Source organism: Vidua macroura, chromosome 4 (genome assembly GCF_024509145.1).
Source record: "Vidua macroura isolate BioBank_ID:100142 chromosome 4, ASM2450914v1, whole genome shotgun sequence".
Classification (NCBI taxonomy): Eukaryota; Metazoa; Chordata; class Aves; order Passeriformes; family Viduidae; genus Vidua; species Vidua macroura.
In genome coordinates this window covers 25,021,531-25,260,761 of record NC_071574.1, presented here as the reverse complement: position 1 = coordinate 25,260,761, position 239,231 = coordinate 25,021,531, and the positions used below count along the sequence as shown (strand labels likewise).

Genomic DNA, 239,231 nt, shown 5'->3' with positions numbered 1-239,231 from the left:
ATGACCCAATTCTGACCCAGTAGCTCTAACTCCAGCCTGTTTGGCCATTGGGAGGCAGAAGCTGTGCAGGAATTTTGAGGTCATGGGGAAATCCCTGTTGCCCAATTTTAATTTTTACACAAAATGTCTTTATTCTCTTTGGATGTGTGATGTAGGGTTCAGGTCACTTTTCTTACATTGCAGAAGAAGTGGGATCCCAGCACACAATTCCTCAAACTGAAGTGAATGTTTCCCGATTCCTTAGCTTTCAGTCTGTCACATGGGACTATACTATCTCTACTTATTCACTGTTGGTGGAAAAGAAGGCATGACTGAGTTCAGTGTTACAGAAAAAGCAGTATTGTTTGGGAAATAGCTGCTAATCCCTCTATAATACACTCAGCTTGCAGTCAGTGATTAACACAGATGTGGATGAAGTGATCTCTAATGTTATATATTAAATTAATACAGCTTCTTTTTTAACTTCTTTACACCTATATATGGTCTGACTTGTGATGTGAAATTATTAGAAAGAAACAGTTGTTCTTTCCAAACCCCTGCATCTATTTCAATGTCTAAAATATTCTTTTCCCCTTCTAAGGTATTTGAACTTCAAAGCATAATTTCAAAATATAACTAAGTTAATGGACAATGGTCTTAACACAGCTATTTATATATTTATATTATATGAAATAGCCAAGTCATGGGAGATCTGTCAAGAGAGTAGGTCAAGAGTCCTCATAGAAAGTTGACATTCTTGTTATTTATAGTAATAAGCAAACTTTTCTTCACTCTTTTTTTTTTTTTTTTTTAATCCACTGGATCATTAATCCAAGCAGAATTTCTAATACTGCTCCTATAACTCTAAGTGTATGTTCTTTCAGTGGCTACAACTTTAAAAGACAAGAAAAATCTGAAGGGGCATATAGGAGATATGGTGCTTAGGGACATGGTTTAGCAGCAAAACTGGAAGTTACGGTTAAAGGGTTAAATTCAATGTTCTTAAAGGTCTTTTCCAACCTAAACAATTCTATGTTCTCACTAGCAAAGTTAGATTACTTTCATAGTAACTTTCATATTGATTTTGAGAGTTGCAGGGCTCACAAGGGAAATTTTCAGATGTTCTGCAGAAGATGGCTTTGGAAAATATATAATTTTGTCTAAGCTGTTTACTAAAAATCTCTAGCGTGTCATGATGCAGAACAATGCTGTGAAATTCAGCAGCATTTGTGGCTTGCTATAGCTCCTCAGGGTCACAGGTCCCACATGCTCCTTAAACACTTGACTGAATTTGACAACAAATGTATCCAAATATTGTCCCAGAACTTTTCAGGTGTTACTCCTGGCTGCATCAAATTGATGCTTGAGACTAATGATACAATAACTGAGAAGAAAGCTCTCATTTCTCATACAGGAAACAACATAATGCAAATGCAAATGAGCCGTACAATAGAAGAGGCAACCAGACAGATGGGAATCAGGCTACAAGTCAGAGAAGAATCAAAGATTTCAGTCTGAAAGGACTAAAGTCACTAAAATTTTGAAATTTTGAAAATCTGTCTATGGGCTTTGAGAATGGTAATAAAAGAAGGAACAGTTTGATCAGGCAGGGAACAAATCAAAGACAAAATGAGGGACATTAAGAGGGATGCTGTGGATTTAATAATCTCACAGATGACTGTTGGTAGAGGATACTACAAATTGCAATCCTGACTGGAAGACAGGAACAGACTTTTTTGAGAGGGTATACCTAGGTAATGGGACCACCTAATAGAAATGGTCAAGGAAACAAATATTTGTAGTAGGTTACCTGAGAATGCAGTTGGACTTGGAGTTACTGGAGTGAAACTGAATATTTTTCAAAAACACATGGTCCTGTCTTGGAGGGAGCTCATCTCCTTTCTTGAATGAATTCATGGGTAGAACTCAGTCATTTGAGATATTTTGAAAAAGAATAGACCACTTAATCACAACTCTTCCATCTGGCCTACTGGTTATTAGGAAGAAAAAAAAAAACTGAGTGAATAGGTGGCAGTAAGAATTTAGGCATTTTTTTCAAAGCATTGCAAGGAACAGCAAAAGGCTGAAACATACTTAGAAAGCAAAAAAAAACTCCTAAATGGTTCATTGGGAACATCAGTTAACACCACCCTTTGAACATGCTTTTGGCTTTATTTGTAAAAGTACCACCAAATACATTTTAACAGCAATATGGAGCATTACCAAAATATTAACATCTAATAAATACTGATCACAGCAGGAATTTTCTATTGCCATAATTACTCAAGTAAAGACTATTAGCACTGCTTCCTCCCAGCTAAAACATCAAGCATCTTTTACTTAATTTCATTTGTTTCAGACACTAGTAAGTGTCAACATCTTAATGAATTTATCCTTTTCTTTGTCCAATTTTAAATTGTTCTTTCTTCCCTCAAATTAATGCCATATCATCCTAACTACCCTTGTTGTTAAATCTCAGAATAGCAATGCATGCAGCTGTGGAATGCTAAAGACAGAAACTGCGGGAGAATACTCAAAGTACAAACATCAGAATTTCATTCTTTCACAGTCTCTCTGGGCCACCTGTCAACCACTGTCATTTTCCCCCCTTTTATCAGGTCGGTTTTAGATCCAAAGATTGTTTTGGTTCTTGAAGTCTTAAAGACACAAATATGTAGTCAGTATTAGTGTCATGGATTGATGATAGAATTGAAACTGTAGTTTATTTGAACTCTGGGTAAGGCCAAAAATTTTTTTGTAAAAAACATTTTTTTCCCTGTCTTGAAGGCAGTGGTGTTAGTTTACTCCAGGACCAACTATGTAAATATGTTTTGAGCTTTTCAGCAAGTGACATCTTTGGAGGAATTATTCTGTCTTGACACTTGCAAGGGTTCAGCTGTATGCTTACTTAAAAGAAAGAAAAATCCCTAGTGCTGCTACAGACCAGGCCCGAAGCAGGGAAAAAAAAGGATTAGTGAGTAATGGCACTCATTTTTTCCTTCCTATTCTAACTCATCTTTCTTGAAAGAAAAAATGTGCTTGTTTGTGTAAAATCTGTTATCATACCTAAATACCTGGACATCCATGAAATCCCAGAAATTGCTGCTAGTCTTTCAGGGTTGTCAAGAGTGGTAAAGACTTACTCCTCTCAATGGTCACATACAACGAATTACTGTCTACAGTTGGGATTACACAGAATAAAACAAAACATAAGCTAACTTTCTTGATTTGAAAGAAAGTCAGTTCTAACAACAAACTAGTTCTCACACATAGGCAGCATGGCAAATACAAGGTGAGCAGTGTAATTTATGAATGGAATTTACAAATTCTTCAAAATCCTTTTTGTCTTCAAGGTAGTGATCGTGCACAGTAATTCGTTGAGAACATACATAAGGCACAAGAACAAGAAGGTGTCAGAAGAAACGAGGTGCATCTTTAATGAACTTTGCATGGCTTTCTGTGCATCCACATCACTTTCTACAACCCCAGTCCTCAGTTTTGCATAGAAATATGTATGTAACTAGGTGTTTTATCAAATCTTACCACATGCTTTCATTCTTGCTCAGTCATGTTCTAGTCCTAGGGAGCAAACACTTTAAAAGGTGCATTCTGCAACCACCAAAATATATATTCGTTACATCCAGAGCTGACCATTCTCTTTCATGACCTCAACATATACTAAGACACTAACCTGCTGCATTGCAACCTCTTCCATCCCAAGCAACACTTGTTTCTGTGATACATATTCAATTTAGCATTTAATGAAATACAGAGATGAACACTGAGGTGTCTGATGCAGATCATTCAAACAAGTGCTCTTATCTCTGGGCCACAAACCCACCCTGTTCCAGCTTTGCTTTTTCTTCAGTCCTTTAGGGGACACTGGCCCAGTTTCAACAGAAGAGTGGAAATCCAGAGCAGCACCATGATTCAGACTTTTAGGAAGCTGGAGACAGGCTCAATTCACTACAGTTCCCAGCAAGATACAGGATTTCACAGCAATTGCACTCTGTGTAGATTAGGACTCTTAGCCAGCTGGCTAGTACATGACCAGCATGAACAGCAATGAGACTGACTGAAAAGCATCAATTCTGTTACAGAATTAGAAATTAGAAACATTGTTTATCATACACTAGCTCTTAGGGCAGTAATTTAGGTTGTAGATCCAAGTAGAAAAGGTTATTATATAAAGTAGTTGTATAATTCCTACAGAGACACAATTCCACACTCTCCCTACTTACAGCTCTTAGAATTACTTTTATGCCCTCTCTCCTCTTATTAACAACTTTCTAGACCTATTTGTATTTTTAACCACAAATCACATTTGCATTTGATGCACATGATATTTGCATCATGTAGCTGCTTTTGTTGACCCTTGTAATAGTGACATGGAAATGCACAAGAAATCTTTAAAATCACACTGGCAGTAATTTTGGATTAGTTACAGTAGGAGTCTCCTAGTCTTCCCAACTGGAGAAGTAGAAGAAATAACCACCTTATCTTTACTAGTATGAAGAGCATTACAAATGCAGTACCTTTTGTTACTGAAACTACTTCTAAATCTAGTCAAACCAATATCAAAGCATTGTAGAAATTACCAGACACACTCACTTTAAAAAGCTCACCATCTATTGCCTTTGACCCTTCAAAATGAGTATATAAAACTGAGACACAGATGCAGACATAAATTAAGAGACCAAATAAATTTTTACAGCACCTAAAAGGTAAGAAGGGATAAACTGAATTCAGATATCCTCTGAATGGAAAATAAAAATGTTCCCATTCATGGAATATCTACATTCAATATTTTTTAAGAATAAAAACCATAACTAATCATCATAAATAGAATAAAAAGATATTATAAAGTAAACTGAACAGAAAGGTCTCAGCACCAGAAAGGAAACATTTCTGGCACAATTTTTTGCAGAAAAATCTGTAGAATAAGAAAGGATTCAGTTAATATATTATATTTAAATTTCACTTAGTTTTTCCCTTTAAGAGACAAAAATGCAAGCACTGTGTAGTCATCAGACAAAACCAGCTAGTACACACGAGCATTTAGTTCATGCAGAAAATGACTTTTGTCTGCAGCAGGCATGGCAGTACAGTGCACATCACACTCTATTCTAGGAACTGTTACAATAGTGCCTCCAAGCTCTCCCTTGAAAGGAAACCAAGACATATAAAGAGTTGGTGCTGATGTAACTCTTTTAACAGAATACATCAGGAATAGCGTTAATTTTTTTTTTTTTTTTTGGTAGTCCAGCTTTGATACTGAGCATAGACAAAGAAAAGTGTCAAAGAGAAGTAAGTAGTGAAGTTTTCAGTACTACACTGGGCTCCCAGCTCTACCTAGTCAGCAAATTTGGGGCCATTCTATTCTTACATACTTGCTTAATGTGGACGGTTTCCACTCTTGCCCCTCTTCTTGAACACCAAGTTGCTCAGCTGATGCCCATTTACTTCCCTGGCAGCTGTTAAATCTTACAGCCCTTTTCCACTGGAGTCATTACTATTTCTTACCTCCAGAGCAGAGCTAAGGACCTATCAAGGCTTCCACTGACAAAAGCAGCAAAACTCATCCTGATCTTTGCCAGAATAAGAGCTGGATGCTAATTATAGTTATTCTGCTGTAGTTCATTCCACAGAACTACATGAAAAATGGTACTGAACAGAAGAGAAACTAGGTCTTATAATAACGATGTACTCTCAAGAGCTTAGTAGGGCACTCAGGAATCAGAAGACCACTGATTGCAGCTATTTTTCTTTTCACTTATCCCTCACAACCATCTTCCCTCCATCCCTATAGCTGTTCAGAAGGCTGTGGTGTAGAGAGTGGATTGGTGCCAAGGGTTAAGCAGGATGCATAAGGTAGAACCTCTGAATTATCTCCAGGCTGTGATTCTTTAACTCCTTAGCAGCACTGACAGCTGTCTTGTGCTGTGCTTCAAGTTCTCCTGTTTCTTTTTCAAGTTCTTATTTACTGGGAACTTCTCAGCCAATCAACTGAAGGAATGAAAGCTGTGGAAAGCCTGTCACTTCAGCCCACTGTGTTGTTTCCATTGGCCAACAAGGACAGGGATGGAAATCAATTTAAATTCTGTTTATTTCTTAAATTATAAAGAGGTATTTTATTGTCTGTTCCACTTTGATTGCAAGTTTCCAAATACTGCCTCAGTATTTGTTGCTAGTTGTGTTTCACATCTTACAAGAATTTCTGCAAGTACTTGTGTAAGCTGTGTTTGCACAGATCCCCATCCAACAAACTAAACACAAGTGATCATCTTTGGTGCTGAAATAAGGGCCAGTTCTAATGATGTATTTGATAACTTATAACCATAGCATGGCAGAAACAAGGTGAACAGCTACCATCATTTCATCCCCTTGAAGAAAAAGAGCTTCATAAATTATTCTTCAACTCCTATCTTCAAACCAGAAAATTTTATTAATAATTTATACAGCTATGTATGGTTGCCATAGTTGGCAGTTCAACATGACTTAATTTGCATTAGTTACCAAATATAAAGTATTATTTTTTCTGTACAATAATTTAACTCATTGCTTTTCTGCACTGCCCTCTATTCCTCCCTAATTATGCAACTATGGAGACAGAAATAACATCTCCCATTTGATCCTGTCATATCCTGTATTTAGTCTGCAATGTGTGGCTTCAAATGCAAGACACAAGCTCTTTTCGTTTTAAAAACAAATGTATCTTCTGAATTTTTTTATCTTGAACGTTAAAGGGAGCAAAACACTGCCCAAGCAATCAATGACTGCTAAAAGTCTATGGTCCTGTTATGTTGACTGGACAGATACATGGATAGGTGCTATTCCAGGAAAGATAATTCTTTCAAAAAATTTTGAGAGAGTCTGTATTCTAAAAAATTATAAGAATTCTTTAAAAACAAATATGTTTAATCTACAAGAAATTATTACAACTTTTAAGAATTCAAACTAAAAAAAAATAGGCTTTACTTTAATTTTCTGCCATTTTCTGTGGATTAAATTAAGAAAATGTAAAGCCCTACATATTCAGTGTCAAGCTTTTTATGGTCCAGAAATTAAGGGGGTTTAGTGTTCTTCCATGATCTTTGCTTTGCTTAGAGCAAACTGAAGTAAAAACTAGGTTTCACAGACAATAGAGATAGAAGTGGATTCAGATATTGTATGGATCTCATAATTAGAATTTTATGCCTTCCATGTCATGCACAGAGATGTGGAGAGAAGCCTGAGGAGAGATAAATGAATCGTACAGTAAAAATTGAAATAAAATTTCTATCACCACTGCCACCAGCCAAGGTCTCAGTTTTCCAAGCTGATGTTTCTGTATGGTGTCCCCATTGTTTTCTAACATGGGGCTGTTCCAGGCAACAATGGTACAAGAAAGCTGAGCAAGGGACAGACTTCAACACTGCACACAACAAAACATGTCATATAAGTAACTTGAGACAAGCAAGGCAAATGTTCCCATGTGCACACACAGATTCTTCACTCAGCCCACAGCTCTCTGTGCCACATGCCTGAATCTCCTGCTCAGTTCCCCCAAGTTTCACAAAAAGGCTCTGGGTGCTCATTGACATTGTTGCACTTGAGTAAAATAGGCAGCTGAGTATTCTTAATACTTTTGTATTGTAACACCATGAGGGCAAGAGACACCTTGAAGCACATGTCTAGGTCACAGCCATTTTGTGTGGTTTTGACATAGGGCTGAATTAATGCTACTGAACTTTCCCGTATATGAATACTAAAAATGCTGGAACTAAGAACTTCGTCTCTTAGTATATCTATACTCTGAGGGTATATCTATACGGGAAAAATAACGTCTGCTAAGAAAATTACAGCGGAAGAAGGAATTTACATAGAACAGTGAGATCCAGCCTCATTCAATAAAAAGTTGCTACACATAACACATTGGTAAAGTTAGAGAGGTACTCTGCTAGCTTTGGTAGAACAAATACAGGGGATGTCAGTGTAGCCAGAATGTAACACTTTTAAAAGCCTATTTAAAGCAGTGGTTTTTTAATCAAACATAAAATGCTGTGTAATAAAATTCTGAAACAAAGTGACTAAAACGAAATGGATTGGGATGAAAGGAGAAGCAGTGAAATGGACTGAACCTTGCCAAATTGATCCTCATTGAAGTCAGAGGATGCAGCCTATCAAACCCAGAGTGAGATGGATTGGCTCCATGCCCGAGACAAGTCATTTCTTCTGTTAATACAATGATTCATGTGTAATAATAACAGTGAGCACTTGCACACTGTTTATATTCATATTTTCCAAAAAGCTTTATAAACATTAGTCATTTATGTTACAAAACAAGCATCCAAAGGAAGTGATTATTAGATAAATGCCTGAAGAACACAACCTAGAGGTATTTTCATTAACCTTTTCTCATGCTCTGACTTTCACATACTTCTTACGTTAATCTCTACTGGAAAACCATTCAGATAATTACTGTGAATCACTGTTTACAAATTTATTTTTCTACTTCAGAGGTGCTGCAGAGGACAGTCTGTCTTACCCCTTTTAAAAAATCTTCCTATGAACCAGAGTCATTGCATTTAAACAGCAACAAAGGACAAGCAGTGGGTGACTTTGTGAAAAGTGGCTTCATTCAGAATGCTGTTGCTGTCCTAGATGGCCTATACATCTCCAAGCACAGCCATTTAGACACCATGGTAAACTTCATTAACAAGAAGACAGGATGTTTCTGCTCTATTTTCTCACTGCTCTCAGGCAGTATGAATATTTTTCAAAATATTCATATTTAGAGAAAAAAAATATACTGCCAGTTCTACAGAAGAGAATAAGTAGCTTGACTACTATTAATAAGAGCTTGGTGGTGGAAGGTCCTTCTTTGAAATTAATTCTGCTACTTTTCCAGAGGCTTGCTTTAGTGGACAGCAGCTACACAGTGAGTTCTGTCCTTTGTGCTTCCATATATCCATCAGCTGCTTCTTCCTCAAGCTTAGCACCTTTGCATTTCCTCAGCTCTCCTTCTCTCTCATTAGTACCAATCTTACAGGTGTCTGGAAGGAGCTGGAAGTGCTGCCTTCAGCAAGGAGGTGCCACACACAAGTCACTACAAGAGCAATGGGGAACCCAGGCTGCACAATTTATTCACAGATGTCCATATCAGAGGCTTTGAAAGGAATGACTAAGGTGTAAAAACAGACTAGCAAAACCAGAACATTTCATCAACTGCCAAAAATGCAGTACTCTCTTCAAAGAAGACCCTGTAGCTCAGTTTAGATGCTTTTGAGATTATCTGAATAACTGCTAATGATTTTGTTAATTCCAGGCTCACATACAAACAAGAGCTCCTGAGCAGTTTCTTACACAGTTTTGTTAGCTTCCACTGGACTAGCTGGGCTGATAAAGGGCTCACTTCAGTTGCTCTAAATCAAAATTCAGAACCAAATGCCTGAAATGAATACCATTACTGAACTGCAAATACTGTCACTCTCCTGAAAATATCACTAACTCTTACTAATGTTTGAAAATACATGATTTCCCCTCTTCAGTGTTTCCCATTGACTCCTCCAACATCTCTTGCAAAATGTCAGCATTCTTCTTCAATGACAGCATATATTTTTTACAGTGTTTGATGTCGTATTGCTATATTACTTAATTGATTGTTTTCTTAAAAAGAAACTGTATTGACCTTTAAGAATTAGGTATGACAGACATAAATGTAAACAGCCTTCTGCCCTTCTGAAATAAATTGTATTTTTTCCCCTTGTCTTTTAGTCTGTCTTCAGTTTTCTCTTGTCAATGTAATTCTTAGATTCTTATACCAAGGGAATAACCGTTATGTAGTCAAGGTGTTTTTGGCACAGACTTTGTTTTTCAGATACAAGGCAGATTAAAAGATGAAATGAATCAACCAGACTAATTATCATAGAATCATAAAGTTGGAAAATACCTCCAATATGAAGTCCAACCATTAACCCAGCACCACTAAGTCACCACTAACCCATGTCACCAAGTGCCACATCTACCTGTCTTGCAAATACTTCCAGAGTAAGCAGCTAGCAATTCTACCACTTCCCTGGGCAACCAGTTCTAATGCTTGAAGAATTTTTTCTTAATATCAAACCTAAAACTCCCCTTGTTCAAGTTGAGGCCATGTCCTCTTGTCAAGTCGCTTGTTACTTGGGAGAAGATAATGACCCCCACCTATCTACAACCTCTTTTAGGCAGCAGTAGAGTAGTAAGAAGGTTCCCTCTACCTAAGCCTCTTTTTCTCCAGGCTAAACGCTCCTCCAGCTCCCTCAGCTGCTCATCACAGAACTTGTGCTCCAGACCCTTCCCCAGCTCCGCTGCCCTTCTCTGGACATGCTTCAGCACCTCATATCTTTCTTGTAGTGAGGGGCTCAGAACTGAACACAGAATTTGAAATGGGGCCTCCTCATCCTTCTGGCCACACAAGCCAGGATGCCCTTGGCCTTTTTGGCCCCCTGGGCACAGCTGGTTCATGTTCAGCCTCTGTTGACCAGCATCCCCATGTCCTTTTGCACTGGGCAGCTTCACAGCCACTTTGTCCCCTGCCTGTGGCACTGCCTGGTGTTGCTGTGACCCAAGGGCAGGACTCAGCATTTGGCCTTGTTGAACTTCATACAACTGGCCTTGGTCCACTGATCCAGCCTGTCCAGATTCCTCCGCAGACCTTTCCTACCCTCCAGCAGATTGACATTCCTACCCAACTTAATGTTGGCTACAAACTCTGTTGGGGTGCACTCAATCCCCTCATCCACTTTTTCAATAAAGATATTAAACAAGACAGGCCCAAATGCTGAGCCCTGATGGGAAACACCACTTCTGACCTCCTACATCATAATTAATGAGAGACTAATGGTATATTCTGCCTCTTTTTTTTCTGTGTTAGTTTTGCCAAATAAAGGGTACATTTATCCATTTCTAATCCATATTTCTACCAGTTTGGAGACTTATTACTTAAAGCTGTTGCTTGCTTTTCATCTACCATAATGCATATTCCTGATAGAGGAATTACACATTTTACTCATGATGATCATCCTCCAGAAACTTTAAACTACCAACAAAAGGCTGAGAGTTGGGGTTGTTCAGCCTGGAGAAGGCTCCAGGGATACCTTATAGCAGCCTTGAAGTACTTAAAATGGGCTTACAGGAAAGCTCGAGAGAGACTTCTAACAAGAGCATGTAGTGATAGGATAAGAGGGAATGCCTTCAAACTAAGGAGGTAGGTTTAGATTGGATATTAGGAAGAAACCTTCTGATGTGAGAGTGATGAACTGGAATAGGTTGCCCAAAAAAGCTGCAGATACCCCACCCCTAGTTGTGTTCAAGGCCAGGCTGGATGGGGCTTTGAGCAACCTGGTCAAGTAGAAGGTGTCCCTGCCCATGGTGGGAGGTTGGTACTAGATGACCTTTAAGAACCCTTCCGACCCAAGCCATTCTATGACTATTCAGTAGTTTTCCTTTACATTTTGTGCTTTCTATAGTTCTGAAAGGCACTACTCAAATCACTAGCTAAAGACTGCTAAGGATCTAATTTAAAAATTTATCCCAACTAGAAAAAACTTACAGGATTTAGAAGAAATCATCTTATTTTTATACACTGTAAAAAAACGGTAGCCTGTATTAGGGAGTGATATTTTTCTACAGGTTTTGACAACCTATTGTTTTGTTTTGTTTTTTTTTTTAAGTCTTACAGGAATAATAATGATCCAAGAAAATACAAACAGGTAAAGTCATGTTATTGCCTCAGTTATAAATGACCAACTCATCATACAACAAAAACCTGCCCTTTCCTATCTCATTAGCTGATACAGAGATAATTCTAAAAGAAATTAATTGACAGGCACCCCAGCCTTCTTCTACCAGGCAATTCCTGTGTCTCATTTATCCTAATCTATGACTTCTCCCAAGGGATGGCTGCTTCAAAGATTTCTACAGCCAGACTCCTATGCTCTCTCTCTCTCTCTCTGGCCACCCAACCTTTGCAATTCCCTAACACAAGAACAATCACACCAAGAATCCAGAAGTTAGGATTCTGATCTTGGAAGGCAAAGCATTCCAGTGAAAATTCTTCTCATTTGCCTTCTGGTTTCTGAGGGTATATTTGCAGTTCTTCAAACTGCCTTCTGCAAGACTTTTTAAAATATTATTTTAATGCAAGAAATTTTAAATCCCGTAAATACCAACACAGTATGTAAAGAAAGAACCTTTACTACCAAAAGAGTCAATAAAAACTTTCATGGAATAAAGAGCTTTTCCCTGTGGCTATGGGCCCACCATGTAGGCTTTAAATGGCTGCTTGACTCTTAGAAAGCATTGACTTATAGCAACCAAAATTCACATATTAACTATTCATGGTAATTCACATATTAACTCTTCATATTAACTACCAGAAAGGGTATAAAGAACAAAACACAATTATACTACTCTATTAATACATAATGCAATTATAAACATTAAAAAAAAAAAAGATACAGGTAGTGACAAGATTTGCAGAGAAACGCAACAATATTTAACAGAAATGAGACTTTTGGCATAGCTTATAATTGGGAAGGTTTAAAAATATTATAAATCCTCTGCTTGCAAGAGAAACACATCTAATACATCTTAACAGGGTTTGGAGAATATAAAGAATGCTTATTTTTTGAGTTTTATAAACAACAGTATTAGGAACCTGAGTCCAAAGAAATTATCAGGCCACAAATTTAAGAGACAAGATGGAATACCTTTTTGGGGCTGGATATTATTTACTTTTGGATCTACCAAAAATATAAATAAAACCACTTTTGCTAGGTCTCATCATGACTATTAAGAATGGTATCCCAAATCTGATCTCCTCAGTAAGTTCCCAGGACACACTGGGAATGGCACACTGGGGGAAAGACTGTAATACACTTCTTCAGTTCTTTGTATCTCTGACATAGAAAGCTGCAGCTGATCATTGTCATGTAGAGGATTCAGCTTTATCCGTCTTTGTACTGGAAAAGACCTGGTGGCCAGTTCTTCACCCAGAAGCCCACCTTTCAAGAGTCTTATCTGTACTTATCTGGAACTATTGAGGCCTCTTTTATTGGATAAAAAAACAGCAGCAGCATCGCTCTATTTGAAACCCTCAGTGGCTATTGAATAACATTTTTATTGCAGTAGAAATTCAGGAGAGTAATTTACTTCATTCAGCTTCCTTTCTTTTAAAAATTGAAGGTTTTTATCTCTAAATCTGGTATCATACATTCTGTGCCAACCAGAAAATACTATGTATAGATTTTAGAATTAGAACTTTTGGATACATGTGCTTTTCAAGACTTAACATCATAGGATTGAAGGAGAGATTTCCACTGAACCAATATTATATATATTTAGAGTAGCACCTTTGCATGAGATTTGGAGCTAGGGCTGGTAACAATTTATAATGATAAAATATATCGTAGATATATCTGAGTATATGATTCCAGTATAGACAAAAGATGCAGAGTACATACAGCAGAAAAGATGATGTCAGTTTTCCATGCTGGGGGACGGTTTCCTGAATTAGATGATTAATTGCATTAGCAAACCATCTTGCAAAAAAAAACCAGTGGGACAAAGAGCCATTCTGACAGGAAAGAGCTCAGCACAAAGGTGACAACATGCATAGATTAGCATATCAATATGAATTTGTCAGTCATATAAACCTGCAATGCCAGGTTGACTTTGTTTTATGAAAAGAACAGTTTGTTCTTTTCAAACAAGAGGTGACAGCAGTGAAAAACACAGTCGATTGCTGCAGATTGATGGCAGTTATGGTGAGGGAGTTGCAACTGGCTAAAGAAAATCCTTTATTAATGTCCATATTATCAAAACACAATTTCCTGACATTATTACTTTGGGCTGCTGGTAAAGAGATGCCACAAGCTGGATAGTATGCAAAAAAAAAACCCAGCCTCCAGTGTACAGCCATGAGAAATTCCAATATGTACTTTGGTCTTGAATCAAGACAAAATATCAACACAGAACTGAAGATTTTTTTTTTCCCAAGTGGGAATTCTCAAATGTTTAGATTAAAAAAAAAAAAAAACCAAAAAAAAAAAAAAAAAAAAAAAAAAAAAAAAAAAAACACAAAAAAACCAAACAATAAAAAACCCACCCCCATGCAAAATGCTTTGCAGTATTTCACAAAAGAAACAATTTCCACAGTCTGTAACTCTAATGCTTTCATTTAAAGTCTGAAGACATGAGAAGCATCTGGACTCTGTGGTAATGGAGAATGAATAAAATTCTGCTGCTGAAAGACAGGGGCCTAAACAAGGCTGCTCTGTGTTGACAGATAAAACTGACTCCATCACTGTGGATGCCTGTCAAAATTCATCATTATACAAGCCTTAATATAACCACAGACAAAAGCAGTGTTTCAGTCCTTCCTCCCTCCTCTCCCTCATCCCCCAAACCATTTGGTTCAGTTTCCAATTATCTTCAATGCTTTCTTTCCAATCACCTATTCCAATCTGCTATTCAGTGATTTTTTTCTTTTATCCTTTAGTCCTTTCTTTGGATTCTCTCTTCCAGTCTTCTCTCTTTTTGTAGTGAATGTAAATTGGTTTTAGTAGCTGTCATTTTCTACTTCCACAAGTTCAGACTCCTATTTCCCCTTGCTTTTCCTTTTTGGGTATTCCACACACTAACTCAGTAAGGAACAAGAACATGAAGGAAAAACACTGCTTTGCAGCAGGGAGCATTAGTTCATCTTTCTAAGACAGCAGTATTTCATTAGAGCAAGACTGGAATTTGTACGCCAGCCCAAGATTTCCCTAACTTTATCACCCATAAAAGAAAATGTGTGCTGCACAGCAGGAGAAATGGAGAGCCCTTTCTCCACCAGATACATCTAGAAATAAATCCATTAGATAAAACTCTGAATACATGAAGTCAGACACAAGAAATTCGTTTCTTCAGCCTCCAAATGCTACCTCTACACATAATTCCTACCACTACAAATTCTACTCACTAAAATTAGATTATCTGAACAATTTAGGGAGACAACAAACATTTTATCAACACCCACCATCTGGTTGTAAAAGAGCAAAAGATTTATAAAATAGCTTCAATCCCCAGTGCTTGCTACATGAGAACAAATTATCTTCAGACAATAGCCTGAAGGGAATGTAAGGGATTTAATAGAAAGATTTTTTTTCTCTTTCTGCCTCAGGAAAGGTAACAAGAGTTACATTTTAATTTTTACAATTCCAGTTCCCTGACCTCCTTTTATAGTCTTTTTATCAGCTACTCTATTGTAAGAGCATCAGGCATCAGGCAAGGGTAGTTGCGTGTGTTTTTCTACAGTGAGGCTTAGTTGGTAAGTTTATAATTCCATAGAACTTGTTTTCATTTATCACTTCTTGGAGTCAAACATCTTATTCAATCATAAGACACAAAAATTACCTTCAAAACATCCTTGTCTGTATTTGTTTATGTGAACAGGGGTGTGCACATGTGTGAAAAATTCAGGCTGTGAGCCTCCTCCTTTGCTGTTTACCTAGGCAGGAAAGGCTGTTCATCTTTATTTTAAAAGAAATCCAGTAAAGCTAGAAAGCATTTTTAGCAAGATATTACTACCTGCTGCCAACCCTAAATGAATGGTATTCTTTAAGGAGAACAATATGTTGCTGCCAGATTAATATGGTTAATTAAAATGCCAGAGGATCACTGTTAACACAATGACACATTACAGGTGCAGACCCACAGTCAAAACCTGCCTTGAATCTGGCATCAGGAAAGCAGTAGCAAGGCTATCAACTGTTTTTTTTATCATTTCCACATTAAAGTTGTGGTTTTGTTCTAAAACCAGCAATGAGGATCAGAAGTGGCCTGTTACTTGAAAATTAATAAAAATAATCTTAAAAGAACATGATGACAAAAATCTAAGTACCTTCTATGATGTTCAAAAGTTATTAGTCATCAAATCAAAATGCTAATTCTTGGAGCCAAATTAATAAGATGCATTCTTTACAAATTATATTCAGTTACTACATTTTGCTTTTATGCCTCTCCCTTCCTCTTTGCTACTGCTTCTTCAAAACTCATCTAGTGATATATGTCATGCACAAAAAAAATTAGCCTAAGTTCAGCTCAGAAAATTAATTGCCTTCCTTTCTGTTGCCTTACAATACCACTGGAACTTGCTAAATTATTGAGAAAGGTTAGGTCACTTGAACTCTTGTTCTCACTTAAATAATCTCTTTCAACATGAATATAGAAAATCAAATTAATAGGAATTCCTTTGTAAATATATGTCATAGCAGAAATAAGATAGTGCAGTGGTTTGCAGAAAAGGTGCAAGAGACTGACTTCTTGAAGCCACAAATTGAATTTCACTGATATGGAAGTAGCTGCTTTTCCTTTCATTCCAATTCCAAAGCAAGAAGAAAGGTCAGACGACAGAGAAACAACCTTAATATTAGGGAGAAGAAAAGAAAAATACATTTGGCAACAAATAAACTTCCAGTAAAAAATACTAGTTCTTTAGACACAATAATTTCAGTAATAGGCTCAAAAAAAGTTTACATAGGTGATTCATATGGGGTTTTTGACAAATAAATGAATTATTTCACTGAGCACCAACTAACTAGCAGAACTTTTGGCTTATGAAACTCTAAATTTAGAAGTAGAAGGTGTATGATAAAATGTCATAAGAATACTATAATCCTTGTGCATCAGTTTTGACAGTAATTTCTTTTCCACTGACAGTCACACAGGAAAATGCACAAGATATGACAAGACATTGTCACCATTTAGGACACAACAGTGGTTTAAAATGTGGGAAAACCAAGTTCAGATCTCCTTTCCACTTTTGTCTCAGATGAAAAAAAAATGGATTCTAAAATAGGCAGGGCACAAATCATATTACAAACTGTAGAACATAACACAAGTGGCATTGCACATTTGAGATAATAGCTGAGAATATTTTCATCCTTAACTTCCCAAGCAAAATAGATATATTTCAAGACAAAAGTTTGCTATGTTGCCAAAGGTTCCCTCCTGTATTTATTACACATTGGCAGATACAGCTTTTCTAAATTATCATATGCCTACTACACAAGCAATTACAAAATTCCTTTTACTCTGATCCTGCTCTAGCACTTAGAATGTGAAATAATTTTTGGTCAACAGTAACACAATGTGTAAATTTGTACATTTTTTCCTTTTTTTTTCCTTGTACAACAAAGAGCAGCCAACTATTTCTGTGCTGGCAGAACACAGTTCCATACAACATTCCAAGTAGTTTTCTAAAGTAGATGAGATATTTTATTTTTTAGAAATATTGTCTAGATAGTATTTTAAATCTGTGGATTTCCTGTAGTGCTTTATATGAAGATCAATCCATAAAAATTTTATTTTAATTAAGGAAAAAAAATAGAATATTCTTTTGATACCATAATGATGATCTCTCCTGTTATTAAAAAAACAAGCCAAAAAAGCCTGTTTTACTTTTCAAGTAACAATGAAACACAGATGTGTCACTGATGCACTATAAATAACATGGGTAAAGCTATCAGAAGTTCTTATTTTCTGATTGTACTCAGCACTGAATTACTGCAGTTCCATTCATGCCTTTTCAACTTGCTTGAGAACTGACAACATGCATTTATTATGTAAGAGTATGTATGTAAATTTATTATATGCAATATACGTATATAACTGAGTAAGTAGCTTCAAGAGTCAGAAAAGTCACCAATAAAATCCCCCTTAATTTGGATGTTTGTAAGGAAACAAATTGCAGGAAAGTGCCCTGTAGGAGACAGAGGAAATGTTTTTTTCTGTCAGTAGGTGTCTTCGATTGACTTCAGGTGGCTACAGCAGCTACCCATTAATTTCAAGGCTGTAGGTTCTGAACCTACAAGATCCAATCGAACATGTTCTGACTTATGCATCATTCTGTTGATAAATACAACTTTTTAAAAAGTTGTTAAAGCAATTCAAAAGAAGATTATGGGCAAACATGTATTCAGTGCACACATAGAAGTAAGTTCATCTCACCTATGATGTTAGACAGGCACTTGAGAAGTTACAGAAAGAAGCAAAGGAAGAGGTGCCAGGATTTACAATTGCAAATAAATTGTCTCCCACTAGAGAAAATAGAGAATGTACAGCAGCTAGGGAAAAAAACTTATCAGTGAAGGTTCCCCACTAATTTGTGTCAAGGAGTGTCACAAAGAATGTAAAGAGGAAAACAATAATAGCAGGAAAGAAGACTAATCACAATAACCTAAGAAAATGTTTATTACACCATGGTCCATTTCACTTTGCCTTTACCTCCTCTCCAGATACACTGCTGTCAGAAGAACCACTTGAATCAACCCATTTCGTTTCTTCCCAAAAAATTGCTAGTATCTCACTTTGTGTAATGTATTTTCCTCTCAAAGCCCTAGCTGAACAGGAAAGCAAATGAATAAGAATTACTTTTCACAGAATGACTGTGCCCTACAAATTACATTTTGGCACAGGCACCTCACTGTGCCAGCAATTTAGCACCTTCAGTCATGTCCTATGTGCAGCAGCTAAAGAACAGAGAGATAAGCTATCCTGATGACAATGGAAAACATATACATTTAGCCTTTCAGGAGGATCAGAAGATCAAACTCTCAATGGCTGAATAAATCTTTCACTGAGGAAGAAAAAAGTTCTCTCATACAAAATAATTTGTGAGTATTATCTGAAATTCAAAATAGCCTTCATTTCTATGTACTGTTTGTTTCTCATAACTCATCTCTAGACATAGTAAGTTTTACAGTTTTCTAAAAATGTTTCAGCAAAGTTGCATCTCAGCATCATATTCCAGAAGAAAACTTGTCTCTAATCAGTTCTTTGGCTCTGATTTTCCTCACCCTTTGACTCCCTCTAGCCATGATGAAGAGCCACACGCTATATTTCTTGTTTTGGTCTTTCCCCTTTGCTGCAACATCCTTACTTGCATGCTTGTGAAGCTGCTAAATATCCTACTGAGTCACTTGCAGTTGGTGACAGGAATAAGACTTTTGCATTCATAAACAATTACCAGAAACCAAGTTCAAACTTGGTTCAAGTTTTCTAGATGTGTTTTAAGCTACACAAATAAAAGCAAACTGTTCAAAATATAGGTGGTTTGGCACTGTCATGACAGCAGCACAATGCAAACACACAGCCATGATAAATAGGACAGTGCTGAGCATCCTTAAATTGCATAAATTCTGCTGCCCTAGCTAAACCTTTTCATGACTGATGAACAGGAGCTATCAAGGCTGAAGAATAAAAAAAAAAGCTCCTGCTGAAGGATCATTTCTTCCAGCGGGGCACTGGAGGAAGGAGGCAGGGAAATAGGTTATTAGGCTAAGCCTAATCAAGCAAGCAAATCCAAAACCAAAAGTAAACTTCACAGTGCCCTCTGTTCTATATAAAAAAGAAAGGACAGAGCACAGGCCTTGTAAAACATCTTCATGATGCCATTATCACTTATGTTAAATAGAGATACTGTGCAGGCTATTTTACCACAAATCCCTACTTGTGCAATAATGGTGATATTCTCTGTCTCTCATTCTCATAGCACACAGAAAAATTTAGTGGAAGAACCATTTCCAACAAAAACTTCAAGTACATCAGAAGACCTATAGAAAAATTAAATCATAATCTCATAAATAACTAAGGAAAGAATATCTTCTAAATCTACCTTCTAGTCAAGATGCTAAATCAAGAGCTTAGCTTCTGCTAGGCTAAGTAGGAGACAGCTAAGCTGGAACTGTGAAAAATGGTTCAAACTATATAACACAAAGGAAGTAGAGACAATCACAGCTACTTTTCACTCTTTAGACATTTCTTTTAGATTTCCTAGTGTTTCTGAGAAGCTGGGAATGGGGAGCTGCTAATAGTGGCAAGTTTAACCACAGTTTCAAAGTACAACATGCTTTTTACACAAGCACAAAGCAGCAGTCCGTTGAAAAGCAAAGGAGCAAATGACCATCAGGAAATAGCAGATGGCCAGAAGAAAGTCACTCTAAAATTGAGTAGCCTTATAGACTGGAAAACTAAACATTCCCGCTGCAAATATGCATAAACTGGAATGGCCAAAAGGTAACATAAGAAATCACATAGCTGTAACAGTTCTGGAAGAAAACACCAGCACAGTTACCCTCCTTTGTCTGTGAGAGACTGAAAAAAAACACAGATCCTTGTCTTTTGTACTACTCCTTTGCATAAGGTGCATGCCCGTCAGGCAGATTATGCTACTCAGAAATTATTAATACAAATGTTTTCACCAAAGTTGCTGTGGAACTTTTTTCCTAATGGTACCCCACAGTTTTTCTTCTCATTTATGGGGGAGAAGGGATGGGGAAGAGCATAGTGTATAAAAATTTCCCTACAGGAAGGGCTTATTTCCTCAGTGTACCTCTGAAGAGGAAGACAGAATCAATGACACTTTGATTTCTACACTGCAAAGCTGACACTTCTGTTTTGGTGGCCTAGCTGACATTTCACAAACACAGACTACAAAAAGCTTCCTGATTTGTGTTCGAAGTCTCAAGGACTCAGTTTACCTATACTTCTGCTAGAACAAGGAGATGTTGCCTTGTACTGTCTTCTCACATTGTGATTAGGAATGCACTGAGAACAAATTTCCTTTGGGGCACTATAGATGACTAAGGCAAGAAGTGGGAATGGTTTCTCCTGAACACCTGGAGTGCAATGGCAAGTAATTTTTCACAGCAAAGCTGGAACAAGCTTCATCCCAGAACAAGAAATGAGACTTCTGCTTTCAAAGTCAAAATCCAGTCCCTAGTTTGCAGCACTACTGGATATTGCACATTTTTCATGGAAACCTGAGACAGAATTTACACACATGACCAGAATGGGATTCCATGAACTATAGCAAGTGGTTCAAACACAGATCCTTTATCTTCCCATACCACAGTGCTCTACAGGACTCTGCTCCTGTATGTTTACACTCTACAGCACATTTGTCAGTACTGTGTGCTAGAAATAAGGTGCCTGCATCTCTGCTGAAATGAAGGAAAAGGAATAATAGAGCTGAGGTTGGAAGAGATGGATGGAAGCAACAGAAGCATGTGGGACACTTGTGCAACAGGTGTACAAATGTGAAAAACACATCAGCTTAGTAAAAGGATAAAGTCTGGAGTTCCTAGTTTGGGCATAAAGGTGGAATGGTATAGGGCACAGGGCTGGGTTTGTACTCTGGCTTGCAGCCATGTGAAAATCTTGAGTGAAGCTGCTGGAATTAAGAGCTGGGTGTCCATCTCTCTGTTATAACTAGTCAGTCCACTGTTCCTCACTCTTTGGAACCACAATTTAAATTTTTTCAACTCTCAAACTCACAGAAATTGTCTACTATGCCTTTCTTCAGGCTTGCCTGCAGGGAGAGAAAGAAGAGGCAGCTAGAAGATTCAGAATTCAAAACAGAACTGCAGTGACTTTCCTGTTACAAGCACCTCCTGTGCATGGGTGGGTTCTAGACAGGCTGTAGCACCAGGTGCAGAAGCAGAAGAGCTTCTGTGGCTTTCTGCAAAGCTTCTAAGCCTGATGTGGGCAGCTGCTCAGGTTGGGCTAAGTTGGTGAAAGCTCATAGAGAAACAGCCACAATGATATTCATTCAAATTAAAACTGCAGTGAAGACCTGACAATTAAAGTGCAGGCACTGCTTCCGCTGGGTAAATACATCAGGGAGGAAGTGGTACATAGGAGTTTTTGATTTTTGTTTGAAGCTTTTGTTTAAAAAAGTATTGAATACGTCATTGCTGACAGGGACATTGAATAGCTCCCACTGCTGTACTACAATTGAAACCTCTGCTGATGACAAGTAGTAGCTCTAAATTGTTGAAACATGAAAGATTGGCACTAAAGCACATTTTCTTCTCTTCTCACATTTTCTTTCTCATAGACTGCAGCCTATTGAATAACAAAGGTTTGTTAGTTGAAGTCCCTTGCAATCAATCCTTGCATAAAACATGCATTCCTAATGCCAGCTCTTGTTAACATATTAACAAGAAAACTGATTTTGGATCTGAAAACATTGTGTGCTAAATTTCCTCATTTACCCTTTTATACCATTATAGAAATCACTGCATATTAAAATATTGGTTGCTCAAAATAATAATAGTACTAAGCAGGAAATAAATGCAAATCAGGAAAAAGAACTAAAATACTTTTTTTCAAAGACACAAAGAAACAAACACCTAATATTTTACCCATAACTAGGGACACCTATGTTTAGGGCTACACACTGTTTCAGTAAAAATCAGTAACTGCTGAACATGCAAATAGCTTATAAATAATTCTTGATATCAATTACATATTACAGAATGAAAAGTGAAATTAGAGAGCAGCAGAATGTATTTGCTTGTCCGAAAGAGTCACTATTCTAAATCTGTAGGTATCAGAATGGTTTCAAGGAAAGTGTGTACTAAATAAAAAGAGAGTAGCAAAAGAGCAGTTCTGAATTGATCTGGAATAAATTCATCTGGAAAGAACTTGAATAAAAAAGACAGCTTCAGTCCTGGAAATTTCAACTAATCCAGCTGATTAGCCCTGCAAACACAGGGCAAAAAGATGATTTAAAGAAGGATGCATAATAATGAAACTTAAAGAAAGACAATACAAAACAAATCTTTCAAAATAAATGAGATGAGAATTCATTTTCCCTGCAATGTTTTCCACAGCTCCTGAAAGTGCCTGCTGCTGGCAACAAATGACATACAAGGGGAGGGAGGGCAGAGGGAAAGAGCTGTTAGCTTACCAGCCGATGGAGCTTATCGCTCCACTCCCTTTGTGACGCTGGCAACTCACAAGCCTATAAAATGTGCCTTGGCTCCCAGTCCTCTTCTCCTCAAGCAAAATCAAAAGCAAGAGGCTGTACAGAGGAGAAACAGGATGCTGTTCTACTCCGAGGTAGCTCTCCTGACGTGTCTGTTAGAGCATTTCTAACAGTTTGAACAGAAGATAGCCAAAGATTTTTTGCGACAGAGCTCTCCTTTCCAGTACCTGCTGTACTGCCTTACTTCCCCTTTTCTTCCTTCCCTCTTCTTATCTGTTGGTGGGGGTTTTGGAGTGCTGGGAGAGGGAGGTGTGGGAGGTACATCATTCCTGGAAGAGAGGAGAGAAACACCCAAGATGACTTCGGTCCCCATAGCCAAGTGGAACATGAGCATAAGCAGCAGGTGGAATGTGAGCCTTGCTGAAGCAGGCGATCCCTGGGGACAGGCTCTGAAAGCACCAGCTGCAAATGTTTCTGCCCCTGTAGCCTCCTCAGCAGGCAACTTCTCCAATCAGTTCGTGCAACCTTCTTGGCGCATTGCTCTGTGGTCTCTGGCATACGGTGGTGTGGTGGCAGTGGCCGTTTTTGGAAATCTTATTGTCATCTGGATTATCCTGGCTCACAAGCGCATGAGGACGGTGACAAATTACTTCCTGGTGAATCTGGCCTTCTCTGATGCCTCCATGGCTGCTTTCAATACTCTCATCAACTTCATCTATGCGCTGCACAGCGAGTGGTACTTCGGAGAGGCTTACTGCCGCTTCCACAACTTCTTCCCAATCACAGCTGTCTTCGCTAGCATCTACTCCATGACAGCCATCGCTGTGGACAGGTGAGAAAAAAGTTTAGGCGTGAGAGATTGAGATCAGATTCTCTGCCAAAATAAAAATGCAGAGATAGCATAGTGATGAGAGGATGAATAGTTCGTTCATTGTGCTCCTCTGTGCTTCTTTAGGATCTCTCCCTAACACACTTTTTCTCCTGGTCTTTAGTCTTTTTCCTTCAGTCTTCCATTGTTTTTATTCTTCTGCTTTCATTTATAACAAACATTTCCTCTCTCCGTTTGGCTTCAGCTGCTTTCTGTGCTCCATCTTTCAATACTTATTCTGTAACAGCAACTCAGAGTTTTGCATCCCACTGTGAAAACAGTCTGTCTCTCATCCAGTCATCTAATATATACTGATAAAGAGTTGCAGAGATTGTGTGTAAAGGGAGAGGATTTCAAATTTCCCTCTTCTCTGTATTTCTGCAGATGGCAGAGGCATTTGCCTCCTCTTCAGAAATCACTTCAGATGCTGTTTTTAATAGCTTTTCTCACAATCAGCTCTAAGATGCTTTGCTCCTGCTGATTTTAACTAATGAGACTATTTACATTGCCATCTGTGCGTATCTAGAGGTCTGGCAAGAACACAGTTTCAAAGTGCTCAGGTTTTTTCTGATTTCCTGAAGCAAAATAAAGCTTTGTGACTGTCAAAGAAAAAAGTCAGGGAGAAACTTTACCTTTGCACTCCTGACAGTAATGGAATAAGACAGCTGTAGTGTCCATACAGCAAAGGGGAGATGCAGTTACCGGGTTTCCTACACACATGCATTGATGGACTCTGTTTCTCAGAGAGTGCTCTGAGTCTCCCCTGAAAAATGTTTCTTTCTTTATTATTGTTTTCACATTTGCTGTGCTGGAGAGATAACTTACTGATTTTTAATTTTTTTTTTAAGAAAAACTGATTTGTATTTCAGGTCATTTATTCCTCTAAGCAATGCACTGAGATTACTCACTAAACTCCTTCCTACATATTCAAATCACATGATACATATTTTCTGAATTGACTTACCAGAACTGCAGTATTTCCAAGTGATGGTAGTTAACATTTTATAAGGTTCAATCCACTTTCTGAAATGTTATTTCTCATTTCCAGGTACAAAGATTGGGAAACATTGTTGTGCCCTTTGTACTTGTGGACAATTTCATAATACTTTTCTGTTTGCCCTACTAATTGCAAATTTTTGGTGGCATTCTCAGCTAGATGAATTCCTGTTCTGAAAGCTAGAAATGAAAGAGCAAATGAGATTCTTGGCAACTCTTGTACTTTTCTGCTCTGAGGATGGGAGAACACATGAGGAAATCAGTACACTTTCCACCTGCCAGTGATGTATCTTCTCAAGATACATCCCCATTAAAAATTGAGAAGATAGTGTAACACCAGTGCTACTACTTTTGGCCAGGCAAAGATTTCTTTCATTGTTTTTTTGAGTTTCACTTAAGGTTTTCAGAAACATAAAAGGGCTTTAGTATTTAACAGAGCTACATATTTAATAGTTACTACAGCAGCTCATCAAGTCATTAGTTGAGCAGTTACTTAGATGTTCTGAGTAATGTTTTATTTCATTTTTCCTTACAAAATTATCCACATAGATGTGGTACATACTACTTCAGCAGTTCCTAAATTTATGTTAGGAAACTGGGAACAAAAGTGAATACAGTTCCTTATGAATCCAAACTGCATTTCCAGAGTAAGAGAAATACCTCTGCTCCACACTGACTAAAGTGCAATGGACAGATACATCTATTGGAAATGTTTTCCTTTGTTTAGCAATGCAAAATGCTGGTGCTCAGAGGTGAGTAGATAGCTAGTGCTATTCACTCTGTTCTAGTTCTTGTTTGAAAATCCCCTGAAGAAATCACTATTTGCAACCCATCACATCCTCCAAGTTCACCTGCCTCCAAAAGCAAATGAAAATCTTCCCAACAAACAATGGCATAGCTGTGTTTAGGTGAGCTCTCTGTAGTACCACACAGCATCATGTAAAACAAACAGGAGAGCAGTCTATCCCTCCTTCCCTATTCTCACTGCTATTCCTTTTCCTTTTATACCAAATCACACCTGATGAATTCAGTGCCTTTAAACATTCCCTGGCTACCTCTGCAAAATAAATCTGCCAAGCTGAGGAAACCTAAGGGTCAAAATAGATCCCAAGGGATGTCCTTGGATGTATAGACTGCCCTATTCCAGGGCAAAGATCTGCTGGGTGGATGTATTTAAAACTTTGCTTCCTGTTTGCCTTTCATAAAAGTTCAGCCATTTTAACCCAGTGAACTCATCCATACACATTCTTTTAATTAAAAAAAATTTAAACAACAAAAGCTACAAATCAGGATAAAGCTGCTAAGGGAACTGAAATCATGGGATCAGATGATTTTCCTTTAGAAATTGTTACCATCCCAAAATACTAAAGGTAATGGGTAGTAACTCACTAAAAAGTATGTTGTGATATGCTCCACTGGTTGCTTTAGAGCATCCAAATGTTCATAGAGTATAAATGTGTGACTGTGAGGAGGTCGTGGGCAGTACATGTTTCCTTTCACATCTGATTCTGTAGGACATTCTAAGCTGTGTAAATTGTGAGATTACTGGACTGACACAAAGTTTTGTGAACTAGGCACTTCCTGCAGTGGGGGTAAACTGCATCTGGAGCTGAGGGTTAAAGTATCCAAGACTGAATATCCTGGTCCTTGAACACAGACTCAAATTCACGTGGGTTTATTCACACTTCTACCCATCCTTTCCTAGTGTTTTTTTTTTTTTTTTCCCTGCTTTCTCCTTCTTTTCCAACAGCCTGTTTGCAGCCTACTGCAGAGATGGCAGAGGTAGCTCAAACGGAGTTGTTTCAGGCACCAGAAGCAGCAGAGATTTTACACTGTGCTGCTTCATGGGCATTCATTCCTGCATTCTTCTGTAGCTCACACTGCTTCCAGTGCAACAATTCCTTTAGTTATGTTATGGGGATAAACTGGAAAATAGTCCAAGATAAACTGAATAGGAGATAATTCTGGAGCCAATATGCCCTTGTCACTGACCAGTGCATGATCCTAAAGGGTCCATCTATGATCCTAAACTCCATCTGCAATCATGCCAATACAGTGTGTAACTGCAGTACAGTTCTTGGACATACTAATGACAGTAAATTACTCAGAATTTAGGCCACCCAGCCACTGAAGATCTGCTGTCCTTTCCTACAAGATCTTCGCATGCAAAAAAGGTGGTTCAGGTACGCCAGCGATTAATTTTGAGTCCCGAGATTGCTTTGTTATACAACCAGCTTTGTGTGTAGGCCTAAAAATTCTCTGCAGATGCTTAATTACATTGGAAGTTTGGGGATGTAGCAGTATAGCACAAAATAACATGCCTTCAGTAGAGCTTTTAGTACTATGCATTTTCCCCTGTTTTTAGCACATTTACTGTATTACTTTCTCAGTTACTTTTCTCTCTGCTATTCCATAATGATTTTTACATGTCAATGAATTTAACTCTTTGTAAAAGCAATGCCTCTGAACTTAAAAGTATTCTAATAGCTATGGTAAGTAGTTGCTGATCCTATTCATATCTTGCCATTTATTTTCTTTCTTTATTTTGCCTGCAAAGTTTTTGGTCCTTGAAGGCAAAAAACATGTTTCATTTTATGTGACTTTGTATTTAATATTAAATTTTACTTCTCCTCTTGCACAGTCTTCTCCTCTTTTTATGAACCTTAGCATTACCTAGTTACTAGCATGTATATGTATGTCCTTATTCAATACCTGTCATTCCAGTTTCCCACCTTTTCTCACTTTTAATATGTCTACAGAAGCACATGTATACTGTGTACACACATATGTCAGTTTTCTTTTTTTCTGTGACATTGTTCAGTTACTGATGGCTGTTAATAATCCCTCTATACACTCAGACTCCAGCAAAAGTAATGATACAAGCTTGTAACAGAAGACGGACCTGAGACATAAACACAGGATTCACCTTATAAAATAAAACCCAAACTCATCACATATACACACTCACATCCTCAAAATATCACTTAGGCTCTTCAATCTCTCCAGATGTATTCTGTAAGAGCAATTATTATTGTCACAAAATAGTACCGCAAGCCCTATAAATTAACGTTACTGAAATTCTGAAGTAGGCAGTTGGCACACTGAAAAATGTCTTACCTTTACAGAAGAATACATTCTGGTATCAGTCTCTGCCTGATTTCCCATTCCTGGGACAAACTGCTCAAGGCCTTCATGCACCATAAGCATTTTAAACTGATATTCCTTCCAAACTATCTATTATCTGACTGCTATTAAGTATCTCTGTTACCTGCCTTGTGTGCTCTAAAATAATAAAGTACAGGGAAATGTGTATGTGTAAAAATGATCTCAAACATTTCTGGCAGGTTAATACATGGAGTGCACAGGGCACGACCCTGTGTTGTGGTCATATGGCAGCAGTATCAGCAGGAGATGCACATGAAGAGGATCTGTTGGCATTTGCATCCTTGAACATGAGCTTGGCACCAAGTGTTTTGTGTTTGGCTCACCGGTGAATGGAAGAGGCTGAAGCAGTGACAGACAGGAAACCTGCACTGCCCAGCCAGCTGCCACACCTGGCACAGAGTTCTGCTCAAACAGAGCTGCAGCCTTTGGCCCCTCTCTCATTCCCTTTTCCTCAGATTTTGATGTCTCAAAGTAAACGGTTTTCATGTAAAAGAAGTGAGAATTTGCACTGAAGACTTGTGAGAGATGAGCATCAGAACAAGAAAAATAAAAAAGGAGATGGAGTTTTTTTTTCAGGTTTCTTGTGCTTCACAGGCTAGAGACCTCCCCCTCATACCTGAGAATATTTTCACCAGAAGAAATGGATAGTACTTCTATCTGTTTTTTCTATAAGATGCCACTTTACTGTTAGCTGTCTTTTTCTAAAGCCTCTGGTGCCACATAACTACAGACCATATTGCAGTTATGGTGTATATAACTGCAATACTCGTACTACCACACTAAAGTGCAACACAGTGTTTTTTTCAAACTAATGGATGACTTCAAAATCACAGCTTCAGGAATCAGCCTTGGTCACTGTATATCATAAAGAGAAAAATTGCAAGATATGCTTTAGAAATTATCACTATTATTTCTATTCTTACTTTGCCAGTCAAACTAAAGAATTCAAAGAGGAAATCCCTTCCTCATTTCTCTGTCTTCTTCAAAGAGTATTTGAAGACAAAGCACATCTTATTTGTGGGGTCCAGTATCTGAGCTGCCCTCTGAAGACTACTAGTTCTCAGAACTGGAGAGAAAGTTCAATAGGAGGGCATTAAGGGTTCAAATGTCAAGAGCTGAAACACAAAGGACTCTCTCTCATCTGGGGGTCTAAAATTTTTTTTTTTACTTGTCAATTCTGTTTCTTTCTGTCTTAGTAAAGAGGTGAGATCATTTCTGCAGAACACTTTGATGCAATGGCTACAGGATTCAGCATGCAGAGGCCTAGGAAAAATAAACCTTTTCTTGCAATGGTACAATTTAATAGTGATTGGGCAAAAAGACAGGATTTTTTTGCAGTTTTGGTCAAAACTCACATTAGAGTTACATTATTAATAACATACTGGGACAGTCTGGGAAAAAATACAGGCGTTAACAGTTATTTTTTTCCTTTTTGTTTTGTACTGAGTAAATATTCTATTTAATAAGCTGCTTTCAAAAGGTGCTGTAAAAAAAGAGGTTGATACACCAATATCTTGAGAAATATAAGCAACATTTACAACAGTAACAAGCCCCTAGAATTCTTGTTCCAGAGAGGAAATATCAAATAAGTTTTAACCTTATGTTCAAACAAGAAGTTCATTTTAGACAGAGTCTTAGCCTTAAATACATACTCTTATTTATAATTTAATGAAAACTATTAAAATATGTTCTGTGATTTACTATGTAATGTAGCCTGTACTTTTAAAAGTTAGTCAAGTGTCAAGGTACTTTTAAAAGTTAGTCAAGGGTTGGGGTGATGAGTTCTTTGGGGAGAGAGGTTTGTTTTGTTTATTTTTTTAAATATTATTGCCTAAATGCATGTTTTTCTGACTAATTTACCAACCAGGAGAGAAGTTGTATCATTCATATATTTGTGTTTCCCTAAAATAAAATTATTTCAAGATAACTGCAGAAACAAGAAGGAAACCGTCTAGATGACAGTAACAGAAACATAAACACTGACAGTGGCTTATGCAGCTGGAGCTGTTTCTACAGACTTTGCACTGATACTGGTCCTCAGTAGCCTAGGTAGATGATATTAAAAAAAATAGAGAAACAGAAACCTTTCTGTCAGGGGAAGTCAGTCTATTATTTTATGAGACAGATCTTTTCTATCAATATTCATAGGTATAGAATACATTGCATAAAATCAATTACATGCTCATAAAAATCTAGCCCATTTTCAGTTACCAGATCCTCCTCAAGCAGAAAGCACTGTTTATGAGAGCTCAGTCATCCTGAAAACTTTCAATATTACTGCTTTTAGGTTTTAGTTAAGAGGTACTTGTAAGCAAGGCATTGAAAGCTACTCCTGATTTCAGAAAAACTTCAGTGCTTCCCCCTGCTCAAAGCACAGTCATTCACCCAGAGCAACACAGATTCCTCTGGGTAAATCAAGGCCAAGTTATACTCTGGGATATTGCCCATTGATATCTCAAATGTACCATGTGTTTACCTGTCATGTTGTCACACACCTCCTTTATGGCATTAGCTTCAAGGTGAACACTGCACAACAGACCCTTCAGGGCACCAAACCCAGTCTTTGTCAACCATCAGTTCTAGTCCTACAGAAATGCCCACAGCCACTCTTCCTGCAGAGAAAGTCAGACTAAACAAATGAATACAAACCAGTCCCATAAGAAAAGAATGAGCCCTGCTCCAGTAGGTAGCAGATAGCGATTAAAGAAAAAAGTTAAAGATTTGGTTTTCATCATACAAAAAATGGCTTTAAAATCTCAGTTCATTCCATCACCTTTAGTCTACTCTATATAGCTTACATTTTGGAGGATTTTCCACAGCAACGTTCTAAGCAAGGGCAGGAAATCACAGTAATTTTCTTAAGTTTTTTAAGTACCAGTTGATTCTAAATACAAAGTCTCAAGATCAGCGTCTGTCTTGAGGGAATAACAGCTTCTGTGTATTCATGGAAGAAGCATGTTCTGCTGTCTCCTGTTGACAAGTCACTTACATGCAAGCATTATGATTTTTCTCTCAGTCTCTTCCTTTGTCAAGTTCCAATTTCCTGTTACAATCTGTGATGATTACATTTTGCCCCATGTGAGTTTATAAGCACATTGTAAACAGGTGAAACAAATCAGGATGATTAAAGGCTTCCAACTGGGTCTCCAAATGGGCATTTGTAGGATCCATTTTTGAACATCATTTTGTTTTAATAACATCTTGTGTATTTTTGCCACAATTTTCTAAATGATGCTTTTAAGATGAAAGGTTTACCTGGCTGTATTAGCCAGTGTATGCTATTTTACAAAAAGACAAATTAGGTTTAGTTTTTTATCTTTTCTGTTGTTGAGACCATAATACACAAACTTCGCAAGCTTTTATAGTATGTAGCAGCTATTTGGATCATGTTACTCAAAAACTGTAAGAGAGATACATGACTATGCTGCCATTAAAACCACTGGCTTAAAGAGTTTATCAGTATTACTCAAAAGAAGACTGTCTCTATTTTTGTTCCAGAGAAAACATGTTTTCTTGATTTGGTGAACCCAAGACACAGGAAGAGAAGAGTCTAAATTGTAGACTCTAGACAAATAGAGCAGTTCAGAAGGGAATGGGATCTGTTCTGACCCCAGCAGCTAAGAAAACAGTGCAGCAGCAAATACACCATGCACCAGCCATTATATCATGCAGCCTGAATGATTTCTCATTAAGCTCAGTGGAAAGACTCTTGCTGACTTCAGTAGTAATCAATTAGGGACAAAAATTAACACAAGATAAAGCTGTAAGAGAAGTGATGACAGTGGGATGGCATATGGTCACAAAAAAAATCATGTGCTAATGATGTGCATATGAAACTGAAATGCTACCTAAAAATGCTTTGGAATCATACACAGAAGAACATGGTGCAGTTGTTGAGTACATTCTTGGAAGTGTTGGCTTGAGACTCTAACTGCACATATTTCCATCTCTGCACTTCTAAATGTGCATATTCTGTCTCGTAATTATTTTCCAAGTATAAATGTTTTGTTGGGTGGGGTAATAATGATTTTTGCTTGTTGTAATAAATGAGTATAATGAGTTCATTCCTTTCAGCAATGTATATTTTACATCCCTGCTTTGTTGTGTGGAATAAGCTATCTGTGGTGGCAGCTATCAGCAGCTCCCACTGGAGTGAGAAAGCATTAGAAGTTCCATCTTTAAATCAAACCACCTCAGTGGGAGTTCAGAGTCCTTTACTCAGCAGGGAATCACACTGCTCAACCCTGGTGACAGACTGAACAGTAACTGTCCAAAGACTGCAAAGCAAATTGGCACAGCACCCCACTGAAAAAAATGTCTGTGTGGCTCCAGAATGCTTTTCAGTCGTGCAACAAGCCCTCAGTTGCTTGCAGCCATTAGAAATCCTTCTTCAGCTCAAATGCCTCCTTATCTTTTACTGTCCTTGGAGATGAGGTATGGAGAGGTAAAAGGTCTGTGTATAAATATCACAGAACATGGTGAGCCAATGAGGGCTTCTGCATTTGTCACTGGCTTCAGAACGACTGCATAAATTTTGGGCGTTATGACATTAAAAAGGCATTAATCTATCTAGAGAGCATCTAGAGGAGGATCACAAGGCTGGTGAAGGGTCTGGAGTGGAAGCCTTATGAGGAGTGGCTGAGGTCACTTGGCTTGCTCAGCCTAGAGAGGAGGAAACTGAAGGGAGACGTCACTGCAGTCTTTAACATCCTCACAAGGGAAAGCAGAAGGACAGGCAGTGATTTTTTCACCCTTCTGACCAGTGTCAGGACCCAGAGGAACAGCATGAAGCTGAGTCAGGGGAAGTTTAGGTCAGGTATCAGGAAAAGATTTTTCACCGCAAGGGTGGCTGGGCACTGGAACAGGCTCCCCAGGGAAGTGGGCACAGCACAGCCTGTCTCAGTTGGACAATGCTCTCAGGCACACAGTGCGATTCTTGGGGATGGTCCTGTGCAGGATCAGGAGCTGGACTCAATGATCCTCAGGGGTCACTTCCAACTCAGCTTATTGTATGATTTTACAATGAAGTTCAGACCACTTGAAAGAACTGTGGAGTAGCAGAACAGTCTGTAAGACAGATGACATTGGAGCACCCAAGAAGTCCTGCTGTTCTCCTTGCATGCTGTTTATGGTTGGCTGATTATAGAGAGAGAAATTCTCTGGGAGTTCTCTCCCATACTCCTGCAGAGGCAGAAGGGCTTGCCACCACATAGCCACACTGCCAAAATGTTCTGGTTTTATACCAGTCCTTGGACTCTCTGCTATGCTAGGGCTGATTTTTGTCATGTCTTTGGCTCTTACATGACCCCCAGTTTCCTTTCTTATTCTCTCCTCTCTCAACACAATTTCTATATGCTGTCATTCTACAATTCTCCTTTCTTTGCTTCTCCTATTAGTTTCTCATTTTTCTCTTTTCACTTCTATTTTTTTCATTCAGCAAACTGCTCCCCAGTCTCAGTTCTTTTGCTAGATCCTTTATCTCATAATTCTTTCTTTCACTCTTGGCATATTCAAACATTTATTTCTACACCATGTTCAGCACCATTCAGTGCACAATTCAGATAGCATGTCTACTCTTCCCCCTTGTAACTGGCATTTTTCCATCCTTAATATATGTAAGGATATCATACAGAGTAAAAAAGTTAGGCATAATCATAGAATTACACCATGAAATATGAGAGACAGTTGTCAGTCCTGTATCATAATATACAGGGGCAATATGCTCATCATACATACCCATTATCCCATCCTTAGCCTCCTTAGCTCATTGATTTTCTGAGCAACACCTAAGTATGGAACCTCTAGCCTGTGCTAGCAGGAGCTTTCATACCTGCTGGAAGCACCTTTGCTGAATGGAGAGAGATCAAAAGTGAGAGCAAACCAAAAATGTAGCTACCACTACTTCAGATTGAGCCTAAAGAAACAGACAAACTACCCTCAGATACCTATAATGGCAAGATAACATTTACAGCAAACAAAATTATAAGCAGGAGCATGTGTGCCTCCTTTGCAAATTACAGCTAACAGTGCAGGAAGAACTCAGTTCTTTTCAAGGCTTCTTTTGGCTTCAGAGAGAACATCCAGAGTCTGTTCAAATGTGGACGTAGTTTTTGATCTTCAATGAAGGGTCATTCCACATTTTCTACTTTACTTACTTGTGGCAGTGGTGGTTTCTCTAAGAAAATGCTACCAAACATGTATGACAAATCTGAGCGAATGTAGTAATTGCAGTTATAAAGCAGTATCTCACTATGTTAATTAAGCAATTTTGTTTCTAAGACAAGCCACTTAGAGAACTTACACTTACAAAACACACTGTAATTGTTAGTGTACTGGCAAAGCAGAATAACTTAGATTTGTTATCAAAGGCCCTGTAACAGAGCTGTCAATACTCTCCAGTAAATCTGTCCAGCACAAAGATATTATTGAGGGAATAGTCAAAGTTCCCTTACTTCCTTTCTATTTTGCTTGTTAGAGTGACTGCCTGCAACATATTTGTAATCAATCCTGTGCAATAGCTAGGCTGTTTGGCTTATCACTCAAATTTGAACTCTAAAGATAAATAGCATGCTTTTCATCTGATCCTTGTCCTTTGACTTCCATTACTCAGACAGCCAGTTGTTAAAATTTCCATCAGTACAGCTGTATGAGTCACTTCACCTAAACAATCCATGTCTTTAAAGGGCAGACAGGGAGAGAAAGCAACCAAATTTTATCTTGGGCAACAAGAACTACTGTTGGTATCTATTGGGAGTAAGGTTAATATAACTGGGAATAAGAATTGTGTGAATGTAATAGAAATCTGACAATAGCACATAAAATAATAGCAATGTGCAATCTGAAGTAAAGTAGCAATTTGAAGGAATAATACCAGGCTAGAAGGAGATTCCTTAAGAGTCTCACAAGCATGTGAAAATTATTATTTGTTTACAGCTTATCACTTACTACAAGTAAAGATCTTCAAATATTTGGACATATTTGGAAATATTTGGCCTTGCTTGGCAGGCCACAAAAAAGCCAGCTCAATTTGAAAAACAGGGCTCATGACTACAAACCTGACTTCTTTACCAAGTAGTACTTACTCTTCGGAGGAGAAAGGAGCTTCATGGGAGAGGGCAACAATCCAATTGCTGTTCTCAAGAAACAGAAGACACCCAGCACTCAAAACTATTTCATACTATGTAATACCAAATGCACCAGTTTAGCTGAAATAAAAAACCAAAAGGCACATGAAAGAGAGGGGAACTAACTGTTACCCTATGGAGAAAATATATCAAAGTGCAGTAAAAACAAAAATTGAATAAGCTTGAAATTCCAGATATGGAAATTGATGATTCAGAACTGAACATGTTTTAGATCACTCCCTGTTTCTGACAGCACTTACATGTTTTAAGATATTAGGGCAGTTATGTCTACCAGAAAAGGCATAGCAGTATTATGACCAATGTTGGATTTATGACATATTTTATCATTAACTATAAACAGAGTTAGCTTTCCTAAAACAAATATCTGTTCTGTAGTTACTCCTCTGTCAAATATAAAATTTTAAAAAAAGACTATTTTAAGAGTGAGTAAGAGTGAAATTTGTGTACCACAGCAGGTAAATATGGATGCAGAAGATTCGTGCACAAATTCTTATCAGGAACATTATCTTACAAATATTATTGTTGCTGTCTCATGGCTAATGTCTATACCTAAAAATCTTGGACAAGTCTGCCAAGAACCTAGATGTGTACTGTAACAATTAAAATATATCACTCCTTCCTTTATTTGAAATGAGTAAGAGTCTTTCAATTGCAGCAAACACAATATATTCATCAAAAAATGATTGATACAAATTTTGTGTCTCCCTTGTTCCTTGCATCTATAACAGAGATCAAAAAACAGAAAACAAGACTTGTTTTTCTATTACTGTTTGTCTAGATGTTTTTTCTCATTGCTTTTTTTCTCTAAGCTTTTATATTGTAATTACTTAAACGTTTTGATTCTTTTTTTGCATGTTCTTCTAAGGTTACCACCATACATGAACTGCCAATACAATTATGGGGCAACACAGGGTGCTATCCTACCTGGAAGCACAGGAACGGAGATGCCAAATGAGATGCTTTCTTGCTTTATGCATCTATTTCCCTTAGTGATTTTACCAGTCCTAAACTGGCTCTTCTCTCAGTCTCTGTATGAATCAGTTGCTCTGGTATTCTTTAGCAGACAATCTGAAGTCAGTCTATCTCTACTGAAATAAATGCATATGGACTTACCAGGTTCCTGTAGCTTTGGGACAGATGACTAATAATCCTGACAGCTTGGCTGTAAATTTTCGTATAAGAAATAAATGTTGTATGACCTACCAGAGTAACAGAGGATCCAACTGCATTGTTGCTTTTCAATCAAGCTGTACAGTAACAGAATGGTCTAACTCTTAGCAAAATAGTTTCTCTACTAATATACATATGATTAACTGGGTGTCCCATAGCTGCAAAATAATACCCAATGAACTGCCTCCTTCCAGTGCTGCCTTCATTGGAGCTGAACCGTACAAAGAGCACAGTGACATCAGAACTGCAGGAAGACAAATATCTCCACTTTTATCCTAAGCTTTGGCTGATTCTAGATACATGTGAATCTCTGAAGAGTTCTTACACAGAGGTTTTTGCTTTCTTTTACAGATATATGGCCATTATTGATCCCTTGAAACCTAGGCTCTCTGCAACTGCTACCAAGGTGGTCATTGGGAGCATATGGATTTTGGCATTCCTGTTGGCCTTTCCCCAGTGCCTATACTCCATAACCAAGGTGATGCCTGGGAGAACTCTTTGCTATGTAGCATGGCCAGGTGGTCCAAAACAGCATTTTACGTAAGCTTTTGTTCTTTTAAATTTGTGCATGGTGGTGTTTAGACTTACAATGGACTTGGCAAAATCTCTGGCGTGGTGCACATACTCTACATGCAGAATAACTAACAGCTTTGATCACTGAGAAATGCAGAGCCAGTTTTCTAAGGACGATAAAGCATTATATGTCATAAACAGAACAAATTCTCTTCCATATCTGAGTGTGCACCCTCCTGTGCTGCACTTTTACTGTCATTGCTCCACATAAGATGGCTACTTCTATACAGAGATGGTCAGAATTGGGAACATAACATGCATTCAAAGCAAGCTTCCTCTTTATCCTAACCAGGAAAAACAAGGATTTCTAGTCTCTCCTTAGAATCATTTAGGTTGGAAAAGACTTCTAACATCAGCAAGTCCAACCACTAACCTTACATTACCAAGTCCACCATTAGACCATACCCTAAGTGCCACATCCACACATTTTAAATACATCCAGGAATGATAAATCAATTGATCATTTGGGCAGCCTGTACCAATGCTTGACAGCCCTTCTCATGAAAAAAAAAAAATTCCTAATATTCAGTCTAAATCCCCCCCCCCGGTAGAGCCTGAAGCTATTTCTTCTCTTGTAACTAGAGAGAAGAGACAACCATCCACTTCATTACAATCTCTTTTCAGGTAATTGTAGAGAATGAGAAAGCCCTAACCAGTTTTTTTTCTCTAGATCTCTTCATGGGTGGGCTGGATTTTGCCACTTCATTCTGTTACACTATCACAATTATGTCAGATACAAGCCCAAAAGAGAAAACTGGATAACCTATAACCGGCTGCACTTCCTGAAAGTGAGAATATCAGTCAATTAAATTAAATATATCTTCATTGTCCCTCTGGTAGAATTAGGAATAAGTGGCTACTTAGGCATCTGTCCTTTCATGTCATCACTGACATTTAAGAAAAACATTGTGTTCAAGGCTGAAAGCCTATGTAACCATCTAGAATCAAATTTGACCTTTTGCTCTTTTTGAGGCAGGTGAAAGACGTCCTAGTCGTATGTAATTTTTATCACTTTAGGACCATACACAGACATTTCTCTTTAGGGCAGGAAGGTCACACTCAGTGACAGCTGGGGATTCTTCACTTATCATTCATTAGGATTTTATCTGAAGCTGGCATTTAACCAGGAACTAACAGGAGGCAAAAGAAATTATCTTTGCTTTCCCAGTGCTGACATCAGCAGTGGTGACTATATTGCACACAAGCTGCAGATCTGTGTTTTCTATGTGCAACAGATCTGCCATATGAAGAAAAATGGGTGACAGGACTCTTATCTTTGCATCAATATATCACTAAAATACTTATTTTCCTCTTTAATTTATGGTCCAGACTAGAGCTCCAAATGCCTAGCTTGCCCTCATGATACTTGGCTGTGTAATTAAATCAACTCACCTAGTTATGGACAAACACACCTTATTCTGTAGTCACTAATCATGATAACTATGGAATCACTCATAATATATACTAGTGCAGGCTCAGCATTAGACACTCCACAAAGCACATGCATTAAAGTGTACCTAAATTTGCAATGCAATTCAAGACTTCCAAAAAGACAGTGAAAACACCAAGGACTAGCCAGTTAATACAAAACATAACTTGTGCTAAAATAGAAGTCTTCACTTGTAGCAGCCCATTCCATTGTTACAGCTCCTCTGAAAGCACTTACCATTTTAATACCTTTTCATTGCAGGTATCATATTATTGTGATTGTGCTGGTCTACTGCTTCCCACTACTTGTCATGGGCATCACTTATTCCATGGTGGGAATTACCCTCTGGGGAGGAGAAATACCAGGCGACACATCCAACAAATATCATGAGCAGCTTAAAGCTAAGAGAAAGGTACTGTTCCAGTAAATCCCACTAAGTGAATACTTATAAAATCATCTGCAATTGTGTTACAACATATCACAGTAAATTCTTTCAGAAACACCAAATCACTTGAAATAGCAGTAATGAGAGATCAGCTTCAATACAAAATTTGATTAAGTTTGACAAGTTGTCTTCTCTGTTCACTGGCTGTTCTCTTCATAACTTTAATGTTTGTCATTAAATAAAGGAAACATTTGGGTTTTAACTTCTTGCTCCACATGTAGCAGCACACACTGTGTCTTCTATGGCAGACTACGAAAGGCAAAAAGTTTAGCCTTCAGAGAGTTAAGATACTGACTTTTGAACAATGGGTTAGCAAACCATTAACTCTTGCTAGGTAAGATTCTCATCCTACTGAAAAAAAAAGTGAATCTTGCTGTGACTGTCAGGTGATTAAGGTCCATGAGTATTTGAGATAAGCACTGATCAGCCTGTTTGTAATAAATTAGATTTTTAAACAACTTTTTTGTGAGAAATGCAAACAAGTTTTCCCAGATATTTTCTTTCAATCTCTTTCACTGTAGATATTGCTTAAACTAACTAGACTTGGGATTGCTTATGAACTATTTGACTATCTCCAGTTCAGTTTTCCTAATGCTATAGTGCAATGAAGGTTTCTTTCCTACAACATTCTTTTTCTTAACCTAACTTTTCTTATTTAGTAAGACAGCCTTCTGCTTTTTTTTTTTATTTCTGACACATTTTTTATACTAAAATGTATTTAACCTTTCATATTTGAAAAAATGGTACCCTAATACAAACTTCTAATTCACAATGATGAGCACATTTTCAGTTGCTCTGTTCACTTCCTGATGCTGTGAGTACGTTTGAACAGTGGCATATGCTACTGGGCTGTAACAACAGCAGAGTGGGGCATATTGGGTCCTGAGACAACACAGGATCTCCTGCAAATTCTGGAGAACACTAACATTTTCATTTCTTTCAGGACACTGCAGAGATCACTTTCTGTAACAGACACAACTTGCAAAAGCAAATGTGGAAAGGAAATTATTAAATTATTGCAGAACCAGGACATGCCAGAACTTCAGGACCTGTTATCATAATGACTAAGTAAAATAATTATCTTGTGACATAGAAACTAGAGGTCTCTGAAGACCAAATCTGGCTTTTACTATATGAAATAGAGCTCAATTAAATCCCTTGAATACTTTAAAAACAGCACCTGTTTAGAATTCTAAATATATACAAGGGACAAGGAAGAGCATCCTTAATTAAAGGATTTTAAATCCTACAGGGATGCATACCTTCAAGACATGCAACAAGGGAATTAAATTATATGCAGTGATATTATAACTGCATCAGTGACTTTATGAGTAGAGCTCCATGACAGCGCTTTAGCCACACTGCTGTGCTCTCCAGCAGGATTTATGAAATAACTGGTATTTGGAAAGATGAATCATAATTGGTTATTCATGGAGAGGAACTAACAGACTGGAATCCAAATAAAGCCATAACTCAGCCTGTCTCTGATAACACAGCTAGTGCTTTGCTCTTTTCAGGCAAAGAAATAATCTGTTTTTCTTGCTATTTAGTATATAGGTATCAAGACATATAGAAAATCTGCACTTATAATGAAGGAGAAATATAAAATAGCTGACTACATTTCATATCAGGCAATGTTACAGCACAAAGGTATCTGATTAGACATTAGGGTTGTTTGAAATGGTATTTAATATTAAGAAGGTAGTGAACAGTTCATGTAAGATCTTTATAAGAAACAATGTTTGCCAGCAAAAGATTTGAAGCTTGAGGAAGTTGTTCGTAGTTCAACAGACAGTCTCATCATTTCATATATATGATTGGATAATACAGTCCTGAATCCTCCTGAAAGCAACATTAAGGGATGAAGGATTCAAGGAATTTCACAGTACACACTGTAGGTTGGACAACACAAAGTCATGCTTAGTATCTTGAAGGTCAAAGACAAAATATTTAGAAATTCAGGACTGGATGAAACTACAAAACTACTTTTGCCTTTTTTTTTTTTCCCTTGGCACACAGCTCAAATATCTCAGGGATGATCCATTTAAATCTGCCTGGTATCAGTCTTTTGAACTTCTGAACATTTGCTACATGCAGGGACTTTGCAGCCATTATCCCTTCTTCTTAAAGCTCCTGGCATGAGACTGACTGATGTTCAGCTGAACATCATTTATTCTCCTGCAATTCCCATTTTCACAATATGGAATTATAGTCTCAATGGTGTCACACATAACAAGTTTATACAAGTGTCTCATAATATTACTGTAAGATTCACTAGGTCAAAATGTTCTTTATATCCACTGCAAATTTTTGCTCTCAGATGTTGTCTCCACAGCCTGCTTTAGCTATCTAACAAGTTCCAATCATTCTTTCAGCTTTACTTAAACCCTAAGAGGGAATAATCATGTACTGCAAGTAAAATCAGTTAGTATTGTTTTTATCAAGAGGTACGGTTTTGAGACAACTGTTTGCTGAAAAAAAGAACATTTACCTTAACAGAAGATGCTACTGCCTGGCCACAATGGGAAGAATACAGAGGAACAGAAAATGCTCTCCTGAACTTTTATATTTCCTTTACTCTTCCTTTTACTTATGACTGTTACTTTGTGATGTCACCAGGCATCTTCTTCAGTAATTTTCATTCCTCCACACTTATGCCTCTGCCTGTATTTTCTGCTTCTCCTAGCACAGCCTGAGGCGTCATCTCAACTTATTTTAGCAATGAAGATGGATTAAAAGCCACATTGTTTCAATATAATTTTTTTTCTCAAATTTGAGTATAAAAGGAGAAAAAAAGTCCTATATGTTTGCTAGCAAATCACAGCCTTTGTGAGAACTCCTTTATGAACACTTCACACATATTTCCCCTCCTTTTCATAGATTCAGAGAAAGTCCACAGAAGGGCAGCTAAAAATGATCAAAGGACCTATGAAGTGATTAAAATGTTTTTAGTTTGGAGACAAGAAGGCCAAGGGACAAGATGTCAGAGTTTAGAGAAACACAAAGATAGTGTATAAAGTGACTGAAGAACTGTTGATCACCAAATCCTGACATACAAGAACTAGTAGGAGAGCAGCACCAGGCTGGTAGAAGAGAGAGCACTTTAAGAAAAGGTAATTTAAAAGTCAGTAAAGGGCATCTGAGATGTTCTCCTGACAGATGCTTATGATCTCAGAGGATTCAGAAAGGTTTTAGGAAAATTAACAAACAACAAATTCATAAATCATAGAGCTGGAAAAGGTTGGAAAAGACCTCCAAGATCAACAAGTCCAACCTCTGACCAGTCTCCACTGTCAACCAGACCACAACACTAAGTGTCATGTCCATTCATTTCTTGAACACTTTCAGATATAGAGACTCCACCACTTCTCTGGGCAGCCTTTTCCAATGGCTCACAACCTTTTCAGTGAAGAAATGCTTCCTGATGTCCCAAAAATTCTCCCTAATGTCCAAGTAGACACTGAAAGGATGAATCAGAGATGCACTCCTCTTCAATACAATCTTGGGTGCTGGGACAGTATTAGGAAAATAGAAGATGAAAAATGGCCAGGTTCATGGGATAAACAGCACCTCCTACTGCCGCTGAGACAGAACAGGACAGATGGGCAACTGTCTGATTCAGAAAGAACTGCCCTATGTCTTTATACTCCTGTTTTTACATAGCATCGCAGCTATAAAAATACTCCTGACTTCTCACTGACTTTCAGTGCCACTAAAAATGCAGGTTTTCATTTTTTATTTATCACATATGAATAAATGACATGAAAACATATTCATATATATTTTATATCACACTTTATGAAGAAAAGCACTAGTTAGAAATAATGATACTTTTGCTGGCATTAAAAGGTAGCTAACGAGGTCAGACTGAAAAAAAAAAAAGATTAATTTTCTCTATGGAGTAGTTTATTGCAGAGCAGAGGCAGGAAAAAAGAGAAAAGGAAAAGGGAAAAAAAAAGCCAAGAAAGTCAAAGCATAAAACATTGCAGCATAGCATCAAAACTCTTAAAATACTGAATTAATTATGGGTTGACACATTTGAAAAAACAAGACTATACTCATAATATAAAGCTTATTCAAAATAAATAGGTGATGAAAATATTACACTATGAACTCATAGATCAGATGATAACCAATAATTAACTTTGAAATCAGAGATGCTTCTAGTTAACAAGCAACCACTAAGCCTAGACAGACTAGGGTTAGATATTGCTTCATTCATAAAACCTTTTGTGAAAGTTTGCATCCAGCCATGTGAAACAAAATGTTTTTACTCTTTGGGTCCAAGGGTTTGTCTTGCATGTGACTTCCTACACCATCTTGAAACTTCACTTTTATCCTACATACTTGTTCAGACTTTTTCAAGATTAGAAAGTAATTGCTTCCTCATGGGACAGCATAAAGACATGGTAAGGTTAAAATCTTTAATCAGTTATTTAAAGTCAGTTATTTAAGCAATCCATCTTCTGGCTTATACCAGCATGAGAACCAGCACTGCAATCTCCACTAACTTATATATTATATGGCATTTTCAAAATTACATAAGGGAATAGAAGTTTAATGTAGCAGAAAGTAAATATAACTCGATTATCCTAAATTAAAAACACCCCCTGGAACCAACTACTATACACAAAATTGTACTACAGATATCAAGGGAAAGCCCAATCTTGACAGCTTATGCCCTTATATACACCTGTGACTAGTTTTTAAAAGTCAGACAGTAAGAAACACAGAATTTTATGGTCTCTTTCAGGTAATGGTTTGCCAAGGCTGCATATATGTCAAAATATTCACTAGACATGTTTAGGTGTGCAAAGAGAACCAAATCCTAGAACATGATGTATGTAGAGTGAAGGCATCTTCACCCTTCATATAATATAGGACTACAGATCACCCAAACCAGCCATGCAAAGCAGTCTGCTGAAAAGAACTGACATTGCCATGGTGCCTTTCCCATCATTTATTTATTCACAGGGTATGAGTGTTTCCACCTTGAAGATTTGTTTGTGTTTGTGTGCCTGGACAGAAACGACTGCCATGGTGGTGTCGGAGCACCTTGCTCACACCTCTCCCCTTTAGCTGATCTTACATTTCTGGGAATGATATGTGAAACAACCTACCCATCCTTTTGTGGGGTAATGAGGTGCAGAAGCTCAGTTTGCTATGAATACTGCTATGAATACTGTGTATCTCCTGCCAAAAATAGGGGCCTGTATCATTTTTTGGTCCATCTTCTGTAAATGGGTCTTCTCTTTGACTTTGCAGAGACTGACAATGGAAACAAAGTGCAAAACCGACTAAATAAATAGAGCCAACATAGAAGATTGAGCTAGAGAAATAAACACTATTTTAAGAAGAGGTGATCTCACTGATCTAACAGTCATAGCACTATGGCTTATATTTTAATGTATGGGGTGGCTGTATTGCTGGACTAGCTGAAATTTCATGCAGCTACAGTAAAATTATCATTTATCCAAAGTGCTGATGCATTGTGAGCACCTTGCTGGCCAAAGCTCTATCGTGATTGAAAACCACAGGTGTACTTCAGTGCAGCCACATTCACAAATTTAGCAATCATTGTTCAGCACATTAAAAAAGAAAAAAGACTTAATAATATGAGGTTAAAGAACAACTTACACCAGCTAGCACCACTTCTGTGCACTCCACTGCTTTGTTATCAGCCAACAATCAATAGAAACAGAGATGCTTTTTAAAGACTGCAGTCCTTACATAGAAACGTCCACTGATTAATTCCTCAGGCAACTGAAGATGTAGCAAAAATACCAAAGTGGCAGTTTATGCTCATACACTGTGTTTCCCCTAAGCAAAATACAAAGAGACTGAAAAGTTCCTCAGGTGATTAGTCTGACTTTATGATTCATACATTTAAGTCAGTTTGCTCTGAGGTTATAATCACATAGTCATATATCTCAGATTTTGTGAAGCTACTCTTGAAATTAAATATTTTTGAAGATTTTCATATCAATGAGTCATGGAAAGTTTTGTGTTTGACAATGTCACATTTCTTATTTAGTGTAAAGAAAAAGAAAACAGGAAGAAGGAATTCTCAGATGGTTTTAAAGGCTCTTCAGAAAACAAATTCATCCCTTGTTTGCCAGACACTGGAAGATGTCGAACTGTGCTATCCAGTGCTTTCTCCACGTATTCATTCCAAGTGTCAGTTTGTGTCTTTCAATATTAAAACATTAAATGAACCCAGAACAGGAACCGGCCCTCAGGCCTGTCATCATGAACAACAATAGATAATTCCTCTGCTATCATCTTAAACCTCCATCTTCTAAAAAATCTCACCAATCCTAGAGTTCAGTTTTCCAGGCTAAATTCCTTCATAGGCAGCTCTATGCCATTATTCTCAGTTAGCTTAAGTAATTAACATCCCTCACTGTTGTCAGCTCTACAGATGTTTTTATGTCCATTTTTTCTCTCAGTCTTTGTTTATGTTTGTTGCATAAATGAAACAAGCACTTCTGATCTTCTTTTATATAACATCTTTATGTAAAGTGACCAAAACCAGACAAGGAATGCCAGTAACGTAGTGTCACCACGGTCCTGCACAGGGGTAACTCCCTGTCCTCCACTGAGAATGCCTCATATGGAACATCCTAATATCTCATTTTTTCCTTTCATAAAACGGATGACCTGGTCTTGCTATAATGAATCAATAATATCTGTCTCCTCCTCTTTTGTTCACAACAGGCAAACAAATTCACAGTAGATAATTTTATTAGTCCTTAATTGAGAAAATCCCAGAATTTTTCTGAGTGTGAGCATACCTATAGAAGTACAGCATAAAACCACCCATTAAAACCAGCAGAGTACCAGTCCAGCATTCCTATCTGCTCTGTGATATCTGTCACTGCCACCACCCCACCTAGGGACACAAACACTACTGGTACCATACAAAGTATATGACCAGCACTGTGAAACTTCATTTCTGCTCCCACAGTTCTTCCACATCCCAGTTCCTTCTTGCTTCTGTACCAGCAAAGTTGCTCAAAAGTGTCATGCCTTTATTTTGCTCTACAAAACTCCTCAGTAAATACACTAAATTAGGCAGATCTCAAGACTGATACTTAGAGACTATATCTCAGATTGGAGAGAGATTAGTATTAAATACTTTCAATAATTTTTTTTTCTCTCAACTACTTTCCAGTGGAAAGTGTTTCCCAAATCATGCTCAGTAGTGAAATGTAACAGGTAAAATTACTTACAAAAATTAATAACTAAAGATAGGTTTCCTCTCATTCTGCTTCAGGGCACCTCTTACTATGATATCCTTAACTCTGAATATTCATGAGAAGTATGAAATAGCCTTGTTAATACAGTAGATGCAAAACAATCCGAATGAAGCTAAGCCTGACTGCACAAACTGCTTCGCACACCTAAAATTTGGTTTGTAACCCTGTAGATGGAGTTAGTTACACAAGGAGATGTGACATGATGTATATGCTTCCTGCAGAGCACAGATGCTTACCCTGCCTGCTGCTCTTCTCCATGGCTCTGCATGGGTGAGTCAGGACTGGCCATTAAGAAGATTATTGGGCCAGACTGCAGATGCTGGTGTTCCACTAACTAATTTTGAGCAGTTGTTCCATAACCATAAAGACTAATACCTTTCCAGACTCACCAGATTACTATTAACACTATAGTCAAAGTCTCTACTTGCAAGTAATTGCTATTACAGCCAAAAGTTTGCAGAATAGGACTTTTTAAAAGCTTATTTTCTCTAAGTTTAAGAAAAATTTGAAAAGGGTAATGAGGGTCAGAATATCATATGAGTATCCTTCTACTGAAAATACTAGCAGAATAAGGTATCTGTTACTATTTTGATCAGTAATACATTCCCATAGAAGAACATATACAAGGATACAGAATACTGACATGAAAGCCTGATTTGGGCTTTTTCATTTACCATTAAGTTCTTGCACAATCATCACATTAATTACAATGTATGACCCCCTCCCTAAACACATACATACAGATAGGCACAGTTTTTCCAGAAGGATGAGGCAGAATAACCAACAAACTTTGATTTTAAGTTTCAAAAAGTTCTGTTAACTCCTTCTACTACCAAGTATATGGACTGAAAGCCTACTGAAAGTGTAGGGAATAACCATGTAATTATTAATATTGTGAATCATGATTTCTATTTCACACTCTCACTCTTTATATGCTCAGAAATTGCCTAGGGAAAAACTGGGGTATGAGGTACAGGGGAATTACTGTCATTGCATGTTAAAACCAAAATATTTTTACAGAGTTGTTTTATTGTCTTAGAACTTCAGAAAAAAAAGGGTTCACCGGTTCTCCTTTTCAAGTTTTTTTTTTCCTAGCAATTTGCTATCTTTTTAATGATCTGCCCATAATTTTGAACAAGATTTCCTATTGAGGTAAAAATAAAGTCAGACCCCAACCTGATCATTCTCTGAACATGACTGACACAGTGAAATATAACAAAATTATTGGAAGCTGTTCTTCTCTGCTCTCTATCTCCAAATGGCAATAGAACACTTAGCAGCAGTACCAGCTTCCATTCGTTGCCTCAAGGTCCTAAAACTCAGCTATGAACTGTGAACAAACACATCTTTCCCACACCCACACAGAAGTAAAAGCAGAGTAAATACTAAAAATGGCTTTATACTGTGCATAAGCCTTGTCAGTTTACATATTTACTGACAAACTGATGGAAGTTTTCCGGTCAATGCATTTTTATAGAATAGCTGGCAACACCTCCAGGTCGGGGGCAGATTTAAGAGACTGGTTCTGCATGGTCAGTGAGTAGCCTCAGAATTGTGCACTCACAGTTGCTGTGATGTTTCTCTTTGTTATTTTGATATTTTTCATCACTATTGGCAGAAAATTTATGTGAAATATAAAGTCTAGGCACAGTCCTAGGGCAAAAATTTCTTACTGGTGCCTCATATTTTTAAGAATGGAAGTAACATTAGGTTAACAGACAAAAAATTTCAACAATGCTTCACTCCAATGTCAGTGAGCTCAGTGTGTTTTCAAATGCATTGCTGAATTCAACTATACACGTTCATTGATAATAAAACCAAGATACCTATGCCAAGTATCTCTTTTTCAACATTCAGATTTTCAGCATGGAGATTATGATCTTCAAGTTTCAAACTATGGAGTTGGGTTTTTTAAGACTGACTTCATTTTCCCTGTGCAGTTCTCCCCAAGTTCAAGTTTGGGACCTGACCCTCCAGACCAATAACCTTAAAATCCCACATTCAGGACAAAGTGTGTTCATTAAATTGTATGCAAATTTTTCACCAGCATAGAAACAAACCTTGGAAACTTCAAAGGTCTTTTGTTGTATCATCTAATCTGCAGTCAAAGTTATGCCATTACATATCCTAAATTATGACCACATGAAGAGTCCTGTGTGTGCATGGGTGCATAAAAAGACATGTGTGCGTATATATATATACACACACACTGAGAGAAATAGGAGAGAGTGATTAAGAAGCCCCTTCCTCATCAAGTCCCTGTAGGGAAGTTATGAACAAATTAATTTTAGCATGAGTTTTCGGTCTGCTGAGCTTTCCAGAATACTGCCAAGCATCTGTGTGGTGAAAAGCCCAGGAAATGTGATGCAGATCGCTCATTTTGGAGGACTACAGAGCCAAGACCTGTATATTCAGCAGAACAGAACTGCAGTTCCAGTATTACACCCACACACTTTTGCATTCATTACAGGATGTTCTTCACGTCAAAACAAAACAAAACTTCAGCACAGTTTTTTTCTGAGTTAAAGCAGAAATCCACACACTTCCACACAAAGAGGTGTCTATGTTAAGTCTGTTAATGCCTTCTCCTAACAAATCTAATCCTTTAACTCAAAAAATTTAATTCTTTAGAAGTTTCTGTACTGCAACCTATTCAAAGCACCTTTATTTCATTACTCATTTTCTGGGGTGGATAGAAGTAATTTATTTCCCCAGGTTTTAAAGCAGGTTTCCTAGGAAAGAGTTTCAGCCACCCTGGCATGGGTCAGCTTATATTTTATTCCACAAATTGGGATATCACAGAAGTATCAAACCGGTGCAATAATGACCAATGTTTTGACCATTATGGCCAAGTGATGTGAATACTTTAATACTTGAAGCAATGCCTGTCTGTACAAAAGTAGATGCTGTCAGAATAATGACACTCCTGATACTTTTCTTCAATAATTGGCCAGAGCATGTACAACTTTTTATTGACCAAGTATTTCCAAAATATTTTGTATGTGAGTTACAAGTCTACTTCTATTAATAAAGTCACATCCTTGTACAGTCATTTGAAGAATGACAAAAATAAACTAGGTACATGAAATTCAAAATATAAACCTCAACATCACTGACATTAACAGTTTTGTTTGAAGTCAATTTAAATGAAAATAGATTGAGAAATAATATTAAAATTTTTTGCCTTTTTTTTTTTCCTTAGGTGGTAATAAGTTTTTTCTTCAAACTTTGAAAAGGAAGATGCTATTAACACTGCAAATGCATAATGGCAACTAAAAAATAGCTTTAACTGTGCTTTTTTCCTGACAGAATTTTGCCATGCAATTTAAACAAGTACAGTCCAGGAATAATTCATAGTTCTTATCAACAGAAAAGAGAAGAAAGAGGTTTTTCAAGCTATGTAGTAAACAATCTGCATTGCTTCTCATTATGTTCTTGTGCCAAAATTCTAGAGAAATATGGTAAACATTCAAATGGCTTCTAATTATATAAATCACTTATTTAATTCCCCTAGGTGAATAAGGTGGAAATAAAACAATTCAAAAAGTAGTCTTTCCATATGAAATAAGAGTCTGTGCTCCTCTTCTGAAGATAAGAAAAGGTACCCATCTCATTTTAGGTTCAGGAGGATAGATTTCATTATAAGGAGCCCACATAAAGTAAAACACAGGTAGCATGGTATGCAACTTTTGCATAATTAATTGGCATAATTCATCATAGCATTAGTTAGTTATTGCAGTGTCCAATATATAAGATTAATTTTCAAAAGACAACATTTACTAGCGCCATTCCTTCAGAAGTCCCATATGGAAAATTTAAACATTGAGCCTACAATGAAAATCAAAGGTTCCAAAATACTTTCAGAATTGTGTCAAAGTGGGCTTCAGAATTAACTATCCCTATTAGCAAAAAAAAAAAAAAAGAAGATATTATTTTATTTCTCCCCACACCAAATCTCATATTTGGTTGGAGGCATGGAAATGAATTATGCCACACCATTCATTCCAGGTAAGGAAGGAAAATACTGTAAAATAAGTGGTGGTATGAATCTTAAGTACAAAAGCACTAGATCAGCTTTTTCGCTTTTTTTCCCAGAACTAGATCTCAGGTGGATTATCATGCCTAATAATGCCAATCCCACAACAACCACTCAGTCATTTTCTAAAGGACATGAACTTATGTTACTCAATGCTTAAGACCAAGACAATGATACAAGGCCACCTACCTTTATTTGTTGTCTAGCTTACAGAAAAAAAACTCGTAGTTTGAGCAGTAGTCATTAGCATATTGCCTAATATCCAACAATCTCTTGTGAGAAATTGAGACATCTCTTCTTAGATAAAGTAACATAAAACTTGTGAAAACTCTTCCTCCTTGCCCCCAGTCAGATGCCTGGAAAATCACGCATTCTCAAGGAAAATAAAACTCCAAGCAAAATATTTACCCCTTTTTTGCAATGAAACAGAAATTTCTTGACATGTTGAGAGAACCTCAAAGTCACACCTGTGTTCTATGCAACTTTGGGGAAACATAATTTAAAAACAGCAGTAGCTAAGACCACTCATAACAAAAATGTCAGAATTGCTTTGGTTTGAGGGGAGTCACACATCTGAGCATTTGGAAGAAAGCAAACTAATTAAAAACTACTTCACACTAGAAGACAATATATTTTTGAACTTTAGAGTTTAACGAAAAAGTAAATTATTATGAATTCTGTTTGCAACAAGGGATTGTGCAAACTGAAATGAGAAACAGTGTCTTTATTTCAAATAACTGAGAAAACCAGATGGAAAATGTAAGTCAGAAGACTAAAATTATCTGGAGCACTGGAACTGGCAAATACCTTACCTGGCTGAAAGACTTCCAAGCGCTCTCATACTTTCTCCTCCTAAATGTGCATCTCCTTCAGCTATTAATAATTGATCCTTTCCTATGGGCTGAAATAATACAGAAAATCCCTGAGTTAGTCAAAGCACTTGGTACCTCAGAAGTCAGTTCCGTCTCTGTACTTTTGCCAGTAGAATTACCTTTGAATCCTAACTTTCTTAGGGAGATAGTTTACTATCTCAGAAGAGAGATAGTTTACTCCAAATAAGCATTGTGGAGAAGCAAAGGCATATTGGTGCTCCTTCTTCTCTGGTGTTTCATGCCTAAGTGCCATATATGACCCCAGGACTGGGAAGTGGATTTACTGACTAAGTGTAGCAGAATCTGTTAGTTCCTTTTCACTTTTACTATTCCAAGTGTTTCACAGCAAAGGCAAACTTGCAAACTCCAATTCCAATGAACTTACATCAGTTTTGCTCTTTTAAATACATTTTTTTCTCATTACATCCATTAATGAAAGAATGCTTCTTACTCAGACAGAAAGGATTTAAAGGAAAAGACTACAAAGCAAATAAATTAACTTTCTTCTCTAGACTTGGTTTTCCTCAGACATAGGCAGTAGTGCATTAATATCAGCAGAATTGGTTGATGAAAATCAATGTATAAAATAGATACTTTGATTTTCCATTTACAAATCTTGCCTCAAGACTTGCATGAAGGTTGCACAACTGGGAGACTCAGTACACCTCATTTACCAAAAGTGTTGCCTAGAACAGGAAAAACCCTCTTTCCTCCAGACATGCTGCCCACAATACACACAGAGGGAGACTGAACAAAACATCAGGGGAAAATGGGATAAAAGATTTTAACTGCAATTCACATTTTGGAAAGCTCCATGGTTAAAATGGTGGCAGGAACAGAGCTAGACCTTAAGCTAAGCAACTGAATTCAGTCATTTTTTTGCTTTAGAAATGTTTCCTAATGCACAAGAGAAAATCCTTATTAATGAATTCTATGCAAGTCAGAATAGAAGGAAAAGCAGCTGAAAAAAGTAATATCTCAAAAAAGAGAAACAAAGATTTTTAAAAGGATTTTTTTTTTCAGTCACAGGTTTAAGTAGTCAAAAAACAACCCCAACACTGAAGCTCTCTTTTATACTCTGCAGTTGGAGAACCTGTGAAGTGTCACCAGGGTTTCTTTAGAGAAACATCACAGTGTACTGGGAAAAGACAATCAAGTTTTTGTGGTAAATTCATACTGGACCTGTTTAAATTACTTTCTCTGTTGGTTTACTGGCACTTGTTCATCAGAATTTATTCCAAGTAAACTCAAGGTGCCCTAGGTTTATAGATCTTGAAGTCACTTTCTGTTCATAGTTATTGATATAATCAAGAAATGAAACTTCATACTGGAAAGACCAACACTACAGACAAGAACCACAGCTATAAACTGCAAGGTATGGCCTTGCAGCGTGTGCCTCTCTGAAACGGAAAAGGACATTGGGAATAATCTCCCTCCTTCTCCTGATTATTTTTTTCCCTCCATTTCTGCCACCACATAGTCATTCTTAGATGATGAAAAGAGAACAGACTAGGTTTTTTTTATTCCTCTCACAATTTCTGCATTTGACTTCAAATTTAACCTTAATTACCTTCTGTTTCCAACAATTTACACCACACAGACTTGCAACATTTCATTTATCTTCTCCTAGGAAATATGTCAATAAGTGCACTGTACTATATAAACACTTAAAATGACATGCAAACCTGAATGATTGAGAATGTAAGGTGCCTCACTGTCTGTCATTCAAGTGATTCATTACTTCACAAATTAAATCAAACACTAATGTCCATCTAAAATCATCTGTAGCTTGTTGTCTAGTTTGACTATTTGCTTCAGAAATTTCTGCTTTCAGGAGGATGATGACTAAATATTTAATCACAGATTTCCAGACAGAAAAAAGCAACAAGAAAACCTTATACGAATCTCACTCTTTTAAACTATGAGTATTTTGTTTTAAACAAAAGAGTAACCTTGCAGGGAAAGATGCAATTCTCTGGGAGTGATTTGGCATTTTTAATTTCAAAACTTTAACAATTCAAAATTAGAATTGACTTGCCTGAAACTGTGACAAGAAAAACTGTGGATTTTCTTTGCAGGGTAAAAGTTAGTTTGAGATTTCTGGTCCCTTGAAGAAAACCTGGCATGTTGTATTTAATAGTAATTTAAACTTCATTCCTTCAAGGTTAATTTTTGCAGTAGCTGAAACCTAAAAGCTATTTTTTGTACAGCTTGTGATGGTTTATTAGCTTTAGGAGACATTTAAGTAGACTCTGGAAGCACTGCTTGCCTTGCTCTTCAATATATCACATAAAACTAGACAATGAGCATTTGGATGTCAGAAAAAAAGACAAACAACTTTCTTTTGGAAAAAATTAACACAATTAAGTATGCCAAACAGGCAACCTGGACTCTTTCTGTGATTTCTAGCATCTCTGGGGCATGAGTGACACAGTGCTCAACCAGATTAAGCTACATTTGTTGCTGGGAAGCTCTACTGTTTTAGTTCTCAAGCACTGCACAGATGAAATGTACACTGTAAATACAGACTTACCTGTTTACACTTTGAAAATTTGGACACAAAAATCCTTTCATTCAGTACCTATGATATTCCAGTGATGACTAATTCTAGGAACAATTTCACATGCACAGCTGGTACTGCAAGGCTTGTTGATTAAATATCAAGGTAAATAATTAAGACTCTCAAGTGTTCTGAAATTACAGAAGTCCTGAAAGGTGCTGAGGTAACACTTATCATTCCTGACAGATCTATAAAAACACAACAACAAGCAAAGGGCACCTGTAAATCAATGACAGGGAGCTTAAGTACCATGGTAAAACTACACAATTAAGGCTTCTATCTATACAATGTGTGCAAGGCAGAGGAGTAAGTCCCCAGCAGAACAGTGGAAGTTATGCCAAAAGCAGTGAAACAGTGATGCCATTTAATGATAGACTGATTTGACAACATATTTTTATGCATTACTTCACATACGTAGTTTAGTCCAGAAATTTCTGTCCACATAAAATCATAACCTTTTCCCCCCATCCCAAAAATCACATATATAGTCCCATAAACTTCTATATATGCCCAGATGTAGACACAGAGCCATACAAGTGAAAGGTGAAAGTGATACTGTTTTGGAGTGTTGCCTTCCTTTATAAGAATGATCTTTCTGATCACAGGATGATTGATAGTTAACTGATGAAAAGTGCTTCAGAAGAACCAACTACTATTAATGTTTTATATGTGGCCAGACACCTCTTTTTTGCCTTTAAGTGATGATTAGTGGATATATATCAGCAATAATAAGTATTCTTATAAACAAAATCTTGCACATTACAGTCCCATCCAACAGGAAAGATTGTTAATTGGTGCCAACTATTAAATGAAAAATTGCTTTATGTTTCCCATAGGAAGATGTAATCTAAGTTAAGGCGGATACCATAACATTTATATGCAAAATTATTTAATTATATTAGTTGGAATTTTATAAAAACGTTAACCAAAGACACATAAGTATGGCAAATTTCAGCTCTTTGGATTTTTCCCTTGGTAAAACTAGAAACAGTATGAAATGGCACTTTGTACAGAGAAAATATAGGACCTGTTCGTAGAGATCCCTGTTATTCCTCAGTATTCACAAGTACCAATGAACAAGAGACTTCCCAGCACAGATCTATCATGTCTAGTTTCATTTCAGCTACAAAAAGAAAACCTTTGGTGTAAACATGTGACATATTGTGCTGAAAATGGTAGCTGGACTAGTATTTGACATAGCTGAAAAGAAAAAGATGGGAGTGAAAATTTTACATGAGTTGCAAGCTTTCTTCACATGTTTAGAGCACAAAGCAGAGCTCCTCTTCATTTGTGCTTACTGGAAATTATGGTAGCTAATAGATGTGATGCCTGCAGAAAACAACAAGTAAGACTCACCAGCCATGGGAATTGTTAGGCTCTGAAATTACACAGGATGCTACAGTTGCTCATTTCCTACAACGTAGTGCTATTCAAATCACATCTGAAAACTGGGGACAAGAAATAGACTTGCAGACCACAATAAAAATAAACACCAAGGTCAATAAAGGCCAAAATGAGGTGTCTGAATAAAATACTCTCTAACCATATGCCATGGTTAGATGTACAGAAAAGAAGTGATATTTTAAATAGTCAAATATAAGCAAGCAAACACATTATTTGCAAAAATCAATACAAATAAAGTCAGGGAAGGTTTTCTTGCTATTTTTCTTAGGAAAAACTGGATCTCCAGTCAAGAAAAAAATTATTGAGTTAGATTAAAAGGAAAAACTATATAAAAGCATATTCAGCTTTCTTTTGACTAACTTTAAAAATTAATTATAGAGAAAATTACTAATGGATGTTGAAATGCTAGTCCAAATTAAAAAGGCTAAATATCATTATTACTTCTTTCAGGTGGTAAAAATGATGATTGTGGTTGTGCTGACATTTGCCGTCTGCTGGCTGCCCTACCACATTTACTTCATAGTTACTGGGATCTATCAACAATTAAATCGGTGGAAATACATTCAGCAAATCTATTTAGCCAGCTTTTGGCTTGCCATGAGCTCTACAATGTACAATCCCATTATCTACTGCTGTCTTAATAAGAGGTAAGAGCTGGTTACGAAATGAGGTGCATAACTTCACCACGAATATAAACTGCTTAAATGGAAAAACAGATATAGAATTTTCACTTAAATAGCTTCCAGTTAGTGGGAAAAAACAAAATGCAAAAAAAACCCCTCTCTTTAGGTTTGTACTTGAAAAGAACCCCCAAAACCCTGAAGGTGGACTTCCAGTAAATATTCTGGTCTACTTAAAATTTCAGAGCAAAATTCTGTTTTCAGAAACCAGTCCTTCCCATGTGCACCTGCAAAATTAAAAAAAAAAAAAAAACCTATAGCAGTTTAATAGTTTTGGTTTGCAAAATATAAAAATAAAGAAGATGGTAATTAGTGATATAGAGTGCAAGCTCTATGTTCAGTAATTGTAGCCCCAATTTTGTTTTGCTGGAAGAATGCAATACAAAATGTGATTTACTGTGTTCTGTGTATCTCAGCATTACATTTCTACTGTGCTCCAAGATCTGCAACAGGCTGATAAATATTATACCAATGTTTATATTCTCATTACTTAATACTAAATTACAGTATTATTTGACAGCAAGACATTACACTCTGAATTTCAAAGGCACTGCACCTGTAGAGTTTGGTGACATTTTACCAATACTTGCTAGTCTGAGACAACTGGACTGCAGAATGGACTCAAATCTTTCATTTAAACTTATAGGACCAGGATCTACACAAACATCCTAGCCATCCTATTCACCAGTACTTCTAGCATTATTGGATAAAGATCACCAAGAACAATTAATTTCTTCACAAACTCAGTCAGTATGAATCAGTATTGAATAAGTAATCTCAAATATTATTTCAAATCTCTTTTGACTTAGCAGCCAGTTCCAAGTTTAATTACTGTCAAACTTTATACCAATATTGCAAGGTATTTCTCAACGCCCACTAAAGATCATGCAGTACCTGTCAAAAGGAATCTAATAAAAAATGAAGTGAACAAATCCTAACGAGTTTTTAGTGGCGTAAAAACACTGGCATCATCCTTCTTGATGAGGATAACTTAGGACAATTAATATTCATAATCTTTTAAAAAGATAAGGTAATGACTAAATTAATAGAGCCTTCTGATGAGCTCTTCATCATTTTACAACTGTTTAAAGGTGAACTTTTCATCATTTACAACCGTTTAAAGATGAGGTAAAGTTTTAGCATGCCAGAACAAAACTAACTCAAATGGCAAATTTTCCATTAATTTCAACAGAAACTAGTTTCAGTAAGTGTCCAGTGTCTGCAAAATCAATGGCAAGGAAGAATGAGGCCTCATATTTTTCAATTACTACCATAAAACTTCTAAACCAATCCCATTTTCTTCAAAAAACTTTTTATGGCACAGTTACAAAAGTATTTATAAAAAAATAATATCTCTGATCTGGCTTATGTTGACACTTGAAAACTACAAAATTAGATGTCTGGATTAAAGAATACAGCCAAAGAAAAATTAATATTTTGAGACATACTAAAGGTCACCTTATTCAGAATTTGATGCAAGAATGAAGTCCTGGTGACAGCTTTCTTATAATTAAGTTCCATATTGAAATGAAGATACCAGAATGTCTGCTTCCTTTTCATTAAATAGGAAAATAGAGCTTGTTGCTGGGAGTCAGATCAACTCGTGCCTCTGCTGGATCTAGTATCAGACAGAACATCTATCCCCAGCCTCATCTTCCAGGCTAATTAGGATATTATGTATCTAGATAAAGAGAGCATTATTTCAAGATGAAGAAAAAACATGCCCTGAATTAGAAAGAGGATGGAAGGTGCCAAGAAAAGTAATACAGTTTCAAGATGTTTTTGTTGTACAATTTCTGTCACTAAATCCATTTCCATCAGAGGTTCTTACAGTATTTTTCCGAAATATGGACTGCATGTAAACAGAGAATGCTGAAGAGCAACCTACCTGCTCAGTTGTCATCATATGAAAACTCCATGGCAAACGTCAAAATTTGAGGAAGGAGAAGTCATTTCTATGAGATCTGTGTTAACTTTAACAGAACACTTGATCTGAATTTTTACCTGCAGACATCGCTGTGGTAGTTCAACCACTGCTTCAAAAAACTTACAGACAGGATAAACAACAGAGCTGATTGCTAAAACAAAACAAGACAAGCAAGACAAGTGAGAAAGCAAAAAAAAAAAAGCTTTAAGTCTAGGTGAAAATGAGTTCTTTTTCCAGTTATACAGAGATACATAGGGAATTGCTTTTCTAATATATTAAACTTTTATTCTGGAAATGTATACACACAAAATGTAACAATGGTCTTTATGGTGAATCCCTGCCGCTGTATGAGTATTGCAAACACTGATGCTCTAAAGCCTCAAAATGCCTGTTTGTATATTGCTCACATTCAGATTTCAACTTTCTAGGATCCTCTTTACTATTTAAAATTATTTTCCAAATATTTTACATAAACAATTATTAGTCATTACATCATTCCCATATAAGCATCTCTGTTAAAGAGAGACACAGAGGATATTGAAATTTGGAAGCTGGGATGGCATTTTAGAGAAAAGAAAGTTACGAAGTTTCTTGATGAAAGAAGATGAAAATATGGGTGCAGATCTCATTAGAGGTCAAATTAAAACAATTTCTGTGAAGACAGTTCTATGAAAGTTGGTGTTTGTTTACTTTGCACAGGTAAAAGACAGGAAATTCATTATAAGGAAAATACCAGTGTTAAAATGCAGGGACAGCATATAGAAAATCAGAAACCAAAATGAGCTGTTACCACTATCTTTTTTGCCCTACTCAGACTTCAGTCAAGGAAACTCCCGCTGACTTCAGCACACCCTAGGGGCAGGATAATTGGCCAAGTCAGTATCCTGCCAGCACTTTGTGTTTTCAGATGAAGGCCTGGGACTGGCTCTCCCAACCCAGGCTAGGCTTCTTTCCTCCTAGGTTCCGAGCTGGCTTCAAGCGAGCTTTCCGCTGGTGCCCCTTCATTGAGGTGTCCAGCTATGACGAGCTGGAGCTGAAGGCAGCCAGGTTCCACCCCACCCGGCAGAGCAGCCTCTACGCTGTGTCCAGGATGGACTCCAGCATGACGGTGGTGTTCGACACTAACGATGGAGACAGCACGCATGCCAGCCATAAGAAAAGAGCAGCTCCAAGGGACCTGAACTTCAATGGTTGCTCACAGAGGAATTCCAAGACTGTCTCCACCGCCTCAAGCCTCATCAGTTCACTGCACACATCAGCAGATGTTTATTCCTAAACATTTCATGTTGCTAGAAGGGCAACACTGGACAATGTTCTCCTTTGGGACTTGGTATCCATACCACAGGAAAGCAAACCAGATTCCACTAAAAAACCCTAGCTATAAATATTGTGAGACTTTTGGGAATCTCTTACTTTTTTTTGCTTTGGAGAGGAAGAAGAATTTGAAGACATATGTATGTCTCAGTCCAAAATCATAGTTGCACCTTAGCCACAACAATGTTTGTAGGGATTATCCAGAATAAACCAATGGCATAAAAAACTTTGCTTCAGTTGTCTCGGACCTGTGGCATTTATGTTTGACTTATTGAAATTTAACAGGCTCCTTTACTTATTGAAGCAGAAATGTACTGTGTTTTCCATTACAAGTGTATTAATTCCACAATAACAAAATTACATGAGATTTGATTATAAAGATGTATTTATAATGAACACCTAATGAGCCCCAAGTCTATTAAGCTGCTTTACAATTTTAAAATTAAGTTCACATGAATGCAGTTTAGCTCTATCTGCAACAATACAATTTTGCAAATATATATGAGAACAGGAGAACATGACTAAGAGACTAAGTTAAATTCTACCAAAGTTTGCATATTAGTAAACATTAGACTCTAATGTGTTCCATACTTCAAGGGGAATATATTGCTTTGATGAATCTCTCATAGCTTTCTATCTTAGCACTAAGGGTAAGGTCTGTCTCCAGTGACCTTAAAAGAACCTTTCTGATTGACTTTAGAAAGGCCAAAGTATTTTAAACTGGAGATTCATATATGAAAAAAATATCAGTGTGGCAATAGACTCTTCTCTGCAAAAGACAAAGTAACAAGATTCATGATGGAAAACTTCCACTGGAAAAAAAAACTTGTTTGGGCTCTTTTCACAAATTTTCCATAGCTTGATGCATGTAAAAATACTCCCGTGCCTGCCTCTGAAGATATGCTAGGCATTCTTACACAGACATGTTCCCACTGAATTCAGACAAAATCCACTTACCATCACTGTTGCAGAGAAAGCTGGATGTAACAAAAAAAAGGACCAGAGAGCAGCCTTTTAGTTAAATGACTCTGCCTGTTGCATGAATAGACTGGTTACGTGAATGTTTATTGTCAAACAGTTAATAAAAACATAAGCAAAAGAGTGTGAATGTCTTCCTGAGTTAGCCAAACCAGCACAGGACAGTGTATATCTGGCTGAACCCAACACAGTACCAAAGTTGAGCAATTAATAAGGAGACATTTGAAGAGAAAAAGGCTTGAGCTGGCTTTAGTCCACATTCCTTCCCAGCAACTAGGGATGATCAGCATTATGACAGTGAGCATATCAAACAAGACTAGTAAAACAAGAACCATATTTATATTGCGATTCATGTATATAGTCAATTGTTATGTTCTGCTAAGTGCAACTTGTACTTGTATAGTGATTTCAGAGCACTGTGGTATCATTTACGAAATCAAAATCCTGTATAAGGTAAAAGATCCTCAAATACATAAACCTGATACATTAAACTCTCCATGTATGTAGTAACTGAAGAACCTGGTTATAGAATACTGTACTCTTACAAAAATGTATCACAATTCCAGACTCACACTTTTCCTATCTATGGCCTGATCTTAAATCCACTGAAACAAAGAGCTCCATTCATTAATGACTTCCCTTTTAAGTGTCGATCCATGCTTTTCAACAGTCTATTTCTCTAAAAAAAACCCAGGTATTTTCCAACATTGTAATTGTTATACTCTCACTTCTTGTTTGGTTTTTTTTTAAATGTGTAATAATCCAGCAAGTGTCATGCAATGCCTATAAAATACTTGTAAATTTTCTCCCCCTGAAATACTCTATTTTAAGAACTTAAAAATCTTCACAGGGTTTTAACAACTCTGTTGAGAAGATCCAGGATAGTCACACACAAACAAAAAATGACTCTATATTAACCTGATGGTGATGTACTACATACACATGCTGTGAAGTCCTCTGTTTGCTCATGTACAACTTCTGAGAAAGATACATATATAGAAAATGTATACTTGTTAAATAAATAGTCTTTTCTAACTATGGCTATTACAAAATCAGTGTTGATAAATTCATTGTTTTTAAATGTAGAGTATAAATTTGAAAAAGCTGTAAATAAAAGTACTGCAGCATAAATGTATAAACATCATCTTCATGTAATTTCTAGGATTTTTCATTTACAAATATCAAGAAAGCCTTTTTGTGATGAGTTGGATGGTCAAGCTTCTCTTGACCATATGTCAACTCTTGCATGTTTAAGCTGGGAACATCCCTGAGATGAAGGACAAGAGCACAGACAGTCCTCCACTTACAGCCTTGGCACTTTCCCTGAACCATAACCCAAGAGGAATAACACTATTGTGGCTGGAGTTTGGAAAACAATTTGAAATTGTATTGGAAACAATTTGGAATTGTTTTGGAAACTCCAGTCATTATTGATCTGAGGACAGAAATTTTACAGATTATATCTCGCTACCCTATAAATAGAGGTCCTAAGTGAGGCCCTTTGAGCTTCCCTAGACTTCAGTGGGGTGCACCAGAACCTCCCTTTGAGTGGGAGATGGCTCTCAGAGCTTGCAAACTCTCATGTTTGTGAGGAAGCGAAGACAGGGCATAGGCAGATAAAGTCTCACTCCTTGAGCCTCAACCCTCCACCGCTGAGAAAAGCCAAGGCACTTGACACGGGTATTTGACTGAAATCAGAGGGAATTTTTCACAGGTACTCTGTACACACTTCTTTGTGTCTGTGTGCATGCATGCATGTGAATTGACTTAAATATCCTATAGCAAGTATAGCATAAACACTGACATCTCAGAATGATAATTAAGAAACTACTGCAATTTTAGTCAATTTTATTGAATTACTTTATAAATGCTTAATTAGTTAATTGATTAAGTACTACTTAAACCCTTTAAGCATGAAACACTGATCAGGTGTAAGGCTAAGTTTTTCAATGGTGTCCACTCTGAACCTTGTGACTCTATGGAAGGTCTTCCTTACCCTTTGCACCCTTATCACTTGCATCCCTGGTCTTCATGCAAATCATTCTAGTGATTTTAAGCCAATATTCCTTTGTATGCTTCATTTACAAAGTAAATAATAGAGCAAACATTGCCATTGAACTTTGTTGCACTTTCACACATTTTTATTAAATATACCTGCGACAGTGTTCTTTAAGCTGCTTAAACCACTCAATTGTGGCACATTGGCATAGTCAGCAGAATACTAAATCAGGATTTGCAACAGTCTTCCACATGAAAGCATGATCTTGAGAGGAAAAATGAACTCCAAGCCAGTTCAGGGTACTCAGACAGGATGCATTCAGCAAATTGCAGCCTGGATCTCATTGGAATCCCTTGACAGCCTTACTTCCGTTCAGTTCATTTACAGCACATTGTCAAGGTTGGGAGGCACTGGCAGAGCTGCACAGCGTGAGCTATTTGCAGCATGTTTACATCTGGTAACTAAAGGTGTCACTGAGGAAGGTCACTGATCAATACCAACATATATTTTCAAAAATAACATACAGAAGGAACTGATGAAAAAAAGTAGAACAAAACAGGTTTCAGAAGTCGGTGCTTTTTTATCTAAATAAAACCATTCAGGTATTTTGGAAGAGGATGTTCCTCCTTTAATACTGGGGAATTTTTTTTCACATCAGTGAAGGACAACCCATTTTACTGATATAAATTTCAAAACCTTTCAAGCTGTGCCCACCAAGATACAGAATTTAGAGAAACTCTTGTTCCTTTTGCATTTATTTCAAGGCTTTTGAAGTGCATATTCCAAGTAGAAATTTACTGCTGAACTTCTTCCTCTAATACAAGATGAGTTTAAATTTAGAGTCTCAAATACCATGGGGCTGTTTTTTAAAGAATACCTCCAAAGATTGCTACAAAAGATGCAGGACATACTACTAAGGATATACCACTGTTTACAAATACCTTTTGAGTTCCCTGTATTAAATAATGCATTCAGTTCAATTTGTGTCTTCTTGTTCATGAGCAGATTCAAGTGGTTCTATGTTCATTAATCAAAATGATCTGTTGAGACCAGTCAAAGATATTTCTTCATCAGTCCACGAGCAGTTGCTGCAGGTATTTAAGTACAAATTGTATTTAGATAGGTTCATATATCACATGGGATATAGTTACTGGCTAATTGAAATGCTTTTCTGCCATCTCTAAAACTGAAACATGCATATTGCATTACAACTGGAATTGCATTTCCCAAAGCAAAGGGTTAAGCTTTAAAACACCAAACCTGTCTGTTATGAGTACTCTGCAACAGCCTCTGGAATCACTATTCCTAAGTTTCACAGTGAGTTTTTCACTGCAATATTTGTGATGCAAACAGAAAAAGGGACACCAAGAACAGTCACATGAATTGTACTTCCCAAGCACACTTACAATGGAAATTCATGTTGCCCAGCTTGCTTGGATTTACATGCTTTAGATTTTAAAAAACCCAAAACCAACCAATAATTTAATCAGTAGGCATTCACCAATTAAATCCTACAAATCTGCCAACACTTGAAATGCTCAGCAGCTCTTCTACAACATTGCCCACAAATTCATACGGAAATGAAGGTAACAGATCAAGTCTGTAGTCTGTAGACACTATACACATCAAGACTTTAGGTTAAGCTAGGACTTTAAGCTCCTTCTTGAATGCAAGGGTAAACTTCCTGGACAGCATCACCAGATTTGCAGAGGTTCTGCCAGAGGAGGTCTGACCAAGGACAGGGATATGTTCCAGTATCAAAGGACTTCACTGAGCAGTCCAGCCAGCAGCTCTTTCCTTTTTGCAATACTGAAATATGTATCTTGTATGAGAACTGAAAAACTTAAGGCAGCCAGCAACACCTCCAAGATTAAAGGTACAGCTTTGCCTCGACCGGAAGCTCTATTCAGTAGGACCTTACACTAGGCAAAGTAAGCTTTTATTCAGAAGTGTGTTCTAAAATTTTCACAGCCTTCCTTCATTTGGTTGAGTTTGGAACCTTTAAAACATTTAGATAAATGCATCACCAAGAAGGCATGGGCCAGGTGAGGTGGCCCACCTGGAGCAGCTCTCCTGAGGACTGGCAACTTCAACAAGGCAGACAAGAAGTGATCATAGAAGCATTATGATCTTCAGTTCTCATCCAATGTATGCCCTGCACCACAGCACCCTCATGGTTACTAAGGTATGGGATTGCTGCCACCTAGCCAGGCTAACGTGTATGGGGTAGCAGGACCACTGCTAAAAGAGGAAGGAGAAAGCAGCCAAACAGCTTGCCCCCAGCCCCAAAACTCCTTTTCATAGCTTGTTAGACATGCAATCACCCTAAAACTAACAGGATGTAGAGATACTTCAGAGCTAGCAGCAGATAAGCTTAGGTATAAAAAACAGCACAGACATATCAACATAGAGCTCTGTGAGGGCAAAAATTTACCTTGGAAGTACCAAACTACCACAAGTAAATTTGCCCACACTGGCATTTGGTCAGACCACTTCTGCTATCCCTAATCATACACATCCCACTCAAAATACATGTAGGCACCTCCACATTCCAAAGCAATTATTATCCTCATGTATACCAAGGGAAAAAAAAAAAAGTCAGTCTAACCATCTGCCAAGCTCTCAAAAAAGGAAATGGTAGAACTCCTCACACACCCTACACACTTTCCATCTTACTGCCTTAACAAGATCTTTGGCAACCACTCCTTGATCCAACCCAAGAGAAGCCTGACCCTAAGGCCATGTGGCGCAACCTGACTGATTTCCCAGCATGGCTGCACAGCTGCAAGCTCTGACACAGAGAGGTCCACACCCTATCTCAACATAGACCTCAATACCTGAAAGAGCCAGGAGTGACAATCCTAAATGTTTTCTACCAAATCATTCCATTTGCCTTGTGTCATGGTTTGACATGGAAGTTAATTTTTTCAGGAAGTTGGGTCAAACCAATCATTGCTTGGGCTTGGATGCTGGCATTTGGACTGACCACTAAAGGCATGGACACGCCTCTGAGAACACAGAGGGTTAAAAGCAAGAACTCCCAGGGGAACTCTCTCTTTGGTTCCAGTCAGAGTGCTGTGCAGACTCTCCCCTGCCCAGCCACAGGCTGCATGGGAGAGGGGAAGCCATGCAGCCTGGTCGAGGTAGGCCAGGGGTGAAGGGTCTGGAACCAGGCCAGCTCCTGTGGACTGAAGGGTGGAGAGAAGCAGAGATGCTTTTGTTCCCCCACCACAGAGGGAAAGAGACAGAGAGCCTGACGGCACCTGGAATTTGCCAGCAGAGGAAAACGAGAAGGGGGGGGGGGGGGAGATGCCCAGCCATGGGAGTCGGAGTTAGTTCTGGGCAGAGATTTCAGCTGTCGGGGGGAGTCTGAACTTTTAACCCTTTCCTGGGAAATGAAGGCTTTGTAAAATATTACTCCTCCTTGATTTATAGTGGAAGAGAGACAGTCCAGGACCTGAGATGTTAGAAGAAGAAATTTTTAGGTGGGAGATGATGGAGTAGCTTTTGGCTGGACTTTTCTTGTTAGCCATAGACTGAACCAAATTCTCCTGCAACAGAGACTGCATTTTCAGAGGGATGCAATCATGAACCAAAGAGACCTGCTTCAGCAAATATCAGCACAGGAATGGAGAGAACAGAGAAAAGCTGAGGAGGGTGTGGTGATGCCCTCTGTCTTCAGGAAGAAGATGATCTCTGTTCTTGGACCCTCGGCCCCAGGGGGAGAATGGGGGGGGGGGGGGGGGGGTGGGACTGTGGTCCCAAGATGAGAAGCTGAACTGTTATCTATTTTGGTCCATGGCAAAGCATCCTTAAAGGAGCCCTATGAGCAGTCTGTCCATGCACAGTGGTGAGAGCACTGTGACATGGAAATGAGTGTCACACTGGCAGATTTTCTCTGGGCAGTTGCCACATGTGACATGGAAACACAAGAGGTGGCAATTGTGTTTCCTGGGGGGGGGGGGGGGGCTATGGTGCAAGAAAGACGCCTCTCTCCCTGGATGGACTGAGTATTGATTATCTGAAGGGTGGCAACTTGATCCCGGGTGATGTTTCATGGTGGTTGTTTTGCTAATTGGGTGGGAAGAGGAGTGTTTTAGAGGGTCTTCATCCTGGATTTAGTGTCCATGTCTTTTATAGCAGTAGTAGTTTAATAAAGTTTTTTTTTCCTTTGTTATTAAGCTTGGGCCTGTTCTGCTCTGTTCCTGATAACATCACAGCATTTATGTTGGAAAGGTGTATTTTCATGGGGGCGCTGGCATTGTGCTAGTGTCAAACCATGTCACCTTGCTTGCCACAGTGAAATACCAGGGTGAGTGTTTCACAGAAATTATTTGAAATAGAACAAATAATGCACACGTACACACACAAATCCCAGGGAAGGAAAATGACCCTTAATGAAATCCACAGAAAAGAACTATGCCATTCCCCAGTACATCTTGGACTCTTAGCACTGGTTCTGGGACCTACTCACAGAGCTCAGACCCTTGCAAGAATTTTTAAGTAATATAATAAACACCCAACAGGAATTCAGAAATGAGACATTGGGAAAAACAAATAGTTAAATGCTAATAAATATTCCACCTTCTTCCACTGGCAGGTGAGTATTTCAACAGAAACCCACATGGATATGTCAGGTTGATATGATCGAGGAAAGTGTGCTAATCGTATCATTCTGATATACAGCTTTGAGGGGATCTGGATGACCATTTGCTTAATCAATGTAATGTGATCTTCAGACTGAAATGCATGTTCCTGTTCTAATGAAAAATCTTTGCCTAGGAACTAATAATTGCATAAGGGCCTTAACTCTCTTGAGGCTTCTGATGAGGTGACACAGGAACTTGGAGTTCAGGTACCAAAATACTTAGGAGCCATTGTGTTTAGGGGTAATTGGAAACAGAAAAGGACCTCCTCTGACACAGGGCACCATATGTTTCCAGATATACTAAAACAGGTCTCCATGTTTTAATTGAAAAAGTCCTGCTAATATTATTCTGTATTTCCAATCACAGCAAAAGCTCTTAATAATGAAGGTCAAACATTAAATTAACTTTGCTATAGAGGTAGAGCATATATCAGGGCTGTTAACTCTGCAAGGTCCACAGTTCCTGTCTGAACCTAAGGACAGAGAAAAATAGAACAAAACAGATTAGAATAAGAAGCGATCTTTTGCCTGACAGATGTGAATTTGAAATTTTAAAAAGTGTGGTCTCTGGTTGTCCACTGGTGTTGGGGAACACCAGAGGCAGCAATTCTAACATATAGCTTAGGCCACAGAAGAAGGAGCCTGCACACTGATGTTCTGCAGAGCTCCAAATCATGAGGTAAAGAGCCAGGAACCTCACCTGGAGCTTCTTGTGTCTACCTGGCAGGGACTCAGCAAGTGCATTACTCTAAATGCACTTGTGCTATCTATTCTCAAACCCTTCTCCCAGTTTGTACAATGCTACAATGCCTTTTTTTTTTTTTTTAATGTGATATAGTTTCTCCTCAAACTAAGAAGAAACTTCATCTGCTCTCTCTTCATGGGGCATATTTAATCAGACTGAAGATGAAGGCACAAAATTATGTTGTCTATGCTGGGATTATACACCAGTCAACCTCCAAAGAAGCAGCATAAATGTCCTGAGAGCAGCTGACACTTGTAACAACAGAGCATCAGCTGGATGCTTTTAAAAACCCACAACTGTGAACATAGATTAAATTAGCATATGTAAGTAACTTGTTCTCACAAGTTATTGATGCACAGGGTCAGACTTGATTATGATATGATTAATCAAAATAAATTTTGCTCTCTTCTACCACAGCTTCACTGAATGCTTCACAAAATCACACTACTGCAGTGTAAGACACAAATTCAATCCCTTAAAAATATTTGGAGTTTTCCATCTTTCTCCAGTAGATTAAATAGTGTTAGAGCTAGTGTTAGTGTTAGTTTCATCATCAGCTTCTGTCCATATTTGTAAATTCCACTTCTTTTCTCTTGCTCCTCTAGCAAGACTATTATGGCTATTATGTATAGCCTGTACTTGTAAGGCAGCCTGGAAATGGTCCCATTGAATCACTGTGACCTCCATAAGAAAAGTGTGTTAGAGTTAGGCCACTAAAGCTGAGAAACACTCGTCTCCAGCTCTTCCTCCACTTTTGTTAGGAGGCTTGTCCCAAATTCTGTAGATGGAAAGGGCATAACTATGTTTGTCCATAAAACCCTAAAGATAAGAATTGCGGAAAATGCTTTGGCACTTCACAAGAGAAAAAAACATTACTCTTTAACACAGATTCAAAGCAGCAAATGTCAGCTCAAGATTATAGTTATGTATTGCACCCTTAAATAATTAATATAAATGTTTTTAAATAACACCCTTAAAAATAGCTGATTGTTCATTTCATTTCAAAGAATTTCGGTGGGGGGGGGGGGGGAAGAGGAAGAGATAATGAAAAAAGAGATAAAAAAGAATAGGAAAAAAAAGTAGACTAATCTTGTCTACTGTGAGGGAAAGCATTAAGTCTCTAAGCTATAGAAATCATTACATGCATATTTTTAAAGCTTAGCATCTTCCTCTACCAACACACCAGAAAAGCTTTTACTGGAAATGGGGAATAGAGCGGGGGGGGGAGGCAAAGGTAATTCCTTTCAACTTGCTTTCCCATAAATGTTGAGAGCTTTTTTTAATCTTTATTTCCCACCACCAGATAATCTATGGCCTTTTACTATCAAAGTACAAACATGTCTGTACCATTCTAATATGAAAAAAGCAATAGTTCTTTTTATATATCAAACTGTGTACCTGAGGAAGGCACTGGGTAAATATGGCACTGCAAACTGTGACAGGGCATGGGTATGTCTCATGATATCTCTACGATAAAATAAGTTCTTATTTTATAATCCTAATATATAAGCACTATACTTACTTCTCTTATATTAGTAATATAATACTAAGTTCTTATGGAGTAAGACCCACTGTGCTGTGTATCTCTCACAACAGAAAACAAAACCACTGCTTCAGTGTGCTTAGAATTAAAATGTAACACAAAGAATGTGTAACAATGACTGGCAGATGAGAAAACATTTGCTAATAATAATAGTCAACTTGATTAGGAAAGGCTCTCAAAATGTCTCCTGGTTCTCTCAATGGAAAAGTAAAATGCCTCGCTTTCCTGGCAAGGTTAACATTGAATTCACAAGATGGTCTGAGAGAGTATTTGGGAACAAATACAGTCTTCTTTTCAACTGCATGCAACAAAGTTAATTAAATCACACAAGGTTCATTCTGATATAACTGAGAAAAATTGACTCATATTTTCATTATAACATTTCATTTGTATTCATTCAGGTAGAAAGAAAAAAAAAAAACATTACTTTTCTTAGCTTTGCACCTAACACATCCATTCACGCAAAAATTGAGAACTTGTGTAAAATTATAGAGCTATAAATGACAAGATTTGTTGAAACCATAGAATATGCTGAGTTGCAAGAGACCCACTAGGTTTATCAAAGTCCAACTCCTAGTCCTGCACAGGACAGCCCCAAGAATCACACTAGGTGCCTGAGAGCATTATCCACACACTTCTTGAACTCTGTCAGGCTTAATGCTGGAACTACTTCCCTGGGAATCCCAATGCCTAAACACTGTCTGGTGGAAAACCTTTCCCTAATATCTAAGCATTTGGCTTTCTGGGTTGCAAGTTCACACTGCTGGGTCAGGTCCATCCTGTCTCCCACCAGCACCCCAAGTCCTTCTCGGCAGGGCTGCTCTGATCTGTTCATCCCCAGCCTGTGCTGGTACCAGGGTTGTACAAACCCAGCTGCAGCCCCTCACACTTGGTGTTGCTAAATCATATCAGATTCCCATTGACTCACTTCTTAAGCTTGCCCAGGTCCCTCTGGATGGCATCCAATCCTTCAGGTGTGGCAACAGCACCACTCAGCCTGGTGTCATCTGCAATTTTGCTAAAGCTGCCAACCCCTTCACCTATTTCACTAATGAAGATGTGAAATAACCCTGGTCATAATACAGACCCCTGAGGGACATCACTTGTCACTGATGTCCATTGGAACTCAGAGCCATTGATCACTATCCTCTGGATGTGACCATCCAACCACATTTGGATTCATCTGACAGTCCACCTCTCCAATTTAGAGAGAAGGATGTTGTGGGGAACCACGTCATGTTTATGGAAATCTAGATAAATGAAATCTGTAGCCTCTCCTTGTCTGCTGACATAGCCACTCAGTCATAGAGGACCACTATGCTCATCAGCAGGACCCTCATGGAAGTGGAAGAAAAAAAAGTGCTTCCAGTATCCAAACATTAAAGAGACCTTAGGTATTTCCACTAACCTATTCAAGTCATTTAATTTACTGAATGTAAGATGAAAAGCCTTTCCTACTGTACAACAGTGGGTGTTTGTAAAGAAATCTTAGAATTATAAGAAATGTTACAGCCAGAGTGTTCCCAGAACCTCATGACTTTTGAAAGCAAGGTGCACCATGTTGGTGAAATAAAATCCTTACCTGTGGACATGGAGCATATCCAACAGAGGCAGCAGGCTGCAGAGCAGTCTTTGGCTTCTGCTAAAAGAATTTTGTCTTTCTTTCATCCTAAGTCCCTTTGAACTACTAGCTTTTAATGATCTTGTTTACCGTATTGACACAGGGTTTATGATCTGTCTCAAGTGACTTTTCCTCCAAACTACCTAATATTTACCTTTCTGTTCTTAACTAATCCATCATGCATGGAAATCTGGTCTGCACAGCAACACAGCCACAGTCCTAGTCCTTCAAAAGCACAAGTCCTTCTTCCTAACTGCATACAAGCAAGAACTTGTAATAGGCAAAATCACTTAAAAAGACAAAATAATTTTAAAATTTGAATGTATTAAAAAGCAAGATCTACTTTTCTACATATTCTAAAATCTATTAATAGGGGTTATTCTACAATTGGTCTACATTATTCTGAGTTCAGGATGTCACTGCTATTATTAAGAAAACACAGGGTTTCCCAAAGTACCAGTGGTACCACACCTGACATGGGAGGGCATTTCAGTAAGTTGAGTGATGTGGACTTAATACAGCTGAACAGAATTTCCCACCACTAGATGGAACTCATTAGCTCCTCCTCAATTGAGAAACCAAAGGCTGAAACAAAGGGTCTAAAACCATCACACAGTTTCTCTTCTGCATTTGAGTCATTTAGTTCACACCAAGGTCTTTTCATACTACAGAAGAACATCTTTCTCTGAAGTACTGAGAAATTCTGGTTCCTGACAAAGTCAAAGGAGATGCTTTTAAAGTAGTTCAGCATCATGCCAAAGACACTTGACACTGCACATACTCAGTCTTATAATGCTGTAAGTTGTGACATTATGAAGTGGAGATGAAAAAGAGCATGCTTAAGATCAATGTCTTTTTTGCAAATATGAGGCAAATGCCCAGAAAACAACCTCTTAGCTCAATGACACCTATAGACTCAAAAGTCACAACTTAGTTGCTTTAGCATCTGTGAAACAGGTTTCAGGTGCATGTGTCAGAAAATGGAATTCAGAGAACTGGTTGTCCTTTATTCTTATCCACACAATTGTTACTCTGCAAAAGTATCTAAACAGAAATGGGCCTGACTTAGAGGTTTTTCTAATATGTATTAAAGTCTAAGGAATAGTGTAGCAGCCACAGGGCCTGCAAGGCCTCCCTGGCAGTCACTTGCCTAAGAAATGCCTAGTCTTGATGACTGGACCAAGAGACCCCTCTTCTGCCTCAGACCCTCATTATCTCTCTGTAAGACCATAGGTCATATTCACTTCGACCCTTATTATTGGACTGTTTCCCAAAATCCACATACTCTATATAAACCCCTGCCTCTGCCAGTTCAGCAGAAGAGCTGTCACTGTCATCCTTCACAGAGGCTGCCAATAAAGACACATCTGTGGAACCTCACACAGCTCTTCTCCTCTCTCTCCCTGTGTCTGCCCAGGACACTTAGCAAGCAAAGAGCTGAAATCACAAAGGAGCTGAATTCACCAACGAGCTGATCTCACGTAAGAGCTGAGCTGCTTGCTAAGGTTGCCTGCGGCTGGGAGCCTGCCTGGACAGGTTGTGCTTAGCGGGACTTCGCTATCGGGACACCTACGGAACCCAGACTGTAATAGAATAGCTTGCCTGAATGACTCTCATAAGTGGAACATTCTGTTCCAGGGGAAGAAAAAAACTTCCACAATAAACCTCCACAACATGCAATAAAAGCTCCAACAGCACAGTAAGAAGCAAAGAGAAACTACTAATGTAATGCTACAAACTGATGTAAATATATGTGTGTGTTAAATTATGTGGAACATAAGCTTGATGCAAACCATAGGGAATAAAGGGTGGGGATTTTATTGGGCCTGAATATGATGGAGCTACTTTTCCCCACAGCTGCCCTCAGAGCGCTATGATTTGAATTCATGGCTAGGAAGGTGTTGATAACATACCAGTGTGTAGGTACAAATTATGGAAACCACTATATCACTCAAGACAAGGCAGAAAGCTCTGTTAATACAAACATGAAACTTGTAAGCTCAACAGTGTGATGCACATTCTCTGAGCAACTCAGGGACTGAAATGGATGAATCACAGGCACAGAGGAAAAAAGCTAACAAAAGTATCACTGAAAATTATTCTTGGGTAGGTATCTTACAAAATGCATACACCCTGTCATTACAAGAACAAAAAGTACAGCAATCACTCACTTCCCTTGTGTACCAAGAATTATTTGTTGACACCTTGTATGTCTGGGACATACTACTCTTTCTAACAAGGATCACAAAAGCACATATTCAGCCTCAGCTATTCCCTTGCTATTGCTTGTGTTCGCCATTGAGGCCGGGGCATCATTTCACAACTAAACAAAAGCCAAAGTTAGCGTTATAGAATATTATGTAGAAGAAAACCCTACAACTGTAATGCAACTGAAAGAACATGAAAAAACCACAGGGATCAAATCACAAAGCAGCTTAGAGAAGAAGAAAATATCTCCAAGGAATCAGAGACTTAGATTTTGTCATGTATTTAAGAGAGCTTCAACTCAACTACTAGCTAAATGTGTGTGGCTGCGTAGGTATTTGGGCACACAGCTGGGTTCCCTGAGACACAAACAAGTAGCTCAATACCTCACTAGAGTATTATTGTCCTTCTTCCCATTGCAGCCAATATGTTTTCACCTTGGTAAATCTGGGACAGAATTTAAGAACAAATTCTAAAAGTCAATCCATTTTCCCTTCGGAACTGATAAAACTTAACAAATCTTTAATTAAGATGACCCACCTCAGGCATATGCAGAAGTTACATAGGCCTGCAACTAGAAACTTCAAAGGCACCCATTAAAAGTTTTGCTAAAAATTTTCTTTTAGCAAATAAAGTACTTTCTTATAATATTTCATTAAAGTAGTACAGGGAACATCAGGCCTCGTAGGTGTGCATTACTTTCACAGACATCTGTAAGTTTAAGCATGTAAGATGACAGACCCAAGAAATCTGACACCACAAGATTGGTAGGTGAGATGGAGTGTTACAAACCACTCTTGTCACCAACTTGTTCACCCTCTGCTCTTCATCAGTCCCTCTGCAAAATTATTACTCTGTGGGAAAGAACATATTGTCATGTTCCACAGGAACAAGAAGTACTGTAGTGTCATCTTCAATGCATTAAAGATGACCACTACTGGTTTTCTACCACAGAAATGTGTCTAAATTTTTCATCTGATAGCTTTTGTAGGAAAAAAAAAGGTATTTTTACAACATGTTTTACAATACTTTTCCTATCATCCTTTAAAGAATTAGAATTAACAGAATAAACTTAATTTTTCTGTCATATGACACTTCTTAGGAAAGCACAGATCTTCCTTGGCTTTTGCAGTTGGTCTATTTCATAGTACTTCATTTATACAGACATTCACAGGGGTTTACAGCATTAGTCCTTTCTTAAAAAAATGAAATTCAGTTTTCAGTAATCTATTATTTTCTCCTTCATTCATGAACAACTTTTAGTTTTCTTCTTGTTTTTTAATTCCCCTTTTCTCCTCATATGTTTGTAAAGATCCTTGCTCTCTCTAGTTTCTTTGTCCAATACTAAATTACTGTGTTTATGTTGGCTTGTACCAAGTAAAAGGAAGGTCGAGAATAATGGAGCAGGAAGTATTTTGTGCACTGATCTTCTGGGGTTTGACCTTCTGCTAGGGCACAAGTCATAGCAGAGTCTCTAAAATGCACCGGAATGGGTGACAAACTCCATTGCAGTAACACCGCAGTGCTCCTTAAGCCGTGAGCCAAACACTGATGCCCTCCCCATCCTCATGCACTTATACTTTGTGGTGCATTCAGTTTTGCAGTGCTGTCAGTACAGAGTCTCATAGAAAAATCTGCTGTTACACAGAATCTTTTGGGGGAAATGAAGCTAACTCTTACCCTTAAATGTTTAAGAGCTTTTGTAGAATAGAACATAAGTCAGAATGTCCTGCAAACATATTATACCCATTATTTAATTTTATTTCTAACAAACCTCTAGGTTTAATTTCGTTTTCTATATAAAATGCACACACATGTAATTGGTGGTTTTCTAAAGGTAAAGAATGAAGCTTCTGCAAATTCTGAAATAAATTGTATGTATACTGATGAGGGGGTTTTACAGTCAAACATGTAACACATTATTAGATTTGTCACCAAGCTATCCTCATTATTTTGCAACAGATGAAACAGACAGTAGTTAGATTTGACAGTGGTTTACTCACTGTGATGTCTTTAATTTTTAATGTGATAGATTTCAAACTCTCATTGATTGTTGCCAAAATATCATTCAGAAGTCAGTACTGAACTTGAAAGTGTGTTGTGCTGCTCAGTTACTACCACTGGAAAATATCCCATCATTAGATATTTACCTTAACATCAGCTCAACACAACTTGTAGCAACAGAAAGCTTTGCTTGAATCCCTAATCTCATTAATTCATTGGCTAATAATGCTACAGCAAACACCACTATTGTAAAAAGCAGTAACAAAACCAGCAGTGTCCAGGACAGTCATCCTATTGTGATAAAGAAACAGACTAAAACTGAGCAATGCAGAGGCACAACTGTATCAAGCAGAGTGTGAAGCAGAAGAGTGCACACCATCAAGATTCTAAAAGAAAATAGGAACACCCTTGAGAGTAAGAACTCTAGCTGAACTGTCCTTTCCCATCAGTAGTAAAAATTCCCATTTTTACTAGCACTATTTGCTTTTCACCTAGCCAGCAGAGTGTCTGTTTTCAGAGAGTCAGTAGAGTAAAAGGAGACTGAATTTATCTTCACTATAAACTAGACAGTAAAATAAGACATTTGGTGCCCAAAGGCTGATTCAGATGATCTCAGCAGGTCTCTCATATGGCTCTCATCAATGGTGTGAACTTGCTCACTTCTTTTAAAAACCCTCCACTATCTACAATACTGAAGTCTACCCCATACTCACACCTGAGTATCATAAAAACACATTGACAAAGCTTACACAGTACCTGAGCTATATATAAAATGGTATCTGTACAGCAATTTCCATTAAAACCATATAGGAAGAATGCCACTTCTTGCTGTGGGAACTGAAATATTCCAAATGGGGAAAACACAGTTAAGGCTTGTTGCCTATTTTTCATACCTAAGAGAGAAAGAGTAGATGTTTTTAGTTTGCTAATCTTTCAGGTTTTGAGAGGGTTTGTGTATCACTTATCAAGTTGACCTAGACACATGAGAAAAAAGATGGTCAGGAAAAAGAATAGTTAAAGAAAATAGTTGAAGAAAACAACCTGTAAGAGACAAGAAGGAATGGTGTGTACAGAAGGCAATTTATTCTAAGGCAAATTTCTAAGAGCCATCACTCTCTTGTTTTCCATTAGTGCTATAAGTTGTACCTATTTTAACTTAGGTAACTGCACTATGACTGTCCAGAAATGACACTAATACAATGTGGGGTTTCTTTAATGTTTTTGTCATTATGCACTTTTGTTTCATGTGAACCAAAACAGACAAGAAAAGTGCTTTGAATGTAACAAGAAAATTATTCCTTTCAAGTGAATTCAGGGTGTGTATATGTGAAGGAGAGCAGGAATTGAGTATGAGGAGGAGACCAATTAATTAAAGACATAATAACTCTGTAAAGAAGATAGAAGGACAGGTCCTCAGTAGATACTGGGGCTAATTCTACTAATTCCACTGCTAAGCCAAATCATTGCTGCAAAACAAGTAGCTCACTTCATAGGCAGTAATAAAGACTTCAAGACAGCTTTGGTCAGACACGCTATAAAGGGAAAAAAATTGCACAGGTAAGGAATCTTACCCTCAACAAGGATTTGTCTCTATTTGCTCTTTTAGAAGCCAGGAAAACTGTTCTTGTTGAAACACACACTTCTGCTGAGTCAGGTGTTAAAGCACACCTTAATGTTACTCAATAGGACACGAAAAATGAAGTGCTATATATCACAAACTGAAACTGTGCTTTATGCCCAGTCTTTCGTCTTTCCTGTGCCAATAAACAGCTTTGTGCTTAGTTATATATGCAACAAATGCACTTAGGATATCTTTCCACATGAAAATCATTGAAGAACTGCATTGAGAAACAGGTAAATACACACAAATATAATAAGTACTAGAGAAATCCTAGAAAAATCAGCTACCTGCAGATTTCCAGACTACATTCCAATACTGAGAAAATATCAGAAGCCATTTTGGAGCAGAAATGAAAGAAGAAAGTCGGAATTTCTGATCAGGTGTCAATGTTTTCTATGAATTAACTGGCTGCCTCTCTGTAATAGAAATGCAATTAGTTTATAATAAAAAGAAGAAAAGAAAGCTATTCATGTCTCATTGTTACTGGGGGGGAAGTGAGGATATAAATGATCTTTCTAGCAACTGCAACAAATTCAACGTAGTCTACAGAGGATTTTTTAAATCTGTTTAAGGTTAATGAAGATATTACGACCTTCTCCTTGCCTGAATACACAGTCCAGTTTGCAAGAGGGGGTTAATTTTTTTCCCAAACAGATTGTTAACAAGAATCTATTTACTCTTCCATATGCTCTTCTATAGCTTTCAGCTATTAGAAGAAATGAAGAGTATTTGTCAAATAATTAATTTAAAACCGGCAACTTATACTACCAAAAATCAGAAAAACAACCATTAGCTAGTCCACAAAAATCTGAACATTAGAAAGTCCTAAACAGAGGCAAAACACTAAACTGTTTTGCATTTTTTCTCCCCCTGAATTCACTTTTTTTGCTTAAATTTAAAGTGGATCTTGAGCCAGCAAAAATGAAGATGATTCTTTCTCCACTGACTTTTTGTCAAAACCACTAACCAACCAAAAACATATTTGGAAGTTTAATTTCATAAAGTTTATTTTGCTATTCTAATTATATCAAGAAGACTTATATTGCATTACCTGAAAAAAAAAAAAAACAGGGCAGCTGACTGGCATAATTTATATGACACATTCAATACCAATAATGATTCTTTTACAAAACAAGTTTCTCATATTTCAAGTACTATCTCTCATGCTTTTGGAATTTTACTCCATTCCCCCCCCATACGTTAGAGATTCCATACCACTGTTCTAAAAGATCAGATTTTCTATCAGTTTCAACTTCTTGTTGATTCAAACATTCTGTTAGTGGTAAACAGACTGGTAGAATAATAATAAGGAGTTCAAAGTATCACTGTGATAGTAGGAAAAGGTGTAAGGCTGATGTGAGAGCAGTATCTTGGCAGTTTTGACTCTGAATATAGAGCAGATGCATGAAACAGGACCCAGAATAAATAGTGACTGCAGTCACAACAGAGCAGAAATTCTGTAAAATCCTAACTAGATTGAAGAGGGAGAAAATACCATGACTTAGAAAAAAGGAGGAGCTGAGTCCTACTGAATGCATAGCATTCAAGATAAGAGAGGCTGTGAGGACAAAAAGGAATTTCTATTCAATTCTCAGCTTGAACAATTTCAGCAAACAATTCAACATATTTTTGTGAAAAAGTATTTCCCTGTCTCCCCAGAGAATGTGTGTGCATGTGTCTAACCACATCTCCACATCTTCACACAGTGGACAGTAATGATTCCTGGTTCCCATTTCACACTTGTGATACAGAATACTCTTGTATGCTGATTAAAGGTGATCCAAATGAATAAGATGCAGTGCAAGATATCATTAAAGATCTAGATAACATGTTTTCCAAAGAAATGGAAAGAAAAGTTTTCAAATACTGCCACAGGAGTGACTGACAAACTTTTCTAGAAAGTAATTTTACTACCAAATAAAAATAATTGAGAAGAGTTACAAGAAACCTACACAACAGTAACAAGAAACCTACACAACAGTAGTAACTACAGGACAGGAAATAAAAATGGTAATTCCCAACCAAGAAATTACTTGTGTCATTCACACCATATGGCTTGCACTTAAGCATCCATATTGCCAGAAAAAAAAAGGGGGGTTCTGTCTAGAGATACTATAGTTGCTGGCAGGAAGATTCATGAAGGTATCTTCCAGAACAGCAATACTAGAGAACTGATCGGAATGGAATAGAATAAAAAATGTAAAAACACCCCCATAATCAATTGAGCAGGATATATTTCCAAAGAGAAGACTGAATCATTGCCAAAAGATTAGTTCCATTAATGAGGAGGTGAGGGAACAGAGATAAGAATAAAAGCCACGGAGCAGCAAACACAGGGTTAAGACAGTTCAAATAGCTCTGGCGCCCAAGGTCAAATTAATAGTTACCAAGTCACTGTTCCTGTCAACCTGGGATAGCCACTGTCTGAATCTTCTCATAGTTACATTCTAAGTTCCATTAAATCCCAAGGTTTTTCCTTCTCCAGATTTTTCTCCAGGTAAAAAATCACATCTTTCAGACATGAGAGACAGAACAAGTAATCTTTCATACCAAAATCTGGTGTTTGCCATAGCCATTCAATTGAGTGCAGTTTTTTCCTGTATGCTTATTAAAAATGTCCCCTCTCTATACATGTTTTGTATCATCTTTAAACATGGATTTCTACTTCAGAGGTTACTTGCCTCTTGTTCACTTTGGTAGGCTTTTATGCACTAACCACCGAGAAAAAAGACTACAAAAAGAATTCTGGTTTGTCAGTCCACTATGTGAGTAGTAACCACTGCTGTGAGTGTCATTCTGAAGAAAAGTATGTCATAGCTGAAGGAAAGTAGAAACTGAGTAAGAATAGAATACATTAAAGAAAAAATAAATCAGGAATTAATTTATATATGCAAAACCCAGAAAACAGATTTCAACTCTAAATCAAAATCTGAATTATTTCTATGTTGACAAACTTTCACTACTGAATCTTAGGTATTTAAATGGCAACTCAATACAACATAACTTCAACCACAGCTTGTTGCTGTTGAGATTGAATAGCAGCATAAGGAATATCACACAGCTTGAGTTTCCAAGGATTTTTCCAGGTGACTAGTGACAATTTGTCAATCTTTTTGATACGTAGCCTTTCATACGTTTCATGTAGTGCATTTGAGAAAAATTTAGATGACTAAGGTTCACATGGTTTAAAAACCTAGAGTTATAGGAGCAACAGGTCTACACTGAAACAGTATTTTTGTTTCAGTTTTCATACATGCATTCATCTAATAAATTTTGCAAATGTTCATTACATAGCTCAAAGAAATTCCTCCTTACTCTCCAAGTGTTTCAAGGCTTCACTTGTGACAAACATTACTTGGCTAGCTTCGCATAGAACAGCAAGTTTTCCTGCATGATCATATTTTCCAGGATTTTAGTTGCCTTGTTACACAGATGGACCTTTTTAACAGCACAATGTTACAGTTTGCCCGAACTTTTAATTACTCTGGTACTGTTAATTGAATTATTGAATCCCCAGGCATTCCACAAAGCCAGGCTCCATTTTCACCCACCCTATTCTATCAAACTTTTTAACAATCTCTTTTATCTGGATTACTTTCTTCCATTTTGCCATTTCCTCTCTCATCTTACTTTACCCTCATATCACTGTAATTTCTCACCCAATCATCAGTACTGGTAATACCACTGTCATTTATAAACATTACAGGAATAAAAATTACTCCTCAGTCTCCCACTGAGAGTGCTGCTTGTTTTCCATTGTTAACTACCTTATATTAAAAAAAAAAATCTTATGAGGATGACAGTCATGATTAGGCCTTACCATATGAAGGAGTTGTTTAGAACTTTATCACAACTTGATTTTACATTTTATACTCAATTGAAATGGATAATTAGCTCATCATGCAGGGAAACATGGTCAGCACTGTTCAAGGGAAGTAAATGCCAGGAAAGCAAACCTCAGCTGTCATCACAAACCATGAAACCTAACATTATACATTATGCTTCTCACTCTTCTAGTGCAGATTCCTTTTGTATACTATTATCCTATTTCTACATTAAATAATTTCTGCACTAATTGTCAGATAGAATATCATGCTGCTTGTGTCTTAAAACTAAAGTTCACACAGAGACACACATCTCAAAGGAATATTAAGTAAGCTTGCTGATGATACTAAATTGGGTGGGACTGTTGACTGTCTCATGGGAGGAGAGGCCCTGCAGAGAGACCTTGATAAATCAGAGAGATGGACAATCAGCAAGTGTATGAAGCTTAAAAAGGGCAAATGTCAGATTCTGCACATGGGACAGGGCAACCCTGGTGGTGTATATAGACTGAGGAACAAGAGGCTGGAGAGCAGTGCCACAGAAAGGGACCTGGCAGTCCTGGCTGATGGCAAGCTGAACATGAGTCATTGTGCCCTGGCAGCCAGGAGGGCCAAGCATGTCCTGGGGGGATCAGGCACAGCATCGACAGCAGGGCAAGGAAGGGGACTGTCCCTTCCTGCTCTGCACTGGAGCAGCCTAACCGAAACTGGGTTATGTGCTCCCATAAACAAGTTATGGGCTCCACAACATAAAAAAAGATACTAAATTATTAGAGAGCCTACAAAGAAGGGCCACAAGGAGGGTGAGAGGTCTGGAGGGGAAGCCATATGAGAAGCAGCTGAAGTCACTTGGCTTGTTCAGCCTAGAGAAAACTGATGTCTGCCCCTCTGTCTTCCCCCTCAATCTCTTCAGTCTTGTGACCAGTGACAGGATCTGAGGGAACAGCCTGAAGCTGTGCCCAGGGAGTTTTAGGTTACATATCAGGAAAAGGTCCTTCACCCAGCGGGTGGTTGGGGACTGGAACAGGCTCCCCAGGGAAGTAGGCACAGAACAGCCTGTCCAAGTTCAAGATGCATTTGGACAATGCTCTCAAGCACATAGTGTGATCTGAGGGAACAGCCTGAAGCTGTGCCCAGGGAGTTTTAGGTTACATATCAGGAAAAGGTCCTTCACCCAGCGGGTGGTTGGGGACTGGAACAGGCTCCCCAGGGAAGTAGGCACAGAACAGCCTGTCCAAGTTCAAGATGCATTTGGACAATGCTCTCAAGCACATAGTGTGACTCTTGAGGTGTCCTATGCAGGACCAGGGGTTGGACTCGATGATCCTCATGGGTCCCTTCCAATACTGCATAGTCTGTGTTTCTATGGTAAGTTGCACTGGAGTCATTGTCCACTTTCTTTTCCAAAGCAATGTTCATGCTAATTTTATATGCAAAAACTATGTTCTGACTTTTCTGTAAGAAAAAAAAAAAATCAATTGAAGAGAATGGTCTCTCCAGTAAGTAATATGCAATTAGCTCAAACACAGCCAATATCTCAGTTAAAAGATTGTAGTAATATACGTCAGATATTGCTTGATTGCATTTCATTAGAACATTGCATTTCATTAAAACATTACTTCCACTGTGGTATTTACTTATACTCAATATGTAGAAATAAACATAGGCCAAGCTGCTAGAATGTATCATTGACAGAATGATTGTTTCAATCTTTAGTTCACAGACCCCAGAGCTTCAGGCTAGAAGTTCCTTCTCATTACACCTCTGTGCTCATAACAATTCAGAAAACATTTACCCCTACATTTCCACAGGAAATATTAGTTTACACTACATGAACAAAATTTGTAGCAAGGAAGTTTATTACCATAGATTCAGACAGGAATTAGAAAACTGTCTTGCAACATTTCCCACAAAATAATATTCTGCAATGCAGGAGAGAACTGCTCTTTGACTTTAGTTACTAGTCCATGGGGTTAAGTTGCTACCTGCTTTTTCTATTGGCCTGTCCACAAAGCACAGTCTACAGACAGTAAAGAAAATATTCCTCTTCCTTCAAATAAAGTCACACAAAGCTTTCAGCTATACAGTTCGTGTGCAGCAGCAGCCAAGCAGGCTTCAGAAGCTTTTCTGGTAACCATTTGGATAGTCTTTGAGGTACTGTGATGGACATGTTGGCAATCCAGAAATTGATGCATTTGTGCTTTCTCTTTACACACAGCTTTACATGTATTTACATCAGTTACCCATTCTAGGAAATGCAGGGTAAGAGCACTGCAATGAATCTATCATCTGTCAGGTATTTTTTCACACTGGCAAGCAACTGACAACACTTCATATAAACCCAGGTTTATTGTATAAAGTCCACTGGCCACTGAAGAAAAACTTGAACTGCAATTTAATTTTTTCCTATACTTTCAAATTGGACTCTTGACTACTCATCTTCAGTTGCTGCTTCATATCATGGTTAGTTTTCAACAGTTTTCCTCCTAGTATTTTGTGAGAAACAGAGAGAGTTTGCAACGCTAAGTGCTGAAGAAGCAGCAAACCTAAGGCCAGACCCTGTGCTTTGTCTGTGGGATGATATGAAAGATCTTCAGCAAAAGGATTTGAAAAGTGACCATCAGCCTACTACACAAAGGCAGGGATGGACAGGGCTTCATTCCAAGAAATAGGACTTATGGAAAACTATCCTTTCATCTCGCCAACAAATAATCAGAGATTAAAGGGAAGTGGCAAAAAAAGGATTAATTCTTCTTTTTCTTACTTAATCTCCTTCAGTCTACTGACCGGCTTCTGTATATTCTTCATTAAGAACCTGGATCTACTCCAGGTTAAAAGAGACTAAAGGCATATGAAGTGAATATAAATCAGATAATTTCATTCAGAACTAACCAAGGCAAGAGACAAAAAGCCTTAGAAGTTCTGATTATTACAAACAAACAGCTTCAGTTTTCAATGATTTAGTGGATTTGATATCAAGGCAGGCTATGATGGACCCAGAAGCTAATGGGACTTTGAGAAAGAAAGAAGTTAATCCATCGGCTAGGTGGGACACAAGTCCAAGTTTTAGACTTCTTACAACTTTTTTGCCTTTGAACAAGTAATTTTAGATTTTACCCAGGATTCACTGCAATATTTAAAAGCAAGAATTCAAACAAACTTGAAATGCTTTAAAGGACTAAAGAAAGCTGAGACTTCCCAGCCAGTGTAAAAAATGACAGCGTTCTATCTGCTATCTGTGAACAGAGGAGGACTGAATTTGTCTACTGTGTAATTCAAATGTCAACTTAAGGTTTTTCCAGTACCACATGGTTTGGTGCAATCTGTTTAGAGTACTGTTACTCTTATCTTGTGGTTAGGTATCAGAAATTAATGACTGAGAAGTAAAAGACTCTGAATCTTATTCCATGTTCCCAACTGTACTAAGAAAGGCCCTCATCCGTAATTATTATAGGGAATATATATGTCTATATCCCTGTGCATTTTTATAAAATAAATTATTTCTTTAAAAAAAAAGCAACAAAGTAAGCATTTCAGGGAAGAAGAGAAGTGACAGATGCTACATATAAAATCATTAAGTTTTCCCTTCAAAGATCTAAAATTCTAAATTCATATACATGCAGTTTGGGAAATGACAGCATTCAACAGAATACATCGATTTAACCTCTTTAAATAAATGTTACATATGCAAGATTGCTGGAGCTCTTTGGAGAAATAGCCAACCAAAGACCAAAGTGTGCCTTTAAGACTCAGGAGATCTTGTTATAATTCTCTCTTTAGTCAGAGGCTCTCTGTAAACACATTCGTAAAATTATTTAGATAAACCAAATTAATGGAATAAAGACATTTAAAAGCATCTCAGCTTCAGTGCCTCATTTCTTCAGCACTCTGTCATCTAAGCATTCTCCTATTTCACCAGTGCTTGGAGGGAATAATTATATCAGAGAGTGAAAAGTGTTCATATCTTTGTGAACACATTATTTTTATGTATAATAATAAGAACAGGCATTACATGTAGTTTGGACTCTTACACATGTTCCAATGCAGAGGAAATAGCAATTAGAGCCTTACTATGAAACCATGTAAGCATCACAAAATGGTTCTCTATTAAAGAATTCCCAGTGCCAGATGCTGCTCCTGCCATTATTTATGCACAGCCATAACTCCAAGAACATAGGCAGTCCATTGACTGATTTGTGACTCCAACAAGTGTTTCCACAATCAAACCCAAACTATTTGATGACAGGCAACAAGTGGATTACCACCCAGACAGGGAAAAATAATTTCTGAATAATTTCTGAGCTGAAGCACATTAATATAATCACCTTTAAAACATTTTCATTTTGATTTCCCAAGAGACTACAAAGCAACTAGGCACCCAGGTTTTGATTTAACAGGATTCTATTAACTAGCAGTCTCCAGAATTCTCTATCATAGAATCTAATTATCCAAAATACTGCTAATTGTGATTCTTATGCTATGCTAGTCAGAGAAAATTCTAATTAATTCGTATTGCCCTGGAACTTGTCTGCACACAAACAAGGAAGAAAGATGTCATGTGGCACCAATGAGTATGAAAGGAGAACTACAGCACCCCCAGCTGTTCATCCACAGAGAAGCTCTGCTCCTCAGGACACAATGCTGCATGGAGACTTGTCCTCTGACACTTTGACACCAATAACACCTTAATCCTTCATAACTGATGTTCAGATGTCAAAGCCTAACAAATCTCATAATGAGGAAAGAGGCTAGGTGTTCCACTAAAACACTCTTTACTGCTATTTATACTCAACAAGAATGATGCAATCCCTAATTTTCAGAGCAAGCTTTTTCAGTAAAGCATTTTAAAGCATTTAAAGCATTTTAAAGCATTTTAAAACTAACATATGTTCGCACCATATAAACTGTGGTGTGTCAATTTTGATAACTTTTTTAATGAATAGACGTTTTAGCACTTGTCACAGGGAATTGTAATATTGTATTGGTTCAGAGACAACTCAAGAAATTCTGTTTCACGTAGTTATCTAGTAGCATCCATGCACAGATGCTTACTTCATGTTAGTTTATGTCATCAGGCACAAGGTTTTGAATTTAAGCCAATTCAACTGGTCTTCTCACAGCTTTTCATCACCAACCCCATACTCCTCACTTTCTCTACCTTTTCAAAATGCAGTTTACACAAAGCTGTAACTCAGCTTATCACATTCAGGCATTTCCTTGCTTTCTTTCCTGTCTTTCAAGTCAGGATTTTATCCTAATTAATTCAAAATACATTATTTTCTCTTTTTTTCTTCCAGTGAACACAACAGAACTACCCTAAAAATAAGACCTCCAGATTCCCATCTTCAAGTGTGATACTTTTAAAATACAAGCTCACTCAACTTCCAAGATGAAACCAGTTTGTATATATTATTACCCATTGAATATTTTTCATTTACATTATTCATACTGTTGCTCCTTTTCATGTAGACCATTAGTCTGTTTTTATAGTCTTTACTTCTCAAGTTACCTCTGTTCAGTTAAAAAAAGTTACTGAGATATAAGGAACTAGGGATGGAGAATCATCATACATCTGAATGTACTACTTCAAGGGTGCATTTTGGTAAAAAATAAGAGAAAAATTAAATGTAAATAGCTTACTTTAGAGCTGTTAAGTGCCTTGACAATACAAACACACCAGGCCTTCATTTTCCTGTTTTCCCTCTCCCTGTACGGCAATTTTAATCTACAGAACCACATAAATGTGCAGTGTGGTCACTGCAGTGGCTGCACAGGTCAGCACAGAGGACCCCAGACGTGACTTCAGGACCCTCAGATGATTCAGAACAAACGTCCCTGGAGTTCATTCTCATGGCTTCTGCTGCACCATTAGCTACAGCTCAGTGAATCCAGTCTCTCCTTTACTGGGACACCAATTAAGCACAATTCTGTGCTTACCCAAACCTTGCTGGGACTGACATTTGTTCTTTTACCCACCTCAAACACAGGACTGAGATCTTTGAGTGCCTGTGGCTAACAGCCCCCCAGATTCCTTAGCAGCATGCTTAAGTCAAGGAAAACATTGCCATATGCAGACCACAGAAATCTAGGACACTCAGCAGAGGAAGTGTAGTTAGGAATGGAGCTCTACATCTCAAATTTAGAGTGTGGAAAACTCTGCAGCTGACTTAGGATCTGTCGATAAAAGACTAGCAAGTCATGGAGAGACCATTCTCTTTTCAACCTCAAGTTAAAAAAAAAATCTGTGCATTTAAGTAGCAACAACTTAAACATTTCTATGTTTTAATATGTTAAAATAATTATACCCAAAAGCATCAAATGTATAGTATCTTGATAAGACAGCAAGTTTACCACATGAAAAATATTCACAGTAATTTTTTCAAAGAATATACTTGAGAACATTAAAAATTAAATATGCTTACAGATTAAAAGTATCAGAAATCAAAACAGAGTAGAAAGGTTATAAGACTAGCAAAAATTAAGTTCTACCAAGTACAGCCAGTGGAACCTCATTACTTATTTCACAGTTTTACCAGATTTTTGAGCTTTCTAGTAGGGAAACAGAAACCACTATCAGATCTGGACATCTCAGAGAGCTCCTTGTTTAGTTCAGAACTGACTTCTACTACTTGTAATTATTACATCCATGTACATTTTCTGGAAACACTGAGTTCTCAATATGCTTCCCCCTCTTCCAGGCAGGTGTAAAACTGTGAGCTTCAGTAATCAGTTACATGTAATGACCTTCCTGCATTTTAAATTTACTCCTTGCAATTAACCCTAATAAACCTTGCCTTCTAGTAAGATCAAACCATGGTCAGCTCCAATTTCTGGCTGTTATCCAACCCCCCCTAAAGTGATCATCCAGAAACATTTAAAATTCCATCCTTCCTCACTAACCAAGTGAGAAATAGGTTATATAAGGCCACAAAAACTTAACTGAAAAGTAATTCAGTACTAACATTGCCAAATAATCACAAAGACCAACACAACACTTCCACCTTGTTTTGTCCATGGACAAATATAAATAAACACACCAAATATACACAATATTAGCTTCCTGCTGGTACACCACAGTCAATAACATACCACTATGCCCAACATTCAACACATACTCTGCAGCAACCAATGGCAAGCTCCACCCAAGTATTTGGCATAATCTGACTGCTGTTGATCAAGCTGAACCGAGACTTAAAAATGTGAGAGAAAAGCCCGTTAGTTTTTAAACACTTAATTTTCTCTGCATATTTATTAAAGTCAAGATGTGTTCGGTAGTCATTCAAATATGGAAATGAAATATGCAAGAAAACCTGAGCAGCAGAGTAAGTGCACTCTGCTTTGACATGCCCCCATCTTAGGAGGCATCTTACTGAGGAATACAGGTTGGGGTTTTTTTTATTTAGCTCAAAACTTGATAAATCTGTAAATAGGTAAATAGGTGATGCAATTCCCATTTCTTGCACAAAGTAAAATTAAATTGAAAAAAAAAATCGAGGCCAAATTCGTGTATTAGCTTTATGTTCATGCTTCAAAGCATAATACAAGCTGACAGTGTTTATCTGTCATACATTTAACGTGTCCAAGGGAGCACAGAAAAATACATTATACTGATTTTTCAAAATGTGTTAAATATCTGCCTAGTCCAAATAACTTAATTCAAATGGTATTTTAACTGCTGGAAAACAGTGTTCTGCTCTCCTCTCCCTCTGTACTGCAAGGGACTTCACAAAGACAACATGAAGGAAAAGATTAGTAATTTTCCATTAGTCTGGATCAAAGCTTACTAAATTTTCACAATCTTTTGCTACAAACTCCACAGCGATATCTTTAGAAAGTCAAGAAGCAGCAATAAAGTAATCTTCCCAAGTCACTGAGAGTCAAACACAACAGCACTGGAGAAACAAAGAAAACAGTAAATCAGACTCTGTGGCTGAGAATAAACACTTGAGTTTAGCACCACTTTAGCACAACTACTGACATCTCTTATTCTTTGCTTTCCATGGCATGCAACATTTTAAAGAACCAGAAACTGAGCCAAGGATAATGACAAAAAGCTGTTGCACCAATCACATTTTGGCAGAAGTTTTTCACAATTTTTCTTATCAACTTAGCCCAAATTCTTGGCACTCTTTCTCACAGGCTCTTTTATATTACACTTCTCTGCTTGCCCACTATTATTATAAAGAATCATCACAGCTACAAGCTCCAGTTGAAGGTCTCATTGAGATCTATTTCCTTTACACCACCATGGGACATTAATTCATCAATACCAGGGCTGAGAAAGCAACATGTGATCACCAGTACTAACTGTATCTTGCAACACTTCCACGTTCCAAGGCAAGAGAACACCACTAATATGACTTAGTAACACTTTACCTTGTGTGGAGTCCAAAATCAACCAGCTCTGAGAAAGCAGCAAAGCAACATTTTTTTTTCTAAGCTACATATATAGAGAAGAAAGTACTAATAAGTTTAAAAAGCTTTAGTCTACAGACCAAAAAAAAAAAGAAATAACCACCACCAAAACTGTTGTGTCTGTATGTGTTCTTTTGATAAAATGCATCTCTGAATTTGAAGATTTGATCAAATATCCTGCCAGCTTTACACAAGATTTGGCAAGTACAGAGCCTGAAAGCTGAGAGCAGATAAAAAATATCAGATAATAAAAATATTATTTTGTATTTTACTCCTCTTCTGAGAAAACTCAGTTTTTATCTTCTTTGCCTGCAAACTACCAAAACCCATGAAGTCTCTTCAGGAGACTACTCTTGAGAAACAATACATTCTTTTTCAGAATAGTAGAGTACTTTGGTGGTGGGGCAGGGAAGAAACTGGTTGATAGGTGTGTTATTTTGAAGTTTTTTATTCCTAAGTTCTAGTCAAAACTAGGTTCCAATTTGCCAGTAATTAGGACATTTAGGACATCTTTTCCTTCCCTTTCCTCCTCCCCAAGACACTATGTGGCTAGTTTTCTTCAAGCTTCCAAGTCCTCAGCCGAGTGGCTATGCTATGCCAAGCAAAAACTGCAGATACACATTTTATGCAACTCAAAAGCAGTGAGGTAACCTATCCTCCCTATTCTGCAGGAAAAAATGAAATACAATGTATAGTGTATAGTGGCTAACAACTAAAATTTCCCAACAGCATTTCTATCTCAACACAAGAAACAACAAAAAACAACAATCAAGGAGTGACCAGGACTCTTGGTAACATAGGAAATTGTTACCATAGCCTTTATTTGGATAGGTAGACTAGCAACCAAGTTTGATTACATTTTTACCTCGTATGTCCTTTTGAAGAATATACAGTTTCACCAAAAAGGCTGGTTTATTTCCAAAAGGGAAGGAAGAAATAAAAGCTACACAAACAAAATGAGGCAGTCACTGGAGAATGACCTCATTGGGTCTAGCATTCTTTATGACCACACTAGTGAAACACCCAAAACCTACATTCATGGTGGCACATTATCCATTCATTGCAGCGCTCTGCTTCAGTGGAGTTATTTCCGTGCTTAAATTTGAGCGAGGGCATGTCTGGCTGTTCTCTCCCAAGCTGACATTCCATGTGCTCTCTGGACAGTTCTGCTCACATTAAGCCAATTGTGCTATGTGCAGCTGTGTGGGTGCAGCTTTCAACCACAGCCTGTGTACTCCTGAATGTGGGCTGTTAGCTCAGGCTCAGAGCCACACTCATGGAAGGATATTGTTTTGGACAGCTTGAAGGGCACATGGGGTGAGATTGTATCTCCAGGCAAATAACACCATGGACAGAGTATTATGTTAGATTAAGACCAGAGATCTGGCAGATCTAAACTCTAGTTTTCATACATCTAGTCCCAGAGGCAAAACTGTACACACATCTAAAGTTTATAGATGTAAAGCTTTCCATAAAAGTCTTGGAAAGCTACCTGTCACTCCTAGGAGAAAACTCAGGATGGTCTTAACGTCCTTCCTGGAAATACTAATCAATCCTTTGACTATAAATTATATATTTATTAGTTGCAACCTATCAGTTAAAGTTCAGTGCTGCTCTGTGCTATCAGAATTGCAGCCCTACCCTGCATTTACAACAGAGATACACAACCATATGTATCTCATATTCAAGGGGAGAAGCCAGAAGGACGAGCTTATGAGTCCCTGTTTGACTAAACAGTCACCATGATCCACCACCACTAAAAAACTGCTTATGTAATTCAGGGCAAATTTGAACTTGGAAGGATCTATTACATCAATTTCTCTAAATTAAGGAGACAATAGAATGCACACAAGCAAAAATGTTGGCATTGGAAAAAAATCAAGAGGTTTAATTTAGCAAAAATTTTTAAATCATACAACAATCAATCAAGATAATTAAGGGCCTAAAAGACTGCATTAGTGAATATCAGGAAAATTTAAGAATTGGTTTCCTTCAGCTGGCATTCTAAGAAATCCACTGTGTTAAAAAACAAAGTCAGGATCCATACTATTAAAAATAACATATGTAAAAAAAAGGCTCAGAACTAGAGTGTGCACAGAAAACTTAAGCTATAGGTGTAAAAAAATCACAGCAACCACCTGATGCTGCTAGTGCCATTTCTCAGTGTGACTTTCAGGTCAGTGTCTCACATGTGCAGAGAACTGAGCAAAGCAGTTCAAAATTTTTGTACACAGCCCAACCAGTAACTGTGCTTTCTCCTGCCACTGAAGTCCTCCATGAAGTCTCACAGGGAAAAGTATGAAAGAAAAAAAGATATATTATATATATATTTTTTTTTTTTTTTTTTTTAATTATAGGGAGCAGGTGCTTTCTTCTATACTGATCTTCTGTCAGTGTTCTTTTATTCTACACCAATTTAGGATCAGAATCAGTTCTTAGCCATGCCAGAGCTGACTATAAGGGAGACATATTAAACTCATTGCTGAGATTCGTAGGGACAGATGGGGCCTGACATATTAAAAGCAAACCAGAAGTTTAGTGCATTCAAGTGCAGAGGCTTCAGGACAAGCTTAGACTTCAGCTTACACCCCAAACACCCATGGAAGACATAGCCAAAGCCTCTTCTCTCCTCCCCAGCAGAATTAGGTCTCAATTATGCTGAGAGACTATAACCAACACAGCTAAGGACAGAAAATAATCACATTCATTCAAACTCAAACCAATTGAAAATGTTAGAAGGCAGATATTATCTAACCAGAAGACAGCTGTGGACCAAAGAAAGGAAGACTAGGACAGAATCAAATACATTCTCACATCATAATAGCACAAATAAATAACATCTGGCCACCCACATCTGATTTTTGTGGAAGAAAAACATTTTCCTTCCAAATACTTTCCTCAGAAAGAATAGTGTTCATATCTCTTTTAATGCTTCTTTTATGTTCTGTGACAGAATTTGATATTTGTACAGACAAACCAAGAATCCTCAATATTGGATTAAGGGATTATGTGCAGTGGGTTTTGCAACCATTTTCATTTTCTCACTCCTGTCATACCAGAATTTGCCAAGCTGAAGTGGGCTGGAGGCAAGTTCAATTTCCATCTTTGCTCAGGGGAGAGATTAAATTTAACTGATGCTGAGAAAGGAAATTCAGTGTGATGAACATAGCAAGACTTGACTTGCAAGCCTGTGAGACAGGATTAGTACCACAAGCAGAGCAGAGCTACTAAAACACCAGCAGAAAATACAGGGACTTACACTTACAAATGTGATGGGGAAGTAGGAAGGAAATAGAAATTTAATCTTAAAAAAAAAAAAAAAAAAAAAAAAGCAAGCAAAACCCAAACACTATCAGCCCAGGACTTAAGCACATTAAACTCAATTCTGTATTTCAATACCAAAAAGCATTCTAGTAAAATTTTAGTTTCATGAGAATCCCCTTTAATTTTGAGACAGTTTGGAATACAATTTGAGGTTTGGATTGTGTGGCTAATATGCATCTTTTAACAAAACTGAAATGGAAACCTAAGCGAGTTCCACTAGTGTTCGGAGCTGATTCAAATTTTACAGGATTTATTTATTCCTGGCAATAAGACATTAAATAGCTGCCTCTCTTAGGAAGAACTATTCAAACATTTGCTTATGGCAAACTGGAATAACCTTTCCTACAAACTGAAATTTTCCACCAATGGAAAGAGCAGGCATCTCTTCCCTCAAGGAGATCAATGACCACTTCAAAATTAACCACTGCACAAAAAGGACAATTTCTACTCACACAGTCAATGGAACACCTTATTTTGGAGTTATATATTAGTCCAATTCCATTGTTTGTTTTTTTTTTTTTTTTGTAACTTAGTTAGATTCAGCTGAGAGCACCACCTTGTCAAGACTGGCAAAAAAAATGTATTGGCCCAGCACAACTATATTCCAAAATTTTCACTATTTTTGCTATTTAAAAAGAGCATGATGTCATCTTAAGAACATAATGTTATCCCTCTTGTCAGAATGAAGGATTAGAATGTATTTTCCAAGACTGAATCAAACATATGGAAAGAAGGGATTTTCTTTTAAAACCCTGCTTTTCCTCAAGAAGGAAAAACACAAAGGTGTTTTGGGATTCTCTTAGCTTTTTTCTTTTTTATGAAAGCAAGCAGATCCTCTAGAGTTAAGGCTTGTTAACTTGAGTAAAAGCTAAGGAATAAAACAGGTCCAAAGTTATTTAATTCAATTTTCATTTTGAATCAGTTCAAAACTTTTTAGTTTCGAATTAGGAAAAAATATAATAACATAAAATTATACAATATATAACTGTATTTTAATTAAGCTGAACTACTCATAACAACTATGTCTGATATCAGCATATTAATATCAACAAAATAACCCTGTTCATCACAAACTGCACAGAACCATTTCTATTTAAAAGCAGCTCAATTTGATGAATTATCATCCACAATTATGTGTGTGGATTCATGTCTGCTTTAAAGAAGGATGATATCCACAACTAATTTACTAGTTTACTGGTTTAATAATTTCAATAGTATAAAACTGTACTACTGCATGGGCCACCTGCCCAAAGCAGTGCTTTGTCTTTTCATTTATTCATTTTAGCAAATTCACTTCATATGGGAAAAAACAATTAGCAGAGAAGAGTTCAGTTCAGCTGCTCCTTCCAGATGGTTCATGCTAATATCAGCACATTGATACTATCTGCTCTTCACATAAGACTCAAGAATTCGACTTGAAGGTGCTTGAAACATTGACCATCAAATTTTATATTTTATATCAAATATAAAATATCTTCTACAACAGGAGCTGAATATATTAGAGTATCTGTACTCTTAAGTCATATTAAGAGTGTTTCTGGCATAATTACACAACCACACTGCAAGAAAATGCCCCACGCTAACACAGCTGGCCCAGCAGCTGTTGTAAAAATGAATTCCTACCTTCTACAGGTAAGATGTGGGCTGGTGTTCCCATCTGCATGCACATTACCACCAAAAAATACAGTAAATACACCTGTAATCACAAGACAAAACTCCTTAATGACAAAAGGATAAGAGCTCCTTGATTTTACACGCAGAGCCATCTGACAAATAATGTTTGTCCTTGCAGCTCCCCAAAAGCTACAAGAGTTTTCCTAACTGCCCTCTATATGAAGTTGAGAAGTACATTCTAAAGAAATGTATCTAACTTCTGTAATTCATCTTGCTGGAAAAGAATAAAATATTTAAGTAGTGAATTCTTTAATTACAAACAGCACCATCAGTCAGATCTTTCCTTATTTTGTCTCACCAGTGTCTCATCAGATGGCATCTAGATTATAAGCCATAAATATACAAGTCCCAAGTAATATAAGGAAATCTCTTTCCACTTTTCCCAGGAGGTTGAGTGAACTGTCCACTGGTGAGGTTTTTACAATATACACATTTGTGACATCAAACCAGACAATGAGCAAATGCTGCCCTAGTGTGTGATATTTACAAGAGGGTGAAGGACAGAAAACACTCATTTAGTTTCAGATTTGCTTTCAAGTTCTAAAACCCATTCAGTCGCAGCAGAATCAGCCCACACTTAAATCTAGAACTAGAGCTAGTCCTTTTCAAGGCTTCACTCTTTGGGGATTCAAATCTCCCATGTAAATAAAGCATACTATTTGCTAGCCCAGCTACTCCTTCATATTAAGCAAATGGGCAGTGCCAAATTTTAGAGAAACACATAACAGTGATTACAATGAAGTCAAGGGGGGAACTGTAAGAGCAAACATTCTAATTGGCTAAAAATCTAGACTAAATAAAAACTAAAATAAAGGCTGACATAAAATCCATAACAAGTAAACATTCTCATACATAGCTATTCCCTGTTATATTTACTCCTGTGTATATTAAATGAAGATTGAATACTTCCAAGCAGCTGATTTGTGGGGTTCGAGTTTTAGGAATCAAATTATTTATTTACTATTCATTTGTTAAAATATTTCGCACTCTTTCCCTAAAGGGATTAGCAGAAAAATCTTTCAAGATCTTCCTTTCAAAGGCCCGTCTTCACAGATGAGATGTAAAAGCTCCATTAGGACAAGTATTTGATACACAGAAACTAATGAGCTATTATTTAACTTCATCCTAAGTGTCAGAAGCCTAAAGCAAATAGGCTTAATTAAGATGATGTGTGCCCCAAGTCTTCCCCCAGGAAACAGGTGAATCACAGCAGATTCCATTCACTGCCAGATACATGCACAGAATTATCTGAACACATCTGTCATCAATATATGAATGGCATGACATCTCCTGCTGTTAATTCAGATTGATTACTTGTTAAACACATTTAATTGAGGCAGAAGGGAGCTTAACTGATGTTTACATAAATATATTTAAAATAATGGAGAAAAAGTACTTGTGGCATTTAAAGAGATATTGGACTGTTTGAACATTAGATCTTATACGGGTTCAGACGCAACACATGAAATAACCATAAGAAAACTAATGTTTCCTTTATCTTTTACTGTTGTGTACCTACTGATTTAATCAATTTCAAGGTTTGAATAATATAAATTAAGACATGGCAGACCCTTTAGTGTTTCTGACAAGAAATAAATTGTATTCCTTCATCAAGCAATGACTGCTTCTAAACCCTAATACTTCACTCTACAGGCTGTTTACAGAAACAGATGCACTACTAGACAAAACTTATGCTCCTGAAAATACATTACACCTAACTAGAGAAATATTTTCTATAACTTTTGTGTCCTGTGTTGATTGTCCTTCCACTGAATCTCAGAACCAGAAGGGAGCCAGCCAGCTGAAACTGAAAGATTGCAAACATTCAGTGAGAGTCAAACATTCAGTGAGATCTTTTTCAATTTTTGTAATCTCATCACTATTTTGCCTTGATCCCACTGGGCTAGATCATAGGAAACCTACCAGAAAAGTCTCTGCTTCCTCTCTGGTAATTGTTCATGCAGAAAGCTCTGATTCAGAAAATCCATTTTAGGAACACATCTACTGTCACTGCAACCCCAACCTTTTTCAGCAATGTCATCTCTACAAGTAAAATAACTATTGCCTTCATCTGCTGACTTTTAGGCATAGTGTTTCAATGTCTTCTGGAATATTACTAGTCAAATCTGTTTGCCTTTCCTGAGACTTAATCAACTTGTTGATTAGTAAAAACATCCATTGCTTTGCCACTTTAATCTTACCTGCTCACCTCAAAACACTCTTGATCCTTCACTTTGGAATTAAAACAGGTCAAGAAAGTTGGAAGGGAAAAAGATAGCAAGACAGTATTAAGAATACCACAGATATCACAAGAGAGGTTTTCATCAACCAAAGGGATGCAGTTTTATGGATTGCAATAGAGCTATTCTGATTCCAATCTGTTGAAAATAGCCTTCTAAGTACAATTGTATCTATTCAGAAATTATTATGACTATTTATCTTTCTCTCATTATCTTTGTCCAAAATAAAATGTAAAATTAATTTCAGTTACAAATGGGGCTTATTTAAGTACAGTATCTTCAAATAGTAGCACATTTAGTGGGGTTTTTTTCGCTAAAAAGTGCCCTTCTCTTTTCTCCATAATTCAGGCAGTAACAATTAAACCAGAATGAAAATAGACAAGCTCTCTGAATTATTTTTCTGTTAACACTGGACCAAAAATCTCAAATGAGGGCAAAAGGTAATTTGCGACCTTACTGCAGGAAGATATGAGAGAGGACAAACTCCATAATACAGTAACCGAGTTCCCCCAACAGGAAATTAATTATTAAACTTCCATTCCTCTCCCCACACACTCCAGGTGAATAGAGCTCATAGACCCTAAGTTATGAGGTCTCAGACTCACTCAAGGGCAAGTCCACAGTCAGGAAGAGGAGATTAAATGGAAGATGGCAAATGAATTTATAGCAGATGCTTAGAGGAATTGAACAGCCTGTCAGCTGCAGATACACCTAGGTCAAGAGAGGCAGCTTTCAAGAAATGCCTAGGACCACAACTGAAAAGGGGAGAAGGAAAGGCTTGGGAAAGAAATATAACTTCTGGAAAAGATCCAGAATTTCACAAACTACACTGTTTCCCAAAAATAAGATATATGGCAATTTTGCCATTACTGTGTTTGATGCTTATTATATTTGGGTTTCTGTGTTTCTCATAACACAGCCAGAAACCTGTAAAAATGTTAGGATTAAGAGACGTACAATTCAAAGTACTAATACTTCTATTTAGAAGCCTTTTTTCCCACCATTTTTGTTGTACTTCAGTATTAAGCAAATGAGGAGAAAGGCAACATGAACTATACAATTTAAAACTGGACCTGATTTTTTTTTTTAAGCACAATGTCAAGTAATCGGTTTTATTACTGCTTGGTTATCAAAGGTGAACTTTCTGCTCACACAATTATTTCATACATAGAGTGAAAGGCTGATTAAGAACACATGGCAATAATTGCCCAATTAATAATCATATAGAGATCAATACCAAATCTATACCTCATTCAAATAAGTTTCAAACTCTGGATTACATATTAAAAGAAGCTTTGAGTCTCTAAGATGTCAGGCTGAAGAAGTGCCTCTTAAAAACAGGTAGAGCATTCACAAACCTGGTAATGAAACCAACTGAATGCTATTTTCATCTCCACAGAAAGAATATTAATACAATGTGTCTTCAGGTGCTGGGTAAGCTAATTCAGCATCATATGGTGCACAATTAAATTTGTTAACTCAGAATTCCTCAGCCATGATATTCTTTTGAATACAAACAACAAAGTGTCTAAACCTATTCACAAAGGTTTTGATGCTTGTCTCAAAGCAGCAGGTAAAGCAGCACCTCACAACACTCAGCAGTATTTATTAATAATTATCTCAAGCCAAAGCACCAATTACCATGAGTTGTCAAGAAGAGTGGAAATGCAACACAAGTAGCAGGCATGTTAAGACTGCTGAAAGTTTTCCTGTTACGATTTATTTTCATCTGTAAATACACCACCTCGTAAGTAAGAGGCTTGGTTTTCTTCTTTTAAATTCAAAGCATCATTCTTATTGCTTCATACTTATCTGTGCAAAAAGTTGGCTTTTTTTTTTAAATGCATGAGCTTAGTATGTCCTTCTGTGAAATATCATATATGAAAAAAACGTAATGCAGATTCCTTTCAGACAAGATTTTTGAGCCATAACTGTCTCTCTGAGATAACTAAGTAACTCTACAAGGCAGTTTGGCTCTCTGAATGAAATCATGGTTACTTCAGGAAGCAAACCATTGTAGGAGTAACAGACAGTGCTTGGACCTAAATTCCTTACAGAGAAGTATAAGCTCTATTGTGAATTATTTTAATGCCTGGACTTTCCATGGACTCTCCATGTTTTCTCCTTACAGTTATGACTGTGTCCTGGAAAACCACTGTTGGCTGTCAGGTACTAGCACTCATTGTTTTCATCTTTTCACTGATGGTACTGGAATCTCATAAGAAATCACTCACACCAGTAGTCCAAGGACATGGTTTTGCTTTATCAAAGATGAAAAGAAAAACTTTGAATATTAAGCTAGGAAAAGGTTAGCAGAAATTTGTAGTGTACCCAAGTCCTCTCAGACAGATCCAATTCCCTTATTTAGATGAGAGGAATGTGGTTGGAGTCCTAGCCTGAAGGGAGCTGAATTCAGGTCTCTCCCCTAGTGAGCTCTACCCAGGCCAACAAAGGATTTGTGCATGAGCACCTGTTCATCAGAAAACAAGCCCTGCTCATTTCTTTGGACAGTAAAGGAAAAGGCAGAAAATTGCCTTCTCCTTCAGTAGAAGATCAATAAATTTGGAGTCTGAAACAGATAATTGTGACCCCTTTCTCTCATAAGAAAGGTGCTAAAGCATGAAGAGATGCATAAATTATGGCATACGATGACAGAATTTCCCAATCATTCACTTAAGCAACCTTTGCTCAATGCATGGATTGTAATGTCTTTTTAAATTCCAAACATTTTACCCCATGCATATTAGCTCCAGGCAGCAAAGAGTTCTCAATCTCACTCCAGACAGCTATAAGTGAAATGTCATAGCTCCAAAGTTTTACATACTTAAGGGCACATTTTCTGACACACTTACATTTTCTTACCTGGAAACAATATTTTTTCATATTTTGACAAAGGAATGCAAAAAAAAAATATGCTTTAATCTGAATGCTTTGAACATTTATTAACACTGACAGCTAAAACTGTTTTCATCAACAAAGCATAGATGGAAACAAGTTTCAAATGCAGGTGAGCAAGATACTGTCTAGAATCGTTCTATAAATATTTTGCAAGAAAAACACAGACTAATAGAATCTGTTATACTATCTAAATTCACACTGTATTTTCTATGGAAAACTTATTTATATGTAAAACAGGATGGACAGTCAAGTCATTGCAAAGTTGTTAATGTAAAGTAAGGAGAAACTTCTCTGAGACACTTCATAAGTACTCCTGCTTATTTCCCCTAAATATAGTATTTTGAATGCTGATGCAAATTTTTGCTTTGTTTATCTTGTGCTTTTCATAGAGGAGAAAAAGGACATGATGTCTAAACAACTAACTGAAAATAAAAGCTCTATCCAACATAATAAAAAGGAAAACAAAGAATAAAACAAAAGCAATTTTCAAGTGAGCATGTATGTTACTAGGAGAAGACTGTTTACAGGAAGTTCTGCAAGTCTGGAAAAAAGAAAATGGGAGAAAATTGTCTACAACAATGGATACTGATCATAGACATCAAATTTACAATGAGTGTTTGAATTTGTAGGAATTATTTCCAGATAAAATGACTGATGTAATGGCATTTCATGAAAGCTCAAGGATAAAGATAGATTTCTCTTTAATGGAAATTAAAGTCAACTTTATAAGCTTACTTCCCCACTACACTTTGAGTATTATTTCCAATTAAGAATGCAATCGCATTATTAAATCAGTGGATACAATTTAAACACACTATTTTGAGTAGACTGCTATCCTCAAACATGTCCATTATTACATATCACAGTGTCAAAACACCGTAATATAGGACAACTTGATAGAGTGTTTGAAAAGCAACATGGCCTGAAAAGTTGATTTTTTTTTTTTTAAGTCCTATTCAGTAGCATGAATTTCATGACAGGACTGCAATACAAAAATGGATTTTTGAGTAGAATTTCATATTCACAGAGTTTAACATGGCAAGCTCCTCCTGTAAAGAATCAGGTTGAACTTACTTAGCATGACTAATGCTAGGGAAATATTTAAACCTTTTCTATATATCCCTAAGTTCCACAAAACCTCGTAGCCATTTCCAGTTTCTAATGGAAACAATTCCATCTACACTTCTGACAGTTTTTGGTTTTAGAATATTTATTTTATAATTATTTGATAAATAGCAAAGAATATGCTTCTATCTTCCTCCTAACTATTTGAAAGGGGAAAGTGTCAGGACTGGTTCTCTATTTCCACATGATTTAGATAGCTTTGATAAAATACTGCTGAATCATTATACCCTGTTTTACACCACTGCTGCAGACTAGAGAGCTTACCATACTAGGGGGAAATGAAAGAATCCATTCTCTACAATGAAAGTGCTGTGACACACACAGCTAGGGAAAACCAAAATAAGGAATGAAACTTTTAATCATCTTTAAGTACTTGCACTTGCTCAGCTTCATGTAAGAATAAAACCTTTACACATAATCAATGTAAATTGAATGCAGTATCTAATAAATATAAAAGATGACTCTCAGAAATACAGCAAAAGTTCCAGATCTGCAAAGTAAAAAGTGACCCTCCCTTCCAGTAATAACAATAAATCATAGCTCCATTTTAACTGTTATTTAATTGACTCTTCACTGAAACAAAATCGCCAAGAATTCCCACAATGAACAAAACCTCCCCTCCCCTAACCCATGCCCCCCAAAAGGAGAAATTCACATGCACAGCAAGGAGAAAACAAGCCTGGTAAGGTTTCACAAGCCTTCAACCAGAGGTGGTTATTTGAAGCTAATTCCACCTCACTACTGCTGCAAGAAAGATCCTAAACTCCCATAGTCTGGTTTTGCACTGTTGCAACACAATGATCATCAGGATCTATACTGCTCTGGGTGTCTTCCAACATGAGCCACAGGTTCAGCTGATGAGAACAGTGCTGCAACACACAATTATGCACAGTCAGAACCTTTTGAGGGAAGACCCCATCCCACCAAGACATTCAGATTTCTCTGCACACGAGTTAAAAATATGTAGCAGAAGCTGAGCATCCAAAACAGGCCCATTTGAACCCTGTATCACATCTGTAACATGCTAGCAAGAATCACTCTGCCTTTCTTCCCACCCTAGAAAGTGTCACACAACACCAAAATCTGCAGTTGTGATCTAAGAGACTTGTAGGAAATGGACAGCTCTGAGCACCAGCACAAAGCACCACAGCTGGCAGCAGTTAAACTCAGCATTTACTTTAAAAACTGCCATACCCTCTTTGCCAGAAAATTCAGCTTTCTCTTCTGAAGTATCAAAAGTACCACCACACTCTGATAGTACTGGCAGATAAGAAATTACACATAAACATCAATGAAAATGATTATAAATTAGAGACAACACCAAGGAAGTACTGATCATGCTGTCCCGTGCAATTTTTAGCCAGTTACACAGTGACATACCAGAAAAATACCATCACCTTCAGTAACAGAAATCATATATACAAAGACATGACATTCCAGAGTCTAAAAAACTATCAGCTTCAATTTCTTGTGCTTCTCCTAACAAAAATCCTCACCATGTTGCTGTAATAACATAGTTTGAACTAAATCTTAGTTTACAAAAAAGCTGTAGAACTCAGATTACTAGTGATAATTTTTTTCCCCCCTTTGAAACTTTGCTGGTCCATGCCAACGCTGCTGCCACTGCACCACCACCCGTAACTCATGGTGATTTTCTGAACACAGGGAATGTAAAATACAGAATTCACACATCAGGATGCAAAGTCACACTCCACATTAGCCACAGGAACTCTCCACCGTAGGTCAGAATTAAAACCAGTTTGTCTCCCAGCATATATCCTCGCCTACGTCAAAACATGAAAATGAAATGACAAAGGACCTAATCTCACTTTCACAGAAGTCAACAGCAAAGCTCCTGCTGACTTCAATAAGAGCAAAAGCCAGCACTAGAGCTCCAAAAATCATTATTACTTCCTTCAGAGCACCAAATGTATTTCCTATCAGTCCCATGCAGAAGGATGATGGTCTCTCAGCTTTCCAATAATATTGAAAAGCATCTCAGACTGCCAGTGCTAATCTAATGTCTATGACCACCTGAGGAATACAGTTTGACTTCAGCATACAGCCCAAAAAAAAAGAAAGAATCAAACTCCCTATGAGAGAAGATGCATGCCTGCAGTAATTACTCAGTGAAAGCTTTGGAACCAACAGAAAAAAGCCCACCATATTTTAAGGAGAACTTGTGTATCTCTTCCTCTCTGCACCATAAACAGTTAGGATTCAGGGAATAATATTTACTTTTATATATACAAGAACTTTCTTTGATATTTAGCAGGAAATTACTATCAGAAGTGAAATACAAAGAACTTTGACTCGATGGAAAACTATGAAAAAGATTAAAAAGTAGTTATGTAGTTAATAGACTTTTAACAAGAATTAACAAAGGTAGCAAGACAAAATCTGTACTTTTCAAGTACCTTTCCTCTTGAAGTCATTTGGAAGCAGTCAGAAAAAGCATAATGATTCAATCCATAAATAAAGTGCAAAGGAAAAGCTATCTTCAGACCCTCAGGAACTAGAGTCTTGACCACAGCACACAGTTTAAAACCTATGCCATAAGAAATCCAACAAGAACCTACTAATTATGCTCTCCTCTTAAGAGAGCTGCCAGAATACCTGCAACTACCTGATGGAACAAGCTCTGAGCAGAAAGCAACAACAGCTGCTTCCTATTGTATAGGCTGGAATTTAGTTAAATTTGCCTTGCCAGCTACACAGGAGAGACCAGCTTCACCTCATTAGGTACAGGTGCTACTTACTGATCCAGAGATGAAGGCATTCTTCTAGGAAGACACGTAGGACCTGAATCTGGCTTTCCAATTCAATACTTGTTTGCAAAGAAATCAATAGAGCAGAGAAGGATTATCAGCTGAAAAGTGAAGCTTTCTTCACATTGTCTGTTATTCCTTTCCCAGTACAAAATTCATATGTTCAAAATTCACAAATGAACCTGTATAGAAACACAACAGCTGTCCAGTTCTATGTGCAACATTTTTGGATCTCCATTTCAAAGCCAGTAACAGGTAGGAGTTTAGTTTAAAAAAAAAAAAAAAAAAAAAACAAACTACTGAAAAGTGGAATTGATTCCACAGGACAAGAAACAATGGCTACCTGGCCACAGCAGAGACAATACAAACCTTCTTTGGAAAGGGAAAGCATGAATACTTTGGTTACTGTTCTGCTAATTAACCCATGCTCCTGACAATGATCAGAGTATGTTTATGCTGCAGCATTGCACATACCCATTTCCTACTTTTCTCTATCAACAAAAGACCATCATAGCATCTTGGTGAAACATCCTTCTGCACTGATGTGTTATTTGTCCTGAGCTCTTGCACATTCCACATGTGTCCTAACTTAACCAACTGCAATATAGGTACCCCAGTTTTCTTTCTTTGCTGAATAAAATTGAAAAGACAAAGCACTTGCCCTTTCTTGAGCAGCTACTTCACTCAACACACAAGCAGAAAGGTAACTTAGTTCATACAGTTTTAATAGAAGTGAATTACTAAAAAGGTTTTCCCTCCAAACATGAGATACGAAAATCAAATAAAAGGGAATCTGCAAGTAATTTGCAAGTACTGTATCGCCCTCTGCAGTCAATGGACAAGTTCTGCAAAATGAACCTGGGCACATTCCTTGCAAAGATCATTTTAAAAACTTCTACAAGTAGAAACCCAGCAGAACTAACTTTTTTTATCATGTCTTACTTGTTGGAATCATAGGAACACAATGCACACACTTTTTAGTTCTTGACATAAATGCTCCACCTGTTACGGATGTGGAAAAGTACCTTCTGCTGCTCCTTCACAATGGGTCAGATTCCTCAATGATACTTCTAGCATTTACTATCTTGGAATGTGACAGAAGTTTGACATAGCTATTACATAATTTTTTTCTGGTTGCTTATCATAAATATCCAAAATAAACCACACTTTTTAAAAGTTACATTAGCTGATCCATCAATGACAGAGAAGTAGATTTTACAGTTCAGGTACTGCACTACTTTATTTAACACAACTTATAACTTTCATAGAGCATTCTGCTGAGATTTTTACAGCACTGTATTGTTTCACCCTGGCTAGATGCCAGGTGCCCCCCAAAGACAATTTTCTATCATTCCCTCTTTTGAATTGGAGAGGGGAGAAAAAACACAACAACACATCAAGATAAGAGCAGGAAGATCATTCATCTATTACTGTCACAGGCAAAACAGACTTGCCTTGGAGAAACAGACAGAATCCTTTACTAATGAAATCAGAGTAGGATAATGGGAAATAGTACCAATTCTTTAAACAATGTAGTGTTTGAATACCGTTGCAAACAAAAGTTAACTCATATTATGGCCACCTGTCTCCTTAATTCTTCACTTTCTTGACCTGTGACAGGATTTGAAGAAACAGCATGAAGCTGAGTCAGGGGAGGTTCAGGTCAGATACCAAGAAAAGGTTTTCCACCCAGACGGTGGTTGGCCACTGGAACAAGCTCCCCGGGGAAGTGGTCACAGCACTGAATCTGTCTGAGCTCACACAGCATTTGGACAATGCTCTGGGGCACATGGTGTGACTCTCTGGGTGTCCTGTGCAGGGCCATAAGCTGGACTAAGTGAGCCTTATGGGCCACTTCAACTCAGCGAATTCTATAATTCTCTTACTAACACTGATTGCACTGAATGACCAACTAAACTTACAACTGCTTTTTCCCCTTGGATCCAGGAATATATTTTAACTTAAAAGAAAAACCCTTGTACTTTACAAGCAGCATATCACTGCTAAAATGCACACAAAAGCAATTAAGGCAAATTAACAACCTTTCAAAACAAGATTAAACTTTTGAAGACCCACTCTTCTGCTCTCAGCAGATGGCTGAAAGGCTCATACCACAAACATTCAATGGAAAATAATAACAGCATTTCATGGTTTCACAGAACAGGACTAGCTCGGGTTGGAAGGGACATTAGCCATCATCTACTTCTCACCTGATACCACAACCAGGGGCACCATTCACTAGACCTTCCTGCTCAGAACCCCGCACAGACCCTGCTCAGCCATCACCCTGTGGGTCCCCCTGAAAGTAACGAAGACGGGCTTAAAAGCCCCCCGGAAAGGGGCGTGGCAGCGAGGGCGGGTCACTGGGGCTGCCCTCCCTCTCTCCCCGCGTTCCCCCGGCGACGCCCCGCCGCCGCCGCCGTTGCTGCTGCGGAGCCGCGCGGTGTCCCCAGGCCGGGCCGGGTCGCATCCCGGGCCCCCAGCGAGCCCCCGCCGCAGGCCGGCCCGCGGGAAGGGCCGGAGCGAGCCCGCCTGTGGTCCGGGCACAGCCCTCACGCTGCTCAGCCGCCCCAGCGCGGCCCCGGGCAGCCGCCCTCTGAGACCCTCCTCAGCCCCAGACGTCGGAACCGGGACCGGCTCCCTGGGAATACCGGGAGGTAAGGCGAGGATCTGAGCAGCCAGGAGGGCTGAGGAAAAGCATCTCTCATCCGTACCGAGCACAGCACCAAAGGGGAGGTGCCGGCCGCTCCGTGCAGCAGGACAAGCGCGGTGTCGGTCACAGAGCCCAGTTCAACGCCTCGGCCACCCACGGCCAGCAGCGCAAGCCGCCGAGCAGCTGCAGGTGCCACCACCAAACGTCGGCCGGAGACGCGCCGGGACAAGGCTCCCAGGGCACCGGGGGCACGGCACAGCATGGATCAGTCGCCAGGATCAGACCCTTCACAGGAACCACAAAGTGCCTACCCACAAAATGCCTATGAAGGTGGGCATGGCCCTTACCAGCCACACGAACCGGGTTATGGTCTTGACCAGCCCGGATACAGCCCGTATGAGGATGAGATTCCCGATCCCCAAGCCCGGATGCTGGCAATCAAGAATGCAAAAGCCTATTTACTGAAGACCAGCACAAAATCTGGCCTGAATTTGTAAGTCTTAAAAAGGATCACAATCAAATAGGGTAGGAAGTATGAGTGGAGAAAAAGGTAAAAGGACAAAGGGAGGTGCATATAGAATGGGATAACGTTATACATGCAATATTTCATCACTGGTGATACTTGCATGTGTCCAACATCTTTCAGAACCGAAATTCCCAATGGAATTTTATAGACAAAAAGATAGTTCAAAAAGAAGTTGATATGATTGAGAATAAGTTTAAATTCAGATTCAGCTCATAGATAGATGGGGCATATACTAGAAATGGAGAATGGGAATGCTCTTAAGTATAATCAGACTAGTCTTAACTCTAATTTGCCTTAAGGCTCCATGATCCCCTTTCTTCTAAGTATTCCAATGATTTCTCCAAAGATCTGGATGATTAGCCTTTACTTTTTTTTTTACTAAAAGCATAATATTCTAAGACTTTTGTATAGTAAGCCAGCAATATTTACATTTATATGACAGATATGATCATTTTGCTAATATACTAACAAAGATCCTGGACGAACAGCCCACAAATGCAGTAGACATAATTGAGAATATCAGCAAGGATGTGAAGTGGGCGCAGTTTCGGAAAAAAATGGACACTCTTCGAGATGAACATCTGATCCCTCCAACATTTGAAGCTGCAGAAAAGTATAAAGCTTTGTTTGTCAAGGAAGGTGGAGAAGATGAACATGAAGAACTAGAAGAAGAGATGGTGAGTTATTATTGGAGTGAAACAGGTACCAAATATAACAGGGAAGGGGTGGGCGAATGGTGAGAAGGGAAAGGAGAAAGGGAGGAAGATGTGGTCTCTTCTGTAGTGCTGCCTCTCCTGACCATACAAATAATTGCAGTCACAGCACCATGTACCCTCCTCACAGATTGTCCCATGTCTAGTTCCGAAGGAAAAAAACCCATCTGGTTACTTAGTTGAAATTTTTTCCTGTGGTAAATCTAATATCCTGAGCTGTTTTAATCAGGGATGTCCTAGAGGTGATAAACAGAAAGTAAGGTTTATAGCATTTCCCATATGCCAGTTCAGCACGGAATACTGCATCCAAGTTTATTTTCTTTTTATAAAAGGGTTGTTTCTTTACCTAAAGTGACCATAGTTTTTGTTACCAGTTTGACAATAATTGTGCACAACTGCTACTGTAAAAGAGCAGAATGCAGAATTTTGTGATTCTTCCAGTTCCTGGTGTGGTTCCAGTCTGTCCTTCTCCAACTGAAACAAAATATAGTTTTAATGAAGAACTAATACAATTGAAAAGCCACTTCTTAAAACAGGACTTTTTATTATTCCGTTCCTTATGTGCAGAAGCAGTTTTACCCAAGAAAAAATGAGAATTCTTATAATGAGAAATATAAGAATATAAATGAGAATTATAATAGCCAAGGGAAATCATTCAACAAGATATTGCTTTTCATATGAAGTTTACTAGTATATATTCAAATGTATTACCATTGCAGAGTACAAATACCAACCACAGAAGAGATAGTCTTTCATGTTTCCCATAGACTGTTATGTATCTTACATTAACAGTATAGGATGCTGAAAATGAAAAAAGGTAGGGTATTTCCGAAAGGAATTCTGAATTTTTCATAATCCTGTCAATCTTGCTTTGATATAAGAAACCTGTCAGATCCAAAGAAATTCCATATGAAATTAGCACTTAATTCTTCCAAATTCCCAACTCTGTCATGTCCAACTTCTAATAACTCTGTCTGTGTTATATGATCACCTGACCCCCATTAAATGAGAGATGGGTGGTAGAGCAACTGGAAATACTTAATTATTGACCTAATTCTGCTTCCACTGAAGCCAGATGAAGTCTTACAATGGACTTTGATAAGAACAGAGGGCAATATTTTAAAAACTGCAGGCAGCTGTATGCCAAACAACATTCACCCCAGAGAAATGATGTTGGTCTGGTGCCTAAATATGTAAAATCTGTATTATCTACAACACAAGGCAACACAGTGTCACTGTTTGCAGGCATCAAGGCCTCTTAGCTGACATGCCCTAGCACTGAATCCCTTGTAGGTCTTGTGTAAGAATGCTGACTTCCCTTATTTTGCAGTAATTACAAGTTTGAATTTTGAAAATCTGTGGTCTAAGAGCTGCTCTTTACCACTAAAGACTTCTTTACCACTAAAAGAAGTCTTCTCTTCTTTACCACTAAAAGACTTCTAATTTTTCTAAATTATAGTAAAAGAAGTAGTGAATGAATGTCTGTGAAGCACTTTGAGATAATAAGTGGCACTATAGGAAAGTGAAGTATAATGTTCAAGAGATAACATGTTCAACTCTTAAAATAGATAATTATCCTATTGTTTAGTTCTAATTCTGAATCTTCTTTCCTAGGGAAAGCCCTCTCTACCAAATGTGATGGAAACAGCCTTTTATTTTGAACAGGCTGGAATTGGCCTGAGCAAAGATGAATCCTATTACATATTCCTTGCCCTTAAAAACCTAAATAATGTTCAGCCAATCCAGACTTGTCGCTTCTGGGGCAAAATTTTGGGCCTGGAAATGAACTATATTATAGCTGAAGTACAGTTACGGGAAGGGGAAGAGGAGGAGGAGGAAATAGGAGAGGAAGGAGAGGAAATTATTGCAGAAGGACAGAAAGAGATAGGTCAGGCTGAAGAAGAAGATGAGCAGAAAGAAAAAGAACCTGAACCACCAAAGTCCACCTATAAACCCCCACCTGATATCCCAAAAGAAGCAAATGGGACTGGGACTAATAAATATGTCTACTTTGTCTGTAACGAGCCAGGCAAACCCTGGGTGAAGTTGCCTCCAGTGACACCAGCCCAGATTGTCTGTGCCAGGCAAATCAAGAAGTTCTTCACTGGTCGCTTGGATGCTCCTGTTGTGAGCTTCCCTCCTTTTCCTGGAAATGAGGCCAATTACCTGCGTGCACAGATAGCTCGAATCTCAGCAGGAACCCATGTCTCTCCCACTGGATTTTACCAGTTTCCAGAGGACGAAGAAGAAGAAGAAGAAGAAGGAGCAGATATATATGAAGAAAACCCTGAGTTTGAGCCTCCTCCTGTGGTTGAAATGGTGGAGTCCCTCGCCACGTGGGCACACCACGTCAAGGAAATTCTAAAGCAGGTGTGTGCCAGCATAGCTCACATGGGCCTTGGATGCCACTCACACTGCAGTGCTTGTAGGGTTACAGAATGTGAGTAACACTCCTCACCTGCACATGCAAACTATTCACTGGAAATGGTATTGGATTGAAAGATTTTTATATAGGAAATAGGTTTTATATCATGTGTATTATCAAAATATGTTACACATAAAACATGTATTTTTATATGTTATATAATACATAAATATCTTGCATGTATTTACATATACCATCTATTTTATATATATTTATAAATTTAGGAACCCTCTAGGTTTAGTATTTTTTCCAGTGATGTGTTCTTGAGATTGAAACTTGTCTTTAAATAACAGTATGGAGTTAGGCCCTGAGAGATAAAATAATTTCTTGCAATCTTCTGTATTAGGTTTTCTGCTTTGAAATCCTTATTTGACAGAAGTGTTTAAAATTCTCTTTTCTTGAGTAGTATGCTAAAAAGCAGATAGCTTATGGTTGTATGCTGAATGGAACTTAGGTGGTGTTTTCTTGTGGTTAATTTTTTGTTTTATACTTTCTGCTGTGAAACATTCACATGAAAAAAAACTTTAAAACATGTTCTATTAGACTAGTGCTAGGAAGAGGTACTACTAATTTGGTTTTTATTGCTGGATGACTTCATGGCGAGTCTACCAATTCAAGAATGCTAGTGTAAAATAACAGCAAATGATAGGAAATAAGGTTTAAACTTACTACCAGCAAAACAATAGTTGTAAAAAATAAAATTAGTATGCATTAGAAACTTAAGAACATTCTGTTATGTTCCTCTGACTGGTAGCCAAATAACAATGCAGATTTTAAAAAGAATGAGTAAGTCCATAGTTTGCAGTAGCTAGTAATCTAGCAAGGATATAAACTAAACTGGCCAGGCACTGAAGAATATAAAATGACAAAAAGCTGATAACAGAGGTATAAGGTTATTCTCAAACAGTAAGCAGGAATGAGTGAGGGGAGGAATGAGGGGAACATTCTGCCAAGAGGATGTTGGCAATAGTATTTTGTTAACAATATTCCAGTTATGGAATACATATTTTTCTTCTTCCTATCCCTTAACTGTGTATGTCTCTGAGCCAATTGTTTTAACTAGTTTTAACTTGCATTCTTTCAATGATTGTTACATGTATTTATAACTTTTCCACATCAATTATAGGGTCGCTGTGTTTGGATTAATCTTGCTCAAAAATCAGAGGAAAATGAAGAAGATGAAGAGGAGGAAGAGGAGGAGGAAGAAGAGCAACAGGAAGAAAGAGGACAACCCCTTCTTACTCTAATCTCTGAAGATGAAGGTATTCTTCATGGAATATGAAGTTTTTGATAGAGAGTCACTAGGAATGTTGTCATTTAGCAGTAAATATTTGAAGTTATAAAACTCTGACACTTCTTGGAGCAATATACTTTGCCTCTCTAGGGTAAACACGTTCTTTTACAAAATCAATCAAAAGCAAAATGGTTAATAGTATTGACATTAAAACTGAAATCATCAGGTTTACTAGGTAACCATCTTGTTGAGATTAAAAGGAAAAAATAACTTAGACTTATCATGTTATTGCAAGTTCAAAACAGCTTGCTACATGAAATACATTCAGCTATTTTTATCTCATCTTTTTAGGAAAAAAGAAAAATGTGTGTTTATGTGTAAGTAAATAGAATAATTAATATGTACACACATGCACGGATATACATTACTTGTATAAGAATTTAGATCTTTTAGCATATCACTGCAGCAAATCATGGGAATAAGGGAGCCTGAATATTAGATTACATCAATATTTGATTATTTTTCTACTCTCCATTCTTTAATCAAGGTGAAATATAGCTATACAATTTATCTGTAAGTGATAAAAAGTCCTTGACAAAAGACCCAGGGGTGAATGCTACTGAATTTTTTCTGTATGTGGGGGGTCTATCAGCATTCCTGTGCCACCACCTGTGGGAAAAAGAGTGCCTGCACTTACTGTTTCTGACTTTCTGTCGTGCAACTTAACATAACCCTTGCTTGAATTCTGTGCAAGTCTTGTAGCTCAGTCTTAAGTATTTTGTAGAGGCTTGTCAAGTCCATTTATTCATAGACAGTGTGTGTTTTGCTGTCTCCAGGCATGAACAACATCCCTGCATGGACGGCTCAGGCTTCTACAAACCTGATTCCGGAATATTCTGTTGCAATCCTGCAGTCTAACCGATGGCCTGGAGCTTATGCCTTTGCATCTGGCAGGTGAGAGTTGTAACCTGACGTGGTTACAACACTGACTGTATGTGCTACACACAGGTGCCTCTCAAATGCAGGCAGAGTTACTTTATTATTAATTCATTGTCTGAATTCCAGCTATTCCAGAGACTGATGGAGAAGGCCACTTAAATGTGCACAGCAACAGTAAATAGGTATTTAAGACTGAAAACAAATAATCATTGGAAAGGCTGGCATAAAGTTAATGGATGTAAACGCTGAGTTAGCATTTGAGCACAGTCCTTGATTTAAAACACATATTCTTGTGTTTGTGGGACTTTTTACAAAACCAGCCATATTCTGTGGTTCTAATGTTCGTTTGTTTCCACTACACGTGGTTATTACCTCCATGTATATTTCCAGTACACTGTCATTCCCCTACACTGTACTGCAGTGCAGTGCAGTAACACTTCATCATTTTAAATAGAAGATGCATTAACAACCATTAGGGCAGTTAAAAAGAGGTGCCATGTTTCAAATTCTTCTGCTACAGGATATCTGGACCACAGACTTCTTGTACAGCAGAGAAAGGATGCCTGACAGTCTGTCTGCTAATATTTTGTCAGGGGGTGAATGTGTGGTCTTTCACTTCTCTTTCTCAGGAAATTTGAGAACATCTATTTTGGCTGGGGTCACAAATACAATCCAGAAAGCCACACTCCTGCACTGCCCCCGCCAGCAGAAGCAGAATTCCCCAGTGAGCCAGGAATCACTGAGACAGTAGACCCCACTGTGGAAGAGGAAATGGCTTTCAAGGCTGCACAGGAAGAAGCCTTAGCTGCAGCTGAGGAAGAGGAAGATGAGGAAGGGGAAGATGATTAAAATACAGAATAAAACAGATGTTTTAAAAGTTTGAACATAAAAAGCATTTTCTTTTTTAGTCATTTTTAGTTGTTTTTTTAGTAAAAAAATTTAGTCTTTTTTTTGCTGACCTCAAATTATTTTTGAGTGTGCCTTCTTTTTTGATTTCTGTAGGCTTTTCTTTGCAGCTGTCTTCCTGTCCTTCCCCACCCCTCAAACCTGTTCACACTGGCACGAAGGCTTTTTGTGTTTGTTTGACTAAGCAAACATAGTCTGCTTCCTAAAATGATGCTGCTTTGAACTAAGAACTACCACCCACAAGATGTTCACACTGTTTTTCTAGCCCTCATTTCAATACATATATACATTTTACTTAAATAAACTTTTTTTTAAATCCCATTAGAGTATCGCTCTTATGTGTAAAAGTGTACTATTCAGAGTCAATAGGCAGCTTATTGAGGTACTGGGGGCTGAGTGCACGGTAGTGATACCGCTCATCATTGGCACTGGGGGCTGCATCCCCAATCCTGTGCTCAGTTTTGGGTTCCACTTCCAATCCCGGGCTCAGTTTTGGGCTGCACTTCCAATCCCGGGCTCAGTTTTGGGCTGCACTTCCAATCCCGGGCTCAGTTTTGGGCCCCTCGCTGCAAGAGACATGGGGATGCTCGAGCGTATCCAGGCAAGGGCAGTGCAGCAGACAAGGGCAGTGGAGCTGGGGAAGGGTCTGGAGCACTGTGAGGAGCGGCTGAGGGAGCTGGGGGTGTTGAGCCTGGAGGAAAGGAGGCTCGGGGGAGACCTTAACCCTGTATACAAGTGCCTGACAGCAGGGTGTAGCCGGGTGGGGGTTGGCCTCTTCCACCCCAAGTTACAAGCGACAAGAGGAAACAGCCTCAGGTTGCACCAGGGGAGGTTCACATGGCATATTAGGAAAAACTCCTTAACGGATAAGGGTTCTCAGCCTTGGAACGCCTGCCCAGGGAAGCGGCGGAGTCCCCATGCCTGCGGGTGTCTCAAAGAGCGGCAGATGCGGCTGTGAGGACAGCGTTTCATTCCCTGGCCGCTGCCATCTGGGCGCTGCCGGCAGGCGGGGGGGAAGGTGTGGCGGGAGAGCTCGGGGGCTGCTCAGCCGTCTGCTCCAGACCCTGCTTCCCTCGGCCGCCCCCCACACCTCCCCGCCAGCTCGTGCGAGTGGTGCGCTCCACGCACGGCGTGCGTCCCTCGCGAGCCAATAGGGAGCGGCTGCGGGCGCAGTTCAAACTTGGGCGGCGGTTGGGGCGGGTGCTCCCTGCGCTTCCAGTCCCGTCCCTTGTCCCGGTCCCTCTCCTCCTGTCCCGGCCGGGCATGGCGGACGAGGGTGCCGTCACGGTGTGCGTGCGTGTGCGGCCGCTCATCGCCAGGTGAGCCGCCGGGCTGGCGGCCGTGGAGGCTCCCTCCGCACCTCTGGGTGCCGCCGTGCCCCCGCACCTGGGGCAGGGAGGCGGATGGAGGGAACCAGAGCGAGGGGCTGGCGAGAGCTGGGGAGAGGGAGAGGGGGTCGCGGTAAGGGGCCCGCGTTTTGGGAGCAGAATCCTCGCCCAATAAAGGTAACACAGTGTCTCTTCTTTTAGAGAAAATGCCTCAGGAGATAAAGTGTCCCTGCACTGGAGAAGTGAGAATAATACTGTTTCCGACGTGAGTGGTACCAAAGTATTTAGTTACGGTAAGAATGTGAAAGCAGTTTCTTTACTTAGATGCTTACGTGGAGCTTTGCTACTGTAGTCTTGAACGTGTCGACTGTGGTGAATGCCCTGAGCTTCTTGAAATGTCCCCCCAGCTTCCTAATTGCGAAGGAGTGTCATAGGGGCACACAGGATTTCTGGTGTAGGCAGTACTGGGATGTGCTTTTGAGGTCAGCTTCCTAATGGACGTTACTTTCTCTGTTCTGGTTCATGCCGTAGTGGCTTTGGAACGCATTTTTTTGATCTGAAATCCAGTTGTAAATGGACTAAACAAGGGCTAGTCCAGAGCATTTAGGGAGAAGGGTATGGGAGAACACAGTCCCAAAAGTAACTATTGTGAATGTTGGATCCTCATAACTAAGTAGCTCCCTTTGAGTCTTTTCTTACTGCTTCACTCTACTTGTTAATATGAGCCACTACAAATATTTTCCCAAAATACAGATTCAGTAAAAGCATGCACCAGTCTAGGAGTTTAGCAATGAACCTGTCTTGTCAGGCTTACCATCCTTGTAGATAAATTAGCCAAAACCTTTTAGGATTAAATGGGATGACTATTTAACTGTGTTCATCATTCTTAGTTTGTTGTTTTTTTTTTTTTTAACTTGTCTATCATCTGTGCATTGTGTCTGTCTTAATTTTGTGTTTAATATTTATTTTAAAACAAAAATTTTAAAGCTTGTATTAGTGGTGCTACAATGATGTTTATATTGGAGTTAACCTGCAGATGATTATCCAAATTTACTGGATTTGGAATCTGCAATACTAAATGACAGCTTGTTTTGACTTGCAGTAGAGTGGATTCACATGCGCTTTTTTTTGTTGCTGTTGTTGTTTGTTTTAAGATCGTGTCTTTCACTCAAGTGACAACACTCAGCAGTTGTATGATGGTGTGGCTGTTCCAATTATACAGTCAGCTGTACGAGGCTATAATGGTAAGCTTTAAAACTGTGTTTAAAAAACTTTTGGAATGTATTTCAGAGATAGTTGGTAAAACTTAACCATCTTTCTAGGCACAATTTTTGCTTATGGACAGACTGCTTCAGGGAAGACTTACACAATGATGGGGAATGAAGATTCCGTGGGCATTATCCCTAAGGCAATTCAACATGTGTTCAAAATTATTTGTGAGGTGAGCAATTCTATTAAATTGAAGTGACTGAAAGGACTAGTAATATTTTTGCTGGTTACATAAAAGTTAATTTTAGTAGCAAGAGGCTTATGAAGGAAATCAACTTATATTGGACTATATGTTGCAGTTATTTTGCCAGCCTGGCAAAGATGAGTGTTTCAAACAAAAAGCTAATGGCACTCTAGTAGTTGAAATCAAATCAGAGCAAAACTGAGGAGGGTTCTTAACTTCCTAATATGTTAAACTGATTACAAATAAAAATAGATACTCATTTATTAATGTGATATATAAGATAATGCAAAGTTGTGTTTATTCTGCCACTTTAAAAGTCTAAAAAATTAACAAGTAAAGATTTTTTTTTTTAGTGGGAAGAATATGACACTACATGTACTTATCTTAGGCTTACAAAGAATTGCTAATTGCTCAATATTAATAAAAGTAAGGAGAAAGCGTACGTTAAAACAGTGATTTCCAAAACATGATTTGCAGAGTGTTTGCTTCTGCCTTGAGGGTTTCAGGTAGTTGTTACCAGTGAAGTGAAATGGTCACTGCTCCTTTAAGGAGGTGCAGAGTGCCCTTAGATGGTTTATAGAAGTAAACAAAAGCAAGAAAATTTTCCCTGAGTCCATTGTGCAGCCTTTCCTCACCCCAACATTCTCTGCCAAGGAGGCAGGGGAAGAAGCAGCAGCAGCAAAGTAAATCCAAGCAAGCAAAGAGAGAAGACAAGGTACACAGAGAGGAAAGAGCCTAAGCAGGAAGCAATTGGTTATGGAAATGGCATTTAAGTAGGAGAACTATTGTCATGCTTCTGTTGGACAGTTACCTTAATTTTATAACCTCTTAGAAGTGGTATACCATTAATGCAGCTGGAAGGAGGTGGGATAGAAGAAGAATTATTCTGTATTGTTGGATTGTTAGATATATTGTACAGCACGGATGAAGGGAAAGAAATCTGTGGAACAATATCCAAACCTTTATTTCTAATTTAAGAATACTTGTATTAAAAGATGTTCATCAGTTAGTCTGGTTTTTGTTTGATTTTTTTTTTTCCTTTCAACATTAGATTCCAGATAGAGAATTCCTGCTAAGGGTTTCTTACATGGAAATCTACAATGAAACAATTACCGATTTGCTTTGTGATAATAGGAAAAAGAAGCCTCTGGGAATTCGTGAGGATGTTAATGTAAGTGGATGTTATGTATAAGTACTGTATCTGCTTGGATTAAAAGAAGTTGGGAAAAAATGCCTTCAGAAGCAGCCAGTGGGAAACATTTCTGGAAAAAGTTACAAACTGTGTAGTTGTATCTTCAGCATTAGCAGAAGGACACTTGATGTAGTTGAATAACAACAGTGACTTTGGGCTTGCTATTGCTAGTTCATCTTTATAAAAGTAGACTTAATCCTCAGGGTTTCCAGGATGGTATATTTGAACAGCAAAGACTCAAGAATTGTTTAGCTAGTGACACTCTTACAAACATATTGTTAAGCTCCATGTGTTACAATTTCTGACAGATATACAGAGTTACTTTAATATCATCTTCATATCATCTACCAAGTAGATACACTTTGCTTCTACTGTGATCATAGAATAACCATGAGACTAGAACTATTGGTAAGATGATCACTATAGAAAAAGAAATCTGTATTAACACCATCTTTAGTTTCTTTATATGAAGTTTTGTAGGAAATGATAAAAATTGTTAGTTTGGGTTTTGGTGTGTTTTTTTTCCTTTGGTTCCCTTAAGTGGTCATGGTTTTGGAACATAGGAAGAAGGGAAATTTACCAGCTGTATGACTATGTCCTTATAAGAGTTACTGAGAAATAGACTCCTAAAATCCCTCAGAAAATGCCAAGAAGGATATTTCACATAGCCCTTCTGTTTTTAGGAAACGTTCTAAATCTATTGTTTGATTCTTGTGCCCTTAGGCAACAATTGCCTTTGACAATTTTGGTCAAAGTCTAAACTTTACCCATCCCTTGTGTTTAGAGTAAAAAGACATTCAGCTGTTGAATAAATACCATAATAATTGCTGATAATGTTTACTTTATGTACTGAAGTGTGTTTTGGAGTTCAGTAAAATTTATTACTGTGTTTATTTTATAGAGGAATACATATGTAGAAGATCTGATTGAAGAAGTGGTAGTTGCCCCAGAACAAGTTATGGAATGGATCAGAAAAGGAGAAAGTAAGTATTTAGACAATGTCACCTGATAGCTTTAAAAAGTGTTGGTTAATCAGGTACATTTAGAACCATGGGGTATCCCTTTGGATTTATATTCATAAACCAAAGTTTTTCAGAAAGTCCTAAAATGGTACGTTTTTTCTGTTTATCTCCAATTTATTAGATTATAAGCAGAAGTATTCTAATATTGTTTTTTGACAGGAAATCGCCATTATGGAGAAACAAAGATGAATGAACACAGCAGCCGTTCTCACACTATCTTCAGAATGGTAAAAGCTGTTTCGCTTTTGGAAGTGGTTTTATTGTTTTAAAAGTAATAAAAACTTCATTGCACTTCATTGCATTTCTAGATCATTGAAAGCAGAGAACGAAGTGACCCTGCAAATGCAAACTGTGATGGAGCAGTCATGGTTTCCCACTTGGTAAATGTCTATTTAATACCTTCTGGGAGTACAGGTTAACTAGAGAATTTGCTGCTACTGCTTGTTTGAGAGACTAATGGTACTGCATAATGACTTACAAGAGTTCTTTGTTGTTAACTCTGACAGATGTTTCTTAAGTATAGAGGGAGACTCCTGTGGCATTATCTAGAGCAGATGTTCCCACAGAGGGAGTTGTACATGAGAGTTATTCATGCTGGACTGGGGAGTGTTACGACATTCTAGAAACATAAGGGACTATGTCAGAGTGCTCTTGCATTTTGTTCAATATATCTTCCCTACAATTGTTTCTGACCACTGACAAGTCCAGTGAAATAACTTGTAAAATGGGTAACCTTAAGACTTCCCTTATCCTCAAACTGAGTTGTTGTTTAAAGAACATATGGCCTACATCTGCAATGGCCAAAAGATTCATCTTCTTTCAGAAGTGACCCCTCTTAGCATCTCTTTGCTGCATTACTGTTATATGAAATACCATAAACTGGGGGGAATACCACTGGACATCTCTAGGGAAATGTTAAGGTTTCAGAAGCTTTTTCTACAGCCTACTTGAGGGCTACTTGCTCAGGCAAATCATTATGGGATGCCATAATGTTCAGAGTGAGGCTTTTCCTCTGGTAATTCATTTCTTTTCCTTATCTCCACAATGATAGGCAAGGAGAGACATACAGCCAGCTTAGGACAGGACACTAGATCATCTTAGCTAGGCTCTTTCCATGAAAGATTCCTACAGCTGGAATTAATAGTTAACACTTCTGTATTGAGAAACTTTTCTCTTTTTGTGACCAAGGGTAAAGGTTGTTGCACTATAAGTTTAAAACACTATTTGGGATGGAATAATAGAGTTCATACAAACTTACTCCACACCCTTATGTACCTTTGAAAGTATTGGTTGTGTGTAGTAGCTATGCATTAATTCCAGTAATGACAGACCCTTTACTTTTTATTTTAAGCTTAACTTTAGTGTATTAAATTCTTAACAGAGATTTAGAATTACGAGGGCTTTAAGGAAATTGCCTCAGAACTAACCTGTGAAATATTTCTTGCATTTGCAGAACTTGGTAGATCTGGCAGGCAGTGAAAGAGCTAGTCAAACAGGATCTGAAGGTGAGTGTTAAATGAGGCCCCACTGACAACTTCTGTTAATTAACCTCTATGAGAAGCTATGATAGAAAGGAAATTATTTTATTCATGTGCCATTGTGTTATTTATTGTTCATAAATAAGGCCTTTTCCCCTTGGTAGGACAGGATCTACTCAGGAAAATACTGTAAATGCTGTGAAGTGCAAACAATTAAGTAGTAATATGCCTTTTCTAGAATTGCAGGCCCAGCAAGGGTCCTGCACTGAACTAATACAATGGGGATGACTCAGTGAAGATGCACCTGTAATAACAAAATCACAAGAAGCTTTTTAGGGACTAGTGTGTAGAGGTGAAGAATGAATAGATGGCTCAATCTTCAGTTCAGAGGAAGCTCACCTGTTAACAGTAACAGCATGAAGCTGCACAAAAGTGCATTGATCAGAAAAAAGTGATCTGAGAGGGACACAATAGCCTCTCTTACAAAGAGTGACTAACCTAAAACTTGTATCTAAGGCAGGTTTGTTATATGTGTAAATGTGGGCATTTGCAAAATTTAATCAGAAAGCAAAATTGTAGTTGTTATGGCCTCAGATTCTTACTGCGTAAAGGTGCTAAATGTTTATTTTTCATTACTGTTTTATTTCAATGCATTTTGACTATCATAAAGGATTGGCTACTGCCTGCTGATAGGTCAATAGTATATTGTGGCACTTAAGGTTTAACTCTTGGACAATCAATCCCTCTGAGCATAACACAGCACAGAAGCTTGACAGGTTGAAAATGTATCTTAATATTGTTATAAATTTAAAATAGATACCACACATTTTATTATTACTAGGTGTTCGACTGAAAGAAGGATGCAATATAAATCGGAGCTTGTTCATTCTGGGTCAAGTTATCAAAAAACTTTGTGATGACCCTTCTGGGTAAGCAACTGTTTGTGTACCTGTTATAAGATAAGGCACTGCTAACCTAAGGAATTAAAATCCTTTATTTATAATCTTATGTAGGTAACTGTTTTACACAACCTATTACCTCTAGAAAATGTATATACCAGCTTTATGCAGAAATCTGACATTTTTTGTTGTTGTTGCCTCTTTTATTAGCTTCATAAATTACAGAGACAGCAAGCTGACTCGAATTCTGCAGAACTCCCTTGGAGGAAATGCTAAAACAGTTATTATTTGTACAATTACTCCTGTTTCTTTTGATGAGACACTCAGCACTCTTCAGGTAAAGCTTCTCACCTCTTCTTCAGCACTAGTCATTGTAGACAGCTTTGAGGGGTGGAAAATGTAATCTGCTGGATCTTTAGTGAGTTGGATCTTCTGAAGGGCTTCTGTAAACTCAGAACTTGAAATATTTTTTGTACACAGCATCTTTTCCCAGTCATCTTGTGCTAGGTTGTCTACCTTGAGCTTTTTGGAAGTTGGAACAAAACTCCTTCTCTCACTTAGCAGACAGGAGATAAAAGTGGTTATCTCATTTGCCTTTTCCAAACATAGTTAGAGAAGTCTTTGCTAGCACAAGATGGTAGGGACTGCAAGAATTGAACTGTTAATAAACAGTATATATTCTTTAGGTAGGATTGTCTCCCTTTTTTGATGATCTTTTGAGCTTTTTATTAAACAAAAAATAACTTGAGATACTCTTACTTAAATGCTCTGCTTCACGTTTTAGGTATTAATATCATGCAAGGAAAACTTCACCTTTTCAAAGCTTAGAATACATTAAAAATAAGCTAATTCAAATATTTGTGTCCTATTATATGCTGCTCTTTATCTAATAAACTCTCCCTTTAATTCTGTTGGGAAATATGGGACAAAATAAGTCTTTTTAGATATTTGTTCTTCAACTATTACTCATGAAAGACTGTACTTCCAGTTTGCCAATACAGCCAAAGGAATGAAGAATACACCAAAAGTCAATGAAGTTCTTGATGATGATGCTCTCCTGAAGAGATACCGCAAAGAAATTCTGGATTTGAAAAAGCAGCTGGAGGAAGTATGTAATAAACTCAAATAAATCAATCCTTAGTGCTGATAGCTATTTGGAGACTAGCTGTTTTAAACCAAAAGCAGTTACATTTGGAGGGGTAGGTGAACTCTTTAAAGTGATTTCTGCCACTTTTATTGAAAGAAGAAAAATTGAATAGGTGATGAATAGTCTAGAGCAACTAATGATAGTCAACATCTCTGTGTGCAAGCTAAGGCTGAATGAGATAACTGACAGAATTGTGAATTTGTTACACCTAATCAGTATGTTAACATAATTAAGAAATACAAATTTGTGATGCCTATAGCACACTTCAACGGATCAAAAGAAACAACTCATATAATTAATCTAAGAAGTGATTAAATGTCTGTTAAAGATCCCAACTTCATATTATTTCCTCCCTTACTGATGTCTAACTTCAGTTTGAGTTGCAGAAAGTTGCAACTGCGTGAATATCACTGGCAAAACTTAGGTCATATATAGGTGGAAGTTGCATTTAGAAAATGTACAATAATAACTTCTCACCAAACAATGTAGTTTCTGATGTTTTTCCTTCTCTAAAAATCTATGGACCTGTGGAACAATCTTGCAAGTCTTGTTAGACCACAGATGATAAAACATAAACACAGGAAAATAACAATGCCACATGTACTGTTCTAGTGCCTTGAATCAAATAATGCACTTTTTTATTGCAAATTATAAATATCCTTAGAGAATTTTCTTAGAAAAAGTCTTCCTTATTTTTAATGATAATGAATTTGCAACATGAACTTGGGAGTATGTTTCATATCTTCTGTGATTGCAGGTAGTGAATTATATTTGGAAGAATGCCCTTTTTATACCTAGGAAAATCTGAGGCTGTATTGTTTATGGGAGTTTTTACCACTTTTAAATACTAAGTCTGCCATGAAAATGTAGACTAAACTGTCAGTTTCATTCTTAAGGATTAAAGATTTCTATTCCAGACCTAAAGGAGTGTATGTGTGTTGTTGTTTTTAAGTATCAGTGATTGTGTATCTTTTGTAGGAGTGGTTTCTGCTCTTAAGATGTCAGTATGATTAATATTCTCTTTTTGGAAGGTGTCTTCAAAAACTCAGATTCATGCAATGGAAAAGGACCAACTAGCCCAACTGTTGGAAGAAAAAAATTCCCTTCAAAAAGTACAGGAAGACAGAATACGAAACTTAACTGAGATGCTGGTGACTTCTGCTTCCTTTGCCTCAAAACAGAGTGTTAAAGTAAGCGCCTTCCAGATCTTACCTGAAAACTCTGAAATACTTTGCAAAGGCAACATTACATGCATAGGTTTATATTGATAGTGAAGAGTAAGTATGATGGGCAATTTCCACTCTTTTTTCATATCTTTTAAGGGCTACCTTTTAAATTAACTTCTGTCAATTCAGTGTTGCCTTGTGGTGAACAGACTGCAGGGACTTTTTTGCTTTCCAACTAATTTTGAGGAAACTGCAAAATCCTGTCTAGTTAACTGGTGATACAGGTACTGATGCAGAACTAGCCTCAGGCAACATTTACTCCCTGCCTAGTAGTTTGATTTTATCGCTTTTTCTGTAAATACTTTTTTAAAGGGCAAGAGAAGAAGAAGAGTTACTTGGGCTCCTGGTAAAATAAACCAAGCAAACGTGAGCTTTTTTGAAGACTTTGAAAATGCAATGCCGACTGAAACAAAAAAAATGAAATTGTCTCTGCCAGCAGTACCAGATGTGGAGGATTGTAAGTAACTAGATGATCTTTGAGGTCCTTTCCAACCCAGACCGTTCTATTTCATTTTCTGTGAAGTTCCCTATAAATAACTTTGCAAGCATTGCATTACATTTCCCAAAGGGAATAAATTGATCCTTTGAGAGCAGAAAATAAAAAACAAATTAACAAGACTCCAAGTGTTGTTCTACACACTTTTCAGTAGAAAAGTGCTTCTACCACCCCAACTTCCCTGGATATTGAGTTTTTAATTCTTTAAACCAAAGGGGAGAGCTGTGAGGTAAATGGCAAGGTCTAAAAACACTTGCCATGCAGCCTGTCCACACCCCTATTTTTTTGGGAAAGTGTTCTTTAACACAGACTGTCCATTTCAACCCATGTTCTCTCTCCAAAACATGGAGAGGTATGTGTGTGAAATCCCCAAATCCTTAACAAGAATAGGAAGTCAGTACTCAAAAATCAGATTGAGACAGAAATTCAAGGATTCATAAGAGGAGTAAACTGAAAGTTGGAAAATAAATTTTCTAACAAAATTCAACTGAGGACAAAAGGACAATTTAGCAGTATTGTTGCTGAATTACATCCTACATCCTTATTACCTCTCCTGTGAAAAATGTATTTGCTTGTAAGTGGATTGTTCTGGGTTCTTTTTTTTTTCTGTATGGGGGTGGGGTGCTTTTTTCCCTTAAATCTTGCAGGCTGCTGTTGAGTGGTTCTTTCCTTGACACTCAAACTTTTCCTAGTCTGTAATTAAGTATATATTCTGGATTTGGTGTAGACTTCATTAACTTGTGATAAGATGGCCAACATAAGTATAGGGACTGGACTTCAGTGGTGTTCCCTTTCATAACAGAAAATCATGAGAGTCAGAAGTCTTACTCAATGTGGTGTGGTTTTGCCATTGAATGATTGTTTCCAATGTGGTGAAATTACTTCGTGAAGAAATTCTTGATGCTCAGTTTAAAATCTACTGGTACTTTCGTTAATACACCTTTCTTTTCAGCTGCCTTAGAGAATTCTGGGTATGACAGCCATTGCCTGATGGTTCCTGATCAAATTTCAGAAGCAGAATGGATTGCTGGTCCTAACATGAACTGGGTAACATCATAATCTGTTTTGACTTTCTGATACTGCGCATATGCATAACATGCTTCTCAGTAAGATCAGCCTTACTCTTCTGTAGAACACCAGTATTCTGTGTCTGCAGAATTATTGAAACTGGTTACAAAGTCTCTTGCCATCTCTGTGAAGCTGTGGTATGGGTCTGTGCTGCTATGGGTTTGTGGCAAATGATAAAGTCAACTTTGGTCTTTAAACAGGATTAGCTGTGTGAAAAGACAAGCAACAAGGAATAGAATACTCCACTTGCTTGATCTTGTAGATCTGCTAACTGAGAGTGTTCCTTTTTCTAGACTCAGAAAGACTTTGAAGAATCTGTGCAGCTCTGTGAAGCATTAGCACTAGAAAAGGTAGGTCTATTCTGAATTTTCTACCAATAAGGCTGACATTGCAGCAACAGCTTCTAAAGCTTCTTGTGCCACTTCTTCAGGATATTGCTGTAAATGAGGTCAACATCCTGCAAGCTAACTTTGATAATCTAGTGCTGGAAAATGAGCAGTTGAAATCAGAAATAAATGAACTGAAAGAGAGACTGAAGGAAAAAACAGAAATAGATGAATTTGAAGCACTGGAAAAGCAAACACAAAAAGATCATGAGGTAAGGTGCACTGAAATAGAGAGATATGAATTCTCTATGCTCAAATGCTTTCTGGAGTTTATTCAGTGTACATAGCCTTGAATGTTGATTCACAAACAGATGGTGTTATAAGCTACATTCAGCAATAGAATGAATGAACTCAGGCTTTAAACTGGATGTACTTGGAGTGTAGAGTTCAGACAAATTTTTGGAGAGTTGCATACTGAAGCCTGGTTAAACATGTGTATATGTATCTATATGTTATTTTTATAAATGGGTGATCTGACTTTCACTCTAGACTTCTGTGTGGCAGTTGTTTTGCTGCTTAAATACATTTTAGAACCGTTTTGAAGTTCAAATACGGTTGCTAAACCATATTTCCCATATTTCTTGTGTGAAACATCTTGTCTTACATTCCATTTTTGGTAATCCATGGACTACATGAGCATTAACTTTCAACATATTATTTAGCTTAGTCATTAAATTATTTTAAAATAATAGTAAGAATAGTAGTAGTAAAATCAAAGCATTGTATTTTGTGCCAGGAAGTCACAAAAAATGTGAAGTTATCTACTAGACAACTTAGAATATTGGAAATGCTGACTTTCAGTTCACTTCACTCTTTGCATAGTTACTGGAGATGTTTCTTGATAATCCAAATGTTTATGCTCTGATTCTGTAGTCTAAAATACTACTTGTATTAGGTTCTACCTTCCTAAAGGGTGGACTGTGAAACAAGTTATGGCAAAAAACCCCAAACAAAACCAGTAATTTGAGGTCTTGAGACATGGATGTATTGTTCCTTTTCTTTCCTGATACCTTTGCGCTGGACGTTACTTGTGCACATTAGTCTGTGTAATGTCTTCTGGTCATGACACCAATGTTGAAGTTTGTTACATCCTTTTGCATATTTATTTCAGGTTACAATTTAACAATGTCACTGCTTATTTGCATTGTGTTCCCTACAATGATTTATGAATATTAAAGAAAATGGCTCCATAAAATATTACCATCTAGCTTGTATTTAAGATTCTTTTTAGAAGACCGTATGCTAGACTGAATGTGCTATCTTCCTTAGCTAATGTTTAACAAATCCTAAGTTACAGTTTTCCCTGCAAAGTTTTTGGGTATCTAATAGCAGATGTAATGTCTAAAGTAGCTTCCATTGCAAGAACTGCTTTTTGAAAGATTTGTTTTCAAATATCTGAAGACAGTCCATAAAATCTTAGCATTTATTGATACCTATGTAGTAGATTACTTATAGCAATACCGAAAGGTCACATAGTTCACTAAATACATTAGATTAAATATATCAGTTTATACAGGTAAACTACATAGGAATACTCACAGGAGGGTGTTTGTTTTAAAGCTTTTCACTAATATTAAATTTGCAGATTGCATCTTCTTACCTTTGCTTGTGACTATACATAAGTACTTGTAGATGAGTGGTTATTGTAAAACTTTTCTAACAAAGACCAAAAGAAAGAAATTGAAAAAGCTCCTATCTGGTCTTCTATTTGTGACTTCTTTCAGAGAATACCACTGAATGTGTTCATGGCTTGTTTTACTTCCATTTTGGCACCTTCTCATTCCTGTCAGTGAATAGATTAAATCATAAATATCTGCACTGTGTCATAAAAAGCTGCTTAACGTGACTAGAATTTCAAATGTCGTATCTGTTCAATTTCTGCATTAATTGCTTTGATCACATTGCTCTTGCTTGTCAAACTATTGCAGATTAAATTGTACTTGAATCCTTTCTAATTACTGGGGAGCTAAAACAGAGCTTTGCATCTCACGTATCCATTTTGAAAGAATATGTAGCATCTTGCTTTGTAGCTGTTTAAGTAGATGTGTGAGTATAAGAAAACACACAATAGACAGGGCTTGTTTTCATGGTTTGGCAACTAAAACTACTGGTGTGGGTGCTTTCTAACATCCTCTGCAATTTTGCTTTAATTTGCTCCACAGATTCAACTAATGCATGAAATTACCAACTTAAAGAATCTAGTTTCAAATGCTGAAGTGTACAATGAGGAACTTGAGGTGAGCCTCCATGAATTTACGGGTAGTAAAACTTGTATGAAATGTGCTTGGTTTGTTTAGCTTGAAATACCATATCTGCTGAGGACAAGCTAGATATCATTATGCTTGGGTTAATCTTAGCAAATATTAGGAGGATATGTCTAAGAACTGTGAATGCTTTCTGTGTAGGTTTTGATAAATTCTGACCTTGAAAAACCAAACTGAGCACTCCAATCTTCTTTCCCCCTTTTTCTTCTCCAACATTTAGGCAGAAATAAATTCCAAACTGGAGCAGCTGAAAGAGAAAGAGAACAAAATAAAAACATTACAGAAGTGTGTGGAAGAACTACAAAAAGCAGGAGTGGCAAAAAAGGAGACATCTTTTGTACAGGTAAACTTGAGTTTTCTACTGGGTTGAGAGATTACTTTGTTTTTCTGAGCTGGATTAAATTTAGGTATAGCCTTGGTATGATGAACATCTGCTTCCCTACAGGTCTTGGGAAATTCTGTTTTACAAAGTTTAAAATTTTGCTTACTACATATCATACAGCAGTACTCTGGGAAAGTCAAGCTATGAGAAATGCTGCTGTTTATCCAATCTCTCAAACAACCTGCTACTCTTCCTCTTAAAGTAAACTTACTGAGTTTTCTAAGCCTACACTTAACATTTTAACCACATTAAAATGAACACATTTACTTTATTATGGCTCTATCGATTTTTGCTTCTTTGAGAATTGTCTTTTTCAGGGAGATTGTGATAAACTAACTGAAGAAATTCAGCAGCTGAATAAATCCCTCTTAGACAGTGAAGCCATAGCCTTGGATGCCAAAAAGGAATCTGCTTTTCTCAGAAGTGAAAATTTGGAATTGAGGGAGAAGATGGCAAGTACTTGTTGAACTGCATTTATAGCTGTACCAAATGCTGTTATGGGCCTGTCTGCTTCCAGGCTTGTGAAGAAGGCCATCAGTGTGGTGGAGCACTCATCATTAGCTTTCTCTAAATACTTTAAGTAATACTTTTATACAATTTATGGAAAATATGTCTCCAGGAAAGAGAGAAAAAAGAAAGTAAAGGTTTTTTCCATAGGAGTGGGTGGTTAGTTTTAGGTTTACCAGGTGGGGGAGAGAGAGAGCAAAGAAGCAGTCTTTAGTGCATTATTAGGATGTAACACTTCAGACCTAATTTTACCGGAGAACAAAGGAGAGTAAGAGATGTGGACTCAGAAGTGGGATGGAGCTTACTTTGAGCTTTGGAAGAGTAAAGACAAAATAGTAGCAGCAGTTATGGCCCTGAACTCTAAGGCAGGTTTTGTTAGAGGACTCTGACAGGAATACAGTTGTTAAGTTTGCCTTATTCTGCCATATTTACCAATGTCAAAGCTTGTCAGAGTGACAACAGAAACTGTACCAGATGCATTATTTAAATGTCAAGTATGTAGACTTTTATTCTGTGTGTGACTTTCATGTTGTATTGTTTTCCTGAAGAATGAACTTTTAAATAACCACAACCAAATGCAAAAGGATGTTCAGTTATATCAAAGCCAAATAGAAGCGGGAAAAACCAGTTACCGTAAAATGCAAGCTGACTTGCAGAGAGAACTGCAATCTTTATTTCAAGAAAACACAAGACTAACTTCACTGATGGAGGGTAAAGTTCCAAAAGGTACTGTTCCACGTGGTGCCTTTTCCCTGCTCCCTCTCTCCTTCCTTTTCCCTGTAATGGTGGGAGGATGGCAAGACTTTGGCTCTTGTCTTCCTCAATACATGGCAACTGTCAGTATAAAGCAACCAGAGCATCTGGTATTGCTGGCATGGAGTAACTACTTGAGCATTTCCTTGAACATTCTGGAAAATGGCAGCTTACAGAATATTTTCCATTTTGCACAGTCAAGTTAATGAAGATTGTTGGAGATAATCTAAAATAAACTGGATACCAGCCTAAGTGCTGACAGAATTCAGACCTGGATCTTAGTCTTTTAATTGTTGGCAGCAGTAAAATGTACTTTTCTGGAATTACAACTATATGACATCCAGAATGCAATATAAATCTTCTGCTTAATTTAAAACATGTGGGTTTTTTTTCTCTTGCACTCGCTTATTAGTCTAAACTTAAATTTCTAGATTTGCTTTCTCATGTGGAGCTGGAAAAAAAGGCAGCTGACTTAAAAGGAGAACTAGAAAATGCTTTGAAAGAGAATGCACTTCTACAGAAACAAGTAAATGAGCTATCAGAATTTCAATCTCTACCAAATACTGTTGAGATGCAAAAGAAAGAGGTAAAAAAAATATATAACCTTTTTTCTTGGCTTTGTATTGTACTCCACTGGTAATGTACTTATGGAGGCCTATTGGATATGAAGCCAAAAGTTGTCGTGAGTCAACCTGAGATTTTAAAGCCAAAAGTTGTCGTGAGTCAACCTGAGATTTTACCTGAGTTAAGTTTGTTAAATTGTTGCTTCTCACATATTTAATATTTGTTTCTAGGAATAAGTTTGTTTCGTTTAATATGTTTAGTCACTGACTACTACAATTATGCATTATTGTCTAGTCCAACCTTTGCATGTCTATTTGCTGTGGTCACCACTGACAACTGAATGTATAGATATAATGGTGTTTGATCCTGGGCACTATTCTAGAACTGATTATTTTGTGTAATTGAGCAAAGAGGAAAATGTCAAAACCTCTTAGCAGAAATTCTTCTTGACAAGTTAGAGATTTACCTTGCAAATTCTAGAAAACTTGTTAGGAAACTCTTTTATTTCCTAACAGGTAAGGGGTTAGTAGACTAAATACACAGTAAATGTTTTAAAGGGTTTGTTTGCAGACACTTTTTAGCTTTCTTTGTTCTACAAACCACTTGCTACTAAGTATGTGCAGTTAAAATTATTCAGGGCAAGTGATCTTCAAACTCATTAACGCTTTGCAAAAAGTTCCAAACCCTCCAAGGGTCTACTTCCACTAATTGACAAAATGTAATTAAATGTTAACAACTTAATCTCTCTGTTGATGCCTTAAGTTTTTTTGCTTCTATATTGTTCAGATTCTGTCGTGCATTAGTGTATAACTCTGAACTCTATATGAAACACTAGTTAGCTTTCTTCACATTTTGGTCAGACTGAACAATCCTTCTGGGCCTGGGAACAAAGGTCACACCATTTGCCCCAGGCCCTGGAAAATATAAACAAAAGTGAATCAGGGCCAGGGGAGAAGCAAACCAGAGGAATGTGACTTTTACCTGAAGCTATAGTTGCACAATTAACCTCTGATATGCCAACTGACCAAACTTCTATCTGTCTGAGAAAATTTGTGACTGTTGTCCATCTTGGATGTAGCCTCTGCCAGGCTTTTGCACTGCCCAAGGTGTATCCTTTGAAGGCGTTTAATAAATACCCACTTTATTCTCTAACTCTGTCTAGCCTTTGTTCTAGGTAGCCAGTCCGAGGGATCGGTATTATGAAGAAAGCATTGATAAATGGAAAAATTCAGTTTAGGATTCCAGTCTTAGCTCAAACATAGGAAGTAGAACGTACTGAGGAACATCTAAAGAGTTAGAAGAGAGATTTTGGGTCTTGGGAATCCTTCTCTTTTAAAGACTCTTTTTTAGAGAGTTCACTCCCAACAGAGCAAAACACAATGTATTGTGTATGTTTGCCTGTACTTTATTTCCTACATCTTCACAGGTAGGAAGATGGTTTTTATTATGTAGTTATGACAAATACTGATTTAGAAACCACTATATATTAATATTGTTTTCCTGTTGGCAGATTCTTGAAAAATGTGACGAGTTACGCTTATTAAAATTGGAAAATGAAAAGCTCCTTTCTGAAGTAGCTGACAATGAAATGAGACTTAAACATATGTCTGAAGAAATTGAAAAATCAAAAGACAATCTCACAGATGTACAACTGAAATGTACAAAGTCTGATGAGGAATATGCAGCACTTAAACAGCTCCATGAAGAAATAGAACAAAAATACATAGCTGCATCAGAAACCAATGAACAAATGAAGCTCCAAATAGAATGCCTATCTAAAGAAGCACAAGAGTCTAAAACAATTTTGGATGATCTGAAATTAGAGGTCAGTGTCAGCTTGCTCCTTTTTACATATGAGACTTGAGGAATTAATTGAATGTGCTAAAGAAACTGTTTTGGAGAAATACTCTTAAAGGTGTAAATGACAATATCACTGGCTTCCTCTGGCATGAGTGGGTATTACTTATTCTGTGCCAGGAGTATATTGAAGGATTAGTCAGCTCAAATGGACTCTTTGTGGGCAAAGAAATATAATTGCTCCAGATTCTTCTGTAATTGATCTTTTAATTCTTCTTTTTGCATTCTTAAGTTATATCTTCATTATATAAGTTTTTTTTTCTATCAATGCTGCTCTCACCTACTCTATATATAAAGTCATAGAAACAAAGTTTCCTCATTGGGATTTGGAGACCTTTTAGAACATGAGTTCATTCAAACCAGAGAGAATCGCCACAGAAATTGGCCATTAGAATGGAAAAATAAATATTAAAATTTTTTAAAGAAGTGAAGCATACATATTTTTGACAAAGCTTTGGGCACTGCACTGGCTGTCATATTCCAGCTATGGTTTTGGTAATTCCTAAGCCATGCTACAGTTTGATGTGTATGTTTTAGTAAAACTTCTACTGCTAAGGAGCCATCACAGGAAGGTTCCTGTGACATGACATAAACAAATGCTTATTTATTGTGAGGAAGAGTATAAGCAGTGACTTACAGAGAAATAATGACTTTGCTAGCTAGCATCTTTCTTCCTTTTTAAGCTGATAAAAGAATCTGTGAGAACATGTACATATAATGGAGTTCTGCATTACAATGAAAGTATCTGTCCTTTTTCTTTGCAAACTAAAGCTCTCTAGCAAAATGAAAGAACTGGAAGAGAAAGAAGCAGAGCAAAAACAACTTCTTGAGCTAAGAGAAAATCTTGTTCGGGCTCAGCAGAAGTTAAACGAACTGGAACAATTAAAAGAGGAAGAAAGGATTAGTGAAGTGAGAATTGAGGCAAAAGATTTAGAGATGGAGGTAGTCTTGCAGAAGCTTACAGAATGTCAGGAAGAAATAAAAACTCTAACCCAGGAAAGAGATGACCTGAAGCAAAAAGGGGAGTTTCTCCAAGCTGAGACAGAGCAACTCAGAGAGGATATAAAGGACACTGTTTCAATGGTAGGAGAAAGACTTATGAACTATATTAAAATATTTGGGAGAATATAGGAGTGGGAGTTTGTGTGGTCATTTTTAATCAAGGAATGCTTACTAATATTACAAAATACATGTATTTTCTTTATGGATTTTCTCTCTTGTATTCTAAAGAACATCTTGGCACATGAGGATCTGAGAAATACACAAAATTCTCTGAAGGAATCCCAGAAAACTGTCAAGAAGTTGGAAAAAAGTATTTCCGAAAAAGAATCTCAGATTCTGAGTGTTGAAGAAGCACTAGGGAAAACCATTCAAGAACTCCAAATACAGGTAAAACCTTGTGCAATAATTAAAACAAGCCCATTAATCTGCTTGTAGTCTCTTCTGCATGTCCTTAAAAACTTTTTAGGCTCCTGATAGCAAGTGGGCAGGAAAAGAGTACTGCCTAATCCAAGTCTTGACCAGCTGTTGCTGTTTCTGTAGAGCTTCAAGATGTATGTACAGTCAAATAAACCTTTGTTTAACTGTGTGCCCTATGGTTGTGGATTTGAGTGGTGGCCTGGGATGGGAAATTAAAGAGGAGATGAGGGTTACTTAAGTGTAGAAATGAGGCTGCTTTATATTTAAAATAGAAATTCCATTATTTATAACAGTCCCAATGAGAAGTATAACACATGATTGTCAATGGCAGCTCAGATCTCAACATACTGCAGAAGGCTGTTATAAATACTGTAGAAGAGAGACTCAAACAAAACTTTGGCATTTAATTTTATATTGAAAAATGCTGTCTTTGTGTATTTTTAAATAGATCTCAGAAATGACAGAAGAAATGAAAATCATCACATCAGAGAGAGATCAGCTGGCTGAGGAGAAATCAGGAAGTAATAGCTGTAGAGAAAGTGATCAGCTTCAGGTGCAAAAGGAACAAATTATTTTGCTTACACAAGAGAACCATTCATTGCAGGAGAAGCTGGACAGTTTACTTGTGAAAAAAGAGGAGTTCGGGGCAGGAATTTTGGTAATTATGCTAAAGCTGTAATGGGAAGCTTGCTTACTTAAACTTTTGCTTCAGTGAAGTATTTGCAAAACAGGGTGCAGAAAAGGGTCGTGGTACTTGACTGCACCTCATAAAACTCCAAGTTTATTATGGTTTACTTGTGCTAGAGGCCACCCATAGTGTTTATATAAATATATATAAACGTCTATTGGGAGAATGTCTATAAATAGAATATTAACTTGATACAGGATAGTTAGGATCTGTTCTGATTTGCACAATAATGTTCTATAATTAAGTAGATGAAGTTAAAAACTGCTCATCTGAAAAGGGTGGTTTGGCTCTTCTAAAAAGCATAGGTAGAACTGACTTTTTTCCTGACACTGAAAGAGACATTGTAAGCAACACTTCTTGTAATTGGATGAGCTGATTACACTTCTGTGTGTGTGTTTCATAGCCGAGCCTCTGATTGTTGTACATACACAACCTGTCAAAGGTGTCAGATAAGTTTTTCCTAAAGCTGCATCCTGAATGTGTTTATTTGAATCTCTTACAAAATAGATACCACAGGTTCAAGGACAATCTATGGAGCAAGAGTTATTTCTTCTGAGAGAAGAGCTGAGCCAGGCACAATGGAAATTGCATGAAATGGAGGAAGCAAAGGCCAGTGAATACCAAAGGGAATCTGAAAAAATGGAGAGAGCAGATGTTATTCCAAAACCACATATCTCCCAGGAAGCCAGTACCCAAACAGAAAGAGATGATGATGAGGATTTTAAAATGCAACTGGAAAATCTCCATAATGAGAGAGACCAGCTAAGAGAAACTCTACAGGAGACAATCAGCAAGGTAATAAAAGTAGTTCTCTTCCCACAAGAGAACAGCTTTAGTAGATTTCTTAGCTTTTGCAAGTGTTATTCAGGTGTTAATGTACTTTAATTGTGTCCAAAGAACTCTGAGATGCAGGAGGAGTTGAGATGTACTCGTGAAACTCTTGGACAACATCAAGAGAAGATTGTGGAGCTGAAAGGAAGCATTTCAGAGAAAGAAAACCAGCTCTCAAAGGTGCAAGGGGCATTGAAGGAAAAAACTGAGGAACTGCAGCAGAAGGTCAGAAGCAGTTTTGTCAAGAAAATTAAAGATTCTGCTGGGTTTGGCAGCCCATGTCTTCTGCAAACTTCCTTTTCTAGGGCTCAAGTACATCTAATAAGGAAACCCATTATTTATAACTAAATATCTCTTGGTGCTGAATGACTGAATATTATTTATAATCAACAATGTACTTTAACCTCTCTCCAATTTCCTAGTCCATTTTTATGCATTCTAATAATGTAAATTGGCTATCTAATTCTGAAGATCCTTGAGCAGCATTAGGAGAGCTTAGCTCCTTCTATAATTTATTACACTGTTAGAAATTTGTTCTTTGCTTTTAGTTTTCATGACTGAAGCTCGTGTGGCTTGTAGGCTTCATTTTAGCATATTGTGATGTCTCGTATGGATATAGCAACTGAGGCATGTTTATGAATTTTGGATGTCTTGCATGTTTTTCCACATTTTACTTTTGCCTTCCACTGAGATAGCAGCACTGACATTTGATTGGCTTTTCAGCAAAATTTTGTCTTTTTTGGCTTACTATAGCAGGAAGCCTTTGGGGGTATCTTCCTTAAAACAATCCACTTATAACAACCCATATGCACAGACAGTGCTCCTGAATGATGATCCAACAACACTCTTCAATCCAAACCTCACTGGTGGCACAAGAACATTTAGGAACTTCTAGTGTTACTGGTTGTGTTTTCTCCAAAGCATCAAATAATTTTTGGTCTTGCAAGAGGTGATTATAAATACCAATACTGGCTTGGATTTGTTCTTTCCAGCTCACTGAAGTCACTGAAAACCTGACTCGTGTCTCAGCTGAGTATGGCAACCTCCTGGCAGAAAAGCAACAAACTGAAAAGGCAATGAGTGAGCAAGTGTGTCAGCAGCTTGAGAGAATCACTTTACTTAACAAGGAGAAGGATGAGCTTCAGCAAATGGTAGAGACTTGTAAAGAAAGGGAAGAACACTTGTTACAGGTTCAGAGGCAGTCCGAGATTTTGAAGGACAGCCTAACAAGCAAGGTGAGGACTGTTGGTGTTTAGTCACTATTATATATTCTGACATTTTTGTCACTGGTGTGCCAAACTCTTTCTCCATATAAATCCCAGTTAATTTTTAATTCTCAGAGCATCATTTTTATGGTTGGTAAACAAAGATGAACAAAGGCAGTGAATTTTGTCTCAGTTTTACTTATCTATAGTAATGACATTGTCTATTGGTCTCAGCCTTGTAACCCGTTGGATTGGTCCAGCTTTAGAATGAATGTGAGTTTATCATATGTATGCATTTTTAATTAGAACTTGAACGTGTCTTCAAACTTTTAAAAAGGCACTGTGTAGACAGCATGAACTTAACTGTGTTTTGAATCCTTGGTGCTTTACACACTCTGAATATCAGGTTTGGTTTGGAAGATTTTCTACTTTGGTTTTAGTGGTTTGATGCTGAGAACACTGTAGGAGAGTGAATAAAACAAAACTTTGGCATTTAGTTTTATACTGAATTGATAAAAATGCTGTCTTTGTGTATTTTTTAAATAGATCTCAGAAATGACAGAAGAAATGAAAATCATCACATCAGAGAGAGATCAGCTGGCTGAGGAGAAATCAGGAAGTAATAGCTGTAGAGAAAGTGATCAGCTTCAGGTGCAAAAGGAACAAATTATTTTGCTTACACAAGAGAACCATTCATTGCAGGAGAAGGTGGACAGTTTACTTGTGAAAAAAGAGGAGTTCGGGGCAGGAACTTTGGTAATTATGCTAAAGCTGTAATGGGAAGCTTGCTTACTTAAACTTTTGTTCAGTGAAATAATTTGCAAAAGACTCTGCAGAAAAGTTGTCTTACTTGACTGCAGACCATTAAACAGCAATTTTATTGTTTACTTGGGATATAACCCCTCCATATATTTAAATATGGACATCTGGTACCAGAATGTGACAAATGTTTTTCTGTAAGTAAAATATTGACTTGATACAGGATGTTTATGTTCTACATTGATCTGCACATGGATGTGGTTCTTATAATCAAGTAAGCTGAAGCTAAAAATTGCTCATCTGGAAAGGGTAATTTTTAGTCTATGTAGAACTGACTTTTTTTCCTTTTTCAGTGTAAGGGACATAGCAACCAACACTTGCTCTAACTTCATGTGCTGATTGTACCTCTGTGTGTGGGTGGATCTATACATATATAAAATGTAAACTTCAAAAGAAAAGTAATGTATATGAAGTTATTTTAATATTGAAGAGGCCATGGACAGAATTCAAGTAAATAATTTTCTGGGCGTACCTAGCATTTTATACTGCTGAGACAAAAAATACAGATAAGGTCTCTATTTTTGAGACGGGAGAGGTTTGTTGCGGGGCTTTTGTTACTACTATTCCTCTCTATGCTAAAACTATGACAGTGAAATTCTACTTCTGATAACTTCTTTTAGAAATTCTAGCTTCAAGTTTTATTTTTGAATGTCTCTCGTTTCAGGAAATTTAAATTGAATATGGACTTTGACCAAACTTTAATACTCTAGAAAAGTACAAATCTGTCTAAAGCTGTGTTGCTGACTGTTGTACATAAACAACCTGTCAAAGGTGTCAGATAAGTTTTTCCTAAAGCTGCATCCTGAATGTGTTTATTTGAATCTCTTACAAAATAGATACCACAGGTTCAAGGACAATCTATGGAGCAAGAGTTATTTCTTCTGAGAGAAGAGCTGAGCCAGGCACAATGGAAATTGCATGAAATGGAGGAAGCAAAGGCCAGTGAATACCAAAGGGAATCTGAAAAAATGGAGAGAGCAGATGTTATTCCAAAACCACATATCTCCCAGGAAGCCAGTACCCAAACAGAAAGAGATGATGATGAGGATTTTAAAATGCAACTGGAAAATCTCCATAATGAGAGAGACCAGCTAAGAGAAACTCTACAGGAGACAATCAGCAAGGTAATAAAAGTAGTTCTCTTCCCACAAGAGAACAGCTTTAGTAGATTTCTTAGCTTTTGCAAGTGTTATTCAGGTGTTAATGTACTTTAATTGTGTCCAAAGAACTCTGAGATGCAGGAGGAGTTGAGATGTACTCGTGAAACTCTTGGACAACATCAAGAGAAGATTGTGGAGCTGAAAGGAAGCATTTCAGAGAAAGAAAACCAGCTCTCAAAGGTGCAAGGGGCATTGAAGGAAAAAACTGAGGAACTGCAGCAGAAGGTCAGAAGCAGTTTCGTCAAGAAAATTAAAGATTCTGCTGGGTTTGGCAGCCTATGTCTACTGCAAACTTCCTTTTCTAGGGCTCAAGTACATCTAATAAGGGAACCCATTATTTATAACTAAATATCTCTTGGTGCTGAATGACTGAATATTATTTCGAGCCAACAATGCACTTTAACCTCTCTCGGTTTTCCCAGTCTTTAAGTTTTATAATTCTAATAATGTAAATTGGCTATCTAATTCTGAAGATCCTTGAGCAGCATTAGGAGAGCTTAACTCATTCTTTAATTTGTTACAGTATTAGGAATTTATTCTCTACTTTCTATTTCCATGTCTGAAACTAGTGTGGATGGTAGGCTTCATATTAATATATAAGAATGACTCCTATAGAAATGGATACAGTGACTGAGGCATGTTTATGAATTTAGGATGTCTTGCATGTTTTTCCACATTTTACTTTTGCCTTCCACTGAGATAGCAGCACTGACATTTGATTGGCTTTTCAGCAAAATTGTCTTTTTTGGCTTACTATAGCAGGAAGCCTTTGGGGGTATCTTCCTTAAAACAATCCATTTATAACAACCCATATGCACAGACAGTGCTCCTGAATGATGATCCAACAACACTCTTCAATCCAAACCTCACTGGTGGCACAAGAACATTTAGGAACTTCTAGTGTTACTGGTTGTGTTTTCTCCAAAGCATCAAATAATTTTTGGTCTTGCAAGAGGTGATTATAAATACCAATACTGGCTTGGATTTGTTCTTTCCAGCTCACTGAAGTCACTGAAAACCTGACTCGTGTCTCAGCTGAGTATGGCAACCTCCTGGCAGAAAAGCAACAAACTGAAAAGGCAATGAGTGAGCAAGTGTGTCAGCAGCTTGAGAGAATCACTTTACTTAACAACGAGAAGGATGAGCTTCAGCAAATGGTAGAGACTTGTAAAGAAAGGGAAGAACACTTGTTACAGGTTCAGAGGCAGTCCGAGATTTTGAAGGACAGCCTAACAAGCAAGGTGAGGACTGTTGGTGTTTAGTCACTATTATATTTTCTGACATTTTTGTCGCTGGTGTGCCAAACTCTTTCTCCATATAAATCCCAGTTAATTTTTAATTCTCAGAGCATCCTTTTTGTTGCTCTCAAACAAACATGAACATGGGCAAAGGGTTTTGTCTAACTTTCTTTACTGGTATTTAGTAATAATGTACTCAGCTTGTCTCAGCCTTGTAACCCGTTGGATTGGTCCAGCTTTGGAATGAATGTGAATTTATCTGGTGAGTGCATATTTAATACAAAAATCAGTACTTGAACATGTCTTCCAACTTTTAAAAAGGCACTGTGTAGACAGCATGAACTTAACTGTGTTTTGAACCCTTGGTGCTTTGCACACTCTTGAAGGCGTAAAGGGCACTGAAAGACAAAACGGAGGAACTGCAGCAGAAGGTCAGAAGCAGTTTCGTCAAGAAAATTAAAGATTCTGCTGGGTTTGGCAGCCCATGTCTTCTGCAAACTTCCTTTTCTAGGGCTCAAGTACATCTAATAAGGAAACCCATTATTTATAACTAAATATCTCTTGGTGCTGAATGACTGAATATTATTTATAATCAACAATGTACTTTAACCTCTCTCCAATTTCCTAGTCAATTTTTATGCATTCTAATAATGTAAATTGGCTATCTAATTCTGAAGATCCTTGAGCAGCATTAGGAGAGCTTAGCTCCTTCTTTAATTTATTACACTGTTAGAAATTTGTTCTTTGCTTTTTAGTTTTCATGACTGAAGCTCGTGTGGCTTGTAGGCTTCATTTTAGCATATTGTGATGTCTCGTATGGATATAGCGACTGAGGCATGTTTATGAATTTTGGATGTCTTGCATGTTTTTCCACATTTTACTTTTGCCTTCCACTGAGATAGCAGCACTGACATTTGATTGGCTTTTCAGCAAAATTTTGTCTTTTTTGGCTTACTATAGCAGGAAGCCTTTGGGGGTATCTTCCTTAAAACAATCCACTTATAACAACCCATATGCACAGACAGTGCTCCTGAATGATGATCCAACAACACTCTTCAATCCAAACCTCACTGGTGGCACAAGAACATTTAGGAACTTCTAGTGTTACTGGTTGTGTTTTCTCCAAAGCATCAAATAATTTTTGGTCTTGCAAGAGGTGATTATAAATACCAATACTGGCTTGGATTTGTTCTTTCCAGCTCACTGAAGTCACTGAAAACCTGACTCGTGTCTCAGCTGAGTATGGCAACCTCCTGGCAGAAAAGCAACAAACTGAAAAGGCAATGAGTGAGCAAGTGTGTCAGCAGCTTGAGAGAATCACTTTACTTAACAAGGAGAAGGATGAGCTTCAGCAAATGGTAGAGACTTGTAAAGAAAGGGAAGAACACTTGTTACAGGTTCAGAGGCAGTCCGAGATTTTGAAGGACAGCCTAACAAGCAAGGTGAGGACTGTTGGTGTTTAGTCACTATTATGTATTCAGATGTTTTATTTCTGATATGCTAAATATTTTTGCAAACTTTTTGATTATTAATTCTCAGAGCACCATTTTTATGGTTGGTAAACAAACATGAACAAAGGCAAAGAATTTCATCTCAGTTTATTTACTGATATTTAGTAATGACATTGTCTATTGGTCTCAGCCTTGTAACCCGTTGGATTGGTCCAGCTTTAGAATGAGTGTGAGTTTATCATATGTATGCATTTTTAATTAGAACTTGAACGTGTCTTCCAACTTTTAAAAAGGCACTGTGTAGATGGCATGAACTTAACTGTGTTTTGAATCCTTGGTTCTTTGCACACTTTCTGAATGCCTGATATTGTTTCAAAGTCTTGCTTTTATTTCTTGTCAACTCATGTTTTCATAGTGTTTGCTTTTGACCTTTTCACCTGTCGGTCTTTTCCTTTGTAGATCAAAGAGTGTAATTGAGGATTGTTTCAGTTTAGCAAATCTTACTCTTCAGTAGAGGGAATATAAATATATTGTCCATTTTTTATGCTCATCTTCTATTTTAATTTTCTGGTGATGTAGGCATAGGTTGTTTGCCTTTTCCTTTGATTCCTCTTGCTTTACAGCAGACCAAAGTTGACTGATATAGACTTTTTTGGGTGTCATGCTATTCCTCTTCCTTGTAACTTTTTTTCTATGTTTTTAGAACACTAAAATTATTTTTAAACTTTTCTTTATACTGGTGAGAATTTTAGTAATTAAAAATTGTGATTTTTGTATTTGATACAACTGATTTGACTACTTTATACGGTGTATAAAGACCATGACCACCAAATTGTGATTTGTTTTTCTCTGCTGTTCTCTGTAGATTCATCAGTTAACTGAGACCCTAAATAGTGTATCATGTGAGAAGGACCAATTATTAGCTGAAAGAACTAGTCACTCTTTACAACTTAAAGAACAAATCTCATCAGTTAATCATGAAAAAGATGAGCTAGAAAAACTTCTTCAGGTTGTTAAGTCTGAGCGGGACCAGCTCAAGACAGAATTGCAAAGAAATTCTGAGATGGTGAGTGTTGCAATTTGCATACCTGAGTTACTCAGAACTTCTGGTCTCGACTAGTACTTAAATATGTGTGTTTTAATTTTAGTGTGTTGAAACAAAGGCAAAACTGGAAGATGCTTTAGAACAACTGAAGCAGAGAAACCTGAGCAATATGTCCATTCAGGTAAACCCAGTGGATATTGCAAAGCAGGTGGCTGATGGCAACTTGAAAGAAAAAACCTTGAAAATTAAGGTAAGTGTTTTTCTCTGTTTGTTTTAAGGATGCACATAGGAACTTAATGACACTTGCCATGGAGCATAAGCCTTTTGTGCATTATGTGTAAAGTGGTTTGCATATCTTGCTAAGGTGCTGCATATCATGGGATCAGTTGATTTGCTGTTGTTGTTCAGGGATTGCACATCAATTTAATGTTCCCAGAATATCTCGCTTTCATTACTGTCCAGCCACCCCAATGAAAATAACTAGTCATGTAGGATTATAGAATCATTCAGGTTGGAAAAGACCTCTTAGATTATAGATTTCAACCCTTAAACCAGCACTGCCATGATCACTGCTAAACTGCGTCCCTAAGTGCCAGATGTACACATCTCTGAAGTAACTCCAAGGATGGTGATTCCACCACTTCCCTGGGCAGCCTGTTCCAGTACTGGACAGCCTTTTCAATCGAGAAATTTTTCCTAATAACCAGTCTAAACCTCCCTTAGTGCAACTTATCACATGTTACTGGAGAGAAAAGGCCAACCCTCACCTGGCTACACCCTCCTGTCAGGCAGTTGTAGAGTGGTAAGGTCTTCCTGCAGTCTCCTTTTCTCCAGGCTAAAACACCCGCAGCTCCCTCACCCACTCCTCACAGGACTTGTGCTCCAGATTCTTCCCTAGCTCCATTGCCCTTCTTTGGACATTGCCCAGCACCACAATGTTCTTCTTGTAGTGAGGGGCCCACAACTAAACAGAGGATTTAAGGTGTGGCCTTGCTAGTGCTGATCCCTTTCCTAGTCCAGCTGGCCACACTACTCATGACACAATCCAGGGTGCCCTTGGCCTTCTTGGCCACTGGGGCATATGCTGGCTCATGTTCTGCCAGCTGTTAACCAGTACCCCCAGGTCCTTTCGTGCTGGGAAGCTTTCCAGACACTATTCCCCCAGCCTGTAGGACTGCATGGGGGGTGTTGTGACCTGGCAGTTTCCTTTGTTGAACCTCAAACAGAAGCATTTTGCCACTCTGGTTTTGTAAAATCCCACCCACATCCTCCCTTCCATTATTCCCCATCAAATACTAAATTGATGTCAAATAAACTATTTTCATTGAAGTGCTTCTGCCCTCAAACGAGGAATTCCTCAGACCATTTGAGTATATTTTCACACAGATATGAGAAGTGCAAGTAACCTGCTGAAAGCCAAAATAAACCAGGATTTATGAATGTGTATTTTTGCATATAGGTAAAGCCTTATAAAATAAGGCCTTGTTACCCTTGTAAAATCATGGCTCAGGCCTGCTACTTTGGCTAAGTAGCAGGGAACTATGGGTGAGAGACCCAGCTGGAATAGGGGTACAGAGATGTGAGACACGTGCTGCGTGACTGCCACATGTCCCCATTGTGGTGTATGGTGGTTGGTTGACTTGGGCTTGTTGTGCCTTAAAGCTGTGTAAACTGATAACTGGCTAACTGCTTAAAAAGGCCTGGGTTTTGCAGCAAAGGGCTCTCCTTTGCACTGCCTGGGGACTCTGTTGCTCTGTATTGTCACATCTGGCACCCAAAGAAATAAAATTACAATGAAAAAGTAAACTACAACCAACAGCAAAGCCCTACAAACCCAAAATACCAAATTACAATGCAGAAATAACTACAACTCAACAAAACAACTCCTTACAACCCTCAAACTACAAAGAGCAGAGCTTAAACTCTACTACAACAACATAGAACTTTATTTATGAACCACAAATCAACAGAAAACAAAATACCAGCACAGCTTATAAAGTTAAATCATAATGAAGTTAACATCAGCTGATCCTTTTAAGAGCACTCTCCCCTTCTGACTTCTGTAGTAGATAGGATCTTGTCTGCCTCTTCCCAATGTTCCAGTGTTTTTACTGTGAGGTGAAGAGTTAAGAAAACTGGTGAATCTTTATTCTTTCGAGTAAGAACCAGTGATGATGGGGGTATCTCAGGGTATTATTTTAAAATGCATAACATAGACAATTAAACATGATTCTGGAGTTGCAGTTTACTGGGTCTTCAAGCCTGTAGCATTACTGAGCTTGCTCACTGCTCGTTCACAGCTTCCTTTTCATGGCATAGTGCTAGGACCCACTTCATGAGCCCTTTCCTTCAAGAAAGGGGAAACAGAGAAACCTGGGAGTCCATTCTGACAGAAGACCAGCTGGAAAACTTGTAAACAGGGAATTTTTTTTTCCTGCCTGATTTACAAGTCTTGATGTGGCCAGGCAATCTAAACCACAAAGACAATTAGAGCTTGTGAAATGACTTGCTGGAAAACTAAGAAATTATCTGGGATTGTGCCTCGATTAGTTTTTTTTGTCATATCCCTGTGGCAAGTCAAAACTGAAGTCTTAATCATAACTTTTCCTGTTGTAAAACCAGTACCTACTGTAGGGGTTAGTCCTGGAGTCAGGTAATTTATGTTATGTTTCTGTTTATAGCTAATCACACTTTTCCTTATTGTGAATGAATTAATTTGTTTTTCTTGCATGTAGGAGCTTCTTGAGAAATTCCCAAGTATGGGGAAGAGATATGAATGTCTCTCTACAGTGTCTCTTAAGCTGAAGAGTGAACTGAACAGTCAGAAAGCACTGATGGCTGTGATACTGCCTCAGCTTACACTGGAGCAGAGTAAACAAGTCAAAACACTTCAGACTAAAAATGAGGAAATGAACACTCGTCTCCAGAAGTTATTGACCAAATTGAAGGTACCAACTTTTAATGCTGAATATGTGGATGCTTCGTATCACTTGGATTTCGGTTTTAGGTTTTTTTTAAATAAGCTCTCAATGGTAACAGCTAGGATTTTACTCTAGCTTTGGGTTTTGAGAATCCATACACTGGAGAAAATAAGTTGATAGTAATTGCTTTACGATCTTAGAAAACTGCAACTACTTTGTTACGTAAATCAAACTTAGTTTTTAACTGTAGTTCAGCTGCTTTGCACAGGATTATTTCATTAATGTTATTCCATTTTAATTGGAAATTGAAATTTCCTTTCTGTACTCTATAAATAATAAATTACTTTCTCTGTGGGGGAAAGAGACATGCAAGATAGCTTGGAGATGCATGCTTACTCTGCAAAACTATCCAGGTAGTTCGATGATTTTACAGCCTTGAAGATCTTCCCCAGTTTGGAATCAGTTTCTCCATTGGACTAAAATTATTAGCAAAAAGGTTAAGAGTAGTTGAGAAAGAATTCCTGTTAACATATGCAGAAGTACAGAGTTTTTTCTGTTTCTTTACTTACCTTGAAAGATTAAGGGCTGAGTTTTTTGGTTTTTTTTTTTTTTGGTTGGAGCATGGAAACATGCACAGGTCTGGAGAGAGAGGGTGAGGTTCTTGAGAGTCATTGATGTCTACAGATATCCATTAACTTGGAAGCTGAACTAATATTCCAAAGAGCCTCATTTTATAACTTAACACAGCCATTTTAGGTTTAATTTTTTCCACAGATGACTTTTAACTTTCATGGTTAAAGATGTTTAAGATTCAATTAGTGAGCTCTGCTAGCATAAAGTTTTAAATCAGCACAGTGATATTATTCTCATACATCATCTGCACCTTTCACAACTCCAAGAGAAACTAAATATAACAAAGCACACTTTGTTTTTCAAAGTTTAGATTTGTCGAAGGCTGTCTAGAGCCTTTCAGACTTCTTGGCTTTTTTTGGAGTCTACAAAAATAGCATACTGGAAAATTGCTGTCTCAGCTAAAAGTTTTACATACCATAACTATAATGCACATGTGAACCTGATTTTCTTAGTCATGTGTTAGTTATCCTGGACATTTAGAGGCTCAGAGAGTAAACAGATTGAATTATAAAATACTGTATTTTGGCTGGATGCAGAGTACCATTTTAAAACAGCCTCACTTATACATCCTGTGCTTCTGCAACAGCTTCTGTTCAGCTCTGTTTGCACAAAGAGAAGAGAGTACCACACTACTGTTCACAAGTATGAAATGGAATTGCTTGAGGAAAAGAGAAGACAAGATGACCTGCAGTCCCAGATTCAATGTCTCAGGAAGATGAATTCGTCTCAAGAGTTAAACAGCAGTGGAGGGCTGCAGAGTTTGCACTTGGATGCAGAGGTAATATTTGGGAAAAAAATAGACATAAAAACCCAAAATTACAAGGCATGTGGTGGTGGGAATCTGATGGCAGTGGATTTATCTGTTAAAACTTTTCTTAAGGGGGGTGAAGGAATAGAGTTACTTTTTTATGCTGCTAGTCCTATAATAAGAGAATTTTGCTTTGTAAAGCAGCTGAAAATAAAATTAATAGGTTAGAAAATAGTGGGAATGTTATTTATTGATTTGCCCTTTCCAATACATACCATCCAATACCAAGATGACCTGTTCTAAAACAATGGAATAAACTTTTGCTAATAAGCACTTTTTTTTTCCCCTTTCCACCTGCCTTAGGAACGTAGATTGTCTTCTTGCTTTCCCAATAGGGTGTAATTTTAGGTCTAGCAAAACTCCTTTTATATGATAATTAGATACTAAAACAGATTTTCTGCTATACTGATAGCTGAGAGGACAGAAGGTATATTTAGACATGTGGTAATCAAACCAGTACTGAAATTTTAATTCCCTTTTTTTTTTTTAAGAGCATTCTCAAAGATGTATCAGAAATGGAAAATGAACTTCTCTGCATAGAAGCAGAGTTACAGCAGGAAGAAAGTGCTAGAAAAGAAACAATACAGTTCTGGGAAGCTTGTTCAGGAACTCACTGGGATGCAGAGGAACTGAAAGAAGAACTAAAGAAAGATAATGAAAGACTCTTGCAAGTCTTTAAATTCTGGACTCCTAAAGTAAAGGTAAAATTAAATGTTCTAGAATCAGAAATATATTTTGTGTAAGCACTCTGTGAGCACCTATGATTGAAAACAAAACACAAAAAAGGCTCTTAAATGATCATTCATTCATTATCAGCACTTACTCATACTTTAACTGTACGATTTAAAAGATTTTTAAAGATTTTTTTAAACTTGAAGACTTGCTTTCTAAAATACTTTCTAGGTAATAAATGGGAGGGGGTGTGGGGTTGTTTATTTGGGGTTTTATTAATCTGAATTTTGGAAAATGTTGCTTTTCTTGCCAAAATTTATCAAAACTACTATAGCCATTTTTTAAACTCAGTTGCATTTATATTTACACTTACTGCTTGCCTCTTTTGGAAATCTGGACAGCATTTTTCAGGGTTTAGTTCATCATGGTCAGGATTTCACAAGACTACATCTTTCTGATTAAATCTTAAGTTTAGCCTATTTTTAAAGTTTCTTCTGTAGAGTCAACAGTCAATCTTGACATTTGTGGGATTTTGCAGTGTTGGCAAGGTTTTTGGAAGAATTCCCTGACCCTAATATTATGTGGATCAAAACTTTTAACAAACAAAAATCTAGTAAACATTGTAATTTCCAGACAATTGTAAAGTTTTTAATTATCTGACATGTTAAACATCTGGGTTTCTAGAACAGTCCAATGTGTAGATTTAATTTCCTTTAGTCAGTGTATGCATTCTAGTTAGAAAAATCTGTGAATAATTATGGTTTTCTGTGGCTGACTTTCAAGAAGTCTTCCCAATATAGTTCCTTTTGTTTCTCTAATGTTAGAGTTTGAGTTAATGCAGAAATACTGGTAAACCTGCAATACACTATCATCTTCTCTTGTGTCCCTTCCTGCCTCCCCCTCTTCTGGAAATGAAACTGTTCTTTTGAGTGATAATGTTACCATTTCTGACAGCAAGCATTGTCAAATAGGGCACTGAAACAAGAATGTGAAAATAATACAGGCTAGGGTACTTCCTGTTTCTTCACTTGCCATATTTCTAGCAGATTAAAAATTATTTAAAGTTATGCTGTGTGATGCTTCTGATTTTCAGATACTCCTTGAACTTTCTTCAGAGCTAGATGCCAGAACTGCCAATTATAGTAAAAATGCTGATGCTGAATTAAAGCAGAGAAAAGAGAAAAATGAAGAGTTGCTTCAGGATCTAAACACTCTAAAAGAAAAACTGGCCCCTGTTGGCTTTGCCAGTCTGGCATTAGAAGAAGAAAATTATAAGCTTCATAATAAGTTAAAGGCTGCAGAACAAGATAAAAAGGTACCAGTACTTGCTTCTAGGAACTTCTTTGATGATTGGAGTTCTCTCCCTTAAAAAGCAAACTGAAAATAAGGATTGATGGCAACTGTAAATCTATGCCACCACAAAAAGAGTATTCTTTATTTTAGTAGCTCTTTTATTTCCAAAGTGGAATTTTGAGCTCTTGCTTGTAACATGATTATTTCAATGGCCTAATTTCTGTACACAAATAGGTGTTCAGTTTAGAAATCATATGAAAGCTTTTATTTGCTTTTGAAGTATTGACTTTAATAGGGTGATACTCTTGATGCTTCCTGTGAGTATATGATATTCACTATGTCAGACATGAAGATGGAGAAGAATTCTCCATTTAATCACAAGAATTGAGAGCTCATTTTCTTTTTTTTTATGCCACAGTTACCCTTCTCCAAAGCACTTTTTCTTTTCTTAGATGTGAGTGTTCTAGACTATTAAAAGATGACACAAAACAGTGACCTGGACATGAAGAGTTGCCATAGAGCCTTGTAGTGTTGGATTTTTTTTGTGTGTGGTTTGGGTTTTTGCTAGTTTTTGCTAAGAATATGACCATGTGCTGTTACTGTCTTTTGACATAACTGCTCATAACTGATTGACTGAAATATCTCAATAGGCTATGGAAGTAAAAATTCAGAAGTTGGAAAATGTAATATATGAAGTAGGAGACAGTGTCAAAGAGAAAGATGATAAGATAAGCAAGCTACAAGCACAGATAAGAATAAGAACAGAGACAAGTGAGCTCACTCAGCTGCAAGCCAAACTGAATGAGATGGATAATTGCCTCAGGACTGCCTTAACAGAGAAGCAGAGTCTTCAGGTATGAGCAAAATACTTCACTCTTTCTCCTCTGATTAAAGACACAAAGCATGCTTAACACTAGTTGTAGGTGAAACTTAGCTCTCCATAGTCAATGTATTTGTTCTGTATGGCATTCCTAGAGTAAATTCCACTTGCCTGTTTAGCAGGCAGTTTCACATTCTACCACTGCAACCTTCAGTGGCAACATTTAGAATCCATATTAGGATACTAGAAACGAAATATATCACTTGTATGTGGTGCCTTTCTGAAACACTTCGGACATTTTAACACTTTTAAACTGAAGCATGAACTATTTTACTTAGTGTGATATATTTGCACACTACTTTAAAATTCCCAGATTTATGTCTGCTCAGAAGTCAGCAAAACTTGCTAAAATATGGTTGCATGTAATACACCAGAGTAGGATACCAACTGCTTCTATAGTGCTGGTTGGTAATATAAGCCGCCTTAGTGAAAAATAACTTCCTGCTCCTGGTCTTGTCCTGCAAAATATAGCAGATCATAGTAAAGATACAAGGCATACAACCCTTAAGTTCATTGCTAAGTAAAAAGCCCTTATTTGTACTAAATATTTTATTTTCAGGCAAAATTAGATAAAGGTGCTGAGCTGTACAAAGAAGAAATTGACCATCTCAAAACACAATTGGTAAAATGTGATCTGGAAAGAATGAAACAATCCAACTCCTTTGAAGTGAAGTAAGTTCAAACTTTATCTTCTTACAATTCTCAACTACTTCATTCTTAGTTTCTACTTTGCTCTTTTCCCACATAATAAGAAGTAAGTATTCAGCTTGAGGTGTTGTAAATTTTTATGGTGATTAGAGAAAGTAAAATCTATATGCACTTGGGCTGCTTACAGAACTTCTTCCCTATACACCCACCAAAATTTCTCAATCAACTGTGTTCAGCCATAAATGAAATAACTGTTCTGACAAAAGAAGGCAAGGGGAAAGCACTAACTGAAAGCACTCTCTACTTCACTAGAGAGAAGGGCTACACCAAAAATAATTAGTCCAACTTCTGGGTGCACTTTATCTAAAATCTAACTGATAACCAGGTTTATGTAGTCTTTCTTGTATAACATGAGTGTGTCTTGTATTTGATAATTCATTGGAATTCAGCTGAAACTGTAACAACTATTAAACTGAGGTTTTCTGATTTTTTTTTTCCCCTCCCTTCCTGCTTCACATAGACTTGCTAATTATAAAGCCCTTGCAGAACACCGTGAACAACAGTTAACAAAGCTAAAAGAAGAACTGAGAAGAGCACACCAAGAGCAAGATGTTACTGGTAAATTCAAGATAAATAGAAGGGACTCTTTCATGTTAAACACTGAGTTTTTAGGTTAAATGTTTGAAGACCAGATTGATATGCAGGCCTTGCACTCAAAGGGTATGAGGAGAACTGGGGGCATTGGAAGATGAAATGGAAAGTAGATTACATCAGCTGCATATGAACTATGTTAGAATCGGAGCAGTTGTGTTTTTCTCCAGCCACGTTTGCCCTTGTGGAGGGATAAGCTGCAGTGGTGGTTACTCATGTTGCCACTTTCTCCTTGACATATGAATATCTAGTTCTAATCAAAGCCATGACATACCTGGAACAATAACTAGTTTGCCTCTAAATGGCCCAGTGAAGAATCTGTCATGTTCCTTAGTATCTCCCTGGCAGTGTGAATACTGGGAGGTTTATTTTGTGTAGAAAAAAGAGTAACTGTTGTAATGGCACTTGTAACCAAGTGAGGTTTCACATATAAGACCACAAGCAGGATTAGGCTAAAAAATTGGTTTGGTATCGGTTTGGTTTTAAGCACTCTCCAAATAATGCACACACATGTATAAATGTTTTCTAGTGCTGAAAGAAGCAGATCCTCAGCAATCCCAAATACCCCTTACTTGTGGTGGTGGCAGTGGTATTGTGCAGAGCACACAAATACTTGTTCTAAAATCTGAACAAGCCAAGCTACAGAAAGAGAACTTGCAGCTGAAGAAACAAAATGACCTTCTACTGAGGTAAGTGAACAGCTGACTAGCAGCATGCCAAATCATTTGTTGTATTTATGTACATCATTAGTGTTTGTTTCTGGGAGACCTATGGAAAGTGCGTAACCATGAATTTTACTTTTCACATCATAAATTTTTATTTCAAGCTAGTGTTTTATGGCTTATAAAGCCACAAAGGCCTTTTGAACTTTAAATTGCTTGCTTTCTTAAGAATCTTTTAAATGCTGGAAGATAGACTTGAATTGTATGTTGGAAGGAATTTCAGGTTAAAAAAATCTTCTGAAACCAAGATGCAGAGGTATTGTACTGCCTGTCTGTCATACATCATCTGAAAATAAGGAACTGTCTGTTGTTCAGGAATTTTTTCTTAAAGAAACTACTTTAAACTCTTCTTAATTGAATGCTGGGGTTCTTTTCTTTGCAGTGATGAACTTCAGCTGAAAGAGGAACTCAGGAAATGGAAAGAAAGAGCACTAAAATGGAGAGAACGATCCTCAAGAGAAACTACTCGAGACACAATACCAAAGTCTCCTAAGAAGGCAGTGTCATATTTCTTTAAAGAACAAATGCCTTCACCCTGCAAGGAAACTGTTTCTCAGGAAACAGTAACTCAGGACCTACCAAAGCCTCTGTCTCTGACTTGTCCTACAAATTTCTTTGATAATTCCAACTTGGGTGTGCTAACAGGTATGTAACAGTGGGAGTGTCCTATAAGATTTGAAGATGCAAAATGTAAGGAATGGCCTGAGATCTTAAACTTGCATGATAACAGTTTTCCAGAATGGCTTGTCATATAGTCATATAAAAGTTGAAAAGCTGACAATCTGAGCTGTGAAGCTTCTGTATACTCTACAGAATCAAAATACCAAAATGAATCCTTCACCTGCTGAAGAATATACAAACTTTTTTTTTTTCTTTTCTGCAGTGAAAGTGTTGATGAGTGACTTTTAAAAGTGAGTCAGGCAAAATATTGTTATTAGATAGCTGGTGCTCTAAAATGTTTTGCTTTTTAACTTTACATTGGTTTAGCACCAATTTCTGGTAAAACTATATAAAGTTAACTGCTGGTTAACTTTTTTCTGAAGGTTTTCAAGATGGTAGATTTTAGTCTTTGATGTTGCATGTGCTACTCTGCCTGGCTTCAGCTGCAATAATAGCTGTTTTGATGGGAACTTCTGTTCCTCAGCCTCACTTCAGATTTCTTATATCTCGCCTGCTTTTAGTGACCTTCTGTCCTCATTTTCAGAAGGCCCCAGCAGACATGTTGAAGAGTAGCCAGTTTTTGAGGTATTAGTAGCAGACTTCCAGAAGGAACATGACTCACTGTTGGCTTTGTGATGGCCAACTTGGTAACAGTACAGCTTTCCTCACAACACAAAGCTCCTCAGAGGGAAGCTTTCATAGCTGATGTACAAATCACTAATCAAGATTAAATCACTGTATTCCTGCTGCTTGTCTAACTGAGAAAGGCTTTAATGTTCTTGTCTTGTGTACAGATACACAACCTGCGGGCACAGAGTCCACAGAAGAACATCTTAAGCACTTGTTTGGGACTTCAGACAGAGATAAAGCCCCTGATTGTAGCACCCAGTAAAGATGCTTTGTCGTAAGCTGCCTTTACAGTCCCTGCAGCCACAATCTGCATACACAAAAGAAAATTGCTTCAGGTTAAAAACCGTCAGCTTCTTCCAGCTTTGCTGTCTTGGAGTTTCTACTTCCCGCAACTTGGAAAGCTGAAATATGAGGACAAAGATGGAAAAACAGATGTTGTCCCACAGCCTGCTAATCTGTTGATGTTCTGCTTAGGTGTTTTGATGTGGATTTTTTTGATGGCAAAGAGACGCTAATGTATTTGAAGAAAAAAAATGGAAAAAAGGACTGGATCACAAACTAATCTACTGTGAAACTTCTCAGTTTCAAGCTTTTCATTCTGTCATTCCTAAAACAGCCCTTTTCTAGGGTGTTGATATTTATATCTTCAGAGTGCTGTTGACTTGGCAAGAAATATTCTTTTTGTTTCTTAGCATGTGGTTTTTATACCGTATTTTCTTTAGGCCAACAGAAACTGCATTTTCACCACAATCTTGACTTCTTTGGACACTGCAACCGAAGTTACTGATCTTCTGTTTGTAGAGCACACAATCAAGGGTTCCTCTTAAACTCCTTAAAAGTTTCTGCAGCTCAGCCAATTATGGTACCGTGAGTAACTCTGAATTTTGCATCCTTTTTCAATATACCTGTCTGAAGTTGTGTATTGGATTTTTTTTAAATAGTAAGCAATGGACTTCACATTCTTCTGCTGCTCCCTTCTAGTGAAGGGAAAACAAACTAGATCACTGGGGCAAGATGGACTCTCTTAATAACCTACTTATCTGTATTGTGAGACCTACATTTTGTATGTTTTATATAAGAAATTTTAACTTCACAATAAAATTTAATGTGTTAAATATGTAAAAATGGTTTTGCTGTTCACTTGTGCTATGATCCAAGGATGCTGACTGCAACATTCAGTGCCTAAATGCTACCAAATTACTATCTTTTATACTGATTTCATCACTTCCATCATTATTATTCTTCTTGTCTCAATCCTTTATAACCTTCTGCAGCAATTACTTGTGCAGAAGTTTACTGTTGTCAGAGTTTTATTTAATTCTTTGAGTTTATCAGAAAATGGTTGAAGTCTAAAACATAGATCCTCTCCTCTGTGCCCTCCACTGCCAACTAAACAGGAGTTGGGCACTCAGAATCTGCAATCAACTCCATTAAGGATGAAATCATCATGAGATGAGAAAGTAATACCTAAGGAAGATAGCTGCATCAAAAGCATCATCCTTATTTTATATTAATAAATCTCTGCGATGCGAGGTCCTGTTTGGGTCACCCAAACACAAGCAAATGGGTACAAGTACTGACATGTTCCTGAGCATTCAGCAGTTACTGGAACTGGGGGAGTCACACAAGGATTAGATACCTCATGGATGTACTTCTTAAGCAAAGAACCAACCTCCTATTTACTTTGAATGGTTGAAAACTGCCAACTACTGTACCTACTAAGAAGGTGCAAGGATTTATCTCAATCTCTGGCCTGGAATGTGTTTTGGGAAGCTTTTAAAGGTGTGATGAGCCAAAAATATACAAGTTATAAATACCATTACAGAGTTGATTGCTGCAATGTCTTCTTTCTGACCACAGCCATGGGTATTTATTTTCTGACAGGAATAAATGCAAAGTGCTGGTGTGTCTGTGGTGGTTTTTTGGTGGCTTTTGGTTTTGGTTTTTTTTTTTTGTGTGTGTGTGTTTTTTTGGTTTTGTAGGGTTTTTTTTTGTTTTGTTTTGCTTTTGTTTGGTTTTTTGTTTGTTGTTTTTTTGTTGTTTTGTGGGTGTTTTTTGTTTGTTTTTTGGTTTTTGTCTTTTATTTTTGTTTTGAGGTTAGTTGGAAGTTTTCTGGGTTTGTTTTGGGTTGTTTTTTTGTTTGGTTTGGTTTGTTACTTTATTTCCCACTATGATGAATGAGATTTCCTTTGGCTACCAGCATTTTGGTGTTCTAATAAATGAATTAGACTGACTTATTTTCTTTCAGAATTGGGAAAGAAGGTGTGTATATACAGATCTACCTCTTCTATCTACAATTTCTATTGGGTTTTTTTGTTAATTATTACTTGCTTGGAACAACTAAGTTTGGTGATTTTTCTGGTGATTGAACTAAAAAAAGCAGAGACTTATTGCAACAGGACTGTGGCTGAATTCGGGTGGCAAAAGCTTATGGGCAGAAGGATAAATTCTTTCAGCAAATTAAGTCATTACAGGTTTTGTTTACTGGGGAGCTGATTTAGAAGGTCTTAAAAACTATCATAGTTTAGCAGAAAGACAGGATAAACTGAACTTTTGTGTATGTGTGTCCCAGTTTATCCACAGAAGTGGCTTTTCTGAGAACTAACTGATGTTTAGGCAGGACTCCAAATCCCTTAATAATACTATCAGGTAGCTTTAAGTCTGGTGTGAACTTCTAGCTAAATTAGTTTGTTCTAGAATTTTTCAGTCTAATGATATTAATTCTGCCTTAGTACATGCATGTTAAACCACAAGAAACAAAATATACGTTGGTAAATCACCAGTTTTAACAACAACAAAAAATAATCACATAAGTTTTGTCCCAGTTTGGAATTTGATAGTTTATATTGCAAAAAGACATTGTTTGGAAAAACATGTTTGTGGCCTTTTGGTGGGAATCCTACTGATCTCTTGAATTCCCATTGTAAGAGTCAGCTTAATGCTGGTGATACTTTAGTGTCCTTTCCTGTGCAGGAGAAAAATCACTCTTTTTTTTAAATCCTGAGTTTCACTAGATGGCAGCATCTCAGTGTTTCAACAGGAAATTACATTAGTCTAGAGAAATTTAGCAGTTGGACTACAAATCCCAACAAGCATAGTAAAAAAAAAAAAAGCCCATAGAACTTCCTTTTGTACAAGGGTCAGTAAATATAACAAAGCTCTTTGAGATCTCTTGGTGAGTGACTATATTAATATGTATTTGTAAATGTTTCGTAGAAACAGTATGCCAAATGTTCATAAAACCTGATTGTTGGATTGAAAAATGTATTTATAATGCATTTTGCTTCCCACATGTTAAGGTGATTTGGGGAAGTACTCAAACTGATCCAGGTGGTTTTTGGAAAGAAAAAAATTTTTGCATTATGTTGCTTCAGAATTCATTGAATGTGTAACCTTCAGGAAAACAGTTTTGCTGCAACTTTTGTCAGGAAAAACATCTAATTTCTGATCAAAATAAAAGAATCATGTACTCAGAAAGTGGGACACTAAATTTGACTCAGTAATCTGAGTCACAGCATGTATTTGAGCATCTCTAGAGGACAGCATTGGCTGCTAACATAGGGAGGATTATGGCACCTTTATTTTAATTTCCCCGTGAAGTACTTGCTGTGTTGGATTTATGTGTATATTTAAAGACTTTGTTCTTATGATGCCTTTCTACACCCATATCTACATAGACAAAGTTGCTCGGAAGACTATGAAAATGCAGGAGTTTTGATTATAGGGAACACACTTAAGAAACTCCAGATACTATGCTGTGACTGGAACACAGGGACATCACTTTTTAGGAAGTTCTTTGAGACCTGGAATTTGTTTTCACTAGTTTGTTTAAATTTTTGCATGTTGTATTTTGTTTATTTTGTTAAATCTAACACAGCACTTGAACAGGGCTGTATTTTGCCTTTTGGCTGCCCCACCCAGACTAAGGTAGCAGCTCCTAGAGATTCCCTACTGCCCCAAGCACACTCAGTGTTCCCTGAGAACAGGGAACAAGAGGCAAGACTGGGAGCTTCATTCCCCCACACTTTCCTTGCTTCACTGGGGCTGGGAGCCTGCTGTGCTGGAAGATTCCTAAGACAACTGAGGGCAGATACCAAAGCCAAGGCATTGTGTGGAATGTACTGCAGTCTAAGACACTGAAAAGTTTGTAGAGAAACAGAAGACAGACCTGCTTTCTGAGAATACTATGGACAGTGGAAATGCTTGATTACAAATTATTGTACTGCTGTTTCATCCTGGCTTTTTTTTTTTTTTTCCACATTTAAGAAAAAATAAAATCCAATTTCTGTTATAATGAATCTTAACTTCTGAGCTGAAATGCCTTTTGACTTCTTAAGATCCTTTATGTATAACTAAAAAAAAAAAAAAAAAAAATGGGGCAGCCCTGTCTCTCAGAACCCTGGAAAACTGAGGGTCACATGGCACCCAAACAGGACAATTGTGATGGCAGAAGTACACCCTGGATCATGTCTACTTTTGGGGATATGTTTGTATTTGATTCCTAGGGGTGATGTTGGCTTATCTTTGTTAAATTTCTGTGCCATCCCATGCCTGCGCAGGTCAGCACCATGGGGCGGCTGGATGGGAAGATCATCCTGTTGTCTGCAGCAGCACAGGGCATTGGCCGGGCAGCTGCTATTGTAAGTTGGAAAATGTTTGTTCTGCTGGGCCTCTGCAAGGTCTCTTATTCTAGCTTGTCCAATGATACCCAGTGATACCTGCACCAAACTAGTTCTTGAATTAATAAACCATAGATGAAGCCAGAACTACATAGTGAAAAAGTCAGGGAATAATGTAGCCACTCTGCTATATCATGCAGGCTTTGTGCTGTTCCAATTTATGAAAATATTCAACTCTGAGTGAAGATGTTAGATGAGGATAAGAACAAGCTTTGAGGACAGCTGCATCTGCTTTTCTAACAATATATGGTTGGTACTGTCTGTACCTTTTATTCAATATCTCTGTTGCTTTGTTCTGGGAGAAAATAGAGATGATAGAGGGAATATTTCCTGGTCTAAGTCTGGATACTGTGAAGATCCCCTACAGTAAAGCCAAGGTATTTTATCTATATTCAGGATTAACATAACCAAGTTCACATGATACTAACATATTGTTCACAATGAGCAACTGTAGGAAACCCCTTACAAATTTTGTTCGATTACTGTTAAACAGAATTCAATATACATATTAACTTTCCAGTTAGCTTGTAACTTCTTTTGACCAGTTCTTCTCCTGCTACTTCCCTTTTCCATGGCAAATAAAAAATGCAGTTGAGTTATCTCATTATCTCTGTAATGTAATTAACAGCTCAGGAAAAGCTCCTGTAGTATTTTTACCAGACTGGTTAGTTTCTCATGCATGTGGTTGAGAACACAGAAGACTGCTATCTTGGCTCTTACATGAATCACTCAGTCCAAGGAGCAGGTAATCTTCCAGATGGTTTCACTTTGTAAATATCCAACAAGCCATGGAAGGCTGGTATGTTTAATGTCACTACCCTCTTAAACTGCACTTGGGACATGTATTTTGAAGATTAGGGGCTACAGTCCAAGATGTCAGAATACTTTTGACAGACTTTACTTCACTAGCTGTTGATTTATCAGTAATCACAATAAAAAGAAAGAGACTTTTGAGGAGACCATCAAGAATGAAGCAATGTCTCTGGTTAAATATCAAAAGTTATGCTGCTTTTAATATTGTTCTATTCCAATTACTTGGATACAAAGGATTTTATTAAAAAAATCCTGGTTTATGACTTCTGCCTTTACCTGTCAAATTTCATAACTTAAATTTAAAATCGAACAATAGATTTAAATTAAAGTTAAATTAGTTAGATTTAAATCTAACAATACAGACAGTTCATTGCTTACTAGTGCAGCTAATAATGGCAATAATAATATCCATTATCTTCATCTGGTTACTGTTCTTATACTTTATTTATGTATTCCTTCCTTTAGGGAAAACACCTTAAATCTGTCTTATCACACAAAGTTACATAATTGCGTGCAACTTGCTGATATGCCCAGAATGGAAACAAAGATCAGCTGCCTTCAGCTTGGCTTAGCTTCGATTTCAAGCCAAAAAGCACCTGAAAAGAAAACAGATTTTATTTCTGGTACAACCAGGAATATCTAAATATAAACTGCTTCTCCTGTGTTCTCCAGGCTTTTGCTAAAGAAGGAGCCAAAGTCATTGCTACAGACATCAATGAGTCGAAACTGCAAGAACTGGGGAAATATCCAGGTAAATGGCCCTACAGCAGGCATTAGTTCAGCTCTTACAAGTTTTGTGTAGGCTCTCTGAGGTACATTTTGAGGTTAGGAAAGCTTGGAAAAGACAGAAAAAAAGAAAATATCCAGACTAGTTCTTTCAATGTTTGCATTGCTTTATGCTGTGGTGTGAAATAACAGAGATTTAGCTTGTAAAATATTGCAACATCAGCATATCAGAATATTATTTCAGACGTGCAGAATTGCGACAGTGCGCTATTTTTCCCGGTCCCAGGCAGCTCCGTAGAGCCCAGAATGGGCGCTGCTTCTCGGCAGGGACCGGGGCCACTGTGAGAGTCCTGAGCGCTTCGGCCTTCCGCATGTTGGGGTAGGGCTGGTTGCTTCTGCTGCCGCGCGAGGGGCGAGATGAAGAGGGAAGGAATTGTCTGCTCCGTCCACATGGGAGGCTGGAGAGCTTTTACTTGCCGCGGGGAGCTGCGACGAAGAAGCTGCGGCTTGCTCCCCCGCGCCCGCGTGAACAAAAATGGCCCGGAACAAAGGAAGGCATAGGGTGTTATAGGGGACGGGCCGATGGAGGCAGAAGCCCCACTCGCCCAATGGGGGCAGGCTATGGGGGAGTGACGTCGACCGGGGTGACCAACGGGACACGACAGGGGTGGACCAGGCTCCGGGACAAATGGGGTTGCGGGAGCGGGGTGACAGACACTGAACTCTCAGGAGTGGACAGGGCGATGGTTATAGGACTGGCATGGTGAGCTCCAATGGTAAGTAACCTGGAGCAGACTACTGCGGGGGGGTGGGAACACAGGGGGTGCACGGGGGTACACAGAACCGGCTAACTACCACATATCAGAACCCCTAATCTGAACCCAAACCTGGGATGCAACATCTCCCTGTTTTTCAAAATATAAAAAAGAATGGCTGTTTGGTCTTCGCTGCTCGTCTGGTTGCTTCTTCACTCAGCTTCTGCTCCAGGTGTTTTCTTCTGCTGCTGCGATGGCTGCCCTTTGCAGATGGAGAGGGCTTGCTGCGATGATGCTGGGGCTGGTTTTTCCCTGGGTGGTTGGGGATAGGAGAACTGGGACAACAACTTTATTACAAACACGTGAAACTGGGGACACAAACGGACTGGGGTGGCTGGAAGGGTTTTTTCTGTGGCTTTGGGGAAAAAATATTTTTTTAAGAGATGTAAGATTTTTTTTTTCTCCTTGTAGCACCTGCGGTTTGATGCTACCCCCCTGATTGGTGGGGTCATCTGCTGCACCCACAGGCACTCTGATGTTTTGAATCACCACCTGCACTACTTGATAAATCACCGCTCCCCTTGAGGTGCTGTGGCCTGCCTTATTTTTATCTTCACACGAGGCAGATTCGCGTTCCTTTTTCAGTTTTTTGGGAAAGTGAGGTCCCCCTCCCCACTCCCACTGTCCCTGGGGGTGCCCTCCCCAAAAATGGACATTGGATTATAAAATGTCCCTTCTGATCACGGTGGAAGCATTGGCGTTTCGATGGAGGCTGCCTCGGAACAATGTTCTTTGGAGGCACGGCAGCCAAGGCAACCACGTGGCTTCTGGGCTTTTCAGGGATCTTGAGCTGTGTTTCAGCATTCATGGATGTTGTTTCTGGGACAAGCTTGTCTTGGACCTCTGATCAGGCTCAGAAACCTGCTCCTGTTCCCCCTTCCCCCTGCTTCCCTCCCTCCTGGGTTTCCGGGAGCCATGGGAATGCGGGGGTGGGGATCCCTGCTCCTGCCTCCCTCCTATTGTGTCACAGAAGAAATTGATATTTGTTTGCTAGAATAGCACCCATTTCAGTTACCTTTTGGGTTCACTAGGCTAATTATCAAGGGCATCACTCTGGAAGGCACAAAATACTTTTTTCTCTGATCAGGAGAACATCCCACTGTACAAAAAGGTAGACCTAGTGTCTTGCATTTCTATGGTCCATATTTGGCTTCTTCTTTTAATGCATTCCTACTGTCCTGTAGAATCTATGTGTCTTCAGAAATTTAATTCTAGCAACAGTAGGTACACCTATTCTGTTTGTATAAATGTTCAGCCTGAAGGTTGTTTTTGTACTGACACCACAGGAAGATGCTTCAAGAAGCATTTTGCACAGATGTATTTCTAATCACAGTGGAACATTACATTAAAAAGTATTTTTTCAATATTGAAATAAAAATAAGACTTGGATAGAGTTTACAGCTGAAAATGCTTCGAACTTGATTTGAGAGAAGTGGATTTAAAGAATTCCTACTAAAGGCTGATAGTAAACTACACAAAACCACAGCTGGCACAGCTTTTAGCATGAATATCAGGCTCTGCCAACTGGAGTTCACAACAAGAAATCCCTTCGTAATTGTTTGGGAACTTGGAGGGCTTTTCAGGTTCCTTCTGAGAGTATTTGGGAAAATGTTACATTTTTTTCCTCTGCTAGTATGCTCACAAGGAAAGAAATAATTTTCCACATACTCAGAGCCATTTCCATCCTTTAGACATATGATTAATCAATCTATAATTCATCAAGACTTGGCACTTCGAGGTCTTTGATTTTATCCAGGAGTGGTAATTCTAACGTGATGTTAATCATCAGCCTGTAGTCTGATCGAATACACCAATCTCTTCAAAAGTGTCTCTATCATTTAACTAAGGCACAGAAAGCCTTTTCATGGGCTTGTTGCTTTGGTTTCAAAAAATCCTAGGGTTTTATCCATTTCAAATCAAATTCTCCTTTGACAACACTTGGCTGCTTTACAGACAGCTTTACAGTGTTTCATGGAATCATATCTGCTGGGTTAGACTTTGGGAGGCCATGTAGTTCCATCTAGTGCTCAAAGTGGCACTGGTTAGAGCAGGTTGCTCAGGGCTGTGTTTAATTAGGTTCTGAACATCCCTAAGGATGGAATTTCCTCTGCAGGACCCTGTTCCAGTGTGATTGCCCTCATGATTTTAATAGTTTATGCAAAATCGTTTTTCCTTATTAATTAAATTACATAAAGCTCATTCATAATATCATCAACTACACATGAGAATGTGGCATGTAGTGGCACTGTAAGACACATGTAACTAGCTCCAGGTGTTATTCAATGATAATGAGTATGAAAGCTGATTATGATTATAGGTTCTATAATTGTTCTGTGTAAGAGTATAGTGGAATTAAAATTTATTTGGAATATTTTTATGGTAAATTAAGCTAGCTCATGTGCTTGTGTCATGCTGTATACCAATTAAAAGAGTTGATAATTTTAACTCCCTCCTGAAATTTTAAATAGCATGATATGTTGTCCAAAATGAACCACTGCACTAACTTAATCATTGAGTGAATTGAACTGTAAGTGCTATCTTCAGCACATCAGAAAAATACTCAGCTAATCCTCAATCAAATACATTGAAACAAATGCTGTGTTTTTTCTAGGCATTCAAATACGGGTTCTGGATGTCACCAAAAAGGAGCAGATCGAAAATCTGGCCAGGGAGATTGAAAAGATTGATGTCCTCTGCAACATTGCAGGGTAAGCAGATTCTCTTTGCTACTACTATATTTCCAGTTTTCCCTGTCCTCCAGAACTACTTCTATTACTTCAATGCATTTTATTTGTTATGTTTTAATGGATTTTATACTCTTAATACAAACCTCCATGTGTTTTCATCAAAACTGAACTTTTTTTGCACAGCCACATAACCCAGCTCTGGAACTTATGCTTTGCTCACTCTGTGGGTACCCTGTACTGATGGTTCTGGCCCTTTGTACAGTTTGCTAGTGTGATGGTTTGTTAGTGGTTTGTTTTTTTTTTGTTTTTTTTTTTTTTTTGTTTGTTTTTTGTGGTTCTTCTATTGCCATCATTTTGTTGCACATATTGAGTCTGTTTTGTGTCCTTGATGCTTATCAGAAGAAATACACTGCTGATTGCATTCTTCAAAGGAGCTCTTATCCTCCTCTTTTCAAGGTTGGAAAAGTTAATTACTACAAAGCAGTGGTGGAAAAAGGGCCATAGAAATGTAAACCACAGATAGTAATCCACTTCATGCACTCATTCTAGGTTTGTTCATCATGGAACCATTCTGGAGTGTGAGGAGCAAGACTGGGACTTCACAATGAACCTCAATGTTCGCAGCATGTACCTAATGATCAAAACATTCCTTCCAAAGGCAAGGCTTGGCTGCTCATCTCTGCTGCATTGTTTAAAGCATGACAGATCAGAACTGTTGCACTGTGACAATATACAAAATACAAGCATGCCACTTTGGATAGGGGAGCCCTTAGACTACAGTGATCCTGCTGTAAAACATTCTCTGCATTGCATAATATTTCAAGTAGACAATTTATCTAACAGATATGGTAGAGAAGATTTATTTGGGGAGTTGGCCTATGTAAACTAGCTAAAATACTTCACACTTAAAGCAGAGCAGTGAGGGAGCCATTGCAACACAGTGCTAATGTATTATACTACAGCACACAGCTGCACAATATCACTGCTACAAAGTATTAATAAATCATCTATATTAATATGAATTTTATACAGCTCTGGAGATTATCTTGGGAAAAAATTCAGGGATGCTGATACTAACATGCTGATTAGAGCACAACAGATCAATTAATGTAGCAGCTTGAAGATACTTCTTGGCTTTATAATCACTTGGTTTGGGTCTACAAAAACTTGTGGACTGAATAAAGTGTTTGCATTCCCATAAATGCAAAGGCCAGATTTGAAAACTGTGACCATGACTGGATGACAGCTACTCTTGCCAGTATTGTTGCAGTTCTTTTTGCATGGTTGGTTTGGTTTTAGTTTGTTTGGAGGTGGGTTTTTTCTTAGTTTTCAAAGTTTGGGGTTTTAAGAACTTCAGGTATATCAGATTTTAGGATGCCTAAAAAGGTTGTAACTTAAAGAAAATTGGCTACAATTCATAGATGCTAGAATTTTGTGCTTTAGTCTTCTCCAATACAGGAAAGTTTGAGTGAGATTAGTGAGTTGCTGCATTGGTAGATGGTGTGGGCAGATGTCTGTGTGGTGTAACTTACTGTCGTGACAAGAGGGCAATGACTGAGAGGTGGCAACCAAGGGAAAAATCCTATCCTGGCATAGTTTGCAATCCTGACATGGCTCAGGGGAACTGAGTGAGAATTTCAGACTCTGCTTTTACTGCTTTAGTCAATGGCACCTACCCATGCCAATTGAGCTTTGTTGCCCTGTGTATCAAGTGCATGTGGGGCTGTTCTGTGAGTTGCTGTGGGCTGTTTTGCTGAACCTGCAGATGACAAAATAGTTTGCATTTGAGTGATGTAAGTACTCTTTTGCAGATGCTTAAACAGAAATCTGGAAATATTATAAATATGTCTTCTGTGGCATCCAGCATCAAAGGTCAGTAGCTTGCTAGATTTCATACAAATCTTTAAGGCGATTGATATACAATATAAATATTGTATAAACTTTGAACTTAGTGGACATTCTAAATTCAAAGCTATTTCTAAATCCTATAGAAGGATCAGTTAGGAAAAAATAAGTGAACACATTCAACTCAAACATAAATGCAAGGACACAGATGGAAAATTGTAGAAACTCCAAGATCCTTACCTCTGAGTTTTTTCAATGTTTTGTAGCATTCTTTTTACCAGTATTTATTAACTAAAAAGATATTACTTCTAGGGCTGTCTTGGTACATATGTTCTTCAGAGATATAATGAAGAAATGACAATTATGCAAGTGCTGTAACTAGGCTTTCAAAAGAAGCCTGATCATGACTAACAGATGGATTTCTGCTGTTCCTAAATCTTTGCTGCTTGTTACATTTTCTATACTAGTCCCCAGACTTCCACTATTGAAAGATTGTGTGCTTTCCTCTGGTGTATACCTGAGTAGAATTCTGGCATTTTGCATTCCAGCTAGCCTACCCTTATGGAGAGGCTACAGCTGCTACAGGAAATGCTGGAGTCCAGAAGCAGGTGCATATTGAACAATCTTGGCTCTTTCTTTTTTTCCTTTTTAACTCTGTTTCTGTGCTGCCTTAACATGGACCTTCTGTTAGGAGTTGTGAACAGGTGTGTCTACAGTACTTCAAAGGCAGCAGTTATTGGGCTAACAAAGGCTGTGGCTGCTGATTTCATTGAACAAGGCATCAGATGTAACTGCATATGTCCTGGTAAGTGTTCTTACATTATCCTGTGATCTAGGAGCAGATGCTAGAAGGCCAGATTAAGTCTGGCTTTTTTAATAAAGAATAGACTTGCAAGTGGTAGCTGAAGTTACCAGCAGTCTACAAGAACAGTGCATGCTTGAAAGGCTTAATATAGCAAAGTTGTTATTCTGTGGCTAACTGGATGTTTAGTCTGATTAACCTAGTATCTGCACATACATACATTATGCAGTATTTGAATGGTTTTTTCCAAAGATGCAGTCTCAGAAGTTAGAAGCAGGCAAGTGCTAGCTAACAGTCTGACCATTGTTTAACCATACAAAATGTATTGAACCTAACTCTCAAAACTCTTGCCTTCTATGGAAATTTAAAATTCTGTGCTCTATTGGTGGCTTTGCAGTCTTTCTCCTGAGTTATATTACTAAGTTACACATAGGTGTTCAGACATACATATAGAACAAATAAACTTCTGTTGTGATTGCTGATACAGTTAATTTTTAACACTGAATTTAAAATTTTTCTTAGGAACTGTTGACACACCATCTTTACAGGAAAGAATCCAAGCCCGGCCTAACCCAGAACAGGTGAGAAAGCAATTTATTACCTTGGTCATATGTATATGTGTTTAACTCTCTTTAAAAAAAGAATATATAGCTGCACTTCTGCCCATATTCAAGAATAGTTTCAGAGTACTGTGGATAACTTAATATTGATGTCTCCTTTGAAAGTGTGGTCAGCTTGAACTCGAGACAGAAGCCTTATGGCCAGACCAGAACTGAAGCCTCAGAAGGATAATATGCTCAGTGAATGTAGAGGGGCTCTCATCCATGGAAGGAACTCCAAGTGTTGGTTACAGTATGCAGTGCAAAAGCAGAGGACATTTTCTGTTGTGGCATGTGTCAGCCTCAAGGAAGTGCAAAAACAGTATAGACAGGGCATTCTGGCCTATGCATTTTTCAACGCTATTTGGGATGCTTAACCATCCTTATCATATAATGGCAAGTTCTCATTTGAAGGACATGGGAATATCTACCACCAAAGGAAGAAGGATTTTGTTGGCTTTATTCTGGAACCAGATATTTAGCTGCTTTCTGAAGGTCATCTAATTTTTTTCAACCTGAAATTCACATCCCTGCTGATTTTGTTTTTCCAGCTTTAATTCCCTACTTAGTGCAGTAAAGGAAGTTATGACTAGAGGCCTGTTTCCAATATTGCTTTGTAGATGTCAATAGGTAAAAATAATTGTGTTTTCATTTTTGGTATACCAATGCTCTTGTATATCCAGGCATTGAAAGACTTTCTAGCCAGACAGAAGACTGGCAGGATGGCTACTGTGGAAGAAGTGGCCCATCTCTTTGTGTACTTGGCCTCTGATGAAGTAAGTATGAACAATAAAATGTCCTGTCACAGAATCCCATGCTACTTTGCTGCATCACAGTAGAGAAGGTATTTGTTTCAGGACAATTTACATTCTCTTTGAGCTGGATTATTACAAAAATAAAAACCAAACTATGTTCTTTTACTGAGTTCATCCTGCAATACACAAGGTATTCTGAATGTTGACAGTGATTGCAAGGCATTATGTATTTGGTGCCATAGCCTGATGGTTTCATGTTACCTGAGCAAATTGACTGACCCCAGGTCATCCTGAATGGTGAACAAAATGAGCTTGTCAGCTTTACCAAGCTCACACCATGGCTAGATTGTGTTTTAAGGAGGTAGAATTAGTACAGCTGCTGAAGATTTTAGCTAATGCTCAGGGGGAATCTGCCATCCCAGCATAAGAAAAACAACAGACCTGCTGTGGTTGTTACACACCAGACTCTTGATGAGCACTGCAAACAGCACCAACACTAATGAGCACACACCAACGTTATTTCAGCTGCTATAAATTTACTGAGACTAAAAACTGGACTGGATTTGTCTGGAAGTGTCCAGCAGTCCTAATGTCCATGACAAAATAGTTCAATGGATTTAGTTCAGTATTAATGTTGCTATCTATCAGTAGTCTATCTAATGTTGCTATCTATCAGTATCTGTCAGTTACTATCAGATTATCAGTAATCTATCAGTAGTCTATTAGCATTATGGAAATACTAAAACCAAAATCTTGGTTTTAGTATTTCCATAATGCTAATATTTTTTTCCAGTCTGTTCACAGGGTTTTCAATGGTGTGTAAATAGAATTCCATTTTTTCAATATATTTGGCATGTTTCAGCAGTGACATAGGGAAGAATGTCAACAGCTCCAATGCTTACCCCACTATCCATATAATCTAAGTTTTTTAGTTATGTCCCATTATAATGATTGGCTGGCTGGGTCAGATTCTGCTCAGCTGAACAGACCTAATAACATCACAGTGTGAGGTATTTACTCCTTCAGGTAAGATATCTAAAGTCTAGCTTTTGTAAATTTGTACTCTCAGGATGCAGTCTCATCTTAATGCCTCTAGTAATACTTTTGTCACACTTCCTTGAATTAAATAAAAGGCTTCAATTTCTATGTTTGTTTCTATTTAAATAGTATATTACTTACTCAGGTATTTTTATATACTTTTTTTTTTTGTTTTACAAAAAGAAAGCATATTTTTTAATTTAAAGAAAAAGTATTTCCCTGTAATTAATAGCTGTGAAAAATTACTTGAAATCATTGTTTATTTTATGTAATTTCAGTCTGCCTATGTGACTGGTAATGAATTAATCATCGATGGAGGATGGAGCTTGTGATTGACTCTACCTGCAAATGGAAATTCATATTATGATGGGCAAAAAATGAGGATGGTGTTTCTTGAAAAGATTGAGATCATGTATGTGATGTCTTTCCCAACAAATCTGTTGTCTCTAGATTGATCTTACTGATTAGCTTTTCCTTAAATAGAGAAACACTACAGTAAAACATACTTCATGTGGCTTCAATTTATGGCAACTCCAAAAACATGAAAGAACAGCAGTTTAATGTTTAAGATTTAAGGAGGCCAAAAATATTATTCAATTTGCAAAATCTGAGTTGTGTTTTAAGCAAGATCTGAGTGAAAGGAATTAACTATTCATTCTCATCTTATGAGGTATTTGAAAATTAAATACTCACAATTAGATTTTCATGTACAGGAACAACTATGCAAGGGCAATATGCTAGCAGGTATAGATGGGGTTTTATGTGAGAGGAATATTCTTAAATACAGGGGTGGATCTTCATGAATATACTTGACTTGTGGCACAAAAGCAAAAGGAATGAATTTTACCACTCTAGATAGAGCCAATATATTTGTCTCCAAAATTATGTACTAATATTGGGCAAATTCTGTAAAATCTGTTGCTAGGTGCTACACTTTAGTGCTCTGTGCCTTCTTCTCAAGTACCAATACAGCTCACACTAAAGCACAAGGCAAAATGTCCCTGAAAAGGACTGTTTCTACAAGAGTAGTGCTGATGTTTTTATTGTGATAGCACGTGGTAGCTTTGATTCATGAAATAGAAACCTATTATTGTCAAGTTTCATACTTTGGGAAAAAACATAGGCCCTGACCCAGAAATCTAAGGCAATGAATAACCTGAATTCACAAAGAATTTGTTTTGCTAACATATTGCTTAAAACCAACATGAATTACATGGTCTGACTGCCTATAAATATTGTTACCTTTAACATAGCTCCTTTTATCTAGTTCATAAATGAAGGTCTATGTAATTTAATACATATCTTCTTATACAATATATACATATATATGTGAGGGAGGAATTAAGGACTAAATACTACTTAATATGATTCATCAGTAATCAAAGCACAGGAAAAATGTACAATATTGTCTGTGTGTTTCTGTAGCAACATAAACTGCCATGTTTATAAAATTACTGCTTAAGCTTTTCAGTATCAGCTGAAGCATTAATATAAATTACTTGATTTCAAAGATAATGAAACACATCTAGTTAAAATCTGGCCTCTTATTTTCAAATAATTGCATGTAAATCTAGATTTTACAAATGAGAAAAATATTGTGAACGTTGATTTCATTGGGCTTATTATGGGCTTAACGTTTACCTTTAATCATGGTTGGAGCATTCTGACCTTGTGTAGTTTGTTTATGGGGTTTTAGAGAATCTAATGTTTCAATCAAGTGACCCTGGCAGCCAAGCAGGATCAAGCTGGGGCACAAATCCAAAGTTATCCAAAATGGCTCCAAAAATGTTCACAGACATAAATTCAATTGTTAAAAACTGAGGCTGGCAGGACATTATTTCAATGGTTTCAGAGTTTAATATGAAAGCCAAAGTCCTTCTTTTGTAGTAGGTGCAGAAGGCTTACATTGAAAAGAGAAAATTTCACCACTGCAGTAACACAGGGAACATGTACTGTGTATTCTGAAAATATAATTAAGAATCTGAGAGAAAATTCATTATACTTATTGCACATTAACCATCATTACTTAATGTTTCTAAGCTTCCTTAGAAGTGGTTGTAGGTGATTCCAGTATAGGGTTGCTCAGGGTGAAAAGTCACTGCTGCTGCTGCTGCTGTTGTTGTCAAAGCACTTGTGCAAGAAAATAAGTACCACTTGCCTTTAAATTGCACTAAAGGCACAAAGGGTTTCTTTAGTGGTAGGCCAAAAATCTGGTGGACCAGAAAAGTAAAAATCAGCAGAGCTTGCTGCCTCTTGCCTTATTAGCAGTGCTTTTCATGGAGTAGTTAACAGTTGCAACTCTGAAACTGTTCCAATGTCATGAGGTTTTTCAGCAGACTTGCAGGAATTATTAAAGGAAAATGCTTCTTAATGCTCTTGTGACCTAATTCCCTAGTCTGTTTTTAATTGAACTGGGTAATTCTCTTTGTTTTCCTTCCACACCAGTGATAATATAAAGAGGCTTTTTGACTTTTCAGATTCTAGGTCAAAATTTTCTCTTGTGGGAGAGGGAGGAATAGACTTCCCTGATTCTGAGTTCTTCTGGAAAATTTCATCTGATCAAAAAATGCTTTCATTTTCTCTTGGATTTGTAGTCAGCTTAGTTCTGTGTGATGATACCAGGAGCAAAGTAGCAACATGTGGTATTTGACTTGGCTTTCACATGGACTCAGTGCAGCTTGCAAACTGAGGGTTGAGAAAAAGAGAAGGTCTGAGAGAACATCTCGTTACCTCATGTGCACTTACAAATGAGGCGGACGAACTTGCTTTAAGTCAAAATGCCGGCATGGGAACAACATAAATATGCAAGTTGTGCTTGTTTGGGGTGGTTTTAGAGATTGGTTGGTTGGGGGTTGTTTTTTAATTCTCCTGCTTGCCCCAGTGCATTTTTGTCTGTGTGCACCCAGAGCAGAATGAGCATTAGCTCCTTACCCCTTCCCTTGCACCAAATCTCCACGTCCTCCGGTGCTGTAGTCTGGGTTGAAGGATTGCGTGTAGCTTCCCCATGCGTCTTCCCACAGCCATGCGAAAGGCAGCACAGAAAGCCTTTTTCGTGTGTACCGGATGCAGTGAATCTCATGGGGGACTGGCTACGAAAGAGACAAAAATCTTCCTCCTGGGTGCCCTGACGGGTATCCAGAGCCTTGGATGGGCTCAGGTCTGGTCCATGGCTCCCACCACCCTGACAGCTCGGACCATGGCCCGTCTCCTGCTGCCTTTCCTGCGGGGACCCATTCAGCAAGGCCTGCGGGAGCCCTTGGCGGCATCCCCAGCTGCAGCTGCTGGCCTGGCGAAGCTGTGGCTGTGGAGGAGGGCCTGCTGCGCCAGCGCCAGCAGCAGCAGCAGCAGCAGCGAGGGAGGAGGAGCCGGAGCCCTCAGCGGGCTGTCCCCGCTCGGGGCCGCGCCGGCGAGAGGCTGCGCGGGGAGCGGATCCCCGGCTGTGGGCCCCGCCGTGCCGCAGGTGAGTTTGGTGCCCCTCTGGTCTCGCTGCACCCCATCCCCTGCAGCTGGAGGGGTGACCGGGGGTGGGAACGGAGAGCGGGCTTGGCAGGCTGGAGGCTGCTCCTGCGTTTACTTGGCGCCTTTTTGTGGATAATGATGGTTTGGGTGTTTTAATCGTTGTTTATTCTGAGTGCCAGTTGCTGCGGTAGTGTTTGCGGTATTTCGTTTGCAGGGCTTTCTGTACCTTCTGTGTGCAAAGCAGAACGCTGACAGTCACCGAGGCAGCAGAGCTCATGCCATAGGCATGCACGTGCTGTCCCTGTCAGTCAGCTCTCCCTTACTACCCATTCAAAAACAACTGAAACGAGAGGATCTAATGCAAACCTTTCTGCTTTCAAAACGAGAAAAGTGTATTTTACAGGGAGGTACTAAAATAGGTCTGTTACTGGCTGGTTTCCATGGGATAAGCCTTAACCCCGAGGTATAAATTCCTCTTAATGATTTCTCAATCACTGATTTTTGTTGGCATAGAAGGTGAAATTGAAAAACCAAAACCCCCCTTCCCCCAAAAAAAAAACCCAAAACCTGTGAATTTCCAAAAGACATAAGTATACTAACATAACATATATTAACATAACTAACATTTAAGACATAAGTATACTAACTACTCACTTTGGTCCCGTTGATCCAAAGGACAGTTCTTGGAAGTAGGTTCTTGATCCTGCCAACAGATTGAAGACCACAAACCAGGTAAGGACAGCACTGTTAGATTCCTTATTCACTCCCCAAAACCGTTCCTGTTAAACAGAACATTCAATATCTCTGCTTAGTCCATCTTGCCTGTCCCACACGCTGCTGTGAGCATCACTTTCAGGAGCTGAAGCTGTGGCAAGGTGGACTTGACATTCTCAGAAGTATTAATTAGTTAATTAACTCTTAGAAGTATTAATTCATTTTGTGTCAACAGCTACATGACTGATCTGGGATGTTGCCTGTGCAAAGCTGGATGGAGAACAATATCCTTCTGTCCTTCGCTTGCACACAAACCAAGTGCAAAATTAAGTACATAAATCCACCCTGGGAAACTGGTCAGTGAAGGGAAGGAGGGAGGCACTGGTAGGTTGCTGATACTTTCTGTTCCAGTTAGGAGGATTGGCATTTGTGGATTCCCAGTCCCTATGAAAGGATGAAAAAAAACCAAATCAAAAGTACCACTGATGTCATTAAAAAACCCCTAAAACCACAACTATTTTGGTTCTGCAAGTACTAATTAAAAATACAGAAAAGTACTGAAAATTGAGTAAGCAAACACTTGACCTTGAAATAGGAAAGGGGGAAAAGTTAAAACTATTAACTTATAACACACTGAAAGTGTTTGCCTATAGCTCTATATTCTTCTGTGCCTTGGTCATGCCTCAGGCCAGTTTCATATCAGAACAGCTCAAACAAAACTTCGTAGGTATTAGAATGGCCCTTGTCTTTATGGTATCAGCCCTTCCCAAATATCAAATATTTCATTTTAAACTCGAGGCTTGATAATGGTGAGAATCAGCTCTGACTTACTTCCAACCATCTAGCGAGGAAAGAATTTCTTGGCTCAGAAGTTCTGGCTTAACTTCACTGGTGTTTTATATGGCCAGAGCAGTGTAAAAGACTTGAAAGAAATTTAGCTGATGGAGAATATATGCCAACTTTTACTGTAAGAGAGAACACTATCAAGCCTTGTCTCCAGATATATGCCTGCCCCCCCTTGATGGCTCTCACTTGTGAAACTACAGTAAATATGTGCACCAAAAAATATCTGACATAAAAAACAGTACACTGCCATATCTCTTGTTAGAATCTATGGGACAAGTAGTGGACCAGTTAGAGTTGAGCAAATACAATGATAACTATCCACAAATTACTTGGATCTTACATCCCAGTCTGAGAAGTACATCCATGGGATATAATCAGTAAAAAAAGACCCATGTTTAATCAGGCTGCAAGCAGTGAAAAGTCCTGATCTTTATTCAAACAGGCATTTTCACTTTCTTAGATACTCAGTCAATGCATTTGTAACTAGTAGCATCTAATAGAAACACATTGTTAAAATTCCTCTGAAAATCAACCTGGATCAGTCAGGTTTAAGTTAGGGGGAAAGTGTCTCCTCCTGAAGTTTTAGAAACTATAGTTGTTCTAACTTCATGAAATGGTCACTCGCACTGACATGTACACGGGAGCTGTGACACTTTCAGAACTTATGGTCATGCTGAGTGGTGCTGACAGCAAATAACCTTTATTACGTACTGAAAGGAGGCATAAATAAAGATTACAGCCGTAGTTTTAAGAAGGAATGAAGAGGTTAGCACAGATAATTGTGATTCTAAAACTCAGATTTTTTTTTTTTTTCTTTGGTGGTTGAATTTCTAGGGTTAATACTGTTCTTCGGTTAGTTTTTGTCTCTTATTCTTAGGTACAGAGGGACACAAAAACCATTAAACCTGAAATTGGGCTGAGAGGATTTTTCCACAAGGTCTGTGGGGAAAAGACATCACTGAGAAGTCATCCATTTGGAAAACATTGTTTATTTGCTTCTCCTTAACTTTTCCACCTTTATTTCTTTCTTTAGGCTTGCAATGATGGTAAGGGAAGATGTAAATGAGAGTGAAGATTCTGAACAATCAGTATGTGAGAGAAATGGCATGATTCCCATGCATGAGCAAAGTGAGGTAATTAACTAGGATCCCAAAGTATCATTCTAGTAAGACAGAACCCTCCTTTTCCTTTTTTCCTTTTTTAAGAATAAAATTCTTAATGTAAAAGGCACTTAAAAGTAAGCATATAATATTGAGTGTATCTCATATAGATGTTTATATGGCACATTCTTATGCACATGGTGATCACAGAATCATGGGGTAAACAAGTAACTCAATGCTGAAAGCTCATGAGATTTGTGTTCCATTTATGACTCTGAGTAAGGAATATATATATAGAGAGAGAGGGAAGAGACAGAAAAATAATCAAATATGTGGAACTATTACTGGAGAAGGGCCAAACCACATTATAAGCAGAATTCCATGTCTACAATATGACAATATGCTGACATGAATAATCATACAGGAAGGCAGATGATTAACTTGTCCAAAATAATGCTAAAATTGAGACATATCCAAAAATGGTCAAAAAGTGCTTTGGTTATGAATATGGATAAGTAGATGTACCAGTATAAGAGAACAGCTTCAAGGGAATGACTCCCAGTTAGAGTATTTCTCCATCTCTACTTTGACTTACCAGCTTGAGCCTTCCAGCAATGGATCATGTGAGTAAAGCCAGCTGTGCTGCTTCTTTCATCTTTGTTTTGTTATTTTGGTTCAAGGCTTTGCAACAGTAGTTATTTAGGAGTTATATTTAAAGTACCATCTCACTGGAATTATGGTAATTCTATTGTGAAATCCAGTCTGGATTATCAAATCAAATTGTAGAAAATATTAATAAATGTTTAGTCATGTATACAAGACAAGCTGAGCCTGGCCTGCTATTATTGTTTCTTCATCAAATATGCAAATATTGTTACTGCACAGGTGCTGTATCTATTGGGACAGGAGCCCTGTCAGGTGCAGATAAAAAGGCAAATGTCCTGCAATTTCTCACATGCAGTTCTTGGTACCATGCAAAAAAACACAGGGCCAAAAGTGCCAAAAACTACATCAAAGCTGGGCATTCTTATAGTGGTTGTTCAGTTAATGTGGTCACCTGTAGCCAGTGGGGATCCAGTGCATCTCAGCTGACTTCAGGTGTTGCACACTACTTCAAATACATACAGTGCCACTTCTGAGGGAGTCTCCTTGTTTGCCTTCAGCAGGGACCAACAGCAGGTGCCAAAGGTACTGATGGGAATGCACAGACAGAAGAAACTGCTCTCTTGAACCACTGCACTCAGCAACCTCCAACAGCAGGGTCTTCAATTCCTGCAAGGACATGGAGGCAAATATTTGCTTGTCCTCCTCAGGGTTTACTGGCCCAAACAGTGACAAATGGTAGGTAAGAGAGACAGAGTTTAATTAAAATGAGAAGTACTTGTTTCTCTAAATGGGATGATATCTGTCCACTGTTCTTGAAAATAATGAATGGAAATAGCTGTGTTTTACTTATCACACCATTGTTTGAATGTTTTAGCCAGAGGAGAAAAAAAAAAATGAAACAAAGGTTTGAATGTACAGTTTTTGTTTCTCCAGTCTCATATGTTTACTATGGTAGGTATGTTTTTGCGCTGCAAACTATTTTTATCAGAAGAAAGACCTCCTAATTTTTGTCTTGATAGTTTGTCCTTAGTACCACAGGCTTGCAAAGCCAAGAGTCCTCACTACAAGGCAAACTGATCTATTTTGTTTAGAATTTGTCCTAAACTGAAAGCTCCCAAAAGAAATGCCTGACTAGCCAATTATTTAATAATTTTCCTAACAAAAGACATTTCATGTGTCTTTGATTGCTTCCACAGCCACTTGGAATTCTTAGGCTTTTATGTTTGGAAATCTAATGGTCTTCTTTTGCCACCTGTCACCCTCAAGTAAGATTAAGAAAACTCCAATCCGAAAATGCAGGACATTTATTCAACACATTTTTTTCTTCTTCTTCAGTCTTCTGTTTTATATGTATGCATGCCTGTTCTCATTGGGCAACTGTTGGAACAGATTTGTGAACTTTGAAAGAGCATAATGTGTTCACATATTTCATAAAATTTTCACACACTGTTCTCATAATATTTTTCAGGATTTTTTTCCCCTCTGTATTATCCTGCTTTGGCTGTATCAATGGAAGTATTTGTCCAGAGACATGACACTCTTCACAGCTTTTTTCCCAGGGATAACAATGTACTGCACAAACACATTCAGCCAAAAAATTATGCTTCAATTCTTTTAAAAATTAGACTGGAGCTGCATTCATCAGTTCAAAGATATGCCAGGCTGTTCAACAGTAGGTTTTACTGTGGTTCTGAAGTAGCTGAAGATAAAATATAAGAAATACAAGATAAATTAGTGAAAGTCTTTGCTTTAAGTTTGGAACCTGTGAAGTGCTTTTCACAGCAGACCAAGGCTCACTAAATTTATTTTGATATTTAATGATGTTCCTGTTACCAATTTTAAAGTATTTTAGCATCTATAAAATGAGAACGTTAGTTAGGGACCATCAAAGATTAACTGATTAATTTTTAAGGTAAGTAATTTCATTTCTAAAAGTCATAGCTAACTTTTTTCTTCAATAGCAAAACAAATGTGATCCAACAGCGAAGTTGTTGCTGAGAGATGATTAAATATTAATTATTTTTTGTTTTGTTCCAGTTGCATTTGTGGTCCTGGTTTGGGCTGTGGTTTGGTCCATAACTGGGGCTGAGTGTCTCCCAGGTGGAAATCTCTTTGGAATTCTGTTTCTTTATTTCTTTGCTGTCATTGGAGGTAAAATTTTTGGATTCATTAAAATACGAACACTACCCCCTCTCCCTGCTCTTCTGGGTAAGATATCCTTCCTTCTTTTCTTCCTGCATATTTTGTGTTGTTTAAACGATCAAGTAGTATCTGTATGGGTAGATGTGTTTGGATTGGGAACAAATAAACTGTGTCACATTCAAAATCTGTAGCTTTTCCAAATTACTTTTTCTGGTCCGCTCTGAAAAGGTGCAGCCAGACTGGCTCAGGTGAAATTAACTAAGGCTCTCTTCTTAATTCTTTGTGGGTCAGAGAACTGTTTGCCTACAGACTCAAAGTTTATTGTCCTTCTGTCACAGTTACTTATTGATAATACCAAACAGGAATCTTAATCCAGACATCATTTTACAGTAGAATAGTAATCTCTTTGAAAAATTACTGCTGAGCTGTTTCTTTAGTACCTCACACAACGAAAATATTTTCCACAGAAAACGTTACAGCAATTCCCTACTACTGGTAGGCCAAAGGATTTCTTTCTTCTCCTTCCTGTATCTCAAGATAATTAAAACCTGAGAAAATAAATTCACAACAAGGAATAATTCTTCTGCGGAGAGATATTCTGATTCAATCATGACTTTTTTTTCACATCAGCATTCTATTTTATCTTTGCATAGAAATGCAAAATAAAAATGGGAGATGAAAATAATGTTAATTCTGACATCTTTAAAATCTTTTCCGGTTTCTTTCCTAGAGGAGGTTTTATACTTGCTTAGATGAGTACAGTATTTTGAAGTGCTGTGATGTCAGTGAAGCTGGAAATGAAGCTCCAGGTTCTTCTCACCAGCTGAATGCTGTCCCCTTGCTATGTTGAGTGCAGGAATGAGTAAAGCTGCTGACAGACAGTAAAACTCCTCGGCGGGGTGGGCCTGCAGTGGCCAGGTGTGACTGTAGCCTGCACAGCTGATGTTGTGCCTCACACAGGAGCTCCATACATGGCTCTGTCCAGACAGCGTGTGTGCGCTCTTGTGCTGCTTAATTTCACCAGAGGAAAAAAATTCAAATGAGAGGGAGGGAGGTTTTGCATATGGCATGCATGCCTGCAGTATGAACATGGAATGTCACATGCAGGGAGTCTGCCCTTTCTAAGTAAACACCCCTCTTAAACAAATAAAAGTATTTCTGACCATTTGGGTTCTGCTTGTTTGGGAGTTTTTAATTACATCTGTATCTAAAAGTTACAAGTTGAACATGAAACTGCTTGTCAGACAGGTAGTACTGGACAACTGAAACTTCAGCATGACAGCACATGTCTCTTGAGTTGTTTAGGACAGAGTTCATTGTTCTGATCCCCGGTCCTTGAGAAAAGCTGGAGAAATCTATGACTCAGAAGACAAGACAGACAATGTCTGTGAATGTTCTGTTTTTACATTAAAAATACAAACCTTGTGCTCTTACATGCCTATGACCCACTTTTGCTAGGTCCAGTAGAGTGTAAGGTGGCTGGCTGAGCACTTAAGCACCTCATTGTGAGCCTCCCTCTCAGGAAAAAAGGAGTGAAATTGGTACTGAAACAACTGCATAACATATTTTAGGTTAGAGAGGTTTCTGCAGCAGGAAACATGGAGCAAATCAGTTAAGATATCCTTTGAGGTGGAGATTTTTTGCTTTAAATAGATTCCCAGATCAGGGTACCTCCAAATGTTGCAAAGAGCATGTGATCACAGTGCCAGCCTCATATAATTGTCATGAGTTCCCACAAATTAATGATGACATTGTTTTTCTGAGAGGTGGTGGAAAGGACAATGTCTGAAAGTTTAGAGTGTCCTGTGACAAATCAAGTTCACAGTCAAGGCTCAAACTGAGCTGGGACCAACCTGAGCACAGTAATTTGTTTACTTTTTGTCTTTTTTTAGTTTCCTGTTTCTAAACATGACTAATATAAAATTAGGCCACAAAAATGTATCTTTGAGTCATCGGGACTCACAATGAATCCTCTGTAGATCCATATTTAAAGTCAACTTTTCCACTACTTTTCCATATCCTTCAAGAGCTATGGCTTCGATAGCTTTGCAGGAAGTCTCTGCTTGGACAGTTTTACTAATATTTGTAAAATGTTGTGTCTTGCAAGTAGCTCAAATAGAGGATAAAACAAAGTTTCTGATTTCCCTTCCCTTTTTGTCCTCTCTTTGAGTAAGAGTCTCATTGCCAGAGCACTTGAAAATGTTTAAGTTAGTACATGATGAGCTGGTTTAGATTATATTTGGTAATGATTGCAGCATTATGGTTCCTGTGACACCTGCATTTCTTACACCTAAGAGGATTTTTAACAATTCCCAACTTCTAAGATAAATACACAATATTATATGTATTTTTGTATTTAAACAAGCTAACAAGAAAAAAAACTCTAAGAATGCAAGAGGCGTCTTTGCTTATGGTATGACCTGCACCTGGTAAACAAAGCTGAGTTCTTTTGGCTCAGACTAAAGCTGTGTATCAGCATCCTGCTGATTTATTTATTGGTGTCCTGCTGTGTTCTGAGGCCACTTTCACTGCTTTAAATGTGTTTATCTCTTCTTATGCCTCAGTCCCATTGTTAAAACATGGCTAATAATTCGGAATACAAATTGTTTCTTTTTCTCTCATAAAAACATGATATGGTGTCTAGTTTTAAAAGTGCTCTGCAAGCTTTTCTTGTGCAATAAAAATTCATTTGACAGGAGCTTATTTGTTTTGACTTAAGGGATGCTACTTGCTGGTTTCCTAATCAGAAATACCCCGTTCATCAGTGACTTTGTCCAGATAAACCTACGCTGGTCTGCAGCACTGAGGAATATTGCTCTTTCCATTATCTTGACCCGAGCAGGACTCGGCCTGGATCCAAAGGTATGGCACCAGCCATTTGTGTGTGCTACACTATATGATAGTAATCCAAAAAAAAAGAGTAATTGGTTCCATTAAGAATATTGAACTGCTCAGTCTTGCAGCATCTGCAAATTAGATCATTACAGAAAGCATAATTTCTGTTGTATAATTATATGTATGTTAATATTGGCAGCTGGATTTGTACAGTAGGCAAGCAATCAAAAAAAAAGTGAAAAAAATTATTTTATGATTATGTTAATTTCCTGAATTTTGTGAGTGGAACATATTGAGGATGTGTGCACTGTCATGGTCTGTCAGGAAGAGTTTACACTCCCTGACAAACCCCCTATTAGTTTATACTGAAAATTTGAAGCAATGCAAGGGATCCTCAGTCCTTGAAAGAGAATGTTTTTGTGTGGCCGGAAATCCAAAAATCCCAACCAATCAAAAAAGTGTAAACCCTGTGTGACTTCTTTTAATTTTTTTTTTGAATCATTGCCATTTTAATGCAAATATGTTAATTGCAAAGATTAATCCTGCTGCACTACTGAAACAATTATTCTCATCACAATGAAGCCTGTAGCAGTCCTGTGAACATAAAATAGTCTCTGCACCCTAAGAAACGTTATACTTCATAAATTGATGAAGGCAAGGTTTTGCTTATTCAAAATGAGCTGGCTGAATTAAAGCTGTACCATACTGACCCCTCCCCGTTGAAGGAACCACTCAAAGTTTATATAAAACTTAGGTAAAGTATAGGTAGTTTAGAACATCTAAATTCATTTCTCTTAACCAAGGAAAACTACAGAGTTGCCAATGCTACAGTTATTTAGGAAAATAAGGTTTTGTCAATATTGAAAAATACCTGTTTTCCTATATTTTCATCATCTTATTTTCCAAACTTTGAGGCTTGTAGGAGCATGAACTGTGTGTTGTTGACACAGTTGGATGCCCAGTTCTGTGAGACTGCACTTCTTTCTATTCACAACAACTTTTTTTGCTGAGGGAACTTAATTTTTGACTCCTTTTTCTTCCATGTGGTAAGAAAACTGTCACTTGGACTCTGTGTGTGGTAATGCTTTGATGCTGTTACAATTGTTCCTCATGTAATTGAAACTCTGAAGACAAAGAAGTCAGTTTCTCTTCTCAGTCCTGATTACGCTGGGATAAACTGGACTGGTAAAAAGTGGAAGTGGAATTCACTGATTTTTATTTCTTTTTTTTTTTTTTATGTCAAAATTAGGGACCTGTCCTAGCAGGCTCATATTTATGACTAAATATTAAAGACAGCTCTTAGAAGCAAATTGTGCAATTATGCCAATTTAGAAAAATTTTTTAAATGTTGCTGAGCCAAAAGGAGCTTAATCTCTGAATATCAAGTAAGAGACAGATGAAAGGTGCTTGGCTCCTTGTGTCAAGTCGACATAGTTCTGCAACTTTTCATGATTTGTTCGTAGATTCTGGGGCAATTTTGGGAGGTGCTCGTGCAACTTCTGGGATTACAGTAAAATCTTCTGTGGATGGAGCAAATGACAAAAAGCCAAACAGAATTTTCTCTTACTCCTTCCCGTGACATTCAGGAACCTTATCAAACCTAGATTCATTGCCACACTTGAAATTTTATATCCAAATCTGGCTGGGCTTGGGCTTATCTCTAGTTTAGGCCATGTAATGTCCTAACGTGCAGCTCAGACAGGATTCTTTAACAAGCCGTATCATATTGTAAATTTTTTTCCTCTCTGTGAAGCCAAGGGTACTGACACTATTGTGCCTGTATGATTGCAGGCTCTTAAGAAGCTCAAAGCTGTCTGTTTACGGCTTGCTTTCGGACCGTGCCTCTCAGAAACAGGCACAGCTGCTGTCCTTGCCTACTTGTTCCTGCATTTGCCATGGCAATGGGGATTTATATTAGGGTAATGTACTGCCTTTTCTCCTGTAAGATAAAAGTGCTAGTTTCCAGGCTGCAGCTCAATGATCCAACTGTGGTTGGTTCTCTGTGCCAAGCAGAGATCTCAGTTCAGTGCCATTTGGGAAGCTGTGCTCAGCCCCTCTGGTCTTCTGCCTACCTTTTATGTCTGGCTCTGTGACCTATATAAAGGTCATATTTTCAGGCTGCGGAGGAGTACTTGCATCATTACTCTTCTGTGTTTGTGACCTGAGCACTTGAAGAAAGAAGGATGGTGCAATACTTTTGAGTCTTGAACCACAACAAAGGAGGCTTTTAGGGACAGAAAATTATACCACAGTTTGGAGAATCTTCATACTGGAATTCAGAACTTCCACACAGAGAGATGCACATAGGACAGCCTTCCTGTCACAAATCAAGGATAAGGATATGGCATAGTACATTCTAGAGTAACATCCTTGAAGAGAAAACCTTTTCCCTCTAGTCCTTTTATCTAAATTGGTGGAGTTGGGCCGGACCCATACACTAGAACAAGATGGGTGAGCTCTTTCTCTGACACACAGTGAATTTTATGAGAAGGAACTGGGCTACTGCGTCATAAGCATGTCTAGACCAGGTTTCCAGATGGGACAATCAAGGCATCTATCAGGGAGCGTCACTGGCCTGCAGCGTAGACTCCAGATTTAGTCTGTGGAGCCCTTTACTTTCAATGTTATTGAGTTGGGCAGAAAGTGAGAGCTGAGTGCAGATGTGCATAGAAATATCTCTGCTTATAATTAGAGGGGAAAGGTCAGGAAAATGCTTTACATAAAGGTATACTTACTTCAAAAGAATTAAGGTCAGAACGTTTTGAAGTTTTTTTTAGTTCAGTGCTTTCTTTTTGAGATGCTGAACCTATGTGTTATCAGTTTTGTTCTAGGTGCAGTCTCCCCTGCTGTGGTGGTTCCCTCCATGCTGATTTTACAAGCTGGGGGATATGGGGTGGAGAAAGGTGTTCCAACTTTGCTAATGGCAGCTGGCAGCATCGATGACATTCTGGCTATCACAGGCTTCAACACTTGCCTTGGGATGGCTTTCTCTTCTGGTATGCTGGTTAATCTGTACATGATGAAATGCAGAACAGTGATATTTTGGAGAATGTGTGGTCTGTTATGGCTGACTGCTTTGTAACTTAATGGCATCTTGTTATAAAATTCATGTATAGCCTTAAATACTGAGATGGAAATTACCCATGTTCAAAAGTTAGTGTAACATTGTCAGCTCTGAGTTGTGGGTCACAATAACTTTCAGAGAACATGTTTCCCTGACTGCTCCCTGAGCTGCCAAGTCTGGGCCCTGCGTGGCCAACATAATGCTTGGAAATTTCACTGGATTTGGCAATGTTCTTACAGTGGCTCTTTCTCTGACTTCTCTTGCACACTTTCTTGGCATGAGCTTTCAGAGAAAGGAAGTTGCACCATCCAGTTCCTTCAGGCCCATAGGTTCCCTCCTGAACTCCTTTGCTCCAAGTAATTTAAGGCAGACACTGTCCTGGAATCACCCTCATAGGTCTAGAGCATGGTTTGAGTGAAGGCTTACTGAATGTGTTTTCCTTTTGCGAAATAGGTTCCACTCTCTACAATGTGCTCCGCGGAGTGCTGGAGGTCGCTGTTGGCATAGCAGCTGGGGGAATTCTGGGAATGTTTATTCGATATTTCCCAAGCCATGATCAGGTAAAAACCTAGTTAAAAAAAAATTACAATCAAGTGATTCTTTGCTAAGGGATTATTTTCTTTAGTTATTAATTTCCAAGCTTCCTGTGAAGCTGGCTTTGTGGAAAGCTCTTTACGGTGGTAGCAGCTTCCAGATTGCTAACCTATCAAGTGAGGATGTGTTTTAAAGGTGATTACTTATTTACTGCACCAATAATAATGTATGATCTCATAGTCCTTCCTGATGGAAGTTTGGAATCCAGCTCACCATCCTGCTCTCATTGAAGGTCATAGAAATGGAGGAAGGGTCTGATACCCATTTCAGACGGCTAAATAATAATTTATTAAATTGATACAGGACACATTTACTTCTTTAAGATGTATCCAGTAGGCTAAGATTAAAAATTAATAAAGCAGATGTATTAGAGGTTTTAAGTGATTGATCATATCATTAGTATTAATTATAAGGTGTTACTTTCCATAAAAATTAAATTTATAGAAAGTGGTAGATGAATTTTCTATCAAGGGGTAATTAAATGAATAGAAAATTATGAAAGAATGTAAATACGCTCTGGACTACCAAAGTCAGTATTCAGAGCATCTATTGCCCTCAGTGGCATCAAATTTTCTTATTAAATAATGTAAGAAGTGTGATACAAGAGCTAAACAATTAGATAGAAATGAGGAGCAATGGTGGGTAACTGTCTGCTGCGAGACTGAATGAAATAAAACTAGATTATTCCTGGCAAATGTTTGACTTGTCATTAAAAACATCTGGTGGCAAAGATTTCACCTTTCCTTGGATAAACTGTTGTAATACTTGACTACACAAGTAGAAAATCGTCCTACCTCAGAGTTGAGGCAGAGCTGCTAGAACAGAGCATCGTGTTCCTTGTGATAAAAATAGCCTAGTGGCAATAAGAATTTGAATGGGTAGAGGAAAAAAAACATACGTTTTTAAAATTTGTATTCTTAGGAATTAATGTGTGAAAAAAATCCTCAATCCAGCTGAGCAGTTCATGTCTCAATTGGAAGCTTTGATTCCTTCAAAATTATTAATTTTTAGTTTTCAAGTTCTTGTTTTCAAAATTAACAAGAGTGTAACTTTTTTCACCCATTTCTGAAAGAAATTCACTTTTTTGTTTGTCTATTTCCTTCCCTGCAGGCATCTTTGGCATGGAAGAGATCATATTTTATACTTGGACTGTCCATGTTCGCTGTTTTTGGCAGCATCTACTTTGGCTTCCCTGGATCAGGAGGGCTTTGCACATTAGTCTTAGCTTTTGTTGCAGGTGTGGGATGGTCTGATGAAAAGGTGAATGTTTACATAAGAAGCATATCTTATTCAGAGTCTGGTGAATGTACAGCCTGACAGGAGCTCAAATTTCTGTCGGAAGTGGTATTGGTATATTTGTGAAGCATTAGAGGGTGAACAGATTTAAAACAAACAAGCAAAATAAAACCCCACCAAACCAAGCAGCACGTTCCAAATTTGTTTTGGAAGTCTTTCGTTTTTCCCAGGCCAGAAAGTATGTATGTCAGTAGAGCAATATGTATGCCAGTACAGATTGAAAATTGAGAAATGCTCAGCTTTTCTTAGACATCTTAAAGTATATGAAGGAGATTTAGTTGTGAAGGCATTTGACAGTAGCAATCCAAAGCTTCAATTCCCAGCTCTGTGAGTGTCTGTACACGGTCACTTTATGGTGAAGTTTACAAATGGGTGTCCAAGATGCAGTTGTGGACATGGCCTGAATACCCTGAGGGTTTGTTCCTGTGGTTTGGAGGGGGTGAAATGAAAAGCAGTGATTAACTATCCTCTCTCATCTTTCCCAAATCCTAGCCAGTGTAATTAGGATAACTTAGAGAGCGAGGTGCACACAATAAATGATGATGTAAGGCCATACAAAAACCATACAAAAGACTGCTTTTTAGTCACTTTCTCCTAGGTACTAGCCTACTTCATCTTATTGCTGCTGCCCCACTGCCTTTCTGTACCTTGCTATGTCTGACTGCCTCTTTTGCTTGATACCATCTACATTTAATGTTTTGAGGGCATCTTTCTCTCCACAGCTACAGCTTTGTGACATTCAGTAGAAAAGGGGAAGAAAAAGGAAAAGGGGTTAGATATATTACAGTCCATGTTATTATCCCCATCTTGACCCTGACTTGACAAAGATACCAAGGTTTGTTATAACAATGAAAAGAAACTAAGATTGTCCAATTTTAAAGGATGAAAAACTCTTCTTGGGACTTAACTAGTTAAGGACATTAAGCTGTCTACTGAAAAGCTTTTAAACCATTTCAGGAGGAAGGACCTTAAAAGAGTATATGCAATCTATAAAGGCTTGGTTTAAATTCTTTTGATCTGTGAATGAAGCTTCATGGCCTTAAGTATATTGATGTCAAATGCCTTAGCTCTTTTTTTTCTCAGCTAGAGATAGAGGTGTCTGTGTACTCAATATGTTACCAAGGTTTTTCTGCTGAGCTTCTTAAAGTCCACTGCCTCCCACTGTGCCATCCATGGTGGAAGGCACTTGACAAACACTGTCTACAGAGAACAATGAACATGGAACCTGTTCCTGGAACAGGTCAGGGTGGGCAGTAAATAGGCTGAAATCCATAAAGAGGGGATTTTGGGGGGCTTTTTTTTTTTTAATTTTTATTTTATTTTGCCAGAACTGAAAAGGGTGGAAATAACAAGGAGAAATGAAGCAAAAAAGGTTTATATATATATGTATATTTCCACCTCATTTTCTTCAAGGTTACAGAAGTTTTTGTGTTACTGTAACCTACCATTCCAGAAGAGCAAGACATGTTGCAGGATCAGTCCCAAAGAGAATACCAAGGATGGGACATGTCTAGGCCCTGGATTGATTATTAAGTGATAGAGCGCTGCACTTACATTTTCCACATACTCCTGCCTGAAAGTTCATTTGCTATTGTAGAACCCACTTAATTAAAAGATAAGTGCTATTTGATATGCTGTGTGTACCTTGTCATGTAAGTGGAAGATTCCTGTTTACCCTGGCAGCAGTTGTTTTAGGAAAATTGTGTAAAGCTCAAACATGAGGAGAAAAGATGGTTTTGCCTTTATACACTATATTGTAGTGGAAAGTTCAGCACTTGTTCTTGCTATGTGATTTCAGACTTGCTGAGATTGACTTTGCTTCTGCTGACATGGAGAGAGTCCTCTGAGTGAGTGCAGCACAAACAGAGTTAGGTCATGACTGAAACTTGGGAGAGTCTGATTCTGCTCAGCTACAAATGGAAGAACGTGTTTAGTCATGCAGTTCCCAAAGGCTCAGAAACTTCATGGCAAAGCTGTTGAAATGACATCTTTTTAAATACTGAAAATCAACAATGCTTTATTTTCCTTCTCTTGTCTGCAAGCTGCTCTTTTACTGTTCAAACACCAGTGCTTTTTATTTCTCCTCTCAAGACATCAAGCATTTATTTATTAGGACAGCTAGACTCAGTCTGACCTTCAAAAGGTGTGCAACTGATTTTGAATGTTTTAGTATTTGGTCAAAGAAAGAGGAGCAATTCTGGACAATCTTTATGAAACATTTTCACTTTGTCCTGTGATTATTTAACTGTTGTGTCTGCTTGGCCATCTTTTTGTGAATTTACAGATTAGTTTTGCTTTTATTGCAGAGGGAAATTGAAAAAATTGTGGCAGTTGCATGGAATATCTTTCAACCTTTTCTTTTTGGTTTAATTGGAGCAGAAGTATCCATTACATCTCTTAGGCCTGAAACTGTTGGTAAGATCATTGACAGATTTTCCAGCTTTCATTACTGGCTTTGAAAGAATCTCTATAAAGAAATCTAAAACAAAGCAGACTATGGCTGACCCCCCTCCCAAAAAAAAATAAAAAACCAGAAGCACCTATGTACAAAAGTACTGAGAAGTGTTTGTCTGTTGCAGGGCTCTGTGTTGCTATATTAGGCATTGCCCTAGTTGTGCGAATCATAGCAACGTTCCTGATGGTGTCTTTTGCTGGGTTTAATTTCAAGGAAAAGATATTTGTCTCACTGGCATGGATTCCCAAAGCCACTGTCCAGGTAAACAATCCAACACCACTTTCATTCCAGGCTAAATCTATTTTCTTTAGCAAAGCTCTCTGTAACTAGCATAGCAGTAAGCAGGGAAAGGTTCAGGCTCAGTGACAGCTGAATGTAGAATATTGACTGTTCATACTCTAAAACACTCTTAACTGCTTGAAAATTGTCTGGAGAACTTTATATGTGCATGTGTTTTGCTTGCATTCTAGGTTTACTCTTTATAATGACACTGAATTGTACATATACCACAGGAAATTTAACTATTTCTCAGCCATTGCTGATTATTGTGCCTTCATATACAGATTCTGAGACCTCTCAAAGGTAAAAGCATTTCCCTCTTACACATGAAGTGTCTGCAAGGACAGTCACATCAGAACTCAGAATGGGTTTCAGTTTGTGATTATTTTGGTAAGGAGTAGTCTGAGAACCATATTAATAGAGATGGCTCAGGTTGGCTACATTCCTCCTGCTCCTTTATTTCAGTGATTGTCAAGTCATTTAGACTTTGCCTCAATAGCATGATTACTTGCAAACAAAAGTTAATAATCAAAACAGGCAAGGCTTATTATATGATCAGTGAATTAAATTTTCAGAAGCTGACACTAGTTGACTATTGTCAGGATACATTCTCCAAGTGTGGCATTTTCACAACTGCGATACACAATACACTGGCCAGTTTCATTAATCACATGTTCTCCATAAATGTGGATAAAATGGCAGCTAAACAATGTTCTTCACAGGAGGAAACCACACAGATAAACTCATTAGGTAAGGAAATTCCAAGCATAGTCAAGTGAAAATTATTCTCATAGGTGTAATATAATGTTTACTTTGCTATGTACAACCTAGAAACAAATGGGTTGAATGTACTAAAAATGTCGAATTTATGTGAAATGTTGAAAAATGATAGGTTCCCTTTTTTTCCTCATTCAGTGCTAAAGATTACTTCTTGCTCCATCTCAGCAATGTTTTCTTCCCTGCAGGCTGCAATAGGTTCTCTTGCCCTGGATACAGCAAGACAACATCAAGATGAACAACTGGAAAAGTATGGAATGGATGTACTGACAGTAGCTTTCTTGGCTATCTTGATCACTGCTCCAGTTGGAGCCCTGGTTATCGGCTTGGCAGGACCCAGACTTCTGCAAAAGGCTCAGACAAATAACAAGGAGGATGAGGAAGGTGCAGAGGTTGGAGAAGAGGCAGAGGCCTGTGAACCTTCGTAAGACAAGACAACTACAGCAGTCTGGTCCTTCAACTGTGACACTTCTATTGAGTAAACACAGCATGTCTAATCTTGCTGGAGGAACCTAAAACTATCAGTCACCCCTGCTATTTTTAAAGTAGCCCTGGTGGAGTTCTATAAAATATTTCTATGTTAAGCTGGTACCTTGAGATGAAATAGCTGAACATAAAGTGAATAAGATGACCTGGCAGTGAGTCACTGAGAAGTTAGCACTCAAGAGTTACTTGAAATGTGTGGGTGGTGAGGCCAGGGAGAGGGTCAGAATTGTTGAGGCATGGAGTGGAGTCATGAGGTAGAATATAAGCAAAAAAAATGGAGACTAATGTGAATAACTTCTTGATGGTTGAAACTGGGCTGTGAGATGACACAGTTCTACAACTCAAAGAAAGCAACTTCAAGTAAGAGATTGCTGACACATAGTGAACAAGTCCTGCCAACAACTGGTTGATGATTGGTGATTGGTTGGTGATTCCCTCTCCTTCCTCATTTGTGTTCCTAAACTTGCCTTTCCCTATTGCTGTTCTTCCTCACAGCTGAGCCACTCTTTTGTGCCTTCAAGGACTTTCAGTTCTGGTTGTACAGCAAGTGGTATTTACATGCTCAAAGAGACAGTTGGGGCCATCATAGACTGGTAATAAAGATGTTGGTGCCAGCAGAAAAAAGAACGGAGCCTGAAAATGGGATGAGGGTTGTGGGATGGCTGTAAGGACTGGGGGAGGGTTGTATGGGATTGGAATGGCTGCTTCTTCACCTGTGTACCTCAGCCTTCACACAACATGATGTCAAGGGAGAGATGCTGTCCTACAGCCAGGAGTAACCTCTGTTGATCCAAATCCTGCTCTTGCCTTTTAGGTTTGGTAACAGTTGACAGATAACAGCAAATCTCTCTGCCTCCAAGTAAGTTGTTGGTAACTCCATTCTGAGGCACAGGATCAGTACAGCATCCATCAGAAACTGGAAGTTACTTTGTTATTTTTCGGAGGGGCTACGAGATTGTGCCTGTAACTGAGGTGGACAACACTCTCCTGCAGATTTCTACACTACAGTTCACTGAACTCATTTTACAGGATACTGTGTAGAATACATTTGATGGTGCCTAGATTTTGGCATTAGTAAGAATAATTTCTATTTCAAGTTTTAAATTTTTAATATGCAAAACAAAAAATGTACAAAAATACTTTTAACTACTTAAATACTCTTGATGTTGACACTATACTGTTCGCAGAGTCATATGTCATACAGATGAGCTGTATATGCATGCATTTGTATAAGCCTTACTTGCTAAGCAAAAAGAAAGCTTCCTGAGAAATACTTACATTTCATAGCCTGCAGTTCCAGCACAATGATAAAAATACCAGGAAGTTCTTCGGTAAGTTCCCTTAGCAGTTGTCAAGTACATTATATTTCTCTAGCTATGCAGACTGCTGTTCTCTCTGCTTCCTTGGGAATGTACTATCTTTAGTTCAGTTCAAGTTTGTCTCCTGACCTGAAAGTAAGATGCTTTCAAAGTGCATCTGATGGGTTTGAAGCTGGAGCAAGGGTTAAGGGTGCTGTGCTTGGTCATTATTGTGACATACCTGGCCTTCTGTGCCTGTTCTGCCTACTTCACGTGCACTCCTGGTGTCCCCCTGGCTCGGTCCTGTTCAGTATCTTTACTGATCATCTGGATAAGGGGATTGAGTGCACCCCCAGTAAATACATGGACAACACAAAGTTGGGTGGCATTGTTGATCTGCTGGAGGGCAGGAAGTCTCTGCAGGGGATCTGGACTGGCTGGATCAATGGGCTGAGACCAACGGAATGAGGTTCAACAAGGCCAAGTGCTGAGTCCTGCCCTTGGGTCACAGCAGCCCCAGGCAGTGCCACAAGCAGGGGGCAGTGGCTGGGAAGCTGCCCAATGGAAAAGGACCTGGGGGTTCTGGTGACAGCAGCTGAACATGAGCCAGCTACCTGTGCCCAGGTAGCCAAGAAGGCCAAGGGCATCCTGGCCTGTATCAGCAACGGTGTGGCCATCGGGACCGGGGCGGTGATTGTCCCCCTGTACTTGGCACTGTGAGGCCGCAGCTCAAGAGCTGTGTCCAGTTCTGGGCCCCTCACTGCAAGAAGGGCATTGAGGGGCTGGAGCGTGTCCAGAGAAGGACAATGGAGCTGGGGAGGGGACTGGAGCACAAGTCCTGTGAGGAGTGGCTGAGGGAGCTGGGGGTGTTCAGCCTGGAGAAGAGGCAGCTCAGGGGGCACCTTACTGCTTACAGCTCTCTGAGAGGAGGGTGTAGCCAGGGGGGGTTGGCCTCTTCTTATACGCAACCAGTGACAGGATGAGAGGACAGTCTTAAGCTTTACCAGGGGAGTTTTAAGTTCGACATAAGGAGGAATTTCTTCAGAGAAAGGGTTGTTAAACAGTAGAGTGGACTGCCCAGGAAGGTGGTGGCATCGTCTTCCCTGGAAGTGTTTAAGCAAAGACTGAACATGGCACTGAGAGCCGTGGTCTGGTTGACATGGTGGTCGTAGGTTGGATTCAATGATCTCAGAGGTCTTTTCCAACCTCATTTGATTCTATGATTTTGTGAAATGCATGTGGTTTTAATAGGTTAAGTATTTGGAAATTGTCATGTTGGTAAAGCTAACTGACAAAATGAGGAAATACAGTGTTCAGTTCATCAGTGACTGTCTATAAAAATATAGTTCTACTTGAGTAAAACTTACAGGAGTTCACTTTTTTGTAAAAGCTTTGTAAAAAGTAGAATCCTCCCACAGGGATCACTATGCCAAATTTGGAATGTGTTCAATAACAGAAGCGTGTGTGTGTTACAAGGATTACAACCCTTTAAATTTGGACACAACCTTAAGTATAAAAGCAAACCTCTGATGAAGAGCTCTCGTTTGTGATAGCCTCTAATACTTCCTCCCCAGCAAAACAGCATCTCATAAATGAGATTTACCTGTTTCTTTAACCTCAGTGTGCTCTCTGTTATACATTAGATCACTTCCACAATTCTAAGTGCCTGAATAAGCTATACCAACTAAAACTTGTCATCTTTTTTTAAGTGAGATTGAATAGATTTTTCTTTCCCTGACATTTTATGTCAGTATTTCTCAGGAGAGCCCTTTCCCCCAGCTTTTATTAAATCTTCAGAAAGTATCAGGTTGGAGCTATTCATAGACCTGCAGATCTCAAATCAAAAGCTTTAATGCTTTATAATGTTCCTTCTCCTTATCTTCCAGAAAGAAAGAAAACACTTGCATCTTTTCATTAAATGATGTATCAGGACTAAGAACTTAAGAGCCTAGGTTTTTTTAGTAAGTATTGTGACAGTTTCAGCTGCTTTTGAATAGCAACTAACTTTGAGAGATTTCAGTTTTTATCAGAGTATGGGTGAAGCATGACATTAAAGACCACCTCCCTTTTAACAAAATGCCTTGAAAATCATTACTGAATAAGGCATAAATTCAAGCTAATTAAATCATTATGCCATGGTATTCTCTTATTTGCAGGAAATAAGAGCACAATGTGCAGTAACTGATAACCAAAATCCCGTTGCCATGCAGACATAATCACAGGCATAGTGTGAGGGAACTTGGAGCGTGCTGTTCCAGAAGGTTCACAAGAACCTCTGCAGCAGAAAGGTCTGAAAGCAGAAAGTGTTCCCAGCAGCCAGCATCCAGCAGTTACAGCAGGCAGCATATGGGAAAAGACAGAAATGGTCTTATTTGCAAGCAGGGAGTCAAACAGGCCTGGGGATGTGATGATGATGTGATTATAATCACTGCTTACTCTCTCTTTTCAGCCAAACTGAGTGTTTTATGGAATTCAAACTCAAGTCTAAAATTAACTGTGAAAGAATCATGTAATACAGCCACAAAATGGATGATAGTTTCTGCATCTTGCTTTTTAAATAAAGAGTGCAAGAGATGAAATTTTTGGTCAATTGCACTTCAATTATATTTACTTTGTCTAGTAGTTGTCTCAAGTCAGACACCTTTCTCTAAACCTTTTTTACAAGTTTATTTGTAGTCTATTACAACCATGTTCAAATTAATTATGAAAAGAAAGGAAAACATTGCTGTTCTTGTAGAGTAAATAGGTGTCACAATAGGCTGATTTCAGTTTCCCCAGATTTTCCACCAAGACTGAAGACCTGATTCTATGCTCTCTGTTCTGGTCTTTATTGGTATTTAGGGCAAATTTGTTCTTGTGTATGCAGCTTCCCAATTAGATTAGAGAAGTCAGGTAATTGGTTCAACTTCTCAGTTGCTGGTGAGATGCAGAGCTGTACAAGCACTTCAGCTTTTATCATCTATCTATCTATCTATCTATCTATCTATCTATCTATCTATCTATCTCTGTAGACTTCAGATAGAACAGATTAGGAAATTCTTTGAGATTTTCTATAGAAAGTTCTGTGGACATGAGACAGTATTACCATGACAGATTTTGAAATGCAAGGAAATGATGATTTATCTTGCTTGTGATTCTCATTATATTATTAACTTGTGGAAATTACTGAAATGTCCTTTCAACAAAAGAACTGTGATTTCCTCTTGCAACACTACAAATTTGTTCCATGCCCTTACAGATATAAGCACAAACAAAAAAAGTGTCCCTGTTTATCTTATAGCCATGTCTGTAGATTGCTGTTAAACTATCTGATCTAAGAGCAAGTAGGGAGAAAAAAAAATAATTACTTAATCAAGCTGTGTTAAAGATGGAGTGAAGAGGTTAAACCTTATACTGTTCTTCTCTTCAAAGAGCTTTTTGGGAGAAACAAAACCGTGTTGCTGCATTACTCACTTTAACAAGGTTTGTCTTAATTTAACAGGTTTGGTTATGATTTCAGAGGAAACCAAACTGTTTGAATACAGACGTATTCTGATAAAAGCTGGAAGCACATACAGGCCTGTGTCTAATAAGTCTGCTACAGTAGACTGTGGTTTTTAAACCCTGAAAAAAAAATGTCAAAGACAGGGCTTTACATTTCACAGGAATTTCTTCACCAAACCCAAGAACTGGGGATTGGTATTCTATATACATCTGTAAGTGAAAACAGTATAAGACACTTCCCTTTATATATTTTTCTCTGTTATAAATGCTTCTTTCCTAATACATTTATGGTTTGCTCATCCATTAAGGTAAGACCACCATGAAGCATTTAAACAATAAACATTATACCAGGGCTCTTTTTTTTTTACACACTTTGTAAAAGCAGGCATTTTACACACAGTCACATCCTAATCTGCCATCTTTTGCTGCAAGGCAAGAGCTTTTGGAACCTAGAACTACAACTGTCACAAATGGAGGAGGAATGATCAACCTTAACTGCTGCTGCTGCAAGAGCCCTTATGTGAGAACATCTTTGTGGCTCGCTTTCTGTTTCAGCACTGTGGTGATCAGCTTTGGCAACAGCTCTGGGGCTTCCCACCTAACAATGGGTCAAATTAAATGCTGTTAAGGAATGGGTGAGATCTCTCATGGTACCATTGTATAAAACTGTAGCATGGACCAAATTTTTATTTTTAAACGGATGGATACACTATTTCATGGGAGAATTAAGCACTTTAGAATAATTAATTAGAAATCTAGCAGTTAGGTAAGTAGTAATTATCTGCATCTGAATTTAAGCCTCAGCACAGCAACGTTCTGACTTGCCTAAATAATATTCTGAATGGGTAACAAGCCAAGAGAACAGCTCAGCTCTGCATCCTCAGTTCTGTCTCTTAACCCATTCACCCCTTGAAAATTCCCACTGCAAAAAGTAGTGACTGTAGTGCAAGGGAACTTGCAGGAGGCAAATTTGTGCTTCCTTACCATCAACACAGGGCCCAAAATATAGGGGTAATGATGGTGGGTGACCTGCTCAGTAGTTTGGTTTATATATATGGCCTGGAACTGTGCCAGCAGTCTACCTGGGATGCTGTGTGGAAGTTTCCAGCAGTGTGGTGTTTGTCTGAGCTGAGCTGTTTTGTGTAGGACCAACAAACTGCCCATTTAGGCACCACGCAGGCCAGACCTTCAGCTTGCATGACTTAACACTGATCTGCTGCCTGAAGATACATTCACAACGGAGGAAGCTGGTATCTTTTTCTCCCCCACTTAAGTACGCTTAAATTTGTTGCTGAAAAGCAAAGTAAAACATGATTTCTCACCAGAACAAACTCAAGAGAAAAATGCACTTGAAGTAGTGACAGTTTTATAATTGTATGTTCATACAAAAAAGGCTTAGTTGTAGAAAGTCAATTTATTCTTGAAATAAACGACTTATTTACAGAGCTAGGTACTTTACAGTTTTACAAAGCAGACAAAATTCTTCTCAGCATAAGGTACCGAAACAGTGACAAATTCATCACTGTCTAAATGCAGTTTATTCCAAAAGGAAATCTACGGCAATCATGAAACTAAATCATACCAATCACATAACAAAATGCTGTCCCTTGCAACTACAACAGTATAAAACTTTTTATCAGTCATGACCTAGATTACGCATCTGCTATACTTCTTTCTTCTTGAGTATTAGTGGACCTACGTTATCTCCTGTTAATTCATTGTGCTTGTTGTGGGAGCCATCACAGACAGGGAACTGAAAAAAAAAAAAAAAACCAAACACAAGGAATTAGCATAATTCTGTACAGCAGTTGCATGGCGATTTCTGTATTTCTTCCTACGCCCTGAGAGCTCTGGTAATGTTGCTAGTTCCTGCTGTGATGTCCTGGTTCAACGTCAAACTCCCTGTCTCCTATCAGACACAGGATACTAAGGAAACCAAACACAGTTAATGGATAACTAAGTTTGTGAGATCCTAAAATAGCTGTTCTTAGACACAAAGTCAGTGACAAAGCCTTTTCCATGAAAGAACAGCAAACAGCCATCACAGCTACAAATGGATTTACTGTGCAACTAGTAAGAGTGCTCTTAATAGATTTAGTCATTTGCAACCAAAAAGTACTTTTTTAAGAAAAGCTGAAGTACTTTGCTGAAGTGATTAGTCCAAAGTGAGGATAGCTGAGTTAAGCTTCTTCAGAGTTCAGGGCTTTTCTGTTTTTATTAAAAAAGGAAAGCATTTGGTCCAGGGAGAACAAAACCAGAGTCTGGTCACAACATTCAAAACTGAATCAGGAAATGAAAACTGAGGCAAGATGAAATACACTCATTTACATCTAGTTGATTTGGGGGATATGGAATATCCCAACCAGTCATCTCACTGCTCTGGACCAGATGGGAATCACCAACACAGCCTTATTTTCATTCTAATATGAACAACTTTCTAAGCATTGTTTTTTGCAAAATAAGAGTGGTTATCTCTTAATTAGTTGCAATGTATTTCCAAATAGTAAACCAGGTTTGCTTGGTTTTATTCTACGCACATGTGGTCACTCCCTAAACATTTCTAGAAAAACCCTACTGTGTTTCTTTCAAGTTTCTACAGTTGCATTCGTCATGTAGACAGGTTTGTGTCATTCTACAAAGTTCAGGAGCATGTTCCAATTCCAGACAAAGGCAACAGCTAAACACAGAGCAATCCACTACCAAAGCACTGCTAAAAATATGCAAGTTTCAATCTCTAATCCTACAGTAGCACGATGTCTTACCGTCTTCGAACGCCAACACCTGCAGTAAGCTTTAGTGAGGCACAGATCTTCAATGTTTATCTCATTCACTACTTTGGGATTTTCCTTCTGGATCTTGAGGTTAATCAAGCTATCCTTCTGCTGTTTCTTCTTGGGGAGGAAGGGACGAACAGCAAGGTAACCGAGCAAGGCCAGCACACCCAGGAAAGGCAGTAACCGCAGCCATTCTGAAACTAAAGATAAGGTGGGATTTAGGGTGGCTTCTGACACCACTCCAGGATGGTGCAGCATCAGCTACTTTCACATGGCTTAGGTTGAGGGTATGAAATGGGGCTGCTCAGTCAGCAGGGCCCTCAGGGCAAACAAGATTCCATTGGTGAGTCTCAAGGAAAAAAAAGAAGACGTAGATTAAGTCCTAGGATTTACTCCAGCCAAAGTAAAAACCTGACTCCTAGAATTTAATCTGAAATTGAATTTTCTCACTCTAGAAGATGATTCAATGGCAGATAATAAATACAAAACAAATGGAAGACTTACTGAAATGGGCAACCCTAAAGCACTGGCAAAACCTTCAGAATCTTTTTGGTTTTATTTTTCAGACCTGTGTTTGCTCAGGGATCTACAACCAGTTTCTACAACAAGAAGAAAGAATGACACCTAAGATCAGTAGGGCAAGTCACAGAAAATTACTTTTTACAAAGGTAAGGAACTTCTTTCAAGTACAGGTAAAAAATAAAAGTATCCACTGCACATCTGGCTGCCCTACTACATCATTATAAATATTCTAGGCATACTGGTGACAGAAGACATACTAGACTTTTTAAGAAATACATCAATAATTGGTATTTATATATAATAAAATTTAAATATATATATAAAATATATATGTATTTATACATAAAATGTATAAGGTGGATCCACTTTTCCAGCAAACATGCTGTAGCAATACTCTAGTGCAATTTAAATACTGTGGTACGCTAAAGGTTGAGAGCATTTTTCTAAATTTCTGAAGAATATATTAAATCTAAACACTCATACAAAAGAGAGTTTAAAAATATTTTAGAAGAGAAAGAAAGAAGTATAACGAGCTGGAGCACAAATAACTGCACAAGCACCTTTTAGACAAGACACTAATCAACTTACTCTTCTAAATTATTTAGGATCAGAATATAGTAAGATTTTGTTCTACAATTTGTTTGTTGAAATTAAGATGTACAAGAAAGAAAACACAACAGAGCAGGCTATGTCTGCCAGGTGGGTTGTAGCCCTGAAAAAATACATTATTCTGTATAGCTTTTATTTGTACTAGTAAAACACATGGTTATGCTAATACTTCTCCAGTTAGAAGCCAGTGGGTTTTTCTTAAGGACTTAAATTCTCTGGAACCAGACCATGTAATGAAAATAATTTGTGGGATTAATTTTTTGTTCTTTGTTGCCCTTGATGTGACAGCCACATTTAGTGCATTTATCTGGAAATGCATCACAGCTGCATAAATGCTCAAGGCACTGCAAGAAGTCTCAGCAGTAATTTCCCAACTGCACCTGCAGCAGTTCCTACAAATCACAATTCACCACATTCATGAAGACTCACTGCTATACATTAATCGCTGGTGCTCTTTCTTTAGCTCCTCCAACAAGCTCTAAGCCCTAAATAATAATTAACACTGAGATACTTAAATGTTTTCAGCTACAAAGAATTCTGAGTTCCTGGACAGCAGTGCCTGTTCGCCTTTTCTAGCATTACTTTTTCAGAACACTCCATCAATTCCATCAGGAATCCAAATACACTTTCTGACCTTACCTGAAGGACTGACTTGGAATGTATTTCAAAAGAGAGGAAAAATATTTGGTCACTGAAAAAAATTTCCAAACTTTGTATTTAACCTGACTGTTGACAAAAATGTGGATCTCTACAAAGCTACTGCTCTGAACTCCAAGACAGAACAGACATTCCAAGAGGCACACCAGGACCAGGGCATCTATCAGGTGTGTGGTGAATATAACTGGGCTAAAATTGACATACAAAAAGGACACATCTCACACTCATACAGCATCAAAATCAGAACAGTGGTCATGTCTATGAATGGCTCACAGCCAGTTGGGTTCATACAACTGAAAGAGGAATGTGATAGCTGTAACCTCTGAGAAAGGAAATTAGAAATAAACATTAATAGGATGTACAAGGCTGTTATTTAGGATGGTTATTATTTAATATTTGTACCAAGATAACTGCTGATAAATAGTTTTGTCCTCACTAGCCAGTAAATTCTGTGCTTACTTCTAATCTGGGAGTCTCTGGAAAGGCCCCAGTTACATTCATGTGTACACTAATCATAAACTGGCTTGTTATTGCCAAAAGACTGCCTGAAGCTCCTGTGTTTAAACTGAAAAATCAATGTGATCATGTTCTAAGGCATGAGATACAAGACACTGTCAGAGATCTTTAGGGTGGGTGAGCAGGGTTGGGAAAAACCCTTAATCCACACTAATGCAGTGATGCCTTCCTACAATTGTAGACTGCTCTGGTTTTGAAGCCACGCATACCTTTCTGAAGCAGATGTAGGGCAATTCACAAGACTTTATTTTCACAGCTGACAACTCAGAATTCAGCCATTACACTGATTCTGGAGATTCTTTATCAGTTCTGTTGCATGGGGAGAGGCAGATTTTGCTGACAGAAATGAAGAGTAGTGTATGGAACAGGTCAGTCTTCAGACTTGTGTTAGATAGAAACTAATCCCAGAGGTAAGTCCTGGAAAATATCAGAAACCAGAGAATTCCAAGAAGCTGAGGCAATGGATATTTTCAAGGAGAGGTGATCTTAATTTTTAGTCCAACAGTAACATGTCCAAAAACAAAAGAAATACATATACTATGAACAAAGGTACAGACCAGCCACTGAGAAGAAAAGCAAAGCAGGTATTCCCTGCTTGTCTTCCATCAACTACTCCTGTGGTATCTTTGACTTATGTTTCAGCTACCTTTTGTGGAAATAACCCTATGCAGACCCAAAAGCAGCTTCTTACAGTAACAGCCCAACTGCAAATCAAAATTTTACCAATTATTAACTACCAGTCAAAAGGAATATTGGAACTGTGCTTGTATAGTCTCTAAACTGATGACATTCTTCAGCCAAATTTGAAGTACTTAATAATTACATTCTCTTCAGAACTAATAAGCAGATCCATCCTGGTTTTGGTTGTTTGCCATTTTGAGGTGAATGTCTATGCCATTTTAATGACACCTTCCAGGAAAAAAAGCAATGCTGGCATGAGACAATACTGCTCATTTCACTGAACTTGAGAATGGAAGACTAAAGAAGCAATGACAAGACACTGAAAGAGGCTTCTGAGCAGTACGGTGTGATAATTTAGATATCCACTTTCAAACCCAAGGTTAAACATTCTTTCCTTCCTCCCTCACTGCTTTTACCTTCAGGAGGTATGCACTGGATGTTAACAGTCTTTCTCTTCAAACAAGCAGTTTTTCATTGTGGTTTTGTAAGGTCACACCAGAAAACAAATGTCCAGATCTTTAACCAGCACACTATACTAAACATCCTATAAAAAAGTCAAGGTGCTCCATATACTTTTGTTCTGTTGTTTCTACGACTGGTGCACTACAGGAATTGCAGTTGCATCTGCCTGCAAGCTAATGTTTACAGAAGCAATGAAAGAGTTAAGAAAAGACTGCACTGTTCCAAATCTGGATTCTGGCCTGCATTTGCAAACAAGGTCTATGTTGCCCAGTGTTTCATAGTGCTGGTCCCTGATTAAGTTCAATAGATGCCACCAAAGGGCAAATATTAATGCAGTTTAAATGTTTTTAGACCAGTGTTACTTCTCACTTTCAAAAAAGGAGCGAAATCTGCCATTTGCCAAAGAATATACTTTGTAATTTGTAATAGCAGCAAACACAAAAGGTCACATTAATTTTCTCTATTGTCTAATAGTCTTTCCCTAATGACAACTCAATGCAAAATAATCCCAAGACTGGGAATCCCCTGCTCTTAGAGGATTGTAACTTTAGGACAGGACAAAGACCACAACAACACAGATGAGGCAGCACTTGCTCAAGCAATCATTTTCTCAAATGAAACATAAGACTGACAGCAGTTCTACGTGCAAGTAAGCACACAACTCTACAACAACCCATGACGTTTCAATGACTTTCAATAACCTTTACACCCTAAGAGATGATAATTTTTTAATTTAGGTGCCTAGGATGCAGTGTCCTACAATAGCCTTCTCAAAAGTCTCACTGTGTTGCATTTACTCTATGCCTAACTTGAAGCACTTATACAGTTTTGCTTTTTTCCCCTCCATTTTAATTCATATTCACTCTGGGTGGAAGATGTATAAACATGGTGGCAGATACCAGTCTAGCTTACTATTGAAAAAAAAAAAGTAAAAAGGTAAAACTGTTCTCTCTATAGCCATGTATTTTTAAATATACCTTTGCCTCCCATTTTCAGACTCTATCCAAAAAATCCCTAAGAACTAGAGGTGGTGGATTTTTCAGTTATGCTCATTAAATCCTATCAGTTCTCAAAAGCAGTTTCTGACTCAGCTCCTTCTTTTGTTTGAACTTTTGTTTAATATTTTGGGGACTGACATTTCACATGTTTGGTCTACACTTAAGAAATCAGTTATTTGCTTCTTGTCCTCTCTCCAAATTCAAGGAAGTACCTGGAAGTCAATGGGGTAAACAATGTGACAACAAAGCAGTTCTCCCACGCTTATGACACTATTTGAAAAACCCTGATTTTGGTCTACAGGCCAAACCTTTCAGAGGTTTTCAGAATAAATCATATTACTACTATGCATTATGAGTACAGAAACTGCACAAATAAAATCCTGTTACAGAAAGACATGGTTAGACAAGTGAAGCAGTAAGACACTAAAATATTACTAAGCTTTACAAATTTTAAGTCAAGTTGTGGTTACAAAGGCAATTGACTTCATCAGTAAACTGCTAAATACTAGAAACAGGAGAAGCTGCATTGTTCTGTAGTTTGTTTTATCCTCCCCTCCCAACTTTGTAGCAGCTGAATTTCTCTATTTGGTAAACATAATTAACAGCTTTTTCACATGAGAGAGTACTTGTGGAAGAAGAATAGTTAATTTAAAAGAGATTTGCTTGTTCCTGAGGAAGATAACGAGACCTGCAGTTCACAAGCAGCATAAACATGCTGGAAAAAAAGGACTGCTCAAAGCCAGCTTTAAATAAACTGTGCCTGTTCTAAATTTAACCATTTTCCGACACTATTATAGTCGTGGTGTTAGTGCTGCAAGATATAAGTTTGATTCTGCACTTTGATAACTCTGATACTTCTACTTTCTGTGGAGTGTTCTTTCCTTCTTGTCACCGAACTAATCCTGTCACTTGACACTGCCTGAGGGCCCGCCTGTGGGCTCCCAGGGCCTCGGTGTGCAAAGCACTCAGCACCCATACAAGTCGCCACTACTCACTTTTCTTTCTTGTCCACTCTGTCACAGGGCTACAATCAATGAACTGGTGTTTCTACTCCCTCACGCAGAAAATACTTACAAAAATTACTAAATTAAAAAACTACCCTAACTTTATCTTTGTGGCAGGTTCCCAGAAAAAGGTTTGTTTTTTTTTTTTTTATTTAAAAAACACTTTTAACTCGGTACAGATGCTGTCTTTGACCTCTGAAGAAGATGAAGAGGCCGTGCTTTAGGCCTCCGGCTAAATCCCAGTCCATCTCGGCGCACGGCCTCTGGCTCACCGGCGTTGGCTCCCAGAGGAATTTCAGACGCGCACATTTTACTCTGTCCCTGCACTTCACCCTGACAGCTCCCCCTGCCCCGCATGGCCCCTACACCTCCTGTCGGGTCATCCTCCTGCTGCAACACTTCCAAGGTTTGGGGTGCCCCGGTCTGCGACGAGGCCGGCAGACAGCGAGCGATGCCTGGAGCGAGGGGTGAGAGCCGGATCCCAGGCAGGACCGACCGCGCCGCCGGGGCGGGAAGGGGGTCCCGCTCCCCCCGCCTACCTGTGAGGCGGATGAAGCCGCCGATGCTCTCGGGCAGCGGCAAGCGCTTGAGGTACGCGGGCAGCTGGACCTTGACGATGCGGGCCAAAGTCTCCAGCACCATCGCCAGCCTCTCCCGCCGTCCCCCCGCGCGCCGACCCGGGATGCGCCCGCCGCGCACGCGCCGAGGGGTGGGGCCGCGCACGCGCCCGGGCAGGCGGGCCCGTGCCTCCCGCGCGCCGCCCGGGCCGCGCTTCCCGCCGCTGCCGCTAGGGGGCGCTGCCCCCGGCGCGGGGGGCCGGGAGCGCTCCGGCCGCCAGGGGGCGCGCGGGCGGGGAAGGGAAGGGAAGGGAAGGGAAGGGAAGGGAAGGGAAGGGAAGGGAAGGGAAGGGAAGGGAAGGGAAGGGAAGGGAAGGGAAGGGAAGGGAAGGGAAGGGAAGGGAAGGGACAGCTGAGTACATAAGGGACTATTTAATAAAATGTGGCTTATGCTTTACAGGTTTTATGTAATTACCTGTCATCACCCTGCTGCATTCAAGTTGCATTCCATGTTAATGGTCTTATAAATATTGAAGTAAAAAGATTGAAAGTTTTTCTTCATATGAATGAGGCTGGATAATGTGAGTGCTGAGAGGTTTAAAGTTATAGGGAGAGGCCCATCTGCCTTGTGTTTGGCAATAATTTGCATAGAACAAGACCTATCACGTTTGTTTGTGTGCTTGTTTGTTTGTTTGTTTTCACTTTATTTTATTGTTATGTCTAGGAGACTGGTAATCTTTTGGCATAGAAAATCCTCCCTGTATAGGCAGATGAAAAAGTGGGAAACATGTAGCCGTTCTGGGTCAGTTTAGACAATGTATCCAGACCTGGAGATTCTAATGTCAATCCCTTGGTCATGACACCACCATTTGGTTCAAGGTGCTTTGCTATCTTAAGTGAATCTATCAAGTGCTAGTAGCATATAGCACAGAGCATGAGCAGGAAAGCTGAAGCAGCACAATCCTACAAGACCTCTCTCCTTCCTTATATGATCCTGATTGAAGCACAGTTCTCTCTCCTCCCTCAGCATACTGAAATCCCACCATATCTACCCAAATCAACTGTGTACTTTTCCTGCTGGAAAATACTGGAAGCTAAGTTTAGGATAAATCCAATTTATTTTGCTTCTGGCCTATTACTTTTCTACCTGTGGCCCTACATTAACATTTCCTGATGGATCATCATCTTTAGCTAGTGGGAATATTCCTCTGATCTCAGAGTATCTAAGTTCCCTACCTCACCTAAATTTATTCATGTAATGACTGTGTCTGATGTCCTAAGATGATTCCTTCTTGTCTAGGCAGATGCCAGCTATTAGACAAGATAATGAAAGAGTAAAACACTTGGTTATTCCTGTAGAAATTGTACATCAGATGTCGTGATGTGACCTCCTTTGTGAGACTTTCCGAGGGAAGAATACATAAGGTAAATACTCCAGCACTAAATCAAACAACTTCACACTGAAGTTGAAAACCTCTGTCCTACCCTCCTCCTCCCCAGATTCTTCTGCTCTTCCAGCCTTCTCTGGATGCTGGGAGCACAGGTGACATCTGGGGGAAGCTTCCAAGCCCTGCTGTGCTGCCTTTGATCAGTGCTGCATTCAGCACACTGCAAGTCCATCTGCACATGTTGCAGAGAGAAGTTGCTCTCCCTGCGCCCTTCCTGTTGTGTAGGGATCAGCTGACATGAGTCACAGATGGGTTTGGTATATCAAAGTCTGAAAGTCACAGATTATGGCAAACCTATAAAGAAAATGAAACCTGAATGAGATCTTTAACCAAAGCAGAAGCAAAATGTGGTCTTTAGAAACCCAGTTTGAACCAGAGCACAGGAGATGCATGTTCACCCTGCACTTTGGCTGTAGACTTCCTGTTTGCTTTAAGGTGGGAAATGTAAGCTTTAGGCTTGCTCAGTCCTGCAGGAGAGAACGGGGTTTTACACAGTAATCCATCTTTAGGCACCACATTATGGGTTTAGAACTTAGTCAACATCAGGAGGTTTAGCAGGCAGGTGTGACATCTTCCCTCTGTTACACATTTAACACCCTATGTGAACATTCTTATTCCAGAGGAAGATTGCTTCTTCAGGATTTTATCAGCATATTTTTCAACTCAAATATCAATATTTGCAAACAAGTTTGGTATCTGGAAAATTTTCTCACTTTTTTTTTTTGTGGGGAGAGTAACATGCAACAATTCGTTCTTGTATAATTAGTTTAGTCTGTGAGCTGTTAAAAAGTAGAGACTGCCTCTGCTTGTGTGTTTCATGCTAAATTTGACCACTGAAACTCTGGTATTGGGAGGATATGTAGAAGTTGCTGTAATAAAAGAGCAGCACAAAAAGCTCAAGCATAGATATTTGAACAGAACCTAGGTCACCTGTGTGGAAAGATGAATATTGCTTTCAGCACTAGATATCCTATATCACTGGGATTTTTCATCTAGCAAGAACATTACAGATCAAATGGAGCATGGAGGCCACATGAAGAGATTTCCATCCTTAGGGCTAGCTCAGGTCTTTGACATGGAATTCCCCAAACATTGCCCAAATGAGAACCAGCCCATGCTTTGATAAGAATGGTAGAAAAGTTCATGGTGCAAATGATGTTTTGCAGAATTTTTTCTTGTCACTACAACATATCTGCACTGGTCCCACTCACAGCAGAAATAAGAGCTGCCTTCAGCATCCACAAGCTGGTTGGTCCTGGTCCAGCAGACTGAGGATAGATGAAAAGAATCTGTTTGTGTACCTCCTTATATTACCCTTTGAAAATTGCTCCGTTTCCCTCTGCCCTTAATTCAGCTGTCAAATGAGATAATATTTACTGGTCTCTCTAGAACACGTGAGATTTGTAAAGGAGAACATTTATAAATTACATATATTTATTTTATTTTACCAAGTACACAACAGTAAGGATAAAGGATAAAAGATTAAAGGTTCTGAGGCAGCAGATACACAATTCTTACATCAGTAAAACAAGCCTAAGTAGCACAGTAATTTGCTCAGTATTCTTTCATGGTAATGAGCTTTTCTATCAAGAGGATGTCTGGTGTTGTTTCTACCATTTTCCTGGAATTGGTATTGCCATTTTCCAAACTGACCACCCGGAATAATGTCTGCAGCAGGCTAAAAGTACTACTGCCAACTAAAAGGGCTGCCTTCTGTGATCAGCAAACACAAGTCTCCTGTCTAGGAGGAAGCTAGATCTCTCCCTTTGTATTTGAATCATTTCACAATGGGGTGTGATTAGCTGCTGTTCCTGCTGTATGCAAAGATCTCTCTCTCTTCCACTTCTCCAAAAGCAAGCAAAATCATTACTCCCCAAAAGAGCTGTAGGAACTGTGATTCACTTCATGCAATATCCTCCATCAGCTAGTTATGCAGCACTGTCAACATCCTACTATTAAATAACTGAATCTCAAACACTAAGCAGACTAGCTTAAAACTGGATATAAGGCCACATAGATAGTTCCTTTCCTGTATTTTATGCATAACAACATTGTAAGCAAGTTGCAAATTGCACTGCACACAGGCTAGGTTTTTATTTCATATTTTTACATCCAGAGGTTTAGCTGCCCAGAGAAGAAAGCTGAAAGTGTTGTGCTTTCACTTGACTCTGAGACCTGGCACTTTAAGTGGCTTCTGCTGGTGTTTATTGAAAATGGTTAGCTGTCCATGGTGGGCAAAGTGTTTGAGAGAAAAATAAGTTAAGGAAACAAATCACATTTATAACAAAATCAGTGGGGTAATCATGTGATAGCATAATGTTTATATTATAAAATTACTACTAAATGACCAGTCATTATTTTTTAATCTAGCTAATGTCCAGGAATTTTACAATGTAACCATTATGTTTTGAAAGGAGGTGCTATCATAATTGCCAAAGTAACTGCAGTGTCCCACTAACAGCATGCATTATTGTTGAAGTTTAAAAATCCCTGCAGCTTAGAATGGCACTTATTGTTGGAGATTGTAGGGAATTAATTTTGAAGAGAATGAAAACAAGAATGTAAAGAAAAATTGCAAGATTTCTAAGAATTGCATCAGGTTCCAACATGGCAACTTCGTACATGAGAGAATAGAAGACACTGCTTTTATTTATTCGAGAAAAATGCCATGCTTTGATCTCTGAGCCATGGGTTTAACACTTTAATTCCTTTCTCTGATTGCTACTGCTGGGGAATGGGAAATGTTACCCATGAGTTGGGTATAAAACAAAGTTGAATAAATCTCCAGCTCAAGAAAAAATAAGTGTATTCAGTGCTAATTTCCCAAATATCCCCAGCCAAAGTTCAGTTACTTTCTACTTATGTTGTATGGGTTCTTCTGAGCTGGAGCTGTCTTTTTATGAAAGAAAAAGACCAGGTTGTCACTGGTAGTGGTTTCTACAGCTACTCTAACAGCTGCAGAAATAGCACAAGATGAAACTAAGAATATCCACTCTGTTACCCTGTGTTGAAATTGCATTTATTTAAAGCACAGAAAGCAACAAGTTGTATGACATGAAACTGTTGTATAAAACATCAGTCAAGTAACCCTAACAATGCACAAGAAAGTGGATAGTAAATTTAATATTGCAATGAGTTTTAAATTTTGACCCATTACACAAATCACCCAGTTTTTCCATCCACACTAGGTAGCTGATCCAGTACGTACTGCTTGTGAGGATCCAGAATGATCTGACTGTTGGTCACATACAGACTTGCATACATTTGGAACTTCATTGGCTTCCAGGGAGCTGCTATTTCACAAGTTTTACTCAAATCAGAACAAGTATCTTTAGGATTCGCTAATACGTTCATAAGAGACCAGATATGTTATTGATTTGTAGCAAGTTCTGCCTGGTTTGTTGCAATAAACCAGACTGCAAAATCCCTGATTGTCCCCTGGGAGGAAGCTGCAGTGATGAAAAACAGATACATCCTCCCCTTCATTAAAGGACCTACAGAGGACACAGCTGACATAATCTGGATCTGGGAAGTACACACTGTTAAATGAACAGATGTGAAGTAAAACCACTATCAAAACACTACAAGCTGTGCTCATGATGGGAATTCTGGGGACAAGAAGCTACATATATATATATATATATATATATATATATATATATATATATGTCAGTATATTCTCAGCAGCAGACCACTCACCTTTCCTTTTTAAACTGCATTGATGAGTGAAGACTGTCTATTCTTCACCAGATACTTGAGGATATATTTTTTCCCTTAGTACTTTACTCCCTTGGCATAAGAGCTGTCACTGAAAGATATTTTCTTCATTTTGGAAGGCAAAGGTGAGAATGCCACAAGACTAATTCCTGTGACGCAATGTGCATTCTTTGGTAGCGGCTAATTATAGCACAGAAAAACTACCAGCTTCCCTGCCGAGGACAGAGTAGATGATCTCTGCTGTGGGACTGCACTCTGCTCTTGGGTTCTTCCTGTGTCACAATGCCCAGTGACACTGCAGTGAAATGGCAGTTTGTCATCCCTTCTCAGACAGCTGTGCAACAACAGCACTGAGATTTCTGAGCCTGGCTACCCTTTTCAAGGTTAGTCAGGTCTGGCACTGACAGTAACCCATACTCATTCCCTGTCATCTCACAGGAATAAAGAGGAGCAAAAGAAAAACTTCAACCCCAAAACACCATGCCTCTTTAGTTTAGACAAGCGTATGTCCAACAGATGGAGATGAAAGCCAGAAAAAAGTAGCTATCTTGATGCCAAGGCAATGACATGGAATAGTGTTACAGCTGGTAAATAAGATTAATACAGCCTCATTTGTGCCTATCTTACTAATGCTTTTTCTTTTCTATTTTTTTCCAGACGTTCCCCATCCTCTGGACCATAATTCAGTTATAGCACAGTGCACTTCTAGACCTACACAGCTGGCTATTCCCTAGATCTTTAAGTTACTTCATTTACTTTTAAAGATATTGCCAGAAATTTATATAAATTCTGTATTCCAGCCCAGTGCACAGTGTTGTAATGTCTGTAAATATTTTTTAATAAAATGGTTTCTCTGTTGATTCAAAGGGGAAAAAGGCAACTAACACAAAATGTAGGATATAAACATATCACCCCCAAATTTACAGAACTTACTTTACAGGAAATGTAATCCTAATGACTGTGAATGGTACATGATAATTGAGAGGCATTCATGTTGAACAACATGCTAGGAGAGTGCTTTTGGAAACTGGGAAAAGATCCTAGAAACCCTTTTTATTAGAACAGCAAGTCTTTTATTGAATGCTAATTTTGTGGTAGTGTCTGTAGTTAATAAATTAAAACACTTGAGAATGTTTTAAACTGATTTCCCAAGACGAATTAAATTATTTTTGTTTAGGTTTTTTTTTACTTTTGTGTGAGTTATTTTGACAGTTTCAGGGACAGAAATGTTTTGATTATTCAGGAAACAAGTATAGTAGAAACCACTGATGCACATAGTCCCTCAAATTGCCTGTCCAACACGATTTGATACTGTCAAATATCCTGAATGATGAATGGGTAAGGGTATTATTTAGTCTCCAAGTACCTGAGTCCTCCATTTCTATTGTAGCAGTGCTTTTCTTATATGGGAGCTAAATGGAGATCATAAAAACATTTAAGATAAGCCAACAAGTAATCAGGAAGGAAATTATATTTTTTGCTGTTATTTTGAATTTAAACTGCTATGACTGAGAAAATTAGTATCTTGTATTCCACTACCAACTCCTTAAGTGAGTATTTTTCAGGGTTTTTGTTTTTGTTTTTTTTTTTTTTTTTTTACAAGATGATATCCCATTTTCCAAAGCAAAACAAACCAAAACATTTGCAGTCCTCATTGTCTTTATAAAAACAGATTCACATTTATTGCTTGGAAAAGTGACAAATCCATGCAGTGTTTCTTGAAAAACTGAAAAGCATGCTTGACCTTGAAGAATAGAAGTCAGCAGAAGTACAGAAGCCAGGTTGCCTTTGCTTTATGATTTGCAACATTTTCAGCAACTTGCCAACACCTGGCCATATTTCATTACTACCATGTCTGTCACAACCTACCTTCTCGGAAATACTGCCCTGGTCCATCCTCCTAATGGTAATGATGAAATAAATGGCTAATTTCAGTATTGGTTACTTAGAGTCATGAATAATATTTGCCAAATTACAATAAGACAGCAAACAAGAATAATATGCCATCCTTCTAAGATATATATTTGGATGTAATTACCTGGATATTTGAGGTCTAAGTAAGCTCTTGGATACCTTGTGGTTAACTGGAACATACCAAAGAAAAGATCAGGCAAATCTTTAAAGATGAGATTGCTCAAAAGGACAGAAAGAAAGTAAAGTGACTCCTCATTGCAATGATAGTTGCCTAGTTAAATCCCTTGTCTAAAATAAACAGCATATACTCCTGACAGTTCAAAGACAAACAAACCAAACAAACAACCAAATAAAAAAACTGAAGTATTTATGTGGACTTTCTTATTTTCTTAAATCATTAAATTAAGTCAATACACCATCAAACAATTAAAACACAGCACTCTACAAGACACTGTAATAATTTCCCCAGAGAAACAGCATTTTTCTGTATAAAACACAATGGGAGGGAAAAAAAGAGAGAGAAAGAATGTTCAAGGAAAAAAAACCTCTAAATGAAGAGTGACAGCAAGTCAACCTGCTGCCTCTGCTGAAGTGTAAGGTCTATTCAGCTACAAATATGTGAACAATTCACTAGCAGAACTGCCTCAGAAGAAGGAGGCATGGCCAGGAGAAATAGTTTGCTGCAGGCCATTTGTGACATTAGTGGTACTAGGGCTCCTAGCTCAGCAAGGGTCTCTGCCCCAGGTCTTCTGGAAACACTGGCTGGTCTCTGCAGGGAAACCTACTGAGATAAAAGGTTGTTTATACTTCAGTGTATGAAGTACACCATCAGTGTCCTGATTAGCTTAGGCTAGCTAATTCCCTGTACCTCTAGTCAAACAGTGAAAATTGTACTTTACAGGTAGCTGGGCAGGTGAATGGAAGCCTGCACTTCAATCAACACAGCCTGCTGTGACCCCTGAACAGTCGTGCCCATGTTGGGGAGCCTGTGAAACACCTGAACTGGCCTGTTTGAGTAATTACCTTTAAGCATTAACATTTTATCTGAACCAGCAACTTTTAAAGCCTGTTAGGTACACTGCTCAAATCCTTTCTTAAACCCAAACACTCCTCAAAGGTTGTGGTTTGCTTAGTACATTTGCATCCTGGAACAAGCACTGGAGTGGCAACCGAATTAGGATGGTCCAAATCTGGCTAGTAATCAATTACATCAAAGTAATAAAAATAGACATATCTTGAAAGCGCTCCAGAGAATCCTTTGATGTCTCCTTTAGTAAACACAATAGGTCAAATTACCTACTGCTGAAAACTGCTGTTAAGAGCTTGGTCATTTTCAGTAACAGAATAGCCCGTACAGACTTTGCTTGCAGTCTGAAGGCAGCCTGAGGGGACAAAAAACAGGTATAACAAGGAAAAGCAACTACCTCCAAAGGGATAGAGTAAAGTAGGTCACCATTAAACACCTTTTTGGCAAGGTCTCCAACTGATGTACCCTGGCCTCCTGAAATTGATAAAATTCCTGAGTTGCTCCACAGAGGGGTTTTGCCCACTGAATTCAGCCTGTGTTACCTTGTTTTAGCAACAGTGGATAACTGCTTAGCCCTTCACACCCCTCCTATTTTGCCATGTATGTTTATATTATCAATGTTTATTCAGGCATGTAAAGAATTCATACAAAAGAAGGAAACAGAGGTAGTTAGAAACTGCACGACAACAAAAAATTTCAGTTTTCAAATTTTGCATCATAATTACACCACGCACATGCTCATCTGACTTTCATGCTTCAATACCCATAGAGCTGAATCAGCACAGAAAAATGAACATTCTTGTTGACAAAAACTGCTGGTGACTTGACAGGGATATATTTTTCATCTAGATCAAATGGTAGTTTTGCTGGGAAAAAAAAAAAAAAAAGAGGGATACTCTGTATGCATACTAATAAATAACCTGTAGTGGTTTTCAGAGATTCTGTTGCTTAGGTCTGTGAAAAAAGCATAAAGAATTTTATGTTGTCATATGTTTATTCTTCTAAAATAGCTCTTATTTTCTGGAAGGATTTCAAGAGAAGAGAAAAATCTTTAACTGAAAGAAAACGATGTTGTTGCTATGAAGATAAAAAAGTGCCAAGCAATGAAGTGCTATACAAAATCCTGAAGACCAGAAGATTTTGTGGGGGACTTCAGTCTATTTATCTTGGTGTAAGTTACTGAAGTGTTCTCTGCTCTTGTGAATCCCACGTGACTGTGCAAACCAGGTTTTCACTGGGAGTTATATGTACACTAAACTCTAGGCTTTCCAATTCCCTACACAAAGCTGCAACAGCTTAAAATGGATTGATGCAGGGACTCAGCATTTTGCTCCATGACCTAGAACTGAGATGAAAAGCACTTCTATTCAAAGGAAATGTGGATTAGCATGGGAATTGTTTAAGTGAAAATGTCAGAGAAGCTGTTGAAGAAACAATGGGAGATGAAGAACTGGCCAAGTTGGAATATCAAGAAAGTTACCTTTTATCTGGTATTTCTTAAAAACTAACTGCGGCCTAACACACTGACCTTGGGCTTTACTCCAGATGTGAAAGGGGGTTGCCTACCTCTTTTTCCTAACAGAAGGAGACATAATGGTCACAGATGCATCAGCCAGGAAACTAAGCATGCACTGCTAAGTCTGTAACTGTGACCTAGTAATCCTCATGGAAGGGGAGAAGCCCCCAGCTACACAGAAAGGCCTGCTGATATTTGGAATTTGAAACAGATCAAGTGGAACCCAATGGCATCCCCAAACCTATTTTTTCCACTGTCTTGTAACGGCACTTGGCAAATTCAGCTTTTTTTTTTTTTTTTTTTTTTTTTTTTTTTTTTTTTTTTGTTGGTCTGTTAAAAAAAAAGGCCAATGGAACAATCTTATTTTACGAGCTTTCTCCTGTGATCTTATTCTTTGTGGTACCCACTGAATCAAAAGGGTCCTGAATAGGGTGAGTTTTGCTCAGATTAAAGAAGGATTTGGCTGCAAGCTTGATTTACAATAATTAAAGGAAAAACAAGTTAGACAGGATGCTGAAGAGAAAATTGAGGCCTGGTAATACATGCAAACAGGGAGAAGCTGTTGTTGTTGTTGTTCATCTTAGTGCTTTGTTTTCCAGCAGCAAGAGCTGAAGTGTTCCAAACGGGAACTAATAGTAATCTATTGGATGGATTAGATGGATATCTTGCTTTTGTTGAAGTATTTTTTTTTCTCTCTTAAAATGGAAAATCTTTTTGGAAAACATTTCCATCTTGTTTCCCCTTTTCCTCTCAGATATATGAAGCATCCTGTATGGAATGCTGCTTGGTGTCCAGGATGCTTGGTTGCTCCACCTGTTTTGAAGGCAGGTAGAATAGCATGCTCCAAATATAAAACTGGCTGGTCTTGGGCAAGCAGAAGTGAAAAACCAGCACTGATGTACAAGTAAGCTATGTTAACTTTTAAACTAAAAGGCTGGGCTGCTTTTCCCTCAAGTCCCGAGGGGCAGTGCTGTAACAGCCAAACCAGGCAACCTCCATTCATGGCTGGACCATCCATTCCTCTGTTGGACCATCAGGAAGCAGCTGAAATGGACTGGTGAATCCAGTCTTTGGAGGCTGTTGATCACTTGGCCACACAGGGCTCTGGAACACCATACTTGAAAAAACAAAATTTAAAGACAGGTTCAAGAGAGCTGGTCTGCTCTCAATATTTTTGTGCAAACTGTTTATTACCAGGCCACATCTACTGAGGTATTTTGCATAATAAACCTCTAAAAGTCTAACCCGACTCCACTACTGTGGAGGATTAGACATGGTAATACTTCTCTACAGCCACTTCTGAGGATTAGCTTCAAAAATCAAATTAAAATGAAGCAAACACAAATAGTTCCACAATAAGTTGCAACACCCTTATTCAGTAACCATCATCTGCACCTCTTGCATTTTATATTACCATATGAGGAATCTATGCAAAAGAATATACATGCTGTGTGTGGTAAAGGTGAAAAACTCTGCATGGGCACATCAACATATTAAGGTTTTGAGGCCTTGCTTGCCCACATGAAGTAGAAAAACCATTTGGTTTTATTTATTTCCAAATACTGAGGAGAAAATACATGATTTTTACCTCACAATTTGAGGAAAAGGAGGTGAGTGGAAAGTATAATGTTCTCCAAGCAGAACTGTGTGCTGTGACTTGCAGAACTGGTCACAGAACTGTCTTGTTTTTCATTCCTACACAAGCAATATTTTTTTATTTTTCTTAAAGGGGCAGATTTGTTTTTTAAAAATGACCAGCAAGTGCAATGAAGTGTTTGCCTAAACAAGTATACTAAACTAAAATTTGCAAATCTGTTTCTGAGCAATGGCTATAAACAAGAGCTATGCAATAAATTTGAAATTCTCTTTGGGGGTCAAAGACTAATAGACATATTGAATTTAACACGTAACAAAACTTGATTTACCAGATTAACAATTCCAGTTGTCTTAAATTAGCAGGGGAAATTACACACTGTCAACAGTATGTTTGTGCTGTTCTTAATTTCTTTCATTATACAGAAAATATGAATCACAAGTCTGATCAAAAATGTTAATATAAAGTCATATTAGAGGTCATTAATCTCAAATAATAATTACAAAATGTAAAACTGGAATGCTGCCAAGTATCTAAATCCCCTGAGATGACAAACCATAATGAAGCTCAGAAAGTTTGTGAGCAATTTACAAGGCAGAGCATCATGTCTTGGGTACAAAGGTAGACACGCTGGTGATTTGGAGCAGTTTAATAGCATCCGTAATCCAAACCTGGAACAGCAAGGTGTTCTTCAGCAATATTCTTGACTAAGATGAGAAGAATGAAAATCAAATAGTTTGAAATTACACTTCCTGAACATGATGTTCGGGACAATTAAAAGAATAAGCAGAAAATGAAGACTACATAAGGAAGTTGCTAGGATTGGTTTAGGAGATCATAGCAAGATAACTGGACTTTACAAGTACAAGGCATTGTTTACTCTTTCACTTGTAAATATCAGTGTTAAAAAACTATATCAGTCCTACGACTGTGCTATTTTTAAAAAGTAATAAAAAAACCCCACTGCTCTCCTAATTCACTGCTTCCTATTGTCAAGCTTCATACTGAAAATGTTGTTACACAGTAAGCTTTTCTGAATATTCTGCCTTCTCCAGACCAATAATAATTAATATCCTAGACAGCAAGCCAGCTAACACTATGGCACTATAACGAACATAAATGGAGTCCAGTGCAATTATGTGGACATCCCCCCTGGATAGCAAATGCCATGTTTGTCACTCTTATACATCCCATCATTACAGCAGAAGGGTAGTCAGGCAATCTTTCTCTTCTTGTTTCACGGAAATGGAGTAGGAGTCCTTCCCCTTCCCCATGTAGAGAACGATGTAAAAACCTGCACCATTTATTACTGTGAAAAAAAAACCACCTGGCTGAGAGTGATCTGTTGGCACATGCTGCACAGAATAAAAAGCCTCCAAGGAGCTGGAAGTGCCACAGATGGTATCACTGTAAATAAAATAATTATTTCTCATTCTCTAGAACTACCTAAAAGGTTGTCATGAGGTGGGGCTCAGTCTCTTCCAGATTGCCTGCTGTGAGGGGACTAGAGGAAATGCATTAAGGTGAGACAGGATAGTTTCAAATTAGATATTAAAATAATTTTTTCAATGTTCAGGTAGTAAAGCATTGGAATAGGTTGCCCGGGAAGGTGGTAGAGTCACCATTCTTGGAGATGCTTAAGAGGTGTCTGTAACTGCTGCTGGGTGCTATGGTTTAGGGGTAATGCCACGTGATAATTGGACTTTATGATTTTAAAGGTCACTTCCAATTTTGATGATTATATGATTCTCTTTGATGCGTCTGGCCCTTGGACTGACAATCCATGTCACCGTATCTTCCCTTTGGTGATATTTTTTCCCCTGTACTGAGACACTTGGTTTGGTACCCTCGTGTGTGCTGATACGCCACTAAAAGGAAGCGTCCAGGCCCGTTACCCCCAGACCAGGCCTGCGCTCTTCCTGGGCAAGAGCAGAGCTTAAGCTTCGTCACTCGCACCGCGACGAACGCTGCAAACCCCATCGCTCTGAGTCTCCCTCCTTGCTCCGTGCCCAGGCGCTCCCGGGACGGCCGTGCCCGTGGGACCGCCGGTTCTTCCCAGGCTCCAGGCCGGCCGAATCCCGCTCCAGCGACTCGGGCGCGGGGCGGGCGGTGACCCCTCCGCGGCGCTGACAGACAGCTGACGCGCGGAGGAACACCGCGCCGCCGCGTCAGCCGGCGGACCTAGATCCGGCCGCTGCCGCCATTTCGCGGGGAGGCGGGCGGGGCGGGACTCGCCGTCAGCGGTGCTCGCCCGCCACCGAGCCCCGGGGTCCGCCGAGCTCCGGAGCCGCCGCAACCCCCAGGAGCCGCGGGCAGGAAGAGCCGCACAGCGGTCCCGAGGCGGCGTCGCCCGCGGGCAGCCCCAGAACCTTCCTTCCCCTGCCCCGCCCGTTCGCCCTTGGCCCCGCCCCTCGGCCCCGCCCCCGGGAGCCGTTGGCGGCGGCGTGCCGGGCCCGGCCCCGCCTCCCTCCCTCCCGCGGCGTCCGGGCCTGGCCAGCGGCGGCAGCGCGGGGCTCTCTCGCCCTTCCTCTCTCGCTCTTCCCTGGGCGGGCGACGCCTCTCGGCTCTCCCCGCACTTCGCACCCTCTCCCGGCCGTGACGGGCGGCGGCGGGCGGAGCGCTCCCCCGGCAGCCTCACGGCCCCGCTGCCCGCAGGCAGGCAGGACTTCGGGCGGCCGGCCGGGCGGGCGCCCCCCCGGCTGTTTCCGGAGGAAGGAGAAGAGCAGCTGCCCCCTCCCCCCTCTCCGCCTTCCTCCCCGTTCTCCTCCTCCTCCTCCTTCTCCTCCTCCTCCCTCCCGGCCCCCCGAGCGGAGCGCGGAGTCACCGCGGCGCGTAGACGGGCCCGGCACTCGCACGCACACAATGGCGCTGAAACGCATCAACAAGGTGAGTGAGCACCGCGGCTCCTCCTCCGCCGCCGTCCCCCCCCCCCCCCCCCCTTCACCGCTTTGCCCTTCTTTTTATTGTTATTTTTTGGGTGTTTTTTTCTTTCCATTCCCCCATCGCTTTCCTCCCCCCCTCGCCCCTGGAGGAGACGGGGTGGGGGGGAGAGGCGGAGGCTGAAGAGGCCGGGAAGCGGCGGCTCCTTCCGGCGGGGCCGCGGCCCGGCTGGGGCTGCGAGGCTGCTCTCTCCGGGCCTGAGCTCGGCCCCGGCCCCTTCCTGAGGGCGGGGGCCGGGGAGGTCGGAGAGAGGCAGCTCCCGGGGCCGCTCGGATGTCAGCGCAGCCCGGGGTCGCTGCCGCTGCCCTTTCGCCGAAGCCGGCCCGGATGGTGCTGGCCCGTGTGTGCCGAGGGGTTTCGGCGCGATGGAGGCGCTGCCCGGGGCAGCAGCTGGGCCTCTCGGCCGGGTTCTCCCCTCTGCTGTGCAACTTCTCTCCCGCATTGTAAGATGGCGGCGGGTCCGCCTGGCCCGGGCGCTTTCCGGGATCCCTCGCGTTCCGCAATAACGCGGCACGGACACACGGAGCAGCCACCGCGGCGCTGCCCTCGCCCCGCAGTCGCCCCTCTCCGCCGCCCCGGGGCCCTCCGGACACCCGGGAGCCCATCGCCAGTCCGGGAATCGCTTCCCCTCGCGCCGGCCGGGAGCGCGCTGCGCGCCGCCGCCTCCCCCCCGTTGCACAATCGGAGCCGGGTGGAGCAACTTCGCGGCGGCTAACTCGGAAAAAATGCCGAGGTGATGAAAGTTTGTTGGTTTGGTTTTCTTTTTTTTTTTTTTTTTTTTTTTCTTTTTGTGATGGCGGTTGTTTTTTTATTAAATCTTTCCCAGGGTAAGAAGGCTCCCGGCATGAAGTTGCTCCTAAGTAGGTTTAGGTTTAGTCGGCAGGTTTGAGAATTGCTGGGATGTAATGGCAAAACGCGATGGGAGCGCAGCTGCGGAACCGGGAAGTCGCTGTTGGTCTGTGCTCCTTCTTACGCGAGCTACGTGGAGCATTTACGTGTTTCAAGAGCTCAGAGGAGTTTCTTGGTCATCTCATAGCCTGCCAAGATGGCAGAACGTCAGTGTGTCCTGAAATCGGTGAATTTCAGTGCACAAAACACCTTTTGTAGACAGTGTGTAAACTTCATGACGCCTGTTAGTCTCGCTTTAACTTCACTCAGTGCTTGTGGTTATATTTTAGACAAAACAAGCGTTTTTTGTAATGTTTTTAGTGAATGGATAGTACTGTTATCCTCGAAAATTTTACATCCATTCTGGGTAGCTAGCTGAATGGATTGTCTTTGAATTATGGCTGTGCTCTGGCAAGAATTTTTAAAATATTCCTTTTGAATCTGCCATCAAAACTTGTTCCCTGTATTATGGATGATATCACTTGAGTTGAAACACAGCTAGGATACTCCCTGGTATGCTTTGTCATCAGCTCATGCTTATGAAACACGTTCAGGCGCTGCAGGTAAGAATTTATTGTCAAATGTAAACAAAGACAAACCCCCACTTATGTAGTAATCTGGTGGTCAAAACCTGGAAACGATTCAGCGTGACTCTTGAGCCAATAAGTCATCTCTGACTTCAGCGTTTTGGCCTGTTGTGTACACTCTTGTCTTGTATTGGTCCTTAGTCTCTATTGCGCTGTGTAGTAGCAAGGTTCTTACTTTGTCCAGTGCAGGAATTTAGGATTGGGAAGATAGCTGAGTTAGGGTTTTTTCTTTTTGCTTTCCTTTTTTGTGTCTGTGTGTGTCTGTTTGGGTTTTTGTATCAGTTTAATCACACCACACTACAAGATAGACTTCTAAATTCACATAGAGTTTGTAGTTTTGATTTTTGTATTTGCAAACCTGGAAGATGAACTTCATTTGTGGAATGAAGCCATTCTTTGTGTGTTGCTTTCTTTCCTCTACTGGTTTCCAGTAGAAATGTTTGCAGGGGCTGATGCTGACATAAAAAACAGCAGGGTCAGTTCTGTAACAAAATGGTTGTGAAGTAATTTTAATCCTGTCAACCAGTAAAGCCCAGAGAGAATGGCATTGTCACTGATAAGCTGGGATTCCCTGTCTTCCAATTGTAAAATCACAGATCAGACCTTGCTTCCTTGTAGTATGTCTTTAGCAGTAGATGAGAACGGGCTAAAGAGAAACCAGGACCTCAGAACATTGTAATCACCATAGCTGATTTAGTTTGTGCTATTACTTGTCAGGACTAGAATTTGTTGTCTCCTGCAGCAGATGACATCCTGAATGTACTAGTGAAGATATTTTCAGTCAGTTTGGTTGACTCCCCCTTTGTGGACATGATGTATCAAGCAAAATAACATTTTTCATTATATTTAGTAAACTAGACTTGAGACTCTGTTAGAGAGTGTGTGTGTATCTTTAATTTGAAGTCTGTTATTCAGAATGCAACCAAGTTATGTCTTTTATGACATAACTGGCAAATTCTACTTCTGATTTGAAAATGACAGTAAATGAGTATTTATGTGTTGGGTTGTCTACTTCTGGAACACCCTGTGTAAAGCACTCCCCAGACTGAAGTAGTTGTCAGGTACACAGCCAATCCCAGAAAGATTTATTGTTATGCTGGAGTTTGTCGTGGCATCAGTGCCATCTGCTCTGGGGGCAGCTTGTGTTCAGTTGGCAAAACTCTGTCCTTGATATGGCTTGCTTTGCAGTTGTTTTATGATAACAAGCAAGTTCTTTTCCCATAAAATTGAGTGTTTTCTTTCCCGAGGATGAAATTTCCGTGTCCCCCCCCCCCCAAACTAGAATTATCGAGAAATTCGTGTTGATTTATGAGCATGTATCTAAATGCTTGGTGGATGCTGTGGCACATTGTCTTGGTCTGAAGTGTCAATGGTGCCAGCTAAAAACACATCCTGTAATTGCTACAGCATGCTGGAGCTTCCGCTTCAAATGGTGATGATGATCCGGTAGCAGGGAAGCATTTATGTAGGAGTAGGGAATCAGTAATGCATAAAATTTGGGAAACTTGGAAATGTTGCATCGTTGGTACACATCCATTTTATCACTGTGTGTAAGTGGCCTAAGTGATCTTGATAGGCTAAAAATAGAATTAATACAGGAGATGTATGCATGAAATGTCTCATCTGTGTAATCCTTAAGAAAGCTTGTGCCTGCTGTGTTTTATGGCCATTTGATTAAGCATAGCACAAGCCAACATCATTATATTGGAATAATTTATTAGAAAATCTTAAGTGGAGTTGGCATCCTGGAAGCTAAAGGCTGAAGGTGGCAAAACCATTTATTGCAACTTAAGTACAGATAGAAGGCTTCCATTGACACTGGTGGAGTGGAGACTGAATTAACTATTTTCCTCAGGCTATAGCCTCCAGCACAGTTCCTAGATGTATAATTAATTGTAACTTTAACCCCTCTTCTACAGATGCCCATAGTAAGAAATGCTGCTAACCCTGGAAATACAGTATTTTTCAGAGATGAGGTGTAATGTGCATCAGTGAGGCCTGCATGGAAATCTGCATTAGTTTAACCAAAGTCAAAGAGTTGGAAAGCCTGCTTATTACGTTATTTTTAAACTGCTACTTTTTTCTTTTGAACTTGGTTTGAATTTAAAAAACAATCTATAATAAAGCTAGTTGGAATTAAGTTTTCTTCTCTGGATGAAACCCACAACACTTTTGTGGGCAGTCTTGGATTTTGTTTACTGGGCTTTCTCAAAGTTGGAAGTTACGTGATTGAACTCATGCTTTGAATGAATGTCTAGAAATAAGTCTGGATTTGTGTGTTTAGGGGCTCAGAAAGTTAAGATTAGCTAGCTAATGAAATTCAGTTGATGTAAGCTTAGTTGAAATGCTTTAAACCTTTGTAAATGCTCTCTCTAGGTATTGAATTACCTTTTTTCACTTAATTTCACTAAACTGTTGTGAATATCCAGGGCTAGAACTAAGGCCCTGCCTTGGGTGGGTAATTCAGCACAACTATTGCACTCGGTGGTAAGAAGGTCACATTGAGCCAGAAGGCAGTGGTTGGTTTTTAAATCATGATACTGCAGTAATGGAGTTTGGGAGGCCCTAGTATTGAAGAACTTAAATGTCTTTTTAAAGTCAGAATAAAATATTTAGCATTAGATGAAAGCTGTCATCACTTAAATTCTGTTTAAAATTTTGCTGATCCAAAAAGAAGTGACAATTCTACTATGAAATTAATATCATTAAAATGGAAATAATGTTTCTTAATTGGGTAGGTTTGGTACTCTGTATTGAAGACCAGCATTTATTAATAAAGTATTGGATGCGTTTTAAGAACTGGTCATTTTTTTATGAGAGAGGAAAACCTTCCTTAGCTAGAAAGTTTGGACTGCGATAACTTAAAGATTTCTCTTCTTAATTGAACACAGTACTTGAGAAACAAGTTCCTGTTCAGCATAGAACTTTAAATGTGTGCATTGGAGTGGGAAGAGAATGGGGGATTGTTATCTGACTTAAGTGATCTACAGAACTTCAGAGATCAATATTCCATTAGATGGGTATTTCTTGCATACTTCAGAAAGAGTCCTCCAGTATATCAAGGATTTAGGTGGGATAATGTATACAGAGTAGAAAGAGTGGCCAGCTCTTACAGTCATTCCAGCTTTTAGAGATCTGGTTTTGAAAGTAAGTCTGTGCCTTTGCTGTTATTGCTAGTGTGGGTTTCTTCTACAGAAGGCCTGATGTGGAACTCCCAGTCTGTAACCAGTTCTGAGACTTTTCTCTGAGCTCAAAATTAATGGTAAGGGAGTGGAGAAGGATGGAAACAGCTGTAAGCAGCAGCTGTTGGGCACTGAGCAGTGAACTGCCTCTTGCCAAAGGCATCTTTCTGTTCCTTGTGGAGCCCAGTTCCAGCCTAGTGTGATCTCCTACCTGTGGATGTGTTCTCTGCATCCACTTGGTTGAACTGTTGGAGGAGAGAGAGGATGGAGGTTCTTAACCTTCTCTGAGATGTCAAGTGACAGGTGGTAAGGTGGAGTGGGAAAGGGTTGAACTTTTGTGTCATTCAGATTAGGGCATTGATACGTCATCCCTGATAAATCTTTATGTTGCAAATGTGAAGGTTTTGCCACTTTAACTGTCTGCCCTGTGCTCTTGTGTAGGTCCCTCCTCTATGCATCAGAGCTGGCAGATGGGAACTTGTGGTCTGCACTTCAGCATTAGGTCTGATCTCTCAGAATAAGCTGACTTCTGTTGATGGTTTTAGGCTAAGATGCTATAGCTTACATTAGAAGGGCTGAGTTACAGGCATTCTTTCCTGTGATTGATTCAATGTAATAACCTGACAGTAGAATGTGCAGAAAAAAAATGAAGAAATGAAAGCAGCGCTGTGAATGTGTGTTTTTATAACTGCAGTCAGTAGTGCATTTTAAAATGTGGTTGCTTTTTGCCAAGTTGGTCTTAAAAGTTTTAAATTGTGTAGAGTTGCACATGCTTGACTAAGTTTTGTAAACTTTGGAATATAAATTTACTATGTTAAACTCTAGATGAAAAATGCAGGAGATTAAAAAAAAATCAACAAAACCAGTTTCTCTTCACTGGTCTTCTAATAGGGCACAGATCTGATTAAATTTGGTAGTCTTGTTGGGGAAGCTTTGCAAAAAAAATTAGTTAAAATTACATTCACAAGTTTAAATTGATGTTTATGCCTTTAGCAACTCTTTGTAAAACACTTGGATGTAGACATGGTTTAATACTGGAAAATAGAGCATTGCAGGATTCAGGACTGAAAGCTAAATAGATGGGGGGATTTTTACCATCAGTAAACTTCAGTATTAAATTTTTGTGTAAAGGAAGCCTTTGTTCTGAACATCATCCCTTTGAGACGTGTGATACAATAGATATCTTCCAGATCCCTTGCAGTTTTTTCCACTGTAATTGTGATGGGTTTTTATTATGGTCTTAAAACAAGATGAGAGGATTGTGGACTGCTTTGCAAATGTTACGGCCCAGTAGAAAAAGGTGACCAACATTTAAACCTCTCCACAAGCATCTGGACACCAGAGTCTCAAGCTGAAGTGCTTTAGGGCTTTCTGATGGGGAAGGCAAGAAGATTGTATTAAATATTCAGTTAACTTTATAGTGAGCTTTCTCTGTAACCTAGAGTTAGGTTGGCCAGGTGTTCATCACCTCTATGAGCTCTTCTAAATGTCTAATCAATATAAATAAGTGCAATGCTCAAAGGCAGTACTTCTCAACCTTTGTTGGCCTATTTGAGTAGTAATGCCAAAAAATCAGATAAATGCAAAGTTTGTTTTTCCTTTTAGCCTTAGCTGTAATTTTTTCTTTCCTTGAATAATATAAGAGGATCTCCTGAATTACTGTTTGCCCCATGAGCAAAACCCCCTTCTATTCCCCTACTACAGGATGCAGTCTGTGCATAAAGGTGCTTTGAAACTTTTTTTAAAAAAAAACTTCCCTCATTTATTTTTTAAGATCCTTCTGTACATAACTGTTCTCTAGATAGCTGAGGTGGATCTCAGCTGTAAGAGCAGTTGTACTCCAGATAGTTTTGAATTTTGTTCTGATGGTAGTTGGTTTAGTTGTCTTGGTGTGAGTTGATTTTGTGTGTAACTGTACCTAATGCTATAGAGAGGCCCTTAGAACGATTATGAAGGGTAGTTTCAGAAATAGCATAATACAAGAGGGTAATTGTATGCTGTAGCTAAGGCAGTATAGTCAATCCCACATAGTTGTGTCCGTAGAATACACGCCTATGGTATATTGTAATAACTTTCACGTACATCTTTGTATTCATACAAAATATGGACTGGTGGAAGTCAAGACAGTTTTTTAAAAGGAGAGTTGATTTGGAGAGCTGATTTCCAGAGTTTGTTTGGTTAATTAATAAATTTCAGAGTAATATATCAAGCTACTGCTAAACAGTGAATTCACCATGCTGATTACAGACATGGTATTGCTTGTTAGAATACTAATTTGATAACTTTTTGTTACACTGTCCTTATTTTTTTGAGAACATGGAGAACTCTTGCAGCTTTTTAGAAAATGCAGACTGACTGATGTTAGGCCCTATTGAGGCCACTTGTCATTTCTACAAAAACTTGTCCTGCACACTGCCAGTCTCCAAAGTTGTTGTTTGTCTAGTCTTGGCAAACTCTGGGACTCTTCTGTCTCATGGAGCGCAGGGTGTACAGGTGCCGCTTCTGGTTATGTGTCAAATGCTGCTCTAAGTTACTGTGCCCTCAACAAGCTGAAGGGCAGCATGTTAGGAGGCTCTTGCATAATACCGCCAAATTCCAACATCTAAGGAATATTAAGCCAGCATTTGTGTGAAAATGTCTAGCACAATGCCTAAATTGCATTTCTGAGAGGTAGGCATCAGGACAGAGTGCCTTACTTAGAGTATAAACTTCTTTCCACCTGCATCAGTTTACATTTGTCTGTACTGAATTTCACCTGTCCCTTTGTTTCCCAGTCATTCTGTTTCATTTAGCAAGGTGCATCTTGGTGTTTCTTGTGTGGCCTTTGTTTATACCAGTTACCCTCTTCTTTGAGGGCTGCATTGTAGTTCTGGGTTACAGAACCAAAGATTACTGTGGTTCTTGCAGGAAAAAACTCTCAAGGGAAAAGGCATGCAAAGTTTCAGTGTCTGATATTCAAAAGCTTGGAAATGGCCAAATTAAAATACCCAACTGTCACTGTATTAGTCAGCAGTTAACCAGTGCTTCACTTCACACTTGCCCCTTCAATGTACTTCAGCCAATGTATACAGTGCTCATCCTACACTGAGCACAGGAGTGTTTTAATAAGCTCTGCTGTTTTCAGGGAATGGTAATTGTTAAAATACCTCCGAATTTATGTGTGTTAAGCAGTCAGATTTTCTTCATCTTGAGTAAGACAGCTTTTGGGGTTTTGGTTACTTTAGGGGAAACAAACTATACTTTTGAGTTCAAAGCACAGCTACAGGTGTGTAGTTGCCACCTTTTTTTTAAAGTTTGTTCTGAAAGCCTTTAGGGAGTGACCAGGAAAGCAAAGTCTGTAACTGCTTTCCTTTTCCATTTGGATCTGTCCAACTACTTTGCAAAACATTGGAATAAACAGAGAACCATTTTAGTTGCAGTAACTCTGAAATTTCCCAAAAACTATTACCTGTATTGTACACCTTCCAGATCTCAGAGCAGATGAGAACAGCTGTAGTCAATACTCTCATTCACGAAGGGCTGGTGTACTGAAAGGTAGTTTCTTTGAAGAGATAGTAGGTAGTCACCTGAGTAGTTTATATCACAGTCCAGGTACACCGAGTGATTTAATTACAGTGGCACAGCAGTCTGGCATTTTTTCCTTCCTTGACTGTGAGGCTTAAAACATGAATATTTCAATGTTTATCTTTTATTATACCACGATGGTATTACAGCTAGACACTATACAATCTGTGGAGTGTAGGCTGAAAAATCCAGTACTAAGGACTGAAGGAAAAACCATGAAAAATAGAAGCAGAATAACCAAAAGAGGGAGAATCACAACTGTTACATTGCTAGTTGTGTTTTGGGTTTCTTAAAAACCTTTGTGTTCATTGTCCTTGCTGTTTTTTCTGACTGCTTTTCATGTGTTTTCTCTGCATAGTTGCTCTAATGCCCTTTTTTAATCAGAGGAACCTATGTCTTTCTGTATCTTTTCTGCACTGCCATTACACATTGCTTTTATCAATTTATTTTTTGCCAAAAGGCCAGCTTGTTTGAAACAGATAATTTTCTGCTGGTTACATTTTTTGTGTGATGTCTATTATGCCATTGCTTTCTTACTCAGTTTAGAAATCCACATTCAGTGTCCTTACAAACTGCTATTTTCTGCTTTCAGGTGTAATTAATTTCCATGTTGAAACGAATGTTTCAAATGCAGGTGTGTGGGATGAGGCAGTAGTTCTTCACTGCTTGACACTTAATCTTCCAACAGGCTTAAATGTTCTTCCCCTCCCTTTATAGCTGCTTCCAATCCTTCCTTCTTTAAAGCTGTTTTCAGTTGTGAGCTAATGAGTAAGACTAATGCAGTGATTAATTTTTGGTTGCCTAGAGTTTGAAATATCCTGTTTGACACATCATTAGACAAGCAGTCAAGTTAATAAATGTTGATTTTTTGATTGGCCTAAGCGTTCTTTTTTCTCTTTGTTCTTTTTTAGTTGGATTGGGGAATTTTTTTTGGGTTGGGGGTAGTTTTTTTTTGTATGTGTGCATCGAGGTTTGTTTGGGTTTTTTGTGTTGTGGTTTGTTGATTTTTTTTTTTTTTTTTTTTTTTTAAACTTCTGATTTAACTGCATATCACCTTTCATGTCCTCCAAGTTATCTTCTGGAAATTTAAGGCAAACCCCTCTAAATTAACTCCTCTAGGCTTTCTTGAGTACAAACCAGAAAGCTGCAATATATAATTTTAACAAATACCTGTGCTATGAACTAATATTAAATATAACTGTGAATTAAGGCCTGTGGAGGACAATCTTCAGTCATTCTGGTTGGAGTCATCTTCTGTCACTGTGTTTATGTCAGCTGTTACAATCATTAAAAGTATGGCCTGGCTATTTCCAGCTTAAACTAAAAAAACGTAGTAGTGCCACAGGGACTATGGAATCTGATAAATGGGGAGAGAAAGTTACAGATGCTGCTTTATTTGGTACCTTGCAAGAAGGCAGCTTGGTAGGCACCAGGCTGTCATCTCTTACAGAATTTTCTGGGTCCTGAAAACTTCTGTTTTCTTGTTCATGCATATTTGGATGAGATATCCTTTGTCAGTCTTTAAATTAGTTTCTTCATTCTTTAAATGGCTTCTATAATCTTTTAAGAGGGGAATTGTTTAAGGGATTTTTTTAGCAACTTTTCTGTCAAGAAAAGAAAGATACTCTGATTTTATTATAGGATCATAGTCCTGCATTCGCATTCACATGTCAAAATTTTGAATCCTCACTTGAAGTTTAAGCCATATTTTCTGTGTTAGTTACAATTATATTGCTGCAAAACAAGCAGGTTAGTTAGCTTTTTTAGCAGCATTTTTTGCTTGAAAGTACTGGTTTGTGGCTTTTTGTTAGGTTTCTGATAAATATATAGTGAAAGAGAAGGGAGGAGATAAAAAATGGGGCTGTTTCACCAGTAAAACTGAATCTTGCTAAAAATGTAATGTGAAACTGGCAGAGAACAAAGTGCTGAATTTGTGTTAGTGCAGATCTGTCTGTTGCAGTGATGGGTACTGCTGTTTTATTTCTATTGATCTCTGTTTTCCAAAACTCTGTTGCAGAATTGTGCATGTATTGCTCCTTGTCTGTGTTACATTGCTATTGTCCTGTAACAGTAGCATTGGTGCTTAGTCTTTTAACAGTGTTCTAGTCTGTAAAATGCTAAGTGACTAGTCATCCTTGTGGAGAGGTAGGAACTATCACACTTTATATTTGGAAACTGGGACACAGAAACGGTGACATGCTGGAGCTGCACCGGAAACCTCTGGCAGTGAGAGAGACTGCTGGCCACGGTTGTAATTCGAGACTAATCTTTTCCAATAGGTGCATAGCATGATGCTCCTCACCAAATTTGGGTTATTATTTCTATGTAGTCTTTCACATTTGCTGCTTGGGAGTTTTGTTTTGGGTTTTTCTTTAAAGCTGCCTCTAAAGTGAAAACTGTAACAAGTGATTCCAGGAAAATGTGGGTTCTATTTTGGGGATTTTTAAGAAAATTTGGAAGTTTAATACCTCTCGAGAAAGGGAAAGCACTACTGAAACCATGTTGACCAAAAGAAGCAAAGTTGGAGAAGTAGGTATGGTAGAAGGAATATGAGAAGCAGAAAGCTCTTATATGTAAAAATACTAGATGCGGTACTTATTTATTACAGAATTGTTACTCTTGATTGCTAAGCTGAGAAAGAAAGTACATTTGTATTTATATTGCTGAGTGGGAAGCTTTAAAAAAAAAAGCTCCTTCCATTCCTTAAACGAAGTGCTTCAACTGCACTCCAGATCTCACAGCCCACGTGCCTCTGCTTGTTCAATTTCCAGTTATTCCAGTTTGCCTGTTTTGTTCAGTAGAATTGTAGCTTTCAGAAGGACGTGCTTTTTAAAGTTACTCAGAACTTTCCACTCCCTTATTGTAAAAAGCCCTCCTTTTTGTGTAGATGTGAAGTGTCACTCAGAGAGATGAAGTAGGTCTGGTGTTACTGTGAACCAGGGTTTGCTTCATGTTTGCCCAAGTTCTTCCACAGCCCTTCACACGCTGCTGAAGTAAACAGCTTTACTGCAAACTCTTCTGACCATAGTACCCCAGAGAAACAAACACAAGAGCATATGCCACCTCAGCTTTTTTTCCCCAAATTTAGTGGGTGAATTACTTGCTCTGTGGGTGAAATGCCAACTGGTGTATCATTTGTTCCCAGAATTATCTGTATATTGAACTGCTTTGTTAGCACAGGGTGGGTTTTTTTTTACAAAACTTTAGTCCTTTAGTCGTTATGTTTTGTTCACTGCTACTTTGTTATCTTGAGCAGCTCACGTAGTTAAAAGGAGTATAGACATAAATTTTTAAATTATTGGAGCCTGGAATATTGAATCTCATTTATTTCAGCTTTAAAATCTTTTTTGTATTACCAAAGGGTTTTTTGCACAGATGTATCGCTGGAACTTACTAAATTTAATTTATGTCTTGCATCTGCAATTACTTTTCCTGGTTGAATTATTGATGTTGAATTACTAGTTTTCCTGCTGTGGTAAGGTATCTATTTTTATCTTGAGTACTGAATTCTTGTTTCTCTGAAGATAGTAATACCTTTTGAAGACCTCACTAGTCTAAAGTTCATATCTCTGACAGTCCACTTTATGCTGATCTTTTCTCATCCTTGTCTTCATGCTACTACTCAATTTTATAATTTTCATAAATGGCATGAAGAGCCTTCTCATAGTTCTTAGTCCCTGTGAGAGTTTTAAAAAAACCTTGAGGATCTAAATGTACTTCCACTATTAAATAAATCCACTAATAACTGTACAACTGTATTAAAATAATAACATTTACGTCTTTCTGCTTATTCTATTGCTATAGCTTACTTCAAGGGACATGATATCTTTTTTCCTCTCAGATTTTGGAAACGATTGATCATTCTTAGAACTGGAAAATATTTTTGATGAGAAATAAGCCTGATTAACAAAATGTGCTATATTTGTTAAATGGAAAAAAATGCCCTGAAAATTAAAAAAAAAACCCTTTCTATCAGAAGCTTCTACTACATTTATTGTTTGCCATTACATGGATAGCATAAATCTAAGTTAACAAATTTTTCTGGATGATAATGAACAACATATGGACCTAAGAAGTGCTATTTAATGGTAGAAATAAGTCTGTCATCAGGCCCCCCAGTAATATCTGGAGAGTGTAGCAAAATGCATTCTAAATGCATGTACTGTGATGATCTGGAAAGAGCTGTTTCCCACACTTCTACAAACAGCAGCAGTGAAATGAGCTGTGCTATTATTAACTTCATTGTGCCATTGCTTATCAAAACTGATATGGTTTCATTTTGTAAAACAGTTTGATGCCAGTGCAAAATGGAAATATTATTAACCTGAAAATTCATCAGAATTAACACATGTAAGGAGGGGAAGCCTGGGACTAAATTTTCTTGGTGTTTGGAGGGAAGGGGATTGTTGTGGGCTTTGGGTGATGTGGTTTTTGTTGTTTGGTGGGGATGGCTGGTTGTGATTGGGTTTTTTTTAGTGTATAGACTTGCACATGTTCAAGTGGTGTTATTCTTTCTGTGTTTGCAGGAGCTATCATCTTACCAAAGAACAAGGTGTTTTATGTTACAAGAAACATAAGCTGGGTTTTTTTCCTCGTTTTGTGTTGGCTTATAATTAGTAAATTTTTATGGAGTGCAGAATTTTTGAAACTTAAAAGGATGTCCATTAGGATCTTCCCAGGCAAGAGTTAGCTGTCTGGTCCAAATATGCATATGTTTCCAGCATAATAGGTATGCCTGGCTTTCTTAAATGTCTGACAAAGTTCCTGGTTGAATGGCTTGTATAGACTTCCAGGAAAAAAAAAAAAAAAAAAAAAAAACTTCTGTGAAACTGTTAATATGTGAAAGAGGGGCTGAATATTTTGCCTTTTCTCAAGACTTCTAGATACCTTGACAAGTACAGATTTTTCTGTAGAAGCTCTTGAAGCCCTTTTTAGAGCCAAGGGAGAGCAGGGGAGAAAGAATGTGATTGTTACATGCTTTAACTGAAAGTGTAAATTTAATTTTAAGACACTGTCCAAACAAATGACTTGTGGAACATTAAAACAATTTAATGGAGAGCTTCTTTGTTTCCTCACAGCAGTATTGTTACTGCACAAGGAATCCTCCATCTGAAATGTCTGTTTCTGTAATGGGGGAGGGAGAGAACTGTTTCTGCAGTTCAGTAATTTTTAATTTTAAAGGCACAGTCTTGTCTTAAATGCAAAGTTTAAAATAAAAAATGCAGGTATTTTGCCTGATTACAGCACTTTTAAGCCTCTTGAATTTTCTTGTCTGTTTTGATCTTTGTGAGGTACATCCTTGATGCAGGTAGTGGGTAAAGTGAAACCAAGTTTCTGTGGGGTTTTTTCTTGCTGTTCTTAATTCTAATGTCAGATGTTACATACAGAGTGCTTCCTGTTTCATGAAGACTCATCAACAGGTTTCTCTCCTTCCACTTCAGGCTTCTCTAGACTGAATCCTTGTAAATCTCAATCAAAAAGTGATTAGACTTTGCCAGCTTAAGGCTTTGTGTTCTGCTTTTTCCTTCAGCAGGAGTGTTTTCACAGTAGTGACATGTATTTGGAAAGGCATAGTCATTGTAGTCATAGGTGGTTTTGGTGCTCCTTAGTCTGTTACAAACATTTTTGATACTGATATAGTGGTTCATAAGAGTTGTTAATTGCACATTCTTCTGTGTTTGTATATGGAAAAACTGTAAAGAGTTTTGCTAGACATGAAGTGAAAATTATTATTTTTGTTTTTGTTTTCTTAAAGGAACTTAGTGACTTAGCCCGTGATCCTCCAGCACAGTGTTCAGCAGGTCCCGTTGGAGATGACAGTAAGTAACTTTAAGTTTTGTGTTTTGTTCTGACTCAAAGCATTTCATGCCTAGATAATAATGCGGAGTTTTTCTTTTGTAGTGTTTCATTGGCAAGCCACAATTATGGGACCTGTAAGTATTCTAATTCTTGTGATGTAATATTAAATGAGTAGTTCCTACTGAGGAGAATACTTGGGTTTTTGGTTTACTTTTGTTAGCTCCCCTTATCTGACTTAAGCTCTAGAGGTCTTCATTACAATAAAGGAAAATGAGGGAGGGGAAAAAGCCCACCAGTTATTTTCTTGTTGCGGTGTTTTTACAAGGATGCATATTTCAGTTGAAATAATCTCTGGAGCAATGTTAGGTATTATTACTCAATATCTAGAAACTTTGTTTGCATTTAATTTTTTCTAAAGTTTTAATCTGGCATGAACTTTTTACTAGGACCTGGTACTACTGTCAGGAAATAGTTGGGATGTTTTTGTGTGGATCTTAGGGAGTCCTTATTTAGTCTGGTGTAATGCTGAGATCTTGAATACTTGAAAGAATAGAAGAGGGAATAATCACTGAAATGGGAGGTTTCAGTTACGACTGGAGAAAAGAAAGTCAGTGTTGAATGTTCACTAAGCAGCTGAAACCTGAATGGGACTTTTTCCTCATTAAGGGAGCCAAATGTTTGCTTTTGTTGAAAACAGCCTGGAAGCAGTTCACATCTGGAGTTTTCTGGTTATCTGTATTTAAAAGACAAAATCTGTAACTTGTGAAGACAAGCCTTCAGAAAGGCTACAAAGTAGGCATTAAATATCAGTGATGCTGAATTACCCTTGCTTTATATATAGCTACAAGTGTGTTATTAGGAGGTAGCTATTATAAGTTCACTGGACTGAAAAATGTCTCTTCATCCCAAAGTACCTGCTCGTCATTGATTGTAACTAGGTACCTCAAAAAGATAGAATTGTTCAATAGCTATATTCATACTTAAATGGCAAGGAGTGTTGTGCACTACACTGGGTATACTGATTTTATGTGGCTGGTGTCTGCATGGTCACAAGGTATTAAGCATTGGTTGAATTTAAATTGGGATTATTATTTTTAGTTTTCCCTTGTGGTTTAATAATGTACAGCTCCTTTTTTCCCCATGTGGTTTTCGTGGTGTCAGAAGGTCTGCGTTCCTGTTTCCAGACTGGGCAGTATCCTGACAGAAGTGTGTCAGTGTGGTGTTAGTAGTTGTAGTGCTGCTGTGGTGCTGCCTTTAATAACAGACAGGGATTGTAGACCCAGTCATCTGGTCTTCACCTGGTGATTTTCCTGGATAGGTGTATGAGAGTGTGCTTTGTTTTAACACGTTTTAGAGAGGAGTTCCTGTAATTGATAAAATGTATCCCCAGAACATGTCCAGTGAAAGGGTTGGTATTTTTTGGCTCCTTAAGGCCTCATATGGTACTTATTGACCAAATACAAGAGGTTATATCTTGATCACTAGATTTCATCAGAGACAGGATAGGGTATAACCTATATGTTGAGGGTTTGATTACCCTGTCTTGTGTTGCAGATTTTCATTTTCTGGTATTTAAGTAATACATAGTTATTTCCTAACATTGGTAAAATGTTTTTTGCAATTAAGATGAGAATTCAGTTTACAAATAATGCAGAATTGTACTGTGTATGCCTCAAATTCATTTTCCCTAGCCCTGAGTCCAGAATTAACAGCAAAGTATTCTTCAGGTTAAACAATGTTAGCTTTATTTCAGAAATTTAGTTGAGTTTAAAACCTTTTGCTTCTTTCTTCTTGTAACTACTAACTTACACAATCCCTGTTTAGTCACTCCAGTTTTTTCTTCTCCTTACTATCATCTTTTTTACTTCCACATTTTGCTTTACTGCTTATAGTTGACACCTGAATTAATTATCCCAGTAATTCTTTCCTTGGAGCAGGGAAATGTGAAATACTCTCTCACAGTAGATTTCTATTACAGAAAGATAAAAAATTCACTTGAATTATGATTATTCTTCTGTCTGTTTGGTTGTGCTGGTAGGATGGGTAGTTGAGATTTTTTTGTTGGGGTCTTTTTGGGTTTTTTTTCAAGGAACAGGGGTCTAGCTGTGTATTCACAGGTTTTCTGCAGGGCTGAAGCTATGGACAGAATTTAGGAGGGCATGGGAGTCTGCGGCCACTCTAAACTTGGGTGGTCACAACAAACAAGCTCGAAACACAGAACTGGAAGGTTTTGAATCTGATGGGACACCCCACTCTGTTAACATTACTTCTTGGAGCTGTCTTAGAATCATTCAAATGCTTTTGCCCTGTAGTCCTGAGTGGATTGTCAGAGCCACTGGGTTTTGTGATGCATTAGCTTGGAGAGATCCACACAGAAAGTGACGTGTATGTGTTCTGTATTACTTACAGTAGGAAGTAAGAATTGAATTTTAATTATGTCTCACTTGTATTAGTGGATTAAACATTTTGGTTTAAACAAGTTTCCTCTCCATTTATTTAAAAACAAGATCTTCAGTGATATTTAGTCCTAAAGATGATAATAGGAGAATTACTTGTTTGCTTTGACAGAACGACAGTCCATATCAGGGTGGTGTATTCTTCTTGACAATTCACTTTCCCACAGACTACCCATTCAAACCACCTAAGGTAAGTATTGCCATGTCATTTGTGAAATTTGTGCTTTTTAAAGAGCAGTACAGGACAGAAGTTGCCAGCCTCTGTAATGTAGTATTGTCAAGTTGTCATTTCTTTTCAGGCTTTATTACCGTCTGTCAGATGTCTGGGTCCCATTCTGGCTACCACAGGAATTGGGTGTGTTAGCATACTCTTTACGAGCAATCCATGTGTGTGAATTCCGAATGTCTTAAAATATTTGGGTTCATTTCTGGTTTTCTGAATTGATAGGAAAACTTCATTAGCTTTGTGTTACTATAATAGAATTCTTGCCGAGGGGAAGAATACACTATTAGTGTAGCTGTTGGATTGGTGTGTAGGAATGTGACACTATGGGTAAGGATTTACTTGTTGAGTGCCTAAAATCAAGTGAAGGGGTTATTTTTAAGAGTTTGGCAGTAATTGCAAAACATACTCTTTTTTTGGTAGCTTTATCAGCCACTAGCTTTGTCTTCCAATTTTCAGTCAATAGGAAGGGGTACCCTTGGAGTTACTGTAGTAACTGTTGGAAGTTCCTTAGCTCTGTGACCGCAGTGTGACTGGGGTTTAGGCACTGCTGTTGGGTGTCTTCATCAAAGGCAGTTGGGATTAAAACATTGATACTTGCCCTCTCTCTATTTGAAATGGTGCCTGGTAGTGGGAGACTCGAAGTTTGTGGCTTGGGTGCATTTCACTGAATTTGATGCAGTTTAATTGCTTAATCCTTTTCTTTTAGAGTAAATGGAATTGACCGATAGCTTGACTGAGCAGAACGGGTGCAGTTATTGTCAAAGACCCAAATGCACTCCTCTTTTCTTTGTTTTTGTTGCAGGTTGCATTTACAACAAGAATTTATCATCCAAATATTAACAGTAATGGCAGCATTTGTCTTGATATTCTAAGATCACAGTGGTCTCCTGCTTTAACTATTTCTAAAGGTAACTTTTGTGAAAGAGAAATTTTTCCATCTTGTGCTAAATACTGTGCTTTTAGCTTTGACTGTGCTAAGTTCTTACCCATCTTTTTGATTTTCCCTTAACTTAACCTTCCTCATTCAAGCCTGTGTTTTGCCAGTTTGATGATACTGCATTTTTAATGGATTTTTTTTCTAACACTTACTCATATATGGCTGTTTAAGGCCTTGTCTGGCCATTTACTTGCTTCAGTATTCCTAGCAGAGTTTACCAGCTTGGGCCCAGAGGAATTTGCTGGTATTTGGATTGAAATAGGTCTGTGTTGGGGTGTTTGAGCTAATGCTAAGAAATTGCTAGTTTGGAGCTGCCCATGTAGATACACTTGCATATTAAATGAAAGCTTAATTTCAAGTCAGTTTTTAATACTGAAATTTGCATAATTTTTTTCATCCTGCCTAGCGCATAGTTCTACCGGCATATTTGTGGTAGATGAATAAATCTGTTATTGATACATACTGCTTTCTACCACAGTGCACTGGCATTGCACTGCATTACCTAATGAACTAAGTTTACTGATCCTACTTCATGATAAATTGATGTTGTGTTGCAAGAGAAGATTTGTGGCTTTCCTTATTTTACTACAGTAAATAACAGATAATTCTCAAATATTTTCATGATGATCTAATTGTTTTGCCTCAAAGCCACTGGTCACTGTGGCTTCAAAAGATCCCTCAAAGTGCCCTTTTGTCTATAAAACTTGTAATTCCTGTCTGTCAAGCAGTCAGTTGTTATTTAAATGTGGATTCCCTACATTTCAATGCTTCACTGTTTTCTTCTAAAGCTTCTGTAAGAGTAGAAGATGAAGTCCTCATAGTTGCCTACAACAGTGTTACTGAGTTATTTACAACATCTGTGTAGTTTTATCAGTGCAGACCAGGATATTCTTGCCTTATGTACAACAAATAAAGAATTCAGTCTGATTTAAAAACTAAAAACTTAAATTTGAGAATTTTCTACTTTTATTGATAAGAACCATGGACATGCTGTTCATCAGAGTACATAATGTGCTTTTGTTGGCTGCTATGTTACATCATAATGCAGGGGACAACAGTGCTGTTCTCGTGTGTGTACTGACAGCTGTCAGTATTGGGAAGTAGGAAGCAAACAGTTCTTACAAACCTTTAAGTTAGTCTGGGCTTTTTACTTAAGATGAGTTATGAATTTATATTGATAGTTTATCAGGAAAATACTTTCTAGGTTCTGTCCTGTGATGACATTGTGCTAATGTAAAGATCTATGCTCCATTGTTTCTGAGCTTGCCATTCCTCTTTTGCTATTGAGAATCCTTTTTTTTTTTCGCAGTTCTCTTATCCATTTGTTCACTGTTATGTGATCCAAATCCAGACGACCCACTAGTGCCAGAGATTGCACGTATCTATAAAACAGACAGAGACAAGTAAGTATAGAAGTGTGCAAGACTGGTATTTTAACAGACTGTAAGAGTTCATTGCCAGACAGCAGTTGTGTTCTGTGAGCCTTTTGTGAAGATCTGAGATAGAGAAAACTTGTGTGTCAAAGAAGTGAATAGTGAATAATTTAAAAACAGAGGAGCTTAGCATCTTTGACGTTGTGGGTAAAAGAGACTTCTTCTCACGTGCATGGAAGTATTTTACAGTATATATATTGCCTTTTTTTTTTGCTTACCATGCATAAATCTAGTTCGATCTTCATAATGAGGAAAAGACAGCTTTTTGTTGTTTTGATGCCTTTGTTCGGCAGCAGTTTGACCTTAAATTTTGGTTCTTTCCTTGGAAATGGTCAGCAGCACTTTCTTCCCCATCTGTGTTGTAACAACTTTATTTTCCTTAGGTATCTTTAACGTTTTGCACAGATAGAATTCTATGAAGCAGATTTTGGGGGTTTTATATATATTAATGCTAAATATATTTGTCCAATTAGGTACAATAGGTTAGCAAGAGAGTGGACAGAGAAATACGCTATGCTGTAGGGTAAGAATATTTGCAAATTATGGTGCATTTAACGAAATGGAAATTTGTCAGCACTTGGGTGCTGCATGCTCTAAGGCACTGGATTAACTAACAGATAATGGATGCACCAGTTACTGAACGTGGAAATTTAACAGCTTGATCTGTGGTTAGTATGTAATGTATTGGCTAGTCACTATTTCTCACAGATACTACTCTTGCATGGTCAAAAAAAAAAGTTAGTATGAAGTAATTACTGAGTTCTGAGCCACGTTGTCAATTTGTTCTGGTAAGTATTTTACTTGATTTTGTCAGAATTTGGTTCAAAGTGACGCCCTGTAGCAAGACCTCATATATAGACATGAGTGAATTCAGACAATCCAAATTTCAATTATCTTTAATCAGCAGTGTCTGTCTTCCACATATAAGCTCAGAAATGTATAGGATATGTTCTGCTTGTATAGTTAATTATTAACTTCTTACTGACAAGCATGGAGTTAAGTGTTAACTAATTGTCAGCTCAGTTCCTGTGGAAGTAGTATACTTTAAATAGTCTTAAAATTTTGAGCAGTATATTTGTGTGAAAAGAATATTCAGTGCAATGAAATGCTTTGTGTTGTTTTTCTTTAAAATTGGAAATTTGACATTTTGTATCCAGTGACATTATTAACCAAATAATCTTTACTTATGGCATGGGATATATACTGTAATCTTAACCTAAGAACAATATGCAAATGATATACTTGCCTTGTTTATTCCATCCCAGATAGTCTCTGTTTCTTCTCATTCAGACTTCTAGCAAACTTTCTTGTCTTGACTTTAAGGCTTTTCCTAAAAACTAGAGAATATCTATCCTAATTGGTGTAGGGAGGGAATTGTTCTATTTTTTGAGTTCAAGTATGTCTTGGTACAGAGAGAGACTTCTCACAGTGTAAAGAGAATGGAGAGATGGGAATAAAAACATATTTCATCATAAACCGTTTAGGAAATTGTCATTTTCATGCTGATGTTAATTCAATTCCTGGTTTTGTCTGCAGGTACAACAGAATATCTCGGGAATGGACTCAGAAGTATGCCATGTGATGCTACCTTAAAGTCAGAATAACCTGCATTATAGCTGGAATAAACTTTAAATTACTGTTCCTTTTTTGATTTTCTTATCCGGCTGCTCCCCTATCAGACCTCATCTTTTTTATTTTTTTGTTTACCTCCTTCCATTCATGCACATGCTCATCTGAGAAGACTTTAGTTCTTCCAGCTTTGGACAATAACTGCTTTTAGAATCTGTAAAGTAGTTACACAAGAACAATTGCCCAAGATTCAGAATTTTTTTTTTAATGGAGCATGTGTATTATGTGGCCAATGTCTTCATTCTAACTTGGTTATGAGATTAAAAACAAACATTCCTCACTGCTCTAACAGATACTGAAGATAACACCTGAAGGGGGGAGGGGAGATGGATGTTCAGTTTTCTCCCATCAAAGAAGTAACATTGCTGTAGCAACATCCATCTTGTTCCAAACCTTCCAGTGTTAGAGAACTGAGGTTTTATTATATACTTTTGCTCATAACTGATGTGTCTGGAGAATTGGTACTGAATCTATAGCATCAGCAGAACAGAAAATGTGATGTATCTTATGCATGTCAATAAAGGAATGACCAGTTCTTGTTTTACAGAGAATGGAAATTGGAAGTCAAACATCCCTTGTATTCCAGAATAGGGTTTAAGAACATTTTTGTAATTCATTTAAATTTTGTTAGGAGGCTTGGAGCTATTAGTTAATCTGTCTTCCAAAACACTGTTTAATATAGCACTGAATAAATGATGCAAGTTGTCAATGGATGAGTGATCAACTAATAGCTCTACTAGTAATTGATTTATTTTCTTCAATAAAGTTGCATAAACCAATGAGTTAGCTGCCTGGATTAATCAATATGGGAAACAAAATCTTTTGTAAAAGCAAAGCTGGTTTTTGTATATACTGTTGGCATTTGCCTCGTTGTTTAACATCAAATAATGATGTAAAGTTCAATTGAGTGACTCTTCTGCCATTTTCAGTTCTAATGCTCAGTCTGTTGCAGGTTGGCACATTGCTCGGCCTGGTGGATGCAGAATTAATAAGCTAACATAGTCGTGTAGCCATAGTAGGGGGCTGCACTTGGTGCTGGGAGCCCAGTGTTCAAGGATGGACTTGGGACTCAGCAGATCTGAAGTGGTGTATTGTGGAGATACTTCCTGATGCACCTGTGTTTGCTGACTGAGAATCTTTTTCTTCACCTTGTACACTTGACAACTGAACGATCTTAATGTGGGGGTAATGATGAGGCAAAAAAATTATAAAATAAAGTACTGTTTTGATGTGGGAATTGTCATGAGGGTGTGTTGAAGTGACTTTACTATGTGGGATGTTCGTTACCATTGAAAAGGACTTGTTCAGCCATGCTGCCATTTACATTGATGACTATATTAATGCAACAGACACTTTCTTCATGTCAGGTGACTAAACGTGAATAAAGACTCATTGCTATTGGATTTCTGTTCTACAAGAAACATTGTCTTGTGCCATTAGTTTATCTTTCAGCAACAAGGGCATTATTAAACACCTGACTCCTTCCTTCCCTCTTCCTTCATATTTTTCCTTGTTTAATCTTTTTGGTCTCCATTCTTAACATCCATAGCTTCATTTTCTCTAGTCTTGTACTATCACTTTATTGTGCATCTGTGACTTCTCACTGGCACCACTTTTGCACTGCTTATAGTTATGTACATTCTGATTCCTTGTCCCCACATGGATGTGGAAAGCTAGATGTAAAATAAATGTTAAACCTTAATTTTTATAAAAATTTGAACATGTAGTTTGGACATGGTTTGTTCTGGTTCTAAACTATGAGAGTAAACTTGAAATGCTCAAGTTCAGTTGTCTTGGAATTTAGAAACCTGGGCTCTCTTTAACAGTACATGCTTCTATGACGACTTTCTGAAATCTGTTGAAGTTACAGTTCATTTCTGCTTTGCTAACCAGCTTACACCATTTTGCTGGAAAATTGGAATACAGCTGCCAGTAGCATTACAACTGAGGTAAAAGTTCATATTTTTAAGCTTAAAAATGTGCTGGTCTCAATTCTTTTTTATACTTGTTTTAATTTGATGCTTATTACTTTGTCCTTGGAGTCACAGCCACTGAAATCACATGATCAACTAGGAAGAGGTTTTGTGAGGTGTAAGGCAGTGGGTGTTAGAGAACACAAGGAGATGTGCATTATGAAGGGTCAGGGAAGAAGAAAATTGTAAAACAATACATGGAAGATGGAGTCTTGTTTGGACCAGTACCTGTTTCTTTTTTGCATCTGTCATGTTCCCAAGGAAATAATTTTTTGCAATTAGCAAGTGTATACTTTGATGAAAGAGTAAGGATGGATTGTAGAAGTTTTTAGATGGACTCTGAAGGTGGAAATGGGAGGTGTGTTGTCCTTGAAGCAGACACCAGTCCTGTCTGGTGCAGGCTTCTTGTACAAGTTACATTTGGGCTTCCACTTCAAGCAGGGGGGCAAGGGGAGGAGCTGGTAGACAGAAACTACCAGAAACAACTTCTTGGTGAAGAAGAATTCTAAGACTTATAAAAAAAAAAAAAGCTTAATTGGTGATTACCTCAGTGAGTACCTACCAAAACCACAGGTAGTCTAAAAACTACATAATGGATCTTGGTTCCTTTGAAACATAGGGAGGGTGGAAAATTTTCCATTGGAACTTAATGTAGGAAGTGAAGGGTTTGGAAATGTGAGTTTTCCTGTTCTGCTGTGGGTTGTTTTTGGTTTTTGTTTTTTTTTTTTTTTTTTGTCACGTAAATGCTGTAATAGCTTCAGCAGGGTCAGCTTCATGCTAGAAAATTTGGATTAAACAAAATCTACCTCTATTTCAAAGACTTTTGAGAGTGAGTATAGAGAACAAAATGTCAAGCCAAGCCATGTAACAGGGAAAGAAACTACAGTGTTCTCTCTGCAATGTTTTAAAGATTGCTTGCTGTGTTTTATTGGGGTTTGAATTTAACAACATTATTTGCAATCAGTTTGTTAAGTTTCACTTGAAAAACCTTGAGTGGTTTTAAGCACAAAAAAGTTTTTTCCAAGGATGCAGGAAAACTTGATTTGTAGCATTGGTAGGGATTTTCCTGGTTTTTCTGTCTTCTGATGCACACAGCATCTGTATTCGTTATAAAATGAATATACACACGTTTTTGCATGCTTGAGTAAAAACATTGTACTCAGTTGCAGTGTGGCATAGTTTTATAGGAAGATAACAGATACTTTTTCTGAAAAACTTGGCTTTAAGCAGACCACAGGAACAAGCTTTGGTTGCTGTGGAGGTATGGAACTAAAGTCTGGCAAATAATAAAAAGACAGCCAGTTAGTAGATGGATATGGAGACGTAGAGTACCGGTCCTATTAGGTTGGGTAGTTGTTTATGCAGAAGTTTGCATTAATCAGATAACATGAGGGTTTAAATACAGCCAGAAATATTCTAAATAACTCCATTGTATTATTTTTTTGCAGCCTCCCTTCAATTGTTCTCTCTAGTAATTTTATTTCAAACTCTTCATTGTTTTTAAAAAATAATGTTTTAACAGGCATTATCATCTGAAGCAGATACCTTGGGTCCATCAAATGTGGCTGGTGAATCAGAAGTCTTCAGTCTGCATATCCCTAGTAAAACTTAGAGCATAATTGGAATTCAGCTGAAGATTTCTTGCTGTGTTTATAGCTGTCAAAAAAACCATTAAGTTAGTTGTTTTTCCCTCATTCTTTTGTAGTTTCATACATGAAAATGAGACTAAGACAAAACTATCTTTACTTAAACAAATTAGTACTGGAAGAATGGAATGAGATAATGCACAATCAATAAAAGATCTTAAAGTATGAAGGTTATTTTACTAGACTACAGACTATACTAATTCCTTAAAATGTGAAAAAATAAAGGTTCTGATTGGATTTATCTGCTTTCTGGTCTTTGGTTCTTGTTGTCATTGAATGGATAATATTTTACCCCAGGACCTTCAATATAAATATAAAGTAGGTATAAATTGAAGAACAGTTGGATTCAGGTCATGATAGGCAGTTGCATATTTTAAAAGGCAGATGGAATTGTGGCTAAAATACTTTGTGTATAAAGCTGAGGGCTTGTATTTTGGCAACAGTGCAGGACTAATGCAGAGAAAGCATGGGAACACAGGAAAAAAACCTCTAAATACATGATATCAAGGGAAGGTACAGAAGGTAAAGATAAAAGCTGACTGTATTATTGTGAAGTGAAAATGGGCTGCTGTCAGTTCATGCATTCTAGTATAATCAAAGATGGTTTCAAAATAATCTGGAATAAGAAAGTTCATAAATTATAATTTTAAGTGTCCATCTTAGTCTGACAGGATAGCAATTCAGAATAACCCTTAACTGGAAAACCAGTTCGGAGTGCAGACAGACAAGCTCTTGCAGGTGCGTGTAGTGTAGAACAGTTTCTAAATTGCTGTTTGTGATGGTTTAGCTGATGCCCATAAGCTGACTTAGCATTCTTGGTTAATGCAGCAGTTAATTCTGAAGTAACTTTGGTCTGCAGTGCATTTACAAACAAGCACTCAGTCTTCTGCAGGGATAATTCAAAGTTGTCAGTGTCTTTTTTCTGTACTGCAGTGGTTGGTTTAATGTCAACCAGTTGTGGGGGAAGAGTTCAGTAGCTTCCACATGAGCAGGAGTAAGGGCTGTAACTATTTCTAGAGCAGCTGTGTGCCTTGGGTAGGTTAGAAGAGGTGACAAGCATAATCTTCATAGTGATAGGTGCCAGAAGTGAAACAGTGAATTTGATAGGACAGCTGTGTGTAAAGTAATACTTGCAAATTTCTCTGGTAAACATACCTGTTTGCCCAAAATAGCTTTTGTTTGTTTGGGGTATTTTTGCCTATGCATTAGAAGTATTGGTGAGACCTGACTATCTTTGAACAGTGAAGAATTTTAATTCATGTTAGGACAAAGCTTTATCAGGACATACAGTTGAACAGAATATATTGGTTTTCAGCAGCTTTTAATACTGATCTTTGATCTCTGGGGTTGTTCCTGTGCTCAGGAAGAGTAGGCTCCTCTCTTTAAATGGCTTCTGCTGAGATTGCTTCCCCTTCAGGAGCTTCAAGCAGAAATACTCAAGCTCTGTAGTTAGGGAATCCTAGGTTTGGCAGATTAGGTAATTCTGGCTTTTGCCTAAACTTCATTAATATTAATATTCTTATTAACTGTACATTGTTCCATCACAGACTTAATGTGCAGAGTATGAACAGTTGCTTGGAAGATGGTGATACAAGGTTATCCTCATGGGAGGAATGTTAGGTGTAGAATTGGGCTGCTGGCTTTGCTCCAGCTGCTTTGTCAGACCAGGGTTCTGGAGACAGAATTTCAAAATGCCTTTAGTTTTATCTGGGTTGGGAATTCTGACTCAAATTTAGTCTCAGATGTGATCTCATGTTTC

At 38.3% G+C, this 239,231-nt stretch overlaps 7 protein-coding genes across 10 annotated transcripts; 6 read left to right on the top strand and 1 right to left on the bottom strand.

The window, feature by feature from the left end:
* The first annotated feature begins 22,799 nt into the window (after positions 1 to 22,799).
* On the top strand, positions 22,800 to 58,561 carry TACR3 (tachykinin receptor 3). Its single transcript, XM_053974961.1, has 6 exons — positions 22,800 to 22,890; positions 23,132 to 23,588; positions 36,452 to 36,640; positions 38,364 to 38,514; positions 55,129 to 55,325; positions 58,246 to 58,561. The coding sequence occupies exons 1-6, from the start codon at positions 22,800 to 22,802 to the stop codon at positions 58,559 to 58,561; spliced, it is 1,401 nt and encodes a 466-aa protein (XP_053830936.1).
* A 46,262-nt stretch (positions 58,562 to 104,823) lies between these two features.
* LOC128805929 (radial spoke head protein 4 homolog A-like) lies at positions 104,824 to 111,948 on the top strand. The gene is made up of 6 exons (XM_053974956.1): positions 104,824 to 105,377; positions 105,853 to 106,087; positions 107,738 to 108,493; positions 109,675 to 109,810; positions 110,619 to 110,736; positions 111,351 to 111,948. Exons 1-6 carry the CDS (start codon positions 105,145 to 105,147, stop codon positions 111,568 to 111,570), a joined length of 1,698 nt encoding a protein of 565 aa, XP_053830931.1. The 5' UTR covers positions 104,824 to 105,144; the 3' UTR covers positions 111,571 to 111,948.
* Positions 111,949 to 112,856: 908 nt separating this feature from the next.
* CENPE (centromere protein E) lies at positions 112,857 to 151,872 on the top strand. The gene is made up of 45 exons (XM_053974965.1): positions 112,857 to 112,946; positions 113,157 to 113,248; positions 114,110 to 114,199; positions 114,278 to 114,396; positions 115,460 to 115,579; positions 116,502 to 116,583; positions 116,782 to 116,849; positions 116,931 to 117,002; positions 118,076 to 118,127; positions 118,942 to 119,029; positions 119,210 to 119,336; positions 119,988 to 120,107; positions 121,178 to 121,336; positions 121,685 to 121,829; positions 122,821 to 122,915; positions 123,230 to 123,286; positions 123,367 to 123,534; positions 125,485 to 125,559; positions 125,807 to 125,929; positions 126,286 to 126,420; positions 127,024 to 127,201; positions 127,660 to 127,814; positions 129,303 to 129,617; positions 130,421 to 130,732; positions 130,880 to 131,038; positions 131,517 to 131,726; positions 132,264 to 132,551; positions 132,654 to 132,812; positions 133,580 to 133,822; positions 134,339 to 134,548; positions 135,448 to 135,735; positions 135,838 to 135,996; positions 138,209 to 138,451; positions 139,326 to 139,526; positions 139,609 to 139,755; positions 142,241 to 142,453; positions 143,646 to 143,837; positions 144,359 to 144,568; positions 145,633 to 145,854; positions 146,483 to 146,686; positions 147,272 to 147,384; positions 147,881 to 147,978; positions 148,541 to 148,700; positions 149,116 to 149,378; positions 150,188 to 151,872. The coding sequence occupies exons 1-45, from the start codon at positions 112,891 to 112,893 to the stop codon at positions 150,283 to 150,285; spliced, it is 7,083 nt and encodes a 2,360-aa protein (XP_053830940.1). The 5' UTR covers positions 112,857 to 112,890; the 3' UTR covers positions 150,286 to 151,872.
* Positions 151,873 to 153,090: 1,218 nt separating this feature from the next.
* On the top strand, positions 153,091 to 167,188 carry BDH2 (3-hydroxybutyrate dehydrogenase 2). The gene is made up of 10 exons (XM_053974966.1): positions 153,091 to 153,198; positions 154,583 to 154,663; positions 156,188 to 156,266; positions 159,668 to 159,764; positions 160,293 to 160,401; positions 161,555 to 161,615; positions 162,280 to 162,393; positions 162,913 to 162,971; positions 163,673 to 163,765; positions 165,061 to 167,188. Exons 2-10 carry the CDS (start codon positions 154,592 to 154,594, stop codon positions 165,112 to 165,114), a joined length of 738 nt encoding a protein of 245 aa, XP_053830941.1. The 5' UTR covers positions 153,091 to 153,198; positions 154,583 to 154,591; the 3' UTR covers positions 165,115 to 167,188.
* Positions 167,189 to 168,124: 936 nt separating this feature from the next.
* Positions 168,125 to 187,526, top strand: SLC9B2 (solute carrier family 9 member B2). 4 transcript variants are annotated; one of them, XM_053974958.1, is made up of 14 exons: positions 168,125 to 168,242; positions 168,917 to 168,973; positions 170,679 to 170,738; positions 170,835 to 170,934; positions 172,065 to 172,242; positions 173,545 to 173,715; positions 176,369 to 176,511; positions 178,276 to 178,403; positions 179,305 to 179,480; positions 180,002 to 180,108; positions 181,253 to 181,402; positions 183,745 to 183,853; positions 184,018 to 184,154; positions 185,138 to 187,526. In XM_053974958.1, the coding sequence occupies exons 4-14, from the start codon at positions 170,842 to 170,844 to the stop codon at positions 185,375 to 185,377; spliced, it is 1,632 nt and encodes a 543-aa protein (XP_053830933.1). In that variant the 5' UTR covers positions 168,125 to 168,242; positions 168,917 to 168,973; positions 170,679 to 170,738; positions 170,835 to 170,841; the 3' UTR covers positions 185,378 to 187,526. The 4 variants fall into 4 exon arrangements, with proteins under 4 accessions (XP_053830933.1, XP_053830934.1, XP_053830932.1 ...); XM_053974959.1 differs by lacking the exon at positions 170,679 to 170,738 and having other exon boundaries at positions 172,068 to 172,242; XM_053974957.1 differs by lacking the exon at positions 170,679 to 170,738.
* A 4,039-nt stretch (positions 187,527 to 191,565) lies between these two features.
* CISD2 (CDGSH iron sulfur domain 2) lies at positions 191,566 to 199,130 on the bottom strand. The gene is made up of 3 exons (XM_053974963.1): positions 198,979 to 199,130; positions 192,979 to 193,190; positions 191,566 to 191,969 (listed from the first exon to the last, which is right to left on the bottom strand). Exons 1-3 carry the CDS (start codon positions 199,079 to 199,081, stop codon positions 191,880 to 191,882), a joined length of 405 nt encoding a protein of 134 aa, XP_053830938.1. The 5' UTR covers positions 199,082 to 199,130; the 3' UTR covers positions 191,566 to 191,879.
* A 13,313-nt stretch (positions 199,131 to 212,443) lies between these two features.
* On the top strand, positions 212,444 to 235,256 carry UBE2D3 (ubiquitin conjugating enzyme E2 D3). Its single transcript, XM_053974962.1, has 7 exons — positions 212,444 to 213,098; positions 227,129 to 227,192; positions 227,275 to 227,306; positions 229,741 to 229,818; positions 230,657 to 230,762; positions 232,101 to 232,194; positions 233,761 to 235,256. The coding sequence occupies exons 1-7, from the start codon at positions 213,075 to 213,077 to the stop codon at positions 233,804 to 233,806; spliced, it is 444 nt and encodes a 147-aa protein (XP_053830937.1). The 5' UTR covers positions 212,444 to 213,074; the 3' UTR covers positions 233,807 to 235,256.
* Positions 235,257 to 239,231: the final 3,975 nt, after the last annotated feature.

What these genes read in the sequence shown, in the direction of transcription:
- TACR3 (XM_053974961.1), top strand. Translation starts at nt 22,800, where the DNA reads ATGTGCCTTGGCTCCCAGTCCTCTTCTCCTCAAGCAAAATCAAAAGCA. An exon ending in ACAGCCATCGCTGTGGACAG is followed by an intron (nt 23,589 to 36,451) that starts GTGAGAAAAAAG and finishes TTTCTTTTACAG; the next exon opens with ATATATGGCCATTATTGATC. An exon ending in AGCTTAAAGCTAAGAGAAAG is followed by an intron (nt 38,515 to 55,128) that starts GTACTGTTCCAG and finishes TACTTCTTTCAG; the next exon opens with GTGGTAAAAATGATGATTGT.
- LOC128805929 (XM_053974956.1), top strand. Translation starts at nt 105,145, where the DNA reads ATGGATCAGTCGCCAGGATCAGACCCTTCACAGGAACCACAAAGTGCC. An exon ending in TCTAATCTCTGAAGATGAAG is followed by an intron (nt 109,811 to 110,618) that starts GTATTCTTCATG and finishes TGCTGTCTCCAG; the next exon opens with GCATGAACAACATCCCTGCA. An exon ending in TATGCCTTTGCATCTGGCAG is followed by an intron (nt 110,737 to 111,350) that starts GTGAGAGTTGTA and finishes TCTCTTTCTCAG; the next exon opens with GAAATTTGAGAACATCTATT.
- CENPE (XM_053974965.1), top strand. Translation starts at nt 112,891, where the DNA reads ATGGCGGACGAGGGTGCCGTCACGGTGTGCGTGCGTGTGCGGCCGCTC. An exon ending in AGGACAGCCTAACAAGCAAG is followed by an intron (nt 133,823 to 134,338) that starts GTGAGGACTGTT and finishes TTTTTTAAATAG; the next exon opens with ATCTCAGAAATGACAGAAGA. An exon ending in CAACTTGGGTGTGCTAACAG is followed by an intron (nt 149,379 to 150,187) that starts GTATGTAACAGT and finishes TCTTGTGTACAG; the next exon opens with ATACACAACCTGCGGGCACA.
- BDH2 (XM_053974966.1), top strand. Translation starts at nt 154,592, where the DNA reads ATGGGGCGGCTGGATGGGAAGATCATCCTGTTGTCTGCAGCAGCACAG. An exon ending in GTCCTCTGCAACATTGCAGG is followed by an intron (nt 159,765 to 160,292) that starts GTAAGCAGATTC and finishes CACTCATTCTAG; the next exon opens with GTTTGTTCATCATGGAACCA. An exon ending in ATGTAACTGCATATGTCCTG is followed by an intron (nt 162,394 to 162,912) that starts GTAAGTGTTCTT and finishes AATTTTTCTTAG; the next exon opens with GAACTGTTGACACACCATCT.
- SLC9B2 (XM_053974960.1), top strand. Translation starts at nt 170,842, where the DNA reads ATGATGGTAAGGGAAGATGTAAATGAGAGTGAAGATTCTGAACAATCA. An exon ending in CAATGGGGATTTATATTAGG is followed by an intron (nt 178,404 to 179,304) that starts GTAATGTACTGC and finishes ATGTGTTATCAG; the next exon opens with TTTTGTTCTAGGTGCAGTCT. An exon ending in TGGGATGGCTTTCTCTTCTG is followed by an intron (nt 179,481 to 180,001) that starts GTATGCTGGTTA and finishes TTTGCGAAATAG; the next exon opens with GTTCCACTCTCTACAATGTG.
- CISD2 (XM_053974963.1), bottom strand. Translation starts at nt 199,081, where the DNA reads ATGGTGCTGGAGACTTTGGCCCGCATCGTCAAGGTCCAGCTGCCCGCG. An exon ending in CGGCTTCATCCGCCTCACAG is followed by an intron (nt 193,191 to 198,978) that starts GTAGGCGGGGGG and finishes CCTTATCTTTAG; the next exon opens with TTTCAGAATGGCTGCGGTTA. An exon ending in GGTGTTGGCGTTCGAAGACG is followed by an intron (nt 191,970 to 192,978) that starts GTAAGACATCGT and finishes TTTTTTTTTCAG; the next exon opens with TTCCCTGTCTGTGATGGCTC.
- UBE2D3 (XM_053974962.1), top strand. Translation starts at nt 213,075, where the DNA reads ATGGCGCTGAAACGCATCAACAAG. An exon ending in ACCCATTCAAACCACCTAAG is followed by an intron (nt 229,819 to 230,656) that starts GTAAGTATTGCC and finishes TTTTTGTTGCAG; the next exon opens with GTTGCATTTACAACAAGAAT. An exon ending in TATAAAACAGACAGAGACAA is followed by an intron (nt 232,195 to 233,760) that starts GTAAGTATAGAA and finishes TTTTGTCTGCAG; the next exon opens with GTACAACAGAATATCTCGGG.